Consider the following 288,358-nt stretch of genomic DNA (forward strand, 5'->3'; position numbering starts at 1 on the left):
GCTCAGCACAGGTGAAAAGAGTGGTTATCTGAGTTATCATAGCCTTTTTTTTCCTGACCTGTAACCACATGATTTTATGCATTGCACTGTTGTCATTAAGCTGTTGCTAAAGCTGAAGGCAACCGGACTTCTTTTGATTCAAATGAAGTCCAACTACGATGATCTGGATGACTGAGAACCTTCATGAACACATTGCACTGTTGCTACATGATTGGCAGATTGGATAATTTCATGAACAAGCAGGTGTATGGGTGTTCCTAACTGCTTGATGAGTGTATATACATAAACACACCTACAGGTCAAGTAATCAACAATCCCATAAGACACTGGACCTGGGAAGTTGCAGCAGAAAGGAAAGGTATTGATAAGGTCCATTAAGGTGAATTTCCTTCACGTTTCTCTATGAAATATGAAAATAATTATCAGTGGGTAATAACCACCATTTCAAAGAGACCCAGTCCTCTCCATGTCCAGCTGGTCAGAGGTCCAGCACCATCACTGTTCCTGCAGAGATGAGGTGTTGAAGATTTTTTTATCCATAAAACCGTTACAACATGTAGACCTATGATGCTTTAAACACTCATATTCCTTTTTCATATTAGGCCTCTATATTAAAAAACAAAGATGTAAGGATGATATAGAAAAGAAAAGTTTCCTTTAGCACGGGCAATGGCCCTTGTGCTCATTGTGTATGGGTACATTTTATTGTATACAACAGCAGAAGACCATAGCATTGTTATGCAACATTAACTAAATATGAGTCTGTGATTGTAAAAGCCTTTACATCATCATTTCAAACCAACCACAAGGCAAAAATGAACGCCAGCTCTCTGGATCACATTGCAACAGCAACAAAGGGATGCTTGACCACTGACTCACGTCGCACCACATCAAGTGCAGTCAAGTTATTCTGCATGTGTGCCCACGCACTTCAACCATCGCAGTTGATTGCTCTGGTCACACACTGATGCCAAGGGCGTTCGAAACACACCACTGCAATGTCAAAACCCACGGGAGTCGTGAGCGTGCCATATACACCAGTAACCTTTGGAGCAAGGTGCAATATTCAGCACTGCTCAAAGGAAATCAAGGAGCTGTTTAAAGAAACAAGATACATTTGAAATATTGCAGTTGGTGGTAAGATGGCTTCAAGATGACCCTGGAAATATTAAAGCTCTACAAAAAACATGTTGCTGTCTTGTGTTTTCTGCATCTTATAGTCTTCATTGGCAAATGGAGCTGGCTCAGGTGTCATCATGTGACTCAAGTGCTGAACGGGTGGTCATATGTGGGAGGGAGGCTTTGCTTTGTGTTTGTTTTGTCCTGCCCAGCAACAACATTAACCCACAGAGGAAGCAGTAAACAGGATAAAGATGGTAAGCTGCTGTTGCTAAACACCTGAGTAAAAGCTGGAAGAAGCTTAGAGACCACATAATGCAGAGAACCCTCTCAAATGGATTTATCTTAATGTGAACTCTAACCAGGGAGGGCACTCTGGGCCACTAGGTACAAGGAGTGGATGGTGAGAATCCTAACCTGACTTAAGACCACAATGGATACGACTATATCAACAGGGACCACCAGAGTGGTGTATGACATCATCATAACATCACATGTATGAGCTGAGCATGAAAAGACAATCAACCAGACCGAAACCAGTCACAACATCCACTGGGAAGAGGTCAAAAATCATCAACCAGGAGTCAATGGATACAGATCAGGGTAGATGTTCTGGAATGACACCAGAGCCCATCATTGAACAGAGACAGGGGCCAACACCTCCCTCCATATACTGTCCCACATGTTATCATGCAGCTCAAAGTCCATGTGTAGGACACTTGTGCCAGCTCCACTGTCTAAAGAGAGAGGTTTAAGTTGTGTTGTTTAGTAAGAAAAATCCAACATCTTCCAAATGTCTGATGCCAACACCATCTTGAAATTTGAAACACCAACACTCCAGTTGTGAGGAAAACCCAATGTCTGATAAACGTCACTATGTCAATAAGCCAACACTGGATTTTGATGCCGGCCAATTTTCATTTCCAAACAAAATTTCCAGCAGGACTTCAACAGAAGGACTTCATTTAACCCATGAGTTTCGGCTTGTGGCCTTCATCAGGGTCTTGATAAAACACATCCCAGGTGATATTAAATAAGATAGGTATGCAGCAAAAAATATATATTAAAAAAATATGAATTATATATATATTATGGACCTTTTCCTTTCTCCATGGACCTTGGAAGTAGGTGAAATTGTGCCAGAAACTTTATTTTGTTTCTAATGTTACATTGATGTCCGGCTCCTGCTGGGCTGGTTGAAGGACACTACAGCCGGACAGAGGATTACCTCAAATCTGAGGAGGAGGAGGAGTGCAACGCCCGTGCACCAGAGGAATATGAGTCATGTCAATGTGAGACTTATTATTTAAGTGCTCGCTCACTCTGAATCCATCTCATGCTTGAGCTCAGTGCTCAACTTATCTCCTCTTGATCCAGTGTGTCACGGCAACATCTTACCTGTGCGTCATCTCTGCAATTTCCTTAATGTCACATTGCTGACAGGTTTACAACATGAACAAGCAAAACTGCCAAATCCTGAGGGAATCTGCGCTCACCATCAACTGCTTCCTTTAGTTCTTTATCACGTCTGCTTTTCTAGACAGTGGGGAATGACAAGAAATATTGATGTGAAACGAGAGCCAACGATAAACCTCCTAAGTTACCTGCACATTAGCATCCAGGGCCCCATGTTAATCTGTTCCTTTTTTAATGCGTGACATGTGCAGGCAAGCATGTGTTCACACGCACACACACACACACACACACACACACACACACACCCACCCTCTAATACATACACATTACCCAAAGGATTAACCACATCTCACTGTTGTTCTGAACAAAATAGATGTGGGAGCAAATGAGAGAGGGGGGGAAATTGATCTGAAATGATTCAGCTTGCAGGGGATGTTTCAACAGCTGGTAGCAGTCTGTGTAAATTTCAAAATAAGAGGGAGCACACACAATGAGGTGCAAACAACTCATTCCACTGAAATAACTAAAAATCAGGTGGCAGCTCCTCCCCGCCCCCTCTCTCTCCCACATGTTGTGTTCATGTCATGTGGGGTTGGGATATATAGAAGATTCCCATTTAGGAGTCTCCACTAACTCCTGAGGAAAATATCTGGCTCTGCAGCTCTGCAGCCAACTGCTTCACCGTGTTCACAAGCTGGTCTCTGACTGTGTGTGTCTTTTGTTTGGTGCTGAGCAGATAGTGTACGCTGGGGTCTATCTGAGCTCATTCACTGAAAACAGCTGCCTCCTGCTGTCGGAAACAAGGCTGATGAGAGAGAGCCAACACGGTACACATGCTGTAAAACCAAAACGAGCAAAAAAGGAGCCGAAAAGCTGCAGAGTTGTTGATAATTCTCATTAATTCTCATTCACAGTCTTTTGATTTATTTATTTATCTATTTAGTTATTTTTAGCTATTTATTCAGGCAGCTACAGTGAGAGAGAGAAAGAGGGGATGACATGCAGCCAAGGGCCATGGACTCAAACACAGGCTGCTACAATTAGGACTAACCCTAAGTCTTGATGGTATGTGCTCTACCAGGTGAACCACTGGGGTGCCCATCATTTGATTTATTTTTAACATAAAAAAATTCTGGTCTAGGTAATTACTAAGAGACTACAGCTGTCACTTTCCATGGACTCCTCCAGGTTTTCAGAATCAGCATCAAATGGGACGGGATGTCAGATTCAGACTCCTCTGTTGGGCTGTCGAGGGGGCACAAGAGACAGCGTCCTGTGAACACACTGAAGCACAGACTGTTTGTCAGTTGTAATACAGGTTTTGATTAGAGACGTTCCTACCTGGGATTGGGTTGCTTCTTCTCTGCCTAACTCAGGTGGATGGAGCTGGGAGCGGAAACCTCCGAGGCTGAAAAATGAAGCCAACACTGAAGTGCTAAAAACTGAATGACCGCTTGAGGCTGACTCCAAAAGTGAGTCAACCCTCATAGACATGTTTACTGCCAAAACAATTTTGGTCTCTCTAGCTAATTTCATGACAATTGTACACGTCTGAATTTTGATGTAACTCATGTATTTAAATCTTATTAAGGCTTCAAGTTATACATAATGGAGGGCGTGGCCACTTTGAGTAACAGGTGGATTAGCATATACTTACCACAAACTGGCATGCACCGAAGTCTCGGCTCCACATGTGCCCTGGAGGAGCAGTGTCCACTGCTTGTGTGTGTCCTTCACTGATTCCTAATTGCTGTCTCAGTCTTGTTCATTTACTCTGTGTCCTGTCACACTCGACCTGCTCACCAGACGTCCCAGGACTTTTCTCCTGTTTCCCATTCCCAGTCACTGGAACTTCCCTGCCTTCCCGCTCACCTGTTTCTCATTTGCTTCATTCACTCTCCTGAATTTCCAGCCACCGCCTTCCATGTCCCTGACTGCGTCAGACACACAGGAGCGAACAACCAGACTCCCACATGATGAATCTGATTCTGCCCAGGTCCACGGTCACAGGCGGTTTCATCACTGAGTCGTGGTCCACTCTCAAATACTAGAGGCTGGTGGTTTAAAGACAAACTATTTTTTCCACTTTCTGGCCCGCTAGCCATCAAGTGATGACTACTGCTAACATTCAGTGGAGTTGACATCAATGTTGTGCTCTCAGTCCCCTGAGGAAATATCTGCCACACACGTCACTGTTTTTTTCCCCCATCTGTGACGGTGATCTGGACCATTTATAGTCACCGATTTCCTGGTGAAACCTCATCTTTGCAAACTATCTGTGATTTTATAAAAATATATTTTTCATAGGATGGATTGGCTGCCAATTGCAGGAATTGAGCTCTTTTTTTTTTATTAAACAAAAACATAACATAAACAACCAGAAGACAAAACAGACACAACAGATCAACATCAACAACCCAAATAATGCACACAAAGACATAACACTACAATATCAATCAGGTTTTCCAACCTAAGATAGTAACAGGTAAAATAAATAACTAAGTAAGGGTCCAAAACAAAGGCAAAATAATTCAGATTCTGCATTACATCACATTTTTTAGCATAATGCATTTACCAGTCTTCTACTTCAATAAACATTTCTCTTTTTCTAAATGTTTTTTAACATCATTTATCTTTGCAATATATCCTTCCAGAAAAAAGTGACATTTAATAGACACTTTAATCTGACTGATTTTCAAAGAATTCACATTAGCAGCTTTGAAAATAAATCTCTCTCTTAAAATAATCACATTAATATTTTTTTCCCTGTAACATCATCACTGATGTTCACTGAGAAAAAAATCCAGTTGAAAGCACAGGTTATTTGACCTTCCCTCCAAAAGGCTGACACAACAGGACGATACCAGAACCGATGTGCCGCTGACTCCAAACAACAGAACAACACTTATCTGACTCAGTGATCCCCAAAGTTTTTAACATTTTCCTTGTGGGCAAAAAAAATGTAATTATTATCATTATTATCTTCCGGTCTTCTGTGCTGTCATGCAGGCCCCATTACCTTTCACCAGCATTACATTACATTACTCGGCTGCCGACCTTTAAGGCAACAAACATCTTCATCAATCTGACAACACAACACAAGTAAATATAGAAAAACGTGCTGGAGGTAGCACAGACAACAACAAAAAGTGATGAACCCAGCTGGCACTTGTTGTTCAATGTGAATTCTGAAGTTAAAAGCATCATATGTATTAGGTTAGATGTGTTATAATACATCCATGCCAGTGTGTCCCAGCCAGGTTGTGTTGTGTGTATTCTTACCACATGTATTGTCAAACTTATGACTGCAGTGTGTTGAGGTCTCAGGGCCACCGTACGCTCAGTTTCTTTCCTCCCTCTCCAGCTCCACTGGGACGGTGGCAGTGGAAGAGGAAGTGAGGAAAGGAGCCATTACGACACTATTTTCCTCATATGGATGCACATTTCCTCTGATTTTATGGTTCATGGACTGTTCTTTTGCCCCCAGGGAGGTTTTGAGCACCGCCGCCTCCCTTTTTGGCTATTCTCGTGCATATGTTTTCCAAGTGTGTGGAAGCTGTGGCTAATCACCTCGCAGACAGGGATGAGAGCTCAGCCCTGTATAGATGATTACTGACAGTTGCCCCAACACTTAATTAAGCCAAGCCCAAATGTCTCTGGTGATTCCACATCACATGTCATCACACTGAAAGTACTTTCCAGTCACTTTCCGTGAGTTCAGTCTTGTTCTCTGCCTGGATTCATGCGCAGTGTACATGTTTGTCAGACGACTGCATGGCGGCGAATGAAGAGCTGGTGATGCCGACTGCTCAGGCGGCCGTGCAGACTCCACATCTCAACTCATCTTGTGAACAGGGTAGGCAGGCAACTGCTTGGGGGCCCCAGGCTATTAGAGGGCCACCGAGGGCTGACAAACTTTACCCCACAGCAATGTCTCAAAATGCAGCTCCCTACCTACATCCTTCAACAACTAATGACCAATGTGCAATGACATCTTAGTAGGAAACCTCCCTAAAGGGGCGCCATTTAGAATAAAAGCAACGGGGATATGTGCTCAGTCGTTAGGTACGCCCATTCACAGCTCATTCACAAGTTTGTCTGGCTTTCCAAGGGCAGGTGGTTCAAACCTGGCAGGTGATTGGTTGAACCATTTGTCTACGACTGTCTTTACATACAAAAGTATTAATCATTCAGACTTAGAGGCCGGGGTATTTTTGTATTTCAGATGGAAGCTAAGCTAGCTGTTTCCTCTTGCTTCCAGTCTTTGTGCTAAGCTAAACTAAGCTAACCACGTTCTGACTCCAGCTCATGACAGACATGACATCAGTCTTCTTGCATCATTCTTTAAAGGAAGAGAATATTGAGTATTTCCCAAAATATTGAACTATGACTCACATTTCTTTGGGTTTAAATGAGAGGTAAATGAATAATGTTGTGTATCATGGTCCAAAAACTGTTTCGGAGGCTTTCCTGTTCTGCTGAGAACAGAATTATAGTCCAAATACTGGACTCTTGTGTTTCCTGACATGAAAACTATTATATCTATAACTATTGGTATAGATATGTCTTGTAAAATCCATATTGGTCAAAGCCTCACGTAGTAACACGTTTACTTTATGCACAAAGCTTTTTGTCAAAATAAAAGGGAGAAAGACAAAACTTTCTTAACTGTTACAGTTAATCTGACTTTTTTTATCGGCTTATTCTTCTTTTTTTTTTTTGCATCACGTTCACAGTTTCCTCTCTGTGGCTCTGCGAAATCTGTCAAACGATTAAAATTATGGACAGCAACTTAAACTGCTTCTCTTGGTCTGTGGTAATGAGTTACAACTTTTGCAGCAGTGTTTTAAAAACGATGGCGTTTGATTTTGACACATGTGGACCGAGGGCTGACAGCTGGTGTGTGTGTAGACGAATCTCTAATGAAGAGAGACGGATAAAAAGCTTTATGTAATGTCATGAGGTTGGCTCGCCATCAAGTGCAGCAATCTTCCACCCACCAAATCCAGATTAACTCTGCGTGTGTCTGTGCATGTGCATGAACGTGTGTGTGTGTGTGTGTGTGTGTGTGAGGCAGGGTAAATCTGTCAGCTGCGCAGAGAAACTGACAGTTTATGATCATTATCAGTGCTGTGTGGTTTACAGTGCGGAGGTCTTGACTTTAAGATGACAAACACAGCACATTACACAGTATTAGAACTGAGCACCTATTGATCACATCAGAAACAGCACTTGGTGTGATTCATGTGATTTGGTTATTTAAAATGCATGTTTTGTTTTTTTGTTTTTTTACCAAGATGGCAGACTTTCACTCTCAGTACCATGACTGCACTATCCAGGCATATCAGGGTTTAGCCTTTGCTGCCCTCTATTGGTTTAATAGAAGAAGTGCAGATGGAATTTTTTTCCCCCCATTACATCATAATTTCAGCATTTTTTTTTTTTTTAATAAACAGCATGATTTTCTAAATAAATGTTTACTATTCCACAGATAGTCACAAAAAAACGATTTAATGCTCAATGCAGTACACGAATACTAAAAACAAACAATAATCATATGATAATACAAACTAAAGAAATTAAATACATGTGAAATATAAATATAAAGTTGCAAATTAAATAAATTACAAAAAGCTCTAGTCTTCACAGCTTTGGAGTTAGTGCAAGTGTGAGACTGATGCTCCTGTACCTCCATCAGTTGGTGAGGGGGTGAAGAGGATGTGGCTGAGGTGGGTGGTCTTTGTTTCATGAAGGGAGAGAAGCACTGAGGTCTTACAGTCAGAGACTTTGCAGTTTGTACACTAATAAATGATGCAGGGGGTCTGGAGGCTCTCAGTGGTGCGGACACTGCCACATCTCCCGGGAGCTTTGTGTTGTTGACCCTCTCCACAGCGGTGCCATTGATGGTTGATGTGTCTCACTGGAGTCGATGGTAACCACACAGTCACTGGCAGCGCACTGATCCACATCTACTGCAGGTGACACACTGACTATTGATAAGTACCTCACACAACCCTGCATCAAATAACCTGAACTATCACTTTTATGATGTGGTTGGAGCTGAGAGATCCAGCACAGAGACCGTGTACACAGCCTGTTCTCAGTGTGGTGGTGCTGGAGGTGTAGCTGCTGATCTGTTCTGACTGCCAGTGAGGAAGTCCGGCTGCAGGCGGAGGTGTTGAGGCCACCATCCACTGAAGTCAACCACCCTGAGTCAAGCGTACTTCCTCTCCAGGTGGGAGGGGGCTGGGCGGGGGTCAAACGTCACAGTGTCTTCGGTGGAGCAGGTGGAGCAGTAAGTAAACTGCAGGGGGTCAAGTGTGATAAACCTACACACATTTGAAACCTTTGCTAAAGGCAAAACAAGCTAGCAAGCTAGCAGCTTCAGCAACTGAACCAAACATACAAACTCATTATTGAACAGTTTAAAACCAGTTGGTAAAAAGCGTTCCTCTGTAGACCTGATGAAAACGACCACAGTTAGCAGCCAAGGGACTCGCCTTCATTTAAAGGGTCATGTAACTTACATTCTTCACAGTTTCGGCCACTTCAGTTGTGGATCATCCGACCTGCAGCATGTGACGTGACCTCAGGGCGCGTTCACCAACACTGCCGTCCATAACGTGGCCCACCATTTCAACGTCAACACGGTCCTGATCGTAAAAACAGGAGAATGGTGAAATAATTTTCAGGTTTTCCAGGTAACACCTGTGGACCCTGGATGTTTCTGAGGCAACGACAGGTACATCAGGGAGCTGTGTCTGTCGGCCACCGCGAGGCCTCACCTGGTCGGTGGCTGGAACAGGTGCCCCTCCGGTGAGATGGGGACACCTCCCATAGCTGCAGCTCATCAGGAGGCAGGGTCCACACATCCTATTTAACATAGAGCCCCAACAATATGCAGGGGAGAGTTGCACAAATTATGCAGCCAACAACTCTCTTATAATAAATTCCTCAGTGGCCTCCAATCAGCATTTATCACCGCTGTGTAATAAATAATCTGACACAAAATGTACAAAATCTAAACATTTTTTTATTCCAAGAATTTGAAAAATATATATAGATTTTGGAGAACGAACAAATAAATAAATACAAGGCCAGTGCTTATCAACACATTACACAGTAAACTGAGTTTGATGTGATGACTTTCAGAACACCTTTAGCTCCTTTTTTTCATAAATGCAGCCAGTGATGTCAAGATATTTAAGCTAATGCTAACCATTTCCTCCTATCCGCTTCCATTCTGTTAGATTGTATTCTGCTAATGTTTGCTAGTTACTACAGCTGCAGCTGATGGGAATGTCCATATTTGTAATATTCACTCATAAACCAAGCCAGGGACGATTAGACACAGGTGAAACACATCGGGGCGGGGCAGACAATTGCCACCTAGGTGAACTGGATAAAGACAGGAAGTGAAACAAACGTGGGCACACAAGTTATGTGATTTCAAAATAAAACAAGAAATGAACAAAATTCCAAAAGTGTCCAGCAACAGAGAAATAAGTCAAAGAAGGAGCAGATCATGACACAGCTAGCGTTAGAACCAGTCTCAGCCATGGACAACACACTGTGTCTGCAGCACATTCCATGTCATGTCCCGTGTTTCTGTTCTGATCTAATGTCCACATATATTCTGGTCTTACTGGGAACAGACGAGGACACCAGGTGCCTGATACTGTGGCAGGCTGCCAACACCTTCTCATTCTCGAGGAGGTGGAGTGCTGCTGTGAATGGATATCCTGTCTAGCTATTGTTACACATAAATTTGCTTCCCTACATCACTATGGACTATTTCAGTGACAAACTGATGTTAAGGTCTGGAGGGCTGTAGAGGAGGGTGACTCCAGTCTTTGTTAAAAAAAAAAGCAAAAAAGAAGGGAAAACTCAAACTAAAATCAGGTTTGTTGACTGTGTTTTCACTGGTTTGCATGTGTCACTATTTCTGTATCAGCCTGAGGATATGAAAAATTGCAAGTCTTCTGTGAGGCCAACGCTACGATAGCATCGGTAGCATTTTGGAGTTTGCCTGTTGAAGTGACAGGATGAGGTAGAAAGTGACATTATGACTAATATGAAGTGTCATGAAATTAGAGTGTCATGGTAAAACTGCCATTATGACATAAAAAAACTGACTTCAGAATTCAGCTTGCTGAACTTTCAAATCCAAGCAGACAAATGAGGTTTAATATTAATACTATTAATAATTTATTAAATATTAATAAAGATGTAATACATTGATTCATTATATTACTAATTAACAGTAAATGTTTTGTTTGTAGATCAAATGTGCTGCAAACATGTCATTTATACATATCACATCAGTTTAACACCAGGTGATGTCCTGTGCTTTTATTTTGTGTTTTTATTCTGAAGTGGGCCCCTTTAAGGAGGTTTCCTACTGAGATGTCATTGCAAATTGTCCATTAGTTGTTAAGGGATGAGGGAGCCACTTTGGAGACAGTGCTGTGGAGTAAGGTTTGTCAGCCATCAGGGGGTAGTTGCCTACTTTCTCCAGTCACAAGCTGCACCTCTAAAATTCTTCCACACATCAACAGATGAACTTAGTCCACACGAAGCAGAAAAAGGAAATACTGGAAATCTTTATTTTATGCTGCAACATTTGTACAGATAAGCTTTTTTTTTTTTTTCTTTCTTTTCCCCAGCCACCGCTGCTGATTTGATTCATCTTCACTGACAGCCTGATGGAGCTTAAACTTCTCATTCACTGTTGTCATATATCAAAAATACATCCAACTTCTTATTGCTCTCCACCCACAGACCGACAGCCAAACCTCAGAGAGAAGTTACCACCATAATATTAAGAAAAGACAATCATCATAATGAGTCCCGACGTAAACAGGTGGCAGCTGATGTATACTCTTTTCCTCGGGTGGCAGACCATTGTACATGTTTTAAAACATTTTGAAGAACTGCCCAGAAACATGGCAAATCTAGGTGTAAACATAACTACAGTGGTCAAAATGAGTAGTTAACTTAAAAAAGAAAAAAAAAAAAGCAACATTAAATATCTACTGAGAAACATCACTACTTTCACCTTTTTCTCAAATTAACATGATTAAAAAATATATATTTACAAAGTATTCAGTCAGCACAGCATAAAAAATGCTACCTAAATATAGTTACTGTATTGCTACTTATTGACTCATCTACAGCTGCACAGGCAGAAAATTTTGGGCTCGCAAATGCACAGGTTATAAAAGCAAACACAGTCCACAGACCTGCATGTTGTCACAGTCTAAACTTCATTAAAACGGTGTGTGTCATGAGCTGGGGAGTTAAAGCTTAAATATGTTAAAAAAAAAAAAAAAAAAAAAAAAAAAAAAAAAAGTAGCAGGAAATCAAAAACCAGTTCATGATAGAGAGAGTACCCTCCAGAAAGTAGCAGGTCGAGATACAGATGGTTTCATCAATGCCATAAAAATAAAAAGACAAAAATAAAGGTAGTCAGGGATTTCATTTTGAAAGCATGACACATCTGTGGATGTGGAAAACAAATGCTCACATTACTGGTGAAATGATAAACAAGTCTAACTCATTTTCCTCTCTTGGGCAGTGAGGTCACACTCATAATTACACACACTGCCTGAGACCAGAGGACGCAGAGGAGGGACAACTGGACAGTGAGTGAACCTGAGGTAGCAAAGCCAAATCAAATACACTTTGGAAATGATTTAAAAAAATTAAAATAAAATAAAAAAATGCCTTCATGCATTAGTGCATTTTTCATGAAACCTCTGAAAATCATTGTACACTCTCAAGTCAAAACTAGATATCTATGAAAACTATACATAAAAAAAAAAATTAAGACAAAACTTTTCTAATCCAACATTCTTACAAAATTCTGGGTCCTGAGAAAGAACATGAGTCCTACTTCCAGCGTACTGGAAAAAAAAAACAAAAAAAAAAACGTAGCATCCTTCACAACATGCACAAGCTGGAAATTATAGGAAGGTGTAGTTACAATTTTTCATAAACGGCAAGATGATGTTGTAATTCTGCATATGGGAGAAAGAGTAAAACTTAGCAAAACGTATGCAAGTGGTGTGTTATTCTTAAAGTATCAAAACAAATGTGTATGTACAATAATATACATCCCAACAAGACATTCCTAGCAGAGGTGTTTATTTTGTTTTCCCCATATTGTAACTTTAGAGTATTTTTTTTTTTAAAGTTATTTTCTATTTAAAAATACTTGGAAACAGTCCATTATAACAATGAGTCTTTTTCTCCCATCTAAAACTTGTAGCTTCTTCAGTCCAGAAATCCAGACCGTTTTAAAAATTCTTGGTTTAAACAATAAAAATGATTCTCAAAAGTCAATTCAGTCAGTCAATCCGTACGTATTTTTTTCTTTTTTTTGCGAGCCTTCACAGCCGTGATACTGGGTGAAAAAATTAAAGGCCTCAGCTCGAGTGTCCAGCGTCAGGTTCCTCAGTAGACACGGGGAATGATCCGGTAGCGAACAGTCCGGCAGTACTCGTCCCACGCCGACCCATACTTCCTCCTGCACTCGCTCATGTCGCGCGAGTCTCGGTGCACGAGGAGAATGATGAAGTAGATCATGTAGTACCACGGCAGCAGGTGGCTGAAGCCTGCACATGGTAAAATGACAGGAGAAAAATAAATGAACCTTTCTGTAAATTCATTTGAAAACAATGTCACTTGCTCTAATCTGTGCAGAGCATTTTTATTCAGTTGAAAAATGTTCTGCAGCAGGTTTGTCACCTGTGTTAACACTCTGCTGTCTGCGGCTGAGAGAAGCATTGTGTGCTGTGTGTTCACTGTACCGGACGCGACAGGCCACCAAACAAAACAACATGTCGGCAGTGTGGAACTTTACAAAGTATGTGAGACTGATATATCGTGCGCCATCTGCAATGCATGGCAGGATAAAATACCTCCTGGGGGAGACGTCAAATACACACAGGGCTGTGAGCCATATTTATTTTATTTTCTTCACTTGTTGGTTTGAATGCAGCTTGTGTCTGACTTGAAATCCTGTTACTCTTTAGTTTGCATGATGCAGCTGAGTTAATGCTCTGAGAAATATTGCGTTTTATTTATTAGACTATTTGTACTGTTCAGCCTATTGAATAGGCATAAAAAATTTTTTAAGTCTGTTTGTAATTGTGTTAATTCATACAAATGAACAAATGTAATTCATTATTCCATTGTGTAATTCAGTTGTCCTCACTGTAAGACACGTGTTGCATTGCTCCTTGGAAGTTTTTTGTTCTGCTCTGTTGAACAAAGTCAGAGTTTGTTGCTGACTAAATAAAGGTGATTTAATGATCCTTTTATCAGGTTACGCTGCTGCCTGTTGGAGGTCCCACTACACTACAGAGCTAAGCAGCTTGTCTGCAGAGTCCACACAGCTGCACGTAAACGGGAATATTAGTGCAATATTCATTTTTATTAGCCATGTAAACAACTTAGTAAGAATATTGTCTGTTTCAGAATAAGGGCAAAAACAGAATATAATGTGCATGTTAACATAGTGAATGACTCACATAGTATCTATTATCTGTATTCAACATGTCCAGAAACATGACTGGATGTTCAGACTGTTGTATTTTTTCAACTTTGTGCATTACAGACATTTTTTTCTTTTTGACGTCTGGACTGTAAACTTCAAACAATCAGGACCTCAGTGTGGGAGAAGAGTGAAATAAGAGACACTGATGTGGTACAGGCCTCTTAAATGCTCCCTGACAACACGTGATAATAGACCCTTCCTTATCACACCAGGTTTCTACTATGGAACATGTTAAAAGTACCACTCACCACAGGGTAGGGACCAGGCCAGAGCCATGATGAGGTCTCCCAGGTAGTTAGGGTGGCGGACCACCCCCCACCAGCCAGACACCAGGAGGCTCTTCCCTGTCGCTGTGGGGATCGTCTTCAGGTCTGGAGACGACAGACAGACACAGGTTAGAGAAAGAAACAGGACAAGGAAACAGAAAAGAATCAATCTGATCATATACTACTACTAACTACCTGTCCTGTTTCTCAAACATGATCAAACACTACATTCTGGTGGATTCTCAGCATTTTAGAAAGATGGTTTTCCTGCTATAATTACTGAGTAATTAAGTGTTGACCTCTGAGTCACAGACATGACTCTGGCATGGAAATAACCAGAGGTCAAACATAATGATTGTTCCACCTCAGTAATTTTCCTTTGGAGGGAAATAAAGAAATGTTCAGGGGATAAAATGTCGTCTCATCACATAACCAAGACATAATCAGCCTGACAGCTGCAGCAGAACTTACAGGACAGTTTGGGGTCTGATGGGTTTCTCCTGAAGGCGTTCTTCTCAGAGTTGGATTTCCTGAAGATGTAGAAGCCGACGACTGAGAGACCAAGAGAAGACATTAGCATCAAAAGCCACACAACTGGAATACATACATCTGATATCTACTCCTGAAACAAGGAAAATACGGAGCCTTACCACAGAAACATGTACTCATTTTTACTTGTTTGTTAATAATAATAATAATAATAATCATGAGATTACTGAATGACTTTCTCTGCAGGACATTAAGATAAAGCAACACAAATGAGCAGCAAACGCAGCTATGTGAACTCAATAATCCAGATCTTGAATGCAGCTGATCAGTAAATCCCACTCACGTTTGAGTATGACGATGGCTGTCACTGCTGGGAGGCTCAGGGGGTTGGGGTGGCTGACCAAGTAATAAGCCTGCAAGGTGTAAGTGAAGGGAACCCACACCAGATCTCCGAAAGCCAACATGAAGCCAAAGCCATCGTGCATCAAGTCCATGGTGGTCAGGATGGCCTCCTGAGGAGACACACATATCAAGTCTTTCTTCAGTTTGTTTTATGAAGCGGGGAGGTTTTAAAAGTCATTTACCTGACCATGCATGTAATGTTTTATTCATCAGTGTGTTTTATCTTATCCTCTTTGAGGAAATGTTTAGTCTGTTACCTCGTTCCAGAGGCCGTCAGCCACGTAGAGCAGCTGGAAGAGGTTCACCAGGATCATGCTGTTTGATGGAGCGTCCAGGCGTTGCTGCTTCATCTCAGCCAGCGCCATCGCAAAGTTGATCAAACACTGAACAATCAGAGAAGATGAGATCCATCATCAGTATGAATTCTGATGATGATTCTGCACAATGGTGAATATCAATTTGTGGATATACAGGTTTGTGCAAACGTTGTTGATTTTTGAGGTGAAATGTAAAAACAATCAAGACACAATGACTGCAAGTCACTTTGACTCACAGTGATGGCATCTGGCTCTAACAATACAAAGGTGTGTTTAGCCCATAATATCAGTGATAACATTTTCTTGCTTTAGGTGTTTCTCTCACCCAGCCGATCAGTCCAGGACGCATCTCACAGAAGAATTTCAGGTCAAAGTCTTTGATGCGAGGATTCAGTTCACGTCCTTTGAAAAAGTCATAAACCACATTTCCTGGAGAAACAGAGGGAGAAAAACAAAATCAGAAAACTGTGCAGATCTAAAACGGAATACAGTCAAAATAAATGAAAATAGGAATAAAAAGTAGAATGAATGTGATCAGTGAGTCTGTAACTCTGGATCTGTCTGCTTACCAGAGTTCCCCCCAAGTGCCAGCTGCTCTGTGGGAGCGTAGCGAGAGCGGACATACAGGTAGACGCTGAGCAGGATGGAGATGAGGAACGTGGCCATGGTGAGCTGCAGGAAGTGACTGTGGATGTAGGTGAGGTCAACACCCTGGTACACCGCTGCTGCCACGGCTACAGCACTCACCACGATGGAAAAGAAACCTGTCAGGACCCAGAGCGGAGAGAGACAGAGGGAAAAGATATGATATGAGATATACAAAAAGAAAACAGCTGATTTGGTTCATTCTATGAGCTCATGTCAGGGTACACTGAGACATTACACTGTGTACATTTCAATAACAAATGGTAAAAGGGGCATTATTATAGAGACAAGTGTTTATGTTATTTAGCCTACCCTCATTCATATACTGGGGTGGATAAAATAATTCAAACACCTGTAAGTTTAGTGCAATATAACTCAAAATGACCACACTGTTGAATCAACACTTCTCTAAAAACTGTTTTAAAAACTGAGACTTAACATCTTCTTGAAGGTTCTTGAGGATTTAATGCAGGAGTCTTGTATTAGACTGCATTAGTTTTTGTTAGATGAACCTAATAATCTGCCACCTGAGTGTATATTTAACATGTCAAAAATGACAGCAAAAACCATAACCATGATTTTATTCTCCAAGCCTGTAGTGATCAGTTACAGTAACAGATGAGCCGGACTTTAAGATCAGTTGCCAGATTTGGTGAAAGGTTGTGAAAACGTGCATCAGTGCGTCCAGGTTCAGTAAAGGCAACACAGAAAATGAAATCATTCATTGTTACAGTTCCAGAGAGGGGGGACTGCTTCACACAGACTCACCATTGGTTCTGTACTTCAGCCTCTCCCCAGACCTCAGCGGCATGCCCTCGCTCACCTAGAGACACAGAAGAAATGGGATTAATGGGATCACTGTGGATGGAGAGGTCATGGTGGGAATGAGGGTCACTCAGTCACAAGTTAACACAAGCCAAAACACATGGACCCACTGGATAATGACATTTTAGCTCATGGGAGTGACTGCTCTAAAGGAGCCATCCAGAGGGGCAGAGGGAGTTTTTATTGTAAACATCATTGAGGGGAGAGATGTATTTTGTGATTACTCTGTCCTCACTGTGCCACTGTAGTGACCTTTGAATGGGAGCAGGACACTGAAGAGGAAGACACACGTCTGAGCAGAGAGTACTCTCAGAGGAGATATCAAGAGGAAGAAAAGGGTTTGCTTGTTCCCGTGGAGCATCTCATTAACTCTTACTCCTGATCATAAATCCAATTTGTGCCTCATGCCAGAGCCATTACACAGGAAGGGTCATGTGACAATTCACATGTGTCTTTCCTGTACACATAGTAGTACAAAGTGAGTACAGAGAACCAAACAGCTACCACCTTACTGAAGGCCAGTTGATGGTTTCTGCTTTCCCTCAGACTGAGGCTGACTGCACTCACAAACCTGCTTCAATTCACAATACAAACAGGGTTATGTATATGTGCACACATTCAAGAACAGGTTTCTAAACATGTTGTGTTTGGCTGATGTGTATGTGACTGCTTAACAGCTGAGGACAGGAAGTAAACAGTGTGTACAGTCTATGTAGGGCATGAAACAAGTGTCCAGTGGACCCTTGTGGACTGAGACAGTTGATTAAATTTACGTCATGTGAACCCGTGTGGACATGGGGACACAGAAACCATGAATTGGCCTTTAGACTAACTCTGAATACTGTAGTGATGATGATGATACACAGCTCTCTGTTCCTCTCACTCACCTTTCCCACAGGCAGGAGGTAGAGCACGGCCTGGAACACAATCCAGAGGATGACAAAGCCAAGAGCCTGGGCATCCCAGAAGGCTTCCAGAGGGGGCAGAGGAGGGGGGAAGTTGGCCAGGCTGGGGTCCACCAGGTTGACTTGGAGCACCAGGAAGAGAACCCATGCCGGCAGAAAGAGCAGCCAGAAGTACGCTCCTGCAGGAAGGAAGACACACATCAGGGATACTGATGTCGTCCGTTTGATCAGGTTCATTTGATCACAACGTTTCTGTGTTTCTAGTGAAACCACCATCATACGGACAAACACATGCACAGATACATTAACTGGTGAAGGGGTGTGTAAGGGAGGGGGTTGCACATAGCTGAGCCATCTGTGAGGTTGGCAAAGTTATATGCTGCACATATCATGTGGCTGAAGCTTAAAGGCTAAAAGGAAAGAACATAAACTTTTTTATTCAATAATCAGCCTTGTGTCATCTGGACTGACACCATTTCATTCTTTGAGTAATTTGAAAAGCTGTGTAAAATTTATGATAGTACAATACTGTTCTGATGACACCATAGGTTCATGCTACATTCTGCCTGTCCAGTTCTCCCAATGATTAATGAAAAAATGAAGACGCATAAATTACAGAAATGTGACTAATTACATTTCTGTGAGCTCTAACAGCAGTGGAGTTGTAGGAGGGAGTGATCCACCTGGCTGTAAATGTAAATTAAATCTGGGACTCTGCTTTGCTCACCAGGCTACCAGCTGCACATGATATAAAACTGTGTCCTGTCACCTACCCATCTTCCCTCCAAAGTCAAGTGGGGTGGAGACGGTGGCAGCAGGAGCTGCAACCTTCTTGACGACCTCCTCCAGCTGCTCTGGTGTGGCTGCGACTTCTCTGGCAGCTCCGTCGTCCCTCCTGCGGCGCAGATTGTACCGGGCCTGGTTCCTCTCAGGCTCAGTCTCCACCTTTGCCTCAGGCTGCTGAAAATAAAATATTCAAGCTTATTTAGGATTTAGGATTATTAAAAACCAATCAAACTCAAAATTTGCACAAGATGTTATGTCACAATTTCAACAAAGTTCTTCTAAACCAACAAGCTCTGCAAAGTTTTCCACGCAGATGAACAGTTTTATAATTAAAGATTAAACTCACCTCATTCACTTTGTTAGCTGTGTTGTTCTCCTCTTTTTGTTTCTCCTCTAGGTTTTCATGTTTATTGTTGCTATTGTTCTCAGCTGCCTCTGTCAGTTGCTGCCCATCAAACAATGGGGAATGGGGGGGTGGATGGAGATGAAAAGACAAAAAAGAGAGAGAGAAAAAAAAAAAACACAACATGAGGCCCAGACAAAGGCAACGTGACTGAGTTATGCTCAAAATCCAAACTCAGAGACAGAGACTGACACATTTCCCCACAACAACAAGGTACCAGGTATTTCACAGAGTACAGGACCTTAGATGACTTTTAACCACAACAAACCACAGCTGTTATTTATTTAAGTGCCATATTGTAGATCACTTATTACACTTACTGTACTCATGTAGTGAAAGAAAGAGAAATAGACAAAATGTATTTGTGTGGCCAACTTGACAAGGGCATTGAGCAGTCAATACAGCCATGTCAGTCTACAGCAGCGATTCAACACAACAAGTATAGTGAAATGACAGTGATCACATGTGTATGTAAAACACAGTTTAGTAAATACTGGAGCTGAAGAGAAACTGTATGATGTAGAATTTTCTGTCAGTACTTTCCCCACCTGCAAATATACATTCTGATGGTATCGCTATGCCTCCAGCATCACCAGTGCTATGACAAGAGAGTGAGAAATGACAATTACCAGGGGGCTGAGCCTGACTTCCAATGTATCCTTAAGCCTCGTCTCCCTACGAGAGGACGGCGCGCTGTCTGTTATGGCAGCAGCAGCGACGGCCGCCGCTGTACGAGAGGACGAGCGCCGTGTTGTCCTTGCTGGAGAGCGTGACCGGCTGCGACGACGGCCTGGTGATCGAGAACGAGAGCGGGAGCGGGAACGGGTCTGGAAACCAGCAGCACTCTGAAGGAAAACAACAGAGATTGGCAACCATTGGTAACAGATGATGACACTTGTAGAAAGAGAGAACACAAGATGAGATAATAAAAATCTGTCCATCTCAATGTGTATAAAAAAAGTAAAAGCAAACTTTTATACATCAGGGTCAAGAAAGGTCATCCACAATGCTTCTGCAGAAATTTCTCAAACTCATTTGCTGATCAAGACATTTGTCACATTTCTTAATTTTTAAGTCAATAAATGAATCTATAGAAAAAACCTAAAACACAGACAAATGATTCAGACTGAAAGCATCTCTGTGACTCTGATTCTACCTTGATGTCTTGCTCCTTGAGCTCCAGCTCAGTGCCGTCCTTGTAGATGACAGTGTAGAGCTGACTTGTGGTGTCAAAGCTCAGCACCTTGACCTCATAGTACAGGCTGCTGCCGGGCCAGCGGCCCATCACCTTGTCCCCTCTCTGGTACTTCACCACAGGCATCTTCATTGACCTGAGAAAAAGTGAAACAAGAGAGATAACGAGTGAGAGCAGAAGAAAGTATAAAGAGGAGGAAAGAAAGAGAAAGAGGGAGGGGAGGAGATAGAGAATGAAAAAGACACGAAACAAAAGACAGGTGACATAATATGAAACAATAACAGACGCTGTCACTGTACCCAGCCCTTTCTGTCTCTATAAAGTCCACCGAAGTACAGCGAGAGCTCAAACTTCAACAATTAGCTTGAACGATAGTGACATCTCAGAATCTCAGATGCAGGGTAAGAACCAGAGAAAGCCAGTACAGAAGATATCACTTTGATCTAAAACTGGAACAAAGCAAATGAGAAAGATCAAATGCAGCATCACCAGAGATGAGTGAGCTGCTCTGGCCAAACAAGACAAGACAAGACAAGACACGACACGACACGCGCAGTCCAAAACCCCAGGAGGACTCTTTCAACTACGCAGAAAAAACAGTGAACTGAACCTGTGTTGCTGATGTGAAACTAAGCTGCAGCCAAGTGAGTCATTCATTCACTAAAAACATGCTAGTTAAAGGCTGTTTTTGTCAACCACTGCTCTGCTAGTTGTCTGTGGTACAGAGCTGTTCAGAATCAGATAACCCAGGACTGTCCTGATCGGATATTTTGAATTTTCTACTGTCAAATGCTGTTTCTTACAAGTGTGTCAACTTTTGTATACAACTTTTGTTATGTTTACTGCATACATAGAGGGGTACATAAGCTGTGTTGTTACATAATGTATATTGAATTCTGTAAGATTTAATTTGTTGTGATTGTTAACTTTGACACAGACACGTACTGTGAAGCTTTATATATATATATATATATATATGATGTTGTGTTTTGCTCTTTAGTCTCTAAAGGCGGCAAACTACTGCTGAAACACGTGGAATAAAGTGTTCAGGCCTCAATGTTTACACAGCTTTTGAGTGTGTCAGCTATACAATAGTATCACATTACTTTCAGGTGAACTGCTCTGGGTTTATTAAGAATATGAATTAGAGCATTTAGAAAAATACATATTTTGAATTAAAATAATCAATTCTAATGAATCTCTTTAATTAAATAGCACTTTAACAAAGTTATAATGTGCTTCATTAAAGGATAAAACAAGAAAACAACAATAAAACTAATAAATAAAATAAAATCAATTAACTAATATTAAGAGTGTAACCACCACCTTTGTTTGTTCTGTTTATCTTCAGGTTTGAAAACTGTGTCTGTGTTTATACGCCTGATCAAACTTCATCTTCTTGATTTACAGTTTTGACACCATGCAAACATTTTGAGAGGCTGGACAACCTACATCAGCTAACACTTTAGAACGGCAAAATCCTTGTACTACGCACCACTGGACACAAAGAGGTGGGCCAGGCAAGGTCAGCATTATGGAACATTAGTGACCAGGGAGCCTCAGTGTCTAGAAAACCACCACACTGCTGCAGAACTGCTGACAGGTCTGTCCCTGCTAGGTTTACCCAAAGCTGTCTGAAAGCGTTGGGCCATTCAAGTCACAGCCAACCAGGCAGCAGGGTTTTACACCAGCTCCCGTACAAATAACACTATACTTTACTGTTGAGTTTGCCAGCTCTAGCAGCCTGTTTGAGGACGGCTAGAAAATTAAACTGGGCTAATAAGACGATGATAACAGTTGGTCAGTTTGACTAATGTACAGTCACTGAGTTCTGTGGGCCAATATGAAATTCGTCCACGCTGCAGAAACCAGCACTTAAATTATTACCAGATGAAAAGGAATAAAAAGTCAAGACAACCCAAATATACTTTTTGTGTTCAACACAATTCATTCATAAAAAATAACTCAGACAAATGGAAGCACATGCATGTTTCTGTTACTCTTAATCACTCTTCCATCTCATTTTACCACTGCCAGTACAAGAACACAGAGGACACCTTACAACATGTTTCATTAGTAGAGCTTTAACAACAAAATTAGGTTACAAGAAGGATGGAAACACTGACTTAAAAATATTCAGGAGAAGCAAAGTTGATTTTAGCCCCATACCATACTGACAGCCTCCTGTCAGCAGCCCTGCTAATTAAAATTCCAGTGGTTAACACAGCACCACGATTCAGTAAATGGCAGGTAGAGCATAGAAACTACTTGGAGCCTTGGATTAGTTGTTCAGGATGTGCTTTTTATCCTTCATCATCCATCTGACAGAAATTAAGCTGAAAGAATCCCTTAATGCCAAACCTGACAATGAATGTATTGACTACTAAAACACCTCCAATCTGATGTCTACATCAATCTCTTGTCAGCCTCTATAAACACACTGATTTACAGCAAAAGCTCCAACAGTTCAATGAGTTGGCTCACCAGGTTTACAACAATCAAGCAGGGAGAGTCAAACATATGCAGTCAACCCCTAATCCACCAGTAACTGATAAAATCCTGAAAACACACACAAAAATCCAAAGTAACTGAGAGGAAACCGCCTCAGTAAGACACACCCAGAGTAGAGTAAGTCCCTGTGCTGCTCTCCTGGCCTCTCTGCCGAGCTCCATATGGGATGTGGAAGTCAGGGCTGAATCCTGATGAGAGTTTCCCATCAGATCTCAGGCTGAACTGATGACAGGATCCGGCTGTAGCGTGGGTGGGGTTTTACACAGAAGTCATGCAGACCTCCCCCTTTGTACTAGAAAACTTCTATTTCGCTCCACCTGGTATTCAGCCCCTTTGAAATGTAACGTGTGAACCTCCCATCAAAGAGGCCAGAGCCTGTTTTGTTAACATAGCAGCACCTTATTATTTAACTTTTACAGGAACACAGACTTTACTCCTACAATAATGCGACAACGGTAATTTACTGTAAAATCGCAAGATTCATGGAAACTATATTACATTATTCTGTACTGACTAAGTGACTTAAACTTCCATTTAAAATGGCCGGGAATCTGCTCTTTAACGGAGGTCACTTCTCTTGCAAAGCAGAAAAATATTGGTGGAGAATACATCTGATGAAACGTAAAGCTCATCTCTCTGGCACCTGGCACAGTCAGTTTTCTACTGGAGCGTCTTCTTCGCCTCACCTCGGTGCGCTGCGCCGTGAAGGGCCCACACTGACCCTCGAGGTTGGTGAGACACTTGACGGTTGGTGAGAGCCGCAGGCAAAGTGTCTGTTTTTACCCCAACGGCCACAAGGGGCAACAATGACCCCACTCCACACTCGAAAACAAACGTCGACAAGTGACACAAAGATGAGCCTAATGCTGTTTGAAGAGTTTTCGAACAGCTGTATCAGACAGAAGACTTTTCAGATGAGGACTAACCAGTTTTACTAATTGAATACAAGTCTGCTTGACTTCCCCGCCCCCGTCAAAGTGTAGTGCCGGAGTCCTAACGTCTCTGACGGTGCTCTGCCGCTTCCCGGAGCTTGAACGTTTCTTTCTCAGGTCCATTAAGTTACGATATCTTACTGTCCGACACACATATGCGACTGTGGGCCGTCTGCCAGACAGAACAGCGGCATATTCTTCGTGCCACAACACAATCATACTGTGTAAGAGCTGTTTCTTTAACGAAATGCGGCTAACGTTAGCGTTGTTAACTCCGAGGAGGGAAAACGTCATGCATTCAAACGGTGTTGGGGAAGAAACCAAACGCATCCGCCAAAGACTCGCCCCCTGCGCACAAATGAATAAGTTTGACAAGATTAAATTCAGTCACGGTTTCCCAGCTAAAGATTTCAAAATGTGTGGTGCGCAGGCAAGTGAGAAGCCGGTCGGGCTAATGTTCGCGTCACAGTCTAATAAAGATGGATTGATTAACGAAGCTGGCACCGTCGAATTTCTGACCATTTTATGGTTGCGTATGATCAATCTGCATTATGACGTATAACGCGCCCAACAATACACTTAACATTGCAGTGAAAGTGGCCAGCACTATTAAACATTTATGATAAAACTACGAGACAAAGAGGGGAAAGTTGCGAGTATAGACAAGTTAAGATTCCAGGAAATAGTCGGAGCCTTCAGCACCGTTATACAGCCAGCTTGAGTTAGCTTCAGCTAAGCACCAGTTTCCTAACAAAGAGAAACATAAAGCGATTTGCTACTTTGCATCATAAACACAGGCTTGAGACAGATGCACTTACCCGAGTATGACCCGAATAATCCAAGTGAGTATAAGTGATACTATATTACTCCAAAAGACGAGGAATTAATATAAATTTTACTTAATATTTTAAATCGGACTCTGCTAACGTTTGACGTAGAGCTCGTTCTCCCTCCCTCTCCGAGCAAAATCCACCAGTGACGAGGAAGGCGCGAAGGCTGCTGATTGGCTAGCGCAGCGTTCATTTCAAACTGTTCTGCGATGTCATTGGTTACCAGTGGATTTTAGCTCAATTAGGATTGGTTTGAAGAGGAGTCACGACTACTTTGTTTACTGGTGTCAAATTACCGTCAGACAAAATGGTAGGATCGAGGGACAGAAGTAGCAAAAACCTATCACACAATAAACATATTTTATATAATAGAAATGCCTTTTGCATATCTGTAACATTCCAGAGTAGTAATAAAATAATGCATGTTAGTTATATATATAAAAACTTACCTCTACATATATATAAGTATATGTATATACAGCCGTCCTCAAAATTATTCATACCCTTGTTAATTTTGTGATTTTTTATTTTTGCGATGAAACTAATGCATTTTTGTCAAGTTTGTTTATGAATTATATGTGACCAACAAGTGAAAGAACGACAACAATACACAATTCAAGAAACTCTTAAATTCATGGGTATTTTATTGTCGGATTACCAAAAAATGCCATGTTCAAAATTATTCATACCCCTGGCAATATCTCAACAAAAATGTCCCAAATGTGTTCATCTTTGTCCCAAAGTTATTTCATGATGTCTCATTGGAATGAATACCTTTTTTGTTGACCAAATGTTAAACAAGGTTAAAAAAATAGCATCTTTCCAGAAGAGTATAAATAGTGGGAAAGTGTTCAGGTCATTGTTAATCTCTGGTCATCATGGTAAAGAAGAAGGAGCTCAGTGAGGACCTGCGTCAGCGTCTTGTGCAGGCCCACAGTGAAGGAAAGGGTTACAAGGCCATTTCCAAGCAGTATGGTGTCCCTGTCTCAACCGTCCAGAGCATCATCAACAAGCACAAGAGGTTCAACACTGTCAAAAACCTCAGTGGGCGTGGCCGAAAGTGTAAGGTGTCCCCCAAACTTGCCAGGAGAATCTGCCGAGAGGTCAACACCAACCCACGGACCACAACCAAGGCCCTAATTCAAACCCTTGAGCAGACAGGGACAAAGGTGTCACGGTCCACCATTGAGCGAGTTTTGCACAGAGGAGGTCTCCATGGACGTAAACCTCGGAAGACGCCGCTGCTCAGGAAAAAACATCTGGTAGCTCACCTGGCCTTTTGTAGAGGTCATCTGAAGCAAGATCCCAGCTTTTGGTCAACCATCCTGTGGTCTGATGAGACAAAACTGGAGTTATTTGGCCATATGGATACCCAGTATGTCTGGAGGAAGAAAGGAGAAGCCTATAGACCAAAGAACACTGTGCCCACTGTCAAGTATGGTGGTGGAAGCATAATGCTGTGGGGATGTTTCTCTTCCAGTGGCACAGGCAATCTCGTCAAGGTCCAAGGTATCATGAAAAAGGAGGATTATATCAGGATACTTGATGAAAATGTCAAGGAATCTGCTGAAAAACTCAAGCTTGGCCAAAACTGGATGTACCAGCAAGACAATGATCCTAAACACACCGCCAAGGTAGTCAAGAAATGGTTCAAGGACAATGACATCAGTGTCCTGGAATGGCCAAGTCAAAGTCCTGACCTCAATCCAATTGAGAATTTGTGGCATCACTTGAAGACCAGAGTGATGGCGAGGAAACCAACCAACCTGACCCAGCTTGAGGCATTCGCCAAGGAAGAGTGGGCCAACATCCCACAGGAGACGTGCAAGAAGCTTGTGGACACGTACAAGAATCGTCTGGAAGCAGTCATAACGAATAAAGGCTATGCCATTGACTATTAAATAAAGACGATGGACTAGGGTATGAATAATTTTGAACATGGCATTTTTTTTGGACTCCGTTAATAAAATACCCCAGAAATGATTTTTTAAAATTATTTTATATTGTTGTCATTCTTTCAATTGTTGGTCACATGAAGCTAAAACACAAATTTGAAAACAAGCATTTATTTCATCACTAAATGAAAAAAATCACAAGAATCAGCAAGGGTATGAATAATTTTGAGGACGACTGTATATATACATACATACATACATACATACATACACATATATATATATATATATATATATATATATATATATATATATATATATATATATATATATATATACATACATACATACATATATACATATATATATATATATATAAATAAATGTGAAGATTTCCTTTTCATTAGAAATAGTTTTTTGGTTTGTGTTCTTTGTGCCTATGTAATTTCGGTATCATTGAAAATAAGGACCAACCCTCTATGTATACTCGAGAAACTAAATCAAGTTTGATGATGATTATATTATATAATATTTACGTTTAATAACTGGCTACAAAAACAATAATGGAATCAAAATGTGTCCATTGTAGTCTGTTTACATCCACTCTTTCATGTTATGCTCAAGGCAGAAGATATCAAAATGAAACTTCTGGCCTGACATGCCTGGGTCCTTGTGCGAGTCTGTCCCATATACTTCCACATCTGGGAAAATTCTGGCCATTATCCTACGGACAGCAAGACAGCTTGCTGACAGGAAGAAGATTTTCTGTGTGTACGCCAGAATTGGTCCAGATGTGGAAGTAACATCTGACAATGCCTGAAAAAAAAAAACAAAACAACAAACAAGCATGTGGTCCAAGTATGGGCTGGATTTATTTTGCTATCTGGGTATATGTTTCTGTGGGCAAGCTGTCATCATAATGGTACTGTACTGTACTACTCCTCGGAGCTCTGAGGACAGATGCATTCCCATCAGTAACTTGGTGGTGTCAGTATTGTCATAGGCTGTGCTTGTGATGGGATGCAGAATATACCATAGCACATTCATGGAAACAGTTTGCATCACAAACAGCTGTCTGTCCTCATACTTACCATAGTGAGGAAACCATGCATGAAATGAAACTTGAAATGTGGAAGTCATTTCATCTACCAAGTAGTGAGAGAATGGAGCCAGTACATCAAATATGTCACCTATACCACAAAAATAAGTGGTAAGCAGACTATACAGGGCTATGCAGTGATGTTGAATTTTAATTGGGTCTCCCTCCTGTGTTTGAGTGTTTGTGACCTTCTGAACAAAAATAATATTTAAAAAAGACCCATTTTTAAAATCTGAGCACTTCTGACCTTTTGATTATATTTAAATCATTCAGATGGTTATCAACTGGTATGGCAAAGTGCATTAGCAGTGTTTGCATCAAACTACCTTTAGCATATGAAGTCACTCAGACATGAAGTTAGCATAGAGTCAATAACAGCTGTGTGCCTTGTCTTATTTGCATAAGCAAACACGCCTTGGAGACCTGACTGTTGTGACACATTAGTCACAACTGTCAGTTATACCCAAAGCTCCTTAACACAATAAGAGGAAGAAAAGTGATTTTGAAAATTCAAACTCTCCAATCCAATTACAGCATCAACACTCTCTCAGCTTCCTCGTCTTTCTCTCTGCAGTTCAGGGTTTTTTTTTTCCTGTCGTAGTGCAGCTTTTGCCACAGTGCAACCCCTCTTTGGCTGCAAGTCAAACAAAACCTCAGATGAACTGCAGATGCACTGCCAGACCTCTTCATCCCCCGCCCACAGGAAGTGTTGGTGCATATGTTGTAAAGTGAAGCTGCACAGAAACGTTTTTACAACCAATAAAGTGCGGGAAGTTTTCTTTATTCTTAACCCCCCCCCCCCCCCCCCCCCCCCCCCCCAAACCAGAAGTATAAAAATATAACTGCAGTTTTTGCAGTTTGTGCCAGTGGGATTATTACGAAGTTCCTACCTAAAAAGTTAAGTCACCTATTATTACAACAATCAGAACACTGACATATTCAAATCTGTGCTTTTCTACATTCCTCTAATCTTTTCTACAGCCCTCCCTGTTGCTCAACCCATGTTGCTCATACATCACCAGACCCAGTGAGCTTTATGAAAAAACAAAAACAAATAAGGTAAGCTGCATCTGATGAACAGCTGAGAAAAATCGGAATTACAAATCATGATTTTGCATGATCAAAAAAAAAAAACCCAAAAGGTTTGAACACCAAACAGGTGTTAAAATCCTTGTAGTATTATAGTATTATAGGTTCAAATCTTGGACTTGACCTCAGTTCTGTCATCCTGTCCAGATCTGGAGCAGCGGTTCGGCTCAGCCCACCAACAGCAGAGACGGCACATCATGCAGGCTCGATGGAAAAAAAAAAAGTTTCAAGCGCTCATTTTCAGTGAGTCTGTCTCTTCCTGTTCTTCTCTGCTGAGTGTGAGCATGAGCAGCCTGACCTGTTAATGTTAATGGGCTGTGAAACTTTGGCTGACCTTGTGTAACGACAGATGTGGACATACCAGGGAGGGAATAAAGGATGCAAGTCATTATTGACATTCTATAGTAAAGTAACACTGTATAACTTTTGAAAGAAGAAATAAAACACAACCTTTGCTTGAAGACCTCCTCTGATGAAAATGTTTAACCTTGTTAACATGTCCATATGATGTTTTCGTAAAATACAAGACATGTCATGAGCAAAATAAACAGTCAGCACCATGACTGAGTATTTCCACCTTGAACTGCAGTGAACCACTGACAGTCTTATAAAAACAGATTCAAACAGCCAGGAATTCATATGTCATGGAACCTAAGGAACCAATCCTGTCAACTTGTGGGGACGGGGGGCGGGGCTAAATACACCTGAAACCTTGTCAGTACAAAGAGCCAGAGTTAGCATTAGCACAACCACTAACACTGTGTCAGCCATTGTCAGTTACAAGCTAACATACAACATAAATAAATAAAAGATGCTGTCTGCGCTAACTTTCTGATACATCTGCTACTCACCATGTCTGGTTCCTAACAGATTCCTCATCTGAGTCTGGGTCTGACTGAAGCTCAAACGTGGCTGAGTCTCTCAGATGTTTCCTCTAATGCTAACCATCTGGATAAACACTGCTCTTTCACTGGTACTTGAAACCTTGTGAGTACAGAGAACAAGAGTTTGCATCATCACAACCACCAATACTGTGTCAGCCACTGCCAGTTACAAGCTAACAAACAGCCTGAGCAAATAAACTATGCGAACTGTTCCAATATGTTTTCCAGTGGCCGGTCCCCTCCAGGTCCCCTCAATGAGGAAGTAAGAGTAGGTGTGCTTCCAGCCCCTGCTTTTTCTTTTTTCTTTTCACTTTTTAACATGGTTTCTCTGAAAGAAAACCATGTTAAAAAGTGTTCACCAAAATCTTAACCATAGTATTTTTACACGGTTGAAAACAGGACAGGAGAGGAACTTTAATGAAACACTCATGTTTGACTGCCACAGCCTTACTTGGTCTGGTATGACCAGTAGCTAATTGATAATTAGCTGCTGATCAAGGTTCAAAACAGTCACCATCATTTAAAAAAGAAACAACTTCTAGTCTTATATTGCAATTTTTATTTAATTTGCTCAAACAAAACAATATGTTAGCATGTAAGAAAGACTAATTAACGTGAGAACAGTATGGTACAATGCAGATGATAAAAAGAATAAGTCTGGAAACCCATCCAATGAAACTTGCTTCAGCCAAATTCATCCCTGCAAATATTCCCGCAAAATTCACAATTCCTTTTCAGTTCCTTCAGCAGAAAAACTGGGTTCACGGACAAAGATAAAAGTTTCCATCAGCAATCTGACATTAACACGGAGCAGACAAGAAGAGTTTTTTTTTTTTTTTTTTTTTTCTCAGAGATTTCCAAGATTAGCTGCTGAACAAAAACGGTCTCTGTGACGTTTAAATGACAATGAGGGAACACAGAACACTGCAGCCGGACTCATCTGGACCTCCAAACAGGGATTTTTTAGGTTGAGGAAAAAAAATCATCTGAGAGCAAAGATCATCTTTGAACACTTATAAGCCTCATGTCTCAAAGGTTTGATTGTACTTCTGAGCTGTAAGAAAAGCAACCTCGCAACCGTATAGAAAGAAACCACATGTATTAAAAAAAAAACAAAGAAGATCTTGGTGCAAAGATGTTTTCCTGGTGGGGAACAGTACCAAGGTCATTGAACTCTCCCTTCAAATTAAAATGACCATGATGGAAAAAGAAAGACAGACAGACAATATAACAACTGCATGTGATCATAATTACAGTCCCTAGATATTATTACTAGTCATCTTTATATCTGTGACATATAAATGCAACTTCAGAACAAGGCACAGACTACATAGCTTCACAAAGAAAAAACTTCTCTTGATCCAAACATTTCACCCGCCATCGCGTCCGGAGGACTGAATATAGAGATGGACATCTTTCTGTTTTTTTCTTCTTCTTTTTTTTTTTTTAGATCTCTTGACAACAATGATACAAAAATAAGAAAGGCGACTTTGTTGAGAGTGATCATGTTTAGCAGGAGACTGCCGGCTTGAATCCTTTGGTGAGATAGCCCCCACTATTGGCGACAAGCAACTGTTGTCAGAGGATGTTGGTTTGCTCTGTGGGTTTTTTTTTTATTTTCATCTTAAAGTGCAATCGATGCTGTGTAAACACTCAGAACAGGGAGCCTTCTTGGCTTGCGTGTTTCCGTTTAAAAAGGTTGGATGAGAAGATGACACAACTTTATCAACAGTGGGTTGGAGTATGAAGAAGACCAGCTGATACAGGTGCCACAATCTAAGGGATTGTGTCATCTGTATATCAAAACAAACTCAAGCAAATGACAAAAACTGAGGGGAAAATTATTTTCTCAGTGTTTGATTTTTTTTAATCTTTTGTAATAAAGCTATAACATCCAAGCCCTTGAACAGCTGTGTAGTATGAGCCACAGACAGCCCCTGATTAACGAACCTTTGTGGCAGGACACCAGGTTTAAAAGCTAAGCATGATGATAACGCATTAGCTTATTCTCCTAATAGTAATTTAAAGGGGCACGCTACAGATTTTACACATCAAAAATTTACATGAGGGGTATTACACAGCTTTTGGAGACAGTTGAATAATGTTTGCTATAGCTCTGGGGGAGCTTCTGAAAAAAACCCTCATTATGTCTTTGGCCCTGTTCAGACCTGGTATTAACACCTGTCTCAGGTGATACGGTCACGAGTGGACAGCTCTGAGTACAGATGTGAACGCAACCAAGATGCACTGAGGATGCATTTGAGATCTGACCACACTGGGAGGTGGTCGGCCACACTGGAGGACCGCCTATTCGTCCTCTGACACAGTCTGATTTTTTTCCATTAGAGCTATGCAATGATTTGCTCAACCCCTGTGTGACCCACCCTCTCTCTCTGATTAGCTAAAAACAACAATGTGTACATGTGTTTATTTGCATATAAAACAGGGAAATGAGATCTGATCACAAGTGGTCACTGGAGACGCATATGGGGATGCATTTCAGTGCCAGCTGTGAACTGAGGTGTGAACTGAGGTGTGAACAGGGCCTTATAGTGATGCCATCAGGGTTATCTTGGCTACGTTTGGCAACTCCAAAATCTGATCAGAAACCAGTACAAACTGGTGGTATGGAGCTTAAAAGACATGGAAGATAACCAGGTAAGGAGGGTCTCATGAAAAGATGCTATCAAGTTGAATTATGGGAACTGTAGGACCAAGCATTTGTAAAGTCAGAGTGTCCATTTTGACCATTATTTTTAAATACCAGTGAAATCGCTGCAGTGCCCCTTTAAGTTACAAATTATGGTGCCAAGGGGCCAGAGTGGTGACAATGAGGATGAACTACAGTCATAGTGCTTACACTGTATTGCCTTATAAGTTCTCAGTTTGATGCTTGTAACAATCAAGATACCAAGAATGCTAAGTTAGTTTTAGGATAGCCTATCACCTCAGATTCCTCTGGAGGGTCAAAAGGTTGTCATTAAGCCCCATGTTTTTCCTGCAGACTCCACTGTAAAGTGGCTGTTAAACAGTCATGAGGTTTGATTGTATTAAGGAGGCCGTCCCGCCTCAGGATCTCATTTGGATACAGAGGACAGAACTGTGACTCACATGAACTTTCTACCATGAGCTACAGTTTATGGACACCAGTCTCAGCTCCCAACATATCCCTCTCAGGTTGATTGTACTCAACAAAACTCAGCACTCAACTGAAAGAAAATGTTGAAACAAAAAGTGTCTTAAAATAAAAGTTACACTTCCCTTGTATTTGTGTGTTGAGGGAAAATACAGCTTCTCATTTTAAGGATTTGACAGTGGCAGGAGAAAAAGGCAAAGACGAGAAGAAGAGACAAACACGTCATCAGTAAGCACTGGTGAAAGAGTGAATGGCACATTCATGTCCTCACACGGACACCATCTCTTACACATTTGGGTTGACCTGTGCACCTTTAAAAAACGCTTTACCCTTATAAATGCTGTAAAATAAAAATAAACCATAAAAAAATCTGTTCAACTCTATTGTGGCTGAAGATACAGTATCCTTGGATTTCATAGGAAAAAAAAATCCAAAACAACAAAAAAAAGTAGAGTTGTGTTGTGATTGTTACAGTGTTGTTATGATATTCTTTCATGTCAGCCTTCAGTTTCACAGAAAATCTGCAACACAGTTGACAAGAGGTGGCGTAGTGTCAAACACAGTAAAAACGGCCCCTACGAGGGCTCAGGAGGGCCAAAAAGGACAAGACGCACACTGATATAATGTTTGGAGGCGTTGGGACTCGGGCAGGTGGGCCTTAAAATAGATGCTACACTTATTGCTTGTAATAAAACTTGTGAGAGTTAATATAATTTTCGTGGCAGACTTGTGACCTTCACCTTAGAAAGAAAACGACCGCACGTGCACCAAAACGTAAATGTGACGGACATGATGGACACTGACGAAGAAAGGCGGGAGGGGGAAGAAGAGAGTCTTCAAATTAAAAGGTACAGGAAGGAAGTCGGTTCTATCTACACGTCTGGCCATGGTCAACTAGCATGACGGTAAAATGTCACTTCAGGAGGGAAACGACGACGACGACGACGTCTGGTTATGGTTCCACAGATGAAGAGACGACGGACGAGAGGAGCTTCCTGTGTAAAGACTGGATTATTGAGCTACTTGATATGGCCATAGATCTACACTGAAACAGACATGGTGGATAGATACGTGTTTTTTTTTGTGTTTTTTTTTCTAAATAACTTTTTCTCTCTTTTGTACATGTTCAGGTTAAAATAGTTGTTTTGTTTTTTTTTTAAGGAAGACGAGCTTTACAGTGTCCTGCAGTGGTGGACTTCACCAGAGACTGTCAGTCCCCCATACACACTCACACACACACGCGCACACACGCTCACGCACGCTACCCCTATGGCATTATGGGAAAAAAAGTTTTTATTTCTCCATCCCCACCTTCTTCCTGTTCCTACAGCTCTGATTCTTAGCATCAACGCTGCGCTCATGATGGTTAATACAGTATCATCGAAGAGTTCAGGATTTTTTTTGTGTGTGTTTTTTTTTTTCTTGTTATCACAGGACAAAGAGACAGAAATCATCTTTGCATAAAGACTTTTGCTTCTCTTTCAGACCATGCACTGCCCCCCTCCCCACCCCCAGGATGAGATGCCCTCAGCTGGAGGTGGAGAGGAGGTGGGGGGTGGGGTCAGTGGGAACAGGAGACTTGCATCATCACTACCCCTGTCCATTGCTGTTTAGTCCAACGCTGCTCTGCTCCGCCAAAATAAAATTCTCTCTCAGTATTAATGTGATTATTGTCATCATCATCATCATCATCATCATCATCATCATCACCACCATCACCATCATCACCGTCTCCACCGTTTTTGTCATGTCTTAAATTGACCGTGGTTCGTCTGTCGGGTCTCGTGGATGTAGATGTTCTGAACGGCGAGTCCGGATCCTCTATGCTGTGCTGGACTTGCCCAGCTCCTCCCTGATTGCTGAGGACACAAAGTGAAGGAAGTGGAGTTATTTTCAACCTGAGCTGACTTTTGCGGTGTAAATGATGTAACGAAAATAAAAAATTTTAATCCAGTATATTTGATTGAAGCCTTGAAATGAAATAATTTTTCTTTGTCATCATTCTGCAGCTCTGTTTCATTATATTACACACTCTGCTGCCACTGAGGGGTTGGAGTTGGATTTCAACAGTAATACTGTTGAAAGTACGAACGGTTTATTCACAGATAATGATGTTTAGCTAATTTACTATATGAGATACTGTTCTCTACATTTGTTCTGTTCTCTACAGAAAGGATCTGAGCCTCTCTTCTGATTGGCTGACTGTTTTCTGAGGGATCAAATAAAAATAAAGCAGATTTCAGGTAAAAAGTCAGAGAAACCAAATCCTGTAAGGTTGGATGGTGGGTCCAGGAGGGCAGGGCTTGGGGTGTGGCTGAGAGCAGTGACTGCTTTGTTATGACATTACAAAGTTCCAGAAGTCCTGACGGCTCATTTTAAGGCTCAGTTTCTGAATACAGGCTGTGTGCATTTCTCTGTGGACTGAGGCTCTGATACTGCCACAGTATTAATATAGAACCTAGACCTGCTTTATCGTCAAAAAACACATGGAAATCTACCTTTAGACTGTATGGGACCTTTAATTCGTTCTTTATCACTGTTGCTGCACTCAGCGATACTGAATGCACAATGTTTTGAAATTTAATTTAACTTTCAGAAAGAGATGAAACAGACCAGGGCTAACTGGTTAGCGTGCTAAAATCAGTAGAAGAAAAGCTGTGACAGAGACGAGGGTTAACAATGGCATTGCCATTGTTGGGGAGTAATGAACAACATGTAATTAAATGAGTAGTTTTTATATATTTTGCAGTAGTTTGTATTCATATATATTCATATGTGTGTAGTTTTGCCATTCAACTACTGAAACTACAAAAAAGCTGAGGCCATTGACGGAAAAGAATAATGTTTTTTTCTTTTCTTTACCATTGCTTCTTTCTCTTTCATTCTCACCGTTGTGAAAGCATGCCCAGGCAATTCCTCCCTAATCTAAATGCAGTGGAGAATTTCATTTGTAAAAGTAACAATAAAACATTTTAAATATTTAACATCCCAGTGTGGTTACAGAAACTATCTAAACTTTTGACAGTGAGGTCTGTGGTTTACCCAAAATAACCAAGACACTGTTTCTGGACAGAGATGTCACTGTTAAATACGCTTCAGCTCTAGTGACAATGACATCCCTCCAGAGAGGTAGGACCAGCTCTGGAACAGCTCTGGACCAGCTTTGGACCACGCTACTCCAGTACACTGGGGTCTGTTTGGTGTGTGTGTGAGGGCATGAAGGCCATGTGTCTGCAGCAGCCTGCAAAACTGAATCCTGCTTCTGCTGCTTCAACACCAGCACTGCTGACACTGCTAAAGTAATCTTTAGGTGTGAAAAACCACAGTCTGGGTGCAATTAAAGTTATGAGTCATTGTAGCTCTGATGCCAATAGATGAGCTGCTGGATGTTTCTGAGAAGAGAGCGTGTGTGTTATTTCACTTCCTGACCTCAGCCAACATCTCAGTGTTGAGTATACTTAATCTGAAAATACAGGTGTTTTCCTGATGGACTGCAGGGTGTATGTGTGAGTAGAAATTACCATCAATGAGCTCTTCTTTTAGCTTCGACAACTCCTTCCTCATCTCATCCAGAATGTCCTGAAAGTTAAACAACAGAGTGTCATTAGATCAGACCAGACTCATCTCCACCTTGACAGTAGTGTTTGGATTTAGTCAGGAGGAGCTACTGCCAGCTGGCTTTTTGTCTACTTTAGAAAGTCGCTAATCCCTGTGAGATTAGGTTTAAAGACTGACTCAATGACGGACAGATGTAAACAAACTGACAGGGAGAGCATGTGGCTACGTTAAGCATTATGAGCCGTAAGTCTGAGCTATGATCTCCTGCTTTGAAAACACAGGGAATGAGAGCCACGATAACGACAGTGAGCTCAGCGGTGGCTCTGAAGGGTGTCAGCTGCCTCACAGTCCCGCTGCTGCGACCAGTTGTAGTGGAAGATAGGCAGCACCGAGACAGACTGTACTTATCTAACAGGCTCATTACAGAGGTCAGAGGGAGAAGCACAACTGTGCACACCCCACTCTCTTTAACTACTAAGAGAGCTGCATGATTACTCATGGAAAAAAGACTGACCAATGAAAATCCCTCTGTCAGTGCAGGTCATACATGAGATTATTTATTTTGCCATTATATACAAATATGATTCACAATCTTAAAGCAGAATTAAATATAATTTTGCCTTTTGTCCTAATATCCATGTTTTCTGCAACATATTAGCATAAAAATATGTTTAAACCAAACTTATTTATAAAATGAGGATAATCTGTGCATATCATTAAAGGTAATGGTCTCCGTGTTGAGAAACAATTATGAAACATCTAACCCAAGGAAATACAGAAAGCAAAATAGAATTACAAACTAGTAAAATGCTGATTGACAAGTAAGTGAAGGATAAAAGGTTAGAAAGGATAAGGCTTGTTGTAGTTTTAACAGACTTTTATGTTAAAAGGTTGTGTGTATATCAATAACAAAAAGATACAACTGATGGAAACAGACACCAACTTTGCAGGATATTTAAGCCCAGTGAAATTTCCAACCTGTTTCAATCTGTCGTAGTCAACAGATTCTGTTGGCACACCGTTGGCACTTAGGGATGCAGTAGGTGTCGGAGTGGATTTAGGTCTGAGAGAAGAGACACAGGAAAAAAAAACAACTCAGTGTCGTAATCTATGTCAAATCAATGCACTGTTGGATGTGTCATCCTCAGCCTCTTGTTCTATATCATCATTAGGAGATAATGTGACCTGTGACCTGTTGGAGTGACTGGTGGATTTGATAAACTGACATAGTCCGGTCTGTCTAATGTAAAGAAATTAACCCAACAATGGTCTTCATCACACCCAGTGAAGATCTTTCCTCAGCTCATCAGTTTGTTGCCGTTTCATCTAACGTGACAGACAAACCTTCTATTGTCTTCATAACCTGATATTAAACGTCTACAGACAGAAAAAAAAGATGCTGGGTAAACTGCAGTTAGGGACCAGCATGCACACACCTAGACATGCATGTAAACACACACAAATGCAAACACACACACACACACACACACACACACACACACACACACACACACACACACACACACACACACACTTTCACAGCATCCAATAAAACTTAACACACAAAAAAACATCCTTTCATAATGTTAGATTATCTGCAGCTCCACACACTCTCTCCCACACAACAAGAAATGATTCTGTAGTGCAACAAGTGTCCGTGTGTAATTTATTTCACATGTTCGACATCTGGAAACAACATAAACTTTTTTTTTTTCTGCAACTCACATCTTTGCCTGTTAGCAGCTTTTATATGTGTGAAGAGAAATGATAAGCCAGGACCACGCCGGCGATTAATGAAAGAGCCACAAGAAACACTGAGTGAACTCTTTCCTCTATGTGTGAGTCATTTTTTTTGGGGGGGGAGTCACCGAGCAGCCAATCGCTTTCAAGAGAAGAGGTGCGACAGGAAGGAGAAGTGAAAGATGAGGAAATGTGCTCGGCAGCAGGTCATTTAGACGCTGTACTTCAGCGGCAGGGCGGAAATTATTTTTGGAGTCCTTTAGTTATATTTTTCAGGGTGTTTCTGGTTTAAATCTAATGTGCATAGAACAGAAGGAAGAGAGGAAGAGAGGAATAGAGTCAGGAGGAGACACACTCAGTATAAAAAGCTTAATAGCACTACTTTATTTACTCAGTCTGATCTGTCTATAAGGGAAATTCATAGTGTTTTCTTTGACAATTAAACAGAAGTTTGGCACATTGTCTTTAATGTGACTTTAACTATAACAGATAACGATTGTTGGCTTCTTTTTGACAAATTATATGTCATCATTTTCAGCTACAAGGATGCCAAATATTATTAAAAAGCCTAATAATGTAATAATTTGTATTTTTGAAATTGTAAATGACTGTAAACTTATTTTCAGGTGCACACAGCAGCAGCAGCAGCTCACATATTAAAGTCACTTTTAATAAGCTGCAATGAAAAACGCCCATCTGCTCTCACACACACACACATTTACACACACACAGCAGGGTCTTATCTGTGGCAGCCTGCTGGATCTGCTCTGGCTCTGCAATGATAACACCATGCCAAGTCTCCTCTGCACTGGGTGGACACTCGTTTTTATGTTTGGGTGTATGATAGGGTGGGTGTATAGCATGTGACGCACACATATGGATTTCCCTGTTTTGAAGGAAAGGCTGAGCAGCATGCAAGAGCAACAGCTTGGTTACATTAGACGTCACCGTCCAGGCAGGGACTGGTTCAGAAACCACATGACATACTGTAAGAAAGGTGTCAAAAACGACAGGGAAGCAGATCTGGCCCCTGCAGGCTGAAGACAAAGACAACACACAACTCATTCCAAACTTCTCATCCAAGCATTTAAAATTAGCTCCTCTCCAAAAAAAACAAAACACGTCCATCACAGCAAACCTCAATGAAAAAAAGAGACTTTTTAAAGGGTTTCTCAAACTCTTCACTGCCTTTTCTCTCTACCTGTTGGAGGAATCTGCTCCCATGGGAAATCTCCACGGAGACTCTCGTCTGTGTGAGCAGCAGAGACACCGGCTTTACAAATTACAGCTTAGCATCTATCTGTGTCCTGTATGTCCCCAGCCCAATGGCTTTGGGTCAGACACCCATTCCGCTTCAGGTTTGCTCACAAGTGAAAACTCCTTTTGGAGGAGACTATCATACACTCACTTTAACACTATCATGGGAGTTCATGTGAAAGGCTTAAGGTCATCCGGACCAATGGACTTAAGAACAGCTTCTTCTCTAGAGCTGCGGAAAAGCTGCTGAACTCAAAGTGCAGTTACTAACTGTGCAATTTAATCTGTTTTTAGTTAAACACATTTGATATATAATACTTATTCTGTATTGATCATTTTATTCGCCTTTACTATTTATACAATTTCTACAAGCTGCTAAGAATAATGGATTACTTTAACACACAATGACAATAAAGCGTCTGTCTGTCTAGATGCTACTGAACTTTTAGCACTGTGTTATCTAAGTATCCTTTGGGGGTCTTAACCAATTACAAAAGCTGGATCTAGAAGTAAAAGTATGATCAGCAACTATTTGGCAACATTATGAAGTTCTGACTGCACTTTTCTTTACTTGTAATTGAGGATATTCTGGTAAAACATTTACTTAGCATCTTTCAGACGCCTTCGTCTGTTTACTGAGATGGAGAATTAGTGCTACAGACAATGATTTTTAAGATGTATTAAAGGCTATGTGTGAAAATGGTCCTTAAGCCCTCCCTAGTTAGCCAAAAAGTAGTGTTTGAAGAGCAAAAGATTTGCTTTAGTAACCACATAGTGCATTTATGTCCTCAGGAGGTGTAATAAAAACTACATGTTGAATACATGTTCAGTATCACCCATATCCAACCACAGAGGCTGACAACATCAAAAAATACAGTAAAATAAACAGCAGCCTTGACCGCTGAGCTAATTCTTCTTCTCCCCTGCTCATTCCCACCTCAGCAGTAAGTTGGGTGTCTGACGTACGTCCAACATGCACATGGAGGCTACATAAGCTTTAGTGATGTTAGCCAGCACTGAACGGCCCCAGCAGCGCATCATGCTGAAGCTAGCTGACGCAATGCTTCAATATGTCCCCCCCAGTTTCTTTTAGTCAGATAGAACCTAGTAGCATCGCTGCTAGCTCCTCAGCTAGGCAATAAACACAAATAATGTGGTAGATAAAATATATTTTTGAACTTAAACTTCTGAACAGTTTTAGGATATAAACTGTACTTTAAGTGCAACAATACACAATATGACAGAGTGTGAGAGAAGCAGAGAGCTGGGGGATACTGTACCTTCCAATAACTGGAGATTTGCTACCATTCATGGTGTTTGTTCTTTCCCATGGCTTCCTGGGCATGTCTGCACGAAAAGACAAAACACATAAGAAATATGAGAATCAAATCTTGTCATCATCACAACCAGGTGACTTCCAGTAACTATAACTCAGCAGATTTATGCATGAAAATCCAAGAAGAAATGTAGGTAGCTCAATGCTAACGTGGATCGTCATCGCCTGCATTAGGAAGATGCATGTTCATTTGCTGATGGTTCCTCTCAGTCTTCCTCCTGACACTTACCTGGTGTGCTACAGGCTGACATTTTAGGGGTTGTGTTTGTTTCGCCCTCCTCCTATTGGACAGACAGAGACAGAGTTCAAAGGTCAAAGATGAGTCAGACTCAGAGGGTCGCAGATGTGATCATCTGCTTCACAGGAGCAAGAGATATCAAACAGAGACAGCAGCAGACAGTGGGCAGGCAGGAGTTAAAGCGTCTTTCAGTGGTGTCCTTCATTTAAAATGAAAACACCAGAGACAAAGACAAACCTGTTCCCACCTCACCGTGCTTACATTTCTTTTTATTGCTCTCATACGTGGGTCAGCGAAGGTGATTTGTAACTGACAACAATGGGTTACTTTTAGCTCAGAAAAAACCTTTGTAAATATCAGAAATCATGCTAAACGTGCAACCTGAGAACAAGTAAAAAAAATCCTGAAAACTTTACTTTGCAGTTTTTTTAATCATTGTTAAGCTGTAGTAAGGCTGGGTCATATGACTTGTCCCACATGGGATATAGTAAACAACTATATGGTGAACTTTAAGCACAATTTTTCATGTAATTGCTTTAAACTGCCGTTATGAAATTAGCTTTGGTGTTCGTCTTCTCTTGCTCTCAACTGTGGTGGTCTCACCCCCTCACAGACAACACACTCCCCCACCTGTTCACAAAACTCTCCACTCTGGGCGTGTGTGTGTGTGACATGAGTCAAAGTGAGTTGATGCGTGTTCAGAAACAGTCATTTGAAGATGAAGGCAAGCGAACCGGTTCACAAAAGAAACAGCACTGGGTTAAACGTCTTTCTTGATGATTTCACTTTTTTCGTTAACGGTCACATTTTAGTTGGATGTTTGTATGCAGATCTAAAATTGTTCCCATAGAAACTGCTGATGAATAAACAGTAAAGATGAAAATTGTAATGCAGACAAGTGTTGCAGGGACTAGAATCATCATACTGGTGTGATTTTATGCATCACAGGGTTAAACTGTGCTTTTATGAAGTGCTTTAGAGGAGATTTCAAAATATTGAGATTTATTGTGTATCATGATAGAACCTAAAAATATTGTAATATTATTCATAGGCTGTATCGCCCGCCTGACACTAAAACTAGCTATAGTCAGTAAAAGCCAACCAGAAGAGGGTAATTATGTCCTTTCAGCTGCTGCAAGACTTACAATGTGAAACATCGGTGCAGGGATTGAGTTTCATTTAAATTTGCTTAACACCGATCAAAAAAACAGCAAAGTGGAAGAAAGTAGAATCAATTATCAAATGAAAACTGCTGCAGAAGATGAATTCAGAGTAAGGGAGCGGTGAGAGAGCAGCAGTGGGGTGTGTATGACATGGCTCTGTTGTTCTGCAGAATTTATCAAGACAACTTGTAAAGCAGCATCAATAACATATGAAACTAAGCCTGTTTTGAGCAATGGTTTCTCTGCATTTCAGTGAAGTATCTGAGACTTTATAGTATCTGACAGTAGAGATTAACAGACTGGAATTTGGTGCACAACATCCATCCATGCAGACTATCACACAGATAAAGCCCTGAGTGATTGAGGAGTGGCTTCAGGCAGTGAATGCAGCACAGACTGTACGGCCTGCACTGAGGAAACTATGCGTCTCATCACACAGAGGAGCCATTGTGTGATTCAGCAGTGGAGGGAAAGTAGTGATGACAGTTTTGACCTAAATCAAAGCAGCAAAAAACTGAGCAGCACTAATGATACTTACTGATCTCTGGTCAGGTTCAGGTGATGAGCCCTTCTCTGCAATTCTTCTCCTGGAGGATACAGAGGTATACAGGTTTAACTTGGTATTGTACTATTCTGATGTTAATACATCATAAACATAAATCAAACTGCTCTATTTCCTCAACTCTTCCTGAACTCCAGATTTTTTAAACTGAAATTCAGATCACCCTGATCTCTTATTCTCCTCTGACAGCAACAAAATGCACTGGAATTAGCATTTAACAACAAATCAGCTCATGACATTGAAGAACACTGTGACGAGTGCTTGAACTCTACCTCCTGGCCAACAGGGCACTCATCTCCTCCATAAGCCCCCCTCCTCCAGGCAGAGGGCCATTGCCCCTGGCTTCAGATTTGGCCCCTGCGGCTCCTCCAGCCCCTGCCATGGCCGCTGCCAGAGCTGCCCCTGCATCGTCACTCTGAAGAGACACAAGCAACATTTTCAGTGAATACAGTTCTCACAATCTATTCAACCTATTTTGAGAATAAAACAAGAACTAGAGAAGTTTTATTGGTCTTTATAACAGAAAAGTCATAAATATTGCAAAAACACATTTTTTTTGGTCAGATTTGTGGATGATTTGTGTATTTTGTCACGTTAAACACACAAGCAGATACGCATTGTGTGAACTGCATTGTGCAGAGACGCTGCAGCATTATACGAAAATCTCCTCTGAGTCTGAGATGAGTTGTGACAGATGATGACTTTGTGTGGGTGTGAGAGTGTGTGTGTGTGTGTGTGTGTGTGTGTGTGTGTGTGTGAAATCATCCATGAGCGTGGTGTGTGTGCGTAAATGTTTCAGTGACAGTGATTCTGTGTGATGACTATGTGTGAATGTTGTGTGCTTCACTGAAATAAAGGACACAAAGACTGATAGTAAACTGTGTATATGTGTTCACAGCTGATCACATTAATGATGCTGATGTAATGATAATTACATTAATAATGTTTGATCACAATAATAATGTTTGATCACATTAATGATATTTGATCACATTAACGATGTTTGATCACATTCATGATGTTTGATCACATTAACGATGCCTTTGCGTTCTACCTCCTGTACGGTTCAGATACAAAGAGCTGTGTGAGGTCAGACACAGGATGTCAAGCCTCCATTGATCAAGTAACCAATCAAGCGCTCACCCTTGGCACTTTGCGCAGCTTGGCTCCAGCGAGGGCGGCGGCCAGGCCCGAGACGGGGCGGTCCTCTGAGGGAGAGAACAGTCCGGCGGGGAGGGGCGGTGCCGGTGGAGGGGGTGGGGCCCCGGGAGGAGGAGGAGGACCTGGCGGAGGTGGGGGTGTCCCGCATGGAGTCAGTGTTGTGGGGAGTGGAGGAGGCGGGGGCGGAGGAGGGTGGGGGGATGGGGTGGTGGGGGTGACGGCCGGGGTGGCGGTCGCGGAGGTCACAGTGGAGCTGGGCGGCAGGGGTGGAGGTGGGGGTGGAGTGGGGGTGGTCAAGCCCGGGCTCTGCACCATGTCTGTTGGAGGGAGGGGGGTGGGGGGGTGGGGGGGATGGACACACATATGGGGATGGGCAAAGACACAGGGAAGGAAAACTGAGTTCAACTGGCGTTATTCAGAACCACAACATCACAAAGACCTGTTGGCTCAGGCCCCTCATCATGTGACATGTTTTTAAACTGGACTAGGATCAATCCTTGACTGTGACTAACTCACTAACTTTCCTTTTTCACTCACTGAGCACTTTATTAGGAACACCACAGTAACACTGGGTAGATCCTCCCTTTGCTCTCAAACTGCCTCAGATCTTCATGACATGGAATCAACAAGATGTTGGAAACTTTCCTCTGAGACTCTCCTCAGAATCCAGGTGTGAGTTCGACTGGATTCAGGTGTGAGATGGTGTGTTATCCTGCTGGAAGTAGCCATGAGAAGATGGCGAACTTCAGCCATGACAGGATGAACCTGTTCAGCTACAATACTCAGATAAACTGTGGCGTTCACACTGGGATTGATTGGTTTTAAGGGGCCCAGTGCTGGACACAGGTCGGGTCCATGGATTCACATTAAGATCACATTTTTTTCCCAATTCTGATGTTGGATGTGAACAGCAACTGAAGCTCCTGACCTGTGTCTGCAGGGTTTTATACACTGCACTGCATGAATAAGCAGGTGTACAGGTGTTCCTAATAAAGCGCTCAGTGAGTGTATAGTGCAGAATTAATGGCGGTATAGACTAATTTCACATCTGAGAAAAAAATCTAAATATTTTGTGTATTCCTCTTTGTCTCCTCCCTGTCAAACGCCCTTTCCCATTATGACATCAATGTAATAAACAGATGGACAAACCTGCTAAAAGCACAGCAGTGTTAAACAGTGTTTCAGCCTGAATAAGTCTTTGTCAGGTTACATCAACAGGTTACACCACTGTCATATCTGCACAGCAGTGATGTAGTAATGTCACTGTCAAATGAACATGGAGTACACTCATTAGGAATGACAGCATGCCACAAAACATCACAACAAATGCTACTGTCAGCATGCAGCTTTAGTGAGCAGTAGTGACTGGGGTTTATGGTTACAGGTCAAACTGGGCGCCATGGAAACAGTGGGAGGTTATAAAACAACAGTTATAATGAATTCTGTTATTGGCTAAACTTATTTCCAATAAATTCCAATAAACATAGACAAGAGAGACAAAACATTGAGTGACATTGAGCATTAAATCAACAAAACACACACACACTCACACAGTCATAAAAACACAAAATGACCAAAGGACAGTTAACACAGGAACTGGTCAATACCATCTGTTTATATGTGATAAAAGTTCATCTTTTGCTAAAGATCAAAGTTGAAATTTAATTTTGAGTAAACATGAACTAGTTTTCCTCCAAACGATGTTTACTTCATGTTTCATAATTAAAACATCACAGACCTAAATCCATGATCAATAATCCGTGAGGGAATGTGAACATGTGATCAATATTAAACCAGCAGTCCAGTCCCTTCAAGCCAATCGTTTCGATTATCACAGAGGTCAAAGGTCATTAGAACTCCTCCTGCGGCTAATGAAGAGAAATGCCCAGAGACAAAGGTCAGTGAAGCAGTGGTGGATTTGCACATAAGTGATGCTTTAAAAGCAAATGGACATTTGTGTCTCAATCAGGAACAAGTGATTTTAAGTTTTTATCACAGAAAATATCGACAAAATCATCATAAATGGAAATAAAAGCAGATATTTCAAGTGAAATATTTTTCACATTTAGTGACACAACTGAGCTCTAACAGATGAGGATGGATGAGTGCAAACCAAATTGAAAATATATAAGAAAACTGTGTTTCAATTTGTGCTTCTTCTCTTTAAAACATCAATTTAATTTCAGCTCTGTTTACATCTTTATGAATAAAGCTGGAGATGGAAGCTGAACTGAAACAGTATCTGAGTAAATCAGTTGCTCTGTTGTGGAATAATTTGATGGGAATGTGAATTTGATTTGAAACAGAACGGTCAGTGATCCACTGCTAACATCTCCTGCACAGGGAGCATCCTGCTGTGACCAGACAGAGTTGGACTGGCTGCACGGTGACGTGTCAATGAGGGTCAATCAAATGGCGAAATCATAAAATCAGCACAGAGGTAGAAAAAAAGAAACGTTTGAGAAATGATGATGATGAAAAAAAAAATCAACCAGGAAATCAAAAAAGCAGTGGTTGTATACAGACTTCAGTCAGTGATCTGTATCCAGTTCATAACAGACTCCTATCAGAGGGACACGACGAACGCCATGCTGAGGGACCAGACACGTTTCATCAGCCAGCAAGCACATGGACATACAGTGACAGGAGTTTACGAGAAGACTGACAAAGAAGTTAGACAGGCCTGCGCAGCAGTGACCGCTGCACTGTGAGATCCCTCAACAGCAGCAGTGTTCATGTCAGAAAGTGCAGCCAGAGAAGAGTCAGGTTACAGCAGCTCCTCTGAGATCAGCCTGACTCACTGTGTGATGAGGTCACTCCAGTTCAACACTGTCAGCCTGTAGTTTATTTCTAATTAGACAATTTACGTCAATATTACTCAAACATATTGAGTTTGACTGCATTACTTAACCAATCTTGATATATTGAACTGACTACAGATCAATACATTGATCAACTTTTAGCCAGGATCCCTCCCCCGCTCCCCCCTACTCATATTAGGACCGTAGACCTCTGCCAGCTTCTAATTGGCTGACCCACTCAAGTTGTTGGGTTTGATCTTAACTCATGAGAGAGAAAAACAACCACCATGTTGTTTCTCATGTTTTCGCTCTGTATCTGAGGCAGAGGATCAGTGATGTGGAAGTTCTCTGCATTTTCTCTGTTCACTAGTTTTGCCTCCATCACTGGACGAATATGGACGAGTCTCACAGCTCAGAGCCAGGAGGTTATGGAGACTTCGCTATTATCTCCCTTCATCTTTTTTTCATATCATGAAATGTGGTAAGTTCAGGCTTCATTGACAAACTGATTCAGAATGACTTAAGCTTGAATTTTTATGTGACTAAATGACATTCTGCAGCTAATAGAAATATCAAAGTAATGTCAGCCACTTTAACACAGTGCATCCGGCATCCTGTCATTTCTGGGGAAGGCGCTTTAGCGTCTCCAAAGTGAACAACTTTTCAAACTTTTTTAAATGTTCAGTGAGTCCAGATCGTGCAAACAAATCATTGGCTCAACAGTAAAAGTACTACCTACAGTACTAGATACAAATGTTAACTGGCAGTATTATGTCCACTCTTTCTTGACTCCACCCTGTAAAGATACTGATGATGAGACGTTCCTGTTGGGGTTCTCTGCCTTCAGGAAGCTGTGACCTAAATCCCAATGTGCATCCAATAAACTGCACCTGGAGTTCCCAGAGTGCATCAAAAAGCATTTGAACCTTGAACCTGAACCTGGGCCCAAAGTTCAAAACCTACAAAGTGCAGGAACAGCCTGGTCTGATGTTAAGTTTAAAATTATTATTTAGGAAGGAAATGGTGCAGGGTATTGAATGTTTTCAGCAATGAACAATGAACATGTCTGTTTTATTGCTGTTAATAAAATTTTAACACATGTATTGCATTGTATGTTAAAGGTCCCATATCTTATATTTTCCCTGTGTTTTATATGAAGTGCTGATCTCCATCAGAAGATATATTTGTGGTTTTAAGAACCAAAAACCATCTCAGTGTAGTTTTACATCTCCTCTCTCAGGCTTCTCCCTGGAGCTCTAGTAACAACAGGTCAGTGAACCAATCAGAAGAGAGGCTCTGAGGCTTTGTTCTGATTGGCTGACTGTTTTCTGAGTAATTAGATAAAAATATAGCAGATAGCAGGTAAACACTCAGAGAAACCAAATCCTGTAAGGTTGGATGGTGAGTCCAGGTGGGCGGGGCTTGGGGCGTGGCTGAGAGTGATGACTGCTTTGTTGTGACATCACAAAGTTCCAGAAGTCGTGACGGCTCTTTTTAAGTCTCAGTTTCTGAATACAGGCTGTGTGCATTTCTCTGTGGACTGAGGCTTTGATACTTTCACTGTATTTATATAGAACCTAGACCTGCTTTATAACCAAAAAACACATGGACATCTACCTTTATACAATATGAGACCTTTAAGAGTTTTCTCAACTTAAATATAAAAAAAGTCAATTCAAATTAATTAGTTTCTCCAGTATTCATTATTTGAACATTTTAAGACAAACAAGGTTTTTTAAGTCAACTTCACATTGATGACAGGTCCAATAGTTTTCAGTCGCCCCCCTGTTAGTGTGTAAGTCAGAGGAAGAGACAGAGAGAGGGGAGAGAAGCAGTGAGTAAGAGAGAGCAGAATCCAGACTGGAGGCCTTACCCTGGGGCTGACAGGAGAAGCCCCCCTGAGGCGGGTGGGGCTCTGGGCCTGCGGCTGTGTCCGGCTCCCCCGGCCCTGACAGGCCCAGGCCCACGGGGAGGGAGAGGTGCTCGACAGAGGCAGAAGTGGCGGCAGTGGCTGCAGCAGCAAGGGGCGCTGTGGAGGGAGAGGGCACACCGGGAGCCTGGGATGAGGAGGGGGAAGACGAGGCGAAGGAGGAAGACGAATGGGGGGCTACAGGGGAGGGGAGAGGAGGCGGGGTGGGTGGGGGAGGTGGGGTCGGGCAGGCAATGCTGTTAGGGGTATGGCTGTACGGGATGGTCAAGGGAGAAGGTGCAGGGAACATGGGCGGGCCGTTTGGGGACGGCGAGGGGGGCTTCTGGGTCAGTGGAGAAGGTGCGGCGATAGGGATGAGAGGCCGCGGACCCGTGGCCTTTCCTGGGGGGCTGCTTATCATGACAGGGGGTGATGGAGGCAAAGGGGTAAAGCTGCAAGCTGACCACACCACAGACTTGGGTGGAGGAGGAGGGGCAGGGGCTGGAGCGGGAGCTGGGGGCGGGGCTTGTGGAAAGGCTTGCTGTCTCCTCGGGACAGTGGCGTAGTGAGGCAGGACCGGGTGGAAGGCAGAACCGAGCGAAGTGGCGAACCGGGAAGCTGAGTGCCGGAGCGGCGGGGTCGGGGGGGTGGTGGATGAGGGCGATGGCGTCCCAGGAGCTGGGTAGGTGGGCGTGGATGGAGATACGGGTGTGGAGGATGTTCTGCCGTACTCCTGAGGTGTGGGGGTGTACAGGGTGCTCTCAAAAGCTAAACGCAACGCCACGCCAATGGACAAAACAAAGGTCACGGACAAGACAGCACAGACGGTAAGGGGAGACAGAAGGAAGGAAAGAAGGCAGGAAGGAAGCAGCCGTTGTGCACACAGGAGGGAAAGACAGCAGGTGAGGAGAGAGAGAAGGAAGGAGGGAGGGAGGAAAAAAGAGAAGGGGGCAGATGAAGCAGGAAAAACCAGCACAGAGCTAATTTATATACACGTTTTCTTCCAGGTTGTGTGTACTCTCTCAGGCTGAGGTGATGCTATTGTGTTAGTGCACAGGTGTTAGCACTGTGGACAGACACACAAAGCTCTCACAGTCCTGTTCGCAGGAGAGGAGGGAAAAAGGAACGGACTGAGGAGGAGTATTCAGACTTTACCATGCAGCACACACCCACCGAAGAGTATCCATGTAGACGCAACTCATCATCGAGTCTGTTCCAGCCGCACTGAGACACACCACCAGGTAATACACAGACCATATTTACCAAAAGACCCAACATGCACCAGTTCATATTATCATCATCAAAAACCAGTTCAAATTATACACAGTATCAGTCAATACTCAGACCAAACTCAGCCTCAACAATAAAACACGGAGTTAACCTATGTGTAAATTAAAGTGAGTTGATGTTTGCTGAGGCCTGTGAACCTAGTGCTCAGTGTCGAATTGCCCAAGAAGAAATATACTATAAATATATAAATATTACTATAAAATAAAAATGAAATAAAAATACTATAATACTACTACTAATAATATGTAATACTATATAATATTACTATAAATATATCTCCTGATTCCAACTAGTTCAGAATGCAGCAGCTAACTAACAGCTAATAGCTAACAGATGACATCACATCACCCTGATCCTGTCCTCTTGTCACTGGCTTCCTGTCCATTTTAGAATTGATTTTAAGATTTTACTGATCACCTTATCTTCACTGCCGGAGCAGAGTCAGTGACTTCTTTCAAATCACTTAGGAGCTTTATGTAAGTTTTGCTGTTGCTACATAGCTAACATTAGCATTAACAGCTATTTACTATGCTGTGAGTTCAGCATCAAACTTTATTCTTTTACTCGCCAAGAGCTGTCTCCAGTGGTGGAAAGCAACCCTTTTGTTTTATGTCTGTTTCCATCATTTGGCTGAAGTTAGCATGCTAACCAGCTAGCTTCAGCCCGGTCAAAAACATGTCGTCCTTTCCAATACCGAGTCACTGTAGTGTCCAGGCTGCCCTAAGGTAGCAACGCTGCTCAGAGGGGACATTATAGCCTATTGTCTTGTAAACACAACGATGGCTGAAGCTTTTGGTGAGACTGTTCAGTAAATAGCTGTTAATGCTAACGTTGGCTGTGTAGCATTGACAAAATTAACAAATAGCACCTTTAAAACCAATTTCTAGCCTTGCTTTTATGTGATGTCATCTTTGTGTCTGTGCCCAACCAATACAGGATTATTTAGGCTGATATTGATACTGGTATTATAAATCTATCATATATGATAATGATATTGATATTTTAGAGTTTAGAAAATAAGTAATACTTTTTTCCAATCATTTTTTTCTTTATTTATTTCTAAGACATATACTGTGTATTTCATCGTTTTCGTTTATTGTTTTTACTTTTTGTGACATCATGTGTAAATCACTTTGTAACTTCATTAAGAAAAGCACGATATACATAAAGTTTATTATTATTATTATTATATTTACCATAGTCAGGTCTCTAAGGAATGAATGGTTACAGCTTTGTTTGGTTTTGTTGACAACAAACTTTCTCACCGTTTTCATCTGTACTAGATTGATGCTACACCCACCTCTCTACTTTACAGATCTTGATAGTATTTAATAAAAGATTTTATATTATATTAAATGGGGTTTAAAGTGAGTGAGTGGGGGGAGAATTTGCTGTTTAATCATCTACTGTAATTGTGGTGATTGTGTCTTAAATCTCTCCCATATATATGTCAATCCTGGCTGAGTGTGGTCCTCTGATTAGTTACCTTGATTGTGTTCCTGGAGGTCGACCTACTGTTGTATCAGTATGCCATATGTTTTCTGTGTGTGTGTGTATGTGTGTGTGTGTGTGTGTTTGTCTCTTCAGATGCTTGAAGGCAAAAGCATGTCTCCTTTTTTATTTAAATAGAAATTAAAACATTCTAAATTATGAAAGTTTTCACAACAAACAAACAAAAAAAAATGTCTGATATTTTTATCCAGTTCAAAATCTTGTAAAAACACACTTACTCACAGACATGGTTCCGATCTTAACACACAAATTCAAACATAACAAGACATTTACACACACACAACACTGCTGGGTCACACAGAATTCACGTGAACACCTGACCGTCAGTCATGAGACAGACACTGATAAATCTGCCCGGCTCCATGTGACTTGTTTTTTCCTTCTCCCAGCTGAGCGTTCTGCAGCGTTTATCCTCTAACTGGAGTCAACTTCCACTCCACTACACACACAATCTCTCTCTTACGTTTCCACTTCACCACACACTCCATCTCTTTTTCATTTACCCTGAACTTCACCTCATGCTTTACTTCATCCCCTGGCTTTCTGCATTTATCCCCTACATTATCTCCTTCCTCTTGTCTCCACCTCCTCTCCTCATCTTCAGCTCTTTCCATCCTTCTCCATCATTCCACCACCCTCCTCTTTCATTCCCTCTGTCTCTCTGTTCTGGTCACGTGACCGAGGGGCCCCAGCTTTGCTCCGCTGTTCCACAACAAACACACGACCAGAACACCCTGATTATGTTGACAGCCGGACACGCGCACACGAGAATATGGAGAGCAAATGCACACATGAGAACACGACAAAGCTCACACATGAGAACACGACAAAGCTCACACTGCAGCCAAGCTCGTCTGTGCGAAGTCAACTCGACTTTTAGGAGAAGGCCAAACAGCCTGGAGGTCAAGTAGATCAAAAAAAGTCTCAGCTGTGTGTGTGACAGTTCATGTTTTACACTGTATATTTCTTATAGTAAATACACCCACGGAACATCCTCAAAAACAATGTGCATGAGGTTCATTTTTAGTTACAGGCTACGTCCACACTAATATGTTTTCATTTTAAACAGCATTTTAGCTCTGTATCAGAAATAATCTCCGTCTATACTAACATACCTGAAAATACACATCACATGACCAGCATCGTACACTGGGCATGAGCGAGCCAGTGTGAGCAGGAAGCAGATTGTCTACTCTGCAGTTGTTTAGTAGAAAATAGTATGAATGAAGAACGACAAAGACAATTGCAGCATAAAATGTAGATTTTTAACTGCACAACAGCTGCTAAGCAAAGACAACAAGGTCAGTGAATTACAGTAACTTGTAATTCATTATCCATGTTGCATTCACCACTGGCAGTCACCATTTCCTCAAGTCTCCATCTCTGCAACTCCAGAATAAAACACAATTTTTAAACTAACGCTTGAAAAGTCTAAAAAAAGGGCTTGAATTCTCAGATGTAGTGTGGACACCAGGTGTAAACGTAACAAAAGTGATGCAATTTAAAGCCAAAATGTATTTGTGTGGATGTAGCCTCACACCGTGGTGCAGCTTCTTGAAAAAGACGTCAAAAACAAGAGAGTTAAGACATTATTACAGACATTATGTCTGGAGTGTTGGAAAAAGTTTGAAAAAAACAAAAACATTAACATTTTAAATCGGTCAATTTTGTCATTGGGTTAGATTATCAATGCCCAGAGTTTCTAATGGAAGATGCTAATGATGCTAATTAGCCATTTTCATTCAGCTAAAGCACCAAATAAAGGATCTTCAACAAGATGTGTCTCATTAAGAGAGCGAAGGTTGTGAGTGATCACACAGTGACACACACACACCTGTGCAGCGTTAAATGTTACATCACAAGCTCACATCAAACCCATCAGGCTCGTATGTTCAAACACACGGTGCATGTGTGTGTGTGTGTGTGTGTGTGTGTGTGTGTGTGTGTGTGTCTGTATGTGCAACTCCTGCATTTTTCTGTGATCCACTGGGTTTGTTCTCTGCGTGTTATTGTATGTGACATGTGAAATAACTCCTCCCCCTTTCATCCTGGGGCTTTGGCATGTGCGCGCACACACACACACACACACACACACACACACACACACACATTCATTCATCCCCGGGGGTCTCACCAGCATTCTCCCTCATAATTTATTTTTAGCCTCTGAGTAACACCACCAAGCTGTATCTTCCTCTGTGTGTGTGTGTGTGTGTGTGTGTGTGTGTGTGTGTGTGTGTGTCTAAGCATAACAGGCACTGATGCGTGCCACAATGCGTAGGCTTCCCTACTGACCCAGTCCTTAATCGTAGGAAATTTCCCTCTTCACAGTGTCACATGACTAAAACCTGATCCAGAACGGCTCCAGTTCAGACTTTGTTTCCCACCTGTGGCTCCACCAGCTGTTGGACTCAAGTATTAACTACACTGGACTGGAAATATATTGAATCATTTTTACACATGAAAACTTCAGATGTTCTGAGTTCAAGACAAGAATAATTATCAGAGTCAGTAAACTGGGGACATATTTGCAGTAAATCACAGTTTCCTCTCACATCAAGCTGTTCTGCATAAAGACAACATGTCCACACACCCCCCCCCCCCCCCCCTCCCCAAAGACTACGCTCACGTGCAAAGACTCACACATTTATTTCCCTCATGCCCCAGTGGCTCAGCAATCTGTTCGCAGCTCCGGTCCCCCCGACGGGCAGAGGAGCAGAGTGCGGGCCACACTGTGAGGCTCGCTCACGATGCTAGCACTGAGCAGAGAGGGAGCTTCAAGGCCTTTGTCCTGTGGCCTTTTCATTAGAAAGATGTTCACCTGTCACTTCAAAGTCGCACTTCACCTTTCTGACATCATCACAGCTTCAAAGTGAAACTGGACATGAATTAAACTAAACTGAGCTAAGGCCTGTTTTCAGTTGACATCTGGAGGAAGCTGTGTCCCAGTTCCCACATTACATACTGAATCCAATCAGGCTGTCAGCACAGAGTGCTCAAACGTGACAAAAAAGACAGAACACATGCGACTTTTGAGTGTGTTGTTGATGTATGTTACTGCCCCACAATGCAGAGGAAATGATCAAAGTGAGAATGATCACAGCTGCAGAAAACAGAGCAAACTGTGAACAGAGAAGGATTAAAGAGTTGATGTCCTGGTTGTTACGTTTACACTGGCACGTGTATTATATGATTTCTGTTTCTATAAAAAAGGATGTTAATTTAAAAAAAAAAATACTAGCTGCAAACACAGTATTTTAAGATGAATTCATATACTGTATACAGTCAGTATGTAGTATGAAACTGGGATCCATCCAAACTCCCACACACAACTTCATCACCAGATTAAAACCAGAAATTACCTCAATCCAAAAAGAATCAAGGAAATAAACTCTTCATTAAAATATTTAATATTCAGTAATGAGACAAATAATTGATCAGTACCACACAGCTTCCATTTGTCTCTGCCATGAACCAACTACTGGTCTAATGCTGAAACCATATCTGCATTTTTTTTATTAACACCAGTTAAACTATTAGAAAAGACGTGTCCTTCATTAATCATCATTCAGAGTCGTTCATTTCATTTTCTGTGAGTAAAATTTCTAATTTAAAGACATAGATTCTGTAGATCTTCAGTTTGGACACTGGTGTGTGTGTGCATGTGCGTGTGTGAGTGTAGGAAACCAAAGTGTATCACTCACCAGCATTAGAGATGCGTCTCCCTCTCTCCCAGTCCTGCTGCTCTCTGTCCAACTGCTCCTGCTGCTCCCTCTCCAGCCGCTCTCTCTCTGCCTTCTCCCTCTCCATCAGCTCACGCTCGGCACGCTCCTGCTGCTCCTGGCGCTCGCGCTCTAGCCGCTCCCTCTCCGTCTGCACCTCCCTCTCCTGGCGCTCCCGCTCCTGACGCTCCCTCTCCTGACGCTCCCGCTCCTGCTCGCGCTCCAGCATCTCTCGCTCCAGGCGCTCGTGCTCCTGACGCTCCTTCTCCTGACGCTCTCGCTCCATCTCCTTCTGCCTCTGCAGCTCCTGAAGCTGCCTGGAGTAAGAGAGGAGGATGAGGAGAGAAGAGGAGGAAACAGGAGAGGAAAGGAGAGGAGAGGGGGAAACAAGATAGGATAGGAGGAGAGATTGAGGAAACAAGAGACGAGGAGGAGAAAAGGAAATGAGAGAGAGGAGGAGAGGAGAGGGGGAAACAAGAGAGGACGAGGAAGAGAAGAGGAGGAAGCAAGAGAAGACAGGAGAGGAAATGAGAGGAGAGGAGAGGAAACAAGAGAAGAGAGGAAAGGAGGAGAGAAGAGGAGAGGAGAAAAGAGGAGAGGGAAGTAGAGGAGAAGAGGAGAGGAGAGAAGAGGAGAAGAAAGGAGAGGAAAGGAAAGGAGAGGAGAGGTGGAAACAAGAGAGGAATGGGAGGAGAGGAGGAGGAGAAGTGAAAACAGTGCACATCAGAACAAACTTCAGTGAAACTTGATGTCAATCGAAGCTTTGATAAAAACTTCAGCACCAGTGAGAAGAGAAAACTACAGCTGAAGATCAGAAATCTGAACCACAGTGTCAGAACAAGTGAAAATGAATAAATTAGTGATGGGCCTGTCTTCACCTCTCTGACCCTGTTGTCATTATATAAGACATGTCATTATATAATAATTGCTCTTAGGCACAATAGCCATGCTGTTACGCAACCACAGGCAGCTTTGCTGAAATTTGGGCACATTAAAAACACACGTTGAGCTGCCCGAGGTGAAAACCTTCTCTGAGCTGCGAAGAGGCAGCTGTGTGTCTGACACAGGAAATACAGAACAACAGAATAAAACATGAGAACTCTCACTTGTATTTTTTGTTTTTGTTGAGGAGGGGTGGGGATGCAAATCGTGTTCAGGGAGGTTTTCCCGAAGGTGTTTGGCACAAAGTGTGTCTGCAGACTCAGATTTGGCCACTAGGTGTCAGCAGAGGTCAGCAGGAGAAATGGACCATGAAAGCAATGGATGCAAGTGTGTCTGTGAGTGTGTATGCATGCCTGTGAGTTAAAGCACAACAGAGGGAGGAAGCTCGTTTCCCTTTTACTACATCTGAGATTCAGTGAAACCACTGTGAGGAAGCCTGTGGGGGGATGCAGGACGGCTGTTGCAGCAGTTTGAATGAAAATGTGAGGACAGATTTCACAGAGTAAAGTCTGCAGCAGCGATTACCTCAAAGAGAATAACATAGGCTGTGTTTTAAATAAAAATATACAATATACTGCAGCATAGTTTTATAATAGACATCAAAAGGAAACTCATGAGGAGACGGCCATGTGATGAGGCGAGGGCGCCAGATCTGAGCTGCTGGACTAAATACGTTTACTCACACTTCACAGATAGTTGAATATTTCTGAAACAGCACGAACAAATGTCATTGTGTGAACTTTGGGAAAAAACACATGAAAACTGACCGATTTTACAGCCAAAAGCTCCAGATCCAGAACAGATCGCCTGCTAACTGAGGGAAGTGACTGAGTGTTTGCCAAACTCCAGCTTGGATATAAGATTAGATCAGATCATTAGTCAGAGAGCTCGGTGTGTGAGAATGGAAAAGTTGTTGAGAGAAGGCCGCAGCTGAGTGAGGCGATCGACAGGCTGCAGAGGACCAGGAGAACAGACATAAAGATCACCAACCGGCCAGGACGCACAGAGCGCCGAAGATCTACGAGTGAAAAACGAATTAAGAGACAGTGAAGACGTACAGATGCCATCGTGGTTCAATCAGTGATTCAGTGAGACATAAGACTGTCTTCATTTGTCTTCACAGCCATGTGGTCATGCTAAGGGCACGAAACATGGGGGAACAGAGAGAAAGACGTTAGAGAGCTAGAGGTCCACGCAGGAGCCCTATAATATAAGTTAACTTCACAGCAGGTGTTAGTTTGATAGGTGTATTTAAAAGTTGGCTTTCATACTGCACCACCAGAGGGGAACATTCATTTGAACCAGGCTAAGGTCAGAGGCAGAAGTGTCTCTGTGACAAAAGATAAAAGAGGTAAATGTTGCGTACACATACATTAATATGCACATCCGGTCTGACTCAGAGCTGTCACCTCTTCAGTGTTTTTTTTTCAAAGGAACCACAACGCTGGTCTGACCGGAACAATCCTACATGACATCTCTCAAGATGTGTGTGTGTGTGTGTGTGTTTTGACTAATTCACAACTGGAAGTTTATGTAATTGCTGTCAGAACCTCAATTTTAAAAAAAAAGTAATTAATGAGCATCCTGTGTATACAGCATGTCCACAGGTCCGTCCTCACCCAGAAGAATATAAATGTAAAAGTACACAAGTCATCATCACAGTGACTGACAGAGAGTGTGAAGGAGTGTGTGTGTGTGTGTGTGTGTGTGTGTGTGAGAGAGAGAGAGAGAGAGAGAGAGAGAGCAAGTGAGAAAAAAACAAAAATGTGAGAGCAGATACAAGTTGTGGGAGGTAGTAATCTGACAGGTTCAAACACACACACACACACACACAAGGTTCCCAGGAAATCTTTCATGATAGCAGGAAGCCTCGGCCGTCCTGTCACACTCTATGATTTACTTGGTCATAAATCACACCGGCTGCAAATGAGCGAGCGTTTCATTTATAAATTACAAAAGCAAGGAGAGAGATGGTGGGAACCGTAGCTGCATGCCAACACACACACACACTCTCTCTCTCTCTCTCTCTCTCTCGCTCTCTCTCTCACACACACACACATATATATCAACTCAGATGCTGTCAGGTCATCTTCCCTCACTCATCCTGTTCTGCTGAAAGCTGACTCACAGCTGAAAGTCAATCATCAGCGTTAATGTTGCTCAATGCAAACACTCGCTCTCCCTCCATCTGCCCAGGTGATGCAGCCAAACACATAAACCTTACTCTGCCACTGACACACACAAACACACACATCTCAAAGCGTGTTTGGACCTGCAGGCACACACTCTCTCTCACGCACGCACGCACGCACGCACGCACGCACGCACGCACGCACGCACGCACGCACGCACGCACGCACGCACACACACACACACACACACACACACACACACACAGTGGTGATGGTGTGGTTGTCACTATGTTCTCACAGTGTGTTTGTGGGAAAATTGGTTCCTGTGCTGCAGGCTGCTCTGAGAAAACGTCCCTCTTACACTCAACAACACACACACACACACACACACACACACACACACACACACACACACACACACACACACACACACACACACACACACACACACACACACACACCTGAAAAGCTGTTGACCAGGAGAGCTTTAAAGTAGTTTAAAAGGTGACTTTCTGTGTCACAGCTGCTTATTCACAGAGTTTGGGATTTAACCTCATTTCTTTTCATTAACCTGATCTATCTTCACATTCTGTTTTATTTTGGTAAAATTCTTCTTCATACGTGCTGAAGCAGTTTGACATATGAGGGTAAAACTTGTATGTTTTTCTCCAAACTATGGCATCAACAAAAGTATTTCACTGGCATAGAAACAGAAACTAATATCAAAAAACATTCAAAATATACTGATGATTGTGCAATCCTTCAACAAGATTCATTTCATGTACTTATGTTAATCATAATCAGTGAGTCTGTGGACACAGTGTTCAATAAAGTTGGAGCTAAAGTCTTCAAACCACTTTGTTTAGAGTCTGGACTGAGGGAGGTTTAAGAGCAGTGGGCCAGATGATCTGAGAGACATAAGTTCAGAAATATAAGAGGGTGCCATGACATGATCTCAAACTAAATTCTGCTGCATTCTCAACCAGCTGCAGTTGTGAAATTGCAGAGTCACTGGAACAGAAGAGATGGAGGCACAGATGATTTTCCTCTACGATGTACTGATTGAACTACACTGAAAAAATTGCAAAAAAAACCCAAAGACTGAATTAGTTTCCTAATGTGATGGTCAAAAGTCAAGTTTTGATCAAACACAACACCAAGATTCTTGCAGATGGTTTTGTTTTCCCTGATAAACACCTGAGGTTTGGATTAATGTTCACTGACGCTTGGTCAGACTGTGGTGAACCATCGCCTGGATATGGAAATGGACAGACTGTCTGAAAAGTGAAGCCAATGCTGAAGAGCCTTAAAGCTGCATTATTTCTAATGACCATCAGGGGGAGACTCCACCGGTTGCAAAAAGAAGTCAGATTGTATTGAAGTCTGTGGGAAAATGTCTCTACTTTTCACTTGATTTATTACCTCAGTAAACATTTTCCTGATGGGTTAATGGTCTCAGTCTCTAGTTTCAAGTCTTCTTCAACACAACATGATGTTCAGTTTTTAAATCATGGTCCATTTAGAGGAAAATAGACTATAAAGCAGGGTATGCATTAGGGCGGGGCTACTGTGTGATTGACACATGGCGACCTGCTTGACAATCAGGACAGAGCAGGTCAGGTCCAAATATGGTTTCTTCTGGTTTCAAAAAAACCAAGATGGCGGACGCCAAATTACTTGATTAACTGGAGGCTTCAAAACGGCAGCTCACAAACCAATGGGTGACGTCGCTTGTGCTAAATAAAGGACAAACACAAACTCTCCAATTTCACTTCATTATTTGTGGACTGTTTTCTTAAAAGAATAAATTAAGACTCAGTCCTCCTTAGCTCCTCAGCTCCACCCAGTCTCATCTCCAGTTCACCAGAATTTGTGTTTTCTGGCTCCTGTAACTGTCAAGATGGCAGCGAGCAGAGGAACCAAACTCAGGAGACTTTCCTCCACAGTCCTCTGGGACACCACAGATGCTGTGGCCGTGCTTTTTCCCAGCGGGAGCAGCAGATAAGTCTGTGATGAGCTGCTGCTCTGTGAAAAATGTTTGATTTTCATCCTCGAATAGGAACAAATCAAGGTCAGAACAAAATGGCACACAAAAAAAAAAGACAGAGACTAATCATCAGCTTAAGCTCCAGGTACATTTTTTAAAAGCCTCCTTCACACAGCTTCTCCCGGAGGAGCAGGATCTAATCACTGATGTTACCTAATGCATCGGCCTGCTGCGTTATCGCTGTAGTGACCTGGCTGAAGGCCTCACATCCACAGGATTATTCTCAGCAAACAGCCTCAGACTCAAAGGAAAGCAGGAAGGAGGTGTCAGAAAATTCTTTCTTCATGTCTGATAAACCTCAGTCTCCCTTAGTCCCACATCCTGTCTCCACTGGAGGGAGGGGATCTGTTGTTTGTTGCTTTTATTTGACTATTTGTCAGCTCATTCGGCTGTTGTCTCTTTTTAGACTTTACATCTGTATATTTTTTGCTAATTGTATGATACCATCGATTTAGTTGTCTGTTTGTGTTGCTTTTTTGCTGTTGTTGTTGCCGTCTATACAACACAATCAGTGAATTTCAGTGAAGTATTTTACTCTACTTATATATCTGCAGTGTACTGCAGTTTTATGATGGTGAATACTGACTGTTATAATTGTTGAATTAGCAACAACTATAAACTCATTAAATAACATTGTGCCTAAACTAAACTAAACTAAACTAAACTAAACTAAACTAAACTAAACTAAACTAAACTAAACTAAACTAAACTAAACTAAACTAAACTAAACCAATAGAGAGCGAGATCACCATGGATGGGAGTAAAGACAGAAAGGAAAACAGTTTGATTTTCCGTTTAAAAAAAGAAAAATAGAAAATTGAATTTGCCAGATTTGTCAGATAAATGTATCATTAATATTTTGAACTTGTTTTTTTCCTATATTTCTATTTATGAAATGTTGGTTAGAAAAATCAGAGTTTAGCTTGCTATGAAAACATATTTCCTCCAGTTCATTTTTTGTAAGGAAATCAAAGTGACAGGTGTTCCACACTCCACATCCTGACCCAACACACAAGAGCCCCCATGCCTGACTGCACCCTCACACACACACAGAGACACATAAAGTGCCCCAGTTCCCACGGTGTTGGAGAGGTCCACTGATGTAATTACAGACACACAGAGGTAACCTGGATTCATGGCCAGAGGAAGCTTGGCAGCGCCGTGTCTCCGAGGATTTCACAGTCTTTCCAGGGGCTTCCCTCATCTCATCTAGTATTATATATTCTCTCTGATAGTTAATCTGTCCCACTGGGATCCTCAGCACTGCAGAACATCTTCATGATGAAATATGTCTCATCCTGTGATGCTGTGATGGCAGGAGAATCAGTCTGATCACACAGATCAGACGAGGTTCGACAGTTTTGTTCACAGCACATTTTTCTAAACTGCAAAAAACCCCACAGCCAAACACTGGCAGGATGTAGGTGGTGCAGCTGGTGCAGGCTGTATGCGGTGCAGCTGGTGCAGGGTGTAGGTGGTACAACTGTATGTGGTGCAGCTGGTGCAGGGTGTAGGTGGTGCAGCTGGTGCAGGCTGTAGGTGCTGTAGCTGTATGCGGTGCAGCTGGTGCAGGGTGTAGGTGGTGAAGCTGGTGCAGGGTGTAGGTGGAGAAGCTGGTGCAGGCTGTAGGTGGTGCAGCTGGTGCAGGGTGTAGGTGGTGCAGCTGGTGCAGGCTGTAGGTGGTGTAGCTGGTGCAGGGTGTAGGTGGTGCAGCTGGTGCAGGCTGTAGGTGGTGTAGCTGGTGCAGGGTGTAGGTGGTGTAGCTGGTGCAGGGTGTAGGTGGTGCAGCTGGTGCAGGCTGCACCAGCACTGTGGCAGGTACTGCACCATCTTTTCATTCTGAAACTATATGTGGTGTAAAACAGTGAGAGGCTGGTGGAGCTCCTCTCTATTAGAGCTGCTCCATTATGGAAAAAATGATGATCACGATATTTTGATCAATATTGAGATCATGATTATATAACATGATTACTCATTGATTGTGGAAACACCACACATTTAGTGAACTTTTAAAAAACTTTTGAACAGTGGACTTTCTTGAACTTTTACACCAATACAATAAAAAAAGTAAAAAAAATAAATTCAATAAAAAATATATAATATCAAAATATACACAGTTAAATATATAATATAAATTAGATAAAAAATTAATTAGACAAAAATAAGGTCTCACACACACACACACACACACACACACACACACACACACACACACATATACACGTCTGCATTACCAACATGTGGTTTAAATATGTCAGAGCTTAGATGCAGGTGTTCAAACACCTGCTTTAACATCATTAAGTTACTACACTGCTGAAAACACTCAAATGTGGTCATAACAACAGTGGCAACAACCTCCACATATGAAATCCACTATTCACACAAAAATCACCTGGAGCCAGATTCATAAAACTCTGTGTATATTCATGACTAAATTCATTCATTGAGAAATCGGCTGCAGGTGCACGAGAATCATTTCCACTCCCACAGTTAACCACAGATGGATGAAGACACTCCCTTAATCCATCAGCCTGCAGACACAAACACAGTCTGTGCCACAAGTTATCAGACGTGGCACAGAAAAGAACGACAAAAAAGAAACACAACTTCACTGATTGTCGGTCGGATCACAAACAGGAGCTCATCAGTTCACTTCGGGTCATTAAGTCCTGTTTTATGTCTTCATTAGGCTCCAGACTATCTCCCTGTCAACACAAAGTGAAGTTCAGCTCTCTCTAATTCACTCAGCTGTGGCGTAATACAGGAGCTGCTCTTGTGTGTAGGGATACGGTAGTTAAGCAGCTGAGAAAAATGTAGCACCAAAGAAAAGTGCTGTTGTGACGTGACGATAAAACGCTGAAAATCTTCTAAATGAAGTGAACATTTCAACAGATGTTGGATTGTTTCAGTCGGCGTCTTTTAAAAGTGTCTAAAGCACGTTTTTTCTGCTGACCCCGTCCACAGCAGCGCATCACCCTGCTCGCGTGTCGTGTTCCCTGCTGCTCCTCTGAACAGACAGCTGATCTGAATCTACTGCAGGTAACACACTGACCACCTCATGCAACCCCACGTCAAATAACCACAACTATCACTTTCACCTTGGAAATCACTTTAACTGATAAGAGCTCCGGCAGAAGTTGATTCACTGGTGCGTAACCTCTGAAGGAAAGACAGATGGAGCTGCTGTGAAGGACCTGGTGTGGTCGTTCTTCAGAGTCTCTGAGAACAGGTGAACAGGGTGAAGTTCACCACCCTGTACTGGGACATGACCTGACCTGTTACCTTTCAGTCTCTATAACACCTCTTCTCCCCTGTCGCCTGTTCTCAGAAGGACACAGTTGCAGCCTCGTTTTACATCTGCTGGTGAACCTCCTGAACCTGTCCTAATTAGAGAAGAGATTACAGAGAACCGCAGCTGTTGATGCTCTGTTGTTTCCCTCACTGTTGTTAAATCTGCTGGTGCTGATGAATGTGTTTTTGCTCGACTTGTTGGCTAATTTTACCCTGAAAGAACAACAGAGTTGTGGGACAGACACACACAAACACACACACCTCACCATTCCCCGAAACAGGAGACCATGAAATTCCTAAACAATGTGCACACACTCTTAAAATAACCCGTCTGGAGAGACGTGTCTGAGATGAGTGTCTGTGTCTGGGGGACTTGTGCACCTGTGTGTGTGTATGCGTGTGTGTAAGTGTACATGCAGACTCGTGGGGGACAGCGCGCCTGTCGTTCATCAGGGGGACACCTCTGAGCGAACGGTGCGGCGAAGCTTTTCAGCTGATGTAACACATTCCTGCTCAGTGAGAGCAGCTCCTCCCGCTGCCAGAACATCAGGAGTGAAACTCACTTTGATGACAGAGGCAGAGGAAGAATGAGACGAGCGCCGTGCTCACATGAGCCGGGTCAAAGGTAGAAGGTCAGACCGGCTGAGGTCACCTTCATTTACTGACACACGAACTGTTTCAACTAGAAAAAAGTAAATGAAAACTAAAAAAAATATGTTTGTTACTAAAGATCCTATAAGATAAACTGATATATCCAGTGCAGGGAAAGTCTTAACAACAGCGCACTAAGTTGAGTTGACCTTTTTAACAGCAGATATGTTGACTTGTCAAACAGCCTCTTTTCACCTTCACTTTCTTGACTGACTGCAGGATCCACACTTTGCTGGGTTTCCCTCTCTCTGTGCAGTGTTTCCTCATCCACAGACATAAAGCCAAACTGATGGTAATTTATTCTTTTCATCATTTTGTTGCTCCTCTTTTTTCTCCATAAGCACGAGAGCTCAGACATTTTGCAGACTTCAGACACTGACTTTTGTGATGAGGTGAGGTTTCCCTCTGATGTAGACCCTGTTTGTGTAGCCGTGCACCACTACTCAGCTAAACCTTTGCAGTCTTATGGGGGGTTTTATTTTTGCCTCTCTGCTCTGCAGACCTGCAGTTTTATTTAAAAGTTTTCTTGGTTTTTCTGATCCTGTCTTGACTTATATAGTTTCCCTAAAATGCCATTTCTTTCAAGCTGGAAATGTTTCCTTCTTATAGCCGTTTCTGCTGTGTAGCATCAGTTAGCTTCAATTTAATGTAGTTTTCATTATTTTATTCTAAATTAAACAAAAAGTGCGTAGCTGTCCAAATACTTAAAGTCTGAACTGTATGAACTACTGACAATGAGCAATTATTTTAAAAATGTATAATTTATACATTTAGAATAAAAAACTTCCAGTGCACTGTCTCCCACACTTAATCATCCGTCTACACCTTCCACACACGTCTCGCCTCTGATGGGTGAATCTAAAGCAGGTTTCTCTTCCCTCCACGCCCCCCTTCTGCTTTGCAGCGAAACGTCACATGACTGAAAGCTGTGAAAAGCCTCCTGCACCGTTTAACTGGCATCTCGCTCGCCTCCTGACAAAAGTTGCCAGGGAAACCGTTGCTAAGGGAGCGTGGGCAGCGGCACGGCCTGAATCCCCGCAAAAGGGACAAAAAAACTGCAGATTCTGCAGAGGAGAAAAATCTCAGCTGATCTAAAACGGTCGTAATGAATCAGCTACTACTTAAGATCCCGGAAATAAATGATGACAAAACTCTACAAGGAAGCAAAGAGTATCACAAGAAATAGATCAATAGCAATGGACTAAGATGACAAGAAAATGAATCTACACAGAAAGTGAGAATGGAGCGGGACCAGATTCAAATTCACCCTCATGTTGAGCTCGTCTTGTCTGACAGGTGTCACTGCAGTCACAGCCTGGAGCTGCTGCCATGCTGCTCTCTGAGCTGCCTCCCTCCCTTTGCCACCATCAACCCACCACAGAGTCTTGAATAGAGATACACCCACTGTTTCCTCCAGCCAACCAGCTCTAACACTTATATCCTCATGGCCACGGCGCACACCACGCTCTCCGTGTTCAGATGATGTGATCTGATGTGATCAAACTGCTTGTTTTAAACACTCCAAAAACTAAAGATATTCACAGTCACATTTTTTTCACTCTTAAAATGAAGCAGTGTCCACTTGTGACCACTCATTTTAATACATGTTATGGGCCCAAAGAAGGTTAAAACCATTGAATATTTCTCAGCTAAACACCCAGACATTTTAGACAAAAGTTCATTGCAGAACATTTTTTTCTTCTTGATCCCATTAAGGGTCTCAAGAAGTGTCTCATTAAGTGTGACCCACTGGAAAAATCTTGATCCACTGCTTAAGAATCACTGACAAGAGAAAAGCAGCAAATTCTCACAATTGAGCTGGAAATAGAAAATGACAAAAATCAATTATCCAAAAAGTTGCAGATTTTTTTTCTGCCAATCAACTACTCTGTTAATCGACTAATCATTTCATATGAAAAGCACCAAATTTCATAACAATCTAACAAATAGTTGGTGAGATGCTTCCATCTGACTAGGGCTGAACAATTAATCAAAAATGATAATATAATATAATAGAAACTGCAATAAGATCAGCTGCAATATCCATATTGCAGGAGACCATTACAGACCATAAATGAAGCTTTGTGGTGCTATAGAGACACCTTGGCCTATAAATCATATTCTCCAGACGTAAAGGAACATGAACCATCAAAATTCATCATAATCATTTTTATATTTTTTCAGTGAAAATCAAATGCAAAAATATCATAATACCTGCCAAAATAACTAAGTGATGCACTGACCGACATTATGCCAACCCTAGAGCCATGCCTCAGGCATACAAGATAAAGTGGACTGAAGACCCATTTTTAAAAATATATCAATAAACAGGTAAAAATATTTATTTTTGTTGATATAGCTATGTTTCACTTAAATCAGAAATGGTGTTATATACCAGGTGTGAGAGAGCAGCAGGGTTTTCAATAATTCAGTCTTTTATACTGAGGTAGATCTATTTTATCTGTCATGTTCTGTATTTGCTACTTTGCCACAAGTGACAACTGTGCTAAATCCCCAGGGACGCTGAGGTCTGGTGAAAATCTGCTGGCCAGCAGCTCGCCACCTGATTGGCTCACAGAAGCAGGAAATGTTGAGTGAATTAACTGGAGCCCAGATGGACCACATGGACCTGCTCAGGTCAGGATTGAGTCCAAGTGTGCAACATATATACACAAACGCGCCCACACACATACTCCATGTGATGGGCGTCCCACTAACATGACATAGTGTGTGTGTGTGTGTGTGAGACCTTGTTTTACTATACTTGTGAGGTCCGACAGTTTTATGGGGACACCTCACATTTAAATGGGTGTTTGAGGGTTAAGCTTTGGTTTTAGGGTTAGGGTTAGACATTCTGTTGCAATGGTTAGGGTTAGGGAATGCATTATCTCAATGAGGGTCTATATTTGCGGGGGTCCCCAGAAATATTATAAGACAAGGATGTGTGCATGTATCATGTTCAGAACTGTGACTGTCATTTGACAATAAATGCAGATGTCAACATGTGTTCGTGAAGATGTGCTCAACATGTAGCTGCTAGCATCTTCATCCTAAGTGTTAAATACCAGCAGCTTAATGCTAACAGAGGCTTAACAAACACATTCACATCCTCTTGTCATCTCTCCATCCTCACTTTCATTCAAGACGATGCAACACATTTCCTCTCTCTCCCGACACACACTCCCTCTCTCCCACGCAACGCACGTCTATTTATACACCACAGCCTATTATTTCCAGCTCATGTCTTTTTAATCAGAGGGTAGCACCCAGCATCTCTGAACAGGTGGCTCACTGGCAGTCTTTCCCTCAGCTATGCATGAATCCACTCAAACATGCAGCAAATATTTCCATCAATCCATCAATCATCCTTGGAAGCAACAAGGCCGGGGTGCTTTAACTCTTCTTCATCCATCCATGTGTCGATGAAAAGAATGGATGGAGAAGGAAGCAGATGAAGAGGTGGAGAATAGACAGTGAGAAAGAAAAGGAGATACACCATCATAATTTCCTCCATCTCCATTTCAGGCTACATGGCTCAGTGGACAGAACTGTGACTGTATGAAGTCAGATGTAGCCAAAACATTAGCTGGCATGTTGACGGAGTCCAAAATCATAGCCAAAAAGGCAGGGTAAAAAAATCTTAGAACATTTTCTCCATTATAGCATTAAGTGTCATATGTACAAAACAGTTTCAAGGGTTAAAGATCTGATGTGTTAAAACTCAAAAAATGAATATTTTTACTATGAACTGAAATTTAGACATTTTAGACTGTTTGAATTGTATTATCTTGTACTGTAGTGTGGAATTATAGGTTAAGATTTTATTTTGACAATGGGTATGTTTACGTGTGCTAATGTCCAAGTTATGATAAGGTTTTTGAGGATCTTGGTTAAGTTATATCCTGGTTTCTGAAACTAGATAAACCTTTATCCTGGTTTTAGGAAACCTGAATAAGCTAGCAGCAGTATTCCTTGTAACCAAACAGAATGCAGTAGTATACAGTATTAATATACACAAATACATATATAGATATACATATCATTAAATAACAGGGAGATAGAGAAAAGGGGAAAGAAGGTAGCCAAAAGTAAGAAAAAAAAGTATGACCATTATGGTAAGACTGGGCATGAACAAACTACAAGGTTGTAAGTTAAGGCAGTCATATGTATATAAGTTATATGTATTCTGCCATTACACAAGTGAGAGTCTGACACTAGCAATGTGGGGAATGGGATCCATTTGCATTTCCACTCTTGTCTTGTATTACTGGTTATCAGAAGCCAAGTCCAGCAGAGGGATACACGGAGCTAAGCTGAGGCATCTGGAAAATAAACTGGGTTTATCCTCAACTGAAGATGAAAAATATTCAGTACAGGAAATACAGAGACAGGCTGAGATGTCAAGAAGTGAAAGACACATCTTGATTTAAACTATACTGGGACGTGTTCACATCGATATCACTTCTCTCCCCTTGGTTCATGAACAGCTATAAGCAATGATATAAGTCTGTTTACACATTAATTCTGTTTTAGCATAACCCAACACTTCACTGAGAACTGGGCCCCTCTCCAAGGCTAGTGTGTCTTGTAAACAAGGAACAGAGGGTGCAGTAGCTCAACTGCAGCTCAAGCATATTCAAGTCCTGGCAGCTGTGTGTATTAGCTTGTCTGCTAATGCAGAGAGAAATTATCCTAAGTGGTAAATGTCAAGATAGCTAGCTGTGATGTAGCGTCTGCAGTAACGTGAATCTGGTTATCGTTAGCTTGCAAGGTTTACTGTTAGTTTGCTAGGCTTACTGTTATTGTTAGCTTGCTAGGCTTAGTGTTAGCTTGCATGGCTTACTGTTTGCTGGCTAGGCTTATTGTTAGCTTTTTAGGGTTATGCTAGCTTGTAAGCGAAGCAACAGCACTGTACTGTTTGGAGAAGTGTGGTGAAGGCAGTCAGAAGGCACCCAGCACACATGCGTCCGGTGACAGACGCGTCCGCTCCTGATGACGGTTAAGTTAGTTAGCCTTGAGATACAGGCAAGAGTAGCTTAGCTTCTGAAGTGAGAAGGCGTTTGAAGGATGAATGATGCCGCTTTGAACACACAGAAGAGGGTCTCAACGCAGATATCATGACTGCTGAGTTGCTGGTGTGGAACAAAAACTTCTATAAATCGGTGAAGGAGCGTATCCCCTCACAAGACATTAGAAGCACAAAACTCTCCCGTAGTTTTGTGCTTCTCCTCTCTCTCCCTCTCTCTGTCCTCATTCTGCAGGTATCTCTGCCTCGGGAGCAGCAGGATCCAGATCCACCACTACTCATCTTTACTATTACTATTACCTGTCTTTATTATTAATAACACCATTACCGACACAGCTGTTCCTGGTCTCTCTCTCTTCTCTCCCCTCTCCTCCCCCTCCCCCTCTTTCTATCTTCTCCTAAACCCAACCGGTCGAGGCAGACGGCCGCCCACCCTGAGCCCGGTTCTGTTGGAGGTTTCTTCCTGTTAAAAGGGAGTTTTTCCTCCCCCCTGTCGCCAAGCGCTTGCTCGTTGTGGGAACTGTTGGGTTTTTCTCTGTAACAAAGTAAGGTCTTGACCTTACCCTGTAAAGTGCCTTGAGATAATGTATATTATGATTTGGCGCTATACAAATAAAATTGAATTGAATTGAATTGAATAGTATAAATGCTAGGGAAGAGAACCTGAACCCGTTAAATCGCATAGAAAGGGAGGTGAATAACCAGCTTGTTCATTTTTCATGTAAACACGACCAACACGGGAGTCAAAACCGGGATACTAGTGCCAATTATTCTACAGTTCATAAACATGTTGATTTTGTGGTTAATAGAACAATTCAAAGGTCAATCAAAGCTACAGAGTAATTTATGTTATAAATTAAAATCCATTAAATGCTTTGATGAAGGTTGACGGTTTAAAGTTTGGATTAAATAAGTCCAGATGCTTTTTTCAGTCTGTAAACTTCCAATAAACAATCAACAAATCTGACTGGATTCCTGAGAGCAGTGCGCTGATTAGATGTGACACAGCCACTCAAAAATAATGTGAGAATGTTTATGGCCCAGCAAACCATCAACATCTTCCAAAGCTTACAGTATGTTTGCTTTCCTTTTAAATCAGCAGAGGGCTTGATGTGAGAGTGAGCCGCCAATTCATTTCGACACTACTCTCCTCCTCTTCCTCCATCTCCCTCCTTACTTTCATCCCATTCTCGCTCTGCTCTACACATCCTCTATTCCCTCCCCCAGAGGGCTGATATTGGCCTCTGTATCAGCAGATGACCTCAGTCACTGATCCACTTGCTGCCTGTCTGTCATCCACTGCTAAATATGGAGCAACCAAGAGAGGGATGAAACAAAAGGGTGGAAAGTGAGAAAGCTAAAAGGAGGGAGAGGATGAAATCTCAAAAAGAAAGAAATGATGGAAAACAAGGGGGGAGGGAGAAAAGGCTGGCAGCCGGATCCATTAGGCTCTCAGATCTACAGATCCTGTAAAATTCCTGGCAGATCCAAGTTCACCTCAAACAGAATTAGAAGAACCATTGACTCACACCTGAAGAATGCTTTACTAAGTATGTGTGTATAAGTGTGTGTGTGTGTGTGTGTGTGTGTGTGTGTGTGTGCAGCAGCCTGCCATCAAGACAAGCAAAGTAAGCAATAATTGACTAGGTAAAGCTAAACATAGACATCACTTAGAATGATACTGAAGTGAAATCAGTATCTCTCCTCACATCTGATCTCAGAGCAGCTTTCTGTCCCATAGAGGATCTGATATTACCTGTTTCCATCCATCATGTAATTTACTGCCCTCTGGTGGCAGCAGGAGGCTATTGTCTCTGGAAGCTAGTTTGATTAGCAGCCGTTGTATCTATCGTTTTTTGTGGGTCATTTTTGTGGGTATGGTCGTGTCCTGTTGACAAAGGCTGAGGCTTGTCAAGCAGAGAAGGAAGCTGTATTTCTTCAATGTTTATGCATTGTGGATAATCCTGAGCTCTTTGATGGGTAACTAGCTATAGCTAGCTATGGACAAGTGTGCTTGTGAAGTTGCTCTTGACTCAGCTTCCACTGTTCTGAGATCAGTTGTGATATTGTACGTATTATTATACACATGTGCAGATGTGTGTGGAAACTATACTTTCACATTAGAAAAATATATAACAGTCTTTTGCTCCTAAGCTTTGAAGGAGCTATTTTTAAGTTTCACTATTGCTAAATAGCCAATGTAGCCAATGTCTAGAAGAAACATTTTGAGTTCAGCATCAAAATTAATTCCTTTACCCGCCAAAAGTTGTCTCCAGCTCTGAAAACCAATTGTCTTGTTTTGCTTCTATTTCTATCACTTTTTTTTTCTACTGATGTTAGCATGCTAACAGCTAGCCCTACTCCAATTGGACCAGCCGTGCGACACTGATACCGAGTCACTGTAGCGTCCAATCTGCCCTGAAGAAGTAGCACTACTCAAAGGATGTATTATAACTTCTTGTCTTGGATGCAACTATGGCTGAAGCTCTTGGTAAGACTGGTCAGTAAAAAGCTGTTAACGCTATGTAGCAATAGCAAACTTACAAACAGCTCCTTCAAAGGGTAGCTGTAGCAATTACAGTTGGTGTAGCTGGTTCTTTGGTTCAACTTGCCTACAAAATCTGTAAAAGTCAATTTGTATATGATGGAGAGGAACACAAGTAGAGATTGTATGTCTGCAGACAACACAACAAACATGGAGTATTTTATAATTATTCATATTCTGATGTGGGTGATCATAAAGTTAAACTAACCCCTAACCCTGGTGGTGTGAGTCATAGTCCTGATCAGCTGAAACAAATTTTATCCATCCATTCAGAAACCAGTTAACTTGTATATTGTACAGGACAGAATAAACCAAAGGAAGAGTGTCCCTGTGCGTGGTTTACTATATGTTTGATTACTTTTTGTCCATACTGCATGAGTGTGTGTGGGTGACAATGGCTTTCACACAGGCAGGACAGAAAAGGTCACCTTCCCTTCAAGTGTGAAAGCCCACGGGAAGACACGGTCACAGCAAGAGGCCGTCAGCTACAGGTCTGGTGACAATATTTTGACCATGTACAGGTATTATATAGAACGGCTGGTGACAATGTTTTGACCACGTTAAGTTATCCCTCCTGCTGTCTTTCATGACATGATAGCGTGGTGTGCAGCAGCCGCCCTTCATCTCAACTGATTACCAACTCTGTCGTCAACGTTTGGCTCATGTAACTGATACTAAAGTTAGATGCTTACATCTGTGTGTGTGTGGTCACGGACTGGGATCAGGGATGAGTAAATATAAAATGTTCGTGCCTCTGTCTGCCTGTAAAGCTGTCAGCATGTACATTACTGTAAAGAGATTCAAGGCTGTGTGTGAGCATATTGATTCAGTGTGTGTAAGCAACCTTTTCTAATTAAAGCTACAATATACAAGTTCGGGAAATCAAGCTAGCACTAGCATGAGACTGAAAATCAAACCACTCCACTGCTCCCAAGCCTTTCACCTACATCCTCATCATGTTGGTTGTGTTAGCTAATGCAGGAGTCATGTGGTTGCCAGCCCATGAGTCAGCCATGGTGATGTCTTCCAGCTTGAAGCCTCAGTGCCAGAGGAGAACTAGACCAGAAGTGTGTCCACGTATTGACTGACAGTTGTAAAATCCCACCCCACTAACTTTGGCCTTCTCTGATTAAAGGGATGAGGCTGAAAAAATTAAGAAAGGACTATCTCTATGTGGTGTGTTTCAACTAAAACTTTACAGATAAATGAAAATATTGGAGGAAAAATTACATAGTGTAGCTTTAAATCCTTGAACAAGCTTTTCTGGTGAGAGGTTCTCAACCTTGGCCAACAGCTGGCCTCCATTAATACAGCTGTGTGTGTGTGTGTGTGTGTGTGTGTGTGTGTGTGCGCGCGCGCAAGTATTTGTGTGTGATGTGTTTTCTGGCTATTCCAGAGCCTGATTATTACCTGAGGGAAAGACTGGCCTTGTATGGGGAAGTAAAACAACTCTGAGGTTTTGTCAGACTCATTTTAGTGCATGTGTGTATGAGTGTGAATAAGACATTGACTGATAGCTGGTGAAAAACATAATTACTTATAAATGAATAACTGAGGAAGAGAATAAAAATGTAATTAAAGGGAGAGATAGAGATGGAAGAAACAACGGTGTCTGACAAGAACAGACTATTTCTATTTTAACCCAGAGACAGTGTTAAAACCGCACTCAGGTTTTTATGTGGTCCTTACCTTCTCTGCAGGTCCATCTCCTCTGGTGTGGGGCCATTCTGAACTTGGGGGCCCTGTCTGGGCAATGTGGGGCCTGTAGGGGGCAACACACACAGACAGCTCCTGTTAGACATTAACCTGGCATCATCATTCGAAACAACTTCCTGTGTACAAGCTTAATGAAAAAATAAAAAGAGATAAACATGAAAAGTAATCATATCATACAAAGTTGACACAATACTGTGCCAAAAGACTCCAACAGGCTCCTGTCACACAGATTCAAATACAAAGTTGCCTGTAACATTTTAAAACCTCAAAACAACTTTTCCCTTTCAGTCAAAGACCTGAAAGTGATAACTGCTGCTGCACTGAGGAGCAGCTCAAGTCAAAAACAGTTGGACCAGAGGTGCAGTGCTATTTCAAAGGTGCGTAACCATTGTTCCTACAGTGGCAGGTTTACATACATCAGTCAACTACGATCACATGATCAAATGTTAGACTGACTTCATGAACTGTTTCATCATGTTGAGAATATGACGCAGAATCAGACAAACATCCAGCTCAGTAATATTAGATGATACCATGAATGCAGTAGGTTGTAATCAGTTCAGAAGCAGGTGAATTAACACAAGTAGTTTGTGTTTTTATTGATGTAATTTACTTGTGTCAAGCAAATGAAGCCTCCATTCAGAGGAGAAGCTGCAGTGCAGGCAGAGGTCAAGCTAAGCTAACAGGCTAGGCTATGAAAACATAGCTAAACTAGCTCTGATCTCTGGATCAGATCTTTGTATGAATTTCAACTGGATTATGTGAACTGTGGATTCTATTTCATCACTTGGAGAAAAGAAGTGGTGGAGCTGTGAGGTCCGGCAGCACTACACCTATGAGCTGGACACATCACCTGGTGTGGAAACTGAACCTGTGACCTCTCAGGTTCACGGGTCTCTAACCTGCTATCTTGTCAGGTGCTGTAAAAGAATTTGCATTCATGGAGAGAACCATTTAAAACCTTTTAAAGTAAAAGCAGTAAAGTGCCTTGTAGTAGTTGTTATGTAGCCATATGTTTCATATACATAACACTAAGTGTGCCATATAATCAGATTTGGAGCTCATTTCCTCTGGACACACACTGCACAGCTACACTGCCCCTCCCCTGCCTCCTCCTGCATTAGCACTTATATCTATGTGTGTCTCTCTTTGTGTTCATGTTTTGTTTAGATGTTGTATATCTTGGACTGTTGGGGGGTAGAGAGCTCAGGGACAGACTGAGTGGAGCTCGTATCTGGAGTGATCAGGTGCTCGGTGTGAAGAGGGACACTGTTCAGATTGTCTAATTATTATTGTGCTAAAATGCAGGTAACACGGTATTCTTATGTAATGTTTCATGTTGTTTAGCAGAGGTGACGTGGTCAGTTGTGGTTAGTTGATCAACAGAAAATGAATTACCAACTACTCAGCTGGTTAATTAATTGTATGTGTCATTTTTAATGCAAAAATGCCAGAAATAAACTGGTTCCAGTCTGTCAAATATGAATATTTGCTGCTTTCCTTCCTCTAAGATATTAATTATTAAAGCGTGTCTGCAGTAACGAGCACGTGCTGAAAGTTGGCGATGATTCTTAGTCTTGTTTAATGTTCCCTGATCAGATCCTGGATTAATTCAGCATTTTTTTAATGTTCCACCATAAATTATTTGGTTTAGGTTTAAATAGATGTTTATAGGAGTTTACTTATTTTTTTAAATGAACAATAAGGTTGTGTATTTTTTTTTTTTTTAGAAAATTACATTTATACTTACTAAAGTAAGTATTAAAAAATATTTGCTCAGTATTACTTATTTATGTTACTGTATGAAACAGCCTGCACCATCGTCCATCTGAAAATCTACTGCACCTTTCTTCTCTCCTCTAATTGGACGGTTTAAATCTGCTCTGTGATTGGATTGTGATTGTCCAATCGGACTCAAGTGTTACGTTTTCTGCTCTCTATCTGTGCACAGATGTTCACAAAACTGCTTCTTTTTTTCACTGTGTCTTTGTGTAACCTCATCCCTGATATCACTGTTCACAGGTTTTATTCCCACCGTCTCTCTCACAGTGCATAAAATACAAAAATAAAATCTTTGCACACAAACAATCTCTACATCCTACTGACCCTAATTTGAGCCCATAGGTTTCCTTCTTGTTCATGCTGAACTGAAATACTATTGAATTAAGCTGAGTCTATGGAGAGTCAGGATCTGTGAGTGTAATTGCAGATGTGGTCTCTCGTCTCCATCTCCTGCCGCCTGTGGGTGTAATCATGTTACTGTCTGCTCTAATAGAGCTTATGTGCTAATGACAGAACACAGACATGCAGGGCCGAGGCCCGAAAGCTGCTCAGGAGCTTTGACTTAGGATCAGATCAGGGAGCCAGGCGTTTGTTTAAGCCTCTTCTTCTTATTAGACCAAGATTTACATTACTGTATCCTATTACTAACAATTTCACTACAAGCATCTTAAATGTCTAAACTCGATCCACTGACTCTGAAGGTGCCTTCTCAAAACAAGTATTCAGACAAATAGAAGGTCTTAAGAGATCTGACTTGGTTTGGTGACACCGAAACACAAAACTGTTAAATACAGAGATGAAGAAGAAGAAACAGGGCAAAGACAGAGGGAACAAAGTAAAGCAGCAGAAAGAGAAAATATAAGCTTGCCATGAGATCCCTATCTGGTAAACATATGCACCAACATCTCATCTCCAGAGCGAGAACAGTTCATGGGACTAAGGAGAGAAAAAAATAAGTCAGAGGTAACATAAAAAAATGTATCTATAAATACAATCAATACAAATCCTGTTCCCATAACTGACAGCCACAGAGCTCTGTCCCCATCGCTGCTGTATACCTACATGAAGGCAGCGTCAGCGTGGGCCTCCTCTGGCAGCAAACGTAGCACCACAGTCCGCGCTGTGCACCGTCTGACCCACTGCCAGGCCTCAGGGTGACCACCACCCCTCTGCCAGCTCCCCCCACAAACCCGGTTCCCCCAGAACGATCGTGGGAGGTCGCATACAAAACCATAGCTCAGGCTCTGGAGCTTCTTCTCTCAGTTTGCTGTGTCTTAGCTCTGCATCATCCAGAAGGTAGATGAATTAAAAAACAGGTTCAGTTTCAGTTCTTTATCCTCTGTAATCTGACGCCTTGATGCTCTGACGGCACACCTTTAAAGATGACGATGAAACGCCCGGCGTGGTTGTTCTCTGTGCCGGCTTGCCAGTAGAGTATAATTGATGGAAACAAAGGGAGAGGAGAGGAGAGGAGAGGGAGGCAGAGAGAGCAGGAGGGAGGGGTGGCCATGAGAGGGAGAGAGGGAGAGAGAGCGAGACAGAGAGGAAGAGTGAGGAGAAAGCAGACAAAAGGAAAAGAAAGAGACGGAAACACTGAGAGAAGGGGGAGAGAGAGAGAGAGAGAGAGAGAGAGAGAAGGAGAGAGGGAGAGGGGGGCTGTGAACAGGATGTGGTGGGACTCGCTACCTGATGGGATGGTCAGCCAGTTTGTACTTTCTGGATCCAATCTATTATTCATACACTGGATACAGAGAAGGACACAACTCTGCTGCCATCAATATCATTACCAGTGTGTGTGTGCATATGTGTGCGCACGCGTGTGTGTGTGTGCTTGAGTGTGTGTGTTTGGATACAGCGGATGAGAACCCAGCGAGAACTCCACAGTTTGACGCTTCATAAATGTCTTTTACCTGAATTATTCATTCAGATCCCAGAAAGAAGCATCAAATAGTAAAGAGTCATTTCATCCAAATTAGATGAAAAGATGATACTGAAATCTGAAGGTGTGCTTCCCTTTATCACCACCATCCTCTAACTGCTACTTCCTGCAGGATATTGTTCCACGTCACAGAGCAGGAGTCATTTCAAACTGGTTTTATGAACATGACAGTGAGTTCTTTATATTGGAGGTGTTATGTTTTCAGGTTGTCATAGATACGTCTGTCTCATTCTCATGAACACCCTCATCTCATTCATGCCTTGAGGGAACTTCTTAAACTTTGGTACAAACATTCACTTGGACTTAAGGATGACCTCATTAGATTTGGTGGTCAAAGGTCATAGGTCACAGTGACCTCACAAAACAGGTTTTTCGCTATAACCCACAAATTCATATGGTAATCAAGACAATTTAACATAAATGTCTATAAGGATAACATGAAGTGATGACATTTTATATCCAAGAGGTCAAAGGTCAACTTCACTGTGACATCATAATGTTCTTAAAAAAACATTATTAAATGCTGTAACTCAGGAGGGAGATTGTGACCATGTTTCCTGCAACTTGGCTGGTTGACGGAGGTTAACAACCAGGCGGTGATTCTAGTTTCCACACATACTGATGTCAAAACAGAGAAAACATATTTTCTCAGCAGGCATTTGAGTGAGCAAACCATTTGAACCATCTAATAATGTTGTGGTCTTTAGCAGAAATGTAACGCTTTACTAAAAAATAGCAATTTTGGTTATGTCGTTTGCCCCATGATGATCGGCTGTACTTTCCTAACACTTCAACCCACCTGTCTTTATAATCTGTGAGCAGGTGAATGAGGACACAACAAAGGGAGAATAATAGGAGAAGAAGAAGGGAAAAGATTCTTTCAAGTGAGAACAGGGAGAGATTGAGTGTTTGACAGAGTAAATTATATGAGTGGACAGAACTGAAGGACGTGGTCATCACCCTGTCTTTAACCTGCTCACCCATCCATTTTACTAGCAGAGCAACAACCTGTCATCAAACCTGCCACGCATCCATGTCAGCAAAGTGCCAAGTCTCTGCTTCAATGTGAGTTTAGATCAGTATTGAAAGAACTGTAAGGCTTATTTATTAACTTGTGTTTTGACACATAGTGCCCAAAGTGTAGGGGTTCAAAATGTTTGTTGGGCCACCTTTGGTAATTTCAATGTTAAGTTCATACACAGAGAGCTCACATGTGGCTCAGAGAGCTGCACTATAGTTTTGGACAATACAGTAGGGTTTGTGGACACTGTAAAGACTGAGATAAACATTGTCATTTAGACTGAGGTTGAGCTGTCAGTCAATATGAGGAATATAGAGGTCAACATGTAAGTACAGTGGATAATAATGGGACTCAAACAAAGCAAGAATCTATCTGAGAGACAGAGGTAGCTAATTTGCAAAAATCAGCAGCTGGGTACAAAAGAAGGAGGAGACAAGTCTTATTTGCATGGTGAAGAAAAACTCCCTAACAGAAAGTCAAGAACCACCCATCCACAGGATGTAGACGGACATGTTTCTATGTCAAGACTTCATGACCAGAACCTCAGACCTGGTCAACCTCAATACCAGGAAAAAGAAAGAGTTCTGTGGACTGATGAAATAAAAATCAACCTCTATCAGAATGATGGAAAAGGAGCAGCTCACGACCCAAAGCCTCCACCTCATCTGTCAAACATGCCTCTGGTTCGTGTGCGACTGTCAGTGGGACTGAAGCACTGATTAATGACTTCACTGTTGACAGAACCAACAGGATGAACGCAGAGGTCTACAGGAGCAAATACATCACAACTCATTGGACGACATTTCATCATTCCGCAGGACAAGGTCCTAAATATAAAAACAAAACAGCCACAGAGCTTTTGAGGGTGAAGAGGTGGAGTACCTTTGACTGTCACCTGATCTCCCTCTCATTTTCCTGGACATTTTGCAATCACAGACAGACTCCAGTGGAAAAATATGCAGGAAATTCCAACTGTCTCCACCATGTCAAAGTCAACCTGACTGTGAGACAAATGTCCACGTCCAGGTTTATTTAGACAGCCTGGTTAAAAAGGTCATGTGGCAGGATTACATGGTGGTCGCATTTTAGAAAGTTACAGCCCACATATAGAAACATGTGGCACATGATGTCATCCTCCAAGATCTGTTGTCGGGTAAAAATGAGAGCATCTGCAGCTGCAACTTGTGACTGGAGACAGCCCAGGCTCAGCAGGAAAATGATCTAAAGAAATACATTTCTCTTTGGGACATGGACCATGGATCACATCCTCACCTGTATTTTTGAAGTCTCTAAGAATTCTTCCTTGGAATTGGGTTAAAAGTTAAACCAGGACTAAAGACTCCTCTACTGTTCCTCAGAGTAGAACTTGAAGCTATTTATGAAGCTTCCTATATTGACTCTGAGCAAGGAGAAGGGAACCTTTTTGGAGAGACCGCGGTGTTAGTAATTCACAATAAATTTAGACCCAGAAGTAAAAACTACGACAGTAGCAGTTTGTAATCTTACACAAGGGTAAAAATTTGAAATGCTGAATATAGCACTGTAGACTTTATGTATAGGTTAAAGAAATCTAAGTGACTAGTTAATAAGGTTGTATCAGTCAGTTAAAAACTGGTCTCCTATAAAGGCCAGGGGTGTGTTCAACACAAAAAAAATAAAAGCATAATGTACCTTTCTCTTGCTTTATATTTAATATATTCAACAATGTAATCATGCTCTTGTCAACACTTTGTTACTTAAAGTGTCTGACTCATTCTGTTCCACTTTGCTTTGTCATCCTTTCATCTCATCCAGCTGTTTTTGCCTATGGTATGCCTGCAAATGTTTCACAATAAAAGCCCTGTTAAGAAATGGCAGGTTTCTGTCCACTTAAATGCTAGAGGGGTTTTTTTACTTTGAAACTGTTTTTTAATTAACAGCGTAATACAGTAACTTTAACTGGGGAGAGGATCAAAACAAACCTTCATACTAAAATATCAATTATTCATATCAAAAGCCTGCCTCAAATTAAGTCCTGTTACCTCCTGCAGTTGGGGTAAATAAAGCTCAGGTCACTACTTGAGTAAATACTGAAGTACGGTATGTGTATATTGGAGAGCCACTCTTTTAAACAATCATTGTATATGCAAATTAGAGTAAATACTGAAATTTGCTGGGTTAAGCTGCGTAAAATTATTGTATCAGCCCTGATCAACTGTATTATTTTACAGTGTCTATAATGGTGCCACATCTTGTAGGTATTGTGGAGTTTTAACGCCCAACATTAACACTGAAAACCCACTGGCTAGTGCCCATTCAGTTATAAGTGTTGCTCACTGAGGGACCTTGATGAATGCACAGATTTTATAAGAAGCTATTTGATTATTGATTTATTACAACCAAAACTGGTAGTTCTGACAGAAGCATCACTGAAACTGTGTTTTCCCTGCTGCAAAATGTTCAGACAGCATGTGTACTCTCCTCTGCACCCGCAGAAGGTCAAGTCACAAAAATTATTCAGCCTTAGCCAGTCTAAAGTCTTTTAATGAGCTGATCATCATTAAATTTTCCCAAAACTGCCTGAACACCATCTCCTGGCAGCTCCAAATAAGTTCAAACTCCTCTGTAGCTCTCCTAATTATTGGGTGAGATGGTAGATATTTAAGTTTGTAAAACTCTTTGACGTCTGGTCCTAAAAGTTGGAAGAAATAGACATCACTGTGAAAATTTCTGGGCTCCTAATTTCCTACTCAGAAACTGTTGATGAATATAAACCTTGACAGAAGACAGGGACAGAGAAAAACTGTTCTACTAAAAAACAACTGACTGAGCACCTTCAGTTTGCGTTCATGCAGAATGAAGAGAATCTATTAAGAGACTAAAATGCTCTTGATACAGAGTTGAGAATGAGCCTGAAGGCTGTTTCAAAGCTTCTTGCTGACATTGGTGTTTCCAGCAGAGTAAGGTGAAACAGTTCTGTGAGGTCTTATTAGGATGTTCCATCAACATCCATTATGTTAGATGACCAATGAAAATGTGCTTTTTGGCACAGAGACCTACTTCAAACTCTATCTGCTGTTGAGCTCTCTAAATCAATTGTTATTTCTCTACCTTTGTCCTATCTGTCAGCAGCCGTACCTCTGTTCACCTTATCCATGACTTTATATCTTTAAAACAACCTTCAGGTTAACCTTATTTGATGGCTGAACACAGTATGTAGGGAGGCACTCTATGCCATCAAATTCAATGACTTCTACTTTCAAGGTCTTTTTTATGGGTGTTTCAAGGACTCAAAAGTTTTACAAGAAGTCGTACCCTACGGCTTCATCTTGTGAAGAACCCAGAGTGAAATCATTTCTTTTAAAAGTGCTGCTTCAAAGAAAACCTCCAAAGTTCTGAAGCACATTGATGAATTTTGATGCTGTTTCAGAAAATACCTTCTAATATTTTTTTCAAATTGTAACATCCAAGGAAATGAATTTTCTTTATTTTTTACCCTGAATGCACTCCAAGCTTTGAAAAGTTCTTACTTCCTGATTTAGAAATGCTACATAAAGAAGAGTTCACTCAGGATTAGTATTAGTACATTAATTAATATGTTAATTAGCACTGGATCCTAGTGCAGAGTATTCTGTAGGAGATTAAATTCACTGTAGGTCCAGTGTGAACTGGGCTGTTTCCATCTGTCTTTGTGTCCATTTCTGACTCCTTCACACTGACCTACATGTTGGGGAATTATTTTGGGGCTCTGGGGAGTCAGGATGTCTAGAAGGGCAGTAGGATAATGACATCTAAACCTCCACCGTCCTTGCCCAGCGCCACATCTCCATCGACCCCCGACGTCTGACTGCTGGACATTTGATTCCAGCCCACTCCCCTGTCAGGATATCTAAGTGACACACAGTGGGGATGTTCCTGAAACCAGATCACATGTTGGGGTGACACAACCTGCAAACATGTACTTATTATAGTTTTAGATCTGCCCGGCAACAAGTAGGCTGCCTTCGCTGACGGCCTTGAATGGTTAAGGTGATCACCAGCTAGGGTATTCACTAGGGTAGTAGGGGAGAGGAGGGGGCAGAGTAAGCAGGCACCAGATGACGTCTTCTCCATCATGGACATGGGACAAACAGAAACTGGGTCAAAAGCATTAACCAAACCAAAGAAACATCAACAGAACCTCTTCTGGATTCCTAGAAATACAAGACTCTTTGGATTTTGATCTGTTCAGTATCAGTTATGAACAATGGTGACATGGGAACCAAAAGATTTTTGAATTTAAAATAGGCTTTAGCCATAACATACATAAAAACATATCTATAACAAAGTTTTAATCTTTAATTTCCCCTCAAGTAGCTTTTAAGTTTGGAAAACAAATTTTATTCCACACTGTCTGATAGTGTCGTATCTATTATGTATCTGGTTGTTTCAGCCCTTTGTTGAAGTTATGTGATGTTTACACTGAGTCCATGTTTTTATGGTTTCAATATTTGTTATATTGAGATGCACATACATTTTCCATTGGCAGCTGTACAGGCCAAGGCAAAATGTTTGACACATGAGGTGGTATGATTTGGGTCATGAGCTGTTCCTTCTCTTTCCTCCACACTTTCCTCTTTCCATCATTTTGATAATGGTTGAGTTTTGCGTCATCAGTCTGAAAGGACTTTGTTCCAGACCTCTACTGGTTTAGTTTTGTATGTTTTTGTGAACTGCAGCCTGGCCTTTCTGTTTTTGAGGTTTAACAGTGGTTTGTATTTTGTGGTGCATCCTCTGAGATTCTGGTCATGAAGTCTTGACAAAGAAATGTGTTTGCCAACATCCAGGAGAACATTCTTGACTTGCTGTGCAGTCATAAAGAGCCACAAGTGTGCTCCTCAGTCGACCAGATCTTTTGCCATAGTTTTCCTGTGTGCATCTGCTTCTTTTTTTTGGAAGTACCCAAATGTTGATTCAGACTAACTACCTTTGATATCCCTGGTACATCTATGCTTTTGTTGATCCTCATTATTATGGTCTCCTCTGTCCTCCTCTCTCAATCAACTTTAAACCATCTGCTCTTTTAGAAACATTTAATATGTAAATGTCCAAGTACAATCAAAACATCACAAATGAAAGGTGAAAGGAATATATTTCCCCCACACTCCCTTCTATGTTGATGGAAACCTACTCAAACTAAAGGTGGGACTTACATATACTGAGTCTGAAGAAACAAAAATACCTGTCCAAATACTGACAATCAAATACTTCCATCTTTCCTCATAGCTGAATAAGACTTTTCAATGTGAGATAAAGACAGTAAAGAGCTGGGATGTTCCTGTTTAGCTTCTACCTCCACTTCACCCATAAGCATCTTTTAGACACACAAAAACAACACTGCCATGAATTATAGATCTATGTATGACTCATCATCAGCTCACCAGGCTAACAGCAACAAAAGACTAGAAACTCTCTGGCAATAAGGTCACAACAGTTATTACTACATTATTGGATGGATGGATGGATGGATGGATGGATGGTGAGTGTGTGAGAGCCAGACAACAAAGAGGAACATCAATGCAGACAGATCACATTCTTCACTGTGAAAACTTAGAAACAATAAAGAAAAAAAGAGGAAACAACATGATGAACTGAGGAAGAAATGAAGGGGGATTGAAGAACGCATCAGAGGAGGCAACTGTACACAAATCTGCCTCATCTGCTTCTCCGGTGAAATGAGTCTCACATCATTCATAACTGACAGTTAACGCTCAATAAATTGTGAGGAGGCTCAATTTGGTTCCGGTAAATTACAAGAGACAACAGCAAATCACTTCAGATGGAGAGGAGGGAGCGTGATACGGGTATATAATTCATCATCAGAGCTGAACCAGTAATTTTTACATTTTATCTGTCAGAGCTTTCATCATGATGATCTCCACAAATACACAATTATGGTCAGTGGCACGACATGCAGTTAGGAGTGTGGGTTTCTGTGTGATTCCTATGAGCTGCAAAGACTTTTATACACAGAGGAACACAAACCCTGGGATTGGAGCATTTTTCAGTGCTGGCACTTGCAACTATTGTCTTGTTTCTTGTTGTCATCGGTCTCTGCCCAAAAGAAGACACAGTTCATAAAAGCTCATTAATAATTTTACAACAATTATGGAGAATTATGAAAATCACTTCCAGATAGGACTGAATGCTCTACAAATGATCAAACGTTTTAGAGCTCAGGTACAGGAGGTGGCAGCAGATCATTTTAAAGGTCCAATATTTAAGACTTTTGTGGTGTCTTATTTGATGTGTTGATATCCATAAGAAGATATTTTAAGAACAAAAAACATCTTAATGTAGTTTTACATCTCCTCTCTCAGGCTTCTCTCTGGAGCTCTAGTAACAACAGGTCAGTCAGCCAATCAGAAGAGAGGATCTGAGCCTCTCTTTTGATTGATCAAATAAAAATCAAATAAAAATATAGCAGATATCAGGAAAACACTCAGAGAAATCAAATCCTGCTAGATTGGATGGTGGGTCCAGGTGGGCGGGTCTTGGGGCGTGGCTGAGGGCAGTGACTGCTTTGTTGTGACATCACAAAGTTCCAGAAGTCCTGATGGCTGGTTTTAAGGCTCAGTTTCTGAATACAGGCTGTGTGCATTTCTCTGTGGACTGAGGCTTTGATACTTTCACAGTATTAATATAGAACCTAGACCTGCTTTATAATCACAAACACATGGACATCTACATTTATATTATCCAGTACCTTAAGATGTTGCCCTCTAAATGTTATTTAATGCAACATCATAAGAAAAAACATTTTACTGGAGCATGTGATCAGTCTGAGAAAAATAAATCACTTGATGACCTTCTACAGATCCACATGATAACTCAGATTTGCTCACTGGTGTTTGAGATCTTCACTTTTATGGTTAGAGCAAGAAATCAGTGTCTTCCACACAAAGAGATGAAAGGAAACTGATTCATGGGAAAGCTATGATGAGTTAAAGAATTTGGCCAGTGGCTAAAGGATGGAAACACATTAGCAATGACTTGTGGTAACAATGGATGTTTTCTTTGTCTCAGCCAAGAGAAGATTATAGGTCTAGACTGTTTAACTGAAGTGTTTTCTACAAGTCCTTTTGGAAAAGTTGTGGAGGTTTTAGGTTTGGTTAAGTGTTCCTGCAGTGATAATCATCCGGCCATCATTTAATCTTTGGGCCTGAGATCAGAAAACAAGGCAAGCTTTTCAATGACATGCATTCTTCTATATTGTGGGCAAAACAAAGAAGCTTTTCTATCAGCTTATTTCAAATGTATTGGTATTGGCGTATTCTTATGTCGGCCTATAAGTGACAAGAACCTGCAGCACAGAAGAGTCAAAAAAGGTTTGACATAGTTTGGACACTGTGTCTTCATTATATAGTTTGTTCACCAGAGAGCAAGACAAGTCTACTACTACAACTACTACTGTCTACTTTTTTAGTATTTCATTTTAACATTTTGTAGTTTTTCTTATCTTATCTTATCTCATCTCTTATTGGTCACAATAAAAACTTAAATAAATCTAAGAGATCTGTATCAAGACATTTTTTCAGGGTTTGTGTTCATGTTAAAAATAATAATACTATCAGTCAATGTCTTTTGGATTTTTAAAAAAACTCTTTATTGTGGTAATTTTTCCATCATTATATTTCCATCTTTGGCAATGTGAGGAACATGATGTCCTCATTCTTTATGTCTACAAAGCTCTGATTGGTTTGGTCGTTTCTCCTGCCAGGGAACAGCTGTCAACCAGCACAACACCAGACATGTTTGAATTGCTAAAAAAAACCAGAGGTGCAGGAAGCTATTCTGAGGTGTGGAGCCAGGCTCATGCTCAGCCACGACATGCTGCTTCATGTGTTTTGACCTCTGCAGATTCCCTTGTTTCCTGCTAGCAGCTTTTTTAAAAATTTATTCATCAAATTTTTAAAAGCCCATATATCAGTCAATTAGTGTCTTATGATTTTTGTATTTGTGTATTAATGATTTATCATAGAAATCTACACACACCGTACACACTGCTGACATACACAAAGCTGAGGCTCCTATAAAGATCAGGAGACCATGGTCACTCCTCCCTCCAGCCTTCAGACACTGTTACATGACAACAGCTCAACCAATGAAATCACAGAACGGCTCCGTAGCCAATCAGGAAGACTCCGTGGAGGCCTCGCTCCCGGCAAAAATATGTCTGAGGCTCATGGGACAGAATTATTAAACGTTCAAACACATACTGACACACACTCGTGGATTTTTCACTTACATAACTACTTGTATAGGAAAGAAGCAGTGGAAAAGATCCTTCTGTGATTTTCGCTTTAACCGACTCCACTTTTTCTCCCTTAGCCAATTTTCAAACTCTGACTCAGGTTTTTACTTTTACAATTTTTAACAGTGTGGATCTGATTAGATGAAGATTAACACAAAACTAATTCTTATTAATAAGTTGGTGTATAAAATCATACGCCAATGTTCTTTTTAGGATAATCCTGTAAATCTTTTTAGAAAATAAATAAATAAATAAATAAATTTGTGTTTAATTGGATTAGTCACATCCAGATCAAGGATTAGTCCAGTAAAAGCCAAACTGATACAGTGCATCATGTTTTTTTTTACTTTGTTGATACAACTAGGACTTCATTCTTTTTCAGAATTGATGAGTTGAGTGTAATTGTGCAGTTTATAAGGTGATGTCTTTAAATTGCTTAAATTGTGTCCAAAATCCAAACAAAATTCACTTCACGATGATATGAACGACAGAAAAGCAGCAGATCATCATGTTTAAGCTGCAGGAACCAGAGAATGTTTGGTGTTTTTTGTTTGATAAATGACTCAAAAATTGTCTCTAATTTTCCATCAGCTGATTAAGTAACAGTTGTTTCAGCATATTTTACCCAAACACACCTGCATCTCTGTTACACCTGTGTATTCCCGAGTCCTGTCATTCAGAATCAAAGACAAAAGCAGATCCTCACAAGACTTGCCTTTAGAAAACAGATACAACACAATGCTGAAATGTTTACATGCTAAACAAACACACGTCCCCCCCCCCGCCCCCCAACAGTCCTGTCAGGTCGACTACTCACTCCTGAGGATGATTTGAGCGCGGCTGATCCTCTGTTTGTCCTGGGAGAATCGGTTAACTCTTGCTGCAGCAGGCATGTCTGAGAGTACGGGGCCTCAAGGGGTCCACGCTTTAACAGTCACAAAATAGAAAGCTGGTGGACTTCTGAATTATCTTTCCTTTTTTTGATTTTTTAATTTACTTCCTTTCCTTTCTAAGCTTCTCCCTCACAAGTTTTCCTTCCTCTTCCCTCTATCAGTCTCTGTCTGCTGCTGTCCAGCTGTGATGCAGTGTGTAGTCTGCCACTTTGCCAGCCTACATTTGGCAGGCGGTGACGATCTGGAGAACGTAAACACATGCCAGACTGATGTGGTGCACGGTCGGAGGAACGATCACACCCCTGAATGTTTACACCGTGTTTTCACCCTCGTGACCTGAAAAAACAAACTCGTTCTGGTCGGAGAACGCAGACTGTTTCTATGGGACGGGGATGGATGAGGGGGTCCACCTGTCTGCACCTCCAACTCTCTCAGGTTTCAGCCCCCCTCTTCTCCACAGAGGTTTCACATGGGCTCACTGTTGGCAGGGAGCACAAAGACTGAAAATAAATGATAATCCCCAGTTAGCAACTTTTCACATGTCTCTGTGGAGACAGGAGCTGCTGCCAAATCTGAGTCTGTCCAGACCAATAGACCAGAGAATGAGATTCTGCTCCTCTGGCAAAAGACCACAAAGAATTCATTCTATAATTAATTATCAGCTCTATTAACTTCTGTTGGTGGAAAATAAACAAGCAGATTTGCTCAAGTACTATGTTTAATTTCAGTGCTTTGCTGCTTAAATTAGCCTGAGTATTTCAACTTCACGCTTCTTTTTTTTTTTTTTTCTCCTCCACCACATTTTAAAAAGGGGAATATTGTACTTTTAACAGTTAGTTACAGTTACTTTTTTTGTGTTTAGGGGTGCTGCACTTCATCAGTCCCCATGGACAAACATGGCAGACATGTTGCTGGTCACATTCTTCCTGTCGCCCTCTCAACACAAAGTGTTTTCATAAAGCAGCTGACACTTACACACATCCGGAACAATGACAAAGGGTTAGACCAGGACAGCAGTGTTTTTTCTCAGCCTTTATTCAACAAGTCTATGTTTAAAAACTAATAGAGAGGGGTTGAACTAACAGGTAGACACAAACCTACTCATCAAACCACTTCTACCTTCTCCACCTCTGCCCCCCCCCCCTCTCCCTGCCATGACCTGAGAGCAGATTACTGGCCAGACCACAACACCGACAGACGCCCGGCCAGTGGTGACCCATCCCTCCCTCTCCTAATCCTTCCATCCGGCTCTGCTTTGGCCTTTTTAGGAGAAAAGAGGAATGTAGATAAACAAAGTGTGTGTGCCTGAATCTCCACTTGTCCACGTGTGAGCTCACAGTTTTGAAACGACGTCACTTCGCCTTGAGTCAGACGACAAGCTCGACTTCTGACTCAGCACATAGCAACGAAGAGAGGATGCAGCTGGTTTCAGTGATGAAACTGGTGCACAGTGGTGGTCCTAGAGTCTTGGGGGCCTCACTTACAGACCATTAGTAGATGCCACATTTTACGGATGTCCTCTAAATGCCTCACATGAAGACTATTGGTAGATGCTACAGTTTACAGATGTACTTGAATGCCTCACATGCAGGCAACGGGGACAGCACACATCATCAGGGGCCTCACTCAGGGGGAATTTGGGGCACTAACAGAATACTTGTCATTGCAAAATGTGCCACTGTGAGGGGCCATCAGGGGCCATTTTTACGCCTCTGCTGGTGTGTGTGGTGTGTGGTGTGCCAACAGGCTATGTGCACACACATACAGTTAACGAAGCCTGGAGTGTTTTGTCCATGACTTTAAGAGACACATACGTTTGTCCCCAAGTCGTCCAAGCAGGACGTCCTGCCGGTGGAAAATAACTCTGGGAAACATTTGGCTCATTTTCTGTGTCAAACAAACACCTACACTAAAACCTTTGATTCGCTGAAATAATCAATCTATCTGGGTCACACTAATCTTCAAAGACAGATTTCAAAGCAGTTTCACATCAGAAGAGACACTTAGGAGAGTAAGGAATCAGATTTATCTACAAGTTGTTGTGGGGCCACGTCTTCATTAGATATAACACAGTGGAGTGAGATCTCAGAGGGAAACAGGTGATGATTCACTGGTAAATGGTGAATAAACTGCATTTTGTGGCAGTTTTTTATCGACCACTCACAGCGCTTTACAATGTCTCATACACACACACATTCAGACACACAATCACACACTGATGGCAGAGGATCAGGAGCAGTTCAAGGACACTTTGACGTGCTCTCTGGAGGAGCCGGGGATCGAACCAGGAACCTTCAGAGAAAGCAGCTCACTGTGGGACTGAGCACACACTGACAACAACATCAGTCACGTCAGAAAGTGACCTAAACCAACATATGTTCACTTTCAAGTGACAAAGGCTGGAAGTAAAGGAAGAAGTCAGGTGATGTTATGACCGCGATCGCTCCTTCACCTTAACTAAGTGTCACTTATTGTTAAAATGATGGTGAAGGTTCCCAAACCGTCACAAAGTAGAAACTTAAACAAGAACTAAGCTGCTTTCTAACAGTTTTGGATGGTACAGTCAGATGATGCTGCTCTGCTGATGGGGGAGTCGGGGACTTCTAGGCCTCCAGGGACGGCCAAACTATCAGCATTTTAAATGTTATATTTACTCTCTTTCATTTAATAAAATTTCTCTTCTAATTCTAATTTTAGCCTCATTTTTTATCAAGTTTGCTTCAGAAATTAAAGGGTTACTCAATTAGATTGTTCTTTTTTTCTTTGTTAGTTGTTGTTTGTTGTTTCTAGGCAGAGAAAATGTTTGCTGGCTCACTCATTAGTTAGGACTTCATAACCAGGACAGAAAGCCTGAAGCCCCCACAGCTGTGTGCGTTTGTTTGGAAAGTGGCAGGTGAATTAACCAATCACATTTTGATTTACAATGGGCGGGACCAAAAATCACCACCGTAGGGCAGTCACAAAGGCCCAGGTCTCGGTTCACCACTGGTGTCACATCAGGAGACACTTGAAGGTTTTTTTTTTAATATAACTGACTATTTCCACCCTCCTCTCCCTAACAGCAGCCTTCTTCTCTTTTCAAGTCTAATAAAGGTTTAACGTGCTCTCAGGGCTGGGACAAGAGAAGAGAATCACCAGGAGCAAAGAACAGAACCAGAATCAGACCTGCAAAGTCAAAACTACTATAAATGTAAAACAAGCTGCATAAATGATCCTCACTTGAAAACCTAGCTTAAAGACCGGCTGCTGTCACTGCTCTCACCCAGGAGTTAGGCTTCTTTCATTTCCTGGCTTGGTCCGAATGAGGTGTGATTTATGTCTCGATTGATTACTGAGCTGTGATCCACTGCCTGGATCGGGGCACTGATTTAGATCAAAGCTTGGATCGCCAGTTTGAAGCTGTTAATGCACTGTAAATCAACACTTTATGTTCATGTGACGGTGTGAGGATCACAAAACGAGTCAAACAGATGACAGCCTCTGTGTCAACTCATACACAGGGATAAAGGCACTGAGCCAAACGCGCCACATCGCAGCTACAATGATCATTAAAAGCTTCCTCTCCATCCTTCACGCAGCACATACGACAACACGGAGGTCTAAAACAAGAGGTCTGAGGCTGGCTCACGTGGCGGGGTTTTAACACCCGCTGAGTGAGCAATGGAGGGGAGGATTGTCAAGTCCACAGATGACTTCGACAGGAGCAGGCGCCACCGAGCGCAGCTGTCAGGACACAAATATATTAGCTGAACAGTGGGGTGAAAGGGGAAACCCCGTCGCCTTCCTCTGGCTTCTGTGTGGAAGGAGGGAGGGAGGGAGGGAAGGAGCTAGGCGAGGAGGGTAGTGTGTGAGGAGAATGAGAAAGCTGGGAGAGATCAAGTGAGGTAAAATATGGAAATGTTGGAGAGGAGAGATGAGGGAACAAAGACGGAGAAAATTAGGAGAGACAATTAGGGGAGCAGAGGAATGTGAGAGTGTGAAGCTGAAGTCTCGGGTTGTGCCGTTCATTGGTAAGACTTCTTCCTAGACTATAGTCCCTCTCACTCCACAGTATGTGACAGGGTATTTGCTGCCTCACTGATGGATAGATTCAGGTCAGACTCAAAAGGATTTGACATTTCCATTTGATTGCCGATTTACTGTATCATTTTTTAAAAGAACTGAACCAGAAATACACCAAAAAACTGCGATGGTGAACATGTGCCTTCTCTAAGGAGGAGGAATCTGGGTGCTGTTTACCTTCACCCCAGGGTCAGTGTCATCCATGTAAACTAGTTATATTCAGCAAAGCTCTACGGATTCATGGATGTATGCAGTGGTGTTCAGTGGTTTAAAATGCAGATGAGAGCAGTGAGACTGAACCAGAAACAGAACAGCTGAAGGCTGAAAAACCAAAACAATGTGCTGATCAGGGATAAAATGCTCCGTAAAGCTGAGGGGACCTGCAGAGTCAGGTGAGACTGCTCTGTGGTTTTTTCACTTTGTCATCCCGATTAACTTATACATTTAACCCACATTCATATAAAAAAGACCAAAATGTAATATTCCTATACAGCCCAATTATCCAATATTCAATATTATCATGGAGGGGGATTATTGTATTTTTATTTTCAGGTGTTTTTTTTCAAATATTTTATAATTATATTATTGTATTTTATGTTTCAGCTATAAGTGATGCTGCCAGTTTTATTTGTCACACCTGAGGTACAATATACAGTAAAGAACGCAGGGAAATGAGGTAGACTGTGCAAAACTGCAAAAACCAAAAAATAAATAAATAAATAAAATAAAGAATAAAAAATAATAATATTGTGAAAAAAAGCATATGGTGGGAAATATGGTGATGTTCTTTAATTTCAAATATCGACCCAGGTCTTATTGGTGCAGCTTTAATCTTTGTACTGCTGTTACAGAAACACAATAAAGTTAATTTATTTTGCTCAGCTGTGGAACATCCTCAGTCGTAAGTGCAATGACCTTTACAGAACAAGGTTTACTGGTTCGGTTTGGCATAGAAATGAATGAGATAAATTGAGAGACACAAATTTTTGTATCATTGCGTGACAGCCGTTACATAAACAATCCTTCACTGAGATACATTTTGTTTCATATTGTCAAAGGTCAGAGAACAAACCCTTTCACAAGTTCCCTTTACTTTCTCTCTTTCTGTCTCTCTGATTTGCCTCAAGTCTTTTCTAGCTCTCATCCTCACCCAAACACACACACACAAACCTCTTAGCACCATTAGGATAATGAAGTGCATCACTCTAAGGTTAATTAGTGGATGGGATTAGAGTGTGGTGAGAGCCTTGTCTTATGGAGAGAGGAGGGGACGGTACAATAGAGAGGAGGATAAGGGGTTATGGAGGGTCACGTGGAGCAGCATCTGGAATCAGGCAAATACAAACAGGCTGCAATTAAAACCTCTGCTGCATCTTTGTTGGATTAAAATCCAGAAAGGATAATAAAAAATAAAAAAAAGCGTGGGGGGGGCTACAAGTCCAGCTTCAAAACATGTTGGGTGAAGATTAGTGTTCACTTTGGGAGCACAAAAACTTGCACAAACACACAATCACCTCATCTCCTCTCTCCCTCCTCTCATCCCTTCCAGCAGGCGGGCAAATGTAGATACACACAGCCAGAGGACGGAGCTACGTAATGAGCACATGTTTCACAAAACCAAGGTCATGATGTGCTGACGGTACAGCCTGCAACATATTTTGTGGCAGAACTAGACTGGGCTGCATGAACGTGCACGTGTGTGTGTGTGTGTTTGTGTGACATGAATACTGACTCATTCCTAACAGCCTCTTACCACAAAGGTTGTTCCCTTTATGCTTAGACCTTTGCTCAATTACAGGTTTTTGTAAATGATCTATAATTGCTAGATGTAAGTACCGATCATGCTCCCTGATGCTAAAAATACATCATCCCATTAAGCGATGCTGTTACCAGGAGCCGTCTGTCATTAGCTGCCTGCTGCGCTTTCAGACTGTCAGCTCCAAATGGAAGTTTTGATTAAGAGAAGTCAAGGCCGTTGAATTGAAGGAGTAACCACAGCCCTCTCTCTGGGTGGTGAATTAACTCTAATCATTGTTTCTGCTGAAGCCCATTAGTAACTCTTGTTCTCTTCGAAACATTTTTATTGTTGACAGATGTTTTTCCATCCTGTGTGCTACAGCTTCCTGTCTCTCAATGTTTCTTACCCATAGGTCAATCTGTTCCTCCTGCACACAGAGTAACAATGAGACCAGACAGTTATCTGCACGATTACAGGTCCAAAGTGCAGCAACAGCTTCATTTTTAATACTATTAAATACATGTAAATCCCTCCCCAGCCTTATTCTTTGGTGTAAAAGCCACGACCTTGTGCTGCTCTGTTCCAGCTCAGCTGTTTTGGAGGGCCAGGTCAGGATAGCTGGATACTCTTGGTATTTTGCCAGTCAGATAATTAAAATAGGTTACTATAGGCTCATACAAATAGGCTAATACAAAATGATGAGACACTTTCATCTGAATTTGGCTTAATTTGCTTAAAACGTGCTGGCAGTGGGATCTGCAGTGGATGCTGAGGTCTGCATATACAGCTGATGCAATAAAAAAGAAATGAGTGCATTTCATTGTCGTGAGTCTGTTACTGTGAAAGTAAAGGAGGGAAAACTGGCTTTTTTTATTGTTAAAACATTTGATTTAAAGTCCATGAAAGTTCAGATTTTCTTAAGATAAAAACTGTTGCACAAAACACCCTGAAGTGTTTCCTTAAAATGTTCACTTAAGTATTTAAGGTTTTCTCTTCATCTTGGTATTATACGCACAGAAGACCTTTAATTCCTTTTCTTCTGTTTTTCTGCCATTTCTTTCTACAGGCCAACTTTGTGAGACGATAACATGTGAGATAATAACTGGTATCAAAAGAGCTAATGCAAGAAAACAAATGGTCTCCACGGAAACTGTAGAATTTTACTGCTGTAAAATCTCTTTCATTGCTGTAAATGCCTTTAATGTTTTTCCTTAACAAAGAAAACCTTTTAAGAGATTCTGTACAACAACCCTAAGTAACTCCCTCAGTACTTGACAAGAGCTTCTACCACTGTAGAGACAAGAGTTACAATTGGCGTTGCCTTCCACCAGTGGAGACATCTGTTGGTGAGTAAAAGAATGACGTTTGATGCTGAACTCACAGCGTTTCCTTTAGACTGGTTAGTAAACAGCTGCAAATGCTAACATTAGCTATGTAGCAATAGTAAAACTTACAAACTGCTCTTTTAATGCTTAGAAACAAAAGACAGATAAAGTGATTTTCTAATATACATGTTTAGTTTCCACATACATGTGTACATGTGTATGACGTGTCAGATATCATAAGTGATCTCAGAACAGTGGAAGCTAAGTCAAGAGCAACTTCACAGGCACACATGTCTGTAGCTAGCCATCGCTAGTTACCCATCAAAGATCTCAGGATTATCCACAATGCATGCTACTGTATGTAGCAATAGCAAAAACTTAAATATGGCCCCGTTAAACCTGATAATAAAAATTGGCTAAGACCCGTGATTGACATTTCAGCCCTCTCAAGGAAACAAAATTATTCACCGAAACTTTACATAAGGAGGGAAAGAATTACTATATCTATATATTACTATAATATGGACAAATCTGGTGGTTCAACATTGCTTGGTTGACGGTTCAATTTCCACAATTTCTAATGCATGTCCACTGGTGATAAAGCACTGAGACTTACCTTGTTATTTGTTTTATTTGTACGGGACCATGTACAATATTCAACGTAAATGTTAGCTTAAAGCTAATGTTTATCTGCAGTCTGTTAGCAGGTCACAATTACAACATAAGAACAGTTGAAGAAGAGCATGAAACAAACAAGACAAACAGGGCATATTACCAGGTTACACACAGTAGAGAATCACATGCACACAAATCTATGTTGCCTTCAAGTGCTATTGAAAAGCTCATACAATATGATGCAGTCTTACCCGAGTCCTGGGAGTTGAGCACCTCCAGGGCGTGCATCATGGCACTGGCGAACACGTTGGCATCCTCCTTGCTGCCAAAGTTGAGGCCATACACCTGTCTGGAGTCACGCCACTGGTGAAAGGTCTGCGTGGCCTGGTTGTACTTCAGACCCTTGGGAATTGCACAGTTTATCACCACCTGGTGACGACCCCGACAAGGAGAGAGAGAGGAAATGACCTTTAGATCGGCTGGTAACCGGTAAGTAAAGCATTTTTAATACAACTTCAGGAGTCACCGTGACACTGTGCTGCCCAGTCCTGTGTTTCTGAAGAGCCTGGGCCTCAAACTGACATCACACACCGTTGTGGAAAATGTCTGGGAAAGTGTATTTGACACCATGCTGCGAGGCCGACCTGAGATTTATGCCTTAGTAGCACAAGTAGAGAAATCACAACAAGAAGCAACGGTGTCCTCAGCCATGACACCTCCTCTGTCCACCTGCTGCCAGGCGCAGGAGCTGAGCTCGAAGATGATCCTCAATCTAACACAAACACTGGAGCCCATCATGTGGTAAAAGATCATTGTTACCAGGTCGTAAAGTGACTTTATGATCTTGACGATCCTCTCAGTTTGTGTTTAAGGTGCTTTCACTGCTCACATCAGGGCTTTTTACTGTCCCGGGCACAAAGCCAATCAGAGACGCCTCGAGCTGCTCCGCTGTGACTGAACTTTACTGTCCTCCGAGAGGCTGTTTGTGGTACAGCACAGGACAGTAAACATTAAAAGCCAATCAAATAAACAGAAACAACAGTGATTTAACTTATCTGAGGCAGCAGACATCAAGAAGTGTTTACCTACTTAATCATCTATGGCAGCCATCATGACTGTGATTTCTTGAGATAGAGCGGATCTCACAAAGCAGATCCACATTTCTGCATCTGACATACTAAAACCTTCCTACCTACACCGTGTTCATCTGAGCTTCTCTCTTCTCTCTGCCATTTCCTCCACCTCCCAGGATTCTGCGGTGCCTGAGTGAATGAGTTTCTGTTCATATGTAAGATTTTTGTGCGTGTGGTGTGCTTTCAAATTAAAGTACTTACATATAGCACTTCTTGTATAAATAACATCTGTGTTTGTACAGTTTGTAAACAGAAGACAACTTTCAGGGTGAAGGAGAGTGACGAGCAAAATCCACAAGAAAAATACTTCAGGTCAGGACTTAAAGCTTAAACAGGATACAGAGATTTGTAACTTGGGCCTTGAGTTGAAGTGACAGGCTTTGGTTCCATGCAACCTTATGCACAACTAGTCATGTGATCAGGAGTTCAACTAAATCTGTGGTGAGACTCGAGATTCAGGTTGTAGATCTGATTCTACCTGAAAAGACTGTGATATGATCTTTTGACCAGATCACCCCGAGTCAGCTTGTGCCTGTTTTTCCCCTCACAGAGGCAGAGTGTGAGGAAACACTGTCTGTGTACTTTAACAAGCAGATGGCAACAAAACACACATTCATTTTTTAGAGAATATTTGCAGCTGAAAAAAATTACCACTTGCAAAAGATACAATAAACAAAGACTCCTCCTAAAAGCATTTTATAAACTCACTGACCCCAAATAAGTCAGCCTGTCACACCTCCTGACAACTTTAGATCCTTGAAACTTTGAATATTAGATTTCATATCAGTTATTTAAAGACCTTTGTCAACTTTGAGAGCACTGAGCCCACACTGTCATATCCGATGCACGTTTGTTAGAGGCTGCTGAGAAGCTAGTAGCATGTGCTGCAGACATCACATGCTCTTACCACAGGATTCCCTGGCTATGTCGTCATATGTTCACATATTTGTATACACCATATTTGGTAACAGTCTCAGATAATAGTCTCTATAAATCTAAAGCCCACTTTGTGGTTTCTGTGCAGCATGTTCCTGCCAAACCTGTCACACTCAACATGGTCCATGTTCGTCTGCTACATGGGTGGTCACTGGAATGAGGCCATGAACTCTTTGCTATGTGATATAACAAGAATAAGATGTTAAGGATGTTGAGGCTGTAAATTTTTGCGTTAAAAAAAGACCTGCCAAGCATTTTGATGGCGACAGCAGTTTCAAGTTGTGTTGTATTTAGATTTGTGGTGGTGGGTTAAACCTTTTGTTTTGATAATTGACTGTGACTTAACCATCAGCTCAAGTCAACTACAGAACAAAGGTCAGTAACTATACAGTTGTTAAAGGTCCCATACAGTCTAAAGGTAGATGTCCATGTGTTTTTTGATTATCAAGCAGGTCTAGGTTCTATATTAATACTGTGAAAGTGTGAAGAGAGGCTCTTCTGATTGGCTGACTGACCTGTTGTTACTAGAGCTCCAGAGAGAAGCCTGAGAGAGGAGATGTAAAACTACACTGAGATGGTTTTTGTTCTTAAAACCACAAATATATCTTCTGATGGAGATTAACACTTCAAAAGAAACACATGGGACCTTTAAAGCTGACCGACTACTGAAGTATCTGATATCTCTGATATAATTGTAATTCTGAATGTGCGACTCCACTGTTTTGAATTACAAGTCACAAATGTATTTTATTTTACACACAGGTTGTTCATCCTTGACTTGCCTCTTCCACTGTAAATAAAAAGCCCTAAATCTGACTGTGTGAACAGGTCTTTGTTTCCTCCACTGACCTGATGGTCCTGGATCTTGCGTCCCACCACGCGGAAGGCGTTGTTGCCTGTGTGGTGGTAGATGTGGACTCTGCTGAAGCCTGTGGACCCACCGGCTGGGACCCACTTCTTATTGGCATCATCGTACACCATGACAGCGGCTCGCGCCTGGCAGATGCTCTGTTCACTGTGTGGACAAAAGACACAGAGAGGAGATTATGACACGTTTGTTAACGACCTGATCTGATGATGTAACATTCATTTCAGCTGAGATGACCATTCACAAAAAACACAGCTTGCTTACTCAGCTTGGGCGATATCCAAAATCTAACATCCTGATACAGTCCAGCGCAAATATCGTGTTATACAGTATGCTATAATGTACGTTTTTTCATTAGGGTTTTTCAATATAAAAATATCGCATATGGCCAGGAGTATCATACTAAATATCAGCCAAAAACTACAGTGCCCTTTGGTTTACTGCTGCTAACAGTCTTTGGTTTCCTTGTATGTTCATTCTTCTTTGTGCGTTTTTAACCGTTCAGACTGAACATGTTGTAATAGTTAGAAAGATGTTCTGACCTGTGGTTTTAGATATGATGCTAATGCAACAGTGCAACAGTGAGAGCACAGCCTGCTTTGCCAGATCTCTATCTATGATTAAAAAGACACAATAGCATCTTTTCAGGTCAGTTTGACCCTGGTGCACAGAGAATTAACACAACTACTGTGTGTGTCCCCCTACTGCCGCACAGGCCACCATTAGACCAACAGAATCTTTTTTAATTTTATTTTTAATGCTGCTATTATCAACACTTTCCCTTTCATATTTCATATTTTTCCTTCAAATGCATTTCTCTTCTATTTGCACTAAGCTCAGCTTCATATTATAATCAGTGTTTGATATAGTTAAACACAGCATTGACCTCTGTTATCAAAACCCAGCACTGTGGCGTCAGCTAAAATGAGCTAATGACAAACATATTGCCTTTTGTATTTAGGGAGCAAATGTCATCAGTGCTGCGATTTATCGGTTTGAACAAGTTCCCAGAAACTTACAGTGCAGCACAGATAAACCTCCACATGCTGCATGAAACTAATAATCCTGATTACACTTCTCTGAAAACAGCAGAGGAGGGAAAGATGAAGGAAAGTGAAGAAGAGACAGACACAGAGGGAAGAGGCACATCAGCATCTCTTCAATTATCTCCTACAGCCTTCAGACGCTGTTGGGAGCTAACAAGCACAAGACCTGTGTTCAATTGAGATTTCATGCAAAACATTTGAGCCCATTAGCAATAAAGAGATCGACCTCAGGGGTGAATTTTAGTTTAGTGACATGTCTTTTTAATAACTGGACACCAGTTCAGTTTTGTGCCTCGTGTTTCTTCTCTGTCTTAACTCCCTTTCTCCTTTTATATTTGTCAAAGCACTTTGAGCTGCATCCTGTGTATGAAAAGTGCTATACAATAAAGTTTATTATTATTATCACATGACACACATTGGCCCAAAAAGCATTTTCCCTGTGCATACTGAGCGTTACAATCCCTGCAAAATTACCCCTTTTACTTGATCCGTTCAATCCAATAATATCTGGACAGTCTAACAGAGCAGTGTGTCTTATTTTATCCCAATCACGTGTGGCTGTGTGTGTTAATACATGCAAACACTGGGCTGCTGTGCAAGAGGCAGTGGCAGACTGCAGGGAGGGAAACAGTCAATTATTCATTGCATGACTTCTTCTAAAACTACCAGTGCCAGAGAATGACGGGAGGGTGGGGGCAGGTGAGATGAAAGCACCTCACAATTATGAATTTTCAGCACGTCACTGCGACGCCGACAACCAGAGTACACGTCGGGAGAAAGGCAGAAAGTGAGAGGGAGGAGAGGCTCAGAGGCAGAGACTCAGAGCCTGTGTTTTTCATGCATCTGTTTCAGGGCTGGAAATGCATGAAAATGGAGGGTCAACACTGACAAACAAAGTACTCACACACTGAATGTCAAGTGTGATGTACACGTGCACAAACAGACACACACACAGCAGAGCAAACAGTTTTCTCCACGTGCCAGAGCTACTTGTGTCTCACTTGAAATCATTTCCTTCAAAAAAACAAAAACAAAAAAACAAAAACAGAAGAGAACACAGAAACACACAGAAACACTGAAACATTTATCTCCTGTGTGCGCTGCGTGCTTGTACTTACAAGAGTGTGGCAGGCTCAAGGACACACACACACACACGCACAAGTGTGCGTATCCACACCTTCTCACACATCAGCCTTTCACATTCACTTTCACACCTCTGCTAATGTGCTTCATTGTGACAACAGAGGCTGAACTGTGTTAACACTCGGCAGCAGCTGATGAACTCCGATCACCACTGAAGCTCCAGGCTTTTACTTTAACGACTCTCACCACAAATCTGTGCAGAAGCTGCATCAGGAGTTCACACCTCAGCACCAAATTGTAACGTCCACCTCGGAAACAAGCAGCAGCAAACGGAGAAACGGAGGCGGGATAATTAATTCATGAGCTGCTGCTCTCGCTGAGGATTTTTACATATTCCACAGGCAAATGAATTCATTTAAAGGTTTAAAGGTTTAATAAATTAATTTATTAAACCTCACATCTCTAAGACTAAGATCCACTCATTTTTTTTACAAAGGCTCAGAGCTGCAGTTAAAAACCACATGTGAACTAGGCTGCGGATATATGCAAAATTTAATATTTCAATCTCAGTACATATTTTATATTTAATATATAATATAATTATATTATTGTATTCTATATTTCAGGTTTTTAAAAATATAATATTTAATCATATTATTGAAATTTATGTTGCAGGTGTAATAGTTTAAATGTATGTTTCATGAGCTTTTTTTATAATATATAATTATATTATGGTAGATTTCTTGACATGATGAGTGACTTGGAGTTTGACCTGAGATGCTGGTGGGCAGATCATACCAGTCTTCATGCTACACTAACTAGCTGCTGCCTGTAGCGTCATATTCACTGAGAGCTGTATCGATTGGTTATCTAGTATTAGCAGTTGGGTATTTCCCGTATTATTATCCCATATTATTAAACATTTATATTAGTAAGCATCCAAGCCTTAATCAGTAATTCCCAAAACATTAAACTATCACTTGAATAAAGTATCTAAATAATAAATCTTTTGTCAGAATTGTTGTCAAAACCACACACTGAGATCTTACTAGCTCTGCAGTTTGCATTTTCTTAACGTCTGTACCATGAAACATCTCAGAGCCTCATCCACAGCCTGATCTGGGGCTCAGTGGCTCAACATTTTTTTCAATTAACTAAAAAAAAACACTAAAGCATCAAATGTTTTTGTCGACTAAAGTAAATAAAAAGGATGGAGTTGACCAAATCTGACTAAAACCAACACTGTCTAAAAATAGCTGACAAAATGAACACTAGCTTTCAGATTTGTAAACTGTACATTTTTGTGTGGTGATTGTAAGCGTGTGTGACTGAGCTGCTGTGAGGTAGGAGCCAGAGAAATCCATCCCAAACTGTGGTGAGAGGAAGAAAATGTGGAGACTTAAAGACCAGAACATGAGACGTGAAGGGAAAATCCCCTCTGTGGCGCAGAGCGAAGCAGACATGACATATCTTATCTTCCACTCCCATTAATAACATCATTAATATCCCTCATTCAGATTAAAGTACATTATGTGTTGAAGCATTGTCTGTCTTCGCTGCTACGGTGAGGACATGATGTCAGATAATCGCAGTGAAACGTGGGTTTGCTCTTGTTCCGTACTTGACTGGTGTGATGTGGTCTCGTTGACCCTCCTTGTCTTCCTGTTGACCCTCCACTGAGCACTTCAGGTGCTCTCCCTCTCTTTTTCCTCACTGAGCCAACACACCACTGTATTTTCTGTCTAAGTCATGTTTACAGAAGATGACATGTGTTTGTCTGACACAACCCAACAGCCCCATTCATCATGACGCTCTGTAGTGTTTCTAATGTGTTCATCTGGATTGATTTTAAACAGGATGTTATTTAATGGTAATAGTTGGGGCGGCTGTGGCTCAGGAGGTCGGGTGGGTCCACGAATCAAAAAGGTTGTGGTTCAATCCCTGGCTCCTCCAGTCCCCAAACTGCCCCCTGATGTGTCATCAGTGATAGAAAAAACACTGTATGAATGTGTGTGAATGAGTGAATGTGGCCTGTAGTGTGAGGTGCTTTGAGTGGACAATAAGTGTAGAAAATCTGTATATAAAGTGCTGTCCATTTAATATAAGATGTTATGTGTTTTTAACATTTTCACCATTTATTCCCACTTTTAGCTGTTTATATAGTAATTGTAACTATTTCAACTCTCCATCTCTTACTTTTAGTCTCAGATTTCAACAGTTATTGAGCTATTTCAACTATTTATCTTTCAAATTAACCCAAAAATTAAAACAATTTGTTCCAGAGCTTCCATGATAATCAATCAATAATCAATCATTTCATTAATCAGCATCTATTCTGATAATTGATTAATTGTTAAAGTCATTTTTCCAAGAACTAGAAATACCAAAACTTTTCTGGTTTTATCTTCTTCAGTCTGAGTTGAACACTTTTAGGTTCTGTCTCTAAAAAGAAAAATGACATGATCATGTCTTCTAACATACTGTGGTGGCCATTTTTTTTTATTATTTTTTTTTTTTACTGTTTTCTAATGTTTTAAAGACCAAACAATTCATAGAGAAAATAAGTAATTGTTTGTAGCAGCCCTGGTTTATTCACTACATGTTATTATGTCAACCATTCATGTTTTATATTATATTTACTTTTAGCTCCTTATTTCAACCATTTACACAATTATTTATTTATTACCTGTGGCTCATTGTTTAAACCTCTCTGTTAGCTAACTAGATTTCACTCATGAACATGTAACGTTCATTCAGTGTGTGGATCTATATTTTAATCAAACCATAAATTCTATTTTCTATAATTAGCAGAGCTACTCCAAAGTCTCTCCACGGGGGTTCGAGTTCCCCTGATGGCCGTCAACAATTTTACCCATCACACTTTTTTCTTTTTAGTTTCAAGGTGATTAAACAGCTTCACAGACACAGACAGAGCAAATCCTGTTCAGATGTCTTCCAGTTGTGGACATTTCTTTCATGTTAAAAGCTCTGTAATGGAGTGGAGACACACACACACACAGACACACACACACAGAGGAAAAAATGTGCAGGAAGGGAGAATGGGATATGAGATTAGAATATTTCTATCTCCTTCATTAATGTTAATGAGGCTCAGAGTTAAAAACGGCTCCGACTTCAAAGAGGAACGAAATGGTTCAAGGGGCTTTTGCTGCCGTGATGTCACAACCTGCCGGGTGTGGGGTGGGCTGAGGGGCAACCGAAGCAACAAGATATAAACAATCTGGCTAATGACTGGAGGACGAGCGATACTGATGTGGCCTCTCCTGAGCTTTAGTTGTTGAAGTAATTAATATCATAGTTGATTAATGAGGTATTTGCCCATACAGATAGAGAAAAGGGCAGAGAGGACATCACTGACACACTGTCTGATTGTAGTGACTCACTACATCACTACTACAGGTGGAAATTGTGACTAATTTCATTGCTGATGGGCCAAAGTTACGTAACCAGCAAAAACACAGACTAAAAATAGAAACAAACCAAACCAGAATTATCGCCTCAGGTTTGTCGCACTTTACATCCACATCTGTCCAGACTCGTAAAAAACATGTAGTGCAGACTCTGAAGGACTTTAATAAAAGGTATTAAAGCTATGATATGTAACTTTTCCACATTTAAAATGACTAGAACAATGTTGTTTTTTTTTTTGTTTTTTTTGTGTTCTACATTATCCCAAATGTTTCCATCAGTTGTCCAACCTAGAAAAATCTGACTTTAATCATGGTCTATTTCATTTGGTCACCTGTCAATGACATCATATCCCCTATGCTTTAATCTTGTTTAAAGACACATTTTGGTTGTTTTCAACTATATATTTTAACCAGATGAAGGATTTTAGTCATCAGATGTCTGGATCTTAAGTTATCTGAGAGAAAAGCCAAACAAATGTTTTGCAGCTCCGAGATGTCCTGTTTCTGCCAAACTACGTCTGTGAATCACTGATTTTCTACTTGTTTGCAACAATTCACAGAGATATGAGCGAACCTGTGGTGCAAACTGTGCAGAATGTAATAAACCCGCTGAAGGACAGACTGACTGATCTAAAACCTTGACCTGCTGAGACCGGGAGACGTTACGGCTGATGGAACTTGTTATGGCTGTGATTGGTTTTAGAGGGAGGCACCATATTGATGCTGACACCTTAACTTCAGTATGACACAGTGCAACAATCCAATAACCGCGCTCCGCTTTTCCCACATGTCATTTGCTGCTCATTGAAATGATCATTATGTAAAAGGCAGCATGAGGCCAGAGACCGGAGCTGTGCTGAAAACTGTGTCGGCTGCTGCCACAACTGAATGACTGCAGCAGAGACACTGAATGTTTCGTGACATTTGAAGTGGAAGCTGATCTGCTTCAAAAAGTTAGACTTCTCAGCAACAATTATTATAATCAACTAATTATAATGAAGTCCCATACAGTCTAAAGGTAGATTTCCATGAGTTTTTTGGTTATAAAGCAGGTCTAGGTTCTATATTAATACTGTGAAAGTATCAAAGCCTCAGTCCACAGAGAAATGCACACAGCCTGTATTCAGAAACTGAGTCTTAAAACCAGCCGTCAGGACTTCTGGAACTTTGTGATGTCACAACAAAGCAGTCACTTCTCTCAGCCACGCACTAAGCCCCGCCCACCTGGGCCTCACCATCCAACCTCACAGGATTTGGTTTCTCTGACTGTTTACCTGAAATCTGCTACATTTTTATTCGATCACTCAAAAAACATTCAGCCAATCAGAAGAGAGGCTCGGATCATCTCTTCTGATTGGCTGAATGACCTGTTGTTGCTGGAGCTCCAGAGTGAAGCCTGAGAGAGGAGATGTAAAACTACACTAAGATGGTTTTGGTTTTTAAAACCATAAATATATCTTCTGATGGACATCAACACTTCAAATAAAACACAGGAAAGTGTAAAATTGCTTTAAAGCAAAATGTCCCTTTCCATTTTCTGAAAAAAAAGGTTTGCAGTAGTGCTTTTCTTTGTCACAGGTAGTAAACTGAATATTTTTTCAGTTTTGATTAGTGTTCAGACAAAACAAGCAGTTTGAAGCAGTCAACTTGGGCTCAGGGGATGATGGGAATGTTTCACCCTTTTATGATTTTTCACTGACCTGCCAATACACTCAATTAATTACATGAGGAAACTGCCAGATGAGTCAATAACAAAATGAATCACTGCAGTGCAAGCAAAGCAAAATGAAGCTGCTGCAGTTATTGCAGTCTGTGGATTTGTGTCTCTACGTTTGCTGTTGTTACATAAAAGATCCTTTACATTACACACTGACGGCCACCTGCAGAGATCTGATCCGTAATAACAATCTGTGTTAGAGCTGTGAGGATACAACTCTCCCTCATCTATAGCTACAATCTGCTCAAACAGACTATATATACAGTTCCTCATATTGTTGTGTATTCCTATTCAGAGCTGAGTTTCAGTTGTTTGTTAACAGTGTTCATTCATTTCCAGTTATGATGGTAATTTTATTTAACTGTCCGTGGTTTTTTTATGGCCTGAACAGAACAGTACACTTCCTCTCATAGTTTGTGATCACAGAGACTGTCGACATGTCAGCCGCTCACTCAGCTGGTTGCTATTATGGCTCAATTCTCTCGCTCACTTCTTCTATTTCCCCTTTTTCCCTCAAGACGACAAACTGACAAAACAACCGTCTCCGAGAAATGATGTTTCTGTAGCAAATGTGTTTTGCATGAAACATAATTGCAACCACATTCGTTTTTCTGTGATCATAATGAGGGTGGTGCAGTAGTGCAGTGGTTAGTGCTGCGGCCTCACAGGAGGAGGGCGGGTGGGGTCTTTCTGTGTGGAGTTTGTATGTTCGATTTCCTCCCCAAGTCCAAAGACACTAATTGACTCTACATTGTCTGTAGGTGTGAGAGTGAGTATGAATGTCAGCGATGTGATGGACTAGTGTAAGCCCTCAGTTGGGATTGGCTCCAACCCCCATGTGTCCCTCAAGGATGAGCAGAAAAGTTGATGGATAAGTTAACATAAAGAGGATGTTATTTATATATTAGTCAAGTTGCAAATATTGAGAAGATTTATTATCTGCCAAAATATCTGATCAGATCTATTTCCACTTGTAGTGATTACAACCTTGTCGCACTATCTGATGGTTCTGTTAAGACAGTAGTTGGTTAAGGTTAGAGAAAGTTACAGAAAAAGTTCACAGCAACTTCACACACAATGAGTTTTTTTACATTTAATCATCATCTTTTGCTAACCTTAACCAAAGTGCTTCTGTTGCCTAAACCAGTGATTCTTAAAGTGGGGTCCATCAGGGTTCCTTGAGGGGGTTCCTGGGGGTCCCCAGCAAAAAGGGGAATCATTTATTTTAACTATAATAAATAATGTAATGTAATAAAGCATCTAAAAGCAAGAATGTATTCAGATGTGGGTCAGTGGTCTAGCTTATGTCAGTTGAGGGGTCCTACATGTGAAAAAGTCAGAGAACCATTGGGATGAACCACAAATGGGGGGTGTGGTTTTACACCCACCAACCACCTCAGCCGCCTCCTGGTGATTCTGATGCCATTAATAAATGTAGCGCTTCATTCATTCATTAAAAAAAAACAAAAACAAAGACACTGCCTCTGAACACAGTCCAGTCAGTGATTACATTTCCTACTAAACTTATCTGCTGTTGCAGTTCATCTGTATAAAAAAGTCATTTCTAGAAAAAGGTATTTGCAGAATACTTTGACTTTGCCTGTGATTACAACAGATTAATTAGTAAACTGACTAACAACAGTGTTTTTTCTTCTCTCAGTTTCTGTTTCTCAGTCTCAATCTCTTTCTCCCTCTCTCTCTCTCTCTCTCTCTCTCTACATTGATTTGCTTTTTGCCGTTTGCCCTTTTTGGCTTTACACCATCTGAGAATAAACTGAAAGGCCAGTGTCAGATCTTTCCAAGCTGGGGGAGGGTGATAAATCCTGCAAAGCTGAAACAAAACATGCAAACAGAACCATGTAAATGTTAGAGAAGGCTTTTCCAAGCTTGGGCGGGGAATCCAGGGGGGAGTCCCTGATGAGAGGGGGAAGACGGAAAAGACAGAGAGCGGTATACAAGGACTGAGGGATGACCTGAGGGTTCGTTCAGGGAGGAGTGCAGCTGGCTCTGGACGGATGGAGGGAGCTTCAGGATGCAGGAGCTCTGGGGAGCATCTCAGCCACATCTGCATCTTTCCCTCTCACTCGCTCTGAAACCCATGTCTTCAGTTTTCCTATCTTTCCCACCGCCTTTCTCAAACCTTGTTTTTTTCCTCATCTGTCTCTTTCTGCCTCCCCTCTCATTCCATCTCTCTCTCATTAATCAGCCATCACTTATGGTGTGGTGCAGAAGATGCAGTGTGCTTCCAGCCCATAGGGAAGTGATCGGGGGGGGGGGGGGGGGGGGGGGGGGGGTTTGGCACTGCCACTGCCTGTATCAGTGTTTGGTATCACAGCGAATTAAATCTTTCAAGTGACAAGCGGCCACAACTTCACTGGAGAAAACATCTATTTAAGTCTAATTATCAATGTGTTCAATCAATACAATTGACCCAAGCAGCAGCAGGTCACTTGCACAGTCCCACAATCCTACACAGGACCCCCACCCCCACCCATCACCTCCCCTCTCCAACCCCTACTGCCTTTTTATAGGAACTGCGAACTGAGACGTCACCCTGGCAACACAGCCTCATACGTGGGCGAAGGTCTGCACGCTGCTAAACAGAGAGAGAGGATGTGGGAAAAACAGGAGTGCACATGTGTACAGATGTGCATACATGTACCTGTTCACCATTCATTCTTGAACAGCTGTTTATCTGCACGGAGGTTACCTGCTTTCTACTTTGCTGACACACACGCATGAACGCACGGTGCCATGGTGGAGCCATGAGAAAATACCCTGAGCTCACAAGTGTGAGTCATCCACTCTACCAGATGGAGAGAGACAGAGACGGAGCAGGAGAGGAGCAGTGTGTGGCATGAAAACACCTGAAGTGTGACAAAGGAGCCACCACCACGAGTGGCTATATATATATATATATACACACTGCAACACAAGAGTGTGAGTGTGTGTAAGTGTGTGTGTGCGTGGTAGGTAGACACACACGCCCTCCAGTCAGATGAACTGCCACAGTAACAGTAAAAGAGAGCGATGGCTCCGTGAGTAAAGGCCATCGTCTGGCCAATCACATCAGCAGGATTCAACACAGAGTTACATTCGTCATGTAATTGGTTCAGCGTGTTCTCAGTCGCCGCCTCCGAGGGCAGCACAACAGCCATGATACACAACAGTGACAGAAAATCATGACAGCCTACTTCAGCAAATTAACAAAGAGAAGCAGGAGGAAACGCTCATTAAGAAACAGAAACACAAACAACCTCAGGTGGACGTTACCTGCCATTCACATGTATCCTCTCACATCTATAGCTGCAACAATTCGCTGCTTGACAAATAGAATTGATTATGAAATAGTTTATGTCATTTTTCAGGAAAAATCAACCATTACCTGGTTCCAACTTCTTCAGTGTGAGAATTTGATGCTGTTCTTTGTCATACATTAGAGTAAAGTGATTAACTTTATATTTTTTGGACAAGAATCTGAATCATTTTGGGCTGTGGGATGTTTATACAGGACAGTTTTCACTGCTTTCTGACATTATATATATAAAACTCTTTATTAATTAAGAGAATAATCAGCAGAGTAAGCGATAATCGCACAGATGCAAAATCTAATCCAATAATTCTAATGATTGGTTTAAGAAATTACATGAAACGACCTGAATACAACTAGAGATTTTAACAGGATAAACACAGTGATAGAGCAAGTGTCAAATTCCCACAGTACAGACAAGAGACAAATTAAAGGAACGAGTTGAAAAGCAAAGAAGAAGCCAATGCCTCCACATATGGTAGAAGAGGTCAGTGAACGGTTTGAGGATGAAAATGATGTGAATCATATGTTGTTATGGTTGTGTTGTGACCAGTTCTCAACCTGAACAGACAGCACTCTCCAACACAATCATCAGAACATCAACTGAAGGAATATTTTTAGGAAGATTTAGGAAGAGTTCAGAGAATCAACACCAAGGAGCAGTGAAGCTGTTCTGATGTCCTAGCAACACCTTACTAAGACTCTTCATGTTGGTTTTCCCTTTAATTTGTAGTGGTAGTGGAAGCTCATCACCGACACCATCTGCAAAACAATATATTTGAGACACAGCATTTTGTCTTCACTGTGCTCTATGACATTATTCTGTTTGGAGGGAGGTCAGAGGTCACATAAGGCAGGCTCAGCAACATGGATGCATTTACACCTGGGTTCATGTAAACACAAGTTAAAGCCAGATGAACACAGACAGACAGCTCCACTGTCACAGTCAGCAATCCTTTCCAAAAACTGATGAGTGAAACTGTCCAACTGAACCTTTTCATCAACACAGTTTTGAGCCACTAACAGTAAATCTGCTCGAGAAAGTGCTGAGACCAAGGTGATATATCAAAACTGTAGATACAGAGATAAAATCTCAGTCTCTGCTTCAATTTGCATGTTATCAGCTGCAGGTATCAGCAAGGATACTTCATGTGCAGCAGGAGATACAGCAGATTAATAAGATGCTGTAGTTTTCTAGCGTCAGTCTTCCTGCTCAGGACGGACGTGTGATGAAGATGGTGAAGATTCAACTAAAGTACGACAAGAGAAGATGACAGAGACTGAGGGAGAAGTCAGCTGTTTGCAGAAAAAAAAAATCACACTATAAGTTAGGCTGGGTCATATCCAAAATGTAATATCTGGATGTCGTCCAACCCAATTATTGCAATAATATTATCACTGGGGCAAATAACAAGAAAATATAATAACCAAACTAGAATTACCACCTTGTGGTTGTATACCTCCTTGACTCAAACTAATTCCAGATTACATCCCTGTTTACATAGAGTCATATAAAATCTTAACCATTTGTATGACATATTGTCATAATTGCTGTGTGAAGTCTCACTAAAAAGTGTTTTGTGAGGTCACACTGACCTTGACCTTTGACCATTAGCTACCATAATCTAATCAGTTTTTCCTTGAGAGCAGGTGAACATTTTTACCACATTTGAAGAAATTCTCTAAAAGTGTTATGGAGATATTGTGTTCACAAGACCAAAACCGCATTTTGTGGGGTCACTGTGACTTTGCCCTTTGACTTTTGACAACCAAAATCTCATCAATTCATCTTTGAGTCCAAGTGAATGTTTGCACCAAATTTGAAGAAGTTACCTCAAGGTGTCACTGAGATATCGTGTCTGTGAGAATGGGACGGACAGACAACCTGGACACAATATGCCTCTGGCCCTGGCTGTCTCCAGCACGGAGGTATAAATAGTGAAACAAGGGTCAGACTCGGCAGCAGCGCAAACAAAAAAATTAATATTATGAAAAATATCACATATGGTGGAAATCAAATTATCGACTATCAGCCCAAGCCTACTATAAGTGTAGCTCTGGCTGCCGGCAACATTCCCACTGATTTTGTTCAGTGGTTTGTTTTGAGTGTGTACCCCGTTAAATGTAACTGAGAACAAAATCTAAGAGCCCTGATACATTACAATAGTGCAGGTTTGTTGTTCCCCCAATTATTTCCCAGTCACCTAATGCAGGTCATTATGGTATAAAACATGATTGCCGGGTAATTACCTGGACCATCGACTGGTCTATTCAAGCTCCAGGCTCCTTTAATGAGTCGTTGGGTCTGATACACAGAATCCTCTCGGATTTAATTAGGATTTGAGTTAGTCAGTCACAGAAACCGTTAGCTGACTAAAGACACAGATCCCCCAGAGGCGGGATCCACAGGCCCCCACCCTCTCTTCTTGCCTCTAATGACTCTGCCCTTTTCAGCACCATGGTAATAAGCACCTTTGTTATCACCCCCTGGAGAGCAGGGTGGGAATCCCCTCAACAAGCCTGTCTGACCTTTCATTAAATAAAAAGGCACATTCTGTCAAATGGGTTACAAGAGGGTCACAAACAGTCCAGAGAATAGTTGTAGGATCCGTTTGGCCGCACTCTCACTGCTGACTTATTGTTAAGAACACATAGAGGAGCAAGAGGATGTAATATCAAGTACAAAACTTGTTGGGGCGGCCCAGTAGTCGAGTGGTTAGGGCGCGTACCATGTTGAGCGCAAGACGCTCTTAGGAGGGCAGTCACCGGTTCAACTCCCAACTGGTCCAACTCTTTCCTGCATGTCATTCCCCTCTCTCTACCCCCTTTCCTGTCAGTCTCCACTAAGCTATAATAAAGGCATAAAAAAAGCCCCCCCCCCCCCCCAAAAAAAACAAAACCTGTTACCATGATAAAGAAACAAGTCTTTAGTAGCTGTTCCTGAAGTGAGAGACACAAAGAGCCTGAAGGAAAGAAGGGAGGAAGGGGAAAGTTTGAGACACACAAAAACAAGCACTAGCCTACACACTGCGCCTGATATTAAAAACATAAAATCCTATTAACTCTGAACAGGATATATTAATAGTATCCAATTGAGGATATATCAGTATCATGGATACCGAAAACATCCATGTTAACAGCACTTCTTTCACAACTGTAACACTTCAGGACCCCAACACACTCCACACTCTGTTCTCTCTTAGGGAAGTGTGCATATTAGCATGTGTTGGGTCACTGCTCATGTTAACGATGGATACACACACACACAAGCACGCACACACACACTGTAGCGCATTGCAGGTTGCTCAGGGTTCGGGGTGCAGGCTGTGTGTTAACTGGGAGCTTGGCACATTTTAAAAAGAGTCCAGTCACGTTTCCATTCACACAGGAGACAGGGGACACATTGACAGCAGAGCAGGTCTGGACCGGACCGAGCGGCAATCAGCTTTCACTCCTCGTACGTAACCATGGAAACCAACAATTGAAGCCTTCAGATGAACAGTGTTCACTTGTTTCAACCACAGTCAGAACACAACAGTGGGACTGAGGCAAAAATGGCCCCAAAAGTTCATAAAATACCACTTAAATTCTGTTGAGTTGCCAGATATCCACCTGTGAATGGGGCGTTTGTCCCTTTCAGGCAACCATAGGTGGCTTGTGGGAACCTTTGTGTAGGAAACTGGGTTCAAAACACTAACTAATATATGTCAGGAAAACTTCCTCTTTATGTGAGCTTATTTTTTGACAAAAATGACTTAAAATATACAACTGGGACTGGTCAATAATTAAATCTGATTATATTATTTCAATAAATCACCAAGTAGTGAAATAATGGCACAGCTATCATAAAACTTAATTCTGTTGATAACTAATTTTACTAATTCAAATATGTGATTAAGTGATGTCTAAAACAAAGACATTCAAGTTGACTGTTTTTTAAAGGAGCTATTTTTAAGTTTCACTATTGCTGCGTAGCTAATGTTAGCATTAGCAGCTGTTTACTTACCAACTTAGCAACTTAGCAATTCTTTACTCACCAATAGCTGTCTCCAGCAGTGGACAACAACCCACTTGTTTTGCTTCTATTACTAATTACTAATTAATAATATAACTTATTTTCTTGTACTGAAGTTAGCATGCTAACAAGCTAGCTAGCTCCAGCCTGGTCAGCATGTATCCTCACTTCCTGATACTAAGTCACTGTAGTGTCCAGTCTCCCCTGAAGAAGCAGCTGCTGAGAGGATGTATTATAACTTCTTGTTTTATAAACACTATGATGACTGAAGCCCTTGGCAAGACTGGTAAGTTAACAGTTGCTAATGCTAATGTTAGCTATGTAGCACCACCAAAACTTTCAGACAGCTCCTTTAAAGTTGATCATACTCAATGCTACCATCCAGTTTAATGAGATAACAACAAATCTGACATTTCACGGCCCAAGTCATATAAGCAATGTATATCAATACAGTATATACAGTATAAACTTAATTCATCAACATCAACATATACATAAACAGTGTTTTCTACATTCAAACGTAGTCTTCCAATCACAGGTTTTAAAATGTTTATTATTGTTTTTGTTGTTCTATGATGCATTTTGTTTCATTTTGTTATTTTTTTTATTTTAATCTTTATAAGCCTGACTGTTTTCATGGCAACACAAAGAACTGTGCTGCTTCTTGCTTTTAATCTTAACATCTTCAGCACAGTGTTTTTAATCAATTAAACAAAGGCTCTTTTTTTTCCTGAGGGAATGAAATTAACGTCTTTAGCACTAATGAGTTTTGCTGTATTTAAATGTAGCCTGAGCTGCTTGTGTTTACATGTAAACTCAGGCAATGGGTGGAAACCTTTACAGATTCTACTGTGAGTGCTCGTGTTCATTTGCACACTGCGGGTTTTAATCTCGGTGCCACCACACCATCGGTGCCACCACGCCATCAATCACCTCTCACTCCAAAGCATGACACACACACCCACGCACACATAAAAAGAGTACTTGTCTTCATTAGTCTAGGCACAAGACTGACAGAAAGACAGGCAGACCAGAATAACCAGCCAAGCTCACCTTATCCATCAAGCTACGACTTAATGAAAGGGGATTCAGGGTGACAGGAGAAACATGAGTTTTTGATCTGATTTCCTGTTTATTCTGGACCATTGTATTTTTCAATGTAAAGTCTGTATGGCACAACATTTCCTACTTTCCCATTGGCCCTCCCTGATGTTTAAATCCCACTTTCCAGTTTTCAGTTGTACTTTCAGTGAGACTTGTACTTTATCTTCCTCCTTCTTTTACTTGAAAAAAAGATGAAATTGGTATCACTTCAAATATCTGTCTGTCACTTTACTGAATATCTTTGATCAGCATTCGCCAGATTTAATTTGAGGAAGGGAAAGAAATTCAGGTAAAATATTCCTTCCTTCTAAATCATCCAAGAAAGAAAGTGGTAGAAATAGCCACCAGCCAAATGCCAGAGAAGGTTTGATAACACAGTGTAATAATTCTGCATTTCAAAGTGTAAACCCTCCACCCTGTGTTCAATCAGTATTTTATATTCTAGATGCTCCTGCACCTTCTAGGAACAGCATTCGCTTGTGCAATACAGGACTGGTCTTGCAAGGTAATTGCAGTCTTTGTCCATAGGAAGGTCAGAGGTCAGCTGCAGACCATTGACCCTGGAGTCTGGACCTTGATGGGCTTGGACAAAGATTATCTAGCTAAAGGAAGGTCAATCTATTGATCCATCAAACCATTCAGATACACTGACTTTAGTTTGTTGACTTAAGTTATTCTCTTCAGAAAATACCAGGCTTTTAAAGGAACAATCCCTTCAAGAGAACATTACATTTGGCCCACTGAGCATAAGAAAGATGTTTTCTGACATTTTAGCAAACTGCATCAATAATTAAGCAGCGTCTCCTTGTTTAACAATATGTTACAGCTGGTAAACGTAGAAGTCAGAGATGTTGCTAGCATTTTGCTAGCATTGCTAGTTAGGAGTCCTAACCGAGCCCTGAGGGAGACAGACACATACAGTAGGCATGAGAAGGGAAATCAAACAGAGTCGACTCAGAGAGGAAAATCCTCATCTCACAACCAGAATCCAGAAAACCTACAGTCAGATATGAAGCTGCCAAGAAACAAAACCAGAGCCTCTGCAGTGAAAATGAATCCAACACAGCATCTGAAATGTACAAGTGGAGAAATTACTATTATCTTGTTGTTACTGACGGATTATCTGTGATGGTACTGTAACTTTTTGAACTTTGCAAGTTCAAGTGCTGCATTATTTTTTATCATAAATGCAGCAGGTTCAGAGTGACTCAGACTTAATGACTTGGCTTTTAGTTTTGGAACAGGACTATAAATCATAGATTACATAAACAATATCATTCTTTTTCTTTCTGAATTTAATGTAAATCGAAGTCCTTCTGGTGTGTGTAGGTCCTGGCTTAGATATAAGAAATAGATTTTGTAGTAATGTAATTGCTAACTGGATTAAGTTCAGGGGCAATGTTGGCAGCAAAGACGTGGTTGGGATGGAGAGTGACTGTACAAATTGCATGACTGTACGACAGGGCTCGCAGCCATGTGGTTAGATTTAGGCAACAAATGCAGTTTGGTTAAGGGCAGGGAAAAATGGTGGCAAAATGTAAATATGGGTTTGAGTTATTACACCAGACCACAATCTTTCCCTGCTGAGAGAGCGTCTAAACAGAACCATTAAGAAGTTTAATAAGGTTGTTCTCACTAGACATGGATATTAAAGTGCAAGATCTGTTTTTATCGGAGTGAAACAAATATGTTATCTGTGAACATTTTACTGATAAGCTCAGCATCAACATATCTGCGACTTGCCAAATACGTAAAGTAACAACATATCCTCATCACTTTAATAGGAAACATAATCCAGTTGCAATTATGTTTCCTGCAAAACATATTTGCTGTTGCTTTTTCATAAATGTGATTTCTACAGGAGACAGAGTTGTGCAGACTATTATTAACTATTTTTAAAACACCATGGGAAATTGTCCTCAGCAAAAGAGGTCAAATGTATCAATGTACATGATAGTTAAGTTGGTTTCCCAACCTATGTGCCGTGTTGCTTTGTAAGATACCAGCAACTTCACAGTGGAAGAAGTTGAACTGCAGCTGAAATTTAGTTTATTTAACTGAAGCTACTCAGAAAAAGTAATTGAAATTACAGCTAATTAACTAAAATTACTGACAGCAATAGTCAGTAGTTAACCACACAAAAACAGCAAAAAAGTTATTGAACTACTTGAATCACTGTGCACATATGAATGAAGCTAAACAAACCAGCAAGCTACTGCAAAATGTAGTGAAACTAGTGGTTTAATGACATGTCGTTTACAACTTCCTGACAATGTCTATGTGCAATAATCTACTTTGTCCTGCACTCTGCAGAGGCAGGACTGACTCATCTCCACAGCAGGTGTGGCCGAGCTGGTTCTTAAAATCTGATGATGTGACACATCAACATCACTTCAAGAATAAAGGAAGGCCTCTCCCATACAGTTTGCATGAGGTCACTTTCTATGTCTTCAATTAAACTACTACAATGAACATCAGCAGACACACTCATTCACGAGGCCTGGACCACTCGCTGATGACAAATGAACAGCAGTATAAACAGACATGTCTCTAACAGGATGTGCACAACAAGAGGAGGACTTAGTCTCGGAGGAAACACATGAGAAGAGCCCACTTGTGTGACAGCTGGTACGTACCGGTGGATTTCCATTTTGGAGGCCAGCACACATCTCTGACTGAGGATGAAGCTGGAGGCTTTGGACTGTGGACCAGAGGACTGGATCTGCATGGCTCCACACAGCCTGCTGGCTGCTGCCTCCCTTCTTCCTGCTGAACTAACCCAGCCAGCTCCACTCCTTGCCCCCCCCCCTCCCAGCCTTTCCCTTCCTTGGCTCTCCTGTCTCAGGGTCTCGTCTCCCCCGGCCTCCTTCTCTTTCACTCGGTAGCCAAGGTGATCTCTGTAGTTTCTCTTCCTACCTACCAAACAGCTTTCTTCATCATCCAAAGCAGGGTGCCAGACACCTCCTCCAACCTCCTGCCTCCCACCTCCCACCTCCTCTCCTCAAAGCCCCCGTATCAGGGTGATTCCTCCTTATTCATACATGCACGTCAGCGAGGGAGCCAGAGCACGAGGGAGCCATTCAGACAGTCAGCCAGCTGTGTTTTTCCCATGGCAGCAGCATCAGCCAGCAAATACACACACACACATACATACAGAGGGTTCGATCCTGGCTTTTTGCCGCCGCGGCGACAGCAAGGGTATCCAGGCAACAGGATCCTGCTCCTGTACAACCCACTCCCGCGCTCTCTGAGCTCCGTGGCGAAGGTTGTTGGGGAGCTGTTCGCTGGGGGAAATCACCGCGGTGGTGTCACACAGCCCGGCATGGCGCAGCTCAAGAGGGTTCAAGTGGGTGGGTGTGTGTGTGGGGGGGGTCCTCTTGTTCAACAGCTCTCTGTCAATTTTCCCTCTCTCACCTGGATCCCTCTGCTACAGCTATCTCATCTCTCACTTGATCTCTCCTGCTTTCATCTGCTTGTGGCTCCCTCCCTCCCTGAGCCTCCCTCCCTCCCTGCCTGCCTCCCTCCCAGCGTCTCGCTCTGCTTTTATCTGTGTGACTATCCACGCGCTCATAACCTCTATATTTCTAACCCGCCATGCAACCACCTAACTCTTCTCCCTCTCTCTAAAACAAAAACAAATATGCTAAAGAGAGTTAGGGGGAAGGTACAGCCAGAATTATTGATGTTTGGTGACACTGGAACAAGGATTAGTCAAGCGTTGCTGTGCATTAGACAAAAAAACACAGTCCTGACAGGAGGGATTCTCCTCTTCACAGCACACAGGCACTCGCGGGAGCACTGCAAGGCTTTACAGTAACTGTCTAAATATGCATTTGTGAGGCACGCTCTTCTGTGTGACTACGCTCTCCATTTCGGCTGTAATCAGGCGGCATTGTGCTGAATAAAAACATACAGCACATCATGCATCTGAGTACTGAAAACACAGCTGAAAGGAGTTAATAAACCCAAATGTTGTGAAGCTCCAAAACACATCAGCCACCATCATGTGCACTCGTTCCATGTGTATGAGAATATGTGAAATTATAGTTAAACGCACTGGATATCTGACTCTTGTAGAGGATTTGGAGGCTGATACTTCACTGTACTGCAGCCGTTACTGGATTTTATCGGTTGCTATGCCAACTCTCTTCAGTAACTTGGGAGCTTGTTGGCCATTTGTTATGTGTATATAAGTAACTCTGGATGAGCATTTTAAAGCTGAGCATGCTAGCTTTCTGCACAATCTGCAAAATCAGCTCCTTTGATGTCTGTTTGATAGATTTCTGCTTTTTTTGAGCTTCATTATTGTCATCTTCACTTGCATGGTCATCTCTTTACTCCTCACAGTGACAGACAACTCCACCTCAGTCTGAATGGCAAATCTTAAAGGTCCCATACTTTACATTTTTCTGTGTTTTATTTGAAGTGTTGACATCTATAAGAAGATGCATCTGTGGTTTTAAGAAACAAAAACCATCTCCTTCTCTCTGGAGCTCCAGCAACAACAGGTCAGTGAGCCAATCAGATGAGCTTCTCTTCTGATTGGCTGACCGTTTTCTGAGTGATCAAATAAAAATGTAGCAGATTTCAAATAAACACTCAGGGAAACCAAATTCTGCAACGTTGGATGGTGGGTCCAGGTGGGCGGGGCTTGGGGCATGGCTGAGAGCGGTGACTGCTTTGTTGTGACATCACAAAGTTACAGAAGTCCTGATGGCTGGTTTTAAGGTTCAGTTTCTGAATATGGGCTGTGTGCATTTCTCTGTGGACTGAGGCTCTGATACTTTCACAGTATCAATATAGAACCTAGACCTGCTTTATAATCAAAAAGGCATTGGAGTATCACTTTAATATGGGACCTTTAAGTCCGAATTAGCTCTGAGCCATCTGTGAGCTATTTCGTGCATGAACTAAGGCTGAAACGACACAGCTGCACAAGAAACACTTAGCAGCCAAGTGTCCAATTACTCGTGAACCCTTGTTATTTAGGCTCCATGTGTTAAAAGAGCTGTATTTCACACACAGTTCATTCAATACTGATGTAAACCTCCTCAAATTAAATGGGAGTTTTCCCCTTTAAAGCTACAATATCTAAGTCTTGGAAATCAAGCTAGTGCTAGCATGAGACTTGAAAGCAAACAACTCCATTCCTCTGACACGTCCTTCCCCCTGCTCCATTACACTCCTGCCAGCTCTTCACCCTTCACCCTGTCCTGTTTGCTGGCTAAGCTAATGAAGGAGTGAGGAGCTTGCTAGCCTGTGAGTCAGACATAATATATGCTTGAAGCCTTGGTGTGAGCGGACTATTAGATCAGAAGTTTGTTTACGTATTGACTGACAGTTGTTAGCGCCCTGACTTTGGTCTTCTCTGATTGGTTAGAAGGGGAAGGATCTATTTTTTTTATTTCAAACTCAATGTGAATGTGCTGAAGCACTGAAGTACAAAAACAGTGTAACTGTCTATATTCTTAGGCTCTGGACTGCACATATGAAAGGGCACTGACACACACCATCACACATATATAGACACTCAGTGACAGGGCTGCAAGGCAACGCTGTACCAAACTCTTGGAGGTCGGAACAACAGTGGCTGCAGGAGAGATCAACATTTGTGCCTTTGTTCAGCACATTAACGTGCACGCTGATGCTCTGAGCCAGCACTGCGCTTAACTGAGCCTTCGACACAACACATCACTGACACATGTACGCTGACACACACAAACGCACTCTGTTATTGCTTAAATTATCATCAAGTGTACTAGAAATAATGGATACAGCAAAAGCATAAAAACACATCTGCAGCAACAGAAGGTCAACTTGTTATATATATATATTTTGCTAAATGAGACTATGGGAGTTGTCAGGGACGATAAACGTCATCACACCCAACATGACAACTTATCTTCTCACCAGTTCACCTTCACAGCGTCATTGTGTTCAATTGTGTTCAAGATTAAGCCATGCAAGTCTAAGAACACACGGCCGGTACAGTGAAACTGCGAATGGCTCATTAAATCAGAGTTAGTAACAGCGTCGCAGTAACAAGTTAGTAACAGCGTCGTTACTAACTTTGTAAAAGACTTTTGTAGAAGAGGTCAGAGCTAAATCAAACAACAAGTTGGAAGTTTAATAGTGGTGACGTTGGAGTCATGTGACTGTGGTGTCATTGGTTTATAGCCTAAAATTAGCTTTTTGTATTTAGGCTTAAAAAATACTAAAAGGTGTTTATTTGTGAAAATGATCCTGCTAAACAAAACATGTTACAGTTATTTGTCACAGAGGTTATTTTCTGCAATAATCCAAAAGCCAATAGAAAAATCCCACTGGGTTTTTATCGATGCAACCAGGACGATGCTAACATCCAGGTTAGCCTACAAAAATACGTCATCCCTGTGGCACTCTATTTAGTTTGTTTGACCTTGACCTTCGACCTTTGACCGCAAATTTCTGATCAGTTCATCCTTGTGTCCAAGTGGACGTTGGTGCCAAATTTGAAGAAATTCCCTCCACACGTTCCTGGAGAACAGGACCGACAGACGCCAGCCCATAAACGTAACGCCTCTGGCCACGGCTGCTGCCGGTGTGGAGGCATAAAAAGACTCTTTAAAAGCAGGGAGAGGCAGCGAGCACCCCGGGAAACGGGCCGTGACGGATGAAAGGTGTACGACGAGAGCGGTTTGTCACACTGCAGTTAAGCACACAGTCAAAAGCTGTCTAAACACTGCACACACATCAAGAGCTATTACAATCAATTAGAGGCAGAGAACGATGGAGAGAGAGAGAGAGCAGCGTGAGGCACCTGTAATAAGATCCTGCCTCTTTTAGCAGCACAGATGATGTGAGGGAGGAGAGGAGGAAGAGAGGGAAGAGGAGAGAGGGGAGAAGAGGGAGGGAGAGAGAGAGAGAGAGAGAGAGAGAGAGAGAGAGAGAGAGAGAGAGAGAGAGAGAGAGAGAGAGAGAGCTCATTCATCACAATGTTCATTATAAAACCATAAGTGGCTGATTTAGGCCCCGACACACAGAACCTGACTGTGACTGAAAAGTGCAGCCTGTGGTGACTCTGCACAAACTCATCTCTATAAGTGGAAACATACTGATGAGCAGAAAGTCGCCCTTTTCATACAGTCAGTAACAGATCGTGTTCATTTAGTAAAAATATGTTTGAGTCCGGTCATCCAGATTTAAGGTCAAAATATACCTTAACACAGTCCCATCCCATCGTGTGACGCTAGCAATAGGTCCATGCATATGATACGGGAGAAGAAGGGTTAGTACTAGTTTGTTTGTGGTCCGAAAACAAACGGACCAACCATCTGTGGGAAATATTTTTACTCATGTGTTGTGTGTTTTTTTTTTTTTAATCACTTAATACGCAGTGGCCCTGAGAACTCAACGCGCTGCAACCTGAGAAAACACATTTTAAAAGACACAAAATTCAGAAATCATCTGCATCTGTTTGACAACACATGAGCAGCAAATACTCGCTGTTCAGGAGGCAATGTTACGGCAAGATACTGCATAAATGTTGCATGAATGTATTTTAAATATTTGGTAACCATGGTAACATGTATACGCAGAGATTTCTTCTTTTCCTCTCAGTCACCAGATGTCGATTGCACAACAGTTATCAATGTCTTTATAACTTCACGTTGCTGTAAAAAGTCAGTGTGAACATGGACCAGAACTGAAACGCAGTGATGTATAATTTATTGTCCTTATGCAGAACAAATGAACTGAGAGCTAATCTGGCAACAGTGTTGTGTCTGTTTCTTCTCCCTCTCTCTCCAGATGTAAGAACACACTATATAAACCTGTCTATATATTTCTGGCTTCCAGCTGTAGTAAATGGTCACTTTACTACACACAGAGCTACACACTAACTAACTACACTATAGTCATCACCATTATTTGCTAGACTTTGCCAGAGAATATTGTAAACAATAGTCTAAAAGGACAAACGGTGCCGATGCACCTGCGGTAAGCTAACTCTGGATGAGGTAGCCAGAGTTATCCAGTGAGTGTCCCACTTCAGTGAGGTGAGAGGTGAAAAGGTGAAGAGTGGATGAAGAAGACAGAGATACTGTCACAGTTGTGTTGTTACAGGAGCGAAGGCAGCAGGAGGAGAAAGAGAGGGAGGTGAACAGCAAGATAGCTCCTCTCCCCTCCGGCCTGATGCCATTTCAGGTTGTGTCACCAGAGGAGGCCGTGGGCACAGGTGGCTCAAATGCCACACACACACACACACACACACACACACACACACACACACACACACACACACACACACACACACACACACACACACACACACGCTTCATAAAACACAAGGTAATTGACTCAGCGGATGTAGACTGTGGGTATAAACCTGCCACTCTCCTCCCCCCTTTCACTGTCAGCTTGTTACTGTTTTCAAAACCATCTTCACTACAGGAAACAACAACAGCCTCAGCGCGAGCAGCCTGCACGCTGACACCGGCAACCCTGAACGAAGATCTGGATCCTGCAATCACGCAGGCGACACACGTCTTTTACTGTTTTCATGCCTCTTCGTAACACTGTTTGACAGGAGCACCGTCGCTGCATCCTGGGCTCAGCGCCATCGAAACACTGTGATTGGTTTAAACAAATACAAACAAGCCAGAGCGTTTTTCCCCTATACCAGAATGACAGCGTAACGGTGCTGTATATTTTTTCAGTGCATTTATCTTCTTAATACATTTGGCAAACGTACAAGAAAAAAACTTTTCTCGGCTGATGACACATTGTGTAAAAGAAAAGAGCTGTAGTTTATAGAAATATTAACAACTAAACTTCCTGTTCACTGATTCATTCAAATTTTATTTATATTATTTAAAGTCTGATTTGAATAAATCATGAGTTTACTTACTCACTAAAAATACTTTAAATACGTCCAGTGTCTGGTTCACCTGAACACACCACACAGTGTTCAGCTGCTGTACTGACCCTGCAGGCTGGTACCTGTACAGTGTAAGAACTGAGAAGTCAGATAAGAAGTTTTTCAACTTGGTCGTACAACTGTTTGCTGCTCCTTAAGGTTCAAAAAAGGAGATAGTTCATGTTAGGGCTGCACCATTCATCGGAATACAATTGAAAAGGCAATATGGCCAAATGCAAAATCCAAATCACAGGAGCTGCAAAAAAATTAAATAAATAAATAATTTAGCTGGAGCTGCTATTTTTTGGATAAATGTTAAATGTATCAACATTGTTGTGCATTGTACAGAGACACCCCAGCCTACAAATCATATTCTCCAGACCTAAGGGAAAGTGCTTGTTTGGTACAAGGCCCAACAAAAATTGCATCATCATCATTTTTTTAAAATTTTGTCAGTGAAAATGAAAAACGACCACTCCAACTGAAATTCTATCTCAATATAAAATAATGTGACAATATGATTTCTTTTTTCATATCATGCAGCCCTGAAGTTTCTGAAGATTCATTTTAATGAATCTTCAGAAACCTTCCAAACATTTCACACAGTCAGGAGAAGCCAGAGGAATAGCCAGCAGCTGCTTCTGTAACACTGGTTTCAATGACTTACAGAATAAAGAGCATTTACCCTGGTAGATGATGTTTGTCAGAAAACCATCTGACAGAAGAGAGTTGTCTCCTTTGACCTCTGACCTCTGTCAGTATCAATACTGCCAGTGACTCTGACAGGTTACCATGAGCTCTGGTTTGTGGATCTTAAAGCCAAGTTGTCTCGACCCAAAAGGTCTTTGACCAAAACCAGTTCAGTGAAACTTCACACACACTGATCACACACACACACACACACACAAACACTGTTTGCATCTCTATCAGAGACTGATATAAACACACAAATACATAAATACAACCAGAGTTAATCAGAAATTTTGTCTCCATTATTTTCACAGTCATCACTGTCTTTAAATGACCCTCTGACACTGCCTCAGCATCAGACCTCTGCTTTAATTAAACTCTGTAAACAGCCTCCTCTTCATTGTGTGTGTGTGTGTGTGTGTGTGTGTGTATGTGTGTGTGTGTGATGACATCATGAGCCAAGTCAGCAGTCCTTTTTACCTCAGCAGGCAAGAAAGACCAGAGAAGAAGAACAGAGGCGACTAGATAGAGAAAAAAGCTTTGATTTCCTGTAGGTTATTTTCTCTGTGTTCAGCTGATTCTACCTTCAAAATAAAAGCAAGATAAAGGAAAGTATTTCAGCATTTTAATCATGACTCACTGAACATATCAGAGGAACCTGATTATCAGATTAAAGCTCAAGGACAAAGTCAGTACTGGGATGACAGACAGATTTTCTCTTGACTATTACCATGTTACAGATTTTCTATTTCAACTTGTTTTCATCTAACATGACTGTATTTCTTTCACACTTGTCTACTTAATGTTTGGTTGTGTGTTGTTTCAGTGTTACAAGATGCATTTTTTTGATGCGTGATTAATGCATGCATGTTCCGTGATTATTAACTTTTGGCCCGCCCCTGTAGTTTGGGAAATCAGGAAGCAGTAACACAATGGATGGCAGCAGAAACAAACCTTCTCCAGCAGAAATGGATAATGGATGAATGTTTTGGATTGTTGCAATAGTAATTAACATACATATTGAGTATTGAAAACTTGAAAAATATCCCATTAAAGTACATTTAGAGCAGATACAGAAATGTGTGATTAATTTGTGATTTATCGCGAGTTAACTTTCGACAATCATGCCATTAATCGAGATTAAATATTTTAATCGATTGACAGCCCTAATAAATAGTTGTCATCCTTTTAAAGTCTTGTGGAATCAATCAAGCAAACTTTATTTGTATTGCACTTTTCATACAGGTTAGTGAAATGGGAATGAGACAAATGTTTGACAAGACAGAGAGAAAAAAAAAACTGGTTTACTATTTGCTGCTGTGAAAACAAGAAAGTCTAGTCCTCAGAAATAAAATTCAAATATAATTGACTGCAACTATCACAATAAAACAAACAAAAAAAATGAACACAAATTCAGATCTGATCAGTAACATTTAAATATAAATCACGTCTTCTGTGAGTTTCTTCTGTTGTGTTTCATGTAGCAGATTTGACCACTTCATGATATTTGGTTATATTCAATCACTTTATAGCATTAATGTAGCATTATTGTTGGTTTCGGGGTGGTGTATATATTTGATCACATGAATAACTCCACTCAGATGTTGGTTATTGTCCCTGCTCTGTAACAGGCCAATGGATAAAATCATCCTGAATGACTAACCTGAATCACCTTAAAAACTAGAGATGGCAGAGAGAGAGAGAGAGAGAGAGAGACTTATTTTTTGTCAAAGTGAGCGAAGAAACAGATGAATTGTTTTGGTGCCAGGCTGTTTCCCAAGGTGACTGTCAAAGAGGCGGGACGACAGCAGAGAGCGATGCAATGAGACGGCAGACAAGTGAGGAGCAGGAAAAAAATAGATAAAACAAACAGAGAGAGGAACAAGAAGAGTGGGAGAGGAGAGGAGGAAAAGAAGAGACGAGGACGGAGGGAGGAGAGGAAGGAACACTGGATGGTATTGGAAAGCTGATCGTAATAAACCGTAGCTGCCAAAAGGTCACAACCCATTAATATTGCCTTACACAAGTGTCTCCAGCAGCCTGGACGTCCTGTGTTGACAAAGACAAAACAAGACGGAGATGATCAGGTGACAGCGAGGTCACAGACCATCCATCGCCATCACAGCGTCCTTGAGCCGCCAGCGAAACACTGCGCGTTTCACGGCAACAACAAAAACCGTCTGACCCCACAACACACCCTGCTGCTGAAACACAGACGTGTTCCAGTGTCAGGGGACGTGAATAGATAATAAGCTCCATATCAAATGGCAAACAGGTGCTGCTGCGGTGGCGTGTTCATAAGACAGCTCCGGTGCTGTGGTAACAATGGTGCATTTACTTCTCTACAAAGGCAACACGTCATACAGTTCACACAGCACTCAGGGGGTGTGAACACAAACGTCCAACAAACACAGAGCCTCTCACCACTGTCTAAATGACTAAACTGACCAGACTACAGCAGAAAGAAAAAGCTGCTTTTGTCCTTCAATAACTCAGACAGGATGTTTTCAGGTACACTGAGATGACAATGGATCATTTTACATGGAGGGCACACCTGAAACTGAAGCTGACGTGCTGCTCTGGCATTTTTTAAACCAGACTGTTTTTCATTTCGCATCAAAATCTTGACCCTGAAACCACATGATGAAGCAAACCACATCCACACAGACTGAATATCCTCAATAAAGAGAACAATGCAGCCTTGAGTCCTGTTCTCACCTGGAGTCAAAGCAAGTTTGTTTTTGTTTTTTTTCATCTCTGGTATCAGTAATTCATCTAACATGACATAACTTCTCCTCAGCCAAAAAACCTGAGCCAAAACAACAAGACTTCACCTGCCAATGGTGACATCATGTCAGATGGCAGGTGTGTCCGCTGCAGGTGATTCTCTCAACAGAGACGTGACAAAGCAAAGGTTATATGGTGTCTTCAGTAAGAGCATAAATTACACAACACTTATGACAAACATCAAGAAGAGATTTGAGGGTATATGGAGTTCACATGCAGTTTATCACAAACATAAAAAGAAGTAAGTAAAGACTAATACATCTAGTCTCTGTCATGTCTCTGTTAGGGTTAATAAAATGCCCGGACTGGCAGAGCTCAGCACACAGCAGAGGAGCAGGCTTCTCATTTTTAGCTGATGCTTACAGTTGATTTAAATGACAAAAGGTCAGCATTGGCAGACAATATCAGCTGGAACTAGATTATGTCAAACCCATAAGTTACTTGACAAAAGGTGGAAACTGAATTAGCTTTTGTCTGAAGCAGACAACAACAGCCTTTGAAGTGTTGTGTTGAGTCATCTGTAACGACAGTCAGCTGTCAGAATCTGCGAGTTAAAACACATTGAAAGTTTAAGCTTATCGGCTCTTAATCAGGACCTCCATGATTCATAGCAGTTAGCTTGTTTTCATTGGGTGTTTATCTCATTTTCCACAGGTTGGAAACATTTAGGTTGCCACTCAAAGCAGCAGCCTTTCAGTTACAAATGTTGAAACCTGAGCCCAAATGGTTTTGATAAGGGACTCAAGAGGATTTGGTTCAGGATCTATTGATGTTGAGAATGATACTGGACAAAGACCATCTGCTGTGGGTGTGTCCACTAGTGAACACGATTTGGGACCTTTAGAAAAAAAAACACAAATGAAGACTTAAGCTGGTTTCAGTTCTTGCTGACTGGCTGCATTTGGAATATGTTTGCTGTCTTTGTTGAGCAACCTCCACCAAGGCTAGTGTCAAACAACATACACCAGACATACACCAGACACCAAAAGTTAATGGGTTCGTCCCTGGCTAATACCCCATCCTTCCACTAAGTTTGGTGAAAATCGGTTCAGTATTTTTTACATAATCCAGTTTAGAAACAACATGACCAGTTTGGCGAAGGTAATAACACAGTTATGGCATTGGGCTGAAAAAAAAACCAATTTATTCAAACTTCAACTGACCATTTCAAAACTTTCAAATGACATTTTGACTTGTTATGGTGCGTATAGCACAGTAATCAATAACATTAACAATGATTCAGCTCCACCGAAGCGACCCACTTATTAATCAAACCCATGATTTTCTTGCTATGACATGTCAAACTATCTGTTCAAACTGTCCACTCTGAAGATGAATTGAAGATAAACACAATTAGCAATAAAACACACTGATATAATGTAAACAAATAAATTCAATATGAATATCCTGTTATTAAAGCTAAACATCAGTTTGTACAGTCCTAAAAATGAAGGTTATCCATGAAAAAACACGTGAGGTTGCGTCTAAACAACCCAAACTGACATCTGACTGAACTCCCCATTCACAGCCTCAGAGCACACAAACAGCAGGAAGCTACAATCCTCTCTGACAGGGACAACTCTGACTTGCTGTCATTTGACCTGCACTGCTTTTGTTGTCCAGTCGGGACAATGATGTCATTGTTGCTGGGTAAGTCGCCCTGCTGGCAACAAGACCGACAAAAGGTGACACGCAGATAGATGCTAAGTCAACACTGCGACTTTGTGAAGGAGGGATCATCTCACTGAGCAAAGAATGACTTCAAACATAAATCATTACTTCTAGTTATTACACTGAGACACACTTGTAGACTTTATGTAAACCCTTTATGTTCACAAAACTACAGAAAATACAGAACTCCACATATTAACAGCAAAAAATGCATCAACATAGCACAAAGAGTTTACTATCTAGATTGATGGATAACATTTTTTAAGGTGTTTGTCTGAACGATTTGCAAGTAATGATCAAAGGCTGGAGGTGAGGTCACGTCGAGTTATTTACATATGAAACAAAAGAACAAAAAAAAAAACCCATAGCAAATGGATTCAAGCGCAACAAATCAGCACGATCTTCTCCACAGTGCTCACACTGATACAACACAGATGCTGAATTTGCCAACATTAGAGTAATAACCATCGCCGGGACACAAAACACCCCCGTCACGACCACAAACATGCACTTCTACAAGAACCCACAGGAGCAAGTCTGCAAAGAGCTTTTTACATGTTTTCTGGCTGCAAGTCTTTTTGGAAATAAAACAGCAGCACCCGAGGCAGCACCAGAGGTGTCCCACCGCCTCATGGAGAGATGACTCCTATCCAGTAACTGAGAGAGAGAGAGAGAGAAACTCCCTTTGATTGGACTCGGAAGAGTTCAACAGCCAGTGCAGTTCTATAAATATAGAAGCTTCTCATCTGGTGAGAGAGAGGTTTTTTTAGACAGGAGCTCCAAATAATGAATGAATAGGTGGATGGCACTAAAAGCTAAAGCTAGTTTGTGAGATGAACAAGAGAATGGATAGACAGGTAAAAAGGCAGGCACCATACTCAAAGACCGGGATAATCCTTTATCATAGGCTGGCTTCTGAGCTTTTCAAGTGATAATACTGAAGGTAAGGAAAAGGAAATGTTTAATACAGCTGATCAAGTCTTCTATTTCATATGTGATCACACCAATTTCTGGATCCCTAAATCCCATAGTAGCTCCACTGCTTTTCAACCGCCCACTGAAACTTACGAGTCACGAGTCATCTTGGCATCAGTAACGCCTGAATCCGGCAACTCCACCAAAAAAGAAAAGAAAATGTTGTTGGAATCGTTTGTTCTTATTCTTCAAATGTCCACTTTCTCCACAGACTGGCAGACTGAGCAGCTGCTTGGCTGGCTGCTGGACTGGCTGTCTGACTTCAGAGGGGAGAAAGTCAACCGGTGTTTAGACGGACAGGGACAGTGGGGAGGCACCCACCTACACGCCCACCCACCCACAAGGCCTGATGGAAGTAGATCCCAACCCCATTTCCACCCACACTCACTAACCTCACTGATGCCAGGGTTAAAAGTGGAGCAGCTGAGTGGGGGGTAGGGAGGGTGCAATGAGTCTTCAGTTGGGGGTCATTGAGGAAAGCAGCCCCCCGCCCCCCACCCCCCCGGAGAATGTCTCTCTGCACTGTCCAAAAATAGATATTCTGACCTGCACACATCATCAGCCTGGATTATGTGGATGATTGTTCAGGCCAATACAAGGTTTAGTCATTGTGAAACAGATGTTACCATCTCTTACCAAAGAAGGAAAGATGTCATCCTAAACAAATGATGCCATTAAGAAAATCAGTGACATCATCCCTCCAAGTTTTGGGCCAAACCCAAGACATGTGTTGAAATGTTGACCTACATGGCTGAATTCCATTTAGCTGCTTCAGTTTCAGGGTCCTGGTTCATGCTGACTCACTGCCACACTGTCGTGGCTTACTGGGACACCTCAAAAGAGCAGAGCCATTATTAATGTTATTAGTAACACTTGTGATTTTCCTGCTTTGACCAGTAAAAATGTCAGTTATGTTAAAGGCCTACACTGTAAAAATAAAAATACCTGTGAAATCAACATTAATTTAATGTGTTTGTGTACAGTAAAATACTGTGTCATCACAGTAATCAAGTTGCTACTGTAGAAAATCACAGTAAATAGTTATATCCTGCAGAAAATCACAGCATAGAGGCATAAAGGCACAATTAGTAGGAATTAGTAGGACATGACCAATGGGTTGGAGTTTGACTCGGTTCTGAATCAGCTGAAGTACTATCATGTTCGTCTGCCAGGCCTACCTCCCTGTTTGGGTCATGACCTGTTTGAAGGGATTGTTTCTGTTGAACTTGCTATGTACATGTGTGCTTGGTGACGGCCAAGAAACAGTTTACTTATTGCCAACTATACAGGATAATATCAAACTCACCATACAAAGGCAGCGATGTTAACAACAAACCATGTTAGGTAAGACCAGAATGGGGGAAAACTCGGAGGAAAAGCTCAGAGGTCAAGCTTTTACTACTTCTTGTAATGACTGGGGACAGAATCATAACTCCCCTTGCAGTCAATGTTCGGCAGTTGTCTCTCAAGGTAAGGGAGGTTTTGATCTGATACGTGCACCCAAGATCCATATCAACCAAAGTGCCATATCTTAAGATTCTTATTGAGGAATACCTCCAACTAAGAAGTACTTTATTCCCTGGAAAACAGCTGCAAGTCAAACACCATTACCTTGTCCACTACCCAGAACTCATCTTCCACTTTGGTCCCCTTGTCTGATTGTGGCCATTGCACTTTAGAAGCAAGCACACCTATTTTAAGCTGTGTGCAAAGAAACTGCATGGCTTTACAAACTTCTGCAGTACTTTAGCTGAAAGAAACCTGTTGCTACAAAAATATGTACATGCTGGCCTCTTATTTCCTCCAATGGGGAAGCAACAAAGTTTGATGATCAACTATACCAGATTACCTTCATTCAGAGGACAACCTCTGTCGCATTCAAAGGGACGATGTATAAAACAGCCATGGCTTTTGTAGTTCACCAAAATGACATTGGCAACAAGTCGAGCAGAATGTGCTTATACTGTATGCCTTGTATGCAGATTCAACACGTCCCTAGTCGGCCACCTCTTCAGCTGAAGTACAGACTATTGCGTCCTCTAGCACTGTGTCTTACCTCAATCAAATAATCATTCTGTGTAAAAACAGCATTTGGTTGGACAGGTTCCAGGTGCCTCGGGACAAAATGAGGCCCATTCCCAAAAGAGCCATTCATGCTGGTAAGAGGCCAAAGAAAGAAGATCACTGACACACGGTGAAAGTCAGTGTTGATTTTGAATCTTGAAGCCGACACGCAAAGCAAAAGCAATAACCCAGAAGTATCCAGGGAGCTTTTTACATAAAACTCAAGAGGGAGAAATAACTGCATGTGGATCCTTCAGTCTAGCTCAAGACCAGAATTGAGTCTGTCCATTGAGGCAACACACTCTCCAATCTGAGGAAGTCCAGAAACTCTCAGACAAGTGATGGTGTATTAGTTGGCAGTAAAAGGAGCTCCCAGAGGAGGAAACATCAGCATCGCTTGAAGAAAAGAGGAAAGAAATGGTGGATATTTTCAGTCAAGAGTTGCTAAGAGCAACCAAGGGAGGGAGGATATAGGAGCTAATGTTGAACTGGGCTCTAGACTGAATGAAGACAAAATAAAGGGGAAGAGGCTCCTGGAGTTCCTCAGAGATCAGTTGATGAAGTGGAATTAGGAAGATAAAGCTGTTCTGAAAGGAGACATCCCGACATGTAATGTTGTAGTAATGACTCATCAACATGTTGACAGGTACTGTTCATCTCCCCTGACATAAACCCCCACACTGATTCACTCACATCGCTAAATTCACTCTCTGGTCCTTGTTTCTGTCGAGCTTTTAATGCCTGAAACACCTTTTCTTTTTAGAACCACAAATATTTCAGATTCCATGGTTTCTGTCAGATTCAAAGGTCAAAATCTTCTTCTCAGCCATTGTTACATAAAGACATGAGGAATTCAAAACAACAAAACAGGAAGGCAGAGTGGAAATGGAAGATGTATAAACATACTGATTCCCTTCTCTTATACGTCTGATGTTTAAGAGAAGAAAGAACTTTATCAGACTTTTTTTTTTTTTATAAAGTTATTATTATTCTCCTCCAGCCCATGCTCTGGCTCCTTTCCTGCCTCAGTTACTCCTCTTTTTTCCAGTCTGTTCATTCACTCTCTCTCCTTCATTCACTGTCTCTGCTCTCCCGTCCTCAGCTCACCTCTCAGGCATTGATGTGGTCTCTATGGTGATGTACTTTTCATTCCACTGGAAGGGAACGGGCCAGTGTCCGACTGACAGGATTAGGGAGACACGGAGCATCCTGTGTGTCTGTGTGTGTGTGTGTGTGTGTGTGTGTGTGTGTGTGTGAGCTACACAGTGATGAGAAGATTATTCCAGGTTTTTCCATTTAAAGCAGAGTGTGTACATGTGACATGTACTTTCTTTAAAAACAACTCCCTTTTCCACTAATGTTTGAATCCATAGTTTGACAATATTTTCTTTCGGGCTACATTAATAAATTCATTAAGGTCCTGTAATTAAGAAGCCATTTCTCTTTTACTTCTGAGCATGTCAGATTACACCCTGCGCCAGCTACCTAACACAAACATAACACACAACATTAAGCACTGCTTTACAAACTGGGCTGTTGTGAGCTAAATTTGTTTTGATTCAAACCTCTTCATTCATACAGAGTGAAAACTAAATGAACACATCTCTTCAGTGTAACTTGTAAAGTCAAAAAGCTTGTTGATCAGCAATCAAAAAACATCATTATCATTACATATTACAATTATAAATAATATAATAAATATTTACAAATGTATAATACATTTTACATTTATAATAATATTATAATAAATGTTTTCAATATTAATAGCTCGAGCTAAGCTGATGAACTGATTAGTAAAACAACACAAAAAGCCAAACAAAAAACTGTGAGCTTAACTACACACACACATACACTCATACACCAGAGCAGGTTGTGCTGAGGTGTGCGTGTGTGCAGATTGTAAGGTTTATATATATATATATATATATATATATATATATATATATATAAAAAATGTTTTATTTACGTTTTATTTCTCTGAGTTGCTGCTTTGCTCGCGCTAACGGCGCTCGCTGTCCTCTTTCACTCACGAGCTCTCCAGATCCCCACTGCTCTCTCTTTCTCTCTCTCTCTCACTCGTGCGTTGAGCCAGGGGGAGGGGCCAAGTTTGAATTGTGTGTTTCCAAACAGCAACAGACAAATCCTGCATATTACACCTTTAAATATGGTTATAATGTACAAAGTTAAACAGATCTGGTCTTTGTTAGCTTTTTGTGCCAATTTGTCTTTTATTTTTGACTTTTTATTGGCTTAATATTTGCAGACTGATTTATGATTTTGACACAACGACAGTTCCCAAGTCATTTCACACACACACACTAACACACATATTTCTGCCCAGGATTTATTACTCCCAAGCCAGAGCCGTACATATCACTGCCTGACTAGTTAAACCTGCTGAAAGAGGGAACAGCACTGTGTGTGTGTGTGTGTGTGTGTGTGTGTGTGTGTGTGTGTGTGTGTGTGTGTGTGTGTGTGTGTGTGTGTGTGTGTGTGTGTATATGGGAAAGTGTGTGTGGGAAAGTGTATATATGAAAAACACAAACAGATCAGCCAGCATCATGCTGCTGACTTGGCTACAATATGTGTAATATGAACAGCAAACATTAGCTGTGTTTGGTAGCGATGCTCTGTTGCTACAATAAGCACTGAGAGCCCCATCTATCAGACCACTATGTGGATTACGAGTGGGTGAAGGAGGGATAAATGTCATGAAAGAATTTCCTGTCCACATTAAGAACGCTAATCAATGTTTCTATGATGTGAGAGGGGATAGGATTTCAGCTGGAAGTCGCTTTGCTATCCCTGAATGAGATGCTTAATTATTTCATTGAGATTTTTTGGCACAAACTCCAACAAACTGCGTGGTCCAAGTCTGGAGCACAGAGCCTGGCAGAGCGCCCTGCAGGAGGCTGAGCCTGCCCCAGCTGGGGGAGAGTCTTGACTGGACTGGTGGAAAATGAAGCTGGGGGGTGTGGGAGTGTTGTGAGATGAGCAACAACGAACAATGACAGGATGGACGAGATGAGATGAAGTGGGAGGTAGCAGGAAGTTTCATTCAGTAAACTTCTGACTTGATAACCTCCCCTTTAGAACATAAAATACAACTATGAGGAAAAAAGTGCAAGATAAAACTTTAAAGGTCCCATGTTTAACACTTCTCCTGTGTTTTATTTTAAGTTTTGATATCTATAAGAAGATATATTTGTCATTTTAAGAACCAAAAACCATCTCAATGTAGTTTTACATCTCCTCTCTAAAGTTTCTCTCTGGAGCGCAACAACAGGTTGGTGAGCCAATCACAAGAGAGGCTCTGAGCCTGACTGTTTTCTGAGTGATCCAATAAAAATATAGTAGATTTCAGGTAAATGCTTAGAGAAACCAAATCCTGCAAGGTTGGATGGTGGGTCTTGGGGCTTGGGGCATGGCTGAGAGTTATGACTGCTTTGTTGTTACATCACAAAGTTCGGGAAGTCCTGACGGCTGGTTTTAAGGCTCAGTTTCTGAATACAGGCTGTGTGCATTTCTCTGTGGACTGAGGCTTTGATACTTTCACAGTATTAATATAGAACCTAGACCTGCTTTATAATCAGAAACACATGGACATCTACCTTTATACAATATGGGACCTTTAAACATTATATAATAAAAGCATGTTCTTCTTCAGATGAAAGACTCAGTTGACTTGAGTTCTTGTCTCTTACAATTGATTCCAATGGCAGCAAGATTTTATGCAGAAGATGAGGACTAAATGTCAATAGAAACTTATCCTGCAGTATAAGCCACGTCTCTGCTGTCAATCCATATGCTCAGTATGATCCAAATGCTTTAAAGTTTTGCCCAAATATAGCTAAATCCACAGCTTCTGACGCAGCTTTGGGGGCTGATGCAACATGAGAGCAGCACATTTAGCTGCATTCTGGTGTTTGGAACATGCTGAGCATAATCAAACACTGAGTCAGGAGTAAGAAATGTCTCAAAGCCCTCGCTCTGTTTCTTCAGCCTTTTATCATCTGCAAGTTTATTGAATACATGTGCTTCTGCACCAGCCCCGAGCAAATTACATGTTTTAGTCACACACAGTTACATTTGTAGTACGACTGGTCTTCTGCTGTCAGCCGCTGATCATTTTAAAGAGGAACAGGTTCTGCAGACTCACTGTTTCTGCCACTGAGTCGCAGAGGGACTGGAATGCTCTCACCAGCAAATTCCTTCTTTACTATCAACACTAAAGCCGCTCCGATCAATATTTTTTATATAAACAATGGAACAAATGAATGTGTGTAATGTGAAACTGGTTACTCCAAGAGAAGAGCCTGCAGCCGTGCCCCATCTCTCATAAAAACACATCGCTGTCTGCCTTCTCTCGCAGGCACAGCTTTTAAAATCTCCCCTCGAGCGTCCTTTCACAAAATAAGTGACCAGTTTTCCACTGACTTGCTCCTCGGTCACGTTAAAAGAGGAGAGCGGTTTGTAAAAAAGGTTTTGTTTCTACCTCCTCTGCAGCCGGTTTGTGCTGAGCCTGTGGAATTCCTCTTACACAGGGGTCTGTTTGTGAGTGCGTGGGTGTTTTATTTAGGACTTTCAGGGAGCGTATCCTGGGACCGTGTGTGTGTGTGCCCTCTGTGTTTTGTTGTGCAGACTGCTGCCAGTCTGAGATGATGAGATACAGGAAGAAAATCTAAACATAAAAATAAAGGCTCCACAACCAAGAGTGGACATACATTAATATTAGAGACATCGATGGTTTAGCAACAACTTGATGGTGATGAGGTTCAAACCACAGAGGAAATCTCAATCTGCACTTCAAAGACCCACCATCGGCTCCTCTCAAAACTGGTCTAACATACTAACCTCACGTACGAATTCCATTAATATTATAAGAAGCAGAAGAGGCTGCCATGTCAACACTTCACAGGAGTTATTTCTTGTTTTCATCCTTCTTGTTTGCTCTGAGGGAGAAAACTTTTCACTGGCAACAGCTTTAACAAGACTCAGAGTCTACAGCCGTGCTGGTGGCTCTGTGAGGCTGTAATGATAACTGTCAAGAAAACCAAACTGTATCTAAATATAAAGTTTAAATATAAAAGTAGAAGTCCACTTATTTTTATCTTAGTAGTAAATGTAATAATTGGGCAGATGGTTGTGTCAGAATAAAAGTCTTTGCACAAAAACTGAAAGTAAAAGTTTGGTAACCCTGGAAAAAAAAAAAAAACTTACTTAAAACTTAAACCTAAAGAATGGAAAAATAATTAGACAGTATTTGTAGCTCTGCAAATGTTTGGACACCAATCTACTTGTAAAACACACAGACCTGCATTAACTTCTTAGGCCTTAATTGACAATTCAGACTTAGTTCAAACTCCTCAAACCTCGGCCTCCATATCCTCTCCTCTATAAATTAACTGAGGATCTGAAAAAAAAAAGCTTTTTAACTGATGCTACAAAGCAGAGGAGGTTGTAAAAGGTCATCACAGTTTCCAGCTTGAAATCTCCACTGTCTGAGAAGTCATTGAGAAGTGACCGTTAACAGGAACGTATACGATCCTAAACACCATGTTGTCTTTAGAGCGTAGTGCTGGAGACTGGCTGTGTTTTCCTGTTCAACTAGAGGAACTATGGGAGCCACTGACTTCCTTCAATAAACAAAGCTGATTTGTCTCCCCTTTGCCTGGCACATCTTTATTCCATCTGTATGTATATTGATTGATTCTCATCCACCATCTTTGTTGATGACATATAGAGTCACATTTTTGAATCGGACACTCCTATTGGTCCAGGTTGGTGCCGCTGCAGCCAATCGTAATGTTTAAGTCAGAGGCTTTACTGTGAGTTGTTTGTATTTGAGCCAAACTGGATTAATCTGAGTTCAAAGCAAAGAGAAGTTGGTCTTGGTTTATTCTAGCAACAGAAAAAAGATACGGTCGGTTAGATGTTTAGTGCAGCTGAGTGTTTGGAGCTCTTCAAGGAGATGTTGAGCTGATTGACGATGACTTTGTGCCTGAGTCACGATTTTCGGAGGATGAGAGGAATTCTGGTGAAGGGATCCTAACAAGGGAAAGTAAGTAATGCTATTATGAGATTATCCAAACTGTGATGGATTATGTCGGATACGGAGGAGGGAATGTGATTCTGGATTACGGATCTATTATAACAAGCGCTCCGGACACACCTCCAGTATGTATACTGATAACACTACCTGTGTTGAGCAACACTGATCATAATAGCATATAACATACACACAAGCATAAACACTTCAATCCTGTCTCTCCCTGACCAACCACAAAACCTCCCCCACAGGCCACCACTTCCACAGAGGGTCCCAGGAGGAGAAGGGGAAGAAGAGAAAGTTGTCCCCCCAGTCCTGCAACAAGCACAACCTACAACACCCCAGCAGAGACCACAGAGGAGGAGAAGACCGCCATCCACCCTCCCATCCTACAGCAAACAGTCGGACACCATCATTACACAGAACTGTATTATGTATTATGGGTGGTCCTGCCAGGTGCCCCTGTGTGTGAATCTGGACAGGTGCCGCCATGATGTATGTATATCATGTTAAGGGACATGCAGGCAAGAAAAAAAATGAAACGCAAATAGACACTGTCTAAAAGAGTGGGCATAAAATATAAACAGAAGACAGTTTGCAGTGTTGTTTTGAATAAAATAAGTAAAAATTCAAATTCCATTTCTTAATGGTCTAATAGTTACTTTACAGTCTTCAGAAGTCTTGTATGAGGTTGTGCTGATTCTGGGATTTGTAAACCTGATGATACTGTAAAAATGACAACTTCATAGGGTAAAACTCAAAGGTAAGGAAAAGGTCTTACTGAGGGTCTCAGAGGGTTTTGAAGGTGAACTGTGGAAGCCTAAACAATGGAAGATGAAACTGCAGGTCTGATGGGAAGAAAGGCAAAAACCACCATGTGACTGCGAAGGACCTGCAGGTTTAACTGACACAGGAGTTTCTCACACAAACTTCCTGAAAGAGTCCATCAGAGCAAAGCCTGAGCATCATCACAAAAGTCTGCAAAGCAACATCTGGATAAGCCAGAGTCACTTTGGAAACAAGGGCGATAAAAAGATGAAGATGAAAGTTTTAGCTTTTTGGCTGATAGAGATGTTCTGCCCTGGGGTTTGAGGCCACCCTTTATCACTGCATGGATAGAGGGAAGAATAGATTTCATTAAATATCTGCAGAGTCATGATCTCCTGCTAATCTCCTGCAGTCAGTCAAGAACGTGGAACTGAAAAGAGACTGGCTTCTCCAGCATGACAACATCCAAAGCAAACCTCAAAATCCACCATGAACCACTTCAAGAAACACAAGCTGACGCTTTTGGAAACGATCCTCACAATCAACATCATCGACAATCCTCTGGTATATCTGTATTCCGTGCGTCCCTCAAAATATCTCAGAACGTCTGCGAGGACAAGTGGTTTGAAATTCCTGAATCAAGAAAAGACTCTTAGCTGGTCAGAAAGAGTGTTTGCAAGCTGTGATATCTGCCAAAGAGGGGGTAACTCAGTGCTGACTTTACTGTTTAATGCTTCTATATTTGTTTAAGTTCATGAAATGAAAATATATTTGAATAAAAGCTCATTTTAAATGTCAGGAGTAGAGATATTTATATTATTTTCATTGAGGTATTTCACTCTGAACCAAAGAACACATTCATTTATAGTTTGGCTAAAAATGGTCACGGTGCTTCCAAGAGTCCTCACAGGTACGCACTAAATAACACTCTCACCAATTTGTTGGAGAGAGGAACAAGCAGAGGCGTTGAATTAGCACTGAGCTTCACTGCTGGGTTGCAGACAGTGTTAGATTATCAGGTCTGAGCCTCAGCAGCTCATCCCGACCATGAGATTAATACATCTCAGAGACGCTCAGCTCCGGGTCCAGTCTGCTGCTGAGGTGTGGTGAGAAAAGAGAAAGAGAACCAGGACAAAGACTGTTAATAAGCTGAGTGATGGCGGAGTGGCAAAGAGAAGTCCAGCCTGCAGACAGGAGAGGAGGCTGCTTCACAGTTTACATGTTGTGCTTTTAGCTGACAGCATTTTTAAAGGCTCAGCAGTGCAAGCCTTCATTAATTATCTTGTTAGTCCTCTTTATAAAAGCTGACTGTTTCGTAATTCTCATTCCTTTCACGCTTTGCAACTTTTGGAAAAAGTGCAACACAAACACTATTGTTAATTATAGCAGCAGCTCTGAAGTATGGGATGCTGCAATTTAATCTCTCCATTTTATTAACAAGGTATTTTGCTGCTGTGAAGAAGCCTCAGGCCTGCAGCTGAAGCCACGCCATGAAAAAGAAGAGTCTTAGCTCCTCTTCCAAACAACGCCTGTTTTTCAGAGCTGGAGCTGGAGATAAAAACCCTGTGTCAGACACAAAAAGCAGACTTTTTAAAATTATTTATATTATTTACTATTGTTTTTACAATTTATACTTCCCCAACTGATATTGATGAATTTTTAAAATTATTATTATTTACTATTGTTTTTCCAAGCTGTATTTCCCCAGCTGATACTGATAATTATTATTATTATTATTATTATTATTATTATTATTATTATTATTATTATTACTACTAACTATTGTTTTTCCATATGTACTACTCCAATTCATATCGATTTTTTTGTAATGTTTACTAATGTTTTTCTTATCTATTAAACAGTAATTGTGGCATCAGCATTGTCATTATTATTATTATTATTATTTACTATATGTACTTCTCCAGCTGACAAAAGCAGACCTCTCTGAGCCTCCGTACCTACTGTGGCTTACGGTGCTGTGACTGGGTCCAGATGAGATGAGCTGACACAGTCTGAACCAAACATATGAATCACCTGGAGAGTCATTAAGCTGACTCTGTGTGTGTGTGTGTGTGTGTGTGTGTATCTCGTTCAACATTCCTTTATGAAGCCTTGACAGGCAGTGGAAACACACAGTACGTGTGTGCTCACACTGGAGTCTGATCCATGTGGCAAGATGCAGGAGTCACTGTAACCCCACCGCAGTGGAAAATTCAACCTCAGCTTTCAGCTCACACCAAGATTCAAGAGACAACAACTAAATTCTTCCTCCTTTTCTCTCCTCCTGCTTCTCCTCTCCCGCAGATTCCAGTGAGTCAGTGAGGCCCAGGATGGAAAAGCCACAGCAGCGGTTCACTGAAACAAAATACACCAGCTAGCCACTGATCAAAGTCCTCAAAGGATAGGTTTTACTGTCTTAGAAAGCCAATCCCATTAACCGCCACCACATCCCCACTTTTGAAGAAACTACTAATAAGTAACAGGACAGGTTGAGCCGACTTGTCACTGAGAGAAAATAAAAACCAAGAAAACTTCACTGACGTCTTCTGGCAGAAATCCCAGATCCAGGCCGTCACCAAAACCCCGATCAGTGTCTGAGAAATCCTGCTGACAGACTCTAACTACTCTAACTTTCACACTAACTGGTGAAAGTAAAATTTGGCTCCAGTCCCAGTTTCAACATCTACTGTTTGCAGAAAGTGCCAACTCGTCGTATTAAATAACTCATAACAGCACATTTACATAAATTGTTTTTTTATAGTATGGGATTAGAGTGAAAAGGATGTTACATAAGTGCTTGGTTGACAAAATAAAAGCTGTTTTACAGGCTGAGTCCTCCTTGTTGGGTGATGGCAGACATACTGGTGAGAGCGCTGGGAATAAAAACAAACTGGTTGTCTTTGACATCCATCATAACAAACTGCAATAGCAGCAGTTAAGTCTTAACAAGCAGCAGATAAGAGCAAAAGTGTGGTCGCAGCCTTTGGATGCACTGCTGGTGTTTCTGCAGAGGTTTTCACTCAGCGAAGAATTTCACAAAGACAACAGGAGCTCAGCAAAAGCATCAGCAAGAGAAACAAAAAATCCTGATGAAGCTGCCAGCACTGCTGCTGCTCCTCCTCCTCCTCCTCCTCCTCCTCCTCCTCCTCCTCCTCCTCCTCCTCCTCCTCCTCCTCCTCCTCACCTGCCTATCCCCTTTGCCTATGTTTTCTCAACTGCTGATCGTTTTCATGAGTCAAGCTCACAGCCTCCCAGCCTATAATCATAAAACCTATTGGACCATTACCCTTTTACTGCTCGTCCTCTCTCCAGAGACTCCAACACACCGTTTCTGTTAATGTTGACCCTTGTTAATAAAGTTTCCTTAGACAGTTTGTAATGTCAAAAATATTTTAACCAGTATTTTGCAGAAAATCGACTTCATCTGCACCTAGAAAATCAGCTAAAACACTATAAAGCACTGTGAAACTTCAATTGCTTTTTTATTCTAATCATTACATTCAAAAGTGGTATTTTATTTTGGTAAATGGTAAGAAAAACAAATATAGTTACCACCTCGCAGTTGTACGCCTCCATCAGTCCAGGTGCAGTTCATAAGCGTGTGATTTGTGCAGCCACAGTGACCCTGATTTTATGACCTTTAACCTCCAAAATCTAAATAAGTTCCTTGATCTTGAGATATTCAAGTTCACAAAACCAAAGCTGTGTCCTGTGACCTTGACTTTTAATCTGTGACCAACATCTAATCAGTTCATCTTTGTGTCCAAGCGAACGCTTGTACCAAATTTAAAGAGGTTCCTGTGAAGCGTTACTGAGAAATCATCTTAACAAGAATGAGACGGACAATCTGAAAACATCATGCCTCTGGTTACAGCTGTCAGAAGAGGCAGAAAGAAAAAGAGAGGAAAAGCATCAACAACTCATTGAACCTCGAGACGGATGAGCTACAACATCAGAGAGCACGTCAGGTTCCTCTCCAGCCAAGAACAGAGACCTGAGTCTGCAGTAAACACAGGCTCGACAAGACTGGATTTCTGCTGAGGCAGCAGATGGTAGTTTCACGATTTGGCATCAACAGCCTGAATTATTGGACCCAACCTGCCTCGTGTCAACAGTCCAGGCTGGTGGAGGTGGTGTAATGATGTGGGGAATGTTTTCCTGTCACACTTTGGGCCTGAATACCAATCAGTCATGGTCTGAACGCCACAGTCTGTCTGAGTGTTGTTGCTGACCATGTTCTTCCCTTCATGGCCACAGTTCACCATCTTCTAATGGCCACTTCCAGCAGGATAACTCACCATGTCATAAAGAAAAGTTGTCTCAGACATGACAGGGAGTTCAGTGAACTTCAGTGACCTCCCCAGCCTCCAGACCTGTATCCAGTAGAAAACCTCTGGGAGGTGGTGGAACAGGAGATTGACAGCATGAATGTGAACCATGGGACATTTATTCCCTCCAGGACAGGTACAGCTTGTAAATGCTAACAAATGCTAACAGCATTGATCCTGCCTTTGATATTATGGGGAAAAATTAGGTGCAGAGAGGTTGTGGTGACAGGACAGTTTAGGTTTTATGAGGATCACTGTGGCAACAGTAAGATCCAGCTCCATCCACAGAGACAGGACCAGAGGAGCTGGTGAGACAACAGTGTTAATATTCAGACAGCGCTACTAAGAATCCACACTCTTTCAAGCCTGAGTGTGTGTGTATGTGTGTGTTTCTCTTTCAGTCAGTGCAAGTGTGGCTGGATCCTCCAGTGGAGATGATGTATTTCAGATAGAGAGCCTCGGCTTTAAGCCCTGGGCAGCGCTGGACCTGCATACTGATAACTCCCAAGTCTGAGCACAGGAAGTTGGAGATTTCTTTCAGTCTCCAACAATCTCACATACAGACACACACGCATACACACACACACACACACAGATATAAACACACTCATAACTGCTGTCAGAGCCCTAAAAATTGGCCGTGTTTGCTGTGTGAAACAATAGCTACGACCCATCTGTTGGTGTGGGCGTGAGAAAGACAGAGAAAGCTGAGAGAAGCGACTGAGAGGTGAGGTGTGAGAAGACGATGGAGGAACAAGATATAAATGAATGAAAAGAGAGAAAATGAGAAAGGAGTGAAAGACAGAGCAGCTGATGGATTTTTACAAGCTGAAAACGGCGCTCGCTTCGTCAAAGAGCCGCTAAAGAGCTGTTGATGCACCTGCTGCTGCTCAGTGCACAAACACACTTTAATGAGGAAAAATAACAGAAGCAAAGCAAAGGTGGAATATCAGTGTTTAGCATCCAGATTAAAGTGATTTCCACTGAGTAAAAAGCAGCATCAGCACAGAAAGTGACACTTAAACTGTGACGATGCTGGAGGGAAGAAAACATGGGTGGAGGCTTCACACGCAGCATCAGCTGAAGTGAATTCAGACGGGAAAGAAAGAAGAGAGCTAAAGCTCTGGGTCACTCTTCTCACAGAGAGATTTCAGCTAGACTGTGATTTACAACATTAAAAAAATCAATAGAGAGACCTGAGTTTAACATTAAAAAGCTGATTTATTGAAGTGTTTGTATCAGTGTCCCTTGTGATTTGATGGAAATACAAATGAAAATGTAGATGGAGACGGAGAGAAAGAGAATTAAACAAAGAGGTAGAAGGAGAGAAAGAGAGAGCGAGGAGAGAGAGAGATAGAGAGAGAGAGAGAGAGAGAGAGAGAGAGAGAGAGAGGACAGACACTACTACAAATCTCACACACACGCACACACATACAGATTCAGCTGGACACTGTAAGTTTTCCTCAGGAGAGAACAGTGCATTTGTTGGGGACTATTTTCAGCAGCGTATTGTTACACACTAGAGTATAACTGAATCGATCAGTCAGTGAATCGTTCAGTTTGCTGACAGAAAAATAAAAAGTCTTGAGCCTTGAGCGACCAATACCCAAACTCCATATCTGACAATATCAAATATCACAATATTTCCTGCCATAAGCAATATTTTTCTTTATATCAAAAAAAACCTGCGATCCCATACAGAAATGTAACACATGACATATATGTCCCTATATCAAGAGTGATATTGCTATATATGTCACCTATAATGGGATATATTATTATCACATATACATGCAACACATATATGAAGATATACATTTATAACATATATGAAATACCCATAGTAACATTTGTATATGTATGTATATTAAAAAATATCTGAATGATGAATTCTTATATAGTATAACATGTGACCATATATTTTAACAATATACATTTAATTTATATATGCAAGTTTATTAAAACAACATGCAACATATAAAAATTCTACATACTTTCATATGTTTTTCTTATTAATTTCTCATAATTAAACATTTCTATTTTAGCAATCTGGAAAAGTCTGGTCATATATACATGTGTATGGGCTAGAAATAAATGTCAATATATAAAATTGTTCCAATTTCATACATTATTTTAATATGTACATATATTTCATATATGGAAATCCAGTATCTGTACATACTGTATAATTGCATATCCCAACATCTTGACTTATTGACACAGTAAATTTTGGATATCACCCAAATCTAGTCTATAAATAAAGTTATTAGAAAATAAAACCTGGCACAGAAGCTCGATTAAAAGCTACACAACCTCTCATGTCCCTCACACACTCAAAAAAGCCACAAAAACACAATCTCAGCGGCACCAAATGTTTTTTATGGGAAAGTACGGACTCGAACAGATCATAGCCTGTGACCTTTGACCTGAGCAGAAACAACATACAGAGGGAAGAGAGAGAAGGACAGACAGCTGCTGTGGAAGAGAGGACAGATGGACAAACAGAGCAGCCACCTGTTTTTACTCCTCACACACATTTACACCCAGACACTCAGTTTTCTTCAACCAAAACCATCACACTGGCCTCCCAGTGGCTCAGACAGCTTCAGCTTCATATACACACAGATACAAAGAGGCAGCATGTTTCAATAACTGACACACAGAAAAAGGCCCAGAGTGAGTGTGAGAGGAAGAAGAGAGCATCTTCTTCCAAACACACACACACACGAGCTGGCTGGCAGGGTAGGGTATTGGGCATTAGGTTGGCAGAGGCATAACAGGCTGCCACATAAGCCTCTTCTAGTTTTTACTACCAGTGACATCTGCTGCCTGAGGTTACGTGTGGTGTGGAAACAGCACAACACTGATAATACAGCACAGCTAAAAGGAACGCTGGGAATATGATGCACAGATATGAGACAGTCATAGAGGAGAAACCAAAAAACTAAATGAGATTTGAATAATAGAGGTCATTTTGTTCCTTCTGTACAAATCATACAGAAGAAGTGACAGCAGGCAGACAGGATTTACACTGTTGACTTATTTGAAATTGTATAATTAAAGCAGTCAAACAGCAACTCATTTTACGAGGCTGTGGTCAACACTTGAGTTCTGTGCCAATGTAAAGCTTTAGGTTTGTGGGGGAGGTTGCTATTTTTGTAACAACTAAGATAATTTTATAGCTTGTTGAATTTGCAACTGTTGTTGCTGCTTAAGAGATTTAAAAAAATTAATCCAAATCATATCAGATTGATCATAATCATATTAGGATATCATGACTTTTCGCACCTAGTATGAGTCAAACCTCAAAAATGCTTAATGCAACTCTGTATTAGAGTATTAGACCCTCCCTGCCTGGTAAACATGCACAGAGTTTAAATGCCTAAATTTGTATCAAAATCTTTCTTTTTTGAATTTTTTGTCTCTAAAACCAAGATGAGTTACACAGGTGACGATTAAAGGTCTCATATTGTATAAAGGTAGATGTCCATGTGTTTTTTTATTATAAAGCAGGTCTAGGTTCTATATTAATACTGTGAAAGTATCAAATCCTCAGTCCACAGAGAAATGCGCACAGCCTGTATTCAGAAACTGAGCCTTAAAACCAGCCGTCAGGACTTCTGGAACTTTGTGATGTCACAACAAAGCAGTCACCGCTCTCAGCCAGGCCCCTAACCCTGCCCACCTGGACCCACCATCCAACTTTGCAGGATTTGGTTTCTGCGAGTATTTACCTGAAATCTGCTATATTTTCATTGGCTCACTCAGAAAACAGTCAGCCAATCAGAAGAGAGGATCTGAGCCTCTCTTCTGATTGGCTGACTGACCTGTTGTTACAAGAGCTCCAGAGAGAAACCTGAGAGAGGAGATGTAAAATTACACTTGAATTGTTTTTGGTTCTTAAAAACACAAATATATCTTCTGATGGAGATCAACACTTCAAATAAAACACAGGAAAAGTGTAAAATATGGGACCTTAAACTTTTTCAATGTACTTGCACAGTGCAAATTCCAAAAGAAAAATTTTACTTTCTTACTGAAACGTCGCTGAGAAAGACACTGAATCCCCACCAGCTGCAGTGCTGCAGCTCAGTAGCTGCCCCTCATCTCAAATATCAGTGACAGGGAAAGTGTAAAACCACATGCTGGCGCCTGTATTGAATGCTGGTACATCTTAAAATACAGCAGCGTGAGGTGAGGCTGCGCGGTGGAGAGCAGGCCGATGAAGGTCTGTCCCGGCTGTGGTAAAACAGATTGACGTCTAGTCCAGGTCTCACCCCTCTAATCCCATCTGACTGTCATCTTAACCCTGCTTCCTGCTGACTTTTTACACAATGAGCCACCTGCCCAGGTGAACACATATACAAACATGCACACAAACACTAACAGCATGTAGTCTTAAAACTGATAAACATGCATAAATAAGATTTAAGCTTCGACACAAAATAGAAATGGAAATGAGAGCATTCCTGTCTGTCAAACAGTAATCCCGGGTGATTCGACAATCCCTTTGCCTTAATATCCAAGTACACAGCCCTCTGTCATGTGAGCAAAACAAATCATTTTGGGCTCAGACACAAAGGTTAAAAAAACCAATCAAGCTCCGTGGCCTCCTGTAGTGCTGGACTCTTTGAGGTCCAGTGGAGAGAGCAGTAATCTGGTATAATCTGACTAACGTCCACTGTGAAGATTACCGCAGATGACCTCCTCCAGCCCACGCCCAGGAGACACCAACACACACGTATACTACAGATATATCCCTATCCTCATATATGTTGTCTGATAAGCACCAATATGATTTTTTTTTTTTCAGAGTACAACTCAAGAAAAGACATTGGGGTAATTTAGAAATAGTGTCATCACTCTTATAGCAGCATCTCCAGCACACGTAGCAGAGTGCGTATCACAACTGAGCAGATGGAGTCTTCACGGTAAATCGCTAACTAGCTCATGACTTATTCAACTAAATATGTTGCTGGAAAGTTAGCAACCATTGACTCCAACATTTTCACTTCTCAACACCTACAGGATTTTCTCAGTGGGTGCCAGAATCACATGTGGAAGTAGCATCTGACAATCGTGCCGTATTTGGGCCAGATTTGGGCCATGGGACCAGGTGTATACTGGGCCAGAAGAAACCAAGCTTGTGGCCCTTGTGTGTGAGTATGGGCCAGCTTTATTTTGCTATCCGGGTTAGTTGGTGATATGCATTGATATAAAGTAAATAATCAACATCCTGCTTGTCATGCTCATGGTTATCACATTCATTTGCTACATTAGCTCGCTAGCTAACGACCCAGCTACCGATGACTGTATGTAAAGATGGAGATGGTGTCTCCACTTCCTCCTCCCACCGTACAAAAATGAAGCCAAACGATCCTGCACTGGTGACGTCATTTGGAGTCAAAGTCTGTGCAGCAGTGATCAGGGAGTGGAGCCACGGTATAGAGGTAGCACCCACCCACCCACCCACAGCTGTCAATCATGACGTCACGCTCCTGTTTTATATCTTCAAATAACTTATCACATAAATGAACACTGGAAAGTGTGATAGAAATGACCTAAAATGACAAACTCTCTTTGGGGAAAAAATGTATCTTACGTCTACTTTGATTTATTAGTTTGGTCCATGTCCCATATGCTAACATGAAGGGGGCGGGGTTTATGACCTATTCTACAACCAGCCACCAGGGGGTGATCAATGTGTCTTGGCTTCACTTTTGAGGGGCTGTGATGTCGTCCATCTTTACACATAGTCTATTGTAGCTACTTTCATCACTTGTCAGTTCAGTGGAAGCTGATGTTTGAGCATCTCAGCCATTATGCCCATGTTAATAAGGAGTGTAACTAACAGTAACGACTGCTGAGTACATTCACAGAAGTTAAAATTTTAAAAAAGTCTGGTTTTTCACCAGACATGTTGAAAATTTCCTGAAGCATTTATAGCAGAGCAGTGTTTATCTCTTGACTCTGCAGCACAAGTTTCCATCGACACACTGACGTTATACAGTGCAAAAAAAAAAAAGACAAAGAGCCAGACACACAGTGAGGGTAGAGCCTAAAGGTGAGAACAACAACAGCACCTGTCCAGAGTAATTAGAAGACCAGAGGTCCCCTGGTCAGGCTGACAGCTAACACACATCCACAACTGTTGGTGTATTCTCAAGTGACAACAGGTGATGAGCAGGCTGCCTCTGAACAGCAGCTGTGTGGCTGCGGGCTGTCAGGGGAGAAAGTGTGGGACCAGAGTCCTCTGAAAGTTTAATAAGTGTCTCCTTTTAGAGATGAGGAGCAGCTTCTGGAAGAAAGAGGATCTGAAGAGGTCACCCAGCCCGGCTGGCTGTCCAGTACTGTACGCTCTGTTTGCTCTGGACAACCATGTGGGTCTGGTGTTAGATCAAAGCCTGCTGACTGGTGCATGGAAGAACAGGCTTTTCCAGAGACTTCCCTCATTCTGCTTGTTTTTTCTTTTACTCCTGACCCAGTTACATAAATGCGCATGTAAAGAATGAATCTGTGCTACGAATTACAATTACCATCAGCAATGTAATCGTGGTTATTGATTTTCTACAATTTGCCAATATTTCTGCAGCACCTGTTTTCACCCTCTGTCTCTTGCTCCGGCCTCCCTCCTGAAAAATCTGCTCTGGAAGATGGTGGCACCAAACTGTAGCACAGCAGCGTGTACATTATTTATTTCACCAACAAATCAGCATAAAAAGAACAACTAACAATTCCAAATGCTACATCACAAACACTAATCTATGAAGAAATGCATCTAACAATGAAGTAAACACAGAGCTGCTGTGAGCTGGCTGCAAACTGCGGCCTTACCCAGCCAACATGAATTATTCAGTCAGCAGACTCTCTCTCACTCTCTCACTCTCTCACACACACACCCACACACACACACACACACACACACACACGGGGTGCTGTTCTCACGCTGCAACAGAGACCTGGAGCGTGCCTCGTTTTGACAATACGTAATTAGAAAACCATTTCCTAGAATTGCTCCCAACCCTGAATTAAGAGGGACCTGATGTGTGTGTGCTGCTGCACTTTGTAGACAACTCGCACTGTTTGGTGGAGTTCACAGTAGGTTTATCGCTTTATTTTGAAATTCAAACATTCGAATATTGGATGAAAATAACCTGTTTCAATTCAAATATACAGAATTGTGTTTAATTCCAGCCCTAGTTGTCGTACTACCTCTATTCATACTTAACATGTCAATTTGCTCATATGAACTAATTATTCTTTTTTTTTCATTTATTTAAGTCACATCTAACTAATAAGTTTCAAGGTTCCTGAGGCTCATTATGTCCTGTGCTGAAATAGTATAGTGTTTTTCTAATCTTGACAAACCTCCAACACTTTGTTTGTTGAAGTCAGTTGAGTAAAGAGTCTCCATGAGATTATACTCTACTTAAAACATATAAATACTCTTTTGCAGTACTCCAATCAAAGGTTTAGCCATGCACATGCAGCCATGTAAACACAGCTGATGTTAGCAAAGAGCAAGGTTAAATACGTCCATAATTTTGGTTAATAATAAAGTAACACCACCTGGTTTTGGGAGGTAAATACATCTGTGTGTATTTCTAATACCAATTTCATAAAGTTAAAAAGTTGTAATGCTAATCACAATTAGCAACCTAGCAAGCAAAGAAATGCTGTCATTATATTGGACAGTGCGTCTTATTTTGTTTTCCTTCTGTATGTAACCAAGCAACCAACAAACTGCCACTTCTGAAGACACGGAGCTGATCTCTCCTGAGTCTGCTTGTAGGTCACAGCTGGACGGTGCAGAACAAACTCCAGGAGTTTGTAGAGTGTGAATGCAACACGTTCAGGTGAGGTGAAAGAGTGAAAAAGCTCTAACAGGGTCACATGAATAAAAGTAGGTGATTATATTTCAAAATAAGATACTCAAGAAAGACTCAAGGATTAAAGCCTCATCTGAATTCAATCTCCTGATATTTGTGCTTCCATCAAAAGTGTGACAGTAAAGTTATAATAATATAGGGAACATCAGAGGGTGATATGCACGGGGACCTCAAGGAGCTGAATGAGCAGCAGCATCAGAGGGAGCCTCAGGTGATAATGTATTCTTGACAGCTTCACATACGTCCTCATTCTGTATCTTTCAAAACTGCACAAAAAAAATCAAAAATATTATCGAAATCGCAATATGGCCGAGTGCAATATCCAAATCGCAGGAGCTGCAATTTTTTGATAAATATCTCAAACTTTTTGTATTTTTTTTTTTTTCAGTGAAAGTGAGATGCAAAAATGACAATTTCCACTATAATCTCATATCACAATCAAAATATATGTTGAATGAATCACAATATGATTTTTTAATTTTCTTTGCATATCATTCAGCCATACCCTGACACTTAAAACACAGAGGCTAAAGCTAACCAAAAAGTAAATTAGTTTTGGCCTAATACAGCTCTGCACTGCACATAATTCAGCTGAATTAAGTATTTAAAGAGGAAAGAGTGGAAGTTTTAAGCACTTTTATAGTCAAATTTTTCCTGATAAGATACAAAAGTAAATGAACTGCGACTATCTGTTTGGAAAAGGAAGTGAAAGTGATGTGAAAGTGATACTTGAGAAATACAGTTAGAAGAGTCGGACTGCAAACATCATTTGGAAGGTTAAATTAGTTCCTGTTTGACGCTAAAGCAGAGTGAAGGGTAAAGTGTCCTCTCTGGCAGGCCTGGGCTGACCCGCCCCCCCCCTCAGTCCAGGCCTGTTGAGCTCAGCTGACCGCGGGGAGTTCATGTGTCAGATGATTCTCTCTCCCACTGCACAGCCTTTGTCCAGGGGAACAAAGATGGAGAGGTTTGTCCGGGGTTGCTTCATTATGGAGGCCAAATGAGGCCTGACTGCCATGTTTCACAACTTGCTCTTTACACTCCTCCCTCCCATCCTCTGCCTCCCTCCATCTTCCTGGAACTGCAATTCTTACCTCTCTTCCTCGCTCATTCGAGATGTAGCAGGGCTACAACTGGTGGAAAAAGGAGTGAATTTGGCGGCATTGTTGTGTTGCCGGACAACCTCATGTGATGACAGAAGAATGTGTGTGTCTGTGTGGGAGATGAGGGGGGGTGTTATTTCCATGCGTGGCCTGACCTTTGTAACAATTATAATCCTAAATAGCAGGTAATTTAAAGAGGATAGGAGCTAATTATTCACTTAACAGCATTTTTTTTTTACCAACAAAAGGCTAAAGATAGTGATGTTCAGCAGGGGGCTGAGTGAAGCTCTTCTGTTGCTGCACTCTAAATAAATAAGGCATTTTATGGTTTTAATGGTTTTATTTAACATTTTAAAGGTCCGTTATTGTGTAAAGTGAGATCCATGTGTTTGTGATTATAAAGCAGGTCTAGGTTCTATATTAATACTGTGAAAGTATCAAAGCCTCAGTCCACAGAGAAATGCACACAGCCTGTATTCAGAAACTGAGCCTTAAAACCAGCCGTCAGGACTTCTGGAACTTTGTGATGTCACAACAAAGCAGTCACCGCCCTCAGCTATGCCCCCAAGCCCCGCCCACCTAGACCCACCATCTAACCTTGCAGGATTTGGTTTCAATCAGAAGAGAGGCTCAAGCCTTGCTGTTACTAGAGCTCCAGAGAGAAGCCTGAGAGAGGAGATGTAAAACTATATATATATATATATATATATATATATATATATATATATATATATATATATATATAGAGAGAGATATATAGATATAGATATATATCTATATATCTATATATAGATATAGATATATAGATAGATGTTTTTTGATACTTAAAATCACAAACATATCTTCTTATGGATATCAACACTAAAAGAAAACACAGGTAAAGTGTAAAATATGGGACCTTTAAGTGTTGGGTAGAGTGAAACTGTAATGTGCTGTAGTTAACAGTGTTTTCTTCAACTGTAAGTCCTTAACAACTCATCTTGGTCTAAACTACATGGCTGGTTGGATAGCATCAGAAACCTGCTCCCACCAACGCCTCTCTGATGCAGGATGGCAGGAATCTGCATCCAACCGTTTCTGTAACTTTCTCAAACGGACAATCCAACATTCACACTGTGATTGGTCAGCTGTCAGACATTGTACTTCTCTCCCTAGCTCTTTTTTCATTTGATACACAACTATTTCTGGCACATTTAATGTGAACAACCAAGTGCAACACTGTGAATGTCGTCCTGGTGCAACTCTGAAAATATGCACCGTTATATCCCCTCTCTATGACGGCTAATTCCTCACTCTGCCTTTCACTGAGGCCATGCAGAACAAACTATAATTTGATTTCCATCATGGTCAGACAGCCATGTCTTGAGAGCAAGTTCAGAAAGACCATAAACCAGCCCTAAGCTTCTAATATATGTACAGTAATGTGACTATTTTTTCCAGTAACAAGTAGTGCAAGGGATTACACTCTGAAATTCAATAGGTCCAAAGTTATCTTAGTAATAAACTGTGTCTTCTTCGATGGTTCGCTAACATTAGCCACTGGAATCAGAGTCATCAGGTCTAACGTTAAGCTAGCTGATGACAGTCAGTGAAGACTTCCAAAACATAGGTTTGGCTGTTTTTCTGTTTCCTCATATATGAAGTGCAGACAGAAAGAAATGTGGTTTTAGAGCTGTTTAAAGCAAACAGCTGAGTAACAAGAGTAAAATATGTAATGTGATGAATAACCATGGCCCAACACTGTTCATCAGCCACAGTGAGTCTCACATGTGAAAGCAAGGTGTGTCTCTGTAAAGAGCAAGATAAGAGTCTCTCCCCGTTCTTTGGTCCAGACTGTGAATTATGAGCTGTAAAGGGAGTTGAAGGAGGAGTGTTATCAGCTCATGGAGCAGTGTTTATGCAGAGGTGATGACTAAACACTAGGAGGATAAAAACCCTTGTTAATCACTTTAAAAGGTTCTGACAGACAAACAGGAAGGTGTGTTTTTGTTCCTATTTAAAGTGACAGAATTGCTACAACTTGAATGAAAGAGAAATAACAATAATGCACATAGGTCCTGCTATTGTCCAGTGAAAAACTGAGTCTGTCTGTCTGACACACACACACACACACACACACACACCGAAACCAAAAACTAATGTATCAATATGGCAATAGAAACCTACACTTACCATAAAAATTTGTATTTGTTTTAATAAAGTTAATTATCTATGCACTCAGCTATGCAATCAAACTGATATGTTGACCTGACAGAAGTTTAAAGCTAGTGGAGAAGGGAGCAAAAATAATCCCCTTAACAAGCCAAACTCTAATCAGCGTGTATACCTCTGTGCCTTCACTCCTTAAAGAATGACTAAAATAGTTAGGGTCAGTAATCCACTTTAATCTATTTCCTGTCTGAGTCTGGGCAGCCAAGCTACAGAGAGAAAATGTGAAATCCACTGCTCCCATTTTCCCATCGATTTTGGCCATGTCTCTTTACAGCGTCGCTTCTCCAGCAACAGAAAAAGTGGCGCAAAATCAGCTCCGGGACCTTTGGTTTCACTGCTCGTTCAAAATGCTAATCCACAGGTTCCCTTCTTTACAGACCCTGCATGCCCATAGTGCACTCACACAGATAATTCACTTCTCAAGACAGTAGGTGATTACAGGCTGGGGACGTCACGACTAGGCATGGGACGATATGAAAATTTCATGTCATGATTATCCCAGCCAAAATATTTGCAATTTAAGATATTATTGCGATAATCATGCAAATCTGCTTTAAACTCTTAAAAAGGCTCAAAGACATACTGAAATCACTTCACATTCCGGTAAGAAACTAATACTTTTATTGCATCACAGATGGGACACCTCTCTCTTTTTTTAGTGAAAAACAATCAAACAATGTTAAATAAGGTAATTATAAATCATAAGGTCCCCCTGGATAAATAAAGGAAAATTAATTAAAAAAAAGAGCAACTCTGTGAGTTTGTTCATTCTCACGTGATTCCTGTATTTTTTTTTCCATTTACATTTATTGAGATTACAACCCTGTTTATCCAGAGTTATATAAAATTTTAACCATCTGTGTGAAATTTTGTCAGTCTTGAGTAATGGCTGAAAAGTGTTTTGACCTTTGACCTTTGACCACCAAAATCTAATCAGTTCATCCTAGAGTCCAAGTGAATGTTTGTGCATAGTTTGAAGGGATTCTCTTGCAGAATTCTTGAGATATTAGGTTCACAAAGCCAAAATCATGTTTTGTGAGGTCACCGTGACCTTGACCTTTGACCAGAAGTTTAATCAGTTCATCTTGAGTCCAAGTGAAAGTTTGTGCCAAGTTCAATCAAGGCATTACTGAAATATTGTGTCCACAAGAATGGGATGGACACAAGAACGTACGGACAGACAATGTGAAAACAATATGCCTCCAGTTCTGGCTGTCACCAGCGCAGAGGCATAAAAACAAGACTCGTTACGTTTGAGGCAGATCCTCAGGGACAAGTTATAAACGACCAAAAGCCAATGTGCAAATGCTTTGTATCAAAGAGCATTTCAAATGAAAGGAAGAAAAAACTCAAACTTATCTCAGCAGCTCAAAGACAGACATCAGATCTGTTATATTAACAACATATCTTCATAATGTTCACGTCCTCAAATGTTACTGGTATTGTTTGTGAATTGCGACAGCAGACATCTGTTGTAGCAACGCTCCACACACCACGTTCACAAAGGCTAACGTTAGCTTGTGTAGCATAACATAGCAACAGCTCAAAAGGTGAGCTGGGTGCTCATAACATTAGCAGGTTACAGTCGTCACTGTTCAGTCTGTCAAAATACAACGTTATATAACGTCCCCAGTGAGGGGTCCAGTGACCTCAGGGTCATTTTGACATGACACAGTGGAAAAAGCGCAGGTATAAATAATCACATGAATGGTGGTTTCATTCTGCTGCTTCAGTCTCAGGGTCCTGGTTCATGCTGACTCACTGTCACACTGTCATGGTTTACTGGGACACTAGATGAGAACAGAGCCATTGTTAACGTTATTACTAACACCTGAGCTTTTCCTGCTATCATAAGTCAAAATGTCTGCTGAGAAAAAGGCCCGTTTCCAGGATAGCTCCGCCCAGATCAGAGATCTGATTAGCCCAAAAATTAAAACCTGTTTTTCAAGTTCTAGTTTCTCTGGTTCTAGTTTCTCCTTTTTTTAAAGGTCCTACATTGTATAAAGGTAGATGTCCATGTATTTCTGTGAAAGTATTAATACTGTGAAAGTAAACCATTTGTTGTTTTGACTTTATTTGCTACTGTAGTAGGAAACAATCTGTGACCTGTGGTTGGCCTGGCCGTGCGTCACTCAGTCAGCAAATCAGAAAAGAGGCTCAGAGACAAAATGATCTGTTGTTGCTAGAGCTCCAGTGAGACTTTGAGATGTTTTTTGTTTTTCACCTAAAACCACAAAACTAAAAAAAAAAAACAGTAAAAAATGGGACCTTTAAAATTAGGACAAAATTTCAGATTGTCCACATTTCATAATGTAAATAATATTTATGCATTTATTAACACAAAAAAGAACAGAGGCTGTGCCAGCAGGACAAGTCAAACCAAAGGCATACAGAACATATGATTTATAAGTACATATAATTTAGTCAACATTATCTCATAAGTTTTCCAAGAGCTTTACATACACAAGTTACGTGTCTGTGTGTGTGTGTGTGTGTGTTCCCAAAATTCATACAGAATTCTGCTTCAGCTAAAATCATTTTCTGAGAAACATAATGCCGCTGAGAGGATTATTTCTTAACAGATCATAAAACCTTTCAGATTAAAAGCATCTGCTGCCAATATTATTTGAATATATTCATTTCTTTTTCCTGAAGTATCTGTGGCAACTAATCTATTAATGTATAATTAATGTATAAAGCACTTATGGTTTTGTTTTGGTGACTAAAAGCCTTTGGTTAGGGTTGGAGAAACATGTGGTCTTTGCTGCATATTTAAAAACCCAACTCTTTTATCACAGTAAATGTTAATTATTTTTGTTAATTAATTGCATATGAATGTAATTCATAACAGACAGGGCTGGTGTGGACAGATGTATAGACTGTATTCTCGTAAGTGTTCTCATCCTGACAGCCCACACAAACATTCACACACACACTCACACAGCACAGGACGGTGTATCCTCATCTGTGACTAATGTTTCAGAGCTGATCCTGCTCCAGGTGCAGACACCACTCTGCAGGTTCACACCATTCATCCCCCCCAAACCCAGTGAGTGAGGTCAGTGGCAGGAGCTCCACAAACCCACAGGACGGCGCGGAAACGCCTCACAGGTTAAACACACAACTGTCCTGTCAATCACACGCACTGACAGACACATTCAGAGCTTTTACCATCAGTGAGCTCTCGAAGTGGACGCAATTACTGTTCCCTCTTATATCTTAAATTAACACATCATGTTCATGTTTCTTTGCTAATTAAAAAAAAGCAGTTTTACAATTATAGCAGTAGTGTTTTTATTGAGTTGTTGTTGTGCAGTTTTAACAGGTGGGTGACTGCTTATGTGTGAAAATAAAAAAGAAGTGTCAGTGTGATGGTACTGCTGCTCATCTGTTACAGGGAAGAAGAGAAATGTGACTGCAGGCTGTCACTCCACTGACATCCAGAAAAATGAAGTCTTTATAGAATAGAAATACTCATTATCTAACTGAGTATTCATTGGATAACTTCCTTTATCAATTAACCCTTAAAACAGATGTTTAATTATTACTAAACAGACATCAATCACTGTCTTCCCCTGAAAAGACAGTGTACCAGTAAGCCTCGTTAATCAGTGGAGATATGATCAATGAGCTGGGCCCAGGGTTTCAACTAATCCCGCTGATTGATCTCCTGCTCTAACACACTAACTCTTATTCTGTTAATTCATATTCTGTCTTCAAAGCACGAAGATCGAAAAGCCACGATAACAGTGCTACTTCATTTGATTTCAGTGGAAGGAAGGAGAAGAATTGTGGGTAATGCAGAGATAATGAGGAAAGATGGGGGGAGATGAAAAAAGTTTGTTTTTTATTTACCATTAAAGGTCCCATATTGTACAAAGTTAGATGTCCATGTCTTTTTTGATTATAAAGCAGGTCTAGGTTCTATATTAATACTGTGAAAGTATCAAAGCCTCAGTCCACAGAGAAATGCACACAGCCTGTATTCAGAAACTGAGCCTTAAAACCAGCCGTCAGGACTTCTGGAACTTTGTGATGTCACAACAAAGCCCCCATCCAACCTTGCAGGATTTGGTTTCTCTGAGTGTTTACCGGAAATCTGCTATGTTTTTACTGGATCACTCAGAAACAGTCAGTTACTAGAGCTCCAGAGAGAAGCCTGAGAGAGGAGATGTAAAACTACACTGAGATGGTTTTTGGTTCTTAAAACCCCAAATATATCTTCAAATAAAACACTGGAGAAGTGTAAAATATGAACCTTTAAGACCAGGGGCCAGAAATTAACACAGAATTAATGCAAAGATAACCTTGCCCCCATAAACATTGATCATTTAAATATAAGGTTAGAGGCCCCCAAGACAAGGATAACAGCATGGCTGACTGTAAACTTGAAAAGAACTAACCACAAAACTAACTTTGATGGAAATGAGCAGAGTGATGGAAAAGTACTTTTCACATCACAGATGATGCTCAAAGATACTTGTCAATAAAACCTGGAGTTTGATATTTAAAGGTAAAAACATCAGTCACAATGTTGAGTATTTATAATATAGGAAAACAGATTAATCACAAGCACATGACAAATTTAAACACAGATGTTGAGTCAGAAGTCAAATATTCAGCCTAAACTGGTGACTCAGATTCGACTTGGAAAAATATGTTTCAAGCACAGCCATGAAAAAAAATCAGTGTGTGGAAAGCTACCATCGGGCCATGTTAACAGGTTACTTAGAGCTGCTGAGCAAAGAATGAATTCTGGGAAGAAAATGTGACTCATAACCTCAACAAGGTTGGACGGGAACTGTTCATGTGATGATGGTGATGATGATGAGCACCCTTCATAGTGACACATATGTTTACTGGTCAAAAATGCATTGTAGGTGCATTATTTTCCAACAGTGCACAGACAAAGGAACAAAATGTTCCTAAAACTACACGTCAAGAGGATAGAAAATGAAAACACCATCTGAAGAAGCAGAAGTCGGTCTGTGATATTTTCAGTGTCAAAGGTCATCAGCTGAGTGTGTTCAGGTTAAAAGAAGCTACTTTACAGCACAAAAATGAAGCGGAAATGCATTATTACACTTGAATATTGTGACCTTATTGTGACACTCAAGGTGACGTCTTTCACTGTAGTGAATCTCCTGGGAGAACTGTGCATGTGTGACCTCACATCTGCAAACAGTCAATCAGCAGACAGAAAGATAAGACATGAGCTATGAGGGATGACACTCGTCTGGGAACGGATGGTAGAGAAAAAGAAATCCTAGCTCTTTTTGGAGCAGACAGGAGGGAAATGAGAGAGAGAGAGTGATTAAGGATGGATTGGTGGAGAGAGGCTGCAGAGGGAGGAGAGAGGGAGCGAGGGAGATAAGGGGAGTGCAAGGAGCAGATGGTGGCAGGGAGCCAGCCGCGATCCACATCTCACTCCAAAAAAAACTTCAAAGGAAATCACTGGAGCACAATAACTTCATTCTCCCTTTCACGTACACTTAACGTTTTATAGCTCGATCTCCCTCTGGATACATTCAGAGCAGCAGAGAAACAGACACAGTGTGGTTGGAGGGAAAGGATGGGTTTGGCCGAGACTCTTCCGGCTGATTAGTCAGTTTTAATGATTTCTATCTGACGTTTTACATGAATTATTCAATATTACAGTCACATCTCTGGCATAAGAGAAATATTAAGTCACATCCATGGTTCTGCATGGATTAACAGCAGATCTGGAGGGAAAGTTGGATTAGTCTCTGCACTTGGACAAGGACAATAATACAGAAAAGGCAACTGAGGAGATTTATAAACTTAACAAAAAAGCATTTGGCATCAAAAGAGATTTTTTTTTCCAGTGTTGACGCAGCCTCAGGAACATTTCTCTGTGTCTACTTGACTGAGGTCATTATAAGTTCATATGTATGATGCGAACAGCAACCTCTGAGGCTAAAAAACGAAGCCAACACTGAAGTGCTGAAATTGCAGTTGCTCAAATGACCACTAGTGTCTGGCACCAAAAGTGAGACAGTCCCCACAGACTCCCATGTTAAAATGTCCAACTTTACAGCAGAAATAAACATGTTTACAGCCTGGTACAAAAATGCTTTTTGTCTCTATAGCAAATGTCCTCCTTCATGACAACTGTACAGGGCTGAATTTTTAAAAACTCACCTGTTTACATTTTATTAAGGCTTTAAATCATAAATTATTGTGGGCATGCCTACACTGAGTGACAGGTGGAGTGAGTGTATGCTTGCATCAAATGTTTCAGCTCCTCCCACCTCTTTACCCATTTTTGGATTAGCTGGGAGTTAGGCGGAGTCAGACACTGCCAAGATTGCAACAGCGGAGCAGCTCACTCTGAGCTTCAAAACATTCAGTAGAGACGAAACAATTTCACGATATATCATGGTAGAAATGCCAGATAAGTGGTGTTATTATTTAAATTTTAATTATCACTGTAACTATGGTCAACTGTGGTTAATTACTGTGGTTAATTTAACTCACATTAGCATCAACCAGCAACAGTCTCCCAAATGCATGCACAGCATGGGTTGTTTTGTGCCAGTCAAAATATGGCAGAAGGCAGTGACAGAGCTGCTCCAGAGATTTTTTTTTTCTTCTTACAGCAAAACTACTGTATATAAGTGGGGTTTTTTAAACGCCGGTAAACCTGCTTAAAAAGCGATCGCCTTTCTTTTAAACTACGAGACAAGTCTGCCTTTGTGTTCAGAGAAGACACAAACACAACTGCACACAGAGCACACACACAGACCGAGGAGAGAAACAGAGAGCTGCGAGCCTCCATGCAAACTGGATAAGACAGATCCACAGATCCGCAGGTTGGTATTCCTGCCAGCATCAGAGCCTCAACGTAAAAATCAAATAAATCAAATTAAACTCAGGCCGACCTCATTAATAGCTCATTTGGTTGGGATAACATACAGTAAGTAGCCACAGTCCACTGCACTGCTGCAGTTAGATAGATTTAAAAAAAAAAAAAAAAAAAAGGTCCCCCTCTTCAGCTCCTGTCATTCATCCGTGGTGTGAACCTGCTGAGACCAGGAGGCATGAGGCCTTTCAGCGATTGTCAAGGCTCGTTACCATGACACTTCGCAGCCCTGTCACTCCAACGGCGTGGCTTATCAAGCGGCCGGAGATAAGCTGACATCAGTGTTACATGTGGGCCTGACATAACGCAGGGAGACAAACGGACCACCAGTGTATATATATGAAATCTTATCTTCATGGTTTAGGAATGTGCTCTGGCCAGGTATCTGTGACCTTAACAGACGGGTTAAACCCACCACCATGTGCTGCTCAATATCTGCTGGGCCTGAGTAGTCTGTTTGTAGAACCAGCTGCTTCTGTTGGTGTGGTTGACAGTATGGTTTAATAAATCAATATTGGTTTATTCAAATGAAGATCGATTTGAAGTGGTGAATTGATTTAATTTCAACATAGCCCTGGTCATACTTAATGGTTTAAGGGCTGCAGCTAATGATTATTTTCATTATTGATTAAAAATCCAAAACTAAAATCGTCTGGTTCATCATCGATCTTTTAATTATCTGTCATCTACAGTCTCCTGTGGATTCTTGAAGCTGTAACCAGGGACAGGTCTAAAGGGAAATGTGTTTTTGCATTTCGGAAAGACTGGACAAAAGCACAGCCATATGCAAGATGAACAAAAAGAAGCCAATCAAAGAAGGGGTGTGTGTGTACTTGTTGGTGCACACTGTAGCCGGTGCACCAGGGTACGTCTTGAAATGTATCGGTCATGTTGAATTAAAAAGTGCATTAATGTAATTGCTTTGTGGTCCATTCATAATGTTAACATTAAAGGTCCCATATTTTACACTTTTCTTGTGTTTCATTTGAAGTGTTAATATCCATCAGAAGATATATTTGTGGTTTTAAGAACCAAAAACCATCTCAGCATAGTTTTACATCTCCTCTCTCAGGCTTCACTCTCGAGCTCTAGTAACAACAGGTCATTCAGCCAATCAGAAGAGAGGCTCTGAGCCTCTCTTCTGATTGGCTGACTGTTTTCTGACTGATCAAATAAAAACATAGCAGATTTCAGGTAAACACTCAGAGAAACCAAATCCTGCAAGGTTGGATGGTGGGTCCAGGCAGGCAGGGCATGGAGCATGGCTGAGAGCGGTGACAAAATGCGATGCAAAATTGGTAACTGAAATATCTCTAACTGAATTCATATTGAATCAAATCACGAATCAGGACATTGTGAATCAGAAAGTGGCCACACCCAGAACGAAGCATCGAATCTTTTCCATCCCTCCCTGCTCATCAACTACACTGCTAATGGCTGATGACCATGCAAAGTTCAAACACGACAAAGATCCCTCTGTCTTCATAGTTCAGTTACTGGGAATTAGTCGACTTCCGGTGGCAAGTCGTGTTCATTTCTGTGAAAGTTGTCTGGTCAACTTCTTGAAAATGACACCAAACTCCTCCTGCATGTACTGAATAGCCAACGGCCCAAAAACTGAGGCCTGGGACAGAGCCACACAACCGTATGGCACACGAACACACTGCCACAAGTGTCCTGCATGACTCAGGTCCAGACAGCTTAGGCCACCACACACACACCTGTTACACCCCACAGACACACTAATACACCCCCTCTGGACACACATTTCTCCCTCTGACTAATAACTGCTGCCATCAGTGGTCTGACCATGTTCATTTTCAACCCAGTCTGAAAAGAGATCAGCCTCAAACACACATCAGGCTCCCAACAGCTAATGAGAGAGTTGTTAGTAAGCATGAGGAGAAGGAGGGGGAAAAAATGAGAGAGATGAAAAGTTGGTGGTTTCCATTCTGGGACATGGACCCTAACATGCGAATCTCTGAAACAAACAAAGCTATTGTTAAACTGCAGTTTGGCCTACAGAGAGATTCCAACAGCTGGATTCAATTTGGGGCTTTCTTAAAGGGGGCCGGCCCGATCCACGCTGCGTGTCTCTCTTCTTAACACACAAAGTTAGATCATGGATGATGAAAAAAAAATAAAACAAGGTCACACATAGACATAGAAGCTGTTTTGACATCTGAACTCTCACGCAGAAGCAAATATCCACCATGTCCGACAGATTCCAGTTAAACCTCACTCTCTGCCTTCATCAGCAGCCTCAGACGTTTTTTTGATAACACATTCCTGAGGGGAAGGAAATTCTACATGAAGTAACAAAAACTGCTTCAAGTGATTTACTCTGGCAGCAGCCGAGCACACCGTCCTCACTGAACAAGGCCAGACCGGGACCTTGACACTTAGGTGGTAACATAGCAGCGAGGGGTTTTGCAAATGTGAGGCTGTGAGAGACAATTTAGGAACTCTGAGCTACGTGCAACAATAACGTTACAGGAGATCTAGAATCTTTGAAAGAGAAAGAAACTAGCAGTGTTTGATGCAACTGACTCAGAGGAGAATAAATAAGAATCTTCAGCCGCACAAACCCTTCAGTATGAATCTATACTGACCAGTTTCCTTCTGTCTTTAAAGTACACACAGCTTGGGGTCATTCTCGCCCCTCACGAGACATCATGTTCACTGGGAAACAAAGAGTCCATCCATGTTACACAACAGACACACATGCATCGCCTCACAACTGCACATCTGATCCCAAATGGGAGCAGTAAGACTCTGGTCTGGGTGTCACATGGGTGCAGCCTACCTGCTATATGCCTATAGGCAGACTGCCACCTTTGACATGTGTCATAAAGTCTGTGAGTGTGTGTTGGGTGTCATCTCATTTGCATAAGCACAGGCTTGGAGTCCAATGTGTGTTTATAGGCAGAGACATTCATGGGTATTTGCTAGTCATCCTCCAATGCCCCTTTAGGGAGCGGGTAAGACAGAAAGGCAGTGACAAACACAAAAGGTCGTGGTGGATGCATGATGCGTCTGTGTGTGTGTGTGTGTGTGTGTGTTTGTGACAATTATAATGTGGCATCAAACAAATGCAGCCCCATCACCAGTGCAGGAAGATAATCCCGCTTATGCAGCGTGGAAGTAGCAGCGGCAGCGCCATTCCAGACCCCGTGCACGTCCACAAATGCAGCACAGGATCCAGTGCAGCGTCGGCGGCTGCTGGCGTTACACAGCTGACATTACACTCTGTGAGAAGGCTACCGTGGCGCCGCAGGGGCACATTTCTCCAACACTGGGGACACATTTTGAGACAGGATTGCTGCCTGTCACGTTTCAGAGCAGCAATGAGCTGATATCTGTGTTGGTGTGTCTCTCCCCCGCTGCCCCAACTCCTGACTCTGACCGTGTCATCGCCCCCTGCGCCGCCACTTCTCTAATATTAGTAAATATTTTAAAAAGACATTTGAGAGCCTCTTACCTCATGACGCAAGTGCTGCCAGGCCAAATATATCACAGACTGGGTATCGGCAACGGGTTGTGCACTTGTTTTTTGTAGTTTTCACAAAACTTCGCCGCTCGCTTCAAGGCTACAGGCGACCAGATGAATGGGGGCTGTGGGGAGGTTTCACAGTTTGCAGGCTATCCGGTAAAAGTACAAAAAAACAAAGAAAAGAAAAAAAGAAAATAGGAATTGAAAAAAAAAGAAGAAACAGTCCAATCCTACATGATCTAGAGCATCGCGGCTCCGCTGGTGGCGAAGAGTCAGTGGGAAGGACAGCGGACCACAGCGGCGTTTTCTCCGGGTTTCTCTACAGCACTGGTGTCGGTGAGATGCGGCTCTGTGCCGCTCGGACGCCGGTCTGCTGCCGCTGCCTGCTGGCTGCTGCGCCCGCTGCGTTCACGGCCGCACCGTGAGCTCCTGCACTGAACATCCGCAGTCACACAAAAAAACTAACACAGACAGTAATAAAATGGGTCTCTATACTCCAAACAAAATAAAAACTAAATGAAGGAATGGAAAGATTGTTTAGCAGGATGTAGCTTATTCGATATATTTTACTTGCTCCATACAGCTTGCGAAACATTGTTATTAAATAATAATAATGTTTAGAAATTACTTGAAGCAAAGTTTTCTGTTATATTTCATTGAAACCCAGCATACCGATGATGACACATTGCCCCAGTTTGTGAGGATAATTTATCGGACAGTGGCAGAATTAAGCTAGCACTGCTAATGCAATAAATAATACAATAAACTTGTGTATAGCCTATAACAGCTTATAAGAAGCTAGTTTGTTGCGTTTTTCGGTGAGCGCTGTAACAGATAATGATTTCCAACGGCACCTGAAGGCAGCAGTGACGCAACTTGTGGGACGTAGCACGTACAGGTTGCCCCTGACAACTGAGTTGGCTCTCCCACTGTCTGTGATGTTGAGCTGGGACCAAAGTAGCCTCCAAATATTACAGAAACAGTATGTTAACTAAACTGTGTCTGTTCATGCTACATGACACTAACTACACCCTGTGGTGGGATCGCAGCACATGAGTTTATAAGGTCCCTATAAACTGTTACGGATTAGATCGAGTTGGATGTGTACAGTCTGGATTTAAATCATACTCTTCTGCTAAACCTCAGCAAATCTGTAAAGTATAAAGCTGCTGCCTTAGGTCACCTGAGGTTCATGTCAGTAGTTGCATTGCATATGAGGAAAGTTTGTCCATTTTCCATGTGTCATAAACATCAACAACATGGCTTCTGGTTTTCAATATATTGTTTTTTTCTTCCGTTAATAATGATGATTAGACAAACAGCAGCATCCACATAAACATACAGACAAAGAAAAGATGTTATAGGCTCTCGATAAATTAATACTAATCCCATAAATACAAATGAATGTGCCTGACTTAATCCAAAGTCTTTGCATTTCTCACTGTAAAGTCTATTTTCAGCAACTTCAACCTTATTTTGACATTTAAAATAATGAATGAAAGGCCAGAGCTGTCATGGCTGAGAAACACGCAACTCAAACACAGAAGATAAGTTAAAACGCTCCAGGTTGTGCAGGGAAGAGCAGGTACGGGTGAGGTCAGGGGGTGTAGTCAGCAGGCAGGCAGGCAGTGGTCAGTAACAGGCCAGCAGAAACACCAGGCAACAAGGCAGCAGACTACTGGCAAAGTGCGGGAGGTCAGAGGCAGGAAGGGAAAAACAAGGGGAAAACAAGTGTGTATGAAAAGGCTGGAAAGCTGCAGCTGGGACAGTGCATAACTGAATCAAGCGTGGCAAGGTCACAAGACAGTCAGGACATACTGTGCCAAATAAAATCACCAGAAATGTTGCCAGTTGCTGCAACAATTGCCCATGACAGGAGCATTCATGAAGACCAATATGGAGATTTTGTATCACTGCCATCTTATCTTTTCTATGATTAGGAAAAATTTCTTATCGTTATATGACATGTTTGGATTTTGGATTCGGAGCACAATGCAAAAAGCACGACGACAATGTTGATTGGGAGATTGAATCTTTCCTTTCTGACCTTGCAAATAAAGCCCAGCTGAAGGTAAAGCCCTGACCTCAGACTTGTAGAGTGAGGAAGACAGTGATGCACAAAAAAAATAATAATAACATGACTGAGCCTTTAAGCCGCTGTGGATGTGCCCTGACGATTATGTTTAAAGGAGGCTGGGCAACCCCTGCAGGATGTCTGATGTGATTATGAAAGAGTCTCCTGAAGAATAAAAAGATAAAGGCAAAGGTCATGTTATAAGTTCTTCTCCCTTTATGTAACACTGCTGCTCCACTTTGATGGAAAGTTTCATCTGTGTGGAAACAATGCCAGCAGTTTTAGGTACCAGTTTTCTGTGGGGTGGGGGTTCATACTAAAACCTTTGAGAGAGGCTCCTGAGCTCATTTCGAAACTGACAGAAAGTGCTGAAATATGTCTACTTCACATGCACCCTGAAGATTTTCCTGTGAATGTAAGGAAACGAAAGCTAATTCATTTCTGCATCTCACAAGTTAAAAATGTAATTGAACTAAAACTGAAGGAAGCTCAGAGACTGAAATCCAGTCAGTGGGTAAGTGAGATGTGTTGCAGCCTGGCACTAGAAAGCTGATCTACACAGTAAGAGGCAAAATTGAAGATTTCTACAGGAAGTGAGCATCTTTTTTACATTTCATGAACAACCTGTGATCGGACAAGGACTGGTCCTTCCACCTGCATCCCATTATAACTTCTAATTTGTTCTGCATCAAGGTGTCGTGCTTGTGACAACATTACAGTGCTTCTATGTTTTCTAACATATGTATGAATGTATATATGTGTATATATAGGTATATTGCCTGTTTTGCCTGTATTGTCTATATTATGTGTACATTTTTTTGTAACATATTTTTACGAGTGCATAGCCTATATTAAATGTATTTTGATTCTTATATAATCACAATAACTCATATGTATGATTTAATATTTAAAGTTATGTTTATTAAGTAGAAAAAAAACCTGTGTAGTCAGTATGTTTAAAATGATATGTTAATGTCTGTGTGCCAACACCACATCCCAGGACCAAGTACTAGTACTTCTGTACTATTTGTCTGTAGTACTGTAGTTTTCCATGTAAACTGTGTGTTTATGTATATGTGTATCAGACTTGAACTGGTCAGTTTGTGTTGTCTATAAACTGATAAATGCACTTTATTTTTAAATTTTGCTCTTTTTTCGAACAAAATACAGAAAATGTCTTTGTCTGCCACTGTTGAAGAGTCTTGTGTATTTTAACTCTTTCTATAGTTTGTATTTTTGCATAGTTTTCTATGCGTGTAGGTGAGTTTGAGTTTCCTGTGTGTGCTTTTTTGCGTGCTCACTCCCTGAAATTAGCCTTAAAGGGACAAATAAACTATCAGAATTGAACGGAATTGAATGCATGGGTGTGGTAACTGTAAGTCCAACTGAAACAGATGCAAGTCATTCGCTTGAGTGACTGAGCTGCAGCTGACTCAGCTGATGATGAATGAGCCTTCAGCGCACCACCCACTCCTCACCAGCTCTGTTGTTGTGACATCCAACGTGATGAAGCAGTAAATGTCATTAGATCAGAGGGAAGTGAAGCTCGCTCTCCTGCCAAATGCACTGACTGTGGGAACCTCCCAACCTAAACTTAGTATTAAGTCAGTTCCACACAGTGAGCATTCAGTCCTCTGAGTTTATTGAATATCCATAAATATCCCCAGATAAAAACACCTGAGCTTTGTCTGCCATCTAGTGGAGAAACCATGAAATAACACTTACCAGCAGAGAGCTTCTCTCCAAAGTGTCACCAGTAGTAAAAAGAAGCACATGTGCTGTACAATTTAGATATATTTCAATCTTATGATACTTTATACTCCACAATATATCAGGGATGCTATAGTATTTGTTACATTATGTTTAGCAGAGATCTGACAAACCAAATATGTGGTAAGTTTATAGATAAATACCTCCCACATATTATTGTAGCAGGAATAATGCCTATTTCTACATGATAATAAGAATTTAATGAACCATACTTTTATGAGTTATCTTATTTTTACATTGTGGTGTTGCTACTTTAAGGTTTTGAATAATTCCTCCATGACCGAGCACCTCACATCATCTTCTGGTAAGAAAGAAAAAATGCCGACAACCTTGGGACAAGATTAAATAAATGGTGTGTAAATATTACATTTTAATCAGGAGATGATCAATGAATCTATTACAGTAAATATTAGATTCTGAAGCCTGAGAGTAAGCAGAGATAAATGGACTTGGTTCAGGTTAAAGGGGTCAGGTTATGGTAAAGCTAAATGGGATGAATCTAAGAAATACTGTGCTAAATTAGGAAGGAGTATGAATCTGGAAGGTCATGTAGATAAATGGACAGAAACTTTATGGTAATGGTAAAAGGAGAGGTGTACCTTGGTGGAATAATGAATGTAGCAAGTCCATAAAAGAATTAAATCAAGCTTTTAAAATAATGAGAATAAAAAAAGAGAGAAAATGTTCCTGAATATCAAAGAAAGAGAACCAAGACTAGGGTTATTAAATCAGCAAAGAAAAATGCATGGAGGCATTTTCACTCTGATAAGAACGAAAAAGATCACAGCCTTGTTGCATATGGGTCAGCACCCAGCTCTCTTGTAAGGAAATTGGATGTGATTGAGGCACAGGCACTAGCAATACTACTAGAATTAAGGACGCAACTGATGGCCAACTACTAGGCTAATTTGCAGGGACACAATGATTCTCACTCCATAAAGGGGGTGCCACAGGAGTGCTGGGATAATGGGAGTAATCAGAGGGATGACTTTGGTCGGATAGGGAATGACACTTCAAAAGAATTTCAATTGTCTGATCTGGGGATAAGCCCTTTATTAGTTTATCCAGTGGTGGCTCCATGGATGCTGGTGTGGCCTGATATAGACTGGCATGTATTAGAGGTTAAAAAGAATGAAAAAATCTAATTGATTTGGCAAGTGCATTCAGTTCGGGGAGGCAATGGCAGCAAAGGAATTGGAATAATCAGAAGTACATCCAGTAAGATAGGGATGGACACAGTGGAGATGTTGGCTGTGGTTGCTCTGCGATGGGTGGAAAATACTGTACAAGGTAAAGTGTTGATTTGCTCAGATTCATCCTCAGCTCTAGCAAGTTTAAAGTCTGTCCATTCAAATGATGTGAAGTCAGTCAGTCACAAGAATAGCAAATCAGGGAGGTCAGGTTGATGTGGGTTCTAGCACATGTAAAGGTGAAAAGGAATGAGTGGATGGATGAAGTGGCAAAGAGGACTTCAAAGAAAAGACGCATGGAAATGCAAATTAGTGTCAGTAAAGCAGAGACAGGGACAGGGAGGGGAAAGGGAGATTCTATTTCAAATTTAAAATGTTAAGGTTATATGGGTAGTGGGCCCAAGAATAAGGATATATTGTACTGACAAGGTTAAGGTAGGGGCATTGTGCACTAAACAAAGCATTGGAAATAGTAGGGAAACACCATGCAGGCTTGTGTGAGGGATGTCAGGAAAAGGAGTCAGAGGACAGAGCAAGTAGTTCTGAGTTGTAGGATGTATGGGACACAGATGGAGATGATGAGGAATAATCTGAGAGAACTAGAGGAGCAGGAATTCACATGAAAAGAACTGCTGAGCATGAGTGAGGTATCATGGGTTACAGGATACATGGTTTGTTTTTTTATAGGACATGATGGATAAACAGGAATAGGGATAGAGAGGGATTTAGTAGGACAAGGTTGTAAAACAAGGAGGAGATAGTGTAGCTCAGGGTACGTGTATGTGTGTGTGTGTGTGTGTGTGTGTGTGTGTTTGGAATTAAGATTAAAAGTATTGTCCGATCTACACTCCGGAGCACAAGGTGGCAGTAGTTGCTCTTTTCTGACTGGTAGTTGATTAAACCCTATGTATAGAATATCCTGTATAGAACCATGATCAATTGAACTAAATGAATTTGAATGAAATGTTCTCCTTTTTTTATATTCAAAAAGTCCTTAAATATGAATGTTTGAGATTGGGAAAGCAGCCATAATTTATGAGGGGGAATTTGATTCATTGTCTGGGGATCATTGTTGTGATACATTTCAATCTTTAATAGAGGGGTTTACAAATACACATAAAAACTAATTGGTTGAGTTTCTTTACTGTTCTGTGTTTTTGTTGCTATTAAATATCAATTAATAGCCCAGACTTTGCGGTTTATGCCTGACGTGCTATTGTTTTGAAAAGGTAACCCGGAAGTGGTTTTGGAACCTCGCTTTCTTCACTCCGATTGGCTGAGTTCACGCTGCTGCTGATGTGGTGTTCCGAGGATAGCAAACCCGGTCGGTCGATTCAAACAGATTCTTCGGTGGAATAGTAGCTTGTCTTTATCAAAACAATGCCTTATTATCAGACCTGGGAGGAGTTTGCCCGCGCAGCAGAAAAACTGTATCTGACAGATCCAATGAAGGTGAAAACGCTTAAATTCAAGAGTAAGGTAGCATGCTAGCAGGCTAACTTGTTAGCCGGTTAGCTCGTTAGCGACGTGACTGTGCTAACTGCTGGTGTGAAAATTCTCCACTTCACTGGTTGCTGTTGTGTTGCAGGTCAGAGTGGTTCTCAAGTACAGACACTGCGACGGTAATCTCTGCATCAAAGTGACCGACAATGCCGTGGTAAGGAATAGAGGAAATAATGTTTCGCTCGTACTGTTAACAAATGACACGAAGTGCTTGTGAAAATTGGTCACAGGTTTGTCATCGGTGAACTACTGATATTTTTCCGTGATCAATAGATGGGAAATTCATATTTTTTCTTTTTCTGTACCAATTCTGGCAGACAGAAGTTGATTGATCAATTTTCGCTGTAAAAAAAGTACGTGAAGACAGAGTTAGGTGGTAGTGTCCACTTTAAAGTGACCTGTAACATGGACACGTAAGCAAATCTTAGTAATTGTGAGACCGTGAGCAATATATGTTGTATTGGAGGATACTCGATTGTAGCATTGCTCAGTAGTTTTCTGTCGGTTGATTGATTTGCCAACTAATAGTATCAGCACTACTTCCCACAATGCACCAGAGCTATCATACAGTCTACAGCTGTACTTCTGTGATGCTGATTGCAAAGAAAACCAATCAGTTTAATAGATAAGCCAAAGAATTGGACTAAATAAAAATAAAAAACTGACCTGGTGGTGTTGCTGTGCAAGGAAAACTCATAGGATCACCAAAGTCAGTAGCCTTCATTGTCTGGGCAAGACAAATGTCTGTACTGAATTTCATGATAATCTATCTGTGAGTTTCTGACAGGCTGAACAGGTTTTGTACTCTGTTAACCAACAGATTTACATGGTGAATGGTTTGATTCAAGAGGTGTATAGACAGCACACATTTTATTGATATAACAGGAAAATTCAAATAACACTAACGATGGCTTTTCTCCACTTACCTTCCACCTGGCACACCAATGGTGTCCCAGTGGCGTCCAAGTAGACCACTTCAATAGAATGTCATTATCAATGTTATCATCAACACCTGTTTTGTCTGGTCTGTTGAGGTCTGTCGAAAGTCTGGATATTCAGCTACATCACTCATACAGAGGTTTGCCCCACTAATAAATGCTCTGATACCATTTTTTGTTCCTGATACCGATTCTAATACTTCAACTTGTGTACAGGCTGATACTGAGTACTAATAGGATACCATTGCATTGCCCTGTATGGATGTGATATTGTAATCATTGTTGTATGCCATGGCTCAGGTTAAACCCTTTGTAAAACGTGAACAAATACTGGAATCCCATAGAAACTTTATTTTATCTATCTGTTAATCATAAAAATAAAAATCTAGGAATAAATTCCTACACTAGATGCCTTAACACTAGTGCCACCCCTCGCCTTGTATATTCAATGCCTTGTATTCTGTACATGTTGCCTTTTTACTGGTAGGACTTCCAAACGTATCATGTTGCCAAATTGCTGATGCGCCTAATGTTACACTATTTACTAGAAATCAATTCTTCTTTGCTGCTCTTTGCTTCTTGGCTGCTTTAAGGATGGAAAATGGTTAAGGAAATGGATCAAGCAAAAAAGGTTTCTATAAAACTGTTTGGTGTAACCTTAATCTGTGCCATAAAAATTATTGTCACAGCAATTTGCCAGTAAAATGTAATTGTAGCTTTCACTGCCCTCATTTAGTCTTTTGTCTGTCTCTACAGTGTTTACAGTACAAGACAGACCAGGCCCAAGACGTGAAGAAGATTGAAAAGCTCCACGGAAAACTGATGAGACTCATGGTGTCCAAAGAGACGCACAGTGGTGCCATGGAGACAGATTAAAATGCTCTAGAAGCACTGACCTTCTAGAGCACCTGGACTGAGTTCAGTGGACATGGTGATTTGTTGAGAGCACAGTACCATGGGAGCACGATGTGGAGTGTGTTAAGACTGATCTGACCACCTACACAGATTTAATACTGTCAGAGATGTGATATATATACTGTATATATTTTATTCTCTCAGGATTTTGTTTTTTATGATACATTCATAGTCATCAAATATCCCATCATCCTGCTTTTCCTTATCAGGCATTTTGATCACATCCTTGATGGTATTAATTTAAAGTAAGGTCAGCTGCTGGGAAGTTTTAGGGAATATAGAGATGGAGTGGGGTTGGGGGGGAATGTGGGACAAAATGTACAAAAATTATACATCCTCTGCTGCCTAAGCAGCTTTGGCACCTTGATTTCTTCAGAGGACCTTTTATTATCAGTTTAAAAGGGGATGAAAAGGACGGGCATTGGAGCCATTGTATGTCTCGTCTATTGACATAATTGTTGCTATTTTCGTTTTTCCCCATGGACTTGTGCCACATGAATGAAGCAGGGCTCTTCTGATTAACCAACAACGGTGTGGAGACACAATGATTTCTATGGAAGAACCCCCCACAACTCCACATGCCATTTCTTAAACTGAGAATAATTGCGTTACATGTTCAATAAATGTTTATTTACCCCAGTACAGCTAGTATCTCTCCTGTATTCATCTTGTGGTGGAGTGTGTTGTATTCTGTGAAACAACCAGAAGTGGCTACACGAGGAAAGAAAATTGAATTACAAAGCGTTTTTTACTGGTTACATGTAAAAATTGTTTTTTTTTTTTTTTTGTTTTTTTTTCTGTTTGTGTTTTCTGGCTAATAACTTTTCCTGATAATTGTTGCTGCCTTGGTGCATATTGAAGAAATTGCCCATGTTGTGTGGATGAGATACTTTGTTGTTGAGCCAAAACAGCAACAGGTGATATGGGAGCAAAATGAGGTACAAGAGCAGATGAAAGCTATAGACAAACTAGAATGTACATCTGGTGAACGTCTAAAGATGAAGATAATAAATACTTCATTAATCCCTAAGGAATTTCAAATTGTCCAGTAGCTTATTAATGTATTTAATGAATATTTGAGTCTGTGTCATGATCCACAAACATTGAGACAAGGTGATGAGTGAGTTGCAGACACAACTTAATGTTTTCTTTTTTCATTCTTTGTAATGGCTGAATATTTGATTTCAGCTGCAGTGCATACAGGATCCGCTTGAGCCTGCTCTTTTTTAATTAACACCTCTTACCATCCATTTCTGGTACACATTCAGCTTCCAGGACAGACTTTTCACATTATACAGATCGACTGATGTGAACAATAAACTTGCGCTCTTATCCATCGAAACTGAAGTTAAACGTGTCAGCCCGTCGGTTACTATGACAACAGAAGAACGCGCTAGGAGCTAGGACCCTGGGAAAGGAGAACAGCTCGGTAATCGACCGGAGCCAGGACACCAGCGACGGCAGCGGCGTCCACGGTCCGGGATCTCACCTCGCAGCCGCAGGACAACAGGTGAAACTACCGCAACCTTGTGTTATGTGGGAGTTCCGGTAAAATATCATCGACTGCTGACATGTTTTGACCTATCACAGACGACATACAGCTGAGACAGTTACTGACCGTTGGACATCAGGCTAACTGGTCGGTTAGTTAGCCGAACCTTTCTGAACAGTCGCAAGTTTTGACCAAGTTATTGGTGAAGTTGTAAGATGTGGTTTTTGTTACGCACTTTCACACGAAACGGAGGGTTCAGGGTTGAATAGCTCGACAGTTACTTACATTAACAGAGGGTGTGGGAAAATATTGGGACTAAGTCGACGTAAATCTGTGTCGTTCTTGATAACATGGTCACTTGTCGCTGTAGCTACGTTTAGCTAGCAACATATAGACTGACTTGTTTTTTGCTGTTAAAAGTTAAACACAGGCTTGTTTATCAGTAGGCTAACAAATACCCCTGTTTCTATACTGACTGTGTTGGCGGGTGAGGAGGATGCAGAACCCCCCCAGTCTGTTCTAGAAAGCAGCTCCGTATTGTGTGTATAATAAGGGCAGTTGACAGGTCGGTGAACTCCATGCACAGTGGTAATGTGGTAACATGCAGAGTACCTGTGTCCTTTCCTCTACAGTTTCTGTCAATTTGAGCCATTATAACTCTGTGAAGTGTTACTGGTTGGTTATCACATATAAATGCTGTCTGACAGTGGTGTGGTGAGCTCTGTATATATGTGTGTGTGTGTGTGTCCATGCTTGCAGCTTTGTCCTGCAGGTCTCAGGAGCCGTGGGGCCTGGTCAGTCTGTTCTTTAGTAAATCCTGTCAGCTGCTCACGGCCACAACACAACAACAGTGACACCTTTGTTTGGCTGGTCCCACATTTTTCCTCTAAACTCATGACCAATAAAATCATTGTACCCTACACTTAAATTACATTACCGGCAGTGAAAGTCATAGTGAAAAGTGTTTATTGTGTTAAGTCGGACTGTTTCCTATTCACTCGTACATATTTTTAGCTTACTAGTAAATGTGTTACAGTTTAACTCAGTTCTGGTTTTAGACTCTGGAAAATTATTTAATTTGAACAAAAGAAAAGTCTGAAAAAAGTCTCTGTACATCTGAATGAGTGACTGGTGCGTCTTGAGGAAGGTGTAATTTGAAAACAATAAGAAACTCTCTCTCACACACACACTGCTGAAATACTGTATTTAGTAACAACGTTTTGGTCTGTCCGGACTTAATCAGATATATGGGCAGCGTCATAAGCTCAAGCCACCTCAGTTATCCAATCATCTAATCAAGAGGACTACAGAGACTGGTTTGAATGATGATCACTCTAACCTTACTCAAAGCATATGTATCACCAGTCAAAAATAGCATTAAAAAGGCTAGGAAGGATACAAAATGACTCAATATGACAATCTTAAGTAACATCCATGTAACCTCAAAACTCTCAAGGTCCAAAAATGGAAAAGAATAAGTAAATATTTAAGAGCAAATATACTGAGATCTCATGGATCTCACAGTTAAATCAAACATATTAAATCCATTCTATAAACAGGTCAAAAGGGAAATAGAGTAAATTGTCACATTTTAAATTTGCCAGAAAGCATTTCAATGTCATTATTTATTAAATATCTCTACTCCCAAATGGCATTTAATAAAGATGAACCATCACATTAATAAGTAGCATTGCCAATTCATCAGTGAATTTATACAATAACATCCATATAATTTAAATAGTAAAAGAGATATCCTAGAGGCTAGAGATTAAAAATTGCAGAAAATCAAGACTTATCATGCTTTCCTTCTCCATGAAGGAAGGTATGTGCAGCTTAAGCATATTGATTTATTTCTGTATTTATTTAATATTGACCCCATTGACATTCCATAGGAGGCCCTGTCATGTTTGATCTCATGAAAATGGGCCACTGCTGGATAATCTGTGTCCTGTCTGCAGATTGCACTCTTGTGTTTGCTTATTCTTTATTTTAATTTTCTGGTTGTTTTACCAATAAAAGCAAAGGTCACATGGTCAGCGCATCACGACATGAGTGGACGTGCAGATGATGACGCTCTTCATGGGAAACTTTCTTCCTGTGTTGTGGGACACTGAGTTCTGATCCTGCATCAGTAATTCCTGTTTGTAAGAGGACAAGTTTTCTCACAGGAAAACTTTGCATGAATTAAATGATCTCTTAAAATTTGCCCTGTTTGTATACAAAGGTGGGTCATTAAAGATTTGGGATAGCTCAGGGTACCAGGGACCTTAAAAGATGTCTTTGGGGAGAGTAGGTGGTTTTACATGTAGCTGAAAATTCTCTTTTTTCTGACTCTTGCTTGACAGGTCAAAGTGAGATTTTTCTAGAGCTGAGTTTTATACTTGTTCTACCCAATAGACAGGATATCCCTTGTGAGATAAATTTTGATTTCATATCCACTGCTTTTCCTTCATGATCTCCGTGATCTGACATAATCTTCTCAGACTGCAAAACAACAAAAGATGCTTAACCAACTGTAGTCCTCCCTTGCATCTATCAACTGCTTCCCATCTTTGGTATATGCACATTCAAAGCCAGAAGATTACATGTCTAGTCATTCTATAAAGATGCACATCAGCATGTTTATTTCAGATTACTATAATACATTTTTTAAAAATTATTTTAATGACATCTTTTCCTTATTTCTTATATTCTACAGAGGTCTAAAAGTATTCAGACCCTTTCACCTTTTGCGCATTTTTTCCATCTTGTGTTGATCATTAATACATTTCCAAAAATTGATGAGCAAAAATAAAATGTCATCCATGTAAAATTACATCCACAACAAGCAAAAAGTGAAGAGGTCTGAATATACTCTGAAGCGACTGAACATGTCCTTGTGTTGTGTCGCTCATCCCTCCATCCTTGTCCAGGTGTAGACGCTGAGCACCATGTTCACAGAGGTGCTGCTTGGTCTAGTGATTGGGGGACTCATCTTCTTCCTGGTTCAGAGGAGCAGGAAGCAGGTCCTGAAGGTAGAGGATGGCTGGTGGGGGGCTGGATCACCTCCTGATGGTGAGGAGGACGACACCATCCGTCCGTTTAAAATCACCACCAGTGATGAAGAGCTGCAGGTTAGATTCCCTCATAGATAGTTAACCACCAAACAGTCTGACAGATTGCGGGAGCCCTCACATTTCTTCTCTTTTCTATCAGGACCTATACAGTCGGATAGACCAGACGCGCCCTGTTGCCTCATTGGAGGACAGCCAGTTTAATTATGGCTTTAACTCCCACTATCTGCAGAAGGTGGTCTCCTATTGGAGAAATGACTTTGACTGGAGGAGACAAGTTGACAAGCTCAACCAGTACCCCCACTTTAAAACCAAAATTGAAGGTGAGTCTGCATTGATGACTCATTCATGAAAAAGACTGTCCTTCCTATTTCTAACCTGCTCTTACTTATTAACCTTCCACAGGCATTGATGTCCATTACCTGCATGTGAAGCCCAAGAAGGTGCCTGAAGGAACTGCTGCTATTCCTCTGATAATGGTTCACGGCTGGCCTGGCTCCTTCTATGAGTTCTATGGGATGATCCCTCTGCTGACAGAACCATCAGATCCAGAGGACCTTGTGTTTGAGGTGGTGTGTCCCTCCATCCCAGGGTATGGCTTCTCTGAAGCGCCACATAAGAAAGGTGAGTGTGGGCATTGGTTTTCTTGCAGAAATAGGAAGTATATTTCTATAAAGAAGATAAACTGCTTTTTGTCATTTAACCATAAAAATAGAGCTGGAAAAAAAAAAAAAAAAAATTCTCTCAAGAACAGAATATAAAATATAAGGAGTGAAACTGATTACTTGTACATGCACGGCTACTGGAAAACAGCATTGATGAGAAGAGCAGTGGTTGCACACCGACTCCAAACCACAGATGTATTTGAATGAATGATTAATCCCAGGTTTTGACTTAACAAAGACGCAAGTGGGACACATCTAAAGTTCATGGTGCCTCAAAAACTAAAGTACATTTAAAGATCTGAGTGTTTGCTGGATCCACATGCAGACCACAGAGGCAGAGCATGCTCAATCCAAAGACTTATTCAACAAAGGGAAAAAAAAACACAAAGTCTTACATTAGGGGAGAAGCAACATCCCAACTGGTGCAGCAAGAAAAGCAAGATAAAAAAAAAAACAAAGTCAAAAACCTCAGAGCATGGCGATACTAACAGGAGCAAAAACAGATGAACCGACAAGGACTGAGGGAAAGTAACAGACTTAAATACAGAAGGGTGGCAGAGATGATTGGACACAGGTGAGACACGTTAGGGCGGGGCAGGTGGTAGGGTCCACTGTGGACCTTGAAAACTGAACTGAAATGAGATGGTCTTGCCTACGTAGGATTTCCACTTTGCGTCACTAGCAACACAGAACTTTCTTTTACAAAAACGTGAGGTTTTAAGGCCCTGGGTTTTAACAGTTTTATACTGTCAGCTGTTTAACTGAGCTGAAACCCAACACTCACATTTAAAAGTTGTAATCCTCGGGCTCCTCTGCATTTGAAGGAGCCTTCAAAATGGGACAACCTAATTGGTTGGCCCCTAAATTGGTTTTTGAGGCACCATGAACTTTTGATGTTTTCAAATTGGACATTTCCAACCCACTTGGGTTTTCGTTAAGTCAAAACCTGGAATTAAACCTGGACAAGTGCAGGAAATAAAACAACCAAGGGACACACAAGGAAAATAATTTCAAAGTAAATCAGGAAATCACCAAGAATCCAAACATAAAGTCTATTCAAATAGTCTTTTCAGGGCATGACACAGGTTCTTCAGCAAAGTAAAAGCTAAAACAGTATATATGTACAAAATGTAGGAATACTGCAGCACTTTTGCATTAAATCATTTAACATTAGCGAAGCATAAATCTAAAATGATACATACAAACAATGAAGAAGAATAATGATACAAGGTGAGTGTTGTTTGATCAGGGTCCTCTACATTGATAAAACTGTACAGTCTATTTCCTACAAATTTCACATTATATTGATGTGAAAATATTTCACTCCTCCCCCTTTTCTGTAGAAACTGCATCGTGTCATACTGAGATTTCTCAATGTCTGTGTTTGTCTGTGTGTGCATGTATGTGCGTGTGTGTGTGTGTGTGTACGTGCGCAGGCTTTGATTCGGTTTGTGCAGCAAACATCTTCCACAAACTGATGAAGCGTCTGGGCTTCCCGCAGTTCTATGCTCATGGAGGAGACTGGGGATGGCTGGTCACCACCAACATGGCTCAGCTGGACCCCAAGTAATATACACAAGAACTTCCTCAACACCTGGAAATAATCATTGTACTTAAGATTTCACATCAATTAGAAATTTTACTCAGCACACAACCAGTTCTCCTGGAAAAACCAGACCTTAGATGAAATGTCTATATTCATGTATTTCTGTAGACTTTTTTGTAAATGCTTAAGTAAGGTATAAATAAATAATCACTCATTGCCTTGTGTTTTACCTTAGTTTTCTTCTTTACCATACCTCAGGTCAGTCAAAGGCTTGCATGTGAACTTTGCCCCACCCTCTAAGCCTGGTCTGCCCATGGCTTTATCCATCATGCTCGGCCGCCGCTTCCCTAAGCTCTTCGGCTTCACTGACACGGACATTCAGCGTCTCTACCCTTGCATGGAAAAACTGGTGGTGGAGTCCATCAAAGAGTCCGGCTACATGCACATCCAGGCTACCAAGCCTGACACTGTGGGTAAGGAGCCTGGTTCATCAGAGTTTCTGCGTACAATGAACTGCTACTTGCAACATGAAATTATCTTCTCCTGTGTTAATTTTGACACAGTTAACTGATTAAAAAAAAAAAAAAAGTAAAATAAAAACAGGACACTGGTAAGAAAGTTTTAGCTGAAGCTTTTAGTTGAAACTTTAGGCATGTGTAACAGATGAGCATTGATAGAATGATATTGATATCCATGATCTCTAATACTACAATCAGCCAGCAGAGATGAGAAGAAGAAGATTTTATCGTGAAATATATCAGAAATATTTCTAAGGCGCTTGAATGATCAAGAGTTTGAAGATAAAGGAGAGAGGTGGTGAGGAGGTTTCTGTTAAAGTGGTGGTAGAGCAGGAGTGCAAGTTTGGTTAAACTGAGCAAGTGGTATTGTCATAACATCACAATAGCTGCTCGGAGCAATGCACTTAACTCTCAACTATCAAATAATCTGTGACTCTGCATGTCCCCTCAGGTCGAGGACTGAATGACTCTCCAGTGGGTCTGGCTGCCTACATCCTGGAGAAGTTCTCCACGTGGACGAGCCAGGACTTCAGGAACCTGGAGGATGGAGGTCTCACCAGGTAAAGGAACAGAACAGAGGGGAGTCGGTGCTGATTTGTGCCATCACATTGTATGAAACTATCATTTACAAATAGCAGCAGCAGGATCTAAATATGATTACTAGTAGCATATGTATTAGCAGTGTCCTCAAGGCTGCACTGTAACATGGAAATGGAAAAGGTTTGTCCACAGTACTGACACACAACTGTTCCTCCAGTGGCCACTGCTCAGTGGCCTCATTGTATAATATTAACTCTTGTTTGTTCTTTGTGTTGCAGGAAGTTCTCTCTGGACGACCTGCTCACTAATGTTATGATCTATTGGGTGTCTGGAGGCATCGTCTCGTCGATGAGGTTCTACAAGGAAAACTTTGGCAAAGGCCTCGACCAGCCGCACTCGAAGTGAGTGACAACCAAAGAGATTAATTCGACCACCTGGTTACACTGAGGCTACATCCACACCACTAGACTTTAGTTTTAAAATGCATCCTTTTTGCTTGTTTACTCTGGGCATCCACACTACTATGGAGTTTTTCGAGCGGCTAAAACTGAGACGTTTGGAAACACTGCTGGACCCATTTTTAGCCTTGACCACCAGTGGTGAAAGCAACATATGAATAACAGATGGCAAGTGTTACTGACCTTGTCGTCTTTGTAGCTGTTGTGGAGTTAAATTCTGTATTTTAACACTGCAACTGTCTTTGCTGTTCTTTGTTGGTAGTATTTTCTGCAACTAATCAACTGCAGAGTAAACAATCTGCTTCCTGTTTACACTGGCTCACGCATGCCCAGTGTAGGTGAATGGTCATATATGTTTTTTTAGGTGTAAGTATGAACGGAGATTGTTTCTGATAAGAGGCTAAAATGGTCGTCTGGACAGAGATCATTTTTGTTTTAAGACACTGTTATTAAAATGAAAACCTAATAGTGTGGCTGTGACTTGAGAGATACAAAGCAAAAACAGTGATACAGTGTTAAATGGGCTACATGCTTCTTGTAGTGCTGAAAGCACCCATGTGCCTCTTGAAATTTAAAACATCTTGGTTTGCAGCTGGGAATCCGGACCAAATCGTTCCTTTTCCGCCCGCTCGCAAAACTCCCAAAACAGCAGCCTCCCGGGGCTTTTTGCTGTCGAAGAGCAACACCAACTTCAATGCAAATGAGAATGTGGCTTTGAAAGAAAAGATCTTAAATCACAGGCCTTAAATGCTTTAAATATTCTGAAATGCTTATTGCTTTGGTATCAAGTTCTCTCAGTAGAGTGCCGCAGGAATGAGTCCTGAAACCCAGAAATTAGTTGCATTTAGCACTTCCTGTTCCTTTGTCCTGAGGTCTGTGGGTTTTTGGTTAGAGGTCTGAAATAAAGTCTGTGGTTAACACAAGCTCAAGACATTTTCACATTCTATTCTACAACATAAAATATGTCATTAAATACCCCAGTTATGATTTATGATGTCTGTTGAATAAGGCCAGTTGCTAACAAATGGCTAAATGAGACTACAGGGGTTAAATATCATCCCTGCCGAACATGGAAACTGATCTACTCACTGGTCCGCCTTTACACCCTTGTTGTGTTTCTACTTGCACTCTTACAAACTATTACTAACTTTCTAAGAGGAAAGGCTTTAGTAGAAGAGCTCAGAGCTAAAACCACAAGTTGGAAATTTAGTGCTGGTTACGCTGAAATGTGTCTGTGGTGTAGTCTTTAGAATCAGAATCAGAATCAGAATCAGAATCAGTTTTATTGCCAAGTATGTTTCCACATACAAGGAATTTGTTCTGGTGATTGGTGCAATTGGAGGTTCTTGGAGGTTCTAGTTCAGTTTTAGTTTCTGCCTGTATGTGGGAATCAGGTGGACCATGACATGGTCAGAGTGGCCCAGTGCAGCCCGGGGGACGGCGTGATAAGCACCACTGATTGTGGTGTAACAGTGGTCCAGAGTGTTCCCCTCTCTGGTCGGGCAATTAACAAACTGTCTGTATTTGGGCAGTTCATGACTGAGGTTCCCTTTGTTAAAGTCACCAAGTACAATAACTACGGAGTCCGGGTTGGTCCGCTCCACACACAGTATCTGCTGTGGCCTGTGGTGGGATGTAAACACCGACCAGGATGAATGAAGTGAACTCACAGGGGGAGTAGAAGGGCCTGCAGTTTATGATGAAAGTTTCCAGGTCAGGAGAACAGTGCTGCAGGATCACTGTCACATCTTTGCACCAGCCACTGTTAGCATAAAAGCAGATTCCTCCACCTTTGGTTTTGCCGGACAGCTCTGTGTCGCGATCCGCTCTGAAGAGCTGGAAGCCGGCCAGCTCCAGCGCAGAGTCCGGATCGATCCACACAGCCACGTCTCCGTGAAGCACAGGACGGCAGATGAAGAAAAGTCTCTGTTCTTCTGCACCAGTAGCTGAAGTTCATCCAGCTTGTTTACAGCCTAACATCAGCTTTTTACTTCTGGTGATTGTATTTAGGCTTCAACAATCATAAAGTGGTGATCATTGGTGACGATTCTCCTGCTGAACAAAATGTCAGTGTCATAAACCTCTGTTTGTCACAGAGTTAATGTTCTGCAGTAATCCAAAAGCCAATGTAAAAATCCCACTGGCTTTTTGTTGAGGGAACCAGGGTGATGCTAACACCTGGGTTAGCCTACAAAAATATGTCATCTCACTCTATAAAGCGATGATGGGGCGTTGATCCATTTCTTTTCAGTGAAAGTTGTTTATTTTTAAGTCGTTTGTTTTCCAGAGCTTCACACCCTCTTGTACTGAAACTATCTTTGGGTGGATCTAACATCTTTCAGTATATAACCCTTTTTTAGACACTTAATTAGTAACTAGATCCTGAATATTATTGGAGACATCACACTGAGGGGCAACTTGTTCAAATATTTAAATTTCATGTCATCAAAAAACTCATGACAGCAGTGAGCAGCACTGGCTTCATGCGTTAATGGCTCTTAAATAACACCTGTAATGTTGAAAGTGACCATTAGTCTAGATGGTTCTTGTTCTCCACAGCTTCCGCTCTTTAAAACTGATGTTAACCCATCATCATCGTCTCTTCCCAGGATACCGGTTTATGTTCCCACCGGGTTCGCCTGCTTCCCCAACGAGCTGATGCACACACCTAAACTGTGGGTCCAACAGAAATACCACAAACTCGTCACCTACACTCCCATGGTCCGCGGCGGCCATTTTGCTGCCATGGAAGAGCCCCAGCTGATGGCCGAGGACATCCAGAAGTTCACCAAGGCAGTGGAGAAGAAGTAGTAGTAGAGAGTGAACTGATGAACAGGTGAATGGAACTAAAAGTAGAGAATAAAAGTGCTTCAGCAGAACCTAACAAACTTATAGCCACATGTGTCAGTGCAGTTTAAAGGAACCAGACACCAGAATCCCAGTGTTTCTGACTTCCTCACAACAAGCCTTGTAGCCATGAGAACAGTTTGCTAAGCAGCTGCAGATGGGAGGTCAGAGGGCACTTGGTGTTGTAGTGTTGACAGCATAGACAAGGTGCCAAGCATTCCTCTAACTACTAACATAAAACATTTACTTTACTTAAGACACAGCCATGATGCTACATGATTCCCTCTAACCTTTTAATTATGCTTGATTTATAAATTGTATTTGCTCGTGTTTGTACCATTCATCAACTTTACACATTTGCTCATTGACTGACTTTCATTTGCCAATCCTCAACCTCAAGACTAGAAGCACTTATTGGTAATATTAATATAAGCCTGTGTTAAAGCCATGAAGTTAATTTCTTCTTAAGGTTTTTTATATACTTTGATATATTAAGAGTGTTGAAAATATGTTTTCAGATTATGGATATTCAGAATGTATATGCTATGTAAATGCTTGGAAATTATTCTTTTCCAACTTTTTCAATACAGTTTTCATTCAGAGTAATGCTAAAATCAGACCTTTCTCCTTTTAAACTGTCATTTATTATGAATTGCAGTGTATGGTACCATTTCAAGAAGACCAGAATAACATGTTGTACCTCCGATCATGATGTTTTATTTTTGACCAGATAAAACTGAATACTGAATACTGAGAAGTGCCCTATCTGTTATTTAAAACACCTTCTGGAGCATCCACATAGCTCCAATTGTCAAGTCTCATGTGCCGTGTGTGTACTTCATTCACAGTTCAATACGTTTTTGCACATAATTCTATAAAGGAAGTTCAGAAAGCCAAACTGTATTGTGAAAAGTCTGATTTCAGTGACCTTTAACAGCTGATTCTGGTTTAAAGGAGCCATTTGTAAGTTTTGCTGTTGTTACATAGATAACGTTAGCTTTAGCAGCTGTTGACTTACCAGTCTCGAAGAAACATTCAGCATCAAAAACTTCATTCCTTTACTCACCAAGTGCTGCCTCCAGGAGTCTCAGCTCTTGGCTCTATCACGCTCTGTCACTGTAGCTCATTAATGTATTCTGTTAAGATTTGAGTCTGTGTCATGATCCTCTGCCTTTGTCTGAGGTGTTGAACAGTCTGATGGCAGTGGGAGCAAAGGATTTCCTGAACCTCTCAGTCCTGCAGTGCAGAGAGATGAGATGTTAGCTGCTGCTATAGCTGCTTCTCTGGTCTGCAGGGATGTTGTGGAGAGGGCGGTTGGTGTTGTCCAAGATGGCTGCATCTTACAGTGTATGTGTCTCTCCACAACAGTCCCGAGTGAGATAGCCCCTTTAAATCTTAGATACAATTATATTACATTTAAAAAGGCATTTTAATGGTAATGGTGGCCTGTCAAACAGATGTCTCAGCGAAATGATTCTGTCTGTCTGACTTAAGGCCACAGTATGACTAGTTGAAGGACTGCCATTGCAGAGTTTTGGATAAAATATTTTACATGAGTTGGGCACCTTGGTTGAAGTTTGTAGACTGAAATAAAGAGTGAATCAAAGTTAGCTTCAGGCCATCAGACGGTAACAGACAGAGTTTCATTTAAGTTGAGGCGAGCTGAGCCTCTGCTGGGATGGGACGTTCTGGACAGATGTAGTGAGCTTGCTGAAATACCCCCTGGAGTTATACTGTATGTGTCCAAAATGCTGGTGTGTACTACTGTATGTCTCAAAATCAGGTTCATGGCATGTGATGCAGTTGTATAGGATGGTCACAGATTCACTAAGATGCCACAAATGTTTTCAACCAAACCTAAAATCATTTCCGCCTCTCTTCGTTAATCTTCAATGTCGCACTGTCCCGGGCCTCCAGTCCCACCCCTGTCCAGCTTTTAGCAGAGCTTTGAGTTTCCCAAGCCCCTCAGTGCCCTGGCTCGGTACACCCTCCCACTGCTTCACTCCCCCAGGCCTGACTGCCTGCCTGCCTGCTCTTCTTGGCAGTCAAACAGCCAGGGGAGGATCAGGACGACCGGGCTGCCGAGATAAGGACCATATGAAGTTCCCCACATTACCTCACCCGATAAGGAAACAAGCAGAGAGAAACAGAGAGGCAGAGGGAGAGCGAGAGGGTCAGACTAGGAGGAATTCTCTGGATGGACGGTGATGTGCAAAGAAGCAACCAGTGACTATGGCGCTTTCACCAGTTGTTTCTGGGTCTGAGTGGAACCGGGTTGCCACAGAGGTCTGACGGACTCAGCTTAGAGGTGCTTGAATACAACAGTCTTGAGTAGCGGCGTAAAAAAAATGATCACAAAACGTCTTGGTTTTCTTGAGAGCAGATGAGTCATCTCAGCTGTTCTTTATTCAAGTTTTAATCTTGATAAGGTTTAAATGATGTTTTCAGACTGGATGGAAAAATGACCTCAAACTGTGTGTTCTGTTGTGTATTTACCAAAGGACTTCACAGATGATAGGCTGATAGTTTTAACACGGGAACGCAAACTTTTATCCAGCCAATAAAAGCGGGCTCAGCAAAAGTGATTTAAGCTCTCAAGTCCTGAGGAGGATCTTGCTACACCACTTTGGCAGCATCCATGGCGGTGAATCCTCTGGAAGGTCTCATGACGGTTGCAGCGAACCACCAGCTGGTGTCCAGCTCCACGGCGGAGCCACAGAGCCAGCAGTCCGGTGCAGCCGGCAACCCAGCATCCCTGTACCGACACAGGCAGAGCGTGCACAGCAGCCGGGAGCCCAGGAAGTGGGTGAGTCTGTGTTCACAGTCCAATTTAAAGCCCTCAGAGTGTGATTAAGGTGTATCCTGTAAAATACAGGCAATAATTATCCATGGTAAACAGAACAGAATGTAAAAGGAAATAGGATGTGGGATACAATTTTCACAGATGAAACTGAAGCACAGCTGGGGTATCAAAGACTGATCTGCTAATGCAACAATTCATAATTCTGAGCAACCAGAGGGATGTTGCACAACTTGAACATAAGAAGGGATAACAGTTAAAAATGGCATAGAAACCAATCTGTACACAAAAGTAGTCAAATGTAATCTCATATATTTATCATTAGCAGAACTATGGGACATCAGGCTTCAGAGAACAAGTATTTGTGAGGACATGCAGTAGTTTCCGACAGATTGGTGCTCATATTGTTAGATTGTAATGAAGCTCAGAGTTTTTCTGCAGCAGGATAAGTGAAGGATGAGGGATGCATCTGTCCTTTATCCGGGATTAACCCTATAATGCCAAATGCATCAAATTTGATACAAGCATTTCTGAGACCTATTGCATCACCTCATGGTAAAAACTTCACTCAAAACCCTCTTGTATCCAATCTGATACTTGTCTTCCAACCCCTGGTGGTTCCCTTTATCACTACAACAATTCAAACACAGTACATGGGACAATCCAAGTTGGCCACCTTCAGATAGTTCCCAACTCACTGGATCAAGGTAAAGAAAATTGTGATTTTTACGATTTTCCAGTGACATTTTCTTTGAAATTTTTTGTCATATTCTAACATGAACACTTAATCTGCTGAAGCAAGTTATAATTACATAATTTTTTGCATTTTAGTATGTAGTAAAATCGTGTATAAAATTTGGAAAAACCTATATGCAAATAATTTTTTGTAATTTTTTTTTCAAATTTTGTGAAAGGGCCAAATAAAGGTTCCAGATTCAAGAAATCAGAATTTTCTGTCCATTATTTCTGGGGTCGGGCATTACAGGGTTAAAGAAGTTTACACTTCCAGCAGGCAGATGACTCTACCTTATTAGTATGATGTGTAAAACTGAAGATGAGTGAGAGCGGCAACAAGTAAAATACAAGATGAATCTTCCCTTTGCATTAAGGATTAGATAGAAGCATTAACAGGACCCATCCAGACAAGTTCCAGTAATAATGATGACGTGTCCTCATTGTTGCCTGTCTCCTGCTAAAATATGTACTTTTCATGCACATTACACATGTTTATAAGCAGCACTGGCCAAGAGAAATGCACTATTTTGTTCATTTGGGCCCTTTTTTTTAACCATACACTGTCTAAAGGATCAGCAATCATTTTTAAAATCACACCAGTAACAAGAGGGATCTGTCAGTTTATTCTCTACTACTCACATAGAGGATAATTATTGCCAAGCACTAAAGCGTCTAACAGCTTGAAGCACAAGTTACCAATTTTCATCCTAACTCTTCACATAATTTCTCTTAGTGCCATGAACATTAGTGGACATCCTTTTGTTGAATATGTACATAGGACTTGTAAATGTTCTTTGAGCAGAACACACTAAAATGAAAGTTACAATAATTAAAAATCCTGAATAGACAAATTGATTTTCACAATTGGAGTTTGTTGTATTTTCATGTCATGTTTGTGCAGAAACGTCAGGCTCTAAACACGTCCTCTGCTGCAGGTACAGTCTATGTGCAGGTCCAGGTCAAACTCTGGTTCCAGTTGTGGGTCTTCGGTCCAGCCCAGGACGCTGAGGAGTCAACACTCCCCAGAAAATGCAGCACGAGAGAGGAGCCGCGTACGCAACCTGCGACAGGCCTTCCACAGTCTGCAGGTACACGAGACACTAACGTTTCCTTTCCCTCCAGCTCACTGAGTTAACAACAAACACAAGCTGTTGTAGTTCTCATGCTCTCATTAACTGTATATTTATGTTTTACCACCTGCCTCTTGTTTGTGTGTTGAATTTAGTTTGATGACTTTATTTTGAACATCTTGAGTGTTTTGCATGCAATCAATGAAATGTTGTGCCTAAAAAAATAGAAAAAAAGTAGAAAAAAGCTGGTTACAGTCCTACCTATACTCAAATATTTGTGTTATGTGCAAAGCTCTTTTGAATCTAATATTAACAAATTCATTGCAGTGTAGAGAGGTGAGTTAAAGCTGATTAAACCTAGTCCACTCTCTTCTCTCCACAGGCTGCTCTGCCTTCAGTCCCACCTGACACCAAGTTATCCAAGCTGGATGTTCTGGTTCTGGCTACCAACTACATCGCCTACTTAACAGAGACGCTGGATCAGGGAGAGATTGTGGCTGAGCACACCCTGTCCTCCAGGCCGGGCGGATACCTGCATCCTGTTAAGGTGAGGCTGGGAACTAACAGCCTACTGCTGGTCATTCAGAGTACATTACACTGACCATTACTGATGTACATTACATGGCCTGCTGCATACATAGATGGTAATCCTCCCTATGAGTTCGTCAGGTGAGGCCCCTAAGTCCCTGTGTCCCTCCGGGGGCCCCCACCAGAAACTGAAAAGGATTTTGAAAGAACGTTTAGCAGGTGGTCAAGAGCAAAGACACTGAAGTCTGTATACTCATAAAAAAATATATAATGTTGTGGTATAACTACTGAAAAAAGTTAGATAGCTAGCTTTTTTTAGGCGCTAACTAATTTTAGTTTTTTAGTTATCTTATACAACCACCATGGCTGTCAGATAACAGATATGGCTATGAAAATATTTAAAAGTACATAAAACCACCAGTATTACCTTTAGACGACAAGCTATTTTTAGCTACTTAGCTAGAGCTAGCTAACTATCTGAAATACTTTCTGTGGATGATGAGGTCACAAAAACAGTCAATTAAACAAAGTGGTGATTAATGACATTACTTAATATATCATGATTGTATTATATATTATTGTTGATATATCATATTAACCATGCTCTATTATTATTGTTATTATTTATGTACTGCAGTCTTGACTGAAAATGTAATGTGGCTCTTAAGAATAAGAGGACATCTAGATTGTTGTGAAATTAGTTAAGGTTACTACTACATATTGTTAATAGTCTTTTATTTACTATGACTTACAATAGTTAACAGCTGTTTAAAGGAAACAGTCATGCTTAATAAATTAATGGGATGTCTGTATTTAATATATTACAGTCTGTTCAGTGGGACATTTTATTAAGTTGTGCTCTGTCATTATGTGATACACACACACACAGGATGTTGTGTTATCCTGAATGAATGACAAAGTTTTCAGTGCAAACGTCAGAGGACATCAATTATCATCCTGTCAATCAGGAAAGACAATCTAATCATTTGATGTGGGACTTTGAATTTTCTTTTTGTGCTATTTTCACTGCTTACTCCATCCAAACCGATTAAATCCTAAAGGTCACATCTGCTTAAAGTTTCTCTAACGAAGCAGTTCCTGATCATCTTACAGTAAATTACTGAACAGATACTGCTCATTATTGCTCAAACAGGAGGCTTAACAAAGAGGAAAACATTACCAACAAAAGAGTCATTAGTGCCCTGACAACAAGATGAAAGCCAACATATAAGTGTGTTGTGTATTTGTCTGATTGTACCATGTTAAAAACATGAGTCACATGGGTTTTGACGTGTTGCACTGTCTCCTCAGAAGTGGCCCATGCGTTCCCTGCTCTACTGTGGCAGCGTGGGAGAGCTGCTATCAGGGGTCTCAGCCAATCAGATGCCCCCACCTGGACGGGATGGGACACGCCCTCTGACGCCCACCTTAGAAGCAGACAAAGAGTGATAATAGGACATGTGCCATAACTTTCACCCCATTTCTCATCTTGTATCTTAACCAGCCACATAGCTACTATAGATGGCAGAGGACACATCAGGATTAAGACAGTTATCAGTAGTGAAAAGAAGCTACGTTCAAAGCCAGATACGTTCACTGAATACAGTCTTGCAGTTCTGGGTTTATCTTAGTATGAAGGACAGGGCTTAAATGAACCTACAGCTACAAGGACAGTGGCCATTTTTATCTCCAGCTGTTGGAAAAGTAAATACATTATGAAAGCTGATTTTCCTTGTAGATTTTTTATTTAATTCTTTAATTCAACTTGTCATTATTGATAGAAAAGTTACATTTTTAATTTGTTGTGCGCATCTGCTTGTAGGTGCACAAGAAAAGTTTGTAAAAAGTCATGTTATTTTTTCCATCGCCCTCAAATAAAAGAGGAAAACATACAGTTTAACACACACAGCACAGAGTTGGATTTGCCTCTGTTGAAAATATCCCGTCATTATCTGAGCATTAGACAGCAGGTTGTCAGGAATGGATTTAACTCAAGGAAATGAAATGGCTGCTTCACTTGACTAATTATGCCACAAATCACTACATGGAGGAACAGTGTGTAACCTGTTATCTTGATTTAAAGGTTCATGCAGTTTTACTTTCACCGTACGGAAGAGTTCAATCACCTGTGTGCTGTTTAAGAAAAATAAAATGTGTCTTCATTAGGTTCAGCTTTTTTATTCAAATGTTTGTGGTGTGTGTCTGTGTGTGTGCGTGTGTCTGTGTGTTGAGTGGGGGTGGGTGGGGTGGTCAGGGGGGCAGACAGATTAGCAGTGAGGGAGGGATTGTTGTGGGAACATGGCAGCCGGCAGTAATGACCACTTCTCTTATTCTTCTCTCGTTCTCTTTACAGACAAACACCATCTACAATAACAGTGTGTGTGTGTTTTTGTCTAAGACAAACAATACTTTAGAAGCAGAAATAACCCCATTGGTCCATTGGTAGCAGTTGATCTTAGTGGGTGGAGCTAAACTCAGATGTGTGTGCAGGTGTGTATATATACACATATACATATATAGATGCAATATTCTATCAAACTGAAGCAGTGTTTCCCAACCTGTGGACAGGGGCCCACTGGTGGGCTGCAAAGGTATTGCAAGTGGGCTCACAAATCACTGCAACACATTGCAATTTTGGTGAAAAGATTATAAAATATAAATATGTTTTTAATGAAATGATTTTTGAAAACATTAAAATGTTTAAAAATCCTTTCAGTTTTTTTTCCCTCTACACTTTGCCACCGGACCACATCACATACTTGTTTGCTGTCTCAGTCTGACTGCGCGCTAACAGATTACATCCATGGAAAGAACTGGAGGATCATAGTGGAGAGCTGGAGTTAAAAAGAGTTAAAAAGAAAAGAGTCAAGAGACAAGCTTTCAATCCCCTGTCAAATAAAAAGAAAATCTGAGCTTCCCCAACATTAAAATAGAAAGTTCCCTGAGAAGGCGTTGTTGTTCGGGGGTCAGATGGTGGCTGCCAACATTTTTGAGATTTTCAGGTGTGCCTTGAGTTTGAAAAGGTTGGGAACCAGTGCTTTAAAAGGATGTTGCCAAAAAGCAGCTCAAAATTCAACAAAATATAACTGAGGCCAGAACAACCAAACACATGCAGCCTCACAACAAACTGCCACCTCTCCACCTCCCCACCCCACTGACCACTGACTCACATTCTGCCTTCTCCTCTTCACCTCACTGGAACATACCACCTACTCAGGTAAGTACGGGGGTGAGCTACACACACAAACACGAGCGCACAGAACATTACTCCATCCATCTGTTACTGCTCATAATAACAATTTACTATAAGCACACTAATTATTCATAAGTGTGCAAAGTTTAATAAGCAAATGTAATTTCCTGCAGGACAGTTTCACCTTTATCTCCCCCCATCCTCACAAAGCCCAGTCCGTCACCGCTGAGGCGACCTAATGATGCAAACCTGTTTCTCCTCTCTCTGATTGAGGAGCTGATCCACTCCCACTGACCCAGACAGAGCAAGTGAAAAGTGGGCTGACCCTCCAACAGATGATAAACTTGTAAACAAAAATCTCACAAGCAGTGTATTGAAAAAAATGAAAAAAAAAAAAAAAAAGTACTGATGATATGAGACATAACAGTTACAGTGTGGGGGAACAGGGTCGAGCAGCCTTTTCACAGCGATTTCATAAATTTAGTAACTAATGCATTTTGCTGCTCCATAAAAAAGTGAGATCAAGTGAGATATCATTTTAACCAGCATTACAGATGCCACAGAGCCCAGATGCTGGATAGCACTGATTAAAATCAAAGCTTTGAGGACTGATAGATAATTAAAAGCTTAATCTCCTCATTGTCCACATATTAGTATACATACATACATACATATATATATATATATATATATATATATATAAAGGCTAGCTCTCTCTCTCTCTCTCTATATATATATATATATATATATATATATATTAGTATATTTTGGGGTTTTTTTTTGGTTCCTGGTCAGCCTCCTGTAGTTTTCTGTCAGCATTTGTTAAATACAATATGGGACTTTTTACTTTGGCAACATCCACTGGACATTACTTTTTGAAAAACCTTCAAGATTTCAAACTGTTTTTCATTTGCTCGCAATGTCATGAAAACCCATGCAACCCATGAGACGCCACAGACATCTTGATATTTCATTAATTTCTGTCAATATGTTAAAAGTAAATCCAAACAAAATAGTTAAAAAAGCCAAACATTAGCACAGTTTAATTGGACAACATCAAGAGATAAAAAAAGAGACTGTTTCCAGCGTCCTCCTGATTTCACAATATTTGTTGTTTCAGTATCTTAACTCATAATTCAATACGTGTCGTGTTTCGGTGTATGATTACACTGTAACTGCAAAATAAAGAGCTCAGTGCTGAGGTCCAGTCCAGTAAATCACGTAGAGTGGATAAGAGAAGCCTACTACAGATGGGAAACCAGACTCACTGAAATCCTCCTGTCCTTGAACAAAATGGGCTCGGCTCCACAAGCAACAGCCCTGTGTTCAAGGCTAGCTCTATAAATCAGCTGTGGGGCTGGGGGGTTGGGGGGGGGGGTTGGGGTGGAGCTCCCGATTTCCCGTGTGGTGGTGATGACAAATTTGGAGCTGCTGGAGTCTGACTACTAAGGCGGGGGTTACAGAAGGACGGGAGAGGCCAGATGTTTTGGTGAAGCAACTGCAAGGGAGACTGAGGTCAAACGAGAAGCAGGACCAGGCTCACAGCTGCGACAGTGCCTGTGAAAACTTATTTTAATGACTTTAATCTTTTACTGGTTACCATGCCATGGTGCAACGCCATTTTGAACCTTTTTTAAAAATGTATTTTATATTTTGCATTTTAGAAACATCTTAACGTCTTCCCCATCAAGCGACACTTGTACACTAAGAACCACAACTCCCACTGTCCATACACAGTTGAGTCCAGCTGCTCACACACTCTTCTACTTTCAGCTCAGTTCAGCTTTATCTGTATAGCACCAAATCATCACATACATTATCTCAAGGCACTTTACATGGTAAGGGCAAGACCTTACAATATTATAGAGAGATATTATCGGGGGGATCTCTTTTCATAGTTCCTGTCAGCACTCACGCTGTGGCATTTTGGATCAGTCGGAGGCTTTTCACTGAGTCATTGGGACACCCTGATAATAAAGAGGTAGTGCAGTCTAGAGGTAACAAATGCAAGGACTAGTTGTTCATGGAAATGAAAGAGCAGTTTTATGTGTGAAGTACATCTCCTGGTCAAAAATGACCTCAAGGTTTCTGACTGTAGCACCGGATGCAAAGCTAATGCCCTCCAAAATATATTATCAGATAATGTATTTCTGAGGCACTAAGGGCCAAGTACAGTCACTTCAGTTTTATCTGAATTTGGAAGTAAATAAAATTCTGGTTTATCCATGTAGACTTCTGGTTTACTGAGGTAATAAATGAAGTGAGAAGTAGGTAAATTTTCACATAAACTTCAATACAATCTGACTTCTTTTTACAACCAGTGGCGTCACCCCCTGATGGTCATTAGATAGAATGCAGCTTTAAGGCTCTTCTGCTTGCTCAGAGTCTATGTCCATTTTTATAAACAATCTATGCTTCTTTCCCTCACCTATACTCAGCAGATCCATGTCCAACTATTTCAAATGTTGCAACTAAAAATTTTGGTCCTTTACAAACATGTAACTATGTTTTTTCATCCATATACTCCACGAGGCAAAAGTTTTAGGAGCTAAAATTATAGCAAGGATGCTCTTGACACTTGTGCACAGTAGGTAGACAGGAAGGTTTTTCTAAGTATCCTGGAGAACCTGCCACAGTTCCTCTGCGTCTCAGTGTCTTCTGTCTCTTCATATAATCCCAGACTGACTCCATGATGTAGAGATCAGGGCTCTGCCAGAGCATCTGCTGCAGGACTCCTGTGGGAGCATCTCTATCTGAAGGCCATACGGCTGCCTTTAGTGTGTGTATGTGTGTGTTTTCACCCATGCTCCCATGTAAAAACAGCTATTTATGCCACTGGAAGAGCTTCAAGAAAGCATGTATCCAAAGTGTCTGCCTCCTCATCCCCTCATCTTTGGGAGATAATCAACATAGTTTCACTATCTCCTGGTCATTATGGCCGGTACACGCTGATTACAGGCTGGATTTATGGATCTCTGAGGCCACACTCCCTCCCGGCTTTGCTTTGGCCAGACCTCTGCTGGAACTGTGCTGAAGTCAAGGGAGAGGATGACAGTGAGGAGGAGGAGGAGGACAAGTGGAGAGGAAAGTGAAGAGGAAGAGGGGAGGGTGGAGGAGAAGAGTGGATGAGAGAGGAGAGAGCAGGATGGTGGAAAAAAACATATAAGAAAATAAAGGAAAAGAGAAGACAGGAGAACAAAGAAGAACAAATCATGAGATGAAGGTGAGAGGGGGAGGAGAGCAAAGGAAAACAGTGAGGAGAAGCATGATGCTGACAAATTATGATTTTTTTATTTCAACTGGCTCTGCTGCTGAGCAATGCTAATGTTTTAAATAAATCACCTCTGATCTCTCTGAGATAAGATTCTATCTAACTGTTGTAAGACTAATCTTGGCTCACCATTAACATTATGAACCAGGACGTCTTTCATTCATGCTGCTGAGCAATGTGGAATTTCAGTCAGCAGCAAAAACACTAAGCTCATAATAAAACCAGCTACTTGGCTTCAGTTAAACAACTAGAATTAATCAGAACTACACTCCAATCAACCAAGCTGCAGGAAATAAAGTCCCTTTACTGAGTTACAGCAGTGAATAATGGCCTGAAGTGTTTTTGCAGAACATGATGATGTCGCAGTGAAGTTGACCTTTGACTTCTTGGATGTATAGTGTCATCACTTCACCATTTGTGTTGAATTGTGTCATCATTAGCGTATGAATTCTTGAGTTATGGCCAAAAATGTGTTTTGTGAGGTCACATTTACCTTTGACCTTTGACCTCCAAATTCATCCTTGAGTCAGAATGAACATTTGTGCTAAATTTGAAGATATTCCCTGAAGGCATCACTGAGATATTGTTCACAAGAATGGGACGGACAGACGGACAATGGCCTGCGCTGTCGCTGCTGCAGAGGCATAAAAACTGTTTTTATGTTTTCAGCCAATCAGCTTCTACCTAAACTAAATGTCTGAGTTCATGCAGACAAAAATCTCATACTTACATCATCATGACACCAGAATCAGGTCATGTGATAACAACATGACACCAACACCTGCACCTCCAGCCATCAGTCTGTCAAGCTCCTGAAGTTTGCAGACGACACCACTCTCATTGGACTCATCTCTGATGGCGATGAGTCTGCCTACAGGTGGGAGACTGACCGTCTGGTGACCTGGTGCAGGCAGAACAACCTAGAGCTAAACGCTCTGAAGACAGTGGAAATGATAGTGGACTTCAGGAAGAGCCCAGCCCCACCCACCCCCATCTCCCTGTGTGACTCCCCCGTGGCTACCGTGGAGCATTTTCGCTTCTTGGGAACCACCATCACACAGGATCTCAAATGGGAGCTAAACATCAGCTCCCTCATCAAAAAAGCTCAGCAGAGGATGTATTTCCTGAGGCAATTGAAGAAGTTCAACCTGCCAAGGACTATGATGGTGAACTTCTACACTTCCATCACTGAGTCCATCCTCACCTCCTCCATCACCATCTGGTACGCTGCTGCCACGGAGAGGGACAATAACAGACTGCAGCGTATCATCCACTCTGCTGAGAAGGTGATTGGCTGCAATCTTCCGTCCCTCCAGGACCTGTACGCCTCAAGGACTCTGAGGCGTGCAGGGAAGATTGTAGCTGACTCCTCCCACCCTGGACACAAACTCTTTGAGACACTCCCCTCTGGCAGGAGGCTGCGGTCCTTCAGGACCAAAACCTCTCGCCACAAAAATAGCTTCTTCCCATCTGCTATTAGCCTCATCAACAAGGCTAGAGAGCCCCACTGTTGCTGATCAATTGCACCAATCACCAGAAAAAATTCCTTGTATGTGAAAACATACTTGGCAATAAAACTGATTCTGATTCTGATTCTGATGACAATTATGTAAACTCCATGTACTGTGGAGGACAGTAAGATGTGGTTGAAAGCTCTAGATAAAGTTAGTTAGTGAACCTTGAGTTTGATTTTTTTTTCCCCCAAATGTCTATGTAAAATGTAAATCATGTTTTTCTTTACAAACACAGCACTCGTGACCTCATTAATGATCTGAATCTAACACATTCATACGTTTCTCACAGTGTTTATCATCAGTTAAAACCGTGTGTGGTGGACATGATGGTGTTCTCTGTCACCACACTGGGTGGAGGATGTCGCTGTGTCTTTGATAATCATGATAAATGGTTACTTGCTTCAAACAAACTGAAGAGAAATTCACACATTTTCATGAGGTCAAAAACTTTCTGATGTCACAATTAAAAGATGTGTTTCACCAGCATGTTTTGTGCTTTGTTTTGTTTTGGTTCATGGATGTGTAACATGGAGATGATTTAAAAAAAAACTTCCCCTCTGTCCAACATTTAGTGAGAAATTCAAACTTCGGCATGATGCTTTTCTTGAATCCCTCATTCATCATGTGTAAGTTTTTGGGGCTACTTGTGATGCTACTTATTGGCTTTTTGGTTTACAAGTTCCTAACTTGACCTTTGACCTTACTATTTTGTATTATTTCAGTCATCTTCGCAGTGGGAGGGAAACATTTACATTAAGACTGCAAATAAGATGAGGCAATGACTGGAGCCAATCATTTTACAAGTAGTACTGTTGCTACATAATAATATAACATAACGTGACTGAAATACATTAAATCAAAGTTGAAGAGTTGTGGGAGCAGTAACATGTTCACAAACCTCATTCAGGACAATATAGTTTGTGCATGGATGGACCATGTTTACTGGTGAACATTTTTCTTCATAGACCACACTGATTGGCTGAAAGCAATGACTTAAGTGTTTAAAACAACACAGATCAAAGAACATATGACACTTAATTTTGATGCCTTTTAGTTACAAGGGCATATGAACATATTTAACCACTAGGTGGCACCAACAAGCAGATGACAGGTTCTACTTTTCGGTACTTTTTGGCTGGACCACAACAGCATGGCCAGCCCCATAATCTGAAACATCTCTGACTAACTGACTGACTGACTGATCATATTTCCACCACTGGTCAGCTGAAGTTGGACTTTCTGGTGCAAAAAACCCCAACCATTTGGATACATTGAAAGACTTTTTTTTCCCAAACAAACTTGGTATAAACCTGGTATATAGCTGGACCGTGTATGGATGTCACACCTAGTGTTGCAGGCAGTCTACTGAGCTGCTCTTGGCTCCTTGGGAACCGCTGGAAGTAGAGGAGTGCTTTTAATATATTGATCTTCACTTCCATTACTTCCAATAAACTATTTTCATTACATGTATCATTATTACTAAAGGATGCAGGGGAATAACTAAACATAAGACACACCAAGCAGAGAGCGCAGGAGAGAGGGCGGGACAGAGAGAAGTCATCAGTAAATGCTAAAGAAACTAGCAGATCTGAACCAGCGTCCGGAAATGAGACAATATGCTTAATGCAGCACAGCAATAAAAGCCCTGATAAGAAATAAAGGGTTTCTGCCCACTGAAACAACAGAGGGCTTATACATTTGAAATGATTACAGGAAATGTTGAGTTTGTATTAACATGTAATGCAGTAACTTCAACAGGCAAACAGGAGCGACAGAAAACAGGCTTTGGATGAATATACAGTTATCACCGATTCTGCATATTAAACAGAGGGAGTTAGAAATAAAGACCTCGCTCTAATAAAAGTCTGCTCACCTGGTGGAGCGTGTGACATTTAGTCTTCATCTTTACCTTCGTGGCCTTTTGCTGTGTGTCAAACCCTCTCCCTGTCCCCAGTTTTCCCCTCTCTGTTTCTCACTATGACTGTAATAAAAGCAACCCCCCCCCCCCCCCCCCCCCCCAAAAAAAAGACAGATATTCAGTCACTTCTAACTTTTTCCTCTGAGTTATCATTTTATAAGTAAATACAGCTGAAGTCACAGCTCAGTCTTTGTCTTTAATTGTTTGCTGATTTTGTCGCTGTTAAAGTCAGATTTGACCACAGTCACATACCAGGCTTTGAGCGAGTCTTTCTTCTTGTTTTCCCAGCACCATACACACTGCCATACACAACAATGGTCAAATGGAGATAATATGGTGAGGGCAGAAAAACAAACAAAGCGCAGCCGGTAACTGTTTTTTACCTTAGAAAATGTAGGTTGTATTTCCTCTTGTAAAAATAAAGTCACTGGACATCATCCTGCTGTTACTGAAGTTATGAACCGGTCAGCTTCAGTGTCTGCAGTTTGATTCCTTCATTGAGATGAAAGCATCTTTAGATACTGAGGTGACAGCACAGCACCGCGCAACTATGTCATCTGCGTCTCCGACAAAACGGGCTGCAGTCGGCTTGAGAGGCAGTGGCAACGTTTGATCCTGTCGCACCTTAATTCACACTTCATTTGGGGAAACGGACAATAAATTAGTGATCATATGAGAAAATATTTTCATTCAGTTTAGAAATGCCACTCATTGGTCCAAAAATATTATACATTATATTTTAAATGTATCTGTTCATTGATTAATGAGGGATGAGCTGTGTGTGTATATGCGTCTGACTGCGCATGTGCGCGTCTGTGCTCTGTGAGCGAGAGAGAGAACGAGAGAGAGAGTGACGACATGCCTTTGTGACGTATGTAAGAGAGACGCGCCTTTGATAATGTGACTTTGATTACATTCTAACATCCTGACGTCATAGTCAAACGTTTCAATGATGAGCTGCGTCTTAAAATCTGCAATTTCATTTACACTTAAGACAAGTGACGTGAAGAACACGCTCTGAAACCACAGAGAGAATTCAAAGCCTGAACATTTACAGGAAGTTTCAAAGAAACCGAAGCAGTTACAGCAGCTTTTTGAGACAACAATTGTCAGCGATGGACCAGTCTGGATCCACGATGGACAACCTAACCGTCATCACACCCGAGGCTCTTTTGCCCGTAGTGAAAAAATATTTCGATAGATTCTCTGCAGTACAGTGGAACATGTTATCTGCAGGGACTCAGGACTCAGTCACAACAGCTACACTGGCTGACTTGTGTACAGAAGTGGTACAGATACTCTGTACAATTGTCCTGAGAGTTGTGAAATCAGTGATTGAGGACAGCTTTCACAGGGGGGAATCTCAGGCTGATATAAGCGCATCTCTGGAGAACCTCAAGACAAATGTGGGAGACTCACTGTCTGGGAGCTTTGCTCTCGCTTTCAATGTTCCACAGGAGAAATGTGACAGTGCTGAACAGCTGACAGCACTAGTCGAGAAAGAAGTTTCACAAAAGGTGAACTCAATTGTGTCTGCGGCCATCAGCAGCCCTGTTTGGCCGTCACAGCCTGCTATTTTTGTGAGCGGCTCCATGTCCGACACTAGATCTCTCAGTCAAATGGTGTCTCATGCTACCAAATGTCTGAGAAGATATTTGGATAGGCTGAAATTCCAGTGCCTGGGAGAGTGTTGGCAGCCAAAAATCAGCGAGTCTTCCTCATACAAAAGCTCTGAGTCAACACCAGAGGTCCTTGAAATAGAGGAACCAGAGAAGTGTAAAACACCTCTGAGCGTCAAATCCAAAATTTCCGTCCCCTCAGCCACTAAAGCAGTGACCGACATTTTCCTGAAATGGTCCAGTGAGACACCAGACATGGCAGAAGAAGGCGATGATTCTCCCCGGTCTGACATCTCTCTGGACGCTCAGGATGCAGCGTCTGATATCGTCCAAGTTATCATAGAAGATCTGCATTATCATCACAGCTCAGAGCCTGTAACTGCATGCAGTGAGAAAAGCAGCTCTCCCACACCTCATTTTGATATGAGGGTAATTTTTATCAAGGTGAGAGAGTTTTTTGTCTCACAGGCCAGACTTTCATACAACACTGTTGAAGCCAACCAGACAAAATACAAACATAGATTTTCCAAGTTTGCCCAAGAACAATATGTAAAAATGGTGGCAGAGCTGAAGAGCATGTTTAAGAAACAAAAGTCAGAGTTCCTGGTGAGGCTCAAGCAGTGTGCGCAGTCCCCTCAGCTGACACTCACTGACGATGAATGGCTGATGCCAGGAGCTGTTCCAGAGTCTCCCAGGCCTACACCTGAAACTCCCAGTCCAACCAGCATGGTGTCAGAGGTCAGCATGAGGACCAAGAAGTCAACAGTAAATTCTGAGACCATAATAACTGATGTTGACAGCTTGTTTCACAAGCTACACCAGCCAGAGGATCCTGCAGCCAGCAAAACACTGGAAAACATCAAGGCCAGTGGCGAGATCAGGAAGTTCTCAAAGGAACTGATCGATAAACTGTACGATCACCTGATGGCTGGCCAGACATATCAAATTCCTGTGGTTTCAATGGGCAGATGCCTTTCAGACTCTGTCATCCCTGAATTAACCAGGAAGACCACCTGGTCACCATTTTCTCCTGAAGTTCTGTACGCCATGACAGAGGACGCAGTGGCGAAGTTCTTACAGAAGGTGCTATTCTGGATGGACAAAGAACCATCAGAGAAAACTAGTTACAGTGAGGAAGTGTCTGGTGCACTAAGTGACATCCAAGATGTAATTACAAATATGCTGTCCACATCAGAAGAAGAAGACAGCATTAGGCCAGAGTCCCCTGAAGCCAGAGACCAGCAGACTCCAACACCTTCTCATACAAGTCAGACACCACCTCCTGAGGCTGCACCATCTGAATCCTTCAGAGAGGATGACTTGAATGTCCATGCTGAAAGACGTGAGTTGATCTCACCCAAGTTGGCTCCAGGAGAATATCCTGACATTCGCTCTGCGCCTCCACCAGTTTCTTACCCCAGTCCTCAAGGATGTCCCCCCAGTCCTCAAGGATGTCCCCCTAGTCCTCAAGGATGTCCCCCCAGTCCAGTTTCAACCCCTGAGGAGCCAGGTAAGGGGCTCTTAGCAGAGTCAACTGATAGCTCCTCTTCTATACCAGACGAGATGACAAATGACCTCATGACAGCCCTTCTCCTGAGGGTCCTCACAAAAGTCCCAAGCCAAACTGAAGAGTCCCTACAGGCAGTTGACATCAACGCCATCACCAAGCGTCTGTCAGACATGGTGCGGGATCAGGTCAACACCCGTGGCTCTGCTTTTGGAAAGACCAAGGACGAGATGAAAAAAATCAACAAGGCCATGACCAGAGATCTTCACAAGGAGTTTGGCTCTCCAGAAAAACTACTGGAGGCTGCAGCAGAATCAGACAACACATCTTTTGAGGATGCTCTTGTGAAGTATCTGCAAATCCACGTGAATGCCATCCCCAGTCCACCCAAGAGGAAGAAGTCCAAAGTTGCCAGGTTTTTCTCAGCCGTGGGGAACGCTTTAATCAAGCCATTCACGTGGTGCATCCAGAGCAACTGTGATGACTAAACCCCCCCTATTCCCGCCCCCCTTCCCCGCAAACCAGAATCAGGTTCTCGAAACTTCACACCAACCCTCCACCTCACCTGACTTGTAGTAGGTCAGATGAGATGGAGAGTCGTCCAGAACCTAGAGAACTGCTTTCCTTCAAAATGAACGCCATCAATAGACCTTTCTCACAGCGGCCATTTTGACTCATTATAGCAGTTGACTCACCTTGATTGTTTATGCAGACAGGTGTTTGTGTTAATTAGTATGGAAGCTAAGAAAGGCCTTACAAATATTTTTTTTCCCATTATCTCAAGATAGCAAAGTGTTGTTTTCTCGAGGTAATGGGATAATTATTCTGTTATCTCTCGATAATGGAATAAAAAAAATATTTGCGAGTATGGCCTTTTTTGGCTTCTGTAATTTCCTCCCTCATTGATGGGTGGACAAGTTAAAAGAAACACCTGCCTGCATAACACAAGACAATTCAGTCAAAATGTCCGCTGTGAGAAACGTCCAGGGCCGCACGGTGGCTCAGTGCTCAGCACTGTGGCCTTGCAGCAATAATCAATGTTTTCAGTTCTTCCCGTGCTGGCGTGGGTTTCCACCGGGCACTCCGGTTTCCTCCCACATTTCAAATTAAAACACTTTAAATTTAAATTACATTTTCATTTTAGTTGTGTTTTCCTCTGCTGTCAAATTCACAAAGGTATAAACATTAAATTCAGGTTGATTATGACTAAAAATGTTACTGCGTGTATGCATTAAGTGCATGTTTAATTTTCACATCATTACAACAACACGAACTTCACAGTAGAAGATGTATATTTGATGGAATGAACCAGAAGACATCAAATGCATTTACCTCTGCTGAAACCTTAACACAGAAGTGGAAAAAAGCGCAGTAGGTCTCCAGTCTCCATCTGTGCCTAAAAAAGTAGCTGAAGTGTCATTGTACTGTATATTTTATTGTCTTATGCAAGTAAATGTTACACTACACAGTAAACTGAACGGGAATCTGTGCTTTTCTAAAACATTCACAAAGCTAGTTCAGAAAATGTAAGAAAACTAGCTTCATAGAAAGAGTTTGTGCTTTATAGATCTCGATATGGGCTACTGGTGCATTTTTTTATTTCAGTGTAATTGGTCTTGATCAGAAGCTTCACATTATTATAATGTAAAGATGATGTCAGATATTTTTATGAAAACATGAATAATAGGTGAAAAAACAACTTTCCCAAAGTGTTTCAGTGAAACATGTTTTAGGAAGTTAATTGGTTAGTAGAGAGTATAGAGAGTAGTATTTCAGACAAGGAAATGGTATGCAGTCAATTATGAGTGGGTTCACCATTCAACTGTTTACAGCCTGCAGTGTTGCAAATTTAGCACATTGTCGTTAGATTTAGAGACATTTTTTCATTTTTTTTGCTCAGGAAATACAGGGAAGCGCAGGAACACTTCTACTACACTGAGCCTCACCTCCAGTACAGCAAATAAAATACTTTCATTACATGTATCATTATTACTAAATGAGACAGAGGAATAACTAAACATAAGACACAGCGTGCAGAAAGAGCAGGAGACAGGGAGGGATAAAGAGAAGTCATCGGTAACTGCTAAAGAAACTAGCAGATCTGAATAACACATAAACAACAGAAACACCAGCGTCTGGAAATGAGATGATATGCCTACTGCAGCACAGCAATAAAAGTCCTGTTAAGGAATAAAGGGTTTCTGTTTTTTTCTGCTTTTAATTTGAAATGAGTTTGTATTAACACATAATGCAGTAACTTTAACATGGCAAATGGAAAAAATGTCTAAAAAGGCAAAAAATAAACTTAAAAAAAAAGAAAGTCTGTCTCTTCTAATCCTCATTTTCAGTGGCTGCTGTTTGCCATGTTAAAGACACTGCATTACGTTTTAATACAAAATCATTTCAAATTAAAAGCCTTCTAGCGTTTCAGTGGACAGATACTCTTTATTATTGCAGTAAGTGTATTGTCTCATTTCTGGTTGCTGGTGTTTTTGTTGTTTACATGTTATTCAGATCTGCTAGTTTCTTTAGCTGTGACTGATGACTCCTCTCTTTCCCTCCCTTTCCCTTTCTGCACAGTGTGTCTTCTAACTCTCTGATTGATCCTTTTATAAGTAAATACAGCTGAAGTCTTTATCTTTTATTCATATGTTTGGTTATTTTGTCAGAAGATGTCGTAGTTATAAAATCAGGATTTTACCATAGGTGCTCCAACCATTTACTAGGTTTGACCTATACCTTTTTTTTGATAGAGTTAAGTCCATACAACAGTTCACAGTGATAGAATAGAATTTGTTATCATAATTTTTAATAACATCTCAGTTCAAGTACAGCAAATTTATAAATCTAATATTTATACATCCAGACACAGTGAAACTTCAACAGATTTAAATGCAGTCACTTTAGATTTTCACTGAATTAAAGGGCCATCTCAAAAGTAGACATATCTCAGGATACAGAGGAGTAAAAACAAAATAAAACAAATCACAAAATGAAGGCACACCCAAAGCAGAGAAGCCATCTTGACTTCAGTGCTTATGGGGTTGTGTTTAGTTTTTTTTTTTTTTGGAATGCATAACAGGAAGAATTCTTGTGGGTGGGAGGATAATTATAATAAATATTGATCAAAACAATATTTATTATTGCTGGAAATTACTGAGTGCCATGCTTTTCTTTCACAAACTGTATCACTGTGTGGTCCAGACTGACCCACTGTAAAAAGGCCACATATTCAGAAAGTAAGCAGGTATTAAACCTAAAGCTGACATTTGTGTTATTAAAATAAATAGAACTCTGAGCTCGTGAACACTGTGTCTAAGCTGCTTTACACCAACTGATGGCTTCAGTCTTTCAATAGCAGGACTACTGAGCACTGACCTCATTGTGCTTTATTACGCGTGCTAGTGATCATTTGTATCACATGGCTGCACCCAGAGGTGATAAAGGACACATTTAAGAGCAATAATGTTAATATGTCAGCACTTGAATTACACTCCCTCACACTGTAAAGAGGGTAAAGAGAGTTTTTCTGTGTATCATTAACATCACAGGCTCACACTTCAAGTAATTTCAGGTATGGAGGAGGATTCCACACAATGCGATCATAACTAAAATACACATTGTCACGTGGAATTTAAAAATTACTTCACAAACTCTTGGAACCATTAAATGCTTTGAAATATTTGTGAATGTTGGCAGTCAGAATTTGGGATGCAAAGCTTTGAATGATGGGCACTTCCTGTGTGAAATGCTGTCTAAGGCAAAGATGCTAGTGTGCTAACAAAATGCTAATGTGTTTGGTTGCTGCAGCTATTTCCAGGAGTTAGTGTACTGCTACATCCCCGATTCTGCCTGACGTTCACTGACATCAAACATTTCATGGTTCTTGCATATAGAATTCCACATTTCATCATCTCATGAAATGTGTGCAGGCTTTATTTGAAATTACAAAAATATACAAATGAGATCTCTGTATTAAAAAAAAAAAAAACATGAAAGAAATCCATATTCTATATGCTTTGGATAAACTGTTATTTCTGAGTGTCAGGATGATGGTACAAACGGACCAGGGCTTAAAGTGGTTTTAAAAGGTGGATCTGGTGGACTCCAGTTCTGCTGCTGAACTGTGTGTCACCTCGATTGTCTGCTATGTACTTGTGATACATCTGCTACTCCAGCTAAAGAGATTAAAGAGGAAACTGTTTGGCATCTGAGACATGGGCTGTGTCCCATTTCAGTGGTTGCATCCTTTGGATGCTGCCTCACAGCAGCGCAACAAGGCTGCCCCATTTCAAAGGCTCCTTCAAACGCAGCCGAGAAATGCGGGCATATTTTCCTGGGCAACAAGTGGATCCCTTGTAGCCCAAACTATCCCACGATTCATTGCGAACTGGTAGTAAAAATAATATGGTAAGCAAACAACACTGGCAGACAGCCCGAGATTTGAACTTTTAAATCTAAGTGGTGGGAACAGGTAATGGAACTGTTAACACCACAGAGCTTGAAACCTTTTTTCATGAAAAAAAGTTGCACGCTGTCTAGGTTGTTAGGCAGCAGGATCCACGCTTTGCGACACAACAGTGAGGGCGGGCACAACTAGTGATGCAAAGTGAAAATCCTCTGTAGACCAGACCGTCTCATTTCGATTCGGCCTTGGTGGCCTACGATGGCTACAAGGGGGGCACCACCCCCTCTGAGGGATGTGGCCTTTGGGACACAGCTACAGACTCTCCATAAACTGTAGAAAAGCCTCTGGGAACATGTTGGACGGGTTTAACAAACACGTGACTTCACCTTACAAAACATGGCCATGGAGTCCGTTGTCAAGGCCACAGACAGCACTGACTGAAAACATTGTACACACAACACACAACAGCCTCTCGTCTTACAAAGTGATGACGGATGAAGTGGTGATGGTCAAGAATTCTGTGATTCCAAAAACTGTGACAATCGTGATGATGAAGCCAAAACAGTATAACACAAATCAAGACACATGACACTGACTTCAATTTAAAAAAAAAAAAAAAGAAAAAAAAAAAAAGATGTGCACTTCAAGATGTTAAAAATACAAAATTACCAGAGATGATGTCTTCACCATCAAATATGTCAAGGCAATGCCTAATGGAGCTAAAGTAGGTCCTTCTCTAAGGTTGGCTTCTACATGCGAGTGTGAGCAGTGCTGTGCTCATTCAGGGCAGCCTTATTGGATGGGAGCAGCATTTAACTCATGTAAAATGTGGATAAATCTACACTGATGTAATTGAGGTAACTGAGCCACTTGTGCTGTAAAATGTAGAAAACTACAGGAAACCAAAGACACCAAAGTTACTGCAAACACGTTCCACGTTCACACCAGTTCATTTTAAAGATCATTTGTCAGTGTGGAACTTTGTCATTTCATGGTGTTTTGTGACACCAACATATTCCTCACCAAGGAGGTTATGTTTTCACCCCTATCCATTTGTTTGTTGGTTCTTTTGTTTCCCAGCATGATTATGCAAAGAGTACTGAACCAATTTGCACCAAACATAGTGGAGGGATGGGACTTGGAACAGAGAAGAACCCAATAAATTTTGGTGCCTATCTAAAAATCACTGTTCCTTAAATTTTGAGACTGGGCATTTTTCAACATTTTCGTCAGGATTGTTGGACCTTGGTGGAGGTGTGTGTTTTTGTGTCACTTTAATTGCACAGTGGCTGTGAACAGAGGAAAACTACAAAACTGTGTATTAAAAAACGAATTTTGAAGATTATGTTAACAAAATAGTATGTATGCTCCCACTGATGACATGGATTTCCTCATTCATCTAGTGAGCAGTATTTTGGTCAGTGGAGTCTCCTGTCAACTACAGCAACAACCAACTGATTTGTCTCCTTCTACCAACAGACCTATTCATCCATTTCGTTATTTCTATTTTTAAGAAATCTGTTTTAAAACAGTACAGTCTAACATCTTTTGGTCAGTGTAATTATTCCTCCTGTCAATACCATCTGTGACGAGACCCTTCCTAATATGACTCCAATCTAAGTGATAGAGGTGAGAATCCCCAGTATCTTCTGTCCCCCATCACCTCAATTTGAAATCTTGGGAAGGATTTGTTAATGTTCAGTACGGACAGGAGGAACCATTACAGTGAACGATAACTCAATGTACACACAGGTGTGTCAGGATTTAAAGGAACTATTTGCAAGTTTTGCTACTGCGACATATTGAATAGATGTAGTACTTAGTACTAACACCAAGGTCTCCTACGGCACTGAAGCTTCAGTGTTGTCCCTCACTTTTAAGTTGCTTTTGATAAAAGCATCTGTCAAACCAGTAATTTAATGTACATAGCCAATGTTAGCATTAACAGCTGCATCAAACGTCATTGCTTTACTCACCAACAGCTGTCTCCAGCCCCATGTGGATCAGCCTCTCTCGTCACTTTCCGATACAGAGTCACTGTAGCGTCCAGTCTGCCCTGAAGAAGTAGCTATGCTCAGAGGACGTATTACAACCTTTGTATTGTAAACATAGTGATGGTTGAAGCTCGTGGCAAGACTGGCAAGTAAACAGCCGTTAATGCCAAAGTTTGTCTATGTAGGATTAGCAAAACTTATGAACAGCTCCTTTAAAGACAGACGTGGAGAAATGTGAACCAGTTTAATAGAATACTGTTGAAAGAGTTATTGGTAGCTGTAATAATTCGTTAACATAAGTGCCCTCAAGTCTTGTATTAAGAAAACTATTATTTTAGCATAAGATCTTTTTTTTTAACAATATCTCACCATCTCTTCCAGAGAGGAACTTTGGTTTCTTTTAATTATATACTGCACTCTATAGTGCACTATGGTTACTGTCAGACTTTTGATTTGCATGTGAAAATATACAGTATACACTGGGCTCAAAACTTCCAACAATGGAACAAATGTAGTGTCCACACTGAACTTGTACATTATGCTAAAAAAATCCCACCTTGTAATATGTTGAATTTTATAGATGCAAAAATTAACAGTTGCAAAATAATGATTCTCCTAAGTCAAAGTGTCCTAAGTGAAATCTGATTTACTGCTCACTATAAATTAAACTAATGAGTGTGAATTATAGTGAATGAGCGAACTAATTAGGCTGCCCCCATGGAATAATGCCATCACATCTGTGGACTCTTTGTAGATGGACATCTATAGTAGCAGCTAGAAGGCGACTATTTGTATTAAACCAAGGCCATGTAAAAGACACTACACTATCACAGTAGCACAGACATGTCATGCCTTCAGCTGAAGTTCAGTCTCTCTAGACATTATTTTCTTTTTATATTATATTCTCTGAAACATAATCTGGGATTTTATGGTTCCATCTTCTCTACAAAAATAACACATTTTACATCTTGTAAATACCTGAAACAGAATGACTGGATCCAGCCACAGTGGAGCAGCTCACTGTGCAGAGGAGCTGCCCAGTCTCTCAACTTCAAATTGCACACAAACATCTGCACACATCTGGACAGACCAAAGAGCCTGTACCTGACACCAAGTACCAGAGTCTCTAATAGAGATCAGCTGACTGGTTTCTTTGTGGGTTTCTTATGCAGTGCTCCAGACTGCCAAAACTTGATTTCCAGTTGTTGTTTTTTTTTTTTTTTTTTTAAAGTTGGTACCGACAAACACCTTTTTCCCTCACGCTGATACTTTAGTGTATGAGCCATTTCTATAATAACATTCAACTGCTTCTGTCAGTGTAAAACACTGTCAGTCTTCACATCTATGATCTGTCTGTTGCTACACCTCTCTCAAAGAAACATGACAGTGTAACAACTGACATTCATGGTTTGTATGTGTGCGCCTTGTGTGGTTATTAATAAGAGGGAAAAAAAAGATCACAACGCTGTCTCCTGAACTGTGTGAGCCGTCAGCTGGCACGAAGGCAGAGCGATCCTCGTTTCCAGGTCGTCCTCCTCTGTTTGTACTCGATGGCTCGCTGTGTCTCTGTCCTCTGCGACCGTGTCGTCTTTGCAGTGAGCTGATCCGTTGCGGTCTTTCTTGGCCATCTGATAAGGCTGTGTGCTGATTTCTTTGGGCTGGTCAACAAGGATTAAAAAAAAAAAAAAAAAAAAAGACGATTGAATGCTCAGGTTACATTGAACAAAGCAGAGAGACACAGGGGAGCTTGAATATGAGGATACCTTCTGAGCCAGAGGAGTGACGCAGCAGAGCTTCTCTCTGTAGCGCTCAGGCAGGAAGAAGAGCAGCGTGCCCAGGACAGGATACACTGTGCCGGGGGTCAGGTCCTTCTCCTTCATAGGTCCTAACGTGGAGAGATACAGGAGGAGGAAGGCACTTTACCTTTGATCATGTTTGCCTTCAGGTAAGTAAGAGAAATCCAAGACAACATGAAACACCCTGAATGAACCAGGAGCTGATCCTGAGTGACATCACCAGTGGAAAATTACATGAAGACAAACTCCACTCTCGTCTAATAACTGTGCACATCACACAAACATTGCTAATCTGACAAATATTTAGCATTTGATGTCAACAGTGTTCTTGGATCTGATGAAGAAAGCACATTTTAACCAAACCTACACTGCCACTAAACACTGTGTAAGGGACTTTCTGATTCAAGCTCTCATAGTTATTCTCATGGTTCTTACTGTGATGCAAATTCAGATTTTTTGCAATGACAATAAGGTCAATGATTGGTTGGTTTTGAAGCAAGAAGTCCCACGTGTGTACCTGTTAGCAAGCTGACTATTAGTCCCACCACCACCACAGTGGTGGAGTTGTGAGCACTGTACCACATGTAGGACAGTGAGTAAAGCGCCTCCACACCTGTCAGCCTGAAGAACAGATCAAAGAAACAAAAGCAGCATTTCAAAATTTATGTTCCTCATTTTACAAGTCAAAGTTTGACTTATGCTATGAAGAATTATTCAACATAATGGAGGCATTTCTTGGCATTTATCTGTTACCTTGGCTTGGCAGTGGTGACGCTGGCCAGTGTAGTCATGACAGTGGTCATGTTGTCGAACAGAGGCAGAGCAGTGGTGTTGAGTGGAGGGACTGGGGTGGCAGCTGACGCACGCATCACAAAATTGCCAATGCCGATCCAGAAGGCCATGGCGAGGCCTGCAGCTAAGCCTACCACTGCACCCTGAGGAGGTCACAGAGGACAGGAGCAGAGAGAGGAGGGGTCAGAGGTGGGGAAGAGACGAAGAGATGATGTCATGGCCATTCGTCCCTGTTCCCCTCTTACAATTTATCTATGATCGCAATAACAGGTGAGAAATATAAGAATAAAAGCAGGACTCACAATTGAGTTTGCCCAGGGGAAGAACATTCCTAGACAGAAGAGACCCAGCAGGGGACCACCCACCATCCCAAAGATACTGAAGGCTGCCTGAGGACACAGATGATACAGCACGGCAATGAATCACTATCTGTACAGCTGCATTATAAAACACAAACTATGGTTGTGTATTTTAGTCTGAACAGAATGGATTTCAGCACATATGGGCACAGTTACTGCACATTTTAATTTTTACAAACCACTTATTATCATTAAAATAATGTCTCTCTGGTACAACTTTCTTTACAGGTCAATGATTCTGATTTTTTTTAAAAACTAACTAAAAACACCTCACTTCACATCTAGAATATTTTCCTTGGAAAAAAGAAAAATTGCAGCTTTTACTAATCAGGAAATCACAAAAATCACAAAATTTCAGCCATGTCTGACTAACTCTGCAGCTCTGTAACAGCTCAGACCATGTTACCTGCAGCACAGATCCCATTATGGAGGCGAGGTAGGCCATAGCCAGACACACCAGGCCATAGGCCAAAGCTGTGGAGCACATGAGACAAGGATATAGTTGGAGGAGCTGATGAACTCGTACTGTTCTTAAAAATGTGTCTTTAGAAGCGGAAGAGGTTGGTTGATACATTACTGGTGCAAACAAATGTGTCCTGCATTTAGCTAATATCACTACTTGTTAATCATCACTGTGTACTGACTGTTGCTTATTAGTGACAGTTAAAATACACAATAGTGTCAGACCTGTTAGAGACCTCTGGCTACATCCACACTAATATGCTTATGTGTATATGTGATATGTGTTTTCAGGTGTTAGTATGGACAGAGAGCTCAAACTCTCATGTGAATGGTGTTTTAACGAAAAAAGATTAATGTGGAACTGGCCTCCTACTTCAAAAATAATGTGGGGAGGAGAGAAAAAAAAAAAAAAAAAAAAAAAAATCACACTAAACAAAACAATTAAAAAAAAAATTAAGTTATTTAAGTGCATGTATGATTTTAATTCAAATTTTTTCAAGTTCAAAAATAATTTCCTGTCCCTCATCATCCAAAATATGGTGTATAAAAAAACATTAGAAAGTTAAAAAGTTAAAAAGCCTAAGAGCTTTTACATTCTCCACACTGTGTTTAGACTTCAAAAGAAGAATACTACAGAAGCACATATGTCTTTGGAAATTTGTGGTATGAATTCTCACCTAGTCCCTTGGACAGCAGCGTGGCTTTTGCTTCTGTCATGTTTGGAAAATAAGGCTTAATCAGGTCCTCCATAGTTACTGTTGCTAAGGAGTTGAAGGCTGATGAGATGGTGCTAGGAGGACAAAAACAGGATTAAATGAGTAAGTGGTGTTTTTGAACACACTATAAGGCTATATGCATAACGCAGGCCTTTCGACAGAGTATGAACGTGATAATGATAGAAAATGATTCAAGTCATGTCGGGCAAGATAGTGGTCTTTTCCATTAAATTTCAATAAGAGGAGAAACTGTAAAGTGAAACTGGCTAATAGAGGCAGCAATAATTTATGACTTAATATTTATCACTTCTTGCTACATATCCAGGACAGTGATTACCTATACACATGTAAAAGTCATAAAATGGGCTGAATAAGAGGAAAAGTCTTGTGAGATGTGGGACATCAAATGAATAATATAATGATGTAAGAGAATGACGTGGGCAGAGTCAGTAAATTTAATGGACAGCAGCTCTTTGATGTTTTCATACGCGAGACATAAAACAACCCAGTCATGTGTGTTATCTCCAGGGTTTATTATCTAAAGACTTTGGGCTGAAGCCAAAGATAATAAAATTTAACTAAAGCAGCAAACATCACTGATGTGACAACCAGGTAGAAGTTCATCAGCTGCAGTTTAACCTGGTGACTGACAGCTGACGGACAGAAACAAGACTTTACTGTTTACCTGAGAGCTCCACTGAAGAGACAGGCTACAAACAGCCCTGGGAGCCCAGGCAGGTCCCTGAACACATCCATCACAAAGTACAGCACCATCTACACAAAGAAACTCATCATTAGGATGGACCTTTAGAAATCCAGATAATAAAAAACATTGCATAGCCCTGTGATTGACTGGCAACCTATGCAGGGTGCACCCCGCCTCTCACCCAGTGTCAGCTAGGATCGCAAACTCCCCTGTGACCCTCAAGGATAGGAAAATATAGCTATTGTGTGGATGGATGCACAAACACTGTATATTCAGTACAGACTGTGTGGGGGATCATGATGGCAAATTAGTGTTCACCTGGTCGTTGGTTTTGACGTAGCCCTTGTCCAGAGGGCTGTCCTCTCCATACCGAGCAAACATGACAAGACCCATCAGACAACCTAAACACAGGACTATCTGCTGACACGGGAAAACCACATAACAGGACCTGAGAAGATATGAGAGGTGAAAAAAGGCCATGAAAATCACTTCCAACAATGGACACAAGATGACTGACATCAGGGCACACATGACAAGAAAGAGTATAGTTTTCAGATTTCAGTTACAGTTTTAATTTAAGATGAGCAAATGGTATATAGTCAAAACTGCATCATGGGATTTAATAGCAGTATAGGATGGCAAAGCATGCTGTGAGAAACTGGTGATACTGACATGACAGCTTCTTTCTCTGTGCGTGAACTGAGGTATCTCTGCACCTGGGCCTGGTTGACCCCGTACAGAGCCAGCATCAGGAAGACTCCCCCCACACCCAGAGTCCAGAAGGTGTGACGCTCCAGAGGGTCAGGATTCAGGCTACACACAGAGAGAGAGAGAGAAAGAGAGAGAGAGAGCACAGCATTAACTTGTCGGCATGAAGTAGTTTAGCGATTGAGAAAGTCATTTATTTAGTAAATTCCAGCTAATTAAGCCATAAACACAAAGTACAGCTGAGTCACACTTATGTTGCTGACTCACTCTAGTCCAGCTATGCGGCTGCCATTGATTGCTTTCCTCCACACCTCTCCCATGCCCCCGGCCTGACTGGCCCCCACCACGATGACCGCCAGCTGGCCGGCAAACATAACCACTGTCTGGAACACGTCGGTCCAGATCACGGCCTTCAGGCCGCCCTGCATGACAGGAGCACACAGACTTACACTTCAGTTTGTCTGGCACAAGGGTGGAAGTACTTTAACATCCATAATGATCAATATTAAAACATATGGATCAGAGCTGCAATGAACCGACCACAGATGGTGTTTAACTTCTATGTTTGTAGATGACAGAGGAAACAGATAAAGAAATCATAACTGAGATAAAAGTTTTCTGATCAATTAAAAATCACCAGTTGTCGTCTATATCTACTATAAACTTCTTTTACATTGTTGTTTAGTTTTAATTTGTTGGTAAAATTTGTGATAGATAATTTAGTTTTTCTTTAGAAATGTATTTTTCATTACTTATTCTTACTTATAGAAAAGTACTGGTCAAAAAATATTTTGTCACATTTGTCATTGACGTGAACATTAGTTTGGTGACTCACCAGAGCAGTGTACAGAGTGCACACCAATCCCATGGCGAGCACTGCCCCCCATAGGTCGAAGCCCGTCACTGCAAGTGAGCAGAGTGACAACATTACCAAACACTGCTCAGCAGGTTCCTCAACTGTCCTGGTAAACATTACAGAGAGTTTACAACATGTGCTGTACTCAACACCATTAGTAACTGTGAGCTCTTGCTGAGGAGCATGTGCTGTGATGGATCCTGTGGTGCAATAACAACAGAAATAAAAAAGCTCCTCTCACCTGCATTAAGTGCCAAAGCTGGAGCGTATAGCACCACCCCCATATAAATAACCTGCAGAGGAGAAAAAAGAAATGCAGTTCAGGATGAGTCACAGACACAGAGCTGAGCTCAGGGGTCATGTTTTGTAGCTAAACGACTCACGTGTTTATTATACCCTCCTTCACTGTAATGAGATTCTGAGGGGTCGGCATTTAGAGAGAGGCACAGATGTTTGGTTGGACAGATCTAACTGCTGTGTGTTAGTAGATAACTGTTTCACTCTGTATCATCACCTGTAGCAGCCTCTGTGCAGCCCACCATCCATCGCTGTTCACACACATTTATGAAACACTGACTTTCTCTGAGGTAAAACAGTTCACGTCATCAATTCAACACTCAACACTGTTAATGCTTCTACTGGAGAAAATATAGACACTATGAACCTCATAAAGGAAAAACAAACCATAAAAAAAATTACTACGGTCAATGTGACATTTCCAAGGCCAAAATTTGAGTCAGGCTGTAATATAACCGGCCAGCGAATGCGTTCTTCAGTCTGATGTTTCTTATCAAAATAACTGCTGATATTTCACATCTAATAACAGCACTCTACAGCCCAGTCAGATGATTTTTTTCTTTTATTGTCAAGTATTAAACTGTTAGTGCCATTAAGATGATGATTACCTTTCTAACTTAATGTCTCACTATCTCATTGGGTGACTATAGCTGAGTTGTTTTAGTACTACAAGTCGGATGCTTGTTTTTGTGGTTGCTGGGCTATTGTTGTCTGTTACCAGTTGATAATGCATTAAGCTGTATTTTGTGCATACAAACACCACAGCAACGTGTCCACAGGTAGAAGTTGGAAAGTTGACCGATTTAATGAGACACAGATAAGACAGAACTGCTAAAAAACAGTGTATTACAACAGCTTTCACTCTTGTTGATGAGCAGAGCAGCCATCTTGGATTTTGAGTTTGGGGTTGCTGAGCTTCCCCCAACTTTCAGGAGGCGTTCCAGTTGACATATGAGCTGGGAACTCCGAAATTCTGACTTCTCAGTTCAAATGAAACGCGCCTTAAATGGCAACTTGCATTTGTACAATTTTACACCATTTTCTGTGTGAAGTGATTGATGACTTTAAGCAGCTGAGTAGGTGAGATAATGGTCGTGGTCATTTTGTCAAAATTAGTTCAAAGTCAAGAAACTAAATATACAAATAAAGGATGAAGTGCAACAAGATACCATCTGAAAGATGAAGGTCACCGTCCCACATATGCGAACCGTCTTGTTGAAGCGAAGCTCCAGATACTGTTGAGGGGAGAGAATGTAAAAGAAAAAAAAAACCAAACAAACAAAACAAAAGAACAAACAAAATCAAAAGGCTGATTATATATCATCTCAGAGTCTGTGTGGTCAGTGCTGTTTACTCTCAGGGTCAGATCTGTCACTTCAGCCTCTGATCATTAAAGCCAGATTCATTCTGTGCTCACAGGATGTCACTGCAGTACTGATCTCTGCACATGACTGATGAGTGTCCTTGAGTTTCATGAGAGAAACAGTCAGTCTAGCTGTGATAAAAACCCTCAAAGATAATGAGTCTCTAAAACATGCGTCTGTGTCAGATGGTAACATGTTCGGGATAACACAGATAAGAGGACAGATAAGAAAACTGAGCTCTGAGATCATACGTGAGAAAGACGACGACAGGAGAAGCAAGAGAAAATGCTGAGAGAGGGTAAAACAGAAAAACAGGCAGGCAGAGGAAAGAGGACATTACAATTAAAAATGCTTTTAAAACACATTAACAGATCATAAATCCACCACAGTGGCACGGTCGTGTCGAAGAATGAAGGCTTGCTGTGTGTTGGTTCGCGACTTGTGTGTACCTCATAGGTGCTGGACAGCCGCAGTCTGTAGAAGACCGGTATGAAAACATGAGCTGGGATGAGCAGACCCAAGAAGTAGGAGCAGCCCAGGAACCAGTACTGAGTTCCAAAGGTGTAGACCTCCGACGGAGCACCCAGGATGGCCACTGCTGACTGGAATGTGGCCAACAGGGACAGAGACACAGGCAGGCAGCTCATGGAGCGGTCGGCCATCAGGAACTCCTGAGGTGAACGAAATGTTGTTGGACGTCATTATTACAAACACTAAATATACGCTTGAGACTCAGAAACTGAGCACAGGGTAAAACTAAGTTCAATGTTGTCAGCGTCTGACCTGTGTTGTGCGCTGGCGCCCGCCGGAGAAGGCATAGAAGAGGCCGATGCCAGCCGAGGCCACCAGCAGCAGGGCGAAGATGACGTAGTCCACGGTGGTGAAGTGCATCTGGACTACCTCCCCCATGATGGTGCTAGTTGTGAGGCAATGGTGCAGCGAAAGCCATTGGGGGCTGATCACAACGTCAAAGAAAGCACCTCGTCAGCAGGGAGACCTGCTGAGAACTGGAGGAGGAAAACAACAAGGAAACATTAGTGAGGACGAGGTCAAGTTAACTTCTCAATTATACTCACTTCCAGATATGAACACGGGACAGCTGTGGACACCAAGGACACGTAGCTGCTCTTCTTATACTGTTTTGTCTGCTTGGACTGGCAGCTGTGCCCTTGTAGAATAGTGGTCATGTGTCACCACAAATTGGAGGTTGTGATGGTGCAAAAACCTGGTATTAAACAGGCCCCGGGGCTACGTTTTTAAAGACGTTGTATTGATAAGCTCCAACGTTATCAGTTCTGCTCTCAGTGCTGTCACTCATTCACCAGCTCAGTTTCTGATGAAGACATTCACCTGTGATCCATTTTCACTGATCTCTTTGTGTGAGGCGTGGGGGCAGCTCTGTGTCACATACTGGAACACAACACCACACCCCACACACACACACACACACACACACACACACACACACACACACACACACACACACACACACACACACACACCCTGCTCTTTGTAATGGGCAGACCTAAACATTCCTAAACATGAAAATCTGTCACAAACAGACAGAGAAATGAACAGTTTTTGATGATGAGCTCATAGTACATTTGTCGCTGTGCCATGTGTTTTGTATGACAGCGGGCTGGAGCCACACACAGAATTAACTAAATTATACGAAGATGGGTTGAAAAGTAAAATTCCTTTAGTAAATCATTTTGTATTACATATGATTTACATTTCCATCATTGCCATAGTCTATAGTAGTGATTTGTTCAAAACGAAGCTGTTGAAGTTTGCTACTCAAGAATCTTAATTGAGTACATGATAAAATAAAGCAATGTTAACTGTGTTCTTGTTTTTCTTTTGCCTCTTACAAATAAGAAAAAGTACCAATAAGAGTACTGTTAAAGTACCGGATCAATAAGCAGTATTGAGTTGTTGGAGGGTACACAGATGTCCACACAGAGCTTTGTCTGCACCCTGTGATGATGAAATTTAGGCCACTTGGACCCTAGTGGAGCCTCATGTACTTGAGGATGCTCAAAGAATAGCACTGGCCTAAGACTGTGCAGTGACAGACGTTCAGAAATATGCCCCAGCAGCAGCAGCAGCAGCACTCCGCTAAAAAAGTAAAAAGTTGACTGAACTTGTTAACAGTCACTGGAAAAACCGCAGAACAAGAACAAGAGTCACATATTTTCCATGCAAACAGGTTTTTAATATTATTGCACCTGCAACTAAACCTCTTCCAAATGCATCAGTCTCAACAGTAACTGCACAGAGAGAGGAGCAACAGTGTGGCACACTCTAATTAAAGCTGATCTTTAAAATTTGTAATTTAAATTACTATGATATTCAGAAATCTTTGGCATTTGTGTGTCAACCAAAGCATCAGCTTGTCTGTAAAATTTTTTCAAATGATCAAATTCTAATATTTATTGTAATCAGATTTTAATTTCATTTTTGGCACAAAATCAGCATCATAGTCAAATTATAAGATGGTCACAGTCAAAGCTTCCTACAGGCAGAGCAGACAGATGGGTGCATCCTCTTAGGACCTTGCACACATTTACATTTATTATCCTATTAAAAATGATTTAGAGTTATAATTATAATTGAGAATGTGAGAAACTTTCTAAAAGGCACAAAACAAAGTTTTGATAAATATTTATATTTCATTTTTCTATCATGTAAAAAAAAGGTTTAAGATACTTGTTTAAAATCAAAACATATTTGTCATTGTCAAAGCTTCTGTTCTGAAATTCATCTGTCAAACTTCACAAAACACATTTTACCATTCCAATTTATTTTCAACTTTCACATTATGTGGACAAAAAAAAAAACTTCAGAAATTACTAACTGTAATTTCTTGCAAGACAACAGGCCAGAGAAAATGCCCTTCAACAAAATCATGTTGCCTTTGCTTAAATATGTTAGATAAAGTTAAAGAACAGTAACAGACTTACTGCACCTACTGGGATCAGGCTGCTGCTGCTGCTGGAGGACTCACACTCAGACTGGAGCGCTCACTGGAGGGGATCTCAGTCAAAACCTCCGGTCATGATTACTGTGGAGGCAGAGGAGAGACTCAGCAAAACAATGACCAACTTTAAAAAAAAAAAAAAAAACGCATGAGAAAAGTTACCTAACACAATATTTTGAAAATGATTTGACACCTGAACAAAATCAGCACTTTGATATCTTTTGGCCAAACAACAGTTTAACCAAACAAAACCCAATCCCTTGTTATGTTTTCACAAGAGACACACAACTCTAAATGCCCTAAAGTGAAATCTGTAAAAGAATATTTTTGTTGTCAACAGTTTTTCACTCCCTGCTGTGCTCAGCTGACCATGACTAATATCCACTACACGTGAAACCAGCTTTTTCCCAAACCAGCCAGAAGAGTCTTATCACACATGCAACAAACAGACTGCGGCGCAGTAAACTGAAGCAATAAATGCATGGGCTGCTTTTGATTCATGTTTTATAGATTTCTAGTTAAACATTTTTGTTTTGCAGAAGGTCACTTGCTGGACTGTCAGGGTGACTCATAAAAATCTGCACAGGAACATGCGTATTGATTACGACTCTGCTCAACACGCACATGGACAACTGTTGAGCTGGAGAGAGCACTTCACCGGCCACATTCACACGCTGGCAGCTGTAAATGGCAGCGAAGGGCAACTGTTTCGAATGACAGCAGGCAAAAGATCTCATGGGCGCTGCCACAGAGTCCAGTTCTTGCTCCATGCAGCGCTTGGCTGTTGCCATATTGAGTAACCTTGTAACTGTGGTAACCAAAATCAAACCCTGCGAGGATTTGCATGTGTGGGACTGTGAGTTGGTGAGATCAAACAGAAGTGGTGCCCTGGACTGAGTGGCTGTCTGTGTGATACCCAGGGCTGGTTTGATCAAGCACTGGCCGACACACAGGACCCCATTAAATCCTATTATCATTATGGATAATCTCTAATCCACCTGAACGTGACTGTTTGGGAACAGAAGCATCTGGTTCAATTGAAATGCAGCCACTTACAAGATGTTTCAGCAGTTATGATGTAAAATCTGTCACTTTTCAGAGGCAAGTTCATTCATTATCCATTACATCCATTACTACTACACCAGTCTTAGATTTTTTGTTTTAAATTATCTAAACATTTGCTACATTGCTTGTTAATTCAGTGTTTCAGGTGCATGTTTAGTGGTCTGCTGTTTCTCAGAAACCTTTGCTCCCGCTGTAAGTTACAGGATTTGTTACACTGGGCAGAGATAATAAACTCCCTGCTGTTAGGATGCCTTTCTAAACTGGGCAGCATCAGAGTGAAAAAATGCATTGAAACCTGTTACCAGAGGCCCTTGGATTAAAATCCTTCCAGTGCTTAAAACAAGAAGGCCAACAGCTTCACAGAGTGGGGCCCATGGAAAATTTACTGAAGTAAAGCTACTTAAAATGCCAAACTGACATGTGCTTTAGCACTTATGGTGTGGGAGACCTCATGTCATTATAGTACACCTTCAATAGACAGCAATAGTCTGAGGCCACAGGAAAATGTATACAAGTAAATTAAACAAGTTATTGAATTCTGTAGACCATGGAGAAAACAGGTAATGTCAAATAAATACTGTATGAGATCAACATTAAGAAACAACTATAAAAATAAACTAGAAATGCTGCCTTGTGGTTGTATGCCTCCGCCACTCAGACTAGTTTCAGATTACATATCTGTTTATCCAGAGTCATATCAAATATTAAATATTAACCATTTCTGTGACATTTTGTCATAATTGCTGTGAAGTCTTGAGTAACGGCTAAAAAGTGTAAAGTGACTTTACCTTTGACCACCAAAATCTTATCAGTTCATCCTTGGGTTGAAGTGAATGTTAAGGTCTGTTAAGGTATTACTGAGATATCGCGTCGGACAGACGGACGTTGCGCCTGGTAATAAAAATAACAGCAGTGATTCAGAAAAGTGAAATCAGAGATAACTTCCATCTGTGCCTGGTCTTCAGGGACTCAGCTGTTTTTCATTTGATGGAGATCATGTCACTGGCTCACCGTACCTGCCAAGGCCAGTTTGTGCTGTTTTCTCATGTTTAATTTCCTTCAAACTTTTAAATCTTTGCTCAAGTCAAACACTAACAGAAATCCCAGCATACGAAGGTCACTGAGGAGTCTGGATCTTTAAAAGAAACACACCGTGGACTGACCCCTGACTCAGTCAGACCTCAGAGCAATCTGCTCAACTGAACTCTACAGCACAGACAGTCAAACTGTAAAGATTTAGCACAACAAATGTCTCCTAAATCACAGGCTAGTACATTACTACATGAGGTGTGAGCTCATGACTGTATGTGTAAGCACGGATAAATGTAGATACATTTAAATGAAAAAAAAAAAAACAACTTATCCAGCTGCACTCTATCTGGTATAAACTTGTGTGGGCCACCAAGCACTCTCTCTACATTTCCTCTAAGAGGATACGCAGCAGCAGCCCCACAGGCTGCTCCTCTCTGGATACTGTGCAGTTAATGTCAGGCTGCACAAGACAATACTTAGGAATGTCCAACACAAAGGAACATGGCTCCCAGCTAGCAATGCGCTTCTGCACCAGTTGGCCGTGGCCTATTTTACTATCTCTGTGCCTTTACAACCACACAAGTGTGCAAAACAACTGTAAAGAGGTCCAGATACCATTTTTGCCTTCCTGATACTGATTCTGATACCTGAACTTGGTTATCAGCTGATACTGAGTACTGATCGAATACCGCTGCATTAAAAAAATATACTGCTCCCCCTGTGTGGATGTGATATGGTTGCTGTCTGTTATATGGCATGGCTCAGGTTAAACCCTTTGTAAAACATCCACACTTACATGAGTGCCTTAGAATCTTTCTTTTATTATCGAATTTGACTGTTTTCACAAAATAAATAAATAAATTAATGAATAAATTCCTACACTTGTTGTCCTAACACTAGTGCCACCCTACAAAATGAAAGCCCTGCATACTGTACACACTGACTTTGTACTGGTGGGACTTTACAGTGTAACATGTAGCAAAATTGTTGACATTTTGCTAACAGTTACTGTTACGCTATTTACCAGAAATCAATTCTTCTTCACTGCTCTAAAACAGCAGTTGCCAGTGGTTGCACAATGCAATTATCTGTCTCAGCTACTGTTTTAGAGTAAATGAGACAAACTGATTTCTAGGAAAACTGACATTTTCTCCAGGCATGAAACTATAAAGTTTATTAATAAATTCCATGGTATTGGATGAGTGCATAGACTTATGTACTCACCAATACAAAAAACACTATTTTCAGCAGTATTGTGGGCATTTCCGATACTAGTATGGGTATCTGAACAACTCTAGTGCGCAGCAGCCAAGTGATTAAGACACCATAAACCAAAAGGCTGCACCATCCCTGGTTTAAATGTGACCAGACCTGTCTTTACCTCTGTGACTATCAGATGAAGGCAAGGTGCCAAAATAATCTAAAAATAACTTTACAAAAAGGAAGACAGATTTCTGTTCTTCCAAAATTATATTTTATTTTATTATCAACTGTTTGGTAATTTTGTAGGGAATTTTGACTATTTTCAGACATGGATCAAAGTCCAAGCAGATATCTTCAGATTGCCTGTTTGGGCCAACCAACATCCAAAACCAAAGATGTTCATTTTACAATTATATGAAATAGAAAAAACAGCCGGTCAGTCATCACATTCAAGAAGCTAGAAATAGCAAATACTTGATAGGACTTCAGCTATTAATCAACTGTCAAAACATCTGTCTGATCATTTCACCTTTAAACCCCACGTAGAGAACAGCAGCAGAAAACCACAATCAGTACTCACATTTATCACTCACATCCACCAACATCATTATACCCAGTCTCCCATATTTAATCAATGCTGAAGCTTTGGTAGATTTTGTTTGACTCATGCTGGTCACTTATAACCCCCCCCCCCACCCTTCTCTTTCTTTCTCTCAGCAATACAAGTCAAAACAACCCAAGATTGAACATATTTGCATAACCTGTTAACTCCTGCCCTTCATCATAGTCGTCATCATAGTTTCCACACATTAAAAGTCCATGTGCACAACTGCTTGTGTTTAATATTTGGCCTGGCTCTCTGTATGAGTAGCTAATAGGTGGAGGTTTTGTCACGAGCATCACAAAGCATCACAGAAGGAGGTCGCTGAGGCCATGGTTGCCTGGCAACACAGGAACGGTGACTGTACATCACATGAAGCAGTCTGAGCTGGTGGCTTCGGAGCGTTTATACCCACACCCCCGTCTCTGTGTAAATGGTGGTAAACAGAAAACCTGCTGTTTGATGGTGCGAGCCGGCAGAGCATGGGAAGGTTTGCAGCTGTATATGAATGAGGCCAGTGCTTTACAAACCATGTCAGGGTGATTCAAAGTAAACTGTTTCTTTTCATCCTCAGATAACCAACCACACTGTACACAGTGTATGAGCAATCAAACAGGATTAACAGGTATTAAAGGGGCGAACCAGAGAAATACTACAAAAAACAGCAGGTTCATCACATTTCAGGGTTTCACACAGTCACTCTGATAAAACCCAGAGCAACTGAGGCTGTATTTAGGTGAAGCAGAGCTTTGAGCTAAATGCTAATGCTAACAATGACAATGCTATAATAATGTTTAGCATGTTAGCATTGCTATTTGGTCATAAACCAAAGTACTGAACAAAATGATAGCACAAAAGGAAAACACAGGTGATCCTTAAATGTATTGTACTGATGTATCATCAGTGTATGAATGTGAATGTATGGTAGAAAAGCCCTGTATGTGTAGGGAAAAGCGTTTCCATTTACATGGATATTTGCACTACATTTCATAGCAATCCATCTAAAAGTTATTGCAATATTTAACTGAAAACCACAGAATTGAATCGTGCTAAAGTAAATGTGAGGGGAATCTCCAAAGTCATTTGGATACATGGTCTGGGAACCATAAATGCCTGTATAAAATTTTGTGCCAATCCGTCTGGTAGATGTTGAGATATTTGAGTCTGGACCAAAGTGGCTGACGTCCAACAGTGCCATCACTAGAAGCAGCTTGGCTAAAAAGATGTTCTGCGTATAAACACAGCAGGCTGCTGGTCCTGTCAGGACTGTCGCCCACACTGTGGATGAGCCAGCCCTGGATGGTTTTAAAGGAAAGCTCAGGGAAGTGGCTGTGCCCTGCTCTTTAATAGAGGTGGGCCTGTATACCAGATTTGCCAAACCAGTTCGCCTTCATCCTTTAAATCTTTTTTCTCTTGTAAAACTGAATAATGTTTGAAAACTCTTCAGGTAAAACATTAATCTCACTTGTCTAAGTTTGTTTTCAAGTGTGGAAATGAGCTCACTGTTGCCCTCTGTGGGCCGCCAGACTCTGGGGACAGAAATGAGCCAATTAAAGCTTAGCACAACACACTAAGGTGAGGAAGAGAAAAAACTTTGACAAGAGACTCTAAGGTGAAATTTATACTTCAGAGGTGTTTCAAAAAAAGGATTTTTCAGCTTTACAAGAGAAATTAACTCAAGAATGAAGACTGAAGTCATGGTCACATGGAATATGATTATTTTCTCCGCTTCCCAATCTCTTCAATTAAAGCACAGAGACAAATTCAAATGTGTGTTTCCTGTTTTGCTGTGATCTCCAGCTGCAGCAGCAGATCGGCAGGTCCAGAGTTCACCTGTGGTCAATGGTCAGCTAATATCAACACTGCTGCCCTGCCTGTGGAAGTGGAAGAATTTATTATTCTAGCTTGTATTAACACTATTCTGAGTCAATATATTAACGTGATTAGAAGAAACTAAACTGTTAAATATGAAGTTCTAGCTTTTGTTACACAAGACAGTTGAAATATGATGTTACTGTGAAATAAAAACAGTACATTTAATATAAGATTTAACAGATGTCATCATTTCCCACCAAACTAACTGCTAAAAAGGTTCAATGAGGAATGTGAAAGAATACAGATTCAATAACAGATTCTGATCTGCATCCAGAGTCGTTAAAATGCCATCAAACAGCATCCCTTATCCCTTTCTATTGCTAGTAGGTTGTAAACATTATTTTAATATGACTTAGATGTACAGGTTATTAGAATAAGACATTTGGGAATACAAATGTGCCCTGACATTGTTCTTGTATTTCAATCAATAGAAGGACTATTTTCACCGATATTCTCAATCAACCAACCAGTGTATTAGGAACGCCATACACGCTACCCACTAAACAAAGACACTAAAGTACACGTGTGTGCAGCCTGCATGCCTAAACACAGACACAAATGGTTTACTGTCATCATGACTGGAATTTGTTCAAACACAACTCAGAGCTCTGCTTGTATCTCTGTGACCCAAAAGGCCAATAATTTCAGTAATCATTAAACTTTCGGATGAACCATGGCCTCCTCTGTAAAACAGCTACCTAAAATCACATATTTTGAAAACTGGACATTTCACATTTTGTTTTCACAAGCACAAAACATAAAGAGCTACCGATAAGTGAAATATAACATCATAATTTCTGATGAATGGGCTGTTATCAGCTCAGAAAGACAGTGCTGTGAATTGAGAAATGCATGGGTGTTTTCACTGAAGACTGATAAACCGTGTTAGTCTTTTGTGACAATTGTTAACGCCGCACCAGATAATACCAAAGGAGAATGGTGTCTGGTTGAAGCTTGTGTGTAATCATTAGCCTGCAGAAGATGCGACAGTTCCTGACAACAGATAACTGGGAGATTAGCGTGACCTCCTCCAGATGATCTGAGAAAATTAACACAACTCTTCTGGGTGAGGTGGAGTTATGTGTTTGTGTGCGAGTCTCAGTGAATGTACTCAGTGGATCTTTTCTACAAACCCTCTAATCTACGTTGACATCTCTAGGTTGCATATTGTGCCCTGGAATAGATTGTTCATATTAGACAATTAGGTTTTGGTTCATAACTGTGACAAAAAGCAGTCAATAATATCTGAGTTCAACAAAACTCACCAAACCAATCAATATAGTGACTTCAGTTTCCAATCTATTAACAGCTTTTGACTGGCACTGTATGAACTCACAAGCAGCCACATTATTACATTGATCCAAAAATGATGCAATGTTGTCATAAAGACATCTCGATCACTGATTTACAACATTTCATGCAATATAACCTGAATTATTACAGTTGTGTTATTGGCACAGTAAAACCTCTGTCGGCTGACAAATTTCTATGGTCTCATGACATCTCACCCAATCAAAGAGCGATATTTTGGACATAACTGGTGGTTGTGGTCTAATAGCAGCCTGATGTAACAGGTTATTTTTGGTGCTGATACTGGCTTCACAAGATTTTTAAACCTCCTAGAATATAATTCAGATTTGCACCATTCTAACAGCAATGTTTTATTATCAGCTGTGTAGTAAATGTGTCACACACACCTCCAATTATTGTTTCATAGATAGACTACACAAATACACTGACCCACTCAGCTATTAGCCCATATACTGTACTTGTAAGGTTGAGTGCAGCTCCTCTGATGGTAAAGCTCATTAAAACCCAAGAGGTAAATATTGGCTTAACACAGGAAATGGTTAAGGATGGAGCTTGATAGTGAATTCAGACGGAATGTCCGTACACAAATTAAACCCTCCAAAGCTGCGTGTAATGATAAGAGCTGGTGTAGGATTTAGGGGCATATTTGTTTCCTAGCGGGCAATGTGACCGACAGACCTGCTGCCGATTCGGCTAATTAGTCCCAACATGCTCCGACCAGTCATTCATTTCGCCCGCCCGCTGCCTGAGCTAGCCAAACCGGCTTACGTTCACACATTGGCCGCTTCACGTAACACGACGAGACGTTACCCAACATTTCTGTCCTCGACTCAGCGAGTTAAACACTCTGACTCTGACAGATAAACGGGGACCAGAGGGGACACGTGTGTACGACCCCCCGGTACTTCACCGGACACCCACATGTCGGCACCGAACTTTCCCCGCTACCGCGTGTACCAACTGACGCGGACGCCCGGCACCCTGCGAGCCCGCGGCGGCGACGGGACCCTCACATTTAGCTCCTCTTCGACAAAATGCCATTAAAGTCCGGGGAGGAGCAGCAGCGACTTACCGCTGACCGTCCCTTCGCCGTCCGCACACCACGGCCCCGGTCCATCATTTGCATTTGATCGCGGGGTCAGCCGTTGACGGACCGCCCATTCTCCTTGACGCCGGATTGGATGCTGCCTTCAAGTGCTCCACGTAAACTAGATGTTTACACTCTCAACTGGAAAAACGAATTTTCGTGTGTTCAGTTGTAAACAGCATTGCTCCACCTAAGATTGGACTGGTTTTTGGTTAAAAGCACCTGCATAGTGCACGCAATAAAGGTTGGTTTGCTTAGTGAACGTGTTTTTGCTTATCCCCCGTCAGAAAACAGAGGATTCCCGGTCAAGTCACTGTAGATTTTTTCCTGTCATTGTCATGACATAGTCCAGACCAATACTTGGACAGTTACATATGTTTTTGTTCTTCAGCCTATTTAGTATTACATAATAGAATGGATACTATTTAATTTTAATTTGAGTGGGTTAACATCAGTATTGAAAGAAGTGTATGTGGGGTCCAGGCCTTTCATAGTGCCCAAATTGCAAGGGTTCAGAAGTAATTGGATACTTGGCCATTCTTTGGCAGTTGTGTATTGTTTCACTGTTAGTTCATGCACAACATGTGGCTCAGAGAGAAAGACTGAGGTGGAGCTGTCTCTTAATATGAGAAGGTCTGAGAAGGTGCACAGAGGAAAATTATAAAATTGCAAAAGACCTGGTAGACTGACTAATTTGCATGATGAACAACATCATTAAAACTTCACATCCACCTCATCTGTCAAACATGGGGGTGGTTCTGTTATGGCCTGGGTCAGGTCTGGCTGCCAATGGGACTGAGCAACTGGCAGTTATTGATGAAATGAAATTATGCTGATGAAAATAACACAGTCAATGCAGAGGTCTATAGGACCTTTCTGTGCACTCACATTCATCGCACAGCATTTCATCATTCAGCAGGAGAACAATCTTAAACATAAGACCCAAGCACCCGTGGAGCTTTTCAAAGAGAAGAGGTGTAATATTGTTGACTGGTTGAATCAGCTCTGATTCCACTTGAACTGTTCTTCTTTCTGAAGACCAGACTAAAGGAAGAGACCCCATGACAAGCAAGGGCTGGAGGAGGCTGCAGTGAGGGCCTGGCAGAGCATCACCAGGGAAGAAAGTGTCCGGTGACGTCTATGGGTCGAAGACTTCAGTCAGTGTATCTGTCCAATTACTTTTGAACATTTTTCTCACTATTAGTTTGATGGGCTTTTGACTCAACCTGCTCAAAATAAAGCTCAGACTGGGCGCTTTAAAGTAGCATCTATTGTTTTATTTCAGATTTAATATGCTGAAGAGCACAGAGGCTGCAGAACAAACATTTATCACTCTCCAAATACTTCAGGTCTGGACTGTAGGATTTGCCATTAGTGGACATTGCTTCTAACCGCCATGTATTTTCAGCACTCCTCAATAATATTTTCCACATCCTCATCATATTTACGACATTTCCCACGTCACTGAAGGCAGCACCACATGTGCTTCGGCAGCCTGATTCGTATTTAATTAGTCCGTGAATATGTGAGCGCAAGTTATTCCAAATAAATTGGAGGTGATTTAAAACCACTGCGGCTGTGTAAGTCGGAATTGTGTCAGCGATGCCATTGTTTTGTCTTCGCTCTGAAACAGGAGCCGGTTCCCCGCTGACGCCAGTCCACGGCGGCGCTGGCGGAGAAAAGCGTCACCGTGTAACAGATGACCACAATAGCAGCTGATTGCCTTGACAGATACAGTGACAGTGTCGCTGACTCACCCCGCATCACGCACAAACAGCGACTGATCCTCGCCTCTTCGTCTCTACGTCCAGTGCGGGTGAGACTGGATTTGTACAGGGATATTCTCCAGTGAACACATCTGTCCAGCTGCACACATCCTCATCATGTTCGCAAAATACACGGGTGACTTTCACGAAGCATCCCCGACGCCGTCCTCCATTTCTCCCAGTGCGCACTCGGAGAAGCGCAGCCGCATAGGTCGCCACATCTCTTCCCCCTCCTCCAGCTGATGACTCGTCTCATTGAATTAATAGTGACACCGGTGCACCACAGGGGGAGAAAACAGTTTCTGCTCAACAATGTAATCCCTTGGCCTCAACTGGGTGTACAGTGCTGTGGCATAAGTTTTAGGCAGGGAGCAGCAAAATAAATTCAGAGCACGCTTGTTTTCTTCTGGCCCTGTATACGCCTGGTTCCATGGCCCGAGTCTGGCCCATGTACAGCATGATTGTCAGGTTAGGGTTAGGGAGCAATTATGACACACACACAGAAATTCTTGTGGCAGGAGGACAACAGCCGGAACCTGCCCAGATGTGTTAGTATATGGGCCAGACTCGGGCTGAGGATCCAGGCACATGTTGGGCTGGGAGTTTCATTTTTCTATCATGACAACGCAAACACACAAGTAAAGTCACTCATCAAAACATAGCTGCCAGAGAGCCCTAATCTTAACATCATGGAGTCAGTGTGGGATTATATGAAGAGAGGGAAACAGCTGAGACAGACTGAATCCACTGACTGGTCTTCTCAAAGATGCCTGAACAACCTCCCTGCCGAGCACCTTGAAAACAGTGCACAAGTGCAGCTAGGAGAATTTGTGCTGTTTGAAAATAGTGGCCATGATATACTGATTTGATTTTGTTTTTTACTGTTCACTGCACTTTGTCTCAAGTTAATGGTCACGGCATTATTTTTGAAGCGTTCTCACTTTGCATCCTCTCATTGTATGTCAAAAATAGTAATTGCAAAAGTACTGAATCATTTTTTATTGTAAAAACAAAGTGTATGACAGCGAATCAATTAATGAATCAGCGTTAAACAGATTTTTTTTTAACCCATTTTCACACTGACAGTAGTAAATATATTTGCTGTAGATGGGCTGGTGGCTCCTGCATGTAGGACCACCCATCCTAATTAATCAATTCCCGTACTTCTGTACATATATGTACCAAGTATTGATCAATTCCTCTGACAACCTGAGGAATATTATGTGTACTGACTAAACATCCTTTAACATACAATATTGTTACATTTTCACCAAAGAGCATCACTGCTCTCATCAGTCCATTATCAGGGGCACCACGTTATATTTTTTTTAAACATGAGTGCAAAACAAAATCAACATGGATAAAGCAAAAGACTCCACTTTTCTGATCCTCCCAGTGTCCAGAGAATGTAACCAGAGAAAGGGGGGCACAGTGTGAAACCCACGAGCTTCTCTGCCAATGAGACAATGGTCAATAGCATTTGCTCCTCAGAAAGTGCAGCATCCTTTAAGCTGCTGCTGGGTGTCCATCTTGCAAGTGTTTCTCCTCAGTTCAGTTGTCTGATGATAGCGTTAATGTCTGTACCACGAAATCCGGGGTTTCCCAGGTCCTTCAGGAGCCCAACCTTATCCCTGGCAGCGTGACGGGGCACTGACAGCTTGAAAGGCAGCAGGAAGTTGTTGGTGGCTCGGAAGCCCTTACCAACTGAGTAGATCTCGTGGATCAGGTCCTCCAGACAGATGATGCCATGTTTACCTGAGGAACAAGAGGAAGATTTCATGGATGACAAGATGGTAGCAGAGTGTAATCAAGATCAGTAAGGGAGGAATAAATAGACACAGCTCTCTGATTTACCAACCCAACCAACATACAACATCCAACAGCCTTTAATTCAGCCTTCAATGAGCTCACACTGCGACGTCCAGGGAAACTGTGGTCCTGTTTTTGGGGATGTGCAAGTGCCAAAACAACAGCCGAGGATATACTATGTACTATAGGCTCTACAATTTCCACAGTTAATTACAAATCACTTTTTCATGCTGGTTTCTCAGTTTATTCAGACTTATATAAATCCACAACATGTTGATAGTCATGTGTGGAGCACCCAAGTGGCCTAAAGACGTTTCAAACAGCGAGTGCTTGCTGCTGCTTCCTCTATTGTTTTCAGTATAATCAAGACTGCAAGAAGAGGGAGGGTGGAGGTCGCTCTTCTCGATGTGTACGGCCCTTTGCTGCTGCTGTGTGAGTTCATGATGTTTCAGCTTTTTCAATTTTCTACCACAGAAACCAGAGAGTGAAGCAGATACAGAAGCTGAGTTTACTGGTGGGCTATCTAAAGTTCCCTGAAATAAGTATTCCTATGGTAGGATGTCTGTAAACAAGCAACATAACACAAGATACAAAACAATGCACCATCTAGAACATTTATGCAAAAGTTATTTGGGTTTGACAACTGAATATAGGCAACAATTTATACCATGTATGTTTTAATGACAAAAGATACTCTTCTATGAACAGATAAACATATAAACAATATAACATTACAATGTTTACAACTTTTTAAATCTCTTTATATAATATTGCATGTTGTGATATTTTATACCTTCACACCTATAAATATAAATACCTTCAAGTATTTGAGCAGACACTTGACTTTCTAAACAGATATTCTTTTTCATTTTGATTCAATATACTATTTATCTGATTTCATTTCATAAGCAGCATGAAATCAAAAGGCACAGGTAAACTAAACTGATGATTAAATCTCAAGCCTGGCAGGAGTGTGGGTGTTGTGCCCTGCTGTCATTGTGTGGTGGCTCCATCACACAGCTGAAGAGACTTACCCATGTGCTGCTCAATGAAGGTGTTGTCTGTGAGGGGGACTCTCCTCCTGCCTACCCTGGTCTGTCCTCTCTTCAGGATGAGCTCACGAACTGACTTCAAGTTGGGAAATCTGTCGACAAGATTACAAAGTGTTTATAAAATGCAACAAATTTGATCCAAGCTTTATTAACTAAAGCACAACAGCCTGAATCACTCACCCCCAGGCAACATAGGGCTCCACCATCTTCATCATGGCTACAGAGGTCTTGTTGATTTTGACGAAGGCCCCGCTGAAGATCTTCCTCAGCCTCAACATCTGGATCACCTTCATCACTTTGGGACTGACACCTTTAACCCTGACAGGAAATGATCATCAAGGTTTATCCAACTGTGTGTGTGAGTTTTTAAGCATGTCATTGATGTAGTAAAGCAAAAACTTCCCCTCTCAGAATTATGTCCTGGATCCTGGAAGTTTCTAGACAGCAAGATGCTCCTTAGGAAGATCTTCCTCATTCATTTTAAATTAACCGCTACATAACTAGTGTTAGCATTAACAGCTGTTTACTTAGCGGTCTTGCCATGAGCTTCAGCCATTATATTTAGAATACAATGTAGTTATAATACACCCTCTAAGCAGCTACTTCCTCTGGGCAGACTGGATGCTACAGTGACTCAGAATGGGAAAGTGATGAGCCCGGCTGACTGGACCGAGCCTAGCAGGTTAGCATGCTAACTTCAGTAGATGTGAAAAGACACGATAGAAACAGAGGTTATAAAATTGCTAACTTTGGTTTTGCTTTCCACCTCTGGAGACAGCTCTTGAGGAGTAAAGAAAAGAAGTTTGCTGCTGAACTCTCAACTTTTCTTCTAGACTGGTACGTAAACAGCTGTTCTTGCTAACATTGGCTACGTTGCAATAGCAAAACGTACAAATAGCTCCTTTGAAACAAGCTGAACTTAATCCTTGCTTACTTTTAATTAACATTTATTCCTAGAGGAATGCCTGGAAAATCAATATCCACAGAGGTAATTAAAAAAGTTCTTTTGACACTGCAAGGGAAAAAAAAGACATGACCCTGCAATCCTGACCACCGTCCCCCAGTCCTCTTCACCTCTCATTATTTACCCTGCTTTAAAGTTATGATGCTGAACTTTAAAGCTCTGTATCTTTACACTTTAAACTGAGCCTTGGGTTTGCTTGCTCCTGATTTTGTCTGAGACTAACCTGTTATTTCAGTATCTAACCAAATAATAAGATGTGTACATTCTCAACAAATAGACTAACTACACAAATTTAACAACACATTACATATGGTAAAAATATTAAAGCACCAAAGCAACCAGTTAAATCATTCAGCTAACATGAATAACAAAGAATCTCTCTATGCAGAACATGCTGCTTAAGATCTGTTAGACGCTGAAAGAGGAAAGTGGTGCTGTTGAGAACTGTAAACAGCTTCCTGAGGCAAAGACAATGAGCATGAAGTGGGATTATTATTATATAGACTGGACACCCAAACATGCTGCTTCCTCCTGTGATATGATTCTGATGCAAATGCCGCAAATGAACTCTCACTTTGGTTATTCATCTGTTGACTAGATTTGCAGTTAACAATGTATCAAAGTTTGGGCTTAAGCACATGTAAAAAAAAAAAACGTAAATATCATCAAGGTATTCCACTTCCAGGATACTCATTCCCCGCTATACTGACCCTACATACATTTTGTATGTAGGTGTAAGGGAGATTTAGATTACCCACTGTCTAAAAAGACACTGTGTTACCATTAATGTTCTCACTACTTCACTCACCTCCACTACGCAGATGGGTAGATGGATTGGATGATTTACAGCCAGTTTCAGCATTTGATGAATTTCCCTGTAGCATATATCCCTGTTTACGTGACCATGTCTATGTAGGGGATTTTTATTTCTGTCAAAGTACTCACTCTCTGATGCGGACAGCGAAAGCTAGCTTATTCTTAGCAGGAGGCAGAGGGGCAGGCGGCCTGTGCTCCGATCTCCGGATGCGAGTTTCATCACGATGCTTCTTGTGGCTGTCTTTCAAGAAGTCTTCCAAACGTTTGAACTTCAATGGTTTTCCCCTTGATACCTGGAGTGACACAGAAACGCACATGTAAATATGCAGCAGTAGACTGTCCACAAATGGGTAGACTCAAGTTTGGTCTTGTCTTTCCAGATGACACCCTAGATGATTTTGCTTTTTTTTTTTTTTGGCTGATCACTTCAATGTATAAATGTAGCTACACATCATTATTATAACGTTCCTATTATAAGTAACTTAGACACACATCAGACCTGACAACTATAAAATGCACAATAATAGTAATAGTGAATATAAAATGTTAAATAATGCTTTTTCTGCTTCTGCAACTCTGATTTCCACTTAAATGATTCTGTTGAACCTTTATAGAAGCTCACTGCTCAACCTGATACTTGCAACTAATATTTCCTGCAAAACTGTCAGACTCTGGCGTAGCTTTACCTGGAACACCTCATCAAGATGCTACATTGTCAATGTTTGGCATCAAATCTACATCCAGTCCAAAAGCATCCATGTGTATTTGACTTTTTTACATGTTGAGGAAAACCTTCATCACTTACCTTTCTCTTCTCAAGCAGTGCAAGCTTGGCCTGTGTGGCTTTAATGGCCTGGTAAGCTTTCCTCTTTTTCAGTAGATACTCAGGAACTAACTTGATCACCTTCTTTGATCTGGTAACAACAGCACACAAAAACACACAGTTAATAATAATAACTTTTGACGAACATGTGAAATAACCGGCAAGTGGCTGCTCTTCATCTAGTTCATAATACAGTCCTAAAAAACGTGTTACACCTTCTTACTCCCACGAAACATGTTTGCTGTTTAAAAAGCTGTCATCTCAATCCAGACAGAGTCAATTAGCTACATTCAGCTTTCCAGTTTAGTAACTCTGACACAAATAAATGAAGTGAGCAGAGCGTGAAAACATGATTTTAACATAACACACAAACATACAGCACAAACACTGTCAGCTACGTGACTGCCATTTTAATTTCTCATGAACAGCTCCAAATATTGATAAAATATCACGCTAGCTGTGCATCGGCTAAGGTACACTTCGCCCCCATGTGAAATTAGTCTCCCCACAATCTCCTTTTTCTGCCTCCGATCCTCTCAATAGAGGTCGAGACCGAATAAATTAAACGTTTATCTCTTATAAAGAGTCGAACAACTCAGGTAGACGTAAACAAAGCACGGATGGACATAGATAAAGATATATAAACAAATACATACTCAGCCTCCGCCATGGTGCAAGCCAAAGACGTGTCGTCGCTCAGATATGACGTCACGGGCCTTCGTGAGCGACTCGATGGCGCCACCTGGTGGTGAAGGCTGCAGCACAGAACTCATTTTACATGAGCACATTGGGAATATAAACACCGCGGCTGCTTATTGACGTGTTAGCTGAATGAATTGAAGTTATAAAAAGATTCACTGGGGTTAACACATTTACCAATATAGTAAACATAAACTACCAGTATCAATTAACCTCTCATATTTGCAGCAACACTTAAACACCTGTTAACAACATAATGTGAGTTAATGTCAAATGCAAAAAGTTTGTACATTGTTACTGTATAAGTGTAAGTGTGAATGTATGAATATGTGCGTACATTATAGGTCTGTGTAGTATGAGAGTGGAGACAGACTGTACTATACAGATGTACTGACAAGCTAAATGTGCTTTTATACTGTATATAGTTATATCAGCTCCAGTAAGGAGATCAGAGTGCTATTGACATTATGATTTGATCATCTGTTTTACTGCTTTCTGTTGCTCATCACTGAGGTGGCTGACATCCACAGGTGGGTGCCACAGTGTGGCAGTGGGTTGGTTATCATAGAGTTCAGTGATGGTGAAGAGCTGACTGTGTGTGCCTGAGCTCTGTTGTCCTTGCTGCTTGGATTATCTGTCTCTATAACTCTATCGATAGTTTTGGTGGTGCTGAGGATAGTTGAGCTGGGCAGGGTCACAGCGCTTTTGGAATCATTGGACACAGACACTTTTACAAAGGATCTATCTCTCTGTTGGATCTGCATCAATCCTTCCTCAGTGGCTCCAGTGGTGTAGTTTCTAAGCAGTGCTCAAACAGTACAAGTGAGTTAAAGTCATTAATTTCTCCTGGCACCCTACACTTCATATAGTGGCCAGGATAAATAGTGACTTCTTTCCTTTCACTGTTGTCGCTCAGCCTGTATGAAGCTCTCTATGACCTCTGCCTTACACTGTCAATCTCCAAAGCACAAGGCCACAATGATAGACATAACTGCAGGTCAGCTTTCATTCCTCTTAATGATTTTCTGGATGACATTATAACCAACTAATGGTCTCTCTAGTTTTAGTCGACCCACCAGGAACTGTACTCGAATGGACAGGTCTGGATTATCGTCCCCTTGCAGATTTACTGCCACTTCCATCCAGCTGTCATATGGTACTTCATCCCATGACAGGAGACGTGCCAAGCTTGTCTGCCATGAGTTTGCTGAAGGGGTGGGTCTAAGTATTTGTGCCTCCAGCTTTGGTCAATGATGCTAATGTTGGCCCCAGTATCTAAAAGGGTGGCTACAGCATAGCTGTTCATGCTACATTTCAATAGAGACTTCTGACCAATTAGTGGTACTTTCTTTTCAGGTGAATGGAATTTGCTACTTGTGTGTGTACTGTTAGCTGTGTCACCTCTGTCTGGCTCTAATGTTGCAACATGTTGGGGTCAGGACTTGTCTTTTTAGTCCATCAGAGGTTGTCCTGTTGCCCTGACCGGCGTCCATTTCCCAACTGCTTTTGTTTTTTTTTAAGCAACCTATAGCACAATGGCCTTCTTTGCCATGTGAAAAGCAGTAGTTACAGTTTGGTTGGACCTGGGTTACTCATCTCCATGTCTTCCCCTCTGGTCAGGTTTTGCTAGGGCCACAATGGCAAATGGTTTGACCTCTCAGGCGCCTGAGCCTGTGTGATCAGCTCTCTTAGTGTCTCCATTTCCTGTGTCAGAACCTCAAGTTGGGCACTCAATATCTGGATCATGTTATCTTTACCTCTGGATTTATTCTCTCCCACTCCAGCGACTGTCTCCTCAGGTTCGGTGTGTGTACTTTGGGCTTAGGTCACCTTGTGAATGCTTCTGCATCCAAGTTTACACGTCCTCTCATTTTCCTCCATTGTAGTCTTAATAACCTATCTTATCAAAAATTCATCAGAAACAGTTGGATCAGCAAGAAGCGGTCTCAGCTCTCATCTGACATCCTTGTGCCTCTCTCCCATACCTTGGTTGACTGCATTCAACAACACACCCTGGAGTGTAGATGCATCATACTTGATGACTGAGTTTGTCTGCCTTGAAGCAATGATCACAAATCATCACATTTTACTTAGAAACTGTACATTTTGATGTAGTTATTCCATTTCCACTTCTAAAACATTTGTGCTGAAATCATTTCAACAAATCAGACGACTTTTTAATCCCCGCCTGGATTATTAAATCCTGAATTTACAACCTGAATATAAAAACATTTTCACTCCAATAATCAATTAAAAACATGTTGCTGCCAGTAGAAATGTTTGAGCAGTGAAGTCCATTTACACACTTATGGGAGCGTAGTGTAAACACAGAATAATGCAGATGGTGTTTGTCAAACTGGTTTTAATGGAAAAAACTACTGTTGTGCTGCAGCTGGTAACTGTGGCCCCTCTTTCATGTACAGTTGTACATGTTGACCAGAGCTGGATGCTGCTGATCAAATGCTGACAGTACACAATAAAGAATATACTCTGATTTCAGCAGCTGACCTGCAGCCAGCAGAGTTTCTGTCCACAGGAAAGACTCTCAGACCTACAGAGGACACAGAGACACTGAAGAACCAGGTAAGATCCTGAACCCAGGATACAGAGGTTGAATGAATGTGGTGCTGAAGGTGTGGAGGTGGATCAGTGAGTCAGAGGAGACTCTGTAGAAGGACAGAGTGCCAGCAGGACAGTCCACATACACTGCTACCCTGTCAGAGATAGAGGAGGAGGTGATGGATGTTCTTCTGTCATTGTGCCAGACAGAGTAACCCTCTTTAGAGCAGATCAGACTCCAGGACTGATCATTTCCTCCAAACAAACAGTCTTCACTGTCTCCGTTCCTTCCGATTTCTCTGTAAATCACTGATATACGAACATCTCCTTTCCACTCGACCTCCCAGTAACAGCGACCAGTCAGACAATTTCTACACAGCAGCTGAAGCCAGAGGTCAAATCTGTCTGGAAGAACAGGATATGACTGATCCTCTCTCACCAATGTCACTTTCCTGTTGTTGTCAGACAGTTCGAGCAGTCTGTTTACTGTGTTTGTGTCCAGTTCCAGTTCACAGGCATCTGATGGAGAGAACAAGACACAAGACAGCTGCAGTTTATCATCTGCTGATTTATCAAAAACTTTACTGGCAATTACTCAAAGTTTTCACATTTCACAATAAAATGTGAATAATGTTTGACTACATTCAAATTAAAATCCAACAATCCGGTTATAACAACATCAGTAGTTACTGAACATGAGAGTCAAGATGTCAGCAATGTTCTGCTTTTTTTCTGGTGTGGACCCGATGATGATGGCTGATGGAGCCACATCAATAAACACATGTAGTGAATAAAGTCTCACTAATAAAACTGGCTCATCATCTTCCACTGCAGCACAAAGAAGCTCTGAACCATCTGGATGTTTTTGTCCAAAAGCTCCAAAGAGTTGAACTTAGTGTTAATGACTGAACTTGTCAGATGAATGTGGGTCCACAAACTGGCTTTAAGCTCGTTTTCAATGACCAGGGGCCAGATATGTGCACAAAGACAGAAAAATGCAAACACATTGTTTCCTTCAGGATTATGAAGCTGTGAGTTCACATTGTTCTGTTTTATGAATCTCAGTCACTGTGGTAGTGGATGCACACCAGGTGCTTCACAATAAAGGGTCAATGAAAGAACAAACACAGGGGAAAACTAGAATTACCATCTTGCCTTTGGACTCAGACTAGTTTCAGATTACATTCCTGTTTATCCAGGACCATATAAGATATTAATCATTTGTGTAACATTTTGTCATAATTGCTGTGTGAAGTCTTGAGTAATGGCTAAAAAGTGTAATGTGAGATCACTGTGACTTTGACCACCAAAATCTTATCAGTTCATCCTTGGGTCCAAGTGAACATTTGTGCCAAATTTGAAGAAGTTCCTTCATGATGTTACTGAGGTATTGTGTTCACAAGGCAAAATCTGTGTTTTGTGGGGTCACCACGACCTTGACCTTTGACTTTTGACCCTCGAAATCTAATCAGTTCATCCTGGAGTCCAATTGAATGTTTGTGCTAGATTTGAAGAACTGAGATATCGTGTCCATGTGAATGTGACGGATGGACAAAATGAAAAACAATATGCCTCTTGGCTGTTGCTGGCACAGAGGCATAAAAATGACACTTATGGAAATTGTAATAAAGCTCACTTTACTCAACATTTCTCCACATCTTTGTGACATGACTGAATCCAACTTATATCAGTCAAGTGTGTGACGTATGGGCACCTGAAGACAACAAAACTTTGCTTCTTATGTTTTTGTTTTTTTTATAGAAAAGACAGCTTTCTGTTGATAACTTGTCTTGATTAGTTTTTGTTGGATCACTGTGTTCAGTTTGTTTGTTAATTTAAATTGATTGATTAAATTCTAACATCTTGCCAGCCACACTGACAAAAACAGAAGCTAAATCCTAAATGAAACTGAACTCATCTTTGTACTTCAGGCGAGAAAATATAAAAATGTGCAGCTGTGTCCAAACTTAAAACACACTCACACTTCCTGAGACCAGGTCTCAGTCTCTGTGGTCCACCATGGTCCACCCTGGAAGAAGAAACAAAGTCAGGATCAACTTGAAACATGAAGCAGTTTCCTCAGTTAGTCAGAGAGACAGAGAAACAGTGCGAGAGCTGCTGTTGTCTGTCCATCTGTCCATACCTGAGAGTGTCCAGTCTCCAGTGTGGATCCTCCAGTCCAGCAGACAGCAGCTTCACTCCTGAGTCTCCTGGATAATTGTAGCTCAGGTCCAGTTCTCTCAGATGGGAGGGGTTGGAGCTCAGAGCTAAGGCCAGAGAAGCACAGCCTTCCTCTGTGATTGAACAGCCTGACAGACTGAAAACACACACACACACACACACACACACACACACACACACACACACACACACACACACACACACGTATCAGCATGTTTCGAGTATTCTTCACAATTATTGATCATTCACAGCTCTGTTGTCAGTAACATTAAATCATATTCATGCAGGTCACAGTGTGGAAATTACACCGTCCATTGAGGTGTGCAGTTTATCAGGACTTTTTCATGTGACTCTATTTTTATCCTGTAACAGATTTGACCTGAAAAGTATAGTTACAGTTTCTATCTCTGCTATTATAGTGTAATGGTTGAGATACTGAATACTTCAGTAAAGTAACATTAGTGATTCCTGAAATGTCTCAAATTGCTTATATTCAACTCTCACCTGTGGTTTATTTCATTAGTTGTGGGGATTATTCTCTTTAGACCATAGACATGTTTGAGTCCAGATGAACATATTTGAGGAACTTTAAACAATCTGTGTTTTATATAAAAAAGTCAATGTTCTCTGTTCTAAACCAAACACTATACTGATGACGATCACCCGAGTCAGAAAACCTCTTCAGTCAAATATCCTAATAATAGTAACAACAATCCTGACCTGAAGGTTTCCAGTGAACAGTGTGGACTCTCCAGTCCAGCAGACAGCAGTTTGACTCCTGAATCCTGCAGGTTGTTGTTACTCAGGTCCAGCTCTCTCAGACTAGAGGACTGGGAGCTGAGGACTGAGGACAGAGCTTCACAGCTTCTCTCTGTGAGGTTACAGTCACTCAGTCTGAAGAGGAATCAGCAAAACAAGAGAAAGCAATTACAAAAATGTGTTTTTTGTCTTAACTAAAGAAAAAGAAAAAGTTAATCTAGATGGATACATGGGCACATACAGAGCTTTGTTGGAGGCTTTGACCACTGGCAGCAGCCTCAGAAGAGCCTCCTCTGAAGCAGAGTACTTCTTCAGGTCAAACACATCCAGATCTTTTTCTGATGACAGTAAGATGAAGACCAGAGCTGACCACTGAGCAGGAGACAGTTTATCTGTGGAGAGACGTCCTGATGTCAGGGACTGTTGGATCTCCTCCATTAGAGAACTATCATTCAGTTCATTCAGACAGTGGAACAGACTGATGCTTTTCTCTGGAGACAGATTCTCACTGATCTTATTCTTGATGTACTGGACTGTTTTCTTATTGGTCTGCGAGCTACTTCCTTTCTTTGACAGCAGGCCTCGCAGGAGAGTCTGATTGGTTTCCAGTAAAAGACCCAGGAGGAAGCGGAGGAACAGGTCCAGGTGTCCATTTGGACTCTGTAAGGCCTTGTCCACAGCACTCTGGTAGAAATGTGCTGGTTCAGGTTTGTTTCTGAACAGTCTGAACCACAGGGAGGCTGATTGTTCTTCTGACAGCAGATTGACTCCAGAGTTGATGAAGGTCAGATGGACATGAAGAGCAGCCAGAAACTCCTGAACACTCAGATGGACGAAGCAGAACACCTTGTCCTGGTACAACCCTCTCTCCTCTTTAGAGATCTGTGTGAACACTCCTGAGTACACTGAGGCTGCTGTGATATCGATGCCACACTCTGTCAGGTCTGATTCATAGAAGATCAGGTTTCCTTTCTGCAGCTGCTCAAAAGCCAGTTTTCCCAGAGACTCAATCATCTTCCTGCTCTCTGGACTCCAGAGTTGATCTGTCTCTGCTCCTGCATCATACTTAACCTTCTTCAGTTTGGACTGAACCACCAGGAAGTGGATGTACATCTGAGTCAGGGTCTTGGGCAGCTCTCCTCCCTCTCTGGTCTTCAACACATCCTCCAGAACTGTAGCAGTGATCCAGCAGAAGACTGGGATGTGGCACATGATGTGGAGGCTTCGTGACGTCTTGATGTGGAAGATGATCCTGCTGGCCTGCTCCTCATCTCTGCACCTCTTCCTGAAGTACTCCTCCTTCTGTGGGTCAGTGAACCCTCTGACCTCTGTCACCGTGTCAACACACTCAGGAGGGATCTGATTGGCTGCTGCAGGTCGTGTGGTTATCCAGATGCGAGCAGAGGGAAGCAGTTTCCCCCTGATGAGGTTTGTCAGCAGCACGTGCACTGAGGTGGACTCTGTAACATCAGTCAGGATCTCAGTGTTATGGAAGTCCAGAGGAAGTCGACACTCATCCAGACCGTCAAAGATGAACACAACCTGGAACTGATCAAACCTGCAGATTCCTGCTTCTTTGGTTTCAGTGAAGAAGTGATGAACAAGTTCCACCAAGCTGAACTTTTTCTCTTTCAGCACATTCAGCTCTCTGAAAGTGAAAGGAAATGTGAAGTGTATGTCCTGGTTGGCTTTGTCTTCAGCCCAGTCCAGAGTGAACTTCTGTGTTAAGACTGTTTTCCCAATGCCAGCCACTCCTCTTGTCATCACTGTTCTGATTGGTCCATCTCTTCCAGGTGGGGCTTTAAAGATGTCTTCTTGTCTGATGGTTGTTTCTGGTCTGTGTGGTTTCCTGGAAGCTGTTTCAATCTGTCGGACCTCATGTTCATCATTGACCTCTCCAGCCCCTCCCTCTGTGATGAAGAGCTCTGTGTAGATCTGATTCAGAAGGGTTTGGTTTCCTGCTTTAGCAATCCCCTCAAACACACACTGGAACTTCTTCTTCAGGTTTGATTTGAGTTTATGTTGACAAACTAGGGCATGAATTTCTGAATGAAGAAAGAAGAAATAAGAACAACAAAATAAATTATTTAGTTGATGTTTAAACAGTTCCTGCAGTGTTTGGCAACTGGTGGCCCACGGGCCAAACTGGTCCGCCAGCAATAATATATTCGCCAGATAATTTTGATAAGCTGATTTTTGTCAATTTTACAATGTCGAACTGACAGTCTCACATTCAGATGCTAATGTTGAAATCCTCCCACTTTAAGATGCGGATTATACTTTTATCCACATTGAGAGTTAATGACAGACACAATTGTGTCACATCAGGAGCAGCTCACAGCACCTGGTTCTACAATAGATCTCCGTCATAGCAGTAACAGTTACCCAAAGAATCACTCTGTCTACAAAATAAAAGTACAAGAATGTTTTTTTTTTCCTGCAATTCTATAGCGAAACAAGCCTTTAGCTTTTATTATGAAAAGTTCTGACAGCATGTTCCAAAGGTTCTGTTGTTTGCTTGACCGTCCTCTAAAATAGCAGACATATGATGTGATATAAAAAAATAACACCAGTTCAATTAATCAGTCAAACGTATATCTGTGACTGTGGCCATGCAATAAAGTAAATTTAAGTTGCATGTTTATCAATCAGTTTCTTAAAATCAGCCTTTGATTATGTTCCGGCCCAACATGTAATGGGTTTGGAAAAAAATGGCTTGAGGTCAAACTTACCTGCCGACCCCTGCCATAAAGAATGAAAATAATAATATTTTCCCTCTACCCCTTGAGACAGTAAATATCTCATTTATCCATCATGTTAAATCTTTAGAGAAATCCTCTTACTGGGCTCCAGGCAGTCAGCCAGTTTCTCCTGCTTCATTCTCCTCAGGAAGTTGAGTGTGATCTTCAGAAATGCCTCTCTGCTGCTCCTCCTCTGCTCCTCATCCTCACCATCCAACACCTCCTCATCCTCCCTCTGATGTTTTAAGCCTTCTGGGTAATCTGGTCTCATGATCCTCTGGACTCTCTTCAGCTCTTTCTTCACAAAAGTGACAATGTTCTCCTCCAGCAGCTGGAACAGATGATAACTGAACATTTCATTTAAACTGATAGAAAACAACACATGATTCATGTGTCAGTCTGAAGACATGCTGGTCTAAACAGAACAGCATGGAGACTGTTAGGACCTGAATGGAAGTCAGCATTTAATCTGTGGTTGATGTAGTTCAATAGTAAATGTGTGATTTTACGTGTACAGACCATAAAAATGGAGTCCAGGTCTGGTTGATGCTGCTGGGTAGACTGAACACTGTGGACCTCTGAGTTCTTCTCCTGAAATCTGTGGAGAAAACATCAACTTTAAGGAAAATGAAAGAAACTTATTAAAGTTCAAATTCCTCCAGAGATGAAATAAGGATGGCAGTTGACTTGTAGATGACTCATGAGTCAAGAGGAAGAACCCGCCTCAATAACTAAACACAGGACTACAAATACCCCTGTTGACCAAAGCAGCTGCCATCCTGCTCACCCCTCAGAGGGAAGACCTCAGCATCACAAAGCTTTGACTCTGTACAGAGGCCAAACATCAGGAGCTGGTGGAGCAGTGTCAGAGAGAACTGGCCATGTACACATAGAGGGCAGATGTAGAGGCTTTGCTGGCAACTGAATGCTGATGCTAAAAGATCATAAAGGCCTGATAAACCCTGATGACATCACTGATTAGAAGAAGTTGTGCTCTTGTTGGACCTCACAAATACACAAATCCATACGCACAAGCTAATGTAGAGCTCCAGCAAGATCCAAAAACCCTAATGTGAACAACTACAGAAGCTACAGACTCAGAGTCACTTCTGGGACAATGTTTTACAGAATAACTGGTTGCACCAAATCAGATACAAAAGCAGAAACGCTTATAATCAAAAGCAATATATTATAGCTTCCAACCAGGACTTTCATGGATGACCTCACAGTGACAAAACCATCAGTCTTGGGCAGCAGAGCAGTCGTCCAGGGTTTGGTTTCTGTCTGGAAGTCCCCCCCCGTCCCACATATGTCGGAGAAACCAGTCGAGAGCCTCAGTAAAGCCTCTGACTGTAGCCTTTGAGATACTGCTGCTGTTCAGTCAACCATTCAGGAACTTAGGGCTCAGCTCACTGTTGAGGACAAGTCATGCTTATCTGGCAAGTTTAAAGCCTTAATATCCTCTGACGTCCCTCTGAATCGTTTTGTCATTTCCAACATATCACCATGATGGAGAAGAAGATCAGCAGCTGCCTGAGCAGGTAATTCAGTCCTACACCAGACTATGAAATTCTGGACCAAGACATGATTCATCTTCTCTGGAGGACAGTTTTAAAATCTTACCTTCCATCAGCAGGTTGTCCAGCTTTAAAGTCAATATAGTGACCTACAGACTGGTCGCTCTTCATGGACACACAGCTGGGTTCAGGAGAGTCTGGTCTCTGCTGCTGCATCCTGATACAAAAAAACAAGAGACAAATAAAAACCCTGAAAAACATGAAAAAAGATCAATGTTGAGCTGACTGTCACCTGAAAATTTTGGATTGTGAAAGAAAATCAATAAGAAGACACTGGGTGAATTTGGGAGATGGAAAATGACTCAATGAAACATTTACAGAAACAGCTACAGTAAACATTATCACATGTAATTCATTTTAAATATTGCATGTTATGGTTCATAACTAAATGTTCAACAATTGAAAATGAAGTATTATTTGGCTTTTAACTGAATAAGTGAATGCCTTGTTCTCCCTGTAACATTAGAAATAAATCAGAGCACAGAAATCAGAGAGGAGGTGTGTTACATCTCAGTGTTTTCCAGCAGAGGGCAGCACAGACCTTCTAATAATGAATGAAAAGCTGCTTCTTTCTGACATGCAGATGTCCATGTCAAAATGAAAACCAACAAACTGCCCTGTTGTAGACAGATGCAGGACTATGGGCAGAGCTTATCTGTGCAACACCAGGGCTACAGTTGAAAAGTATTTTTTGCTTTGGAAGGTTCGAACTGAGTGAAATGGTCTGGAAGTATCTAAGTGGCAGCCATGAGAAGAACTGGTCCAATTCTCAAAATGCTGAGGTAAAGAGCTTCAGTACTTCCTATCTTATCTCCTTTAGCATAGGATACACTGGACCATCCTTTACAAAATGAAAGGAGATGATGCTGTTCTGTAATTCCATGTGGCAGCAACATTTATTGACCCACATCATAAAATCTGGAGTTGCACAATTACGCAACCTAGTATAAGTGCAGTCAGACTGTCGACCATTATGAATAAACCAGTGCTCCTTTATCTGTGCCCCAACAAAAACACACCTACACGCATAACACACCTTGATATACTTAGTAGATTAGAAATTATACCTTCTTGCTTTTACATTAAGTATATCTGCTGGTGTGTTTTATGTTGCACAGTGAAGAATATTCCCAACCTGTACTCAGTAGAACTTCCAAATCCTTCAACTTTTACTTAATGCTGTTCCAAATTAATAGTAACATTTGAGACTGCACAATGGAGGTTGGTGCTGAGGATAATTCTAATTCACTTTAAAGTTATTAATGAACATGAATATTTTTAATATTAACATTGTGATCATTTCTGATAATAATTGTTAAACTATCAAAGTCCAACACAATCCAACAACAGACTATTGATCTTCTCAGTCTTACCTTCCATCAGCAGGTTGTCCAGCTTTAAAGTCAATATAGCGACCTACAGACTGGTCGCTCTTCATGGACACACAGCTGGGTTCAGGAGAGTCTGGTCTCTGCTGCTGCATCCTGATACAAACAGGCAACAATGAGATATAGTTTTAACCTGAAAAAAATATGAATTTTGAGCAGACTGTCGCCAGCTGAAATGTTAGAAGCAGATAGAAAATCAGTAAGAAAACAGTGGATGAGTAAGATTCTCCTGTTCATCAATTTGTGATCTGACCTCATTGTAGTTGATCAGTTGACTAATCAGTGGTTGGCTCTTTGTTCACTGTGACAGTTAGTAGTTCATTATTAGACCTTCTAAGCTGTGATTTAGTAGTTGATGGCAGATGTGACAGTGAGTGTGAATAATGATGGAGCAGTGATCTGAGTGCTGAGCTCTGACATGGAGAAGAGTCGTGGACAGTTAGAGATCCTCATCTCACCTCTGAGCTTTGGTCTGGCTCTCATGTTCCCCACAGTGAGTAGTTTTAGAGGGAGGGGCCCCCTCCTCTCTGTCCTCAGATTGATTCATAGCAGAGCCCCACCTGAGTTGCACTTGGTTTTCACCACAAACTTTACAGTGATCTACCACTATGTCATTCTGGATTCAACCACCGCATGGTGGTTAAGATTTCACTGTGGATAAAGAAGAAACTACATTAATGATCTTACTTTCTACACAATAGAATTTTTGCCCAGAAAAATATATAGAACAAATTAGAGTTCATCTCAGTTGACATTAATCAGCTCTGGAAAACACTTACCAGGTGAATTCAAATCTACATCCAGTAACAGTTGTACTAATTTCACCTGTAGAGTAAACACAAAGCAATTCCAACTTCATCAATCCATCATCATCAATCTATCACATTGTCATCACTTCACAGGCAGTCTAGAAATATTCACATGACATGAAACCAATGTAACCTACAACAGAAAGTTCAGCTCCAGTCTCACAGAAGGAACCTGCCAAGCCTCTCTCATAGTATGTGGTCTTCTTTTTTTTAAAATAGCTGTTATGGACGTGTCATATATGTTATGGTCTTAACTTGCTCTGTACTTTGCCCAAGTTTCCTTGACTTTATGGCTGCGTTAAAAGAGCCTTGAACAAAAAATCATCTCCAGAAAAAAGCAATGATTAAGATGCTGAGAGTGTATGAGTAAAATCTGTCAAACACATACTCCTGAAAAAGATTCAACATTACTACAGAAACAGAATTTACTGTGATGACAGTGATCAGTGCATCATCTGATACATGTAATGTCTATTTTGTATTATTATGGTATGAAGCTACTGATTGTAGTTGGTTTGGAAGTTGTGCTTGTGCTGCTGCAGCTCTCAGCCTGGTTAAATAACTGAATTTCATGAAATATTTCATCAGTAATTATGTGTCTGTGAACATTTTATGACCTTTTATTACCTGTTAAAATTAAGCAGGCCACCTTATGATGTTAGAACAAGATATTTCTCTTGTTATAACAATACATTATTATTCTCAAATAATCGTCTTTTAACACCAACTGCAAATTCTTAAGAATATTGTTACATACTTTAAACCGGCCAATCAGCATCAACAAAAGTTTTACTGTCCAGTCAAACAGTGGTACATCACAATGTGACCACAGTGATCCTGTTCAGACATTTACAGATTTCTCTGGTAGGATTCTCACCTGCTGAACTCACTTCAGGTTGACTCACAGAGACTCTCCACCTTCATGTGTTGAGGAAACAGTTGGAGAGAAGACGCTGCTCGTTTTCCCTCGTCAGTCCTGGAGTCTGTGTGTGTTTGATCTGAAGACAAGTCACACCCTCAAAAGTTCAAAGTGTAAAAAACATCAGTGACATCAAAACCAGTCCACTTTTTACTATCTGTCCACTAGATGGTGCAAACTAAACATCTAATGTGCTGAATATCAGCTCAACACAGAAAGATGAAAATGAGGTGCAGCAATCTGGATATACAAGTCTCATTGATGAAACTCAATACAACAAAGCACTGGCAGACTAATAATTGACAAGTGGAGTTCATTCAACAGGTGAACTATTCCAATGAGACCAGACACAGGTGTAAGAATGAGAACTAAGCAGAGAAACAAAAGGCTGGAAGACTCAGCACAAGGCTTTAATGACAATCTGGAAGGTGACTGGAGTGTAACTGGACAGGTGTTTATACTGTGGGCCTGATGTGGTCATGAAGGACAGGTGTGCAGAGGAGCAGGGTCAGGTGACAAAAACAAGAAGCTCTACGAGGACATCAGGTGGAGAGATGGGGAAGGACAAGGTCTGGAGACTAATGAGAAACTGTGGGAACAGTGGTTGTGAATCTGACAAAGCGAGAGAGAGAGAGAGCTGTCTCATATATCAAAAGTGACATGAGTTATTTCTGTCCTCTCTCCACATGAAGAAGGAAACCTGATCCCTGAAAACCCACAGACTGCCACAGCCATAACACTGTCTTATGACTAAATGCCTTGCTCAACATATTGTCAGCAGCTGCTGAGACAAGATGAAATTACAGTTTCATCACAGCTTTAAAATAAAAAAGCTGTTCACAGGTTCACACACCTTTAATTAATGGGCAAGTTTTTGGGAAGTTCATGAGTGCTCTATGGAGAATAGTGAAATATGATTGTATAATATGCAATTTTTGTATCATAAAAGAAGAGGTCGTGTATCAGATTTTCAGAGCAACTCCTCGTTGTTCTCGGGTTTTGTTGCCGGCAATAAATCTCTGCTGCACTGAATTCTGCACACCCAGGACAGGACACAGATGTGATGATCTATAATAAATAAATCATAAGCAGTCTACTTTATAAAATTATTTTTCTTTTTTTCTTTTTGTTGTATATGTTTATACTCTGATAAGTTTATTGATAGTAAGTAAGAATAACTTTGATTTGTTATAATCTGCAGGTTGGATCCTCAGCTGACGGTTTAATGATGAAGTACAGTATTACATAGACCTGAACCCTGGCAGAACTCTTCAATGTGTAATAGGAAATAATCTCAAATGCTACAGAATGTGCTGTCATCATAAAGATAAACAGGCTATTGTCACAGCAGCACAAGCTCTGACATGGACTTTGACTGACAGTCAAAGTTCAATTCTGATTTTATTGTTATTTGCACTGTAAACTGTTCTCATGTTGTAGTGCCTTACTCAGATATATTTTAAAGTACAGCTGCAGCTATTATTTTAATAATCAAGTATTCTACTGACTGTTCCATCGAGTAATCATATTAATTGAGTAATGAGATAAGAACTACTCTTGTCTTATTAAAGAATAAGACATAAGAAAACAATGGAATATATAAAAAATATAGAGAATATAGAAAAGATAAAAAGAGAAAAGAACACAGGCTTCTTCAAATGAACAGGTAATTGGTTTCTTTTTCAGAAAATTCAACATTTTTATTGATTAAATTGCATCAATATAACCAGTCAAAATTAAACCCAGCTCACTCTTCCTCTCCTGCGTCTGTGTCTGTGCTCTGTGTGCCTGTGATGACATCGCTCTGAACAGACTACTGAGCCCTCATATGGATTAAATGAAGCTTTGATGCAAAGAATTTGCCTCAGTGACTTTTATTAATCGTTTCAGCCCTATTTTAAAGGTTCTGTAAATGATAGTCACAGGCACTAGATGTTGCACTAGACCATCAGGATGTCCAACCAAGACAAATGCTTCATCAGCCACAAACCCCGCCCCCCTCTCCTCCCTTCACATTCTCAGTCGGGAGGGTGTTATGAAGCTCTGTCAAAGCTGCAACTGAATGAATTTACCCTGTGTGCACGAGAGCCAACAAGAAACAACCCAGACACAACCGTTAGCCTACACTAGCATTAACTGGTGGTCATGTTATCTGGTGAGATTTGTGTAAATATTCCATTTCTTTTGCTTGCAGATTGCAGATTTGTCATTCATCACGATAGCAGGCCCACCAGTGTGTCTATAGTGTAGTGAGATATTGAAGACCTCGCCCAAGGAAAACTAATAATCCCCTGTTCAGTCTACAGGCAACAATACTAACTTGCTGGCCAAAAATAAATGCACACATAAATTGAGCCCCGCGACAGGATTTGAACTGCTGTGCAACTGCTTTTGCCACCACAACATCATTGGGAAACTAGTTATCACTACATTTTCTGCAATAAATAAGTAATGGGTGTGTGAATGGGTGTCAAAGGCCCATTTCTTTTAAGCAAGTTCCTCCAGAAATCAACAACTGCTTATGAATTAGCTCAAAATTCACTAAACTTTAACAAATTAGCCAAATGTTGCATCAGAAGAGAAAACACTTGGGTCATTTTGCAAGACATTTGCCATTTCATCCATTAGTGCAGCTTTAAAAACTAGTGCCTAGTGCTTTTAAAATATGCAAATACATACAAATACGTACATGACAGGAAGAATTCAGAGGACAAACCCTGTCAAGTATTTTTTTTACTTGAGTACAGTATGAACTGACCTCTGTCATACACCACACATGCTCTAGATTTGCCAAGTGAATGAAACATTTTGAGGCGGCTACGCCAAAAGAATTGAATCATATCACATTACCCTATGAGGACAAGGAGATGCCCTCGGTGAACTGTCCATTTGTTCCCATGGCAATGCACGTCTATGCACATTACATCACATGACACACACATACTCACACACACAAGAAAAAAAAAGATAAACTAGTCTTTGCTGCACAAACTCTGAGATAACTTTGTTCTTGAATTAATAAAGCCAATTTATTCCTCAAAGGTCAGCGCAAGTCTCATTATGCAGCACAATAATCACTTCAGTCAGACATCAAAGAGAAGCTACGCTACCACCACCACCACCACCACCGCTGCTGCTGCTGAGTTTTCATCTGACTATATTTGTGCTTTATCAAAAACATTCAGGTCTGTGAATATACAGAGACAAAGAGAGAGAGAGAGGAAGACTGGAAAAAGTGTGATATGGGAAAATAGCCTTAATTAACTCTTTAATGATACCACAATTTATATACATACTAATTTGTAACTGTAAACATTGTAATCCTGTTTGGCAAAGCATTCCTAATAAATCAGAAAACATGCAGACAATTTAATATATCAAATCATATATTAAAAGACACTGGATGATAGAGAGATTAACAAAAACTACAAACCTTTAAATTCCTTAAGGGATGAAAACAGCTAGGCCATGAAGAAAGACGGGAATAACTGTCATTTGATTATGTATGTGCACAGGTACAATCTCAGGTTTCTCAACATAACCAATATACTACGCTCTGCAGTGGAGGGTCAAGGGGTGGGTGGGGTGGGGGTGAGCCTCCGGGTCTGGTTTGTGCCTGGTGGATCCATCCTGACCCGAGTTAGGACATAATTGATTTTAAAACAATTAAAAAATAAAATAGCTCAGTGATTTATTTATACACACTCACACTCCACACACTGTTCAGTTCAGTACAACTCATGTTCTCATGTTCAGTTTGCTTGTCTCTCTTCCCAAGCAGCTTGTTGTTTTACTCAAATCTGTCCTGACTTCCTCCATCCTCCCACCAAAGTAAAACCTTTCACATATCGTTTTGGTCATTGAGAAAGTGTTTTTTTTTTTAGAATAAAGAGGAAAGGCCTTCAGCCCTTAACCAGATACTTTAACCAATACTGCATGTGCTGTATGTGCAATTATCACTTGTTTCTGATCTCTCATCGATGAAGAGACGATAAATTCAAATGTCTTCTCCACAAGTCAAATATTACTTTGATGCTTTGCTTTTATTGCTTTAATTCATTCTGTCAATCCAGTCCATTAAAACAATTTTCCTTTCTATTATCACACAAGTAAACTGCTGCTGAAAATGTCACTTTTTCTTCATGTCCCTATTAATTATAACAGTGATGTAATTGAAAACAAGGTCTTATGATATAATTCATCCCTTACATGTGCAGTACTTGTGCTGTATGCATTTCAAAACGTATTGTATTTCTTAAAGATACGATATGTAGCAATGCCTCAGTTAAATAACTAGATAAAAAAAAATACCACTGTCCTCTATCATAGGACAATTACAGTGTGGTAGTGATAGTTTCCATAGATATCAAAGACACAGCGAAGCAAGTTACAGACAGGTGACGAATTGAAGGAAAAACCTGGCTCAAGGCTTAATAACACAATTTATGCTGGGTTGAACCTTCATTTCATTCACCATCACTTTATACAGAATCTGAATAAGGTTCTAGGGGTTCTTCACAAGGTTTTAGTGGTTATAGAGGACGTCCTTATGATTGCCTAGGTTCTAGAAGTCCTTTAGGTTGTTCTAGGGGTTGTTTAAGTGGTCATTAAAGAGTTCTACGGATGATTTCAGGAGGGTTTTAGTACTCAGTGATGAAGTTTCCAGTTGTCCTTTAGGAGGTTATGGAGGTTGTAGTGGTCAGTGAGGAGGTTCTAAAGGTCCACCAGGAGGTTCTAAGGATCTTTTAGAGGTGGTAATAGTCACTGAGAAGGTTCTAGGTTACATGTGGTCAATGACAAAATTCTAGAGGTCATTTACAAAGTCCAAGAGGATGTTACAAAGGTTGCCTTTCGGAGGTTTTGGAAGTCCTTTCAGAAATTGTAGTGGTCAGTGTGGAGGTTCTAAATGTCCTCTAGAAATTTCTAAGGTTGTTAGTGATCTTTTAAGACAGTAGTCTTTCAGGAGTTTTCTAGTGGGCCTTCAGAGTTCAATACAGCACTGAAGCACTGAAGATGTTCTGGAGGCTCATGATGGACCATCACTTTGGTTTCTTTTTCTTTGATTTGTTCCATCTGTACCCATCTGTACATCTTGGTATATGCACATTATATATATTAAATCCCTTTCTTTTTGTCTTTTTTCACATTCACAGATTCCCTCTTCCTCAACCAGACATTCATCTAACCTTCATCCTCCCATTTATCTTGCAAGAGGAGGTCATTTTTTGATCAGATAAAAGGGTCCAGACTTTTTTCTCTTCTCTAAAGAACACAATGAAAAAACTGTACATTAATTATCATTGTCATTTGTATCAAAACTTTACAATTTTAACATGTGAAAATAAGCAAAATTGAAAACTCAAACCCTGTTGTTTCCTGTTGCAGAGATCCAGAACTAATTGTATGTACATTCAGTGACCTGCTGATATGTAGCTTGTAATTGCAGCATCCCAGGCTTAGATATGACTGGGACCTTTCCCTTCACTATACTAACTAAAAAGAAACAGTTTTAGAAATAATAACAAGAGATGAGTGTTGTAAACATCAGCAGCAAAAGTATGCTGCAGTTTCTTTTTAGCTGATCTGAAACATATTTGGACAGTTTTTATGTGTTTTCTTCTCATTGTCAATCAAAAAGGGAGAAGTCTCATCAGAATCTGTGCTGAGAATGAAAAAAAACAAAAACAAAACACGATCTTTTCCATTTGTTTGGCAGAGAGATGAGTCAGGAGGCAGAGGGAGGCCAGCTCAGCGTTCATCTCAAAGATGTGTGTAAACTGCAACACAGTGGCAGGTGCTGCAGGTACAGTGCAGTGTGTACATCTGCACACACACACACACACACACACACACACACACACACACACACCAGTATACACACAGCCTCACCTCACTCACACGCACTTGTGCACACAGCAGACTAACCCCAGCACAATCAGCCCTGCTCGTCACTTGTGTCTTTTGAAGGCGGGATATCTGAGGTGTCAGCGCGGTGGATTGCGCTGAATAATTTCACAAGCATGACTTGTAATATGATGAGGTGTTTGATGGACACATTCTTTACATAAGAAGCAGAAGCATCGTCAGTGTGACCTGACGTTCCTGTTTTTGATGCAGGGATCTGAGCAAACAGCTCTGTAAGTAAGAAACTGACACACGGAAGCTCTCTAACCTCATCATATGGTGGAGATCAGGCAGTAGTAATCACAATATAATGTTTACTGATCTCTGTTGGAAAATTCTCAAAGAGAAAATGAAAACAAAGGAAGAAGTGACAAAAGAGAAGAAAAACACGAGGGTGGCTTTCCATTGCTGGACAGGTTGATGCTGAACTCCCAACATTTCTTCTAGAGTGGTAAATTAACAGCTGTTAATGGTAAAATTTGCTATGTAGCAATAGCAAAACTGACAAATAACTCCTTAAAGATTGGGGAAAGATTGTGGTCTGGTTTTATATGGAAAAAAGTTCACAGTGACTTCAGATACAATGTGTGCTCATTTAACCAAAACCACCACCTTTCTCTAACCTTAACCAAAGTGTCTAAACCTCTCCAGATTGTCATTTGCTTTTTTTTTACCTGCCATCCACCTCAAGTACCTACTGGCAACTCCACTGCTGTTAATAAATGTAGCGCTTACTCCATTTGTCATGACCATAATCTAGCATTTGCGTTTCCGTCCAAACGTATTTGCTGTTGCTGTTTAGTTGTTAAGAAGTGTAATTTCTAGGAGACAGGGTTGGTAATAAAAATACCCTCTCTGAAACCATCTGTCAGTAGGTGGCGCTAAAAGATCCATACAGAACCCATTACCATGGCAATTACGGGTGTTTATTATGGTCTAGCAGCACCCCTGCAGTCTCAGTATTAACATGGTTAACCTGGGAGAAGACAGAGCATAGGGGCCTGAAGTGGGATGAACCATTAGCCTGCAGGGAACAATCGAAGTCTTCCTTTAAATAGACAATGGTTGATTTGATTCGGCCGGTTGAGCTGGTGCATGGGGGAATAGGTGCTGGAGCTGGCCACGCTTACATGAGCATCATTATAGTCTACATCTGTCTAATAGAAACCTGCCCAGAAGGCCTGTTGTTAGCACCCAAAGCGTCTCATCGCAGAAACACTTTTAACAGCAGGCTCTGACACCCTGAAGGGTTTCGGTCACAGCTGCGGTTGAAAGACATAATGCTGTTAATACTGTCTTTTGCCAAATGTCCATGTTCTTACTTTACAACTAAGAATTGATTTCAAGAGGAGAGTAGTGCTCAGAGTTCCTATAGACCCTATAATATGGGTCTATTGAACCCATGTTTACTCAAGTCTTGTCATCAATAAGCACTTGGTGCATCCATCTCTCTTACAGCAGCCGTTTATCGACAGTCAAGCTTTTGGGAGACACCGCTAATGACGGCTCCTCCATAAAAACACCATCTGATCACTATTAGCTTTGATCTAATGGCATCGGGCCATTGTTAACAAACGCTTCGACTGGAAGCTTGCCATACAAAATAAATGGCCATCTGCTGTGGGTAGAGTGGCTGTAAACAGCTTCAGATGGCTGTGCGGAGAGAAACGAAGGCATTTATCAGGCAGTCGTCATCAGCATTGTCTGCTCGTCTTCCTCTCTCTGTCACTCCTCCCTCTGTTCTCCCCTTTTAGTTACTTGGCAGTTTTCTGTCTTTACTTTGGCTCCATCCAGAGATTCAGTGATGGATTAAACCTGAATTACATGTTCTAGCCTTGTTTTAACATCTGTTTAGGCTGACAAACAAACATGAGCATACATCACACTGAGAGGTGCCAGAAGTCTCTTATTATTAGGACCTCGAGAATAAAACAGATATTATTCTATATTTGTCTTATTGTCTACACATCCCAGGAACAAACCAAAACCAATAATGTGTTAATCACTGCTTTCTGGCTTCCTCAGTCTATCTTTGATACTTAGCCCCAAGCTCATTATTCCTTAATGAAAATTCAGACTGACCCATTAACTCCATAAGTTGTTTAATTAAGTGTAATGTGGAATGTATGTGTATATTTACTTGTGTACAGTACTTAAAGGGCTATTAGCTTTCAGTGCTGCCGAACGTGGTTTCTCACCCAGAGTGGGTGGCGGTGATTGTTGCTTGACAAGAGCTTTGTCCAATGTTGTGTTTACAAGACAAAAGTTTATAATACGCCTTCTGAACAGTGCTACATCTGCAGGGCAGATTGGAGGCTACAGTGAGTCGCTATCAGAAAGTGACAAGTTGGGCTGGGGCTAGCTGGTTAGCATGCTAACTTCAGTAGAAGAAAAGCTGTGATAGAAATAATACTGATGGTGCTTTCCACCTCTGGAGACAGCTCTTAGTGAGTAAAGGAGGGACAACCTATTCACATTTTATGTGAAAAATCAATAGCGAATAAATCCAAGGCTCAGTTGTGCAAAAATACAAAATACAGAACTTTTTAAAGCAGGGTTAATATTGAGAGGTAAAGTAGCAATAGCAAATCTTTCAAATATCTCCTTTAAGTATAAATTAAAGGTACTTTAGTGATGTTTTCATTTTGGACTTTTGGACAGTTTTATTCCCCTGTGTGTGTACCCGCTGTTCTCTTGTTCAGCCAGATACAACAGGCAAGGGAGTGCTTCTTGTTGGCAGGAGGTCACCATCATGTTTTCTAGTGTGCATGTGTGGAACTTGTCCTTGTACCCATGAACTGTGGGTTATGGAACATCAGCAATGAGTCATCTTTTCCCTGAGTTTGTCCTTCAGGTGGCACTGGTCCCCAGGCTTGTTGCAGATTTAACCGGGTACTTATGTTGCCTGTGGGGAGGCTAAAGTCAGGGAGCAAAAGTCTCCTGTTTGCAGGAAATGTACAGATTACTCTGCTATCTCCAAGAGCACTGAATGTGGGAGTGGCTCAAAATAAACAACACATTGTGTGTGTGGTACTTAAATTGTTTTTAGCCATGTGGCATGTTGGATGGGTGGTCGTCCACCACTTTGTTCTCAAACTACTGGATGGCTTACCATTAATTTTAGATGTTCATCATGAGAAGATGAAACCTTATGACTTTGATAATCGTCTGCTTTCTCCTCTACCACCATGTGGCTGACATTTTAGATTGTGAGTGAAATACTATTGAGTAGATTAAATTTTGAACAGATGGTCCTGTTCCCCACAAAGACAGCACTATTATGCAGGAAATTTCTGACACCAGATTCAGATTCCTGAGGTGTGATGCATTAAAAGAAAAGGGAATCCAACATCACTGTTAAACCAACAGAACTAAGCAGGGAACTGTCGTACTATAAAGTGTCTGAACACATAACTTCACAGCCACACATATCCCACCCTTGGAGGGTTGGATTGTTTCTCTTCAAAAGAAATATCTTTATCCCTAAAATGCTGTAATGCCATTACTTTAATACTTTTATCATTGTTTCAAAGAGCACATTTGTATTCTTACTTCCATTAGAGATTTGCTATCATAAAACTAAAGTCTGGCAGTTGCATGTCTGTTAAACTCATGTGATAATATCTCCATAACCATTCGAGACAAACACAAAGTTTGGTCTTGTTTGTGTCTCACACACACAAACAGTAGCTCCTTTCTTGTCTCTAGTGTTGTACTTACTGTCTGTATCCGTGGATACATGAGGGTCTGTTAGGGTCTGAGTGACGTAAAGTCATCATTAGAGACTCTGCAGACGGCTGTGTACCCTCCAGTTTGTTGTGACTGTGTACACCGCCCACACAGTCACTACGCTACGTGCACCGACTGTGCACACAGCCTCCAAGTTGACTCCAAGCAGACTAGAAAAGTAGTGTGATAAGAACAACTACGTGCCCGTGGTGTCTGCAGCTGCCTGTGTGTGCGTTCACTGGGGAGTTTAATTGAGGCCTCACCTCTTCTGTCTCACTTCCTATCTACTCTCTGTCTCCCTCCCTATCTCTGTGAAGGCTGGCTGATGATACTCTTCCAGATGGCTTGCCCACTGTGTATGTGTGTGTATGTGTGTGTGTGTGTGTGTGCTGGCTAGGTTTGAAAAGGATCTTTCATCTTCCTTTTGCTCTGACAAAAGAATCAGTCCAGTCAGCACAGCTGTCTATCTGCCGCCTCTTTCCCTCAGCACGTCTCGATTAATCCTGATGCTGTGCTGCACAGTTTTGGCCTGTGCTCTCCTCCATTGCTCCATTTATTCTTGCTTTCTTAATCTATCAGTCTTTCTCACTGTTTCTCTCTCTCTGTCCTCTTACACAGTCTCATTCTCCCACTGTTTCTACTTTCACTCTGATCCCTTTCTTTCTCCTCCCACTCCCTCTCTCGCCTGCACTCTTGCCTCCTAATCTCCACCCTTCTGCTCCATCATTGTTTGCTCCCAGTTTCTTCTTCCTTTTCTTTCCATTTCTGTCTTTCTTTCTCCATCTCATTTTCTGAGTCTCCCCGTTTTTGCCTCATCCCCTCCTCTCTCTCCCCTCCATTCTCCTTTCTTCACTGCTGTGTAACAGACAGTGACATGTTTGGCAGCTCTCTGCTCTCTCCTCTCATAAGGAATTACTGTCCTGACCCACTTCCACATGCAGCTGCTGCCACATAGCAGTGAAATAATGTGTATCACTAACTGCCACAGAGCAAGACGGGCAAACTACCTGGACATACTATCTGACAGTGTGATGTGTGTCCAGCCATCTGAAATGAATTGAAATGACCACTTTATTCTGACATGTTAAACCTTTTATTTTTTTCTAATTGAATCCATAAATCTTACTAACCAATGGTCTTGGTGGAACACATACTAAACAGAGATCAAACTATTAAATCATAGATATTATTGAAGTTACCACAGAGGGACTCCTTGTAATGTTAAAGTGCTGTTAGTACTTCAGATCACACTGTGAATCAACAGTTCATTCTGCTGATCTCTGCACCTTTCAATTGTTTTAAGTTTATCATTTTGGTATATTTTAGTCCCAACTGGGCCCCATTCTTCATATGTGTATAAGATTATTATTATCCAGATTATGATGTTGACAATCTGACACGAGTCTGGATCTTTTGGTTTGGAGCTGACTTAAAGTTCCTCTCCAGACAACTGTATAAAAATACTCTGCTGTAATTAATATTTTGTTTAACAGGGTTTTCCCACATAAAAAGTGAAAGAACATGGAAAACTGGGGCTGGAAGCATATTTACCCTTGAAAAACCCTGAAACCCCTGAAAAATTCTGGATCAGGACTTGTGCCTCACCCACTACCGCGAGGCTGACAGAAGAAAGAGCAGAGAGTATCAAGATGCCTAGAGGAGGAAACGTCAGAGCCACATGTTTGAGCCTCAGTCAGACCCAGACTCAGGAGGTTGTTGAGGAGTTAGGACTTTGTTGTAAACCAAAATCTGCAACTAGGAGACATATCAGAACGATTAGCATAATTAGCATCTTTTCTTTGTTCTATGTTGTTTGTTAGCTTGTAACTGGCAGTGTCTGACACAGTGTTAGTGGTTGTGCTAATGCAAACTCTCACTCTCTGAACTGACAAGGTTTCAGGTGTATTTAGCCCCGCCCCCCATCCCCACAAGTTGACAGGATTGGTTCCTTAGGTTATATGACATATGAATCCCTGGCTGTCTGAATCTGTTTTTATGAGACTGTTATTGGTTCACTGTAGTTTCAGGGTGGAAATACTCACTCATGGTGTTGACTGATTATTTCACTCATGAAATGTCTAATATAAAAATTATTATATAAAAAACATCATATAGACATGTTAATAAGACTAAAAACTTGATATTCATCAGGTCTTTAAAACTAATCTGGAGGTAATAAATATCTAACAGTTTATTTATTTTTTATGGAATTTTTTTTGCCTTTCATCCCTCTCAGTAAATCACATTATACATAACTCATATATCAATATCTATAGCAATAACAAAAAGATGTCAGATGTTCTCGGTAATAATATATAACATCATGTTACATTATCTTATGTTATGTTATATTATCTTATGTTATGTCTTGTTTTGTTTCATCTTGCCATGTTATGTCTTGTTACATTATCTCTTTTTTTGTCTTAATCTTGCCTCACCAAAAAAACAAAAAATAAATAAATAAATCTGGAGCTGTTGTCAGAGCAACAGGTCCCAAACCTGCCAAACCATGAGCATGAGCAGGTTTTTATGGGTAACCCGATACATAAACTCAAATAATTAGATCATAATGATTTGTGGGCGTAATTATCACAATTTATTCTCATAATGGAGTTATACTTGTACAACAACATAAGTTTGGACACTAAAAACGAACCAATCCAAATATAGTTTGAGAAACAGTGATCAAAGCCAAATAAACTCCACTAAAAGATTATGACTATCAAAATGGAGCCAGAACATACGGCATTTAATGTGATATTAAATAGGAATTTGTCATTTGAAGGAAAATATATTTAAAAATTAACTCACTTTTCTGAAAGCTGCTTTTTTTGAGATTTTATTAAAGTTTCATTGTCATAGCAGGCTCATAATTATCACTGAAAAGTATCTTGCATGTCCATTGGACAGAATCACCTGCAGTCTAACCACACTGACTGATAATAACTGATATTTAACAGTGATGAATTTGTGGAGCACAATGTAGAATAAAATGAAACCAGTAACTGTGTTGGTATTTGGTATTAATCATACTCAAGGACATAATGATCAGGCATATACCCAGCCAATTCATTCTTTTCCTCTGAAGTCTCTGTGATGTGTAATGATAGAAAGTCACTGAGCCTTTGTTAAAGCAAAAAGGCCCAAGAGGCATTGTTAGGCCTGAAACTCGCTTAGCTTTTCTAAAATCCCTGTAACCCAGCGCCTCATGTGGCTTTTTGCTTTTATAAAACAAAATATACCTGATAATGTGTCAGAGGATGAACTGACACCATTAAAAAAGCCATAATTTATTAATAACAAATAATCACTATTCTGCCAAGCAATGAAGATCATTTAGCAGAACTGTTGCCAAGCAACGCACAGACTTAGTGGCACAGGGGTGTTTTACTCTGGACAGGTGTATTTTAAATGCACAGTGACAAAAGCACAGACACAGCTCCAGCATCTCCTCTCATTGTAAGCAGGTCACCAGTAAGATTTGAGGGACGATCCACATCTGTGCTCCGGCCCTGATGTGATTTCTCTCTCTATGCAAGAACATCAGAGGTTTTTGTACAGTGGCGCTTCACAAGCAGTGGTTGGTGGAGATTGTCTCGGTGCCAGCTGCTTTACAAATATGTGGCAACATGGAGCCAAGAGGTTCGCCCAACAGAGTCTGACGTTCTGACAAAGGTTGTTTGGCGCAGTAACACAGATACAGGTGTGTGCTTTTGAATGCATCACAATAAAGGGCTGGAAGGGCTGTTTAATAAATCATTACATCACACTGCACCACATCATGGCAGCATCTTCACTCATTCAGCCGAATGTTTGTTTTAATAGCTTCAAACAAGACATTTAGCCCGTAAGATACACACACGTATTAACATATTGCTATTTTTAGTTTCCCATATAGTCTGTTTTCAGTGGGCAACATGTCAGCATGACATCCTGTTTCTACTCATTTGAGTACTCTTTCACTTTTACTAAAACCTATCTGCTGATTCAAACACACAGATCTTTCTTTACAACTGAGGCATTTCCTACTACAAATGTTTTCTCTCAACACATTGTTTTCACAGCCTCACATCATTGTCTCTTTTCACTTGGAGGCTGAGACACTCTCCCTGACCTATAGTCACTTGTGTGTTACAGTGCATTCACACATATGGATACAAAGGAGTTGGCAGTGTGTGGCCTCTTATGAATCTGTTGTTCTGGGGGTGTGTTGTGTTCATTTAAATGCTCCTATTTTCTGACATAACCACCAGACACACCAACAAGTGATTTTGTGTCTTATTTTTCATACACCTTCAATAAAGACACAATGTAGAGAGTTGGGAAGCTGCAGACCACAACAATCAGCTTCTCCTCCATTTTTTCATTTAGTAAACAACTCTGCTTTCTGTTTAAACTATAATGTTTCATTTCTTAGTTCACAATTTCAAATTGTGCACTAAGTAGGTTAAAGGAAAAGCAGCTTGTGTCTGTTAAGGCTCGGCATGAGCACAGAGAAAAAAGTTTGAAGGTCTAAACTCTGCATAAAGTTAAGTAAGTGCTCAAACCGTCCCCCAGCCCTCCCCTACAGACAGCAGTTAACATTTCCAGGACAGAAGAGGTCATCTGTGAATGTGCATCTCATTGTCTGTGATTGTGGCGATGTGCACCAACAATTTCCACATGAATAAACAATGTCAAAAATTTAAAAAAATGTGACTTTTAAATCAGACCACAGGATGCAGAGAATAGCGGACATTTAGGACATATGTCACAGCAGGTAGTACAGAGTATTTTATAGACGAAACCCTTATAAACTATGGTCACAGGGCTTTTCTCTTCTCTCTTTTTCTCTTATACCACTACTATCTATTTACTGGGCAAAGCTGTGAGTGAGCTGAGTGCCCCCCACTGACATAACACATAACACATGTCATGCTGCTGCACAAATGTGCAAAAGTGTTAAAGTTGCACCATTCTTGTGGAGGGGTGAGACACTTTCAACAGCTGGTACTGTACCTCAACATGACCTTTAACCCCTGTCTTCTCCATCTGGTCAAGCGCCTGTGTAGTGTTTTGCTGGAGGGGTGAAGCTACGCATCAGGGTGTGAAGAAGGCAGAAGGTGTTGCTGAGTCTTAAGCTTGTTTTTCTAGTTTTTCAATTAAAAACTATTTCTATTATTTACTAATAATACTATATTTCACGTTATTATATTTCAACTACTTAAAACCCAATTCAGCCACCAGATTCTAGTTCATTTAGTGTGGGCATGTTGAATAAAGCCCCTTTTCCACTACTAAAACCTGCTAACATCAGGCTTTCGTCTGCAATGGAAAAGGTTTAATTGGCATTTACACCCTGCAGTAGATGCAGGTATTTATCAGCTCCAGCTCCAGATGGTCAGTACTGATGTAAACACAAAAAAGTACCTTCATTAGCATTAGCCTCTTTTCCTGCTGTAACGTCTTTCAGAGCACAGACGCAGGCCTGTCACCTGTCCAGCACTTTGCTGTTACACCAGAAACTCTGTAGCCACTCTTTGGTGGGAAAGGGTATAACATAACTGGAGATGGTGCTGCTCCTGCCTCACATACTGAATAACACTGAAGAGAGCTGCTGTGTCATGAGGTGTGGTGTCAAAGTATTCCGACCCCTTGACTTTTTGCAGACTTTATTGTGTTGTAGATTTAATTGTTAATTGTATTGTGATTGTACTCAATATCCCACTGTGAGAGTGAGAGAAGATCAAATGCTTAGTTTATCATTTTAGATACAAAATAAATATAAAATGTGGAAGATATTAGCTGTCCTCTGACATTGATTACATCATTAGTAGTCAATGTGGTGAAGAATCCCACTGATTCTTATCCTGTGAAAGTATCCTTGTAAATCCTGGACTAAATTTGCAAAAATGTCCTCACTCTGAAAGTCCAAAGTTGTTTCTCAAGAGGACAAACCCAAAGCAACACACACACACACACACACACACACACACACACACACACACACACACACACACACACGCAGCAGACTTAGCAGTGTAACATGGATCGCTGCCATAATCTGTGGATGCCACATTTCTCTGGGCTCTGTGACATTGCAGAAGTTGCGGCTCCAGGAGTTTCACACTCTGCCTTCAGTGTCTGTGAGGCTGTGCTCCCACACCACCACACTGGTCAGTGTTGTGTGGCTGCTTTTATGTCAGGTTTGACAGCGTCCTTCATATCTCACATAGTTTCATCAAGCTGTTTCAGAGTCTCCTGGGAGCTGAGAACTCCACAGTTCTTCTGCTGGTGTTGACATGAATTAAAACTATAATTTGTGTATCTATAAAATCAGTTTTAAAAGCTCAGACACCAGGGATAACTGTCTCTGACTGACAGCTGGTACTTACACAGAAGTGTAACTGACGGTTTTAAGGGAAAGCTGAGAGGTGAAGACAAGGTGGGCAGACATCTGGAGCGTTGTTTTGAAGGGGTGACGACAGCCTGCTCAGGTACGTGTCTCTCAGCGGGAGAATAAACAGCCCGACTGCTTTCAAATGAGCTTCATCTGTCTCACTTTTTGATTTTTATTAATTGGATTGGCTTTCATGTCGAGTGGGAGAAATCAAACACACCTCAACCATTTTGAAACCACTTGAAACCAGGTATTAATGTTTGTACTGGTGAAGAGCTGCTCTTTGTTTCACAGTGCTGTGTCAGTGTGTGGACTTGTTCCTATGCTTCCCTCTTGATGTTTTAGAAAACCGTATCTGCACAAGGTGGCTTTTGAAATGGGATTAGCTGCAGATGAATTTCTGATTTTCAAAATCCCTTTGTGGAGTCACTATTTGTGCAAATAATTTAAGAAGCTTGAATACTTTTACACCTCTGGAACTTATGTTATATTTAAGTAACTTTCAGTTATTCATGGAGATTGAATCCTGTATGAGGTCAGTTTTCTCATCTATTCTATATTTGCCTGCTTTTGGCTTCCTCAGCATTTAACAGGCTGTTAAATATTAGTAGACATAATAACTTTTTATAGATGTAGCCTATATCTGTTGGGTTTGAAGCTGTAATATATTTTTTGGGGAATTTATTACCCCTTTCTTAAGAAAACTGGGATTTCTCACCATAAGTCACACTTCTTCTTGAAACAATACATAACATTCAAATAGAATCACTTGAATGTGTGTGGTTTTATATATATATATATATATATATATATATATATATATATATATATATATATATATAAATAAATAACACCACACAGATATATATATGATTTAATTTCATGTTAGTGACTTGATGTCTCACTATGTGTAGTGGCTTCAAAGTAAAACCTACTGCATGCAGGCATTTCAGCTGCTGTCTTGGTGGTTTAGTGAGGGATTAGATTTGTTTTAAAATAATTGAACAAAATCTGCAGAATCAAATGAAAAAAGATGTGATCACAATGAATAAAAGTGATTTGGAACCAAATTAAAAAAAAAAAAATCCAAATCTCAGGTGATGCAAAAAATTTGCAGGAGTTGCAATTTTTTTTGATTAAGTAAAATGTGTTACAACATTGTTTTGCATTATTACCACCATAAGTATTGTGGTGCTACAGAGATGCCCCGCCTACAAATCCTATTCTCCAGGTGTAAGCCCCAACAAAAATCTCACCATCATCATCATTTTAATTGAAAATGAAATGCAAAAATGATCATTCCAACTGAAATTATGACTCATATTACAATTGCAATATCTGCCAAAATAATTGCAATTTTTGCATATCATGCAGCCCTAGTACTGGGTAGATACTGGGTACCGATCTGATACTAATATGTTAATAAAAAAAAAAATGTAAAAGCTGTAACAACAACAACTGCATGAATGTTTACAGTAATTAACTGTTTATATGTGTTACATGTGTTTATATGTTTATTTATTTAAAAAAAGCTTGGGGCAGAATCATTCCTCCACAAATGCTGTTTTAATAATAACTATAAGCCAGTTATTGAATTAAAATAAAATGAATAAAAATGATGTGACACATCAGGGGCAAAAATTGAAATCAAACTATTTTAAGTGCAACAGTTAATTATAACAATTAATCATAATATTTTGCAATCCTTTTGCAAGTAGAGGTGGCTCTGCCTGTGGTTCCCGTGTTAGCCAGTTAGCAGTGATGTCGCTGTTATACTGTCCAATCTGCTCTCTGATGCATGGAGGCTGTGAGGAAAATTACATGACATTGTTTGTCTGCTGTCAGACACGACACTACAACATGTGCAAAGCTAACCATTGTATTATACCTCCCCTTGGTATCACTCTAACGCTAGCTTTATCTTGTAGCAGCGGTCTATCATTAGTGTTATGAAATGTGTGTCGGTCATTAATTGTGGCACGACATCATATCTGTATTTTTTATTTAAAATTTTTCTAATTCTTCTCATTTTTATACCACTTTTGTCCATTCTATGAAGTACACTGTTGTGTTAGGATAATAAAGCACCACTGTCCATCTGAACAAGACACATACAACAGGAAAACAAGTGGACAAGCTCCATCTACAACATTTTAGCTGCTGTATTAGTCAGCTCAGCTTCCTGGCTTCACTGAGCCTGACTTTGTTGATCCTGGGTTCAACAACCCATCTATCAATTTGTTCAACTGACAGAGGTGAAAGTCATAATTACAAGGTCGTCACATGCAACAATTACAGAATATTTAGTAAAAGACAATGTAAAACTAGAAGCATAAAGTAGTATTCATGTAAAAAATTATAGAATGAGATGCAACAGAAATCTAAATGACCACATTTGAATTTTGAAAAATGATCTGTTTACTGTAATTTACTGAGAGTTAATTAACATTGGTGGAACATTAAATTTTTAGATTTGATTAAATCAGTCAGTGATAGACATGCATTGTGTTACTAAATATGAGTATTATTACTAGTCTACTGATAATGTCTCATATTCCCCTATGCTGCGGTGATGGAGTAAAAGTGTAGAGTGAACCAGTCTGTCAGGGATCCTGTTGGTGATGTAACAAATTCTTTATAATTAATATGTATATGAATGTCATTCATTAGGCTTTAAATACAGCTAACCACAGTATGTATATATTGGATCAAGCCAGACTCAAACATGGCTGCGGACATGTTGCTTTTTATTTCTTGCCATGTTAATTATTACATGTCATGTAACACTTTACCCACACTGTGATGTGTAATAAGCCCAACTATTTACCAGTCAGACCACTGGATAAATAGCCATCATTTCTACAGGACTCAAACATGCACTCTATTAACTTGCTCGCACTGAATTTTAAATGCTACGTTTCAGTCTGATAGATCTTATTAGTTATATGCTTTTTATATGCTTTATATGCTTATATGCTTTTATATGCTTTTTTTTATAAGCATTTTTGTCACAACTGCACTCTTTAGCTTCAGCAACAGAAAAAGCAGCATTTTAATCATTTTTGTTATCGGACTAAAATCACAAATAATCTTCATCAATTTATTCTTCATACTCATTCTAGAATCTATTTAATGTTGAAAGTGTTGAAATTAATATGTCATACCAAATAATACTTCATAATCACTTCATAATATTGTTAGACTACTTTAATTATTTGCTCATTTATTCTAAGATATCTGTTGCTTCTTTTTCTGTTTTAGTAGATTAGTGAAATACATTGAATGCTGTATATTTCACCTGGCTGAATATTGCTTCTGGCCACTGTAGTAACAGTTTCATGTAATCTCTTATTAAATTCTCTGCCCCTGATTTGTTGATGATGATGATGATGATGATGATGATGATGATGATGACGACGATGATGATGATGTACAGTGTGTCACTGACTTGTAATTAGGAACTCAGCCTCTTTCATGTGAAATGCACACTTGAATGATCTTGACAACCCAGAGTGAACTGAGGCGGTTGATAACCAGCCTCCCAGAGTAAGTGATGATAAGTTGACCACATTTTGTGATAAAGACATACATATTTAGTTTATCAGTCATAATTGCATTAGAGTATAAAATGTAATAAATTAAAATAAAATCATATTATGAAAATTAAAAAAAAATGTTCTAATGAATAAATTAGTTTAAAACTACATTTGTTGCAATAAATGTTTTGTTCCTAATTGTGTTTTTATTATACATGACCAACTATCATAAGATCTCTTAAAAACTCTAAACATAAAAATGCATCCTCCATTTGTCCATCATCACCTCTCTTCATTACCACTGTTCAGCTCTTTAAGGTCCAAGGAGAGAAAATCTGAGAGACAGACATCAGAGTCTGGGCCCTTTCACTGGCATCTCTCTGTAATCCACCTTGCTATAACAGAGGAAGCAAAATAAGAATAATATTAGACTGATGTTGTTGTCAATCAATCCTTAAATTTAGCAAGTTAAATAAAGAAACAAAAGCACAAGCTGTTATTGCTGGTATATTGTTTATGAATTTCAGTCAAAAGTAAGTAATGGCCATCAGTGAAATACATATTGTGTGTTTAAAAGTACTTTGCGGGGTTTTTCATTGCTATTGGTGCTGTAGTGCAGTATTTTATTAGTACGTCCCTGCTTTGTGTGCATCATGACCACACACAAACATCCACATTCCTGGCACTGGTTTCGCGCTGTGGTGCTGATCAGCAGTTGGTGGCAGTAACAAATCAGCAAATGTCCAACAACGACAGTGCAGAAGAAGAAAAAGCTAAAAAGCTAGAAAGCAAATGTGGATTTAAAACAATGCACAGTGGGAGAAAATGCACTCAACATATTTGTTAGACCTCAGTGAGTCACAGATTGTGAGGAACACTGAATGTAAGAAAATATATGTAGGAAAATTCCACAGGGCATCTTAAACTAACATTTTGAATGGAGGGATTTTTCTTGTTATTGAATAGTTTCACATTGTGGTATTTTGAGAAATGTGCTATCCTACAGCTGGAGTGTAAGCTGCCATTTTAGCATGGCAAATAATAGGAGGACACCTTTGTAGATGAATTATTGATTCAGTCATATTACCATAATAATGGCATTTCAAGGTTGGACCTAAGCATTTAGATATAAATAATTAATGAGGTTATGTATTTTAGTACATAAGAGCCTTTGCAACACAAATACACTGACATACAAGCACATGCTGTACATGCTAACATTTTTCCCAGGAAAAAGCAGGTAAATTTGACGGAATTTAATGATAAAATATATCAAAAAGACTGAAAAATTCAAACAATCAAACTAACCACAACTGATTTCTCAATGTCAAGGCTATATCTTGGTCTGTCTCTCTTCACACTCACACTTCTGTAGGAAGGGAGATGCAGTTCTTCGTGTGGTTGATGCTTGTGATCCTATGGGTGGCACAGACTGTGGAGAGCTGTCCTGACCTCTGTAAATGCTCCAGGATGCCCGATTTAGAAAAGTCAGAGGTCAACTGTCACAAGAGGGGGCTTCAAGATTTTCCCTCCGATCTGCCCTCTGATGCTTGGATCCTCAAACTTGGTGGGTATCTTTGCAATTAATAAAATTAATCCTATGATTGTTGCAATGTTCAAGAGGATTGTGGGACATGATTGCATCAGTAACCAACTTTCCCACTGGTGTGTAAAGGTGAGAATGGTATCACAGACCTGAAGGCCAGTGCTCTGAGATTGATCCCAAAGATTGAGAGCATCAACCTGGAACGAAATGCCATCAGGTCCATCCACCCCAAGGCCTTCTCTGGGGCAAAGCAACTGATGCTCCTCAATCTTTACAGCAACCGTATCACCAACCTTCCACCGAAGGTGTTCCAGGTAAAGGGTTTGGAGAGGAATAGATTACATGTACAGCGATCCTACAGCAAAAATCTGAAAACAAGGGCTTTTTTTTTTCCACATCTGTAGGACCTCCTGAACCTCCGCTTCCTCATGTTGGGACAGAACCAGATTGGCACCCTAAAAGCTGAGATGTTTGCCGGCTTAAGGAACCTATCAGATCTTGATCTTCCTCTCAATGCGTTGACCTCGCTCCCATCTAATGCCTTCAAGCCTCTGATCGCCCTCAAGGTTCTGGACCTTTCCCTGAATCGCATTGAGAGGATCTCTCCTAAAGCCTTCACAGGGCTCAGACAGCTCATGTTTCTCAACTTGGACAATAACAGGTCACAACAACATATGTCCTTTTACATGAATGTACTTCATAAATACAAATAGAATCTGATTACTAAACCATGCATTGTTAGGTTAGAGCCAGGAACCCAGCCAGGAACTCCAAAGCAAAAATGAGAAAGACAGAAACTTAGATGTTTTGGCTGCTAAATCGAATACGCTAAATTGATTAAATATTGATCTGTGCAAAGAAAGGACATCAAACAAATCATTGGTTGGGTCACTTCACCAACTGACCATTCGCCAAACCCATTCCCCAAACAACAGCTATCCACTCATAGATTAAGTTATTAAGTAAGAGCGAGACTCTTTATACTGGTTACATAAAAAAGCCCACTACTGTACTTTACTTACCCCTCCTGTAGGGCTGGGTGCTAGAACAGCACGGCAACTGGCCACTAACCTCCTGTGGTCCTGGAGGTGACCTAAAGCAGACCAGAACCAAAAAAAATTGAGGAGAAAGGGAAAGAGAAAGGAAATAAAAAATAGATAAATACCTAAAACTCTGCCCTGACCCAGATGTTCTAACCTGACCTGCTTGAGATTCACCTCACCTTTGTCCTTTCTACTTTATTCCTTTGTTTTTTTCTGTATCCCTCTTTTGTTCTCCTTCCCCTCTATAATTCTAACACAGAAAACCCACCCACACATACTCACACACACATACACATAGAGGCTATTTGTCTTACGTTTCTTGTGAAGACTCTCATTGACATAATGAATTCACAAGCCTCTTACCCTAAACTTAACCATCACAAAGAAATGCCTAACCCCAACCTAAACCTAATTCTAACCTGAACCTAAAACCAAGTTTTAACACACAAACAGCCTTCTGAAGCCACTTTTCTAAGATGTCCTCACAAGGATGGTTTCAACCCAAACATTGTCCACACAATTATAAAAAGACACATACACATCCACCAACCCACATGCATACTACAAAAGGAAAATCAAAGTAAACTATACTCATTGTTTGTTTGTTTTTTTGGTTTGGTCTTTTATTGTTAATTGCACCTGTTTGGTGTCTTTCTTTTATTTCAATTACTTTGAGTCCAGTTTTCCCACCTGTCCAGTGCTGTGTCATAAATATCCTCTTGTTGATGTGCACATAACAAAAAAAATTTAGTTTCAGATAGTTCTATAAGACTATGACTTTTGCCATGGTTTCTACATTTAGAGGATGACACATTTCACATAGTGTATGCCTCTCACGAGAAGTAGTCACCAGTGGGTGGTATCATCAAAGACTGGACTGTTCCTACTTCCCAATAGATATCTACATTCTTGTCATATATAGCAGTTTTAAAATGTATTCTTGTGGTAGCACTTTACTTTAAGTCCCTCTAATTTTGATTTATAACAGTAAATATAGACATGTAATGATATAATAACCACTTGTAGGTTTATTTTACTATATACTGATTTAGTTTCTGTTTATACATAAGGAGGACATATAGTTTTTGACAGATAGCTTAATAAACACTTATGTCTGCTTTAAACTACAGTGTGTTATAAACCAGTTGTTTATATACTGCTTATAAATTAAAATAATTTAACATTTGGGTTGATTAAGAGATTTTTGACTATCTCTCTGAAACCAGTGTGAAGACTGTTCCTGCTGGGGCATTCAAGCTGCTGCGATCTCTGGAGATGCTGGTTCTAGATAACAACCTTTTCTCCACACTGACCCTGTCAGCTTTGGATGGCCTGGACAACTTGCAGGTAACATAATGTGTTGTCACAGGGTAGACTAAAGTCAGATATCATTGCATCATGTTACATTTCGAAGATACATTTATCGTTAATGTTGGTAAATTATAGTTTTCGCCCAGAAAGAAGAGTAAGGACAACTGGATGACCTTCCCAGTAAACATTATGACAACCGCTTGAATTTAGCTACCTCTTTACTTCATATGGTCATTTTAAATGCCACAAAAATAAATGTGCTGAGTATTGAACCAGGAACTCTACCTGAGGAACAACAAGCTGGAGAACCTGCCACCTGATGTGTTCAGGAATATGCCCAAGCTTTCTCAGCTGGCTCTCAGCGGAAACCGCCTGAGGACAGTGGATGGAAACATGTTCACCCATATGCCCAGTAAGTCTAACCCTGGCAGGTGGCCTTTTCACTTTCCCATTTTCACAAGAACAAAGGTGTGACTCATATTTGTAGAGGCAGAGATGACTGCATTGTTCGCTTATGCCTACATGATTCACTTTTAGAGATAATCTTTCTTCTCTGATCCCTCTCAGTCCTGAAGAAACTGTATCTCCATGACAACCCATGGCTGTGCGACTGTAACATCAGCTCCTTGGTGCAGTGGATGGGACAGACTAAGGCCACCCTGTCACCTCGGGATGCCCTGAGATGCATAAGTCCTCCAGAGCTCCACAACAAGAAACTCAGCAGCCTCAAAGTTGACCAATTGCTGTGCCATGCCTAAAACCAGAAAAACTTCAAATGATTTTTACTCTGTAGTTAAGTGTTTGTAGAGTGAACTTGTTTCTCATGTGATTTCTCAATGCTGCAATGTAATCAATAGATTTTCCTGTAGGACACTGTATCTCCTCTACTTTATGATCAACATATTGATTTTTTCAGCTCACTATATCACCTCAAAAGAAACTAACTATGATGTATTTTTCAGTTTAAAACCAAGAGTTATAGATGTGATTTCAACCCATACTGAAGCATGAAACTCTTAAACTGCAGTAAAGTATGAAAAGCACAAAACAGTTATGATGTTTTCACTGCCTTTCCTCTTCCAAAGTTAGAAAAGTTCAAAGTTAAAATAATTTGAAAAGTGCAAGGATAAACACAACAAGGTTGTAAAGGTGGACTGGTGAGTAGATTGATTTTCGTTCCCAGTGTGATGACGTTTAATGTCCTTGACAACCTCTAGTCTCATTTAGCCACTTGTTAGCAACCAGCCTTCTTTAAGAGGCTTAAAAGCTTTAAGAAATCATGACCGCGGTATTTACTGATGTATTTCATGTTGTAGAATAAAACGTGAAAATGTCTTGAGCCACAGACCTTATTTCAGCCATCTAACCAAAAGAAAACCCCATAAGCTTCAGGACAAGGTAACAGGATGTGCTAAAATGCTAACTAAATTCCATGTTTTAGGATTCATTCCTGTGGCACTCTATTCCTTCCTATATTCATGTAATATTTCATAGGCTACACTATGCTAGCTCACTTGGATGACCAGACACCTTTGTCTATGCATTGTTTTTTAGTTAAGTCCCTGTTACCACAAAGAGATATGTCATAAAGAATGGGCAAACCCTGCACTGCAATAATCAATTTCTAATCCATTAAATTTGGGAATAAAAGTTTGATGGGAATAAAAGTTTACATGGTTGTGATCTCTAGTGTTCTCTAGTGTGGAGCACTTCTGCAGTGATTGGTTGATGATTAGTTGCTGCCAAACTGCATCATAGCTTGTTAAGTTGCCTGGACCTCAAATTTCCCTGACATCAACATGCTGCTGCCTGTCACCAAGAGACTCTGGCTCACACGAAAAACAAATGACTTCCAGTACGATTCACCTTCTTGACTTTTAATCTGGACATACAGTTAGCAAGGGCCCAGCACCATCAGGGGTCTGTGCAGGCCTCTCAAGTTCTTCCAACAGACTTGTGAAACCTTTCGTTATGGATCTGGCTTTGTGCACAGGGCCAGAGGGAAGGGTCTTTCCGGAAGTGTTGCAATATAGTTGGAAGCACTTACTTGCTTGCTAGGTATTCAGTGAGCTCCCAGCCTTGTTTCCTATACTTACATATACCACCTGTCCTGTACATCTTCCCACTACTCATCTCTGCTTTACACTAAGATAGGCTATTGCTGTACTGCAGCCTCCTGTCTACCTGCCTCTGCCAGCCACACACTTTTCAGGTTCGGTAACTCATCACTGAACATCCACAGGTGGGAAAGAGACAGAGCAGGCAGCGTCAGTGATAGTTAGATCACTCTATGGTAGGAAACAAGGATGTGAAGATGGGGGTGGAGAGAATAGGAGGATAAGTATGATGTAAATGGATGATGGGAGGGCAGGCGGGGGTTGAGATGGGAGACGGGGGGTAGCAGAACATGATATCCTGCACAAAACCTTCTGCAGTTGACAAGGTGACTCCCATCGACCTCCTTACACAATGACTTTGACATGAAAACGCCAGGATCTCCCATTCCGATGGGGGAGATAATCGCCATAATTTCCACCTGCATTAAACCTGCTATTATAGGAGAGCGGCTAAGAACAATATAATAGCTAGGCTTTGTTCTGAGCTGCAGCTTCCCTCGCCTCCACTCGTGGCTGTACCATATGATATCTACAGCAATGTCAAATAGATATTTTTTTTTCTCTCCTCCCTGGTGGTTCTTTTTTGGTGTGTTTATTTTAATTGTCTGCTGTTAAACCTATAATCTTTAAAGAGGACTCACTTTGATCATCGAGGCCACACATTCACATCTCAACAGAATTATTTCATGCTTATCGGAATTTATGATGATCTGATTTTTAGATTGGAGTGTGAAATTGCAGCAGGAAATAACTGCTACTGAGTGTGTTATGTGGGCAAATGCATCCGAAAAACATTGTGTTGCACATGACATGTCTTAATAGTGTGGTTGTATTTTGCTTTACACAAGTAGATGTTTGACATATGGGTCTCTGAGATTCCTTGTAACTTGCGTCGTGTATAAAATTATGATAGCACGTTTACAATATCCCATCTCATACTACCAGCATGCTCTCTGTTTTTTTAAATTATTAAGTCTGTTGTGTTTTGTCAGGATTTCATGGAACCTACAGCACATGAAACATGCTTGGTAGATAAAGGTTTTACATTGAATAATGAATTTTACACTCTTTTTGTTTCATGTTTCATTAGATGTGTTTGCTTGGCAAATCTTTCACTGTGTCCCTTGAGAAACATGAATGTGTTGATGTGCTGCCAGACATGTTTACTATATGGAAACATAGATTACATTAGAGGCATTCGATGCAGTCTTATTTCAAAAGATCTTTTCAGAGTGTCAATGGATGCTGCTGCTGAGCACTTTGCCTTTAGAATTGTGGGTCTCCTCTTAAAGGGAAACTTTAAGTGATGCGAGACTAACACTGAATACATTTTCCCTTTGTGGTCCTTTTAAACAGCTGGCTGGAATATGTTATGTGTTGGATACAAAACATCATTTCTTGACAATTTTACTTAGCTCAGGAGTTGACTGTCCATGTGTGGAGCTTCCTTTCAGTTAAAGCTACACACGCAATATTTGTGGCCAGCCGTGTAATCATGAATATCTGTGAGTGACTGACTGACTGGGTGATCATAGTTGAGTGATCATATTTCCACCATTGGTCAGCTGTATGCCATGTGACGGAGTTGGAGTTTCTCCATTGGCAGATGCTCTTTAAAAAGGCTGACCATTTTGAGGACTTTATTTACCTCAATTCCCTCTGTTTGATATGTGTAATTGGTCAAAGTGCTATTTTTGTACGAAGCCTCGTGTTAATCCATTCCTGTTAAAATTACTGCATTATGTGTTAAAACAAACTAAACAATTACTGCAAATCCTCTGGCATTTAAGTGGACAGAAATAACAGGGCTTTTATCGTTTCATTTCCAGTTACTGACATTGTTTATATACTATTCAGATCTGCTAGTTTCTTTAGCAGTTACCGAGGACTTCTCTCCCTCCCTCCCTCTCTCCTGCTCTCTCTTGCTTGTTGTAATGTAGCTCCTGAGTAGCCAGGAAATTTGTTCAAATTCAAACATTTTCAACTTGTGTAGACTTGTTTGCATTGGTTTGTGCCACCTCAGCAACTACAGTTGCTCTGCCTCTAAAATGTGCTTTAAATTCTGTCTGAACTCACAGATAGAGACAAAGACATACAACTGTCACCCATCTCTTCAGTTACCCTTGGCTCGATGGAGCATTTAAGCATCTTTCAGTTCATTGCTTTATAGTTCATTCCAATACAGTTTTTTATTTTTGGTGGACTGCCACAATATCAAAACTGACCAACATATTGATTTTCTATTTTTTTATTATTTCATATGGGAAAAATCTTAATTTATTATAGCTGTGCATTGATTCACTCAGTGCCTCCTTGTCTCTCTCTCTCTCTCTCTCTCTCTCTCTCTCTCTCTCTCACACACACACACACACACACACACACAGATCGACAACAGTTTTTGCCGAAACCTTGTTCCCCTGCTCCTGAGGCCAAAAAAAAAAAAAATCAATCAATGCTGGTTAAATTTTGATCACGGTCCTCTGAGAGTGGCTGTGGAGTAAACATTTTCCTTACTAAGTGTTTTTTTTTCCCTTGCAGAAAATGGTATATTTTCCTCAGCTCAGTGGCAAATTGACCCTGAATATGGCAAGAGGGTAAGAACAAAAAATACCAAACACAGATCTCTATCAGTGCATTTATTGTCTCATGTGAGCACTTATGTCTGAACTCTAACTGCTAATGAAAAATGAAAAATGTTTCTTCCATTAAAAATTCCCCAAACAGTGAAGCAAAGTTACTCTTTTTGCTGCACGAATGATTTGTTCTAATTAAACAAGACACAAGGTGGACAACTAAACTGTTTCCCCTCCTTTTCTACCTAACAAATAATTAACTGTGGGGATTCGTTTATTTTGTTCTAACAAAGGAAAATCCTTCCTCCTGCATCCCTCACATCAAACTGTTCACTGGATGAAGCGGCGGAACGTTCACTTGAGGGTCTGCAACTGTTTTGACTTGGTTAGATTTTTAAAACGCACGGCACAGAGGAGAGAAAATAACAAACCAACAGGGATACAATTACAGATTCCCCTCCTTTACATGCTTTTGTCTACAAAATAAGTTTTGTAAGGCTAGAAGACACAATGTTATAATGTATATACATGTTTTAATGTTTCATAGTAATATAAAACTGCAGAGAAGAGGATTTAGAGAATAAAAAAGAAGCCGCACATATCACACATGAATTTATTAATGATTGGCTTGCCAATAAATGCGGTGTTTTGCGTGTGTGTGTGTGTCTGTCCTCTACTCCCCTCAGTGAAGCAGAGAACTGGGACACTCAGCGGGACCTTTGTGGGACGACGTATCTTTTGTCTTGACCTAGAAAAAAAAAAAAGCAGCTTCCAAGGCTCGTTTGCATGTGTTTGGCATCAAATTGAAGATTTTGGCATTCTCTCAAACCAGTTCTTAACGCTTTTCTTCATACTGCGATGACTGACTGAATGTATTCACTGGTTCCCAGGACTTGGTTTAAAATTCACTGAGCAAGTCACTGAATACGACAGCCGTCTATGATTACAAACTTCCCTCGTTGGCCTCATTATGTAATCCATTCATTTAACCTGAGCAGCTCCACTGGGACTTACATGTCTTGCTACAGGGCAACTTGAGTTGTAGTGAGTGAGGAATAATTTAGAAAAAGGGTCATGTGTTGATGATGCAGAGGATAAACTGTCCTGTTACTGTCCGCTGGACCTAAACAGGTCAGAACCAGAACCTCAGGAACATCCAGGACCTGAATTTTCCAGCCTTATTTCACTTTTAAACCACTGTGGCTGTTTCCTGGCCTCCTCCCAGAGTGGACAGGCAGTAGTCCAGTAGTAGACGCTGATAAGTGGATATGGAGGATGAATGTATGCTTGGATGGAGAGTCATGTTCCAGCCTCTTTTTAATCATCAACAATCATAATTACACATTTATTTCTTCTTCTACTCTTACTGTGTTATCTTTGTCATTTCTACAGTCATTGAATAAAGGGTAGATGTTAAGTAGGGTAATTGGAGTTTGCTTACCCAGTGCTTATACTCTTTGGTTCTGAAACCAGCTGAGATTTAGTCATCCATGTGGATTATACAGTGGCAGAAAGTACATAAGTGCATTTACTCAACTACTGTACTGTACTATAGCTGTACTTCACTTGAGTATTTTCAACTGATGTTACTTATAGCACTACTATTGTAGTTTGCATTTCACTGCAGCCACTGAATTTAACAGTTACTAATTACACTTTCACATATGAAAAATGTGATCAGTTTAGAGTCAGCGATAGTGAAAATCTGAGATCCTTTCACGGCAAGGGAACGGTGCATGTTCATCAACAATCACTGAACACACTATACAGCGAACTGTCCAATCAGACCCAGCAAGTTCCAGAGTATGATGCCCAACTGTAGATCAGTTAAAAACCAGTGTTCATACCCAATATTCAGGGAGGAAACTTTTTAAAGATCAAGAATTATAAACAGAATTGATGATGCACCTGAGGATCATGAGGAATGTATACTGTTCCACCATGTCTCAGTCCAGCTTGTGTTAGGATTAGGGCTCTCTCCCCCTTTTCTCCTGCCGTTTTCTCCTCCCTCATGTGGTTTATTTGTCTCCACTTTGCTCTCTGTGTCTGAACATACTGTATGTACAGGTGCTGGTCATATAATTAGAATATCATGAAAAAGTTGATTTATTTCAGTAATTCCATTCAAAAAAAGTGAAACTTGTATATTGTATTCATTCATTACACACAGACTGATATATTTCAAATGCTTATTTCTTTTAATTTTGATGATTATAACTGACAACTAATGAAAACCACAAATTCAGTATCTCAGAAAATTAGAATATTACTTAAGACCAATACAAAAAAAGGATTTTTAGAAATGTTGGCCAACTGAAAAGTATGAACATGAAAAGTATGGGCATGTACAGCACTCAATACTTGGTTGGTGCTCCTTTTGCCTGAATTACTGCAGCAATGCGGCGTGGCATGGAGTCGATCAGTCTGTGGCACTGCTCAGGTGTTATGAGAGCCCAGGTTGCTCTGATAGTGACCTTCAGCTCTTCTGCATTGTTGGGTCTGGCATTTCGCATCTTCCTCTTCACAATACCCCATAGATTTTCTATGGGGTTAAGGTCAGGCGAGTTTGCTGGCCAATTAAGAACAGGGATACCATGGTCCTTAAACCAGGTACTGGTAGCTTTGGCACTGTGTGCAGGTGCCAAGTCCTGTTGGAAAATCAAATCTGCATCTCCATAAAGTTGGTCAGCAGCAGGAAGCATGAAGTGCTCTAAAACTTCTTGGTAGACGGCTGCGTTGACTCAGAAAACACAGTGGACCAACACTAGCAGATGACATGGCACCCCAAACCATCACTGACTGTGGAAACTTTACACTGGACCTCAAGCAACATGGATTCTGTGCCTCTCCTCTCTTCCTCCAGACTCTGGGACCTTGAGTTCCAAAGGAAATGCAAACCTTCATCAGAGAACATAACTTTGGACCACTCAGCAGCAGTCCAGTCCTTTTTGTCTTTAGCCCAGGCGAGACACTTCTGACGCTGTCTCTTGTTCAAGAGTGGCTTGACACAAGGAATGCGACAGCTGAAACCCATGTCTTGCATACGTCTGTGCATGGTGGTTCTTGAAGCTCTGACTCCAGCTGCAGTCCACTCTTTGTGAATCTCCCCCACATTTTTAAATGGGTTTTGTTTCACAATCCTCTCCAGGGTGCGGTTTTCCCTATTGCTTGTACACTTTTTTCTACCACATCTTTTCCTTCCCTTCGCCTCTCTATTAATGTGCTTGGACACAGAGCCCTGTGAACAGCCAGCCTCTTTAGCAGTGACCTTTTGTGTCTTGCCCTCCTTGTGCAAGGTGTCGATGGTCAGCAGTCAGCAGTCTTCCCCATGATTGTGTAGCTACAGAACTAGACTGAGACCAGTTAAAGGCCTTTGCAGGTGTTTTGAGTGAATTAGCTGATTAGAGTGTGGCACCAGGTGTCTTCAATATTGAACCTTTTCACAATATTCTAATTTTCTGAGATACTGAATTTGTGGTTTTCATTAGTTGTCAGTTATAATCATCAAAATTAAAAGAAATAAACACTTGAAATATATCAGTCTGTGTGGAATGAATGTATTCATTAAACAAGTTTCACTTTTTGAATGGAATTACTGAAATAAATCAACTTTTTCATGATATTCTAATTATATGACCAGCACCTGTATGTGTGTGTCTGTCCAGCTGGGCGTGGCCTCCTGGTTCATGCTCCTGCCAGTTCTCAAGAACACCTGTTCTTCATCTGCCAATCAGCTCCCCACCCCGCAGCAGCATTATTTAGCTCTTCTTGTCATTCTCTGTCAGGTTACTTTGTGTGGTATGTTCACTACGGCCGACCTATTTTTTTTTGCTCTGTGTTTTAAGGACCTCAGCACCCTGCCATGCTCAGCCTGATTGTTTGACCTGTCTGGGTTTTCATTTGCCTGCCCTGCTCTGTGGACCTCTGTCTGTTTGCCCTGCTCCGCCATTGTCTGCCAGCCAGGCTGCATCCCCCTCACCTCTCCAACATCTTCAACCTTCCTCCAATAACTCAGTTCTTTATTGTTAACTAGTTGTTGGAGCTAATGTTTTTTCACTTTACCTGTTGTGCTCTGCTTTGTGGGTCCAGAAAAAGAAACTCAAAACCTTGCAGCTGGAGCTCCGGTCGAGCACGATTCAGTGAATGAGTCTTTTGAACAAATCTGCACTCAAAACAAAACTGATTCTACTGGCGTCAGGACACTGAAAAGAACTGCTTGGTAAATCACTAATTTGCAATCAGTATAAATACACCTTAAGTGTAACTAAGTCTTATATGTCCAGACTGTTACAATGCCAAACACAAAATGCAATGATCAGTGGATGCTGAAACTTCAATCAATGAGCTGAAAGACTCTGAAAAGCTTCTTATAACTGAGGGGAACTGCAGTCATTAGGTAACTGTTAATATAAAAATATTGAGTGTAGCAACTTTAAAGTGAGCCTGTTTAACATTTACTGAACAGCAGCCACTGTGGCTGCAAGTACACTTTATAGTAGTGATCGCTAAAACGTATCTTATTCATCCAGTCAGGATAAATTAATTCACCAATGTCAGTTAGCTATTGCATGTACAATTTGCTAGCATTAGATAACATTAGCTACCATAAGCTAACTGGTCATACCAGACCAAACAGTTCTGTGGCAAAAGTGCATTAAATTAAACAAAGGTGTGTTTTATTGCTCATGAATTAAACTTTTAACTTGAACCCACAAGAATGTGACACTAAAATATTACAGATATGTTCAAACACATGTTGTGTGTTGGTTTAAAGGTCATTGCAACAGTATGGTTTTACTATAAATTGCGGAAAAAATTGACTATGTATCAATGTGTAAGACGTATCACACTGAGCTACATGTCAGAGTGAAGAGACGAGCAGCAGCCAGAGCTTCCAGGGCCGTGTGGTTTAGCACAGGCCTGCTGCTGTGGCACTTCCACAGTCAATCACTGTAGTCTGTGTTTGCACTCAGCTCACCGGCTACATGCCTTTGGGCAAGCCATAAAAGAAACACATCAACATTGCAGTCATAGACTGTTATGTGATCACACTTTGCATGTCTGTCTGGATATTATTAGCACATATTCTAATGAATATAAAAAAACAGCATTCAAATATTATCTGCTGCTCTGTGTATAAAATAAACATCATTTACAGTGAGTATTTCCTTCTTATTCCCAGGTAATATACTGTATATTCCCAAGTATAGTAATCATTTTAAAATCATGGGAAAACTTTCAATTTAAACAGGCTCAATGAAAACAAGACTAAGAGTCCCCATCATGCCAGCATGCCTGTCGAGGCATGGGGGGGCAAGGGGGGGCTCAATGTCCACAGAGGTGATACTGTACTCAGTTATATGTTTAGGCAGTCGTTCTTTATTTCACACATTTCAAGGTTAGTCCATTGTAACCCTAACTCAACAGACCATTTATAATACACACACGTATATGGGTATTATACATACAAAAATAAGCTTCCTGTATAAAAGAAAAAGAGAACAGAGGTGAACATGATGTAAGTTAGGTTTCATCACCCACGGTGCTCTGTAAGAAACCAGAGTGAGTCTCACACTGTATGAACTGGTTGTCCTCTGCAGGAGTGTTGGATCAGCTTAAAGGAGGTGGTTATATATCTGATGTTATTCCTGCCCATGTGCAGCGTTTCCTTGTCCTTCCTTCAAAGTCATTCCACATTATTCTCCGACACACATACTCTTCATACTCCTACACCATGTTACTCATACACTCAACGTATACGGGCAGTGCTCCACACAAACACAGTCTCTGTACAGAGAGTGGCCAACAACAAAGTGACAGATGACTTTGAGCGTGCTCACCTCCAACTGCTGCTGTGCTATCTCAACACCACCACTGCTCCTTCCCACTGTTGCCATGGTTACCTTTGCTTATGTTTACATTTACTGGTGATGTATATGTTGTCTTCATATGTTCCCCACCAAGCTGGCTGTCATGAGCTTAACCTCCCTGCTAATGCACATGAACAAGAAAATCCTTGTTCCAAGGACAAAGCACAAACAGTACACAGAAGGAGAAAGCTGATTTACCAGGATAACAAGATGGTGTTACTGGGTGTTCTTAGCTTGCTGCAGCTTGCAGAGGAAGATGGAATGGGAGATGCCCAGAGCAACTCTAGCCATCTATTGACTCCAAATCTACCCACGGCAATATTGGATGCTTTGAGCTTTGATATTCCCACCGGAGAGCTGAGGCATGATGCAGATTTTCTGCATTTTTTTTCCCCCCGCTGTAAGTTCCAAGTTAAAGGTTTTCCTTTAATGATGTCCCTGATATTTTTCAATAGAAAAACAATGGAGTCTCTCGACAATTTTATTTTAAAATGGGTTTATGTAATGGCCATAAGTTAACAATTATGTGTTTTTTTTTTTTTTTCATCAGTTTTGGATTATGGATGCATTACGTCACATGGCAATGAACACCTAGAGCACTTTTTCAGATTGATTGAAAGTTAATATTCACCCCACAGTCTATCAATAGCTTTGATATGTAATTAATATGTTTACATTTAATTAACACTGACAAATGTCATTATCACAATTTTATCTGTGCACATGACATTTGCCATTGACACCTGGACCAGAGGGTGGAAGCAGTATTCAGGGTTTTCAATAAATGTCTGGAGGTGCCACTAGTCTGCTCTGAGACACCTTTAAGTAAGTTAGCCAGCAAATGTTCACTAACTGTTAATGTTAGCACATTACCATAGCAGCTAGCTGATTAAGTCTGCCAATTTAAATACAGAACAGTTTGGAGACAAAAATTTGTGGAACAAGCATGAAAGTATGAACAAACAAATGTGTTGGTATGTTTGTCTTTACTATGGCATGTCTGTACCATAATTACCTATGGGTAATAAATAATTAATATTACAAATATATATGGACTGCATTGTATAGCTACATATAATAGGTAACCAGTTCCACCTGGCTATTGCCAAGTTCAAGTGCAGTCAGAGGTAGCCTTGGAAGTCAAGATTGTTGACAGTGACCATTATTCATTGAGTATCACATACACTGCTGTAATTTTAGAAAACTGAGTACCAGAGTAAGATAATAACATTTCAACACTTTCATTTCTTTGTACTTTTCTGGTTTCCCACAACTTCTTTCTTCATCCTGTACTGTGTTAAAAATGGCAAACTTCATCATCTGGCTCTTAAATTATAGCTTTAACCAGCGACATTAGCTAACATTAGTGTGCTAACTTATGCTGTCTGCCCAGCAAACTAGGGAAACCATTGTTGTTGCCATGGTAACACTGGTTGCATTACATAATGCAGTGTCCAGAGCCTTCCAGTATCCAAAAAAGTCATCACTGTCACCATCATGTAAACCATTTGTAAAATTATCAGAGACTTGTGTTCCTCTGTTGAAGAGCATTGGGGAAGAAAACCTTTAACTTGGAATTTATGGTGGGAAAAAAAACTTCTGGATAGTGGCTCCTCCCACTAAGGACCTGCCTAAGTGATGCCTAAGTCTGTGTCATGTGTTGACTCTCCAGTGGGAATATCGAAACTCAAAGTGCCCAGTATTGCTGTGGGTAGATTTGTGGAGTCAATAAATGTCCAGTATTTAGGTGCTCTGGCCATCTAATATTGCTGCGAGTGACAGATGGCAAAGGTTATCTTTTGCGTATCAATGAAGTGACAGAGGGTTTGACTCAGTGTCAGTATCTGACAGCCTAGGATTGAGAACAGGTCGGAACCACTGGCTTCATTTTTGTACCAGTTTTTGGGTATTTCCGTTTTTTATGAAACGTAGGCAGCAGAAGTAATCCATGGCACAAAACACTATTATCACCACCAAACAGAGGCTGTAAGATGTTGTACACACAGCCCACACCATACACACCACCGACTGTCACCTATGCATACACTGCAGTTCACACCATTGACAGCGACAGCATTACACCTGCTGGATGCTGACAGCGGCTGTGGAGGCTGAGGGAGAAACTCATAAGAGGCAATAAACAAAGTAACTCAATCAGAGGGAAGCTGGAGATGTACAGGATTAAATCTGTGGGCATCATCTGAAGCTACAGTATATGGGCACTCATAGAGGCTTGCGTGGAACATACAAAGTAGGTGATTTCACCATCAAGGTTGCAGTGGGTTTATAAATAATACTGAGGTCAGTGAGCTGGAAAATAATGCCATGTCTCAAAGCACCATTTAAGAATTCTAGTACATTGTGTTTCTGTTGAGATCAGGTAGTTTGCTGTACTGCTTCTTGTGTTCAATCAGACCAGTGACCAGAGCAAACAAAACACACAACTAAGTCTAGAGGGGCATCAGCTAACAGGAAAAAGTTCCAAGGCAGAGAAAAGGTGAAATGGCTTAAATTGAACACTTAAGGTTGCTCAGTAGATGATCTGGTGCAGAGTATGTGGAAATGTGGCAGAATACACCTGATTGGGGGATTGGAAGCAGGTGTGGGAGTCAGGTGATTGGAACTGATGGTAACACAGTGCAGGCTATGACAGGATGTGTGACAAGTCAGTTAGTAGGTGGATTTCCAATCCAGATCTAATTCTATACCAATCAATTTTGAGAAAATTGGTAAAAGAAAATGTGAATTAACGGCCGTTTCTATTCACTGCTGTTATGTTATGCTGGTTCATCCAGAAAAACAGATGGTGCAAACATGCACTGAGTTCACAAGGACACAAAACTACAGCCATAAGGTTGCAGGCTCTGAGCCCTGGTTCCTCCCAGTGCACCACTTCACCTGAAGATCCTCTTAGTGAGGTACAGTTCCTGTTGCAGAGGGTGTCTGACAGGAAGTGTCCTTCAAAATACAAGTGGCAGCAACCAGAAGGTATATATGGAGAGGAAGAACACCTAGAGAGGAGACAGCAATTTCTTATAAAACTGTTCCTTCCTGGACTTCTTGGTTTCCTGGACCAGTGCTAAACTGAGGCAGCATCCAGTGTCACCTGCCAGCACACCTGAACCAGCAACTGACCCCTAGAACCTCTCCTGCTTATATCAGTGTTTGTGTACCAGTCATTAGGTGGGTTTCCATCTGCATAAAAGCAGATCGATGGAATGGAAACACCATAAATTCAGAAAAATCTGGAAATATTGATAGTTTTGACTGGTAAAGCAGCCTGTTGCAGTGTTACACAGGCTGGCTGAAGACCATGTTGATTCAAGAGCCCATAGTATTTTTAATAATTGCAAATACAGCTGAAGAACAGCTTTATGTGAATACCTGGTTGGGGTCTGCAGTCTTGACTGTTCCACATTCAGACCGAGGCAACTTACTCCTATAAGGACAGCAGCCAGTCAATGACATCAGAAAATTATGTGCATTGACTTAATGACGTAAAGCATCTTATATAATAATAAACCAAAAAGAAACATGGTGGGGGGTCAAATGGAATATTAAAAATGAATTCATTAATCATCATCAGATAAAAATAAGTTAATGGCTTTAACAAAAATAGATTACAACAAGGCAACATGCAATTTTGAGACATTATTTTTCATTTGTCGCATTTTAAAGGGCTCCATGGTGACGTGACCTTCCCACTGTTTTTGTTCATAAATAGTTTCTTTCGTGTTCACTTAACATCTGCATTAATGCTCTGAAAACCATTTCCCTTGGGGCTCGGTTTTAATGACCGGAACAGCAAAAACATGAATTAATGATCTTTAATGAGTAAGGGTGCTTCCTGTTGTGAGGCAGCAGTGCCTTGCACCATGATTTTATTTTCCTCCCTGAGGTATCTGAAAACATATGCTATGCTATTTGGAACAGCAAAATTAGGTGGATAAAATTTTATATTGTACCCATGTTCAAAATAAATAAATAAATAATTAAAATAACAAGTCCATAGGTCGTCTTTGCAAGCAGCTTATTACTACCTATAGTTGCGTTTTATCCTTAGCTGACCTCTAGTGGTATTTATAATGGGAACGACGTAGTACAGCCTGTGATATGAAGAGGTTGCGGTGCTTGGGCGGATCAGCAAAACACAAGACTGACGGTTCTTGAACCTTAAGGAAGTACGTATTTTTTCCCAAAAACACAATTCCTTCCTAAACCTAAACAAGTAGCTTTTGTGTCTAAACCTAACCAAACAGTGTCCGTGCCACAACTTTAACTGTGTTTATAATTTTTACCATGACAATGAAGGTTCAGCACAACTGCCACTGGTACGCACCTAAGGGTCGTATGTGAGAGTAAGATTGGAGGATTCTTGGGCAACGGGGCACTTTCTCATTCTCTTCACCTACTATTCCATGATTATCGTAGGATTTAAACTAGTTTCCCCTGCAGTCAGTGCAGCTGCAGGTTATTCCATCAATATGAATGTATAATTGAATTCCTTATACCCAAAGACACTATAGCAAATTTGGTGCTGATACAGTCAAAATCCAAAAATCAGTGAGTTCATTTTAATATGTTTCAAATATGCAAATTAGCAAATAAATTCGTCATGGCTGCCTTTATTACCCTGTACGTGTAAGTGGTATAGAAAATGGATGGATGGACGATCTCCTTTATTGTCCAAGACGTTTTTTTATCGAAGACACTGAAATGTATATCTGTGCCAAATTTCAAGCCATATGGACTCAAAATCTATCATTGCCTTTATGGTCCAAGTGGGTTTTAGACTCTGTCGAGTCACACCTTGGCTCATGTGACCCTAACGACTCACATGATGGCTAGACAACGACTCTCAGGACCTGAACCAACTTCAGCACTTAATGGCTCATGTTTTACGGGAAGTAGTTTCAATTACTGGGCTAAGTTTCATGTTTCTAACTTTTTAATCTTTGGGGTTACAACTCTAATAAACCAGCATAAACACAATAGGGTTCCACCCCTTTGTAGTTAGAACTCTATCAAGGCTATGGCAAGAGATTCATGTCTTACAAAACCTGCTGTTCTAGCAATATCTTGTTTGCCTGAGTTTCCTCCATCTGCAACATTAGCTAACATCAAAGAATAGCAGTTGATTTCTCTAGTCATATCACAACTGGAGACATCAACTGAACTGAAATCAACACTGAGGCCTAAAGAGAAGCTTACTGTAATGAAAATAATTCTTGTCATTGTCAGTCTGATGATGCGGTAAAACCCTACATATTATCTCTCAGGTTAATTACAGATTTAACACGGCTTTATAATTCAAGGAAACATGTTAATTCAAAGTGAAAGAGACGGCAGTGAGGTTGAGGATGAAGGCACTCAGATGCCTAAATTTAGAAACACATGTTAGACACATGGGACCACATGATAGGTGATGAAAAGAGATGGCTTCCTCTTTGTTAACACAAGTTATTACACGTTTATTGTCAGGAGGATTTGTTAAATGTAAAAGCTGCTGTGTAATCTTCTAATAGATGCTGCTTTTTACAATATTTGTGACTTGCTGAAATGGATTAACTAATAAACATTCAAACATTACAAGTCTACCTTCAAATTATGTAAATACATGAAGTAAAAAGCAGTAACTAAAATTCCTCTTCTGTGAGTTCAAAATGATTTAGAGAGCAAAACAGCTGAACAAAGAGAATCTGTGCATTATAGACACTCTTGCCTTTGTGTTTGGCCTCTAGATAAATAATGAAACATCTCTGCTCCCGCACAAGAGCATTAAATATTAAGTGAACAAAAAGAAGCTGTTAAATGGGACTCTGTGCTGCACATTTTGCATTGAGAGAGAGAGAGAGAGAGAGAGAGACCAACCATCAGCTGAACTCACTGTGCTTCATTCAGACATGTGAGCCAAAGTGCTGCGAGACAGCTGCCAGTTGGCTCCATAACCCTCTCAAAAGTGGCAGCAAGGGATTTAGTTTCCAAAACATGAAGACAACTTTGCAAAAGTCATTCACTCATTTAAAAGCCTAGATATTGAAAAATGACTAATTCATTCGCCGCACCAACCTTTTCTCATCATGTGGAGCTAGACCGCTTCCCTGTACGCGTGTATGGAAATTCTGTTGAAGCTGCAGTACAAGTATTTGGTTGAAGCTTTTATCCAAAGTAACTTACAATAAGTGCATTCAAATGGCAAAGAAACAAGAACTAGATGTCTTAACAAATCCCAAAGTACAACATCCAAACATCTGAGAGTGTGTGGAAGAGAGGTGTAGAGGTTTCTCTTATCCTGCAGCAGAAGGTGAGCAGCAGTCCTGACCACAGTGGGAACGACAGAGAGCAGAACAGAGAAGAGCCCTGACAGATGCGCAACCACACGATCCATGCAGTGATGGGACAACCCGCCGTTCAGATCAGAGTAAGGTTTGACCACCAGAGTCTTAAAACTGGACACAAGCTATGCGCAAATCAATCTTATGCCCCCAGAGGGTGTGAAGAATGTAGCAAGGTTGTAAATGCTACAACCAACGGGAGAAAAAAACATTAATAACTGTTTACCTTGCTTACAAACTACCATCCCTCAACCATTTATTACTCTCACCCACACAGATCATTCAGTGGTTACATTGATAAGAGATCAAATAAATAATACAACAGCTTGTTGTTACCTTCTGTATGAGTGTATCTGTAGAGGATAGGGAGAAACATGGCTAATTTCCAGTATCTATAACTGGGTACGGAGGAGACCCCAGAGAGCCCATCTCCACAGACTTCTTCCTGATGTACTTGGGAGGAGTAAAGATTATTGGTGA

The 288,358-nt window shown here is 41.1% G+C and overlaps 9 protein-coding genes and 2 long non-coding RNA genes across 37 annotated transcripts; 4 read left to right on the forward strand and 7 right to left on the reverse strand.

Moving 5' to 3' along the window:
• Positions 1-8,150: 8,150 nt before the first annotated feature.
• Positions 8,151-9,490, reverse strand: LOC139621256 (uncharacterized). Its single transcript, XR_011690969.1, has 3 exons — positions 9,321-9,490; positions 9,063-9,188; positions 8,151-8,839 (listed from the first exon to the last, which is right to left on the reverse strand). It is a non-coding gene; the product is annotated as an uncharacterized lncRNA (long non-coding RNA).
• A 1,628-nt stretch (positions 9,491-11,118) lies between these two features.
• Positions 11,119-24,728, reverse strand: lbr (lamin B receptor). Of its 5 annotated transcripts, none has more exons than XM_071478506.1 (14): positions 24,590-24,728; positions 20,290-20,464; positions 19,763-19,978; positions 19,077-19,175; positions 18,718-18,901; positions 17,927-18,123; positions 16,983-17,037; positions 16,139-16,333; positions 15,895-15,998; positions 15,510-15,635; positions 15,194-15,362; positions 14,833-14,913; positions 14,344-14,466; positions 11,119-13,151 (listed from the first exon to the last, which is right to left on the reverse strand). In XM_071478506.1, the coding sequence occupies exons 2-14, from the start codon at positions 20,458-20,460 to the stop codon at positions 12,991-12,993; spliced, it is 1,881 nt and encodes a 626-aa protein (XP_071334607.1). In that variant the 5' UTR covers positions 20,461-20,464; positions 24,590-24,728; the 3' UTR covers positions 11,119-12,990. The 5 variants fall into 5 exon arrangements, with proteins under 5 accessions (XP_071334607.1, XP_071334605.1, XP_071334608.1 ...); XM_071478504.1 differs by having other exon boundaries at positions 18,718-18,904; XM_071478507.1 differs by lacking the exon at positions 24,590-24,728 and adding an exon at positions 23,766-24,071 and having other exon boundaries at positions 18,718-18,904.
• An 8,680-nt stretch (positions 24,729-33,408) lies between these two features.
• enah (ENAH actin regulator) lies at positions 33,409-163,757 on the reverse strand. Of its 7 annotated transcripts, none has more exons than XM_071478511.1 (14): positions 163,386-163,526; positions 97,869-98,034; positions 95,202-95,379; positions 73,277-73,349; positions 54,936-55,270; positions 48,394-48,549; positions 43,702-44,036; positions 42,831-42,973; positions 42,535-42,583; positions 40,825-40,876; positions 40,540-40,606; positions 37,241-37,325; positions 36,226-36,283; positions 33,409-34,563 (listed from the first exon to the last, which is right to left on the reverse strand). In XM_071478511.1, the coding sequence occupies exons 1-14, from the start codon at positions 163,388-163,390 to the stop codon at positions 34,526-34,528; spliced, it is 1,740 nt and encodes a 579-aa protein (XP_071334612.1). In that variant the 5' UTR covers positions 163,391-163,526; the 3' UTR covers positions 33,409-34,525. The 7 variants fall into 7 exon arrangements, with proteins under 7 accessions (XP_071334612.1, XP_071334611.1, XP_071334610.1 ...); XM_071478510.1 differs by lacking the exon at positions 163,386-163,526 and adding an exon at positions 128,706-128,853; XM_071478509.1 differs by lacking the exon at positions 163,386-163,526 and adding an exon at positions 116,230-116,401.
• A 5,939-nt stretch (positions 163,758-169,696) lies between these two features.
• On the forward strand, positions 169,697-172,429 carry srp9 (signal recognition particle 9). The gene is made up of 3 exons (XM_071478526.1): positions 169,697-169,883; positions 170,020-170,088; positions 171,629-172,429. The coding sequence occupies exons 1-3, from the start codon at positions 169,812-169,814 to the stop codon at positions 171,746-171,748; spliced, it is 261 nt and encodes an 86-aa protein (XP_071334627.1). The 5' UTR covers positions 169,697-169,811; the 3' UTR covers positions 171,749-172,429.
• A 626-nt stretch (positions 172,430-173,055) lies between these two features.
• ephx1 (epoxide hydrolase 1, microsomal (xenobiotic)) lies at positions 173,056-183,656 on the forward strand. 6 transcript variants are annotated; one of them, XM_071478521.1, is made up of 9 exons: positions 173,056-173,297; positions 176,198-176,392; positions 176,475-176,655; positions 176,738-176,956; positions 178,434-178,563; positions 178,802-179,016; positions 179,513-179,621; positions 179,880-180,002; positions 182,669-183,656. In XM_071478521.1, the coding sequence occupies exons 2-9, from the start codon at positions 176,210-176,212 to the stop codon at positions 182,868-182,870; spliced, it is 1,362 nt and encodes a 453-aa protein (XP_071334622.1). In that variant the 5' UTR covers positions 173,056-173,297; positions 176,198-176,209; the 3' UTR covers positions 182,871-183,656. The 6 variants fall into 6 exon arrangements, with proteins under 6 accessions (XP_071334622.1, XP_071334620.1, XP_071334624.1 ...); XM_071478519.1 differs by having other exon boundaries at positions 173,057-173,297; positions 176,192-176,392; XM_071478523.1 differs by lacking the exon at positions 173,056-173,297 and adding an exon at positions 173,318-173,335.
• Positions 176,191-177,520, reverse strand: LOC139621723 (uncharacterized). Its single transcript, XR_011691064.1, has 3 exons — positions 177,393-177,520; positions 176,755-176,935; positions 176,191-176,327 (listed from the first exon to the last, which is right to left on the reverse strand). It is a non-coding gene; the product is annotated as an uncharacterized lncRNA (long non-coding RNA).
• A 1,249-nt stretch (positions 183,657-184,905) lies between the features above and the next one.
• LOC139621721 (transcription factor 21-like) lies at positions 184,906-190,198 on the forward strand. Its single transcript, XM_071478525.1, has 4 exons — positions 184,906-185,712; positions 187,377-187,529; positions 187,894-188,058; positions 189,351-190,198. The coding sequence occupies exons 1-4, from the start codon at positions 185,545-185,547 to the stop codon at positions 189,486-189,488; spliced, it is 624 nt and encodes a 207-aa protein (XP_071334626.1). The 5' UTR covers positions 184,906-185,544; the 3' UTR covers positions 189,489-190,198.
• An 18,467-nt stretch (positions 190,199-208,665) lies between these two features.
• On the reverse strand, positions 208,666-228,568 carry slc5a6a (solute carrier family 5 member 6a). 11 transcript variants are annotated; one of them, XM_071478530.1, is made up of 18 exons: positions 228,431-228,568; positions 218,492-218,583; positions 216,303-216,526; positions 215,969-216,190; positions 215,325-215,390; positions 214,100-214,151; positions 213,838-213,905; positions 213,270-213,424; positions 212,967-213,107; positions 212,613-212,742; positions 212,274-212,362; positions 211,550-211,662; positions 210,817-210,884; positions 210,354-210,440; positions 210,013-210,194; positions 209,777-209,880; positions 209,227-209,348; positions 208,666-209,121 (listed from the first exon to the last, which is right to left on the reverse strand). In XM_071478530.1, the coding sequence occupies exons 3-18, from the start codon at positions 216,426-216,428 to the stop codon at positions 208,921-208,923; spliced, it is 1,926 nt and encodes a 641-aa protein (XP_071334631.1). In that variant the 5' UTR covers positions 216,429-216,526; positions 218,492-218,583; positions 228,431-228,568; the 3' UTR covers positions 208,666-208,920. The 11 variants fall into 11 exon arrangements, with proteins under 11 accessions (XP_071334631.1, XP_071334638.1, XP_071334634.1 ...); XM_071478537.1 differs by having other exon boundaries at positions 218,488-218,583; XM_071478533.1 differs by having other exon boundaries at positions 218,483-218,583.
• Positions 228,569-229,423: 855 nt separating this feature from the next.
• Positions 229,424-234,671, reverse strand: rpl7l1 (ribosomal protein L7-like 1). Its single transcript, XM_071478539.1, has 6 exons — positions 234,560-234,671; positions 233,886-233,994; positions 233,210-233,373; positions 231,481-231,618; positions 231,283-231,392; positions 229,424-230,194 (listed from the first exon to the last, which is right to left on the reverse strand). Exons 1-6 carry the CDS (start codon positions 234,571-234,573, stop codon positions 229,986-229,988), a joined length of 744 nt encoding a protein of 247 aa, XP_071334640.1. The 5' UTR covers positions 234,574-234,671; the 3' UTR covers positions 229,424-229,985.
• A 2,119-nt stretch (positions 234,672-236,790) lies between these two features.
• Positions 236,791-248,166, reverse strand: LOC139621727 (NLR family CARD domain-containing protein 3-like). Of its 2 annotated transcripts, XM_071478540.1 has the most exons (12): positions 247,494-248,166; positions 246,587-246,632; positions 246,266-246,458; positions 245,793-245,903; positions 244,466-244,576; positions 243,362-243,440; positions 242,945-243,173; positions 240,343-242,146; positions 240,063-240,236; positions 239,305-239,478; positions 239,144-239,190; positions 236,791-237,680 (listed from the first exon to the last, which is right to left on the reverse strand). In XM_071478540.1, exons 3-12 carry the CDS (start codon positions 246,352-246,354, stop codon positions 237,154-237,156), a joined length of 3,345 nt encoding a protein of 1,114 aa, XP_071334641.1. In that variant the 5' UTR covers positions 246,355-246,458; positions 246,587-246,632; positions 247,494-248,166; the 3' UTR covers positions 236,791-237,153. The 2 variants fall into 2 exon arrangements, with proteins under 2 accessions (XP_071334641.1, XP_071334642.1); XM_071478541.1 differs by lacking the exon at positions 244,466-244,576.
• A 15,229-nt stretch (positions 248,167-263,395) lies between these two features.
• On the forward strand, positions 263,396-272,650 carry LOC139621257 (leucine-rich repeat-containing protein 15). The gene is made up of 7 exons (XM_071477554.1): positions 263,396-263,644; positions 268,459-268,650; positions 268,759-268,943; positions 269,034-269,290; positions 270,899-271,019; positions 271,260-271,395; positions 271,551-272,650. Exons 2-7 carry the CDS (start codon positions 268,467-268,469, stop codon positions 271,739-271,741), a joined length of 1,074 nt encoding a protein of 357 aa, XP_071333655.1. The 5' UTR covers positions 263,396-263,644; positions 268,459-268,466; the 3' UTR covers positions 271,742-272,650.
• Positions 272,651-288,358: the final 15,708 nt, after the last annotated feature.

This window comes from Trachinotus anak, unplaced genomic scaffold (assembly GCF_046630095.1).
Source record: "Trachinotus anak isolate AG129_WGS33_773 ecotype Australia unplaced genomic scaffold, CSIRO_AGI_Tana_v1 ptg000005l, whole genome shotgun sequence".
Lineage (NCBI taxonomy): Eukaryota > Metazoa > Chordata > Actinopteri > Carangiformes > Carangidae > Trachinotus > Trachinotus anak.

What these genes read in the sequence shown, in the direction of transcription:
- LOC139621257 (XM_071477554.1), top strand. Translation starts at nt 268,467, where the DNA reads ATGCAGTTCTTCGTGTGGTTGATGCTTGTGATCCTATGGGTGGCACAG. An exon ending in TGCTTGGATCCTCAAACTTG is followed by an intron (nt 268,651 to 268,758) that starts GTGGGTATCTTT and finishes TGGTGTGTAAAG; the next exon opens with GTGAGAATGGTATCACAGAC. An exon ending in CTCAACTTGGACAATAACAG is followed by an intron (nt 269,291 to 270,898) that starts GTCACAACAACA and finishes CTCTGAAACCAG; the next exon opens with TGTGAAGACTGTTCCTGCTG.
- slc5a6a (XM_071478530.1), bottom strand. Translation starts at nt 216,428, where the DNA reads ATGGGGGAGGTAGTCCAGATGCACTTCACCACCGTGGACTACGTCATC. An exon ending in AGCCGCATAGCTGGACTAGA is followed by an intron (nt 213,108 to 213,269) that starts GTGAGTCAGCAA and finishes CTCTGTGTGTAG; the next exon opens with CCTGAATCCTGACCCTCTGG. An exon ending in CTCTTCAGTGGAGCTCTCAG is followed by an intron (nt 211,663 to 212,273) that starts GTAAACAGTAAA and finishes TTGTCCTCCTAG; the next exon opens with CACCATCTCATCAGCCTTCA.
- LOC139621727 (XM_071478540.1), bottom strand. Translation starts at nt 246,354, where the DNA reads ATGAATCAATCTGAGGACAGAGAGGAGGGGGCCCCTCCCTCTAAAACT. An exon ending in ACCTGGACTCCATTTTTATG is followed by an intron (nt 243,174 to 243,361) that starts GTCTGTACACGT and finishes CATCTGTTCCAG; the next exon opens with CTGCTGGAGGAGAACATTGT. An exon ending in GAGACCTGGTCTCAGGAAGT is followed by an intron (nt 237,681 to 239,143) that starts GTGAGTGTGTTT and finishes TCTCTCCATCAG; the next exon opens with ATGCCTGTGAACTGGAACTG.
- LOC139621721 (XM_071478525.1), top strand. Translation starts at nt 185,545, where the DNA reads ATGGCGGTGAATCCTCTGGAAGGTCTCATGACGGTTGCAGCGAACCAC. An exon ending in GCCGGGAGCCCAGGAAGTGG is followed by an intron (nt 185,713 to 187,376) that starts GTGAGTCTGTGT and finishes CCTCTGCTGCAG; the next exon opens with GTACAGTCTATGTGCAGGTC. An exon ending in AGGCCTTCCACAGTCTGCAG is followed by an intron (nt 187,530 to 187,893) that starts GTACACGAGACA and finishes TTCTCTCCACAG; the next exon opens with GCTGCTCTGCCTTCAGTCCC.
- srp9 (XM_071478526.1), top strand. Translation starts at nt 169,812, where the DNA reads ATGCCTTATTATCAGACCTGGGAGGAGTTTGCCCGCGCAGCAGAAAAA. An exon ending in ATCTGACAGATCCAATGAAG is followed by an intron (nt 169,884 to 170,019) that starts GTGAAAACGCTT and finishes GTTGTGTTGCAG; the next exon opens with GTCAGAGTGGTTCTCAAGTA. An exon ending in AAGTGACCGACAATGCCGTG is followed by an intron (nt 170,089 to 171,628) that starts GTAAGGAATAGA and finishes CTGTCTCTACAG; the next exon opens with TGTTTACAGTACAAGACAGA.
- rpl7l1 (XM_071478539.1), bottom strand. An exon ending in CACTGCTTGAGAAGAGAAAG is followed by an intron (nt 233,374 to 233,885) that starts GTAAGTGATGAA and finishes GTGTCACTCCAG; the next exon opens with GTATCAAGGGGAAAACCATT. An exon ending in GAGCCCTATGTTGCCTGGGG is followed by an intron (nt 231,393 to 231,480) that starts GTGAGTGATTCA and finishes TCTTGTCGACAG; the next exon opens with ATTTCCCAACTTGAAGTCAG.
- ephx1 (XM_071478518.1), top strand. An exon ending in CTTTAAAACCAAAATTGAAG is followed by an intron (nt 176,656 to 176,737) that starts GTGAGTCTGCAT and finishes AACCTTCCACAG; the next exon opens with GCATTGATGTCCATTACCTG. An exon ending in GAGGATGGAGGTCTCACCAG is followed by an intron (nt 179,622 to 179,879) that starts GTAAAGGAACAG and finishes TTTGTGTTGCAG; the next exon opens with GAAGTTCTCTCTGGACGACC.
- lbr (XM_071478504.1), bottom strand. Translation starts at nt 20,460, where the DNA reads ATGAAGATGCCTGTGGTGAAGTACCAGAGAGGGGACAAGGTGATGGGC. An exon ending in AAGTCAGGCTCAGCCCCCTG is followed by an intron (nt 19,176 to 19,762) that starts GTAATTGTCATT and finishes TTTGATGGGCAG; the next exon opens with CAACTGACAGAGGCAGCTGA. An exon ending in GCTGAAGTACAGAACCAATG is followed by an intron (nt 16,334 to 16,982) that starts GTGAGTCTGTGT and finishes GGGTCCTGACAG; the next exon opens with GTTTCTTTTCCATCGTGGTG.
- enah (XM_071478509.1), bottom strand. Translation starts at nt 116,321, where the DNA reads ATGCAGATCCAGTCCTCTGGTCCACAGTCCAAAGCCTCCAGCTTCATC. An exon ending in GCAAGATCCAGGACCATCAG is followed by an intron (nt 95,380 to 97,868) that starts GTCAGTGGAGGA and finishes GGTCGTCACCAG; the next exon opens with GTGGTGATAAACTGTGCAAT. An exon ending in CTTCTCCTGTCAGCCCCAGG is followed by an intron (nt 44,037 to 48,393) that starts GTAAGGCCTCCA and finishes TCCCTCCAACAG; the next exon opens with ACATGGTGCAGAGCCCGGGC.